The sequence below is a fragment of the Balaenoptera acutorostrata genome, chromosome 5 (genome assembly GCF_949987535.1).
Source record: "Balaenoptera acutorostrata chromosome 5, mBalAcu1.1, whole genome shotgun sequence".
Classification (NCBI taxonomy): Eukaryota; Metazoa; Chordata; class Mammalia; order Artiodactyla; family Balaenopteridae; genus Balaenoptera; species Balaenoptera acutorostrata.
This window is the reverse complement of record NC_080068.1, coordinates 112,112,261-112,353,127: the sequence shown is the minus strand read 5'-3', so window position 1 is coordinate 112,353,127 and position 240,867 is coordinate 112,112,261. Positions and strand designations below refer to the sequence as shown.

The 240,867-nt window shown below is 41.3% G+C and overlaps 3 protein-coding genes, 1 long non-coding RNA gene and 4 other non-coding genes across 21 annotated transcripts; 3 read left to right on the top strand and 5 right to left on the bottom strand.

Moving 5' to 3' along the window:
- Positions 1-8,293: 8,293 nt before the first annotated feature.
- HADH (hydroxyacyl-CoA dehydrogenase) lies at positions 8,294-67,217 on the bottom strand. The gene is made up of 8 exons (XM_028168713.2): positions 66,969-67,217; positions 35,285-35,413; positions 34,026-34,183; positions 24,402-24,528; positions 20,471-20,560; positions 15,709-15,781; positions 10,137-10,253; positions 8,294-9,142 (listed from the first exon to the last, which is right to left on the bottom strand). Exons 1-8 carry the CDS (start codon positions 67,098-67,100, stop codon positions 9,024-9,026), a joined length of 945 nt encoding a protein of 314 aa, XP_028024514.1. The 5' UTR covers positions 67,101-67,217; the 3' UTR covers positions 8,294-9,023.
- Positions 56,110-56,243, top strand: LOC114238997 (small nucleolar RNA SNORA43). Its single transcript, XR_003624211.1, has one exon. It is a non-coding gene; the product is annotated as a small nucleolar RNA SNORA43 (small nucleolar RNA).
- Positions 67,218-75,526: 8,309 nt separating the features above from the next.
- LOC103020180 (cytochrome P450 2U1) lies at positions 75,527-95,923 on the bottom strand. Its single transcript, XM_007191001.2, has 5 exons — positions 95,217-95,923; positions 83,311-83,946; positions 80,950-81,111; positions 79,600-79,767; positions 75,527-78,849 (listed from the first exon to the last, which is right to left on the bottom strand). The coding sequence occupies exons 1-5, from the start codon at positions 95,704-95,706 to the stop codon at positions 78,674-78,676; spliced, it is 1,632 nt and encodes a 543-aa protein (XP_007191063.2). The 5' UTR covers positions 95,707-95,923; the 3' UTR covers positions 75,527-78,673.
- On the bottom strand, positions 83,812-186,106 carry SGMS2 (sphingomyelin synthase 2). Of its 14 annotated transcripts, XR_009008333.1 has the most exons (8): positions 185,556-185,880; positions 151,843-151,962; positions 125,178-125,878; positions 120,874-120,991; positions 114,953-115,106; positions 109,847-110,013; positions 108,120-108,379; positions 83,812-83,946 (listed from the first exon to the last, which is right to left on the bottom strand). XR_009008333.1 is itself a non-coding variant. In XM_057546512.1 (7 exons), the coding sequence occupies exons 3-7, from the start codon at positions 125,630-125,632 to the stop codon at positions 108,176-108,178; spliced, it is 1,098 nt and encodes a 365-aa protein (XP_057402495.1). In that variant the 5' UTR covers positions 125,633-125,878; positions 151,843-151,962; positions 185,966-186,106; the 3' UTR covers positions 103,553-108,175. The 14 variants fall into 14 exon arrangements, 13 of the variants coding, with proteins under 13 accessions (XP_057402495.1, XP_057402494.1, XP_057402500.1 ...); XM_057546512.1 differs by lacking the exons at positions 83,812-83,946; positions 185,556-185,880 and adding an exon at positions 185,966-186,106 and having other exon boundaries at positions 103,553-108,379; XM_057546511.1 differs by lacking the exon at positions 83,812-83,946 and having other exon boundaries at positions 103,553-108,379; positions 185,546-185,880.
- Positions 186,107-186,176: 70 nt separating this feature from the next.
- On the top strand, positions 186,177-222,435 carry LOC130708227 (uncharacterized). The gene is made up of 3 exons (XR_009008334.1): positions 186,177-186,285; positions 221,225-221,282; positions 222,334-222,435. It is a non-coding gene; the product is annotated as an uncharacterized LOC130708227 (long non-coding RNA).
- On the top strand, positions 190,434-190,506 carry TRNAE-CUC (transfer RNA glutamic acid (anticodon CUC)). Its single transcript has one exon. It is a non-coding gene; the product is annotated as a tRNA-Glu (tRNA).
- Positions 212,246-212,319, bottom strand: TRNAG-UCC (transfer RNA glycine (anticodon UCC)). The gene has a single exon. It is a non-coding gene; the product is annotated as a tRNA-Gly (tRNA).
- A 15,339-nt stretch (positions 222,436-237,774) lies between the features above and the next one.
- TRNAW-CCA (transfer RNA tryptophan (anticodon CCA)) lies at positions 237,775-237,847 on the bottom strand. Its single transcript has one exon. It is a non-coding gene; the product is annotated as a tRNA-Trp (tRNA).
- Positions 237,848-240,867: the final 3,020 nt, after the last annotated feature.

Sequence of the window (240,867 nt, the reverse complement as noted above, 5' to 3'; positions counted from 1 at the left end):
ATGGCACGGTGCTCACTCCTGGCCCATTCTTCCCAAATCCTGCTTTCTGCAGGCAGCAGTTTTGGGGAAAGGAGAGTCCAGAGTCCCCTGAGAGGCACACACAGACCAAGGGACACTCTCCTGGGGCGACGGGGCAGAGGGACTCCCCTCCGGCCACTGCTTCTGTTTGCTCTTGCAGCAATTCCGCTTCGGCTTCCTTCCCCGCAGCGAGCTCGAGGCTGGAGCGCGTTGCGAGAAGAGGATGGCCAGCCTCTCTCAGAGGTCACAGCTGACGCGCCGGTCCTTACCAAGCAAGGGGCGCTTTCCTTGTGGCTTTAGTTTGTTTGGTTGCTGGCAACTACCTGTTCGGCTGGAAGGAGCCTTGGAACACCTTCGCAACTATGGCTGTCCTAAATACAAGAATTTTTTCCTCTATACTTTAGGAAACTATGTCTTTTCCTCTAGAAGGTTGAAACAATATGGAAACTTCTGGTCAGGGGCCCGCGAGCAAGAACAAGATGTCTGCGTGGCTTTCTTTTTAAAGGAGAAAAGTCACGAGGGAGCGACGCATGGTCCCGACAGAAAGGAGAAACTTAAATTCCACACGACGTACTAGTTGTACAGGTTGCTACATCTGCCACAGGATGTTATCTTTCATACACAGAAATTTTAAGAGCTGCCCTGTGAAGCCTGACCTCCAGGGACATGTACATGTATACGCGCACAAAATCTGAACCGCTTTTTAATAGACACTGAATAGTCTGAAGTTAAGCATCTTAATATTAATAGAAGAATGGGATTCTAAATGCTTAGGTATGTATTATGGAAAAAAATAAGATGATTGGTTTTGTTGGCTATTACTTAGTGGATACCATTTTGGTAGCTGCAAACTTCCAAAACTTCTCCAGCTCTCTAATGCAGAAAACCTGCATTGTCTTACTCTGCAGCTAAGAGTGGTTTTGAGGGAGAAAGGAGAACATATCGGGTATACCGAGACAGCCAGTTAAAATAAACGTCACTAGCATGAATCAACCTAAATTAGAACTTGCCGAGCTGAAGAAAAATGCTCTTGTTGTTTACCGTCGGCAGTGTTGCAGGCCAGTAAAGCGGAGTTAAACAGAATTGGCCAACGCACTCATTCAATACCTATTTACTGAGTGAGCACCTGCCCATGGGCTCTGCTGAAATAACTGTCCACTAGGAAAATGTTTCTGATGTTTGTAAGCTTGTTCACCACCTGCATTTGTTATAGTATACAGGCATCCTTCTCCCTGAATAGTAATTTAAACTTTAAAAATCAGTTGCTTATAACGGAAGGAGGTACACGGTGGGGAAAGCCCAGATTTGGAGTCGCACGGAGCCGGACAGTGTCGGCCGCGCCCGCTGTCAGGAGCTGCGCACTTCATCCCTCTGTGCACACCCCCTCGCGGGCTGAAGAAGATCTCACTGACCTCCGCGAAGGTACGGCGAGTGGAAAATGAGACACCCCACACATACAAAATAACTAGCAAATGAAGTTCCCTTTGAATTTAGAATGTTATTAAACAGTTTCTTTTTTCCCCAATGTAAAAAAATAATACTTTGTTTTTGTAATGCTTGTAGCCATAGAACATATGAGCATTTTTCTTCTGCCCGTGGAAGCAGTTGGTAACCAGGCCTAACCACTCTGTTTTGGACCAAAGAGCGAGGAAATGGTTACACTAAGGGGGCAGAGTCTGGATTGTATTGGGTCATTTACACTGATGTGTTTATTAAATATTTTTCTTTATCTCATCTCTAATATCTTGAGATGTTACCAGCTCAGTTAAATTTTGATCTCCATTAAATACACGGAGAAGTTGTTTGAAAATGTATTATTTGCCGGATGGAATGAGAACACTGCCTACAAACAGACTTAATCACACAACTGTTTCTCTTTGGAGTCACAGTGAGATTAGTAGATTAGTCATTCTCTTCTCTGTTCGTAACTTGTCTCAGAATTTGAACTCAGTAGAATCACTAAATTATGTTCTACACTGTAGTAATATTTTCTCCCACCAGGAAGAAGGTGCAAGACAACCAAAGTAAAACGGAGCCCCACAAATTGGCCTGTTGTTCTTACAGGTCCTATCAACGTTGCTCAGCTGGAGAAAGGCAACCCACGGTTTCAAAATCTAGCTCGCCCTCCATGCCCGGCTCTAGCCACCATGCAGTGTACAAAGCAAGGCCTGTGCGGTGCTTGCTGGGGGCTTAAGAAGCCCAGCGGTGCCTGCTGAACCACTTCATCTGTTCCCCGCATGCCAGCATCTGGCACAGGCTGTGCCTGCTCCGATTCCTGGGATCCAACTAGCTGGGACTCTTCTTTCCTCAGTGCCTGGTCTCAGAACTCCAACCCATCCAGGCACCCCTTACAACAACTGGCCCATTTTCAGAAGACCTAAATAGACGTTTCTCTAAAGAAGACATACAGATGGCCAAGAGGCACGTGAAAAGATGCCCAATATCACTAATTATTAGAGAAATGCAAATCAAAACTACAGTGAGGTATCACCTCACACCAGTCAGAATGGTCCTCATCAAAAACTCTATAACTAACATTGTAGAGACGTGGATGGACCTAGAGACTGTCACACAGTGAAGTCAGAAAGAGAAAAACAAATATCGTGTATTAATGCATATATGTGGAACCTAGAAAAATGGTACAGATGAACCGGCTTGCAAGGCAGAAATAGAGACACAGATGTAGAGAACAAACGTATGGACACCAAGGGGGGAAAGCGGCGGGGGTGGGTGGTGGTGGTGGGATGAACTGGGAGATTGGGATTGACATGTATACACTGATGTGTATAAAATAGATAACTAATAAGAACCTGCTGTATAAAACAATTAAATTAAAAAAAAACTCTACAAAGAACAAACGCTGGAGAGGGTGTGGAGAAAAGAGAACCCTCCTGCACTGTTGGTGGGAATGTAAATTGGTACAGCCACTAGGGAGAACAGTATGGAGGTTCCTTAAAAAACTAAAAATACAACTACCATATGACCCAGCCATCCCACTCCTGGGCATGTATCTGGACAAAAGTATAATTCAAAAAGATATACGCACCCCCGCTACGTTCATAGCTGCACTATTCACAATAGTCAAGACATGGAAGCAACCTAAATGTCCATCAACAGATGAATGGATAAAGAAGATGTGGTACATACATACAATGGAATATTACTCAGCCATAAAGAAGAATGAAATAACGCCATTCGCAGCAACATGGATGGACCTAGAGATTATCATACTAAGTGAAGTAACTCAGAAAGAGAAAGACAAATACCATATGATATCACACGTGAAATCTAAAACATGACACAAATGAACCTGCCTATGAAACAGAAACAGAATCACGGACATAGAGAACAGACTGGTGGTTGCCAAGGGGAAGGGGGTTGGGGGAGGGATGGAGTGGGAGGTTGGGGTGAGCAGATGTGAGCTATTATATACGGAATGCATAAACAACAAGGTCCTACTGTATAGCCCAGAGAACTATATTCAGTATCCTATGATAAACCATCATGGAAAAGAATGTGAAAAAGGAATGCATAAATATGTATAACTGAATCATTTGCTGTACAGCAGAAATTACCACAACACTGTAAATCAAATATACTTTAATTAAAAAAAATATTGATAGGAAGAAAAAAAAAAAACTGGCCCATTTTCATGCACTTTCAACCTGAATGCAACACTCAGTACTGTGGCCACCACAACTTTTATCCTGAAGTGTTAGGAGCACTGTGTCTATTCTCCCCTCCAGTCCTTTCCCCGGAGCAGCAGGGATGGGGAATTTCAAGTGGTGATGAGAGGCCCTGGAGCACAGAGTCGCACAGGGATGGGGCGGGGACCACAAACAGCAAGTAGCGAGACAGAGATGTGTTGTCCCCAGACCCCCTGGCACTGCAGACTAGCGTGACTTTAACAAAACGAAGCTAGCACGAGTCAGCCCCTAACACGTGCGAGCCTTAACCAGCAAGGGAGGACAACAGAGAAAATCAAGACTTGAGCGTTCCTGACCTCACACAGGCCCCTGACCTAAGAGCATCGAGCCAGCTACTGGCAGAATCCCCCAAGAAACCCAGTGCTGAAAGGGCAGCAGACTCTCTAAACATCCCTACGCGCACGCGGCTGTTCCCAGCCGAGGAGGTCTGTGTGTTCGCTTAAGCTCTGCCAGCCGTGCAGGCCTGGCGGGGGGGATGGCAGCCCGGTACCGCTTCCCTCCCTCATGCATCACCTCTTCATCTGATGCCAGTTAAGCAGGTGTCACCTGCGGGCCTGAGGGCGGACAGCCTCCCCTCTGGACTCAGAGGGCCGATCACGGCCCCGGGCCCAACCAGGGCGCTCCCGCTCTGCCCGCCTGGCCCCGCCACGAATCCATGTGGGGGAGGGGCTGCCTCTGTGCCCTCATGCTGCCCTGCAGCTGTAACACTGAGGTGGAAGAGCTCTGCAAATCCCCCTCGCCAGGAGTAGGTGGCAAAACCTCCACGGGCTCCAGAGTGAGGCTTTCAGGGCTCGGTCCTTCAGACGCCTCAACCAGAAAACTTCCCTCAAACGCGCCTTCCTCCCCAGGCCTGTTTGGGTGGTTTCTCAGTTTCCTGTTTTCTAAACCCAGGATTTCCAAACGTGATAGAGCCAAGTGACCGTTTACGGGGAGTTCTTAGTCTAAGTTTTCCCTTATGACATGTGCTCGGCCGCCTGAGGACAGGCTGCATGTTTCTGGCGGACTCGAGGCCTGCAGGCCGGCAGCGGCCACAGCCCTTGCGCCTGAAGGCCTGTCTCCTGGCTCTGCCTTGACAAACTCACTAGGACAGCACAAAGTTCGCCGCTGCTTCTGTTCCTACACCACCCCCTTCCCTGACTTCTGCATGTGTTCGGCGAGTCTTGGGGCCCTCTCTCCTACGCACTTGCTTTCTTTCTGGGGTCCTGAATCATCCACAGTCTACTGCTCACACATAAAACGTCACTCACCTGGGTGACGGCCGCCTGGCCCGCTCGCTGGTTCCTGCGTGCTTCTCCCTCCGGATCAGCCCTGACAGCGGCCCTCCCAAGGCTTGGGAGGCCCTCCTGGAGCAGCTGCGGGGTGGAGAATGGAGCGTCCGCACTTATCTTTTTACCCAGTTATCCCCGCAGCTTCACCTCTAAGACTCTCTTTTACTCAGCTCCCTCCCCCAGGTGTAAAAGGTTCTGTAAGCCTGTAGGTTCTGGGGAACCGTGGCTTCCCTCCAATGGGGCACAGGAGGGAGGCAGTCACAATCAGCCTATTGAGCCAGGCAATGAGCTCAACACCGGACATCCATCATCTCATTTGGTCCTCAGAAACCCTGTGGGGTAGGCCCCATCATTGTGCCCATTCTGCTAGATTTCTCCAGAAGACAAGTAACCGCCCACCGCCCCCCACCCCGCCCGAGGTTAGGCTACATAGGTAAAGAGAGTGCAGCTGAGCACTAGAACCCAAGTCTGTTTAATTCCAAAGCCCACGGTATTAATCATTTATACCGATTAATTCTGGAACAGCTACATTTGGTCATTTTAAATAAAACATTGAATAGAATTAGTATCAATGAGGGGATTTTTCTGTCTTTCAGGAGTTAAAATTTGTTCTGCCATAGAAATAAAAACTGTGATTATGAAATCGAGTGATTTTAAAAATAGAATTTACACAATCAAATTGGGTTGAAAATGCAGCAATGCTTCCATTGTTCAAAGCATTTTTTGATTACTATTTATGTACCATCAATGCCTGTTTACAGGAAAAATAGTTCCACAAAATTACAGCCACACCTTGTATTTCTGCTAAGAATCAATTAGTTACTTAGGTTGAAATGTTAAAGGGATTAAAATCAAGACAAAAGCTTGTTTCAAATGCGTGACAACTATAACTTGAAAACTATGAGATAAAGTGTAATTTGTGTATGTTGTATAAGCAGTGACTAACATATTAGTTTTACCTCCTCCAGCACTTAATGGCTGGGTCTCAAATGAGCTTTTAAAAGCTGACATGTTAAAGAGTCAGAAAACTTACCATAGAACAGAACCCAGTGGGGAATCATTTTGTACCGCTAGATTTTATACTGTACTTTCAAGATCTATTCCTGCCTTACCCCCATGCTGCATCAGTTAACAGTCCCCAAACTGGAAACAGATCTTACGACTGATGCCAAGAGAACTTAGCCAGGACTTCCCTGGTGGCACAGTGGTTAAGAATCCGCCTGCTAATGCAGGGGACACGGGTTCGAGCCCTGGTCCGGTTAGATCCCACACGCCGCGGAGCAACTAAGCCTGTGAGCCACAACTACTGAAGCCTGCGCGCCTAGAGCCCATGCTCTGCAACAAGAGAAGCCACCACAATGAGAAGCCCGCGCACCGCAACGGAGAGTAGCCCCCGCTCGCCACAACTAGAGAAAGCCCGCGTGCAGCAACGAAGACCCAACGCAGCCATAAATAAATTAATTTTTTTTTTTTTAAAAGAGAATTAGCCAACCATTGCCCCCTGAGAAACTACTAACAGTGAAGCTTATGGACATTAAAGGGCCACAATTTTTACTTTGCAGAGACATCTTCAGAAGCGCTAAAACTATCCTTCAGAGAACACCATCTGGCTAAACATAATTGAAGTCCAGGTGATGGCTATGCTCAGAGGCTCAGTCTTTTTCGACAAGCTATTTCATCCATCGTACAGCTTTCTTTTTAATCTCAAATTTTCATTTCTATTATAGGAGTAAAAATATCACTAAGAAGGGAATACAGGAGAGAAGGGAGGAGAGTAGCCTCTTGATCTAAAAATCTAGTAATTACGTTCAAGATGTGACCAAACATCCCTGGTCGCTGACTGGAGGAGAGGTCAGGGAAGAGAGGAGGAACAGCATCGGGGAAGCCAGGCCCATAGCCCCTCCTGGACTTGCCCTCCCTCCCGAACAAGGGCAGCCAAACACAGCGGAGGCCAACCCAAGCCCCTATGGTTCCTGCTGAGGCTCAGTTTGCAACACATACCGCGGCAAACAGCAGCAGCCGTCCTGATTTGAAAGCGGAGGACCTGACTGACCACGGAGACCCTTCTCCCCACGGAGCCCTCGGCGGGCAGCAGCTGGGCTCACCCGAGAATGCAGAGACGGGGCTGCGAAAGCCGCTCTCTGCTCCTGTGTGTAAGAAGATGTTCAAAATTCCTTCCCGGACTCAAACATGGCACGTGGAACAGGATTTTTGAAAATGATACAAGAATCTTCAGAGGCCAGGTGTTCTGACTTTCCGGCGGGCTGAGTGAGCTGAAAACCCTCAACCAGAGAAAGGTGGCTGTGACCTCCACCCTCACCCCGGCAGGCTGACAGTCACACCCCTGAGTCCTCTCTTTCCTGGAGTTCAGTGGTCAAGAAAGGGCCCTGCCATTTCCAAGACAAGGGCCCACATCCTGCAGGCACTCCAGTCAGAGAATAGAAAGAAAGAAAGGCCCCTCCTAAGCCCGGGGCTCCTGTCAAACAAAGGTCAGGAGCCAGCATGAGAGTGAGCAGGGGGCTGTCTGACCACAGGGTAACCTTAAGTAATGGAAATGGTGATGGTGTCACAGGTGCTTCCTTTTATCGTTAGGAAATGTTTTATAAGAATAACCTACAAGTTTCCTAAACCAGGTTCTATGTGTGGTAGAAATGTATGTACATATCAATTTTTCCATTATGCTATAGTTAGATTCAAGTAAAAAAAAAATGAATAAGCTCCCCTTTATCCACCATGAAATGGAGGGGGGGGGGAATCTCTCAACCATCGGCACTGTGACCCAGGATACCAAACAAGGATGCCCATTTTGGGGACAGTCCTGTTTGAAAGGATTTGAAATTTTCAAATTTGCTCTTTTGTATATTTTTTTATCACTGAAACCTAGTTCTAATCCTGGCTCCGCCACAAAATTTCTGGTGACCTTGGGCACATCACTTCAGCTCTCTGTTAGCGAGGCCACTGGACCTCAGCGTTTCTGATGTCTTTCCAGCTTCAAAATTCTATCTTGGAAGACACTTTCTCAAGCCAATGATTAAAAGAAGCTTATGTTACACTGTTTCTTTTTGCTGGCAAAGAAGAAACAGATGTTGCTTAAAAAGTGTTTTCTGTGCCCTTACTATTGCTCTCCGGGTAAGAAATCTGGAGTGACAGCTGCAGGCAGGTTGTACGGGAACACCTTCTCCTGCCACTCCTTCCCCTCCAATACCACGCAAAGAAGTGACTACAGGCCGAAGAAGATGGCACAGCTTCTGCCTAAATTACCAGCCTTTACTTTTATAACCATTTAAGCACATTATGATCTTAAATTATACATGTTTATTTCAATTCAAATTTTCACAGAATAAAAGACTGCATTTCATTAGAGTCAATCTGCAGCAATTATTTCTCATAAAAAAAAAAAAAAAGACAATAACCACTCAGATTTCAGAGGTGAATGAAACCTCTTCCTGCAAAAACAAAACACATGGAGGTATTCCCACCAATCCAGAAGCAGCATCTCGATGATGAGTTGAATCAACAAGACATGACACCTGACGTCATGCCCAAAGTAGCGTAAGGCTTGAGGCTGCAGGCGGCAAACGTTCTGGTAAAGGCGAGATGCAGGGGCTGCTCACGCAGCCCTCCACAGACACACCACGACGAGTCAACGGCTCGCGGCTCTCCCGCGTGGCAACAACCGACACAGGGTGCTCTCATTCGTTACAAGTGAATGAGTTCAGGTTCAGGACACTCTTTACAAAAACGACAAGGTTCAAAATAAATGTTTACTCCAAGGCACCTAAGGTGTAAAGCTTTTTAGAAAATACACAGAAATGAACAGACTAAAAAAGGGAATTAGTTCTCAATGGAAGAATCGGCTATTACTGTAACTACTGTAAATAATTAGTTCAGATAGATTACAATCAAAATACACATCGAACAGACTGTGCTGTGTGAGGGAACGTCTGACCAAAGAGCATTCCCCTGGGCACTTGGGGAGCTGTTGGTATGTGCTTACGGGGCTTCTTCCCAGAGCCAGAGAAGCTGCGCATCACTTGTATTTGTAATATCCTTCTCCAGTCTTCTTGCCAAGCTTATTCTCTGCTACCAGCTTATTCATGGATGGGCTGGACTGGAACAAGGGGTTCTTTGTATCCATTTCATGCCATCCTATTGAGAGGAGGGAAGAGAGCTTCGGATGAAGTGCTGGGTTTAGGTCTCAGCGTTCCAGGGCAAGTCTGGAGGCAGAGCGTGGGGAGAAGGGTCCCTACTCTGATGTGGGAGAGCCCCACGGGCCTGATGCCACTCGGGCCCAAACGGCAGAGGCAGAAGGAGGGCTGAGCATGAACCCTAAAGCGGGTGTGCTGCCACCAGGCCGCGCCGCTCGAGGCCCAGCTCTACCAACAGCCATCCTGTTCATCCGACCCCTTCCTGGGAATCGCTAATCCCAAAGGTCCAGGGTCACAAACAGAACCCATTCACCTGGTGGCTGGACCCCTCAGTGACACAGTGAAATGACTTTTCACTGACTTTTCAGCAAATCTGAATTTGCTGCCACTGGTATTTTGTACCCTCATAAAATTCAAAAGTTCGTGCTTAAACCAGAGCCCTCCTTGCTCCTCCCATAAGTATTCTTTGTGCAACTTGGTATTATGAGGTACATTCAACTTCAGTAGCCCAATTTTGGTTACTATTTTAAACCTGTCTTCAGAGCCACTACAGTAAAATGAATACACTTTTTTAAATGGTTGTGCATCTTGAATGCAGTGGTTACACATATCAGCATATGTGATAGAATGACTGTGTACCAGTGTCAATTTCCTGGCTTTGATACTGTACTGTGGTTACGATATAAGATGGAACCACAGGGGGAAACTATATAAAGGGGTACACAGGCCGTGTCTGGGCTGTATTTGAGACTTCTTGTGAATCTATAATTATTTCAAAATGAAAAGTTGAAAAAAAAAAAGTTGTGTTATGAGGAGAATAGGCAATCACATTTTTCCTTCTGTCATTTCACTTTAATCTTTAAGCTGGTGGGGCAGGACTTTGGAAGGTCTACTAAGACTCCTTATCTGTTTAAATAGGCATTATACTTATTCATAGTTGAGAGAGACTACCTCAACTCAAATGAAGACAGACAACAGAGAATTCCAATTCTTACCGTCCATGATGAACTTCGTAGTATCCAGCCCAACATAATCGAGAAGCTCGAATGGGCCCATGGGGTACCCAGCGCCCAGCTTCATAGCAGTATCGATGTCTTCCTTGGATGCGTCACCTAAGCAGAAGAGGGCAGTGCTGAGTCACCACCATCCTTCCCACAATCCTCCTGGTCACGTGCTGAGTCCCTGAATTACTAGCATTTTACATATTTGCACATTCAAAAAACATCTGGAGTCAGGAACTCTGGCTTAGGTAAGATTTTTCTTAGAGATAAATGCCAAACAGGTCACAAGATTATCAAAGCTACTCCACAAAGTTACTCTGTGAGGTGAATTCTAGAGCACTGCAACCTTGTTCATGGAGAGAGAAGGCCCCAGTGGCCTGGAAACATTAGTTACTTTCTAATGGATTGGGAATCACCTTCCCTGGAATAACTTACTAAAATATCCTTTAAAGCGAGGACATGTTTTTGATTGATAAATGGACTTTTTTTTGTTTTTCTATGTATTGTATGTATATTTTTCTTTTCCAGCTTCCCTGGTTTTATAAGCAAAGAGTATTCCTCTGGAATCACATGCACACAAACTCTTTAGTCAAGATAATGTTTAAAGGAAAGCCCAAACCTGATTTAGAACTGCCATGCAAGTTTGAAAGTGTGTTGAGGAGTCAAGGACCAAGGTGCTTTTTTTCTTGGAATTTTTATCCTTCACATAATGTCCTTGGGTCACAGAGGTCTTTACAGAGAACAAGCTGGTCCCTTTCTCCAAAATCAGGACTAGCCTGTAACAAGTGTCTATCTAGAATTTTGTTCCAAAGCATAAAGAAATGGTCAATTATACCAAAGCTAAATAAAATTAAAAAGTTATAAAATACTTGAGAGATTTCACAACCTAAATATTTCAGATTTTTAGGCATGAGGAACAAGAACTACTTAAACATGCATAAAGACTCTATTTTTAAAAGCATATGAAGTACTAAGGTAATGCCAAAGGATTTCAAGGCAGTTCAAGATGATTAAAATACCAACCAATTATTTCTTATGGGAGACATTATCAGTACTTCACTAATTAGTCAACCAGAGGATCCTGAGAACCATGATTTGAGCTTCAGGCCATAAGAGAGCAAAAATGATCACATACACATTAGCCTTATCAGGCAGCCTCATTCATTCATTCAACTTTTGTTTATATCTGTTATGTATCAGGCACCAGAGACTTGGAATGAGACAAAGAAAAACAAGACAAGCACTCCAGTGTTCACAATATAATGGGAGGATTCAGATGTGTAAACCACAAATTTCATCATAACAAGTGCTGAGGAGTCATGAAGACTCACACGGCTGCGTGGGCAAACACAGAGAGATTTACTCATACTGCCACGACTTCACCACAACTGCCAGCCAGGCCCGGGTCCTGGCGGTCCTGAAGAGAATCCCAGGGAGGGGCAGGGAAGGGCATTCCAGGGAGCAGGAACAGCACGTGCAAAGGCAGGAGTGAGAAGGAACACGGCAGCTGATGAGTGGATTATGCTGAGAGGATTTCATGAGACGTCGAGGTTTCTGTGGCGTCAGGGCCCGAATGCCGGAGCGACAGCCCAGGACGCTCCTCTGGCTCAGCTCCTGCTGCCCCTCCCTGGACTGATATCCTGTCCTCAACAGCGCAGACCTCTGCTCAGGCGTCACCTCATCAGAGCCTCCCCCTCCTCCCTGCATATAAACTAGCAACCGTCAGGACTCCAGGCTAGGGCTCTGGCCATTCCCTAGACTTTATCTTTCTCGGGGATTACTGGTCACAACCTAACATGTTATCTATCGGTTCATCCGATACAGGCTGTCTCCCTCATTAGAATACAGGCTCCCTGGGGATAGAAATCTCATAGCATAATGGTTCCAACTTACCTAAAGCCATTTAATCAAATCAATATTCAAGACAGACAATAAACCCTAGAGTCAAAACTGTAATTCCAGATTCAGAGACTCACTTGACTAAAATAATATGAAGACACAGCACATCATGTAAAAAAAATCTAAAAAGCTTTACAAAGTCAGTACAATTCTAAAAATTCTGTTCTGAGTAACACAGGGCAAAAGAGGCAAAAAGAAAAGAGAGAGAAATAAAATACACACCGGTGTGCCAAGTGGGAGTTAACAACATGTGGTATCGCGTTATAGACCAGTAATTCCTACTCTTCAGAATCAAGCACTTCACTCAGAACCTGACACCTTCTCCAAAGAAAATGCACATATACACAAAATTCTGCATCAACCTTAGGAGGCTCATGGGACCCACCCCCACCCCCAGCTAAAAGCCCCCAACTCTGAACAACAAAGAAGGGCGTCCTCAGTGAACTCCCAGCTCTTCTGCAGGCCTGAGAACCTGAGACCTGCCCCAACAGGCTTCTTTTGCCGGCTCATCAGCACCACCTACCGACCATTCTTGGCATTAACAACAAACCAGAGTCACATCAAAGAGATCAGAACCGCAGTGCAGCTACCATTCCTTTATTCATCAACAGCTACCTAAAGCCTGTCCTACACAAGCACTTTGCGGGGTATGAAGATGGGGACCCAAATACTGCCTCAGAAAACAAGAGTACAGTAGAAGAAGAGAGACACATGCCGTGCGGCAGGGACGAGAGCAGCACACGCCCCGAAGGAGAAGCAAAGTGTACAGAGAGTCACGACAACACAGATCACACCCAGCCTGGAGCGCTGGGGACAGCCCAGTGGGGCCTTGTGAGAAGGTGGGAGTAAGGTGTGGGGCGAGGACAGGAAGGCAGAGGGTGAGGAGAAAGAAGGCCCCCCGGCGAGGGCACCGTATCTGGTAGGCTACGGTGGAACCGCTGAACACGTCTTGGCCGGGGGAGGGACAGTGTGCGCAGGATGTCGCACAGTGCCTGGGGAACAGGCTCACGACGCTCCCAGGGTGTCACCCGAGAAGAGCCCCACCACGCTGCCAGAGCGGACCCTGACCTGTCACAGTGGCATCTGACGGGGGCAGCTGTCTGCTACAGGCACCAGCCTGCTCAACGGTCTGCAGAGAGAGCCCGGACCCCCAGGGACGAGGGTGGCCGAGCCCACCAATCAGGCCTCGGTTACAGTGGGAAGGATGAGAGCAACGGAAGGAGAGAGGACAGAAGTTGCAGGGCACTGGGGAGGAAGGCACGACCCAGAGGCAAGGAGGCTCACAGCGCCAGAGAGCAGCGGTGGGGGCGGTGAAGCGCCGCTAGACTCCACAGGCACTTGACGGAAGCGCTGCTGGGGGCCTGTGCGCTCTGAAAGCTGCTCAGCTGCCCAGGAGGCCCGAGTGGACAACGACGGAGCTGATTCTCTGTTCTAACGCCCCACACGTCCTTCTGATGAACCTCTAGCGCCCAAAGCAGCATTCTGCCAACCTGAGTGGCACACATACCTCGGGAATACCAAAAGTGTTGTAACGGACCCAAAATTCATGTTGAAATACTACCCCCCAGTGCGATGGTCTAAGGAGGTGGGGTCTTGTAGGAATTAGGATTAGCAGAGTCAAGGGTGGAGCTCCCATGAATGGGATCAGAGCTCTTCTCAGAGTCATAAGAGAGCCTGTTTCCTCCCCCTGCTCTCCGCCATGGGAGGCAGTCTACAACCAGAACAGCGCTCGCACCAGATACCCAATCGTGCTGGCACCCTGAATTTGGGCTTTAGCCTCCAGAACTGTGAGAATTCAATTTCTGTCATTTACATGCCACCCAATCTATATTGCTGTATTTTTTATAGCAGCCCAAGCTGACCAAGACAGTGTCATCCAGAGAAATTCTCCACAATGAGTTCGGGAAAGGCTGGGCTAAACTGCCTTCACGGCTTGACTCTGCTGCCCGGGGGCAGTACTGCATGCACTGTGCCCTCACCCTCCTGGACAACACAATACCTGAGGAGACCAGTTTGGAAAAGGCACGAGGTAACGGGAAATCCTTTGCTGCCTGGGGGAGCCTCACTAAAGGCAGGCTGACCGGCACAGGGAGACTGGGATGCCAGGGAGGAACCCAAAGTGACAAATGAAAGGACACGGCAGCGAGAGGGGACAATCCTAAATGCCTTCAGGTTTCAAAGAAGAACGGATGCAGCTCCGCCAGCCACTCAGAGCAGGCTCACAGAGGCGGGGTGGCAGGCGTGCACGTGAGCACCCCCTGTGCTGGCTGAGTGAGGGCAGAACCTTGAGGTGGCAGAAGGGACATGGTAAGAAGCCTGAGGTGTGAGGAGTCCAGACCACAGTGTGGCTTCCTGGGAAACAGCACCCAGACATGACCCCCAGCACCTCCAGGGTACTGAGGGCACCGCCAAGGGCAAAGTCAGAGTACTTCCCCTGCGGGGTCAGATTCCCCTCCGAATTTCACCTCCCAGGTGGCTAGTAATGGTGAAGGTTAAAGGGACTCCATCTGTTTAGAAAAGGACCACTGCTGGTAAGAGGAAAGTAGAAGATAAGAAAATGACTTTCAACTTACAACCAGATACATGGTTCAGTTGAAAATATATCAAAGTGACAGCATGTTTCAGTGAGAAAGACACCATTACGAGGTGGATCACCCGCATGCTATATTCTAAAACACTACATTACAAAAAAAACTCTGCCTTTCAAAGTAGGGCAAAATGCTTCATGCTGTCTTTGAGGTGTAATTAGGCATATTTGTTGATAGATAAACACAGAAGTGTTGGTTTGATCTTGGAGCAAAAGTGAGGCAAATGCCTCCATAAAACACAGAGAAAAGTTTTAATATTTAAAGCAGATTTTGAGGAAGCAAATATGCTTTCATCTCTCTGGAAGAGCTAGTATAAATGTTTTGTTTCAAAAATGACATTCTCAGGAGCAAGCATTTGTGAATGAAGGAATTGAAAACAATTACACTTGCTTTTCATCCAGTCCTATTAAGGCCTGTTTGCCTTTGAAGCAGACATGATAGTTACCTTTCCAGAAATGCGGTAGGTAAGGTAGGCAGGAGGATACATGACATTTTATAACCTTGGACCATGTCCCAAGTCTACTTCTGCAACAGGGAGAATCATTCTTTGTCAATCAACAAAGTATTGAGAAAAAACCATTTCAGACCATTCTTAAGGTTAAAAAAAAAAAATGCATCATAACATCACTCAGTAAGGATGGACAAGGATGTTAGAAACATTCCTTGTCACACAACAGCCCTGTTACTCAGTTCCCTTCTCCTGTCACAATTTTAGAACCTTAGGGAATTTTAAAGGTTTCCTAGCCCTGTGATTTTTACATCTACATCATCATCATCATGGTGATTATTATTATTTTAAGCAATAAACCCTTTAACCAGAGATCCAGGATATAAATCCGTGTTGGCCTAGGATTGCTCTGGCTGGGACTGTAGTGGGGGCGCTGTCCCAGGGCCACCTCAGAGGGAATCCAGGCGGGCCTGGGAACACAGTGACAGAGGCACGGGGGCCCAGGGTCAGGCTGACCCACAGAGCCAGAAAACAGAAGCTCCTCCCCTGCTCCCCATGGCCCATCCCTTCCCACAGACCCTGCGGGAGAACTCCCACACTCGCTGCACCCAGCCTGGGTCGGGACAGCTACCTCGTTCATGCAGCCTGACTGCTTCCATGAGGTATGGTACCAGGAGACGGTTCACGATAAACCCGGGAGTATCCTGTCAGAGGAGAGAGAAAGACAGTAGACGAATGAACTCTCCATGCACTTTATCTTTTGTAAAGTCACCAGATCACTCCTTCTCACCCTGGACTGTTAGCCACATTTATCAAGCTATACATTTTCAAAATGGTTTTAAGGTATCAAGACAGTCTCACTTCTAACTCACATGACAATTTATCCAACAATTATAGTACCCCAGAAGCCCCTACTGCACGGACCCTGAAATAAAGGCAGATAAGGCAGAGGGGTCACTAGAAAGAGCATGGCTTTGGGGGCAGGCAGAGCTGGGCTCGAATTCTAATATGCTCTGACCTTGCATCATTCTGAATCTCAGTTTCATCATCTGTGAAATGGGAATAGTAACTTCCACCTCACAGGTTGTGAAGATAAATCAGAACACATAAAATGCTGTGCATATAGCCCTCCCCTCAAATGGTAGTCTTTTTACTCCTCTTCTCTCCCACATCCCTTTCAGGAGTCTAGAAAAAGTAACACTCCATCTTGAACACTCCTCGTAGGAGCACGACCTCCCGGCTGCTCAGGATTTTCTCAGGCTCCAGCGCACAGCACAGGATGGTGGAGCTGGGGACAGGCGCCGGGGCAAACAAGCAGATCCTAACAGATCGATGGCCTTTCACAGCTCACTACCGAAGACTCTTTACCCTGATGACTCCTTGTACTACACATCCTTTCTTCATTTCCCCCCTCATTAAAATGCTTAACCATCTCTCCTGGAGGCCTAGTATGGGATCTGGATTCTACCTACTGATCTCTTTTGGAAGCCTGTGGGGCAGGCTGGGTTGGTTGACTTTTTGGTGGTATTTATGTGAAGTTGATTTCCACTAAGTAAATGCAGCCCACTCTTTTAACAAAAGGCTGTGATCCTCCTGCAGGAAGAAGTCTGCACCCTGGCCCCAGGCCTTGTGTCCCGTTTCAAGCACACACTGGGCACTCCATAAACATCTGAATTAAAGACGCCCAGCCTCCTGCCATTACTCTTTCAACTCACCTGACTGCACACCATAGCCACAGGATTTGTACCTCCTTTCACTCTGGACAAGCTGAAACCACCCCTACCCCATCTCCCAGGAATACAGAGATGCACAAAAGAGCTTTATCAGTTTAACCAAGACTATATTAATATAACAATGTTGATTTAATAACTAGGGCATGGAAGCAACTTAAATGTCCATCGACGGATGAATGGATAAAGAAGATGTGGTACATATATACAATGGAATATTACTCAGTTAGAAAAAAAGAAAGGAATAATGCCATTTGCAGCAACATGGAGGGACCTAGAGAATCTCATACCGAGTGAAATAAGTCAGACAGAGAAAGACAAATATCATGATATCGCTTATATGTGAAATCTAAAAAAGTGATACAAATGAACTTATTTATAAAACAGAAATAGAGTCACAAATGTAGAAAACAAACTTATGGTTACTGGGGGAAAGTTGGGGGGGTGATAAATTGGGAGACTGGGATTGACAAATACATACTACTATATATAAAATAGGTAATTAATAAGGACCTACTGTGTAGCACAGGGAATTCTTCTCAATACTCTGTAATGACCTATATGGGAAAAGAATCTAAAAAAGTGGATATAGGTATAACTGATACACTTTGCTGTACAGCAGAAGCTAATGCAACACTGTAAATCAACTATACTGTAATAAAAACTTTTTAAAAAAATAACTAGGGCAAAAATGCTTTTCAACTTCAAAAAGTTTATTGTAGAAATTCAGGATGGGGTAGGGTATCTGAATACATGAAGCACACCATATACAAGGTTAGAAATCAGAAAGAAGCCTGGGAAAAATATTTTCTCCATATATAATATATGGAGTTTTAAAATCATTTACATAAAGAGCTCATAGAACTCAATAAGGAAAACATGCTAAAACTCACAAAATATTTAAAGAGATATTCATTAGAACAAAATAGCATGTTGCCAGTAAGATTATTGGCAAGAGGTTTTTTCCCCATTATAATATTCAATGCTGTTGAGGATGCAGAGTGATACTCTCATAATATTGGTAGAATGTAAAGAGATACAGCCCTTTAAGCAATTTAATTTTATGTAATCATACACCTTACATTTTTCATACACATATATTTATTAAATATACTTTACCGTATTTATTATATACCAGGTATTGTTTGTTCTAAGTACGTTACAAATATTAATTCATTTATTCCTCATAATAACCCTGTGAGACAAGTAAGTACTATTATTACCTCTACGTGAGGTAGAGGATACTGAGGCACAGAGAGGTTAAGTGACTTGCCCAAGGTTACACAACTAATAAGTGCCAAAGCCAGGATGTGAAAACCCAGGCAGGCTGGCTCCAGAGTCCGTGGCCTTAACCTTTTCATACCACACTTTCCCTGTGAAGTCTTACTAGGAAGAAAGACACATTTCAGGCACGTTCATGCCATTCTTCTATGTCGGGTGTTGGTAAGCTACAATCCTGCAGGCCAAATCCAGTTGTAAATAAAGTTTTAGTGGAACACAGCCACACTTCTCTGCTGGTATGGTCCATGCAGCAGAATCGAGTAGTGGCAACAGAGACCATAAGCCCTAAAATATTACTACCTGGCCCTTGACAGAAAAGTTTGCTGACCCTTGTTCTATGTGATTGCCTTCTGTCATCTGGGTGTCTCAGCAAGAGCTTGAATAACTGACCCTGAAAGACTCCCCCAAAGCCCTAAGGTATCACCTAAGAAGAGAGTTCTGCAACGATGTAACAAGGGCAATTTTATGAGACCAGAGTTCCCAGGCCTGCATCTGCCATGGCCAGTCTGACGGAAGAACGAATCATCACTCTGCATGAATTAATGACTGTGCTGCTGAAGACCATCCCTGGCTTGTTCCCGCACCTCCATTCTCACACCTGGCTTTTGATCTGCTGCAGGCTGATGTCCTTTCTAACACTATGACTACTTTCTGCCACAAACAAAGCATCAACTGGCAAGAAAAAGTGCAACCATACCCTCTGGTTATTAATGTGACTTTTTTTTTAATCCAAAATATTTAAAACCATAAGACTAGACCAAAAAAAATGAGTGTTAAAAAATGAGATTCCCTAATATAACACTACAGACCTCCACCGGGGGGACTGGCATGTGGAAGACTATTGGGGCCCACATCGACAGATGACTGATTCAGATGATTCATGAACAATCTGAGTTTTCATGGGTTAATACAATACTGTGAGTTCAGACTTGAGACTATTTTAGAAAGCAAAACTATGGTATGAGAAGAACCACAATGGTATTTAAAAGATTATGGTCAACCAGCAATTCCACTCCTGTATATATATCCAAAAAAGCAAAAACACTAATTTGAAAACATACATGCACCCCAATATTCAGAGCAGCACTATTTACAATAACCATGACATGGAAACAACCCAAGTGCCCATAACAGACAACTGGCTTAAGCAGACATGATATATATACAATGGAATACGGCTCAGCCATAAAAAAGAATGAAATTTTGCCATTTGCAGCAACATGGATGGACTTGGAGGGCATTATGCTACGTGAAGTCAGACAGAGAAAGACAAATACTGTATGATATCACTTATATGTGGAATTTAAAAAATACAACAAACCAGTAAATAGAACAAAAAAGAAGCAGACTCATAGGAATAGAGAACAAACTAGTGGTTACCATGGGGTGGGGACAGGGAAATACAGGGGTGGGAGAATGGGAGATACAAACTACTGGGTATCAGGTAGGCTCAAGGATGTATTGTACAATATGGGGAATATAGCCAATATTTTGTAGTAACTGTAAATGGAAAGTAACCTTTTAAAATTGTATAAAAAATCTTTTTAAAAAATAAAAAAGATTATGGTCAAAAAAGTAGATAACATATTTATAAAAATTTGTAATGGAATTCTGTGACATAATTGTCCTTTCAGAAAAACGGCCAAGTCATGCAGAAGTGCAGTCCCTAAATTTGGGGGGAACTGAAGAGGAACTACAGCAAATGTAGAGACTGAAGGTAATCAAAACAAAGTAGGTGACAGCAGCTGGGGATAATTTTACATATACTACCAGGTATCTCAAGACAGGGGAAAAAGGCCGGAGGCAAGCTTTCCGCCCACCACACTTCTTACTGAAAAACAAAACAACACGAACAAAATCATAAGCAACATTCCACTGAGAAACAGCTTCGTTTTTTGCTACCTTGGTTGAGGTGGGCTCTACCTCTCTCACACCATTTCCCTAATCACCTGCAGTGTTCTTTCCAAAAGGGAAGCCCCAGTTTTCTGTTCGGGATTCATGTGCCACCAGGCTGTGCCTGACACACAGGGTTCTGGTTCCTCAGGGCCCAGAAGCAGCTGAAGCTGATGGGGTAACAAACACCACTGATGGAAACACACTCACTCATCAAGAGACAAAAGTCAAGACCCAGAGAGACATCCGAGTTTTCAACTGAGCTGAAGCCGTGCTTCCATTTGGATCGCAGGCTATCCACCTGACGGCCTTGAGCGCGGCTTAGGGGTCCGGTTTCCCTGCTGGATGCAACCTGCTCGTTACAGCCTGCGGACAGGCCTGCGGCAAAAGTGGCCCACGTCCCACATCATCCTCCTATGGAAGAATCCTACCGGGAATAAATCAGATTCTGAGAAAAATCACCCCCTTACCAAGCTATCCATACTCTACCTTGCAAGCAACAGGATGCTTTCCCAGGGTTTTGCTGAAGTCTACCAGAGATTCAAAGGTCTTCTGGCTGGTCATTGGTGTTTTAATGACCTGGAAACGCAAAGCAGAGAAGAATTATAACCAGAAAGTCAGCAAACAATCTCAACAGAACAGTTCAAGGAAACACTGATCAAATATTGCCACACAGGTGGCAAAAATAATTTTAGTTTCAGATTAGAAGGATTTCAGGCCAGAAACAAAACGTCCACTTTAAGATAGTGGACTACTGCAGAACACACAAAATCAAGGCTTAAAATATAAATGTGGGGACTTCCCTGGTGGCGCAGTGGTTAAGAATCCGCCTGCCAAGGCAGGGGACACGGGTTCGAGCCCTGGTCCGGGAAGATCCCACATGCCACGGAGCAACTAAGCCCGTGTGCCACACAACTGCTGACCCTGTGCTCTAGAGCCCATGAGCCACAACGACTGAGCCCACGTGCTGCAACTGCTGAAGCCCATAGGCCTAGAGCTCGTGCTCCGCAACAAGAGAAGCCACCGCAATGAGAAGCCCGTGCACCGCAACGAAGAGTAGCCCCTGCTCGCCGCCACTATAGAAAGCCCGCGCACAGCAATGAAGACCCAACGCAGCCAAAAATAATAAATAAATAAACAAAATAAATAAATTAAAAAAAAAACATATAAGTGTGTGTGTGTGTGTGTGTGCACGCAGGAGAGTTCTACAGGTTTTGTCACTGAGACAGACCTGGGTTCAAATACCAATCACACCACTTACTGGTTCTGTGACCCTGGGAATGTTTCTTGAAACTGAAATGACATTGAAATCACTCTACCTACCTCAAGGAGTTAAGGTGAGAATGGAAGTAGATTAGGAAGTAAAGCATTAAGGGCAGCTCCTACGAGGGCTGAAGTGCTCAGTAAATGCTGGCTTTTATTAGGGTTTTACTTGCTAGTGTTAAGTATTTCAGGGAGGTAACTGGAAGTCTACTAGAGTGTAACAACTGCCCTTACGGTACTCTGCATGAAGTCACACCTTCTCTTAGCGTACAGATGAGAAGGAGCCTCAGGAACAGAGGTGCACTCAGGTCGCCCAGGTCCTGTGGACTCTGCGATGAGTAATCCCCCCATTTCTCTGCCCGCTCCCACACAGATGCCCCAAAGCCCAACAGCTCCCTTTGCCTCAGGACAGGTTCATCCCAGAGGAAGGCTTCCATAACCAGCGAACACCAGCCAATGGCTGGGGCCTGCCAGCTGCCAGGCGCCTCAGGAAGGCTCCTGGCCGTCCTGCTGACCTTCTCTATGAGGTGCACTGCCAGAGTATGACTGCTACCCCGCTCACAGTGGGCTGCTGGGCTCTACAGAAGTCAGCACCAAGGGCCACACCTGGCAGTCCACTCTCAGGCGTTGTCAGCAATTAGATTTCAGCAAATGGAGAGAGACCCAGATGAATTTAAACTTAAAAAAATATAGAAATTAAATATATAATTTAAATGCCAGTTAAGGAACTTCAACCAGAGTCAAAGCAAACAGGCTTGGCTTCTACATCAGACCCTTTATATGAGCCTAGGCAAGTCAAATCAACCCTCCGTGCCTCACCTTTCTTATATGAAATTGGGATAGTGATACCTGACACATCCTCCCTCTTTTAAGAGGGCTATATGGTGTAATGAGCTAGTGTCTGTGCAGGATGAAAAGCTCTATATAAATGAAGAGAATCATTATCATTCATGTTTTAATGTGATCACAGCTTGGGGTGTGGGGCTACGTTATGGCACTAAGGGAAGTAAATGAGTGGAAAGAGAAAAAAGCACCATGAAGATGGGGCTGAGGAATGGGATGAGATGGGCCAGAAACTGCTCTGCAGCTATCACAAATCAAACAGCAATACGAGAATTATTCAAGAGGAGGTATAAAATCACCTCCATCAGAACCGTATAGATTGAGCTAGGACAAGGTCTGCTATTATGAAGTTTTAAAAAAATAATTTGTTGGCTTAAAGGAGTCAATACTATAGGTTTTTTTTTTTTAACAGGAGGGATACATATTTACTCATTCGTTCAACAAGTAGCAATGTGCTACATATATTCTGTTCCAACACAGGGTCTGAAAAAACATACATATACACATATAAATTGAGCCCAGCTCCAAGTAAAGAAGAGCCACTCAACTTATGGTTCATTGTGGTGCTTACCACCAGCAACACATACATGAATGCTCAAGTTAAAAATGAAAGTTGCATAAAGAAGAGCACTTTTGGAAAACACTTTCTAGAAAATGTTAACACTTGCCAAGCATTAACTGTTAACAATCAACGTGCCACATTTCTAAAGACACAGATGGACATTATGAGATAAATGCAGTTGAAAACAGTATTAAGAGTTTGAAGTAAATCTACAAAATGTGTCTTTATCTTTGAAACACATTATGTGCATGATATGGTAACCAAAAAAGTAACTAGTCCCTAAGTACTGAAATGCTGAAAATTCCACTCCACTTCCTTGCTCTTTTCTGCATAAGGAGAAATGCTGTTTCTTCTATTCCCTGTGCCCCTCCCTTTCAGTCCTTAACTTCTTCAAAAACAGCCTTAGGGACTGGCAGTAAATTGGAAGAAACTAAGAAGCAATGTTAGCGGAACAGATAATTCCTATCGCAAGATGGGTCAGAGTTGTCCTTGAAAGAGAACTGTAAGAAAACGTAGTCACCCTTAAACTAGATGCTAATGCTTATGTTGTGGGGGGAGGGGACATGGGAGGGGAAGGGGCCTGGAGGAGAAGGCAGCAGTGGAGAAAAAGACCCCGACGTGTGCCCAGGGAGCCCCGGCCGGTCTCCGGAGGCCTGCCTGGATCCACAGCCCCATGCTTCGCGCACAGCAGTAACTCCTCAGCCTCAGTACAAATGCTACTTTAATAGCAGCTGCTCCTCAGACCCTGTAATTACCCCCCCTATTAAAGGCAAGTTGCCACATTTCAGGTGCAAATTATCTACAGTGACTCTATCTCCCTGGTACCTAAGACTCCAAGCAAGCAAGCAGAAGCAGCCCAAACAGGATCGCTGGCAGCCCTCCCTGGCCACTTTCCTCCACCTCCCAGGTTTGAGGTCGGGAGGTTCAAGGCTACTGGAAGCTGCTTTTTTATTTTTTTTTCAACACCTTTATTGAGTATAATTGCTTTACAATGCTGTGCTAGTTTCTGCTGTATAACAAAGTGAATCAGCTACACATATACATATATCCCCATATCCCCTCCCTCTTGCGTCTCCCTCTCACCCTCCCTATCCCACCCCTCTAGGTGATCACAAAGCACTGAGCTGATCTCCCTGTGCTATGCGGCTGTTTCCCACTAGCTGCTTTAATAGCTCTGATCACAACACACGGGAGCTGTGCCTCTCCTGGTGACATTATCAAGGCCCTGTTACCTGGGGCTGAATTCACCCCGGGAACAGTGGTCAGGGTATATTACAGCGGCTCCTGTGGGAAACCAGGCTTCTAATAGAATTCCACATCCAGCCTAGACAAACTGACCTGGACAAGACAATATGAACATGGGTGGCTTGCCCCTCCGTGGTCTCATCAAGCTAGTGGTCTTTAGTGCGGCCTTCCCAGTCTGATGCCTCTCTCTGCACTGCCCATCAGCTATGGCACTGACAAGTAAGTGACATGCCACAAAGTTAACAGCCCTCCTGGACATCACAGGTCAGAACACAGGGCTGCAAAAAAACCAAGCACAGGGGCCTTCCTAGATATTAGGTGCTGTTTCTTCCTTTGGCTCTGAAAGGAGAGTCTGGCCAGAGAAATCCAAGCACAAGGACAACCCTCCACCCTGCCACTAAAATCTACCCAGTGCAATCCCCAGTGGCAGGGAGGGTGCAGCTCACAGAAGCAGGGCTGAGAGCTGGCAGAGCAAAAGCACGCACACACAAGCAGACACCCACTGACCTCCACAAGTTTCATCAGGGGCACTGGGTTGAAGAAATGGAGCCCGGCAAATCGGTCCTGTCTGGTGGTGGCATTGGCTATGCTTGTGATCTGCAGAGAGGAAGTGTTGCTGGCAAAGATTGTGTGTCTGTGGAGAGAAAGACAGTGGAGTATTGGAATGAGTCCCATCTTTGGAAGCAGTCAGGACTCCTCTCAGGTGCAACACACAAGGTGACTGCTTACCGCCCAGATCCTGTCCTTTCCTGGCCCTAGAGGAAGTCAGGGAAAAGACACAGCTTCACACAAGAGGCTGAAATCAAGTGACCCGTTTCATTTAAATTTTGAAATTTTAAATTCAAAAGTTACCTGTTCCAAAAGCCTACGCAGTCTTTACCGATCCTTCCTTAAATTTAGGGAGCAAAATTTCTCCTGGCTACTTGCATTATTTAATTCACACGGTATGTGAGAAACAAAAGGAGGCAACAACGTCGGTCACAAGATGAAACTCCAAGTGAACAAAGACTAAGGAAAAACAGGATGCATCACAGACACTCAAAAGAAGCAAAAAACTGTGAAGAAACACCTGAATCCTTAACAAGAAACATCTGACATAAACATGAACCACAATCTTTTCCCCTCAATTGAAAAGCTTTACTTTTCCATTGACTGGGAATTAAAATGAAAACAGAAGAAAACCAACATGATCCAAAAGAAGTTTTAAGGTTACACTAGTAGACTTGGGGAAGGCAGGATACATGTATACACATGATAAATGTAGTTCAAGGCATTCTTATTATTATAAAATCTCCTTAAAAAAGCAGTACCATCTTCTTTTGAGTATATAAAATATTAAATTATTAATTTAAAAAATCCATACTGACTTAAACCCAATTTAATTTTTTAAGACCTCAGTAAACTGGGGTGCCAAAGGCATGACAGGCAAATATTTAAGGAGACAGGCAAGACTTACCGGCTTTCCTACAGCACCACCTTGTGGATAAATGTACACAAAACGGCCTAAAGCTAACTACAACCACAAGGGCCTGGTCACAGCGCAGGGAGGGGAGTGGTTCCTTACGACCAGATTGGGGGGTTCCTGCTTGCTCAAAAGGCAATACTACAATCTGCCTGAAATCAGGGGCAAGTGGGAAGAAAGGAGAAGGGAAGGGAGAAGAAACTAGTAATTTGGGAAGAGGAGAGAAGAGTGAGGTGAAAGCAGCTGGTGTGCTAGGTGGTGGCTACCAGAGGCTGAAGGAAGACCCTTCGTGTGCTCAGCCCAGGAAAGCACTTCACTTTTTTTTTTTTTTTAAATTTTTGTTGGGGTATAGTTGATTTACAATGTTGTGTTAGTTTCAGGTGCACAGCAAAGTAAATCAGTCATACATATATGTATACCCACTCTTTTTTAGATTCTTTTCCCATATAGGCCATTACAGAGTATTGAGTAGAGTTCCCTGTGCTATACAGTAGGTCCTTATTAGTTATCTACTTTATATATAGCAGTGTGTATGTGTCAGTCCCAATCTTCCAATTTATCCCTCCCCGCCCCTTACTCCCCCACCCCATAACCATAAGTGTATTTTTTACATCTGTAACTCTATTTTTGTTTTGTAGATAAGTTCATTTGTAGCCTTTTTTTAGATTCCACATATAAGTGATATCTATTTGTCTTTCTCTGTCTGACTTCACTCAGTATGACAATCTCTAGGTCCATCCATGTTGCTGCAAATGGCATTATCTCATCCTTTTAATGGCTGAGTAATATTCCATGGTATATATGTACCACATCATCTTTATCCATTCCTGTTGATGGGCATTTAGGTTGCTTCCATGTGCTGGCTATTGTGAATAGTGCTGCAATGAACATTGGGGTGCATGTATCTTTTTGAATTAAGGTTTCCTCTGGATATATGCCCAGGAGTGGGATTGCTGGATCATATGGTAGCTCTATTTTTAGTTTTTTAAGGAACCTCCATACTGTTCTCCATAGTGGCTGTACCAGTGTACATTCCCACCAACAATGTAGGAGGGTTCCCTTTTCCCCACACCCTCTTGAGCATTTATTGTTTGTGGATTTTTTTGATGATGGTCATTCTGACCCGTGTGAGGTGATACCTCATTGTAGTTTTCATTTGCAATTCTCTAATAATCAGTGATGTTGAGCATCTTTTCATGTGCTTTTTAACCATCTGTATGTCTTCTTTGGAGAAATGTCTACTTAGATCTTCCACCCATTTTTTGACTGGGTTGGGTTTTTTTTTTTTTTTTTTTAAGTCTTTTTTTTTTTTTTTTTTTTAATATTTATTTATTTATTTATTTATGGCTGTGTTGGGTCTTTGTTTCTGTGCGAGGGCTCTCTCCAGTTGTGGCAAGTGGGGGGCCACTCTTCATCACGGTGCGCAGGCCTCTCACCATCACGGCCTCTCCCATTGCGGAGCACAGGCTCCAGACGCGCAGGCTCAGCAATTGTGGCTCACGGGCCCAGCTGCTCCGCGGCATGTGGGATCCTCCCAGGCCAGGGCTCGAACCCGTGTCCCCTGCATTGGCAGGCAGATTCTCAACCACTGCGCCACCAGGGAAGCCCTGGGTTTTTTTTGATATTGAGCTGCATGAACTGTTTGTATATTTTGGAGATTAATCCCTTGTCGGTTGCTTCATTTGCAAATATTTTTTCCCATTCTAAGTGTTGTCTTTTCGTTTTGTTTACGGTTTCCTTTGCTGTCCAAAAGCTGTTAAGTTTAATCAGGTCCCATCTGTTTATTTTCATTTTTATTTTCATTACTCTAGTAGGTGGATTGAAAAAGATCTTGCTGTGATTTATAGATCAATGGAACAGGATAGAAAGCAGAGATAAACTCATGTATCTGTGGTCACCTAATCTATGACAAAGGAGGCAAGAATATACAATGGAGAAAAGACAGTCTCTTTAATAAGTGGTGCTGGGAAAACTGGACAGCTACATGTAAAAGAATGAAATTAGAACACACCCCAGCAATCCCACTACTGGGCATATATATACCCAGAGAAAACCACAATACAAAAAGGCATGCACCCCAATGTTCACTGCAGCACTATTTACAATAGCCAAGTCATGGAAGCAACCTAAATGTCCATCGACAGACGAATGGATAAAGAAGATGTGGTACATACAGACAATGGAATATTACTCAGCCATAGAAAGGAATGAAACGGGGTCATCTGCAGAGACGTGGATGGACCTAGAGACTGTCATACGGAGTGAAGTAAGTCAGAAAGAGAAAAACAAATATCATATATTAACACATATATGTGGAATCTAGAAAAATGGTACAGATGAACCGGTGTGCAAGGCAGAAATAGAGACAGATGTAGAGAACAAACATATGGACACCAAGGGGGGAAAGCGGGAGTGGCGGGGGGGCAGTGGGATGAATTGGGAGATTGGGATTGACATGTATACACTAATATGTATAAAATAGATAACTAATAAGAACCTGCTGTATAAAAATAAATAAAATTCAAAAAAAAGAAAATCATAAAGAAAATCAATATAAAGCAAGATGCTATTTAAAAAAATAGATAACTAATAAGAACCTGCTGTATAAAAAAAAAACCACAAAAAAAATAAAGCAGATTCTCAATCTAGTCCATTAAAAAATAAAATAAAATAAAAGCACAGAAAAATGACTGCAAAAAAAAAAAACCAATGAAATTAGAACACACCCTAACACCACACACAAAAATAAACTCCAAATGGATTAAAGACCTAAATGTAAGACTGGACACTATAAAACTCTTAGAGGAAAGCATAGGCAGAACACTCTCTGACATAAACAGCATTTCACTTTTACGGCACAAGAACACTGACTTTTCTCAAACAACTTCTCAGTTGGCCAACTTAAAGCCCAGCTAGAGGGGCTTCTCCTTTAAAAAAAAAAAAAAAAGACTTTTTTTAAGGTTTAAAATTCTAGTTTTCAAAGTTTCTTGCTTTTTGGTCTGGGGAAAATAATATAAATTATCCCGTCACATACTATAAACCATCCCCCATCACAGAAGGCAAGGAGACCCTGTGCAGTAACAAGGAGTGGCTGACGTGCTCTGAAGCACAGCAGCAGGGTCTCCACAACCCAAGGCTGTGCTAGCAGGGGTTCCACACCCCCCTTAAGAAAGGGCTATCCCAAAGGCGAGGGTTACACACTCATCTTTGATGAGTGTGGCATCTTTTTACAGGACATTTGAAGGGCAACTCATCTGCAAAAAGGGGAAACAAAGGCACACTGACTGGAGAGCACGTTTCGTCAAACAATGAAGTTACAGTCGGCCCTCAGGATCCACAGGTTCTGCCAACCTGGATCAAAAATATTCCAAAAAAAAAATTCCAAAAAGCTCCAAAAAGCAAAACTTGGACTTGCTGTGTGATTTACATAGCATTTACAGTGATGTGGACCATTTTTTTAAAAGTCTTTACTGAATTTATTACAATATTGCTTCTGTTGTTCATGTTTTTTGAGGTTGTTTTTGGTCCACGAGGCATGTGGGATCTTGGCTCCCCAACCAGGGATCGAACCTGCACCCCCTGCACTGGAAGGCAAAGTCTTAACCACTGGACCACCAGGGAAGTCTACATGGCATTTACATTGTATCAGACATTATAAGTAATCTAGAGATGATTTAAAGTATATGGGGGATTGCGTAGGTTACATGCAAATACTACACCACTTTATGTAAGGGACTCGAGCATCCTCAGATTTTGGTATTCACAGGGGGTCCTGGAACCAACCCTGACAGATACAGAAGAAGACTGTACATCAGGGCCCAGTGCCGAGTGTCTCCAACCCAGGACACTCCCAGCACACATATTACCAGAAGGAGAAAGATGTCTCCTGCCGAAAGACCTCCACCGCCACCTCTCCTAATCGGCCAGGCTGGCTCGGCTACTAACAGTGTCTCACACTGCCTTCCTTCAACACAAACACGACGTATGTACATGTTATCTTCCATAAAAAAGCACACTCTCACATTTTCCTTGAAACACTTGACTCTCTAGGGCCATCTTTTGTTTTTCCCTTTCTGACATTCACGTACCAAAAAACCTTCCTCTTAAATGCACCAACAGAAAATCAACAGCACAAGCATGATGGTCACTGGAAACACCCCCAGGTATGAAGACTAGAGGGGATGGTGGACTGTGGTGGAGGAGAGCCCATGCTTTGTCAAAAGTGGGGAGCCAGGAGATAGCCTCAACCATCAGAGGGCAGACAACAGAAGCAAGAAAAACTACAATCCTGCAGCCTGTGGTCCAAAAACCACAGTTACAGAAAGACAGAGAAGATGAAAAGGCAGAGGGCTATGTACCAGATGAAGGAACAAGAAAAAACCCCAGAAAAACAACTAAATGAAGTGGAGATAGGCAACCTTCCAGAAAAAGAATTCAGAATAATGATAGTGAAGATGATCCAGGACCTCGGAAAAAGAATGGAGGCAAAGATTGAGAAGATGCAAGAAATGATTAACAAAGACCTAGAAGAATTAAAGAACAAACAATCAGAGATGACCAATACAATAACTGAAATGAAAACTACACTAGAAGGAAACAATAGCAGAATAACTGAGGCAGAAGAACGGATAAGTGACCTGGAAGACAGAATGGTGGAATTCACCGCTGCAGAACAGACTAAAGAAAAAAGAATGAAAAGAAATGAAGACAGCCTAAGAGACCTCTGGGACAACATTAAACGCAACAACATTCGCATTATAGGGGTCCCAGAAGGAGAAGAGAGAGAGAAAGGACCAGAGAAAATATTTGAAGAGATTATAGTCGAAAACTTCCCTAACATGGGAAAGGAAATAGCCACCCAAGTCCAGGAAGCGCAGAGAGTCCCATACAGAATAAACCCAAGGAGAAACACGCCGAGACACATAGTAATCAAAGTGGCAAAAATTAAAGACAAAGAAAAATTACTGAAAGCAGCAAGGGAAAAACGACAAATAACATACAAGGGAACTCCCATAAGGTTAACAGCTGATTTCTCAGCAGAAACTCTGCAAGCCAGAAGGGAGTGGCATGATATACTTAAAGTGATGAAAGGGAAGAACCTACAACCAAGATTACTCTACCCGGCAAGGATCTCATTCAGATTCGATGGAGAAATCAAAAGCTTTACAGACAAGCAAAAGCTAAGAGAATTCAGCACCACCAAACCAGCGCTACAACAAATGCTAAAGGAACTTCTCTAAGTGGGAAACACAAGAGAAGAAAAGGACCTACAAAAACAAACCCAAAACAATTAAGAAAATGGTCATAGGAACATACATATCGATAATTACCTTAAATGTGAATGGATTAAATGCCCCAACCAAAAGACATAGACTGGCTGAATGGATACAAAAACAAGACCCATATATATGCTGTCTACAAGAGACCCACTTCAGACCTAGGGACACATACCGACTGAAAGTGAGGGGATGGAAAAAGATATTCCATGCAAATGGAAATCAAAAGAAAGCTGGAGTAGCTATACTCATATCAGATAAAATAGACTTTAAAATAAAGAATGTTACAAGAGACAAGGAAGGACACTACATAATGATCCAGGGATCAATCCAAGAAGAAGATATAACAATTATAAATATATATGCACCCAACATAGGAGCACCTCAATACATAAGGCAACTGCTAACAGCTATAAAAGAGGAAATCGACAGTAACACAATAATAGTGGGGGACTTTAACACCTCACTTACACCAATGGACAGATCATCCAAAATGAAAATAAATAAGGAAACAGAAGCTTTAAATGACACAATAGACCAGATAGATTTAATTGATATATATAGGACATTCCATCCAAAAACGGCAGATTACACGTTCTTCTCAAGTGCACACGGAACATTCTCCAGGATAGATCACATCTTGGGTCACAAATCAAGCCTCAGTAAATTTAAGAAAATTGAAATCATATCAAGCATCTTTTCTGACCACAACGCTATGAGATTAGAAATGAATTACAGGGAAAAAAACGTAAAAAAGACAAACACATGGAGGCTAAACAATACGTTACTAAATAACCAAGAGATCACTGAAGAAATCAAACAGGAAATAAAAAAATACCTAGAGACAAATGACAATGAAAACACGACGACCCAAAACCTATGGGACGCAGCAAAAGCGGTTCTAAGAGGGAAGTTTATAGCTATACAAGCCTACCTAAAGAAACAAGAAAAATCTCAAGTAAACAATCTAACCTTACACCTAAAGGAACTAGAGAAAGAAGAACAAACAAAACCCAAAGTTAGCAGAAGGAAAGAAATCATAAAGATCAGAGCAGAAATAAATGAAATAGAAACAAAGAAAACAATAGCAAAGATCAATAAAACTAAAAGTTGGTTCTTTGAGAAGATAAACAAAATTGATAAGCCATTAGCCAGACTCATCAAGAAAAAGAGGGAGAGGACAAAAAAAAAAAAAAAAAAAGTGGGGAGCCAGGACTCAGCTGGGATGGGCCATGGGCCTTAGGGAAGCTTTTCATCTGCTCGTCTTATACTGCAGCTAGGGAATTTGTGCTCTCTTCCAGGATGCAACTGTTTTATCAGGGCTTCCAAGTGGAACTTTATCACTAGAATATATTTTCGTCTCCCATTATAGGATCTAACTGCAAAACTAAGCAGTAAAGTATCTCAATCAAGCTGTTTTATCAATAAAAAAACACAACAACAACAATTCAGCAAACATTCAATAAAGGCGGTGATCTAAAATGAAAACAAGAGTGTGGAGGAGGATGGCTGGGGCCAGAAGCAAAGTCACATCTATGGCGTGCCTACTACGGGTCCTGTCACGTATCACATCTGTTTTATGATATAAACTTAATGAAAGTTTATATACTATACTAGCCTCTTAGTGAAAGAGGCTAGTATAGTGCCTGACATACAGTAGCTCTCTGGAAATGTGAGCTGAGTTACACGAGTTTCCTAAACAACCCTGTGCAATACGTACCACTACCCCCATTTCACGGACAGGGCAACTAGTCTTAGAGTTAGAACTGGGAAGGTCTTGGAAATTATTTACCCCTAACTCCTGAACTCAAATTACAGATGATAAAACTGAGGGTCGGGCTTCCCTGGTGGCGCAGTGGTTGAGAGTCTGCCTGCCAATGCAGGGGACGTGGGTTCGAGCCCTGGTCTGGGAGGATCCCACATGCCGCGGAGCAACTACGCCCGTGAGCCGCAATTACTGAGCCTGCGCGTCTGGAGCCTGTGCTCCGCAAGAGAGGCCGCGATAGTGAGAGGCCCGCACACCGCGATGAAGAGTGGCCCCTGCTTGCCGCAACTAGAGAAAGCTCTCGCACAGAAATGAAGACCCAACACAGTCAAAAGTAAAAAAAAACAAAAAAAAACCCTGAGGGTCAGAGAGGGTTCATGACTGTCCAAGGTCAGAGAGGGAAGTGGGGGGGGCCTGGCACCAGGCCCCAGGCCACCTGACTTTCCCCTAACAGTCCTTCCCTTACTCGACGCTGACAAAAGAGGGCAGTCAGACCCGTCACTGTCACGAGGGAATGACCAACATTCCAATAAAGACCAACCTGCTTGACAATACTCCCTTTTCTGGGAGTGGGTGTTTTACTGACTCAGAGGGTTCCCCGCTGACTTGGGAGTCAACACCCCTACCAAGACAACCTTCTGTTACTGTCAGATGGTGCTGCAGCCCCTAAATGCCCGTGTAAAGCACATGAGCATGCTGGTCAGCAGAGTGACACACAGGTGACAGAAAGACAGGCCTCTTCTCTTTGTCAGGGCAGGGCCTCTCCGGCCACCAGACCATAGAGCTCTAAGGGCTGACAATCCAGCAGGCTGGTATGCAAGTGTTTCTCTTTAGCCAGTGCTCACTGGTGGCTGCCTAAGAATTACTGTTGTCATATAATCTTATTTGACTTTGAGTCCCAACCAAGAAAGGTGAAGCATGGCCAAGCAAACCACAAGAAGAGCATGAATGAATGCATCAGGTGTCAGTATCACCAAGAGCCACACGCAGAACTAGAGCTGCACATGTGCACAGCTTGCTGACACTGCACAGACAGTCCTGAGCCCGGCGGCCCTGTGCATGACTCGCACGAGGCTGGCTCCCCTCTCCCACCCTTTGCCAGGAAGCTGGGTAAGAACTCAGTGCTCCTTAATGGCTCCCAAGAGTGTTTTGATTTAACCCACAGAAAGCTCAAAGCAGGAGGGTCCTAGAAAACTGTGCAGACAGAGAAGCATTCCCTTCAATTACATCATGCTGTTGGTTCCACCCAAAAGAGGGGACACACCAAATTGCTCTGAGGTTGCTCAGCAGACATTTAAGGACATGTCCGAGTGCCTCCATCCTCTGGCCTGGGAGGGCCCATGACAAAGACGCTGCAAGAGATGAAGGCCTGTCCCTGGACGGACCCTTCATTTCACATGGGAAACTCCACCCTCATCTGGGGACAAGGATCAGATCAGGGCAGCCCGAGCCTCGGGAAGCAAACTGGGGGTGGGAGATGGAGAACAAGGGAAGCAGTGTCAGCTCTTCTGGAAGCAGCTGTAGGGCAATAAAAAGTCTTAGTGTCAGAAGACTCCTTCCCAGGAGAAAAGCCCAGGCGCCCAGGAGGAAGCCCCCAGACCCAACCAGATCTCCCAGAGATCACATACTCGGCAGCAAACTTGTCCAGCCTCTTGAAAAGCTCGCTCTTCACCGTCAGATTCTCTACGATGGCCTCCACCACCAGGTCTGTGCTGTGGACCACGGACGCTGCGTCCATGCTGGTCAGTATGCTGCTCAGGGTCTTCTCCATGAACTCATCGCCAGCCTAATGCAGTGGAGTGAGAAGGGAACAGTCACTGGGCTCACTGGAAAATGGTGTGTGATTTGCTGCTAAGGCGAGAGGAAAGAGGAGGGCGAGGATACCCCAGACACAACTTGAATGTGTCCTGAAATTCTGAGAAATACAACTCCCTATGTTTCTTCTTAGGGCAGACAGCATCTCAATATACTTCTGGACACCAGGGCAAGAATCAGCCTGTGAACAATCCCAACTGCTGGTCAGCACACTGTCGTGTGTCAGTCATAATCTTTCAAGCTCGTAGTCAGCTCTGCTCCAGCAACTAAACTGTTTGTTCACAGCACCTGGCTTGGCCTGTTCTATCTGCTCTGAGTGAAGAGCCAGCCAGCCATGTACTGTTCCATGACGGGCTTCTTGGAAGCCTGTAATTTGTCTTCCAGAAAAGGGCAAAGGCTGAGCTCAGCCCCATCCATGAGTCTGAGAGGTGGTGCTGACTATCTCCCTCTAGTAGGAGGCAGGGGAGAGCTGAGTAAGGGCAGGAGCGAGGAGTCAGAAAGCTGAACTCAGCAGTCGCTCGTCAAATAATGATCGCCCGTCATGTGCCGGCAACGGGTGGTTCAAAAGCACGCCAGACACAGTCTCTGCTCTAAAAGAGCTCACAGTCCTGTCTTTTCCTCATTTGTGCCTCCACATTTCCGCAAAGAGACCTCCGTTAGGGCAGAAACAGACAGTGCCCCTATCAGCTGCCATTTTACTTCAAAATGTAATTTGCCCATGAGGATTCAAAATGGTCACAATCAGCTAAAGGCATCCAAAGTCATCAAGAAGTAAGCAACTATCAGAGCTGTTCAACAGAAATATAATGCAAGACGATAGGTGATTTAAAATTTCTACTGGTTGCATTTTAACAAGCGAAAAGAAACAGGTAAAATTAATTTTATTTAACCCCAATATTTCCCATGGAATATTTAGTGATTATGTCATTATATTGGCCTACAGTTAGGCCTATTATACTGGCCTAAAGTTTCAATTCAAACAAATTGAAAAAGCAAGCAAAGGCCAGAACCCCCTCACAAATGTGAAGTGGTCAGAGGACTGGTCTTGAGGACACTGATGACAAGAAATTACCTTGGGGTTTTCCGCAAACTTCTTCTTGGCCACTTTCCGAAGGCTTTCCTCAATTCCCTTTCTAGATTTTGCCAGGATGTCCTCTGTTTGGTCCACCAACACTACTGTGTGGCCAGTTGCTGCAGCAACCTGGAGCAAAAAAAAAAAAAAAAAAAAGCAAGAAAACATAAAAGTTAAAAAAGAAAACAGTAGATGATAGAGAAGATGGCGGAAGAGTAAGACGCGGAGATCACATTCCTTCCCACAGATACAGTAGAAATACACCTACACGTGGAACTGCTCCTACAGAACACCCACTGAACGCTGGCAGAAAACGTCCGACCTCCAAAAAGGCAAGAAACTCCCCCCGTACTTGGGTAGGGCAAAAGAAAAAAGAAATAACAGAGACAAAAGAATAGGGACGGCACCTGCACCAGTGGGAGGGAGCCGTGAAGGAGGAAAGGTTTCCACGCACTAGGAGCCCCTTCGCGGGCGGAGACTGCGGGGGACGGAGGGGGGAAGCTTCAGAGCCACGGAGGAGAGCGCAGCCACAGAGGTGCGGAGGGCAAAGCGGAGAGGTTCCCGCACAGAGGCTCGGCGCCGAGCAGCACTCACCAGCCCGAGAGGCTTGTCTGCTTAGCCGCCGGGGCGGGCGGGGCTGGGAGCTGAGGCTCGGCTTCAGTCGGATCGCAGGGAGAGGACTGGGGCTGGCAGCGTGAACACAGCCTGAAGGGGTTAGCACACCACAGCTAGCCGGGAGGGAGTCCGGGGAAAAAGTCTGCAGCTGCCGAAGAGGCAAGAGACTTTTTCTTGCCTCTTTGTTTCGCGGCGGGCAAGGAGAGGGGATTCAGAGTGCCGCCTAAACGAACTCCAGAGAAGGGCGCGAGCCGCGGCTATCAGCGCGGATCCCACAGCAACAGGGGCGCAGAGGGAAAATCGGAGAGACTCCCGCACAGAGGCTCGGCGCCGAGCGGCGCTCACCAGCCCGAGAGGCTTGTCTGCTCCCCCGCCGGGGCGGGCAGGGCTGGGAGCTGAGGCTCGGGCTGCGGTCGGATTGCAGGGAGAGGACTGGGGCTGGCGGTGTGAACACAGCCTGAAGGGGTTGGCGCACCACAGCTAGCCGGGAGGGAGACCGGGAAAAGGTCTGCAGCTGCCGAAGAGGCAAGAGACTTTTTCTTGCCTCTTTGTTTCGCGGCGGGCAAGGAGAGGGGATTCAGAGCGCCGCCTAAACGAACTCCAGAGAAGGGCGCGAGCCATGGCGATCAGCGCGGACCCCAGAGACGGGCGTGAGACGCTGGGGCTGCTGCTGCCGCCTCCAAAAAGCCTGTGTGTGAGCACAGGTCACTCTCCACGCCTCCCCTCCCGGGAGCCTGTGCAGCCCGCCACTGCCAGGGTCCCGGGATCCGGGGACAACATCCCCGGGAGAACGCACTGCGCGCCTCGAGCTGGTGCAACGTCACGCCGGCCTCGGCCGCCGCAGGCTCGCCCCGCCTCCTCCGTACCCCTCCCTCCCCGCGGCCTGGGTGAGCCAGAGCCCCCGAAGCAGCTGCTTCTTTAACCCCGTCCTGTCTGGGCGGGGAACAGATGCCCTCAGGCGACCTACACGCAGAGGCGGGTCCAAATCCAAAGCTGAACCCCAGGAGCTGTGCGAACAGGGAAGAGAAGGGGAAATCTCTCCCAGCAGCCTCAGAAGCAGCGGATTAAAGCTCCACAAACAACTTGATGTACCTGCATCTGCTGAACACCTGAATAGACAACGAATCAGCCCAAATGCAGGAGGGGGACTCTGGGAGCAGGAGATATTAATTCTTCCCCTTTTCCTTTTTTTGTGAGTGTATATGTATATGCTTCTGGGTGAGATTTTGTCTGTATAGCTTTGCTTTACAATAGCTTTATTTTACTTCACTATATTATAGCCTCTTTCTTTCTTTCTTTCTATTTTTTCTCCCTTTTACTCTGAGCCGTGTGGACGAAAGGCTCTTGGTGCTCCAGCCAGGCATCAGGGCCGTGCCTCTGAGGTGGGAGAGCCAACTTCAGGTCACTGGTCCACAAGAGACCTCCCAGCTCCACGTAATACCAAACGGCAAAAATCTCCCAGAGATCTCCATCTCAACATCAAGACCCAGCTTCACTCAACGACCAGCAAGCTACAGTGCTGGACATCCTATGCCAAACAACTAGCTAGACAGGAACACAACCCCATCCATTGGCAGAGAGGCTGCCTAAAATCATAATAAGGCCACAGACACCCCAAAATACACCACCAGACGTGGACGTGCCCACCAGAAAGACAAGATCCAGCCTCATCCACCAGAACTCAGGCACTAGTTCCCTCCACCAGGAAGCCTACACAACCCACTGAACCAACCTTAGCCGCTGGGGACAGATACCAAAAACAACGGGAACTACGAACCTGCAGCCTGTGAAAAGGAGACCCCAAACACAGTAAGATAGGCAAAATGAGACGACAGAAAAACACACAGCAGATGAAGGAGCAGGCTCAAAACACACTGGACTTAACAAATGAAGAGGAAATAGGTAGTCTACCTGAAAAAGAATTCAGAATAATGATAGTAAGGATGATCCAAAATCTTGGAAATAGAATAGACAAAATGCAAGAAACATTTAACAAGGATGTAGAAGAACTAAAGAGGAACCAAGCAATGATGAAAAACACAATAAATGAAATTAAAAATACTCTAGATGGGAGCAATAGTAGAATAACTGAGGCAGAAGAAAGGATAAGTGACCTGGAAGATAAAATGGTGGAAATAACTACTACAGAGCAGGATAAAGAAAAAAGAATGAAAAGAACTGAGGACAGTCTCAGGGACCTCTGGGACAACATTAAACGTGCCAACATTCGAATTATAGGGGCCCCAGAAGAAGAAGAGAAAAAGAAAGGGACTGAGAAAATTTTTGAAGAGATTATAGTTGAAAACTTCCCTAATATGGGAAAGTAAATAGTTAATCAAGTCCTGGAAGCACAGAGAGTCCCATACAGGATAAACCCAAGGAGGAACACGCCAAGACACATATTAATCAAACTGTCAAAAATTAAATATAAGGAAAACATATTAAAGGCAGCAAGGGAAAAAAAACAAATAACACACAAGGGAATCCCCATAAGGTTAACATCTGATCTCTCAGCAGAAACTCTGCAAGCCAGAAGGGAGTGGCAGGATATACTTAAAGTCATGAAGGAGAAAAACCTACAACCAAGATTACTCTACCCAGCAAGGATCTCATTCAGATTCGATGGAGAAATTAAAACCTTTACAGACAAGCAAAAGCTGAGAGAGTTCAGCACCACCAAACCAGCTTTACAACAAATGCTAAAGGAAATTCTCTAGGCAAGAAACACAAGAGAAGGAAAACACCTACAATAACAAACCCAATACATTTAAGAAAATGGGAATAGGAACATACATATCGATAATTACCTTGAATGTAAATGGATTAAATGCTCCCACCAAAAGACACAGGCTGGCTGAATGGATACAAAAACAAGACCCATACATATGCTGTCTACAAGAGACCCACTTCAGACCTAGGGACACATACAGACTGATAGTGAGGGGATGGAAAAAGATATTCCATGCAAATGGAAATCAAAAGAAAGCTGGAGTAGCAATTCTCATATCAGACAAAATAGACTTTAAAATAAAGACTATTACAAGAGACAAAGAAGGACACTATATAATGATCAAGGGATCGATCCAAGAGGAAGGTATAACAATTGTAAATATTTATGCACCCAACATAGGAGCACCTCAATACATAAGGCAAATACTAACAGCCATGAAAGGGGAAATTGACAGCAACACAATCATAGTAGGGGACTTTAACACCCCACTTTCACCAATGGACAGATCATCCAAAATGAAAATAAATAAGGAAACACAAGCTTTAAATGATACATTAAACAATATGGACTTAATTGATATTTATAGGACATTCCACCCAAAAACAACAGAATACACATTTTTCTCAAGTGCTCATGGAACATTCTCCAGGATAGATCATATCTTGGGTCACAAATCAAGCCTTGGTAAATTTAAGAAAATTGAAATCGTATCAAGTATCTTTTCCGACCACAACGCTATGAGACTAGATATCAATTACAGGAAAAGATCTGTAAAAAATACAAACACATGGAGGCTACACAATACATTACTTAATAACGAAGTGATTACTGAAGAAATCAAAGGGGAAATCAAAAAATACCTAGAAACAAATGACAATGGAGACACGACGACCCAAAACCTATGGGACACAGCAAAAGCAGTGCTAAGAGGGAAGTTTATAGCAATACAAGCCTACCTCAAGAAACAGGAAACATCTCGAATAAACAACCTAACCTTGCACCTAAAGCAATTAGAGAAAGAAGAACAAAAAAACCCCAAAGCTAGCAGAAGGAAAGAAATTATAAAGATCAGGTCAGAAATAAATGAAAAAGAAATGAAGGAAACAATAGCAAAAATCAATGAAACTAAAAGCTGGTTCTTTGAGAAGATAAACAAAATTGATAAACCATTAGCCAGACTCATCAAGAGAAAAAGGGAGAAGACTCAGATCAATAGAATTAGAAATGAAAAAGGAGAAGTAACCACTGACACTGCAGAAATACAAAAGATCATGAGAGATTACTACAAGCAACTCTATGCCAATAAAATGGACAACCTGGAAGAAATGGACAGATTCCTAGAAATGCACAAACTGCCGAGACTGAACCAGGAAGAAATAGAAAATATGAACAGACCAATCACAAGCACTGAAATTGAAACTGTGATTAAAAACCTTCCAACAAACAAAAGCCCAGGACCAGATGGCTTCACAGGCGAATTCTATCAAACATTTAGAGAAGAGCTAACACCTATCCTTCTCAAACTCTTCCAAAATATTGCAGAGGGAGGAACACTCCCAAACTCATTCTACGAGGCCACCATCACCCTGATACCAAAACCAGACAAAGATGTCACAAAGAAAGAAAACTACAGGCCAATATCACTGATGAACATAGATGCAAAAATCCTCAACAAAATACTAGCAAACAGAATCCAACAGCACATTAAAAGGATCATACACCATGATCAAGTGGGGTTTATCCCAGGAATGCAAGGATTCTTCAATATACGCAAATCAATCAATGTGATACACCATATTAACAAATTGAAGGAGAAAAACCATATGATCATCTCAGTAGATGCAGAGAAAGCTTTTGACAAAATTCAACACCCATTTATGATAAAAGCCCTGCAGAAAGTAGGCATAGAGGGAACTTTCCTCAACATAATAAAGGCCATATATGACAAACCCACAGCCAACATTGTCCTCAATGGTGAAAAACTGAAACCATTTCCACTAAGATCAGGAACAAGACAAGGTTGCCCACTCTCACCACTATTATTCAACATAGTTCTGGAAGTCCTAGCCACAGCAATCAGAGAAGACAAAGAAATAAAAGGAATCCAAATCGGAAAAGAAGAAGTAAAGCTGTCACTATTTGCAGATGACATGATACTATACATAGAGAATCCTAAAGATGCTACCAGAAAACTCCTAGAGCTAATCAATGAATTTGGTAAACTAGCAGGATACAAAATTAATGCACAGAAATCTCTTGCATTTCTATACACTAATGACGGAAAATCTGAAAGTGAAATTAAGAAAACACTCCCATTTACCATTGCAACAAAAAGAATAAAATATCTAGGAATAAACCTACCTAAGGAGACAAAAGACCTGTATGCAGAAAATTATAAGACACTGATGAAAGAAATTAAAGATGATACAAATAGATGGAGAGATATACCATGTTCCTGGATTGGAAGAATCAACATTGTGAAAATGTCTCTACTACCCAAAGCAATCTACAGATTCAATGCAATCCCTATCAAACTACCACTGGCATTTTTCACAGAACTAGAACAAAAAATTTCACAATTTGTATGGAAACACAAAAGACCCCGAATAGCCAAAGCAATCTTGAGAACGAAAAATGGAGCTGGGGGAATCAGGCTCCCTGACTTCAGACTATATTACAAAGCTTCAGTAATCAAGACAGTTTGGTATTGGCACAAAAACAGAAATATAGATCAATGGAACAGGATAGAAAGCCCAGAGATAAACCCACACACATATGGTCAACTTATCTTTGATAAAGGAGGCAAGCATATACAGTGGAGAAAAGACAGCCTCTTCAATAAGTGGTGCTGGGAAAATTGGACAGGAACATGTAAAAGTATGAAGTTAGAACACTCCCTGACACCATGCACAAAAATAAACTCAAAATGGATTAAAGACCTAAGTGTAAGGGCAGACACTATCAAACTCTTAGAGGAAAACATAGGCAGAACACTCTATGACATACATCACAGCAAGATTCTTTTTGACCCAGCTCCCAGAGAAATGGAAATAAGAACACAAATAAACAAATGGGACCTAATGAAACTGAAAAGCTTTTGCACAGCAAAGGAAACCATAAACAAGACCAAAAGACAACCCTCAGAATGGGAGAAAATATTTGCAAATGAAGCAACTGACAAAGGATTAATCTCCAAGATTTACAAGCAGCTCATGCAGCTCAATAACAAAAAAACGAACAACCCAATCCAAAAATGGGCAGAAGATCTAAATAGACATTTCTCCAAAGAAGATATACAGATGGCCTACAGACACATGAAAGAATGCTCAACATCATTAATCATTAGAGAAATGCAAATCAAAACTACAATGAGATATCATCTCACACCGGTCAGAATGGCCATCATCAAAAAATCTAGAAACAATAAATGCTGGAGAGGGTGTGGAGGAAAGGGAACACTCTTGCACTGTTGGTGGGAATGTAAATTGATACAGCCACTATGGAGAACAGTATGGAGGTTCCTTAAAAAACTACAAATAGAACTACCATACGACCCAGCAATCCCACTACTGGGCATATACCCTGAGAAAACCATAGGTCAAAAAGAGTCATGTACCAAAATGTTCATTGCAGCTCTATTTACAATAGCCAGAACATGGAAGCAACCTAAATGTCCATCGACAGATGAATGGATAAAGAAGATGTGGCACATATATACAATGGAATATTACTCAGCCATAAAAAGAAATGAAATGGAGGTATTTGTAATGAGGTGGATGGAGTTAGAGTCTGTCATACAGAGTGAAGTAAGTCAGAAAGAGAAAAACAAATACAGTATGCTAACACATATATATGGAATCTAAGGGGAAAAAAAAAAAAAAAAGGCCATGAAGAACCTAGTGGCAAGACGGGAATAAAGACACAGACCTACTAGAGAATGGACTTGAGGATATGGGGAGGGGGTGGGGTGAGATGTGACAGGGTAAGAGAGTGTCATGGACATATATACACTACCAAATGTAAAATAGATAGCTAGTGGGAAGCAGCCGCATAGCACAGGGAGATCAGCTCGGTGCTTTGTGACCACCTAGAGGGGTGGGATGGGGAGGGTGGGAGGGAGGGAGATGCAAGAGGGAAGAGAAATGGGAACATATTGTATATGTATAACAGATTCACCTGGTTATAAAGCAGATGCTAACACACTATTGTAAGGCAATTATACTTCAATAAAGATGTTTGGAAAAAAAAAAAGAAAACAGTAGATGGGAATTCCCTGGTGGTCCAGTGGTTAGGACTCGGCGCTTTCACCACTGGGGTGCAGGTTCAATCCCTGGTTGGGGAACTAAGATCCTGCAAGCCGTGAGGGCGTGGCTCAAAACAAAAACAAAGAAACAGTAAAGTTTCATATTCTACATGAACTCTAACACCCTTCTACTCAAAATACCGAGTAAACATAATAAGCCAACAGTAATTAAACACACACTTCTTACTTCTTCCCAGGCACTGCTCTAAACCCTTAACACGATGACAATTCTCAAAACAACCTTACAAGGTTAAGAAATGTGCCCACGGTCACACAATAAGGTAGGCCGCAGAGCTGGGATCTGAATCAAGGTTCTGAAGGCCACACTGTAACCACTACCCTGGGCTGCGCTGTCCAACACAGAAGCCACTAGCCACACAGGACTATTTAAATTTACTGAAACTAAGTAAAATTAAAAACTCAGCTCCTCAGTTGCATTAGTCCTATCCCAAGTGTTCAACAGCCCATTCACAGAGCACCTGCTCCCTCCCCAACCACCTTTCTTCCTTAGAGCTGGCCCAGCTTGTGCAGATTGACCCGTGGCTCAGCTCCGCTGCAGTCCTTAAGTCAGCAATGGGTAAGACTTTAACAGTGGTGGCAAAAAGACTCATGTCCCCACGGACTAATTAGTGACAAGACTCCCATGAAAGTAGGTGTTGTCATCAACTGACTTAAAAGGAAAACTCCCCTCCCGTCCCCTTGCCCATCTTGGTTAAATCCTGAGGGTACGTTTAGTGAAGCTGCCCCAGGGTCGCATGGAGCCAGCCTAGTTTAGCCACAATCAATGACAAGTCAAGCCCTACCCACTTCATCACAGTTTGCCAATAGCTTTGGCAAAAACTGTGGAAAAGGTAGATAAATTTTTTATTTCATATTACAGGTAGGTGTTATACTCAGTTCAAGCCATAAGTAATAGGACACATATGGCCTAAAACAAACATCAATGATGCAAGATAACAGCACAACTGAGATGCCTCTCAGGGTCTGGGGAGACCCCACAGAACCACTGGCTTTAGAACGTCTGTGGACCAGTGGTACGTAAAAGAGGGGCAGGTTAGCAGAAACAAACCTGCCCAGAGATGACAGTAAAGAGTAGTTCTAAACCATCATCGTGATGTGATTCTGGAAACCAGGCAACTGAAAACTCAAAGTTGAAAACCAAAGAGGAAAGGAAACAGAAACAGAAGAGCAAAACGCAAAGGAAAAAAGGTTCATATCCCAAAGAAAGATTTCCAAGGAACACTTCTAAAAACGATAAGACAGGTTTTAGATGGAAGTTAATTACAACACTGTCTCCCTGAGAACACTGCACTCAGGGCTGCGAGTCTGAGCCTGTGGGGCCTGTAGGCCGCATAAGCACCGCCAACGCCCCAGAGCCTGGAACCAAGAAAAGGAAACACTGCCAGGACCGGAAGGTCTGACAACCACAGCAGGGCAATGGGGGTAACAGAATGAGTTATCTTGATATAAAAACAGAGGAAAGAAGCAAATTTGCCCTGTCGGCAAAAACACAGGCTGCAGGCAGCAGCAGGTCAAAGTAAAATAACACCCCGAAAGCTAAACACCCATCAGTCCAGACCAGGTTTCTCCCTAAGTAACAACAGACCAAGGCCCATCTTGCCAACACCTCAAATCACTGGACACAAATCTGAAGCTCCAATTCAATAAATTCAAAGTAAAAAAGCAAGAGCAAATTCAGAAACTGTGCAGAAAAGACCACACTGTGAGACTGTTATCTTTACAAAGGCTCTTGGCTGGTGTCTGGAAACGTACATTTGGAGAGGGTTCCTGCTCGCGGTAGCTAAACTGTGCAATATGGTTTACACTCACAACTGCTTTCCTTCTGAGAGTCTGAAATTTTGGTGCTTGCCAGGAAGAGGGTGCCTATGTGACCAGCCCCAATAAAAATCCTGGGCTCTGGGTCTCTAATGAGCATCCCTAGTAGACAACATTTCACGTGTGCTGTCACAACTTGCTGCTAGAGGAATTAAGTGTGTCCTGTGTGACTTCACTGGGAGAGGACTTGAGAAGCTGGCACCTGATTTCCTCTAGACTTTGCCCCACACGCCTTTTCCCTTTGCTGATTCTGTTCTATATCCTTTTGCTGTAATAAGTTATAGCCATGATGATGACTCTATGCTGGTCCTGTGAGTAAATCACCAAACCTGGAGAGGTGGGGGGAATTTGGTGAGGAACCCTGACACAGAAAACTAAGAAAATAAATCTGAAATTCCAGACGCAGCTGGTGATGAAACTGAACTGCTTTGAGGCAGGCAGCCCTGGGGAGCAACAGGTGAAGGGAGGTGTGATGACCACTGGTCGGGCACCTCGTCTGCAAGGCGGGGCAAGCAGAGGTGCTGGCTTGGGGACCTTCCCTTTTTGTCTTGGCTCCTCTGTCTGACAGTCCCTCTGGAATAACACAAGTGGTTTTCACCTTGTTCCTCTTAACCTCTGACCTAGGTCATCCTTTCAACAGGCCAGACAGAATTCCTCAGGTTCCCCCTTCTGCCCAGGTCCCAATCCACTCTCCCGCACTTCACCTTCAGCATCACTCGGGCTTTTTTGCTCCTCAAGGGGTTGGGGAGGAAAATTCAAGTACATTTGGAACAAGACAGTGCCAAAGCTGAAGGGAATAGAGACAAAGAAAGACAGCAAGGGACTTCCCTAGTGGTTCAGTGGTTAGAACTCCGTGCTTCCACTGCAGGGGACACTGGTTTGATCCCTGGTCGGGGAACTAACACCCCGGAAGCTTCAGCTGGCGGCCAAAAAAAAAAAAAAGACAGACAGCGAAGGCAGTGTCTTTCTGCTTCAAAACTTTATAATCCCATTGAGAAAACATGAAGGAAAAAAAAAACCACTCAACAATACAAAGCTCCATATGTGGGATGTCAAAGAAAATAAAAACCACATGGTGAAGAATTCTGTCAGGCAACAGATCTCAGAAAGCTGGGTAAGAAGAGCACACCTGGAATGAGCCACCTTCCCAAGGAACAAGGTATTAACCTTAAAGAGGTGGAGCAGAGTAAGTGAAGGAGGTGGTGTCACGCCATCTCTCTAGAAAGCCTCTTTCAGAGTTATTATAATCGTGTTTGTGACAGTCACAGGGCATTTTTGGTTATGTGGCAGATAAGCCGTAATGCTATCCTTATGATTACTTTTTTTTAAATTGCAAGCAGAACCAAACCTAGAGAGGAAGCAACCCTCAAAAATTCAAGTGAACCAAGAGAGACTTACAAAAACACTAGAATTCAACTGGGAAAAACCCTGGCCAAAAAGCATTTTCAGTCTAAATGCTGACTTTCCACTCCTATCCAAAGTCCTCTGATAAACACCGCCAGCTGCCCACCCACACTCCCCCCACCAATCCCCCGCCCCGGCCATAAGGAGACACTGGGCAATTCAGTCACTGCCTTGCTCATCCTGGCGTCTAAATGAGCACACTAGAGATGATACAGTATGTAGACACCAGCCAAAACCAGCTATTAAATCAAGGCTCTCTAGGCAATGTTCCAGAAGAGCAAAGTGCACGTGTCAAATGACCCATGTCAAAGTTACTGAGGGTGTAAAATTTGTTTACTTTCTCATCTCAACCAGAAGATACAGGATGTGCAAGGAGGGACCGAACCTCAGAGAGAAAGAAGACAGATCTTCCCGGTGTCCCTGATCACATCCTTACTCTGCAAAACTTCCCTCAGCCCCACGTGCCTCAATGGTCTCAAAGAGGCTGCTCTTGTAGAAACTTAGCTCAATTTTTTTCCCTACCTCAACTGACTGGAGAATTTTCTACAATTTTGGGCTCTCCAAAATGCCTAAACTGGTATTTCTGGTGTAGTAAGAAAGCAACAATTGTATACTCTAAATGGTTATCCCTTTAAACAATTTCTACTTCAGCTTTTCTTACCTTGGTTAACTCATAAAGCTTTAAGAAAATACAAAGGAAATCTTATGGTAGAGTCATTCCACAAACATAGTTAGAGAAGGACATTCTGGTTTAAACCCAAAGTGGATATGGTTAGTGGGGAGTTCCCTGGCTGTCCAGTGGTTAGGACTTGACACTTTCACTGCCGTAGCCTGGGTTCAATCCCTGGTCAGGGAACTAAGATCCCGCAAGCTGAGAGGCACAGCCAAAAAAAAAAAAAAAAAAAAAAAAAACCCAAAGTGGATTCTTGAAATATTTTCCATCTCATGCTGCAGCTCTTGGTTGCATAGCAGTAAACTACTGTTACAGCACAACTTCAACTGATTTCAAAGAAAGCAGTTATTTTCATCCTACCCACTTTCAGAGAGTAACCCAACCTAATGCTCAAGTTCCTTGCAATCATTTCTTGCAAACATACCCAAGAGACACAAGGTTGGCAGTATCTTGAGGGCAACTTCCTGTCCTATTCATCTTTGCAAACCCCAGTGCCTGGTCCATGGTGGGCACTCAATGTATATTTGTTGAATAAGTAAATGATCAAACTACATCTAGCCCACTGCCTGGTATGTATTAGATGCCTGATAACATTTCCACAGGATGAGTCCAATGTTCTTTGATTCTATTCATCTACTCCAAGTGGGGTTGATATTCCTCTCCTACTGCTGTGTGTCTAAACGGGCTACCACCGGGACAGAGTCAGGATGCAGGCAGCCTATCCCTTGCCCCCATGCAATCCATGTCCAACCTGAAAGCTGCATGCCTCTCATCCCAGACTGGCTCAATACGCTGATGCAACCTTAAGCATGGCCAGCAGTCAGATCTTCATTCATGGCTTCAGCTACATGTGGGTTTGAAGGCAAAAACCAGAAAAAACAGAACAAGAAGTGCTGTGTTTTTCTTGGAAGCCAAATAACTGTACTGGGGTATACAAACAATCTGGACAGCGGGGAAGCCGTCAAATAGTTTGGATGAAAAAAATGCAGATTATTAGGAAATGCTTTCCACCAAATGACCAGAGGTCACAGACGAGAGCTTTGGCCTTTCAGAGGTGAGCACTTTTGCTCCCCTGCGCCAACACCCGCACTCCCCTGGGGTGGAGGGCAAGCACCATTTAGAGTCCCGTGCTGGGCACGGCTCCACGTGCGTTCCCTTTACTACTACTGCCTCCTGGTGGCTCAACACCGTGTCGCGGCTGCTCCAGGCCCCGGGACAAGGTGAGGAACAAAACAAATCCCCTGCTCTCAGAGAGCTTTCACTGCTCATAAATTACCCCGTTTGGTCTGCACAGCAGCCTTTGGGGGAGGCACTGTAACAGTAAGCAAAGTCTGGATGTGATGGGGCTTTGACGCTAGGGCCGCCTGTATCCAGAGCTCACGTGCTGGCTGCTCCTGACCCCGAAAGGCATGGCTGGATCTGACGGGAACAGTCTGAGACTGGGCAAGGGCCACACTCCAGAGCCCGTCTGCCAATTGTGAGAGAGAAAAGTTCCTTAACCTCCAGAGGCTGTTTCCTCACCCATAAAAATGGGCAGCAGAGCTGTTGAGAGGATTAAAAGAGTTAATATACACTAGGCACTGTGCCTAGCATATCACAACAGCTTAACGATTTTACTCTAGGCAGCCCCCTTCCTTCTTCTGCAAGGGTCCAAGGCCTAATGCTGGATCCAGGTACAGACTCCAAAGGTAAATTACTTTATTTTGCTTTTAAAATTACATCTTCTGATCTCACGACTTGTTCCCTTTTTGGTTTTCATTTTCAGGTTTTCTCTTCTGTGTCCTTCCATTTTTACAAATAGGCTAGGATCTCTCTTCATTTAAAAAGAATGTTTAGGGACTTCCCTGGTGGCGCAGTGGTTAGGAATCCGCCTGCCAATGCAGGGGACACGGGTTCGACCCCTGGTCCGGGAAGATCCCACATGCCGCGGAGCAACTAAGCCCGTGCGCCACAACTACTGAGTCTGTACTCTAGAGCCCGCGAGCCACAACTACTGAGCCCATGTGCCACAACTACTGAAGCCCACGTGCCTAAAACCCGAGCTCCGCAACAAGAGAAACCACTGCAATGAGAAACCTGAGCACCGCAACGAAGAGTAGCCCCTGCTCAATGCAACTAGAGAAAGCCCGTGTGCAGCAATGAAGACCCAACACAACCAAATTAATTAATTAATTAATTAAAAAAAAAAAAAAGAATGTTTAAAAAGCAGGGGGGACACCCACAAGCTTCCTTAGCCACCTGAAGCTGGCCTTCGCTTCACCACAGATATCTTTCAATTACTGGGGGGGCACAGTGGTATGTGGAGCACGAGTTCTAGAACTGGACTTCCTAGGTTTAAACCCTGGCTTAGCCACTTACTGCATAACTTTGGACAAGTTATACAGCCTCTTTATCTATGATTTCCTGATCTGTATAAGGAAAACAACAGTGCCCATTTCATAAGATTGTTGTGAAAATTAAAGAAGTTAAAGCGTTTAAAGTGTATAGACCAATGCCAAGCACAGAGAGGGTGCACAATGCGTGTTAGATGTCACTCTCGTCACTACACTTTGCACTCTCACTTTCCCCCTGAGCCATGCAATTCCTAAACCCTAGCGATGAGGTTTCCTCCACCACTACTGTGGTATGAATGCACAGATAACTTATCAATGGCCTTCTAAGTGCTAAAGCCAATGCCTGTTCTTTGGCTCCATGTTCTACTTTTCCACAGCCCTACACTGCCAGTTAAACCACCCTTTTTGAAACTCTCCAATTTCTTATCTGTATTTCCTATCTGTTCCTTTTAGCCATATTAATTCTCTCCATCTTCTCAGCCTTTAAACAAAGGTATCCTTCAAGGTTCTGCTGCCAGTATTCTTTCTCTCTGTCTTTATAGCCTTTCTTTCTGGACTCTTAATCATTTGCATAATTGCAGCTATGTATGAAACCAGCATATTCTGTCCTAAGCTACAGTCAACACCTCGACCCTAAAAACCAATTCTCCTTGACCTTCATTAATACTACCACTATCCTGAGGGTCACAATTTGCTGGACAACACTTTTTTCTTAACCTCAACCCTTAATTACATCCAAAGAAATTATATCCACTATTCAAGGCCCCATTTCAAAAGCTATCCTCTCCATGAAGCCTTTTTCCAAATGAATGTCTTCCTTCCTCTGTTTTGAAACCTTAGACCTAGACTTTTACTGCTGTTATTATGCTGCTTCACACCAAAGTCAGCTGCGTCATGTGGATCTTTGTCTAACGATCTCTGTCTGCTCTTAGATCTGAATCCCTTGATAGCAGACACTGATCTGGTCCCTGTGTCCCCTAGCACTCATCACTTGCACACAGTGGTTGTCCAATAAATAACTGCTCAATACCAGGTGCCTAGAGCGCAGTGACCTGAGCCCGTGCTCTCCTCCGGCCACACACTTCTCCCTCACGCTGCTTCACAGCTCCACGACCCCGCCCTTAGGTTCCCTCCACCAGAAAGCACCTCTCCCTCACTGTTGCCTGGGGGACTCCAACTCACCCTTCATGATCCAAGAGAGGCCCTCTCTCCTTTAGTGAAAGCTCTCCCAACCTCTAGCAGAGGTGGTCACTCCTTTGTGCCTCTACTGATTTCCAGATACAGCAGGTCTTTCCTGCAGGACTCCAAATACAGAAAGAAAATAGAGTGCGGAGCTGGTGAGAGCCACCAGCTACCAATGGCCACTCAGTTATGTAACGGTAGCCAGAACCCCAGGATGTGAATACAACAGAGAAATCAAAAACAAATGGTCATAAACGATTTCATGTTGTAAAAATCTCACAAATTTCAGAATAAAGGTCATAAACCAATGAGTATGTAGGAGAAATTCCAGATGTGAAAGATAAATTAGACATGAAAAAGCTGACCAACACCAACTCTTGATGATGTACTCAAAATAATACCTAAAGACCTTTTCAAAAGGGCTGCCGTATCATCCACTTCTTCAGAATCTGAAGTAGCTGTTACCACAAATCCCAACATAGGGTAGTTCTGGCACACTCTTAACTGCAATCCAACCAAAATTTCCAGTAAATATAAATTTCATATACATACATGTGGTGCAATGTATACATATGCCTTTTTTTAACATGTACTTTTTTAATGTTCCTTTTCCCTCACTCTAAGAAGATATATCTTATATGTAATATCATATCTTAAGGTATTTAAACCACTAAAACTTTCATCTGTGTCAGGTGACATCCCAGACATGATAAGCAGGCGATCTGTGCCTTTATGACAATTAACTGTTCATACTTGTACTTCCTCCTCTGGACAGCAAGCAATTTAAGAGCAGCAACCACTGTCACCTTCACCCGCCCCAATGCCTGGCACAAAGGGACACAATATTCATGAAAAGAAGGCATGAATAATAGCTCCATTTTTTAAAAGCATCACTTTGTAAATTATCTTAGGAATAAGTTCTCAAGAAATCATGACTGGTTTTGCTACTAGAAACTATAACAAATTTTACAAACCAAGTTATTTTAGAATTATGAAAAATCACACTCTTAGTTTGAAAAGGATAGGAAGAAAAAAAAAGAGTTAATAACTGGAGCCTTTAGTCAATTACCAAGTGAAAAAAATGCCACAAAAATGCCTGTTATTTTGTGAGCAGTCCAATCGTTTTCTGGCACTGGTGGAGATGCCAGGCAAAAGGGGAACTGGAGGGCAACTGCCGTGTAATATGACCACCTCTGTAATTTCAAAACTGGATTTATGTTTAATTTCCTCCAGCATGTCAATGTGTCCTGTACCATTTATGAAAGGGGCTGTGGGCAAAGACACACACAGCCCCTTTGACGGACAGGATGTGTCCGTCCATCCTGTGAGGGACACGTGCGTGAGCCAGGTCAAGGATGACCACAGACACGTGACATAGGTTTCTCTTCAACGTATGTTTCTTCTCTATCATAGTAGAGAGAAAGTGAGGCACCTTAATTTCTCAACTACTGCAAGGTCAGAGATTGGCAAAAGTATTTACTGTTCAGCTTTATTAGCTACAGATGATCAAGATCTTCTATTTTTAGAGCAGGACGATCAGTGTGGTGGCTTTCACACTTTTTAGCCATGAAATCCTTCCTCATAACAATGTATACAGAAGAACAATACATAAAGCATGGGTCAGGGAAGAGGGGTTTTGGAACCACCAAGGAGATTCACTGAACTCCTAACCCTAAAGTCTATCAGAGCGTAGTGTAAAAACCTCTGATCTATTCACATGTTAGGATGGCTATTATTAAAAAAACAAAGACAAAAACAAAACCCATAAAATAAGTGTTAGCAAGGATATGGAGAAATTGGAACCCTTGCACACTGCTGACAGGTAAAACAGTACAGCCACTGTAGAATATGGTATGGCAGTTCCTCAAAAAATTAAAAATAATTACCATATTATCCAGCAATTCCACTTCTGGGTATATACCCAAAAGAACTGAAGCAAGACTGTAACACAGTTACAACCATAACACAGTTGTAGACCATGTTCATAGCAGCGTTATTCACAATAACCAAAAGATGGAAGCAGCCCAAGTGTCCACCAATGGAGGAACGGACAAACACAATGTAGTGTGGACATGCAATGGAATGTGATGCCATTAAAAACATTCCAATGCAATATTATTCCTTAAAAAGGAAAGAAATTCTGACACATGCTACAACACAAGTGAACCTTTAAGATTTTCAGGTGAAATAAGGCAGTCACAAAAGGACAAATACTGTATGATTCCTCCTGTAAGTAGTATCTAGAACAGTCAAATTCAGAGACCGAAAATAAAGCAATGGCTGCTGGGGGCTGGGGGAAGGGGAGATGGGGAGTTATTACTTAACAGGCATGCACTTAAATGCCACTGAACTGTACATTTTTAAATGGTCAAAATGCTGTCTTACTTTATGTATTTTTTACCACACACACACAAAACCTTTAATCCAACACAACACCTTCACTTTACTGAGAAAAGAAACATTAACTAAAGAAAAAAAAATTATTCGCCTAAGATCACATACAGGCACTGAAGTGTTCTATCCAAAACATAATTCTGTAAAAGGCATTTCTGTCTACATTACTAACTCCATTAAACTTTTCAGTGGCTCCCATGACCACAGAATAAAAGTTCTTACACATGGGGGCTTCCCTGGTGGCGCAGTGGTTGAGAATCTGCCTGCCAATGCAGGGAATATGGGTTCGAGTCCTGGTCTGGGAAGAGCCCACATGCTGCGGAGCGATTGGGCCCGTGAGCCACGGTTGCTGGGCCTGCGCGTCTGGAGCCTGTGCTTCGCGGCGGGAGGGGCCGCGATGGTGAGGGGCCCGCGCACTGCGATGAGGAGCAGCCCCCACTTGCCGCAACTGGAGAAAGCCCTCACACAGAAACGAAGGCCCAATACAGCCATAAATAAATAAATAAATAAATATTTAAAGAAGAAAAGGGAGGGGGGGGAAAAAAAAAAGTTCTTACACATGGCATGCAAGGCCCTCCAGGAAAGGGATCCACCTCCTCCCCAGACACGCTGTTCACCGTCTCCTGAGACTCTAATACCACCACAAGGCTCGTAGTTGCCCACATCTGCTACCGCCTCTCACCTCCAGGACTTTGTACTGCCCAGGCCTTCTCCCCAGCTTCCCCTCATTAACTAAGCCTGAGTATCACTTCCAGATACTAAGCATCCCCACCCCGGGATCCTCTTCGTCCCAGGCAAGGTGTCTCCGTGTTCCAGTAATACCCCTGCATACCCTTACCACTCCACCCACCATGTTGTGTGATGATCATCCGTTTAAGTGCTGTCTCCCCTACTCCTGGATTCTGACTAAACATTCTATTTTTGTCGGCTGAATAGACCCTGCCTGGCTGGGGTGGGCCCTCAGGAAATGCTGACTGAACAAATACATCTGGTGGGAAAAGCCAAGATGAGATTAGGTCTCCTGAAAGTCCAAGGCTCTCTTCATAGGGTTGCTTAGGGCCTCCCCTCATAATGTGAAAATAACTATACTGGAGTTCCAGTTCAAGACAGTACAGTAGGAAGATCCTGAACTCACATCCTCCCATAGACACACTGAGTCTACAGCTACATATGGAACAATTTCCTCTTTAAAAAAATCTAAAGAGGGGCTGAGTGACGACTACACATCAGGCACAAGACAAGAAAACCACAAGGTGGGTAGGAGAGGCTGGGATACAATCTCATCATAAACCCCATGCAGGGAGGGACCTTGGAACCTGCAGCTTCTCCCTGAACAGCAAGGGGCTTGCACCCACATCAGGCATCCCAACTTTTGGGTCATACACTTGGGATGACCCTCCAAAGCTTCTGGCTTTGAAAACCAACAAGGCTCATGTCCCAAGACCCACAAGACTCTAGCAATCTGACAAGCCACTCTTAAAGGGCTCACACGCTCAGGTTCACACACCCCAGGGCAACGCTCAGAGGCAGCTGATCACACCAGACTTAAAATAAAGGAAGCTGACCTGCTCACATTAAAGTGTCAGCCTAAAGGGCAGGCATCTAATCTCACACACACATGTAGAAGCCGGCTGTAACACTCTCCAGGTGTGGACACCGGTAGGCACCATCTCTGCGCCCTCCCTGTGCCAGTCTCCAGAGCACCAGCGTCTTCTGGTGGGAAGCTTTTGCCCGTGTCTGGTGCCCCGATTTTTGTGGTTGCTGCTAAGCAGTGCCTCTTGGCCGCCTGCCTCTGGAGGCTAGGTGAGTTTGCATTCCTGGCCCCACAGGACGGTAATAATTGGTGTCACCCAGAAAGGAGCTCATACCCGTCTGGCACCCGGATTTTTGTCCCCTGCTGCCAGGGGACACCTCTACATCGCCTGGCTCTGGCGGTCAGTGGGGTTCATGTTCGTGGTTCCCACAGGACTGTAACCTACAGAGAAAGAGTTCTTAAAGGGCCACCAGGAAAGAGCTTATACACTCATCTGGTGTCCTAATTTCTGTGGCTGCCACTCAGGGAACACTTCCAGATCACCTGGCTCTGGTGGCCAGAGGGGCTTATGCCTAAGGTTCCACAGGACTGTATGTATCTAATTACTTTTTTTTTTTTTTTAATTTTTTTTAAAATTTATTTATTTATTTATTTTTGGCTGTGTTGGGTCCTCGTTTCTGTGCGAGGGCTTTCTCTAGTTCCGGCAAGCGGGGGCCACTCTTCATCGCGGTGCACGGGCCTCTCACTATCGCGGCCTCTCTTGTTGCGGAGCACAGGCTCCAGACGCGCAGGCTCAGTAATTGTGGCTCACGGGCCCAGTTGCTCCGTGGCATGTGGGATCTTCCCAGACCAGGGCTCGAACCCGTGTCCCCTGCATTAGCAGGCAGACTCTCAACCACTGCGCCACCGGGGAAGCCCTCTAATTACTTTTCAAAGCTGATGCCTGAGGGCCTGGCTTCCAGGTGGCCTGAATCTAGATGCGGAGATTCTTCCCTTTGGGACATTAACAGGACTTGGCACATCCTCAACTACTCAGAGCTGTTAAAAACATAACAGGGTACTTGGATAAGCACAGAGGTTTGAGACAACCAGCAGCTGAGGCAGGGATGAACAACAGGGTTCACCTTCTACATGAGGTCACTCCTTCAGGGCTGGGACAGGTGACTGCTTCATCTACCGTTTAGAGTCAAGCAAACTGAAGAAACAGAGGAATAGGTTCCAAATGAAAGAACAAGATAAAACCTCAGGAAAAAAACATAACAAAGCAGAGATAAGTAATGTACCTGATAGAGTTCAAAGTAGTGGTCATAAAGATGTTCACCAAATTGAGTAGGAGAATAGATGAACACAGGGAGAACTTCGACAAAGACATGGAAAATAAAGTACCAAACAGAAGTCACAGAGCTAAAGAATATAATAACTGAACTGAAAAAAAAAAGCTATAGAGGTTAAACAGCAGACTAGATGAAGCAGAAGAAACAATCAGTCAACTAGAAGACAAAGCATAAAACTCAACCAATCAGAGCAGCAAAAAGAAAAAAGAATGAAAAAAAGTGAAGATAGCTTAAGAGACTTATTGTACAACATCAAGTATACTAACATTCACGTTACTGTGTCCTAGAAGGAGAAGAGAGGGAGAAAGGAGCAGAAAACTTATTCGAAGAAATAATGGTAGAAAAATTCCCTAATCTGGGGAAAGGAACAGACATCCAGATCCAGTAAGCCCAAAGAGTTTCAAATAAGAAGAACCCAAGAGACCCACACCAAGACACATTATAATTAAAATGTCGAAAGTGAAAGACAAGGAGAGCTGCCCTGCAGATGCGGGACTTGCAGGCACCACGGGTGCAGCTGCCCTGCTGCACCTGTGACGCTGGGGCAGAGAGGAAGCGGCTACTTCTACGCTCAGTGCTCAGAACAGTGGGCGCTTAGGATGGTTTGTAGCCGGACATCACCAAAAGCTGCGTGAGGAAGCACCTTGTTTCCACGTGCACTTGCAGTGGGAGCTGTGCGCAGGCCCTTGAACACTTTGATATTCTTTTTCTTTATAAAATAAGGCTCGTTGTGAGAATTAAATGAGATATGTGTACAACCACATGGCAAGCTTTGGGCACAATGGGATTGACCAGGAGAGGGTCTCCTTACTGGAAATGATTATTCTGTTGGTCTGTCTGGTGAGGACTTTTTAGGAATCCTTGGGCAAGTGCGACATGCATCCCTGGCTGAGGGCCGCTGAGCTGGTATCAAGGTCCTGTTCAGGGCAGGGTCCTAGGTGGGGACGAGGGGGGCCCAGAGCCACCTGGTCCACAAGCACTCGTGCTCTGAGGACCTTGAGACGTGTCACTCTGGAAGGAAGGCCAGAGGTTCGCTCCTGGCATTTGTCCTGTTGATGAAGCAGAAGTCGGGCCCCTGTGTGGAGCCCCTCGATGGGCCAAATGTAACCCTATAAAATGATCACCCAAACCAGGGGCATCCTGGTCTCCTTGCAGGTGGAGAGTGCATTTTGCTATTTCCCGAAATGTTTAAGTTGGAGGGCTGAACAAAAGCTGTAGGTCAGCGGCTCTCGACTAGGGGCAGTTTGTCCCCCTCCCAGGGCACGTGGCAACGCGCAGGGCAGGAAAGGGGTAGCGGTGCTGCTGGCATCTCGCTGGTGGGGGCCAGGGCTGTGGCTGCATGTCCTGTGGTGCCCAGGACGGCCCCACAGTAAAGCTACAGGGTCCCAAATGCTGACAGGGCCAAGGCTGACAAACCCCGCTACAGAAAATATAGTTTGGGAGGGATTCATGGATTGGATTCCGTTTCTCAGGTCCGTGGGCCCAGCTCGGTCCTGTGCGGCTGGTCAGTGGAACAGACCTGCAGGTGTGGCTCTTGTCACTCTAGGACTGGCTTCAGGACAGATCCTGCTGATGAGCCCAGGGCACCGCCCTCAGTTCTGCAGGAGAGTGCGCCGGAGTGGAGCCGGGGGGGTGTGCCCGACTCAGCACGGTGGCCACGCACATCCAGTCTGCCGGAGAGGGCAGTGGGCAGCCGGAGGAAGTCATGGCCTTGGGAATGTCCTCTGATGAAAAAGAACCTGCGGGCTTATCAAATAACTTTTGTGTGGAACGTTGGTGTGTTGAAAAGCAGTTCTGTGTGCTGTTCCCCCCTAGTGTGAATCAGCAGTTCTGAGGCAGCAGGCGTGATACAGAAGTGTGAGCAGAGACCGTCTGGAATCCCCAGACTCCAGGGAAACTAAAGGTGACAGCCAGCCAGTGAAGAGGACAGGAGTTAGGGGGCCGGTGGCAGTGGCGGCAGCCCAGCAGGTGCCCCTCGTCTCAGTGTCCTAATCCTGGCTCCAGCTGGGTGGTCAGGGGAGCTGCAAGGTCTTCTGGGCGAGCAGAGCCCACAGTCCTGAGCTGTTCTTCGCTGTGTTTGGGTCATCTCCCCCCAACCAAGGGGAGAAATCTAGATGAGGTTTAAGAATTAATGCTTTAAGAATGTGGATCTCATAGTTGAAACCTTGGAACACGTGTTTTCAGCACAAGGTGCTAAAGTGAACGAAGCATTTAACACCTTTTCAAGGAGGGTGTCTCCATGTGGGCAGAACTAGAGAATAAATGGGTGTTGAATAAAAAAAAAAAAAAAAAAGACAAGGAGAAAATATTAAAAGCATCAAGAGAAAAACAACTTGCTACACACAAGGGAACCCCCAGTAAGACCAACAGCAGAAACTCTGTAGGTCAGAAGGGAGTGACACAATACATTCAGAGTGCTGAAAGAAAAAAACTTCCAACCAATAATACTCTACCTGGCAAAGTTACTGCTCAGAGTGAAAGAGTTCATCACTACTAAACCAGCCTTACAAGAAATGTTAAAGGGGCTTTAAGCTGAAAACAAAGGGCGCTAATTAGTAACAAAAACACATATGAAAGAATAAATCTCACTGGAAAGGTAAATATATAGTAAAAGTAGATTAATCATTTATAAAGCTAGCATGAATGTTAAAAGACAAAAGTCGTAAAAATAACTGATTATAATAATTAGTCAAGGGATATACAAGATAAAAAGGTGTAAAATGAGACATCAAAAACATTAAATGGCGGGGAGGGTATTAATGTTGAGCTTTAGAATGGGATCAAACTTAAGTCGTTATTAAATTAAAATAGACTGTACAAGTTGCTGTATGTTAAGTCTCAAGGTAACCACAAAGAAAATTAAAAATCAATGCAGGGAACTGAAGATATTTGAAATATGAATATAAGAATTCATAATCAGAATCTATAAACATTTCCTACAAATCAATTAGGGAAAAAAAGGACAACATGAGAGCTAAACAGGAATGAAATTTAACAGCATATTACACAAGAATATATCTATATGGCCAATAAACACATAAAAAGGGGTTTACCTCACTAGTATTGTAAGCGGGGAAATTCTAATAAAAATACAATGAAATGTCACTACACCCACCAGAATGACTAAACTTTAAAGGAACAACAATATAATCCTATAGAGCAAAGAGAATCTTCATACCCTGAAGGCAGAACTGTAAACTGGTATAACCACTTTAGAAAAACGTTTGGCATTATCCACTGAAGTCGAATATATTCATATCTCATAATCTAGCAAGATTGTAATTGAAATTGAAATTGTAATTTCACCCAAGAGATATGTGCACACATGTATGTCAAAAGACAGGACCATGACTGTTCACAGCAACAGTGCTGTGAGGGTTAATTCCAGCAGGTCTAGAATTAGCCTGAGTTGTTTTGCTAAAGTTCCTGCATCACAATGACCCCTGGTCAAGGCATGAAACCTACTGATTTATAGTGTTGCTTTGTAACCTTAAGTCTAAAGTTTTGGGGTGGTTTGTACCAGCTTATCAGCATTGTTTGTTGATAAGAGTGATATTGATGATTCACACCTGATTTGATTTTTTAAATTACATTATTGAATTTTCTCTTACTTAGAAAAGAACTTCATGTGTCTTGGATGCAAGGAAATCAATCACACTCATTCTTCTCAAATTATTCAGTGATAAATTATCCCCAGCTTTCTGAGGAGATGGTAGTGGAAGAGTGGATCACAAAAATAAAGAGGTCTTTTTCCTTCCTCCCATAGACAGAAAAAAATGTTATTTTTTCAATAACTAAGGAGGACTCTTCCTGGCACTTTAATCTGAGTGCCAATAATCTGAATGAACCCACTGAGAACTCCTGTTTTATGTGACAGTGACCTACACTGTAAGACCTTGAGGACAAGCAGTCTGCAATGGAAAAAAATTTATTTGAAGGCTATGTCCTCAGCTCTATGACTTCTCTAGCCTTGGTGGAGAGTAGGCTTAGCCAGAGAGAAATATTTTTGGACAAGGGTGCTCAGAGCTGTAAAAATAGGTCCAGTGAACAGCACACTTGTCAAAGCCCCTGAGTACTCCAGCCACAGGGCCAAGGAAACGTGCCAGGCAGAAGCTTGCTGGGTTTCTCTATTTTTGCAAACATACCACCAGATTTGAAGCCCCTTCTCTGAAGTATAATTTGAGTGGAGAATTTGTGAGAATTACATCAACTGGTCCAGTGAGATGTTCCATGTGCCCCTATACTACAGGAGGGCTGCACTTCATCAACATTACATTCTCTCCGAGAAACGGCAAAGTTGTATGTACCGTCTGCCAAACGCAAATTCTGACTTCTCGATCCCCAGAGTTAAGTGTTTGGCCCAGAATAAGTACACGGAGTCGCTGCTCCCCAGAGGCTGCTGTGCCTTTGCATCCAGGCCTGCCCTTGGGTTCTCATGATTTGATCCAGGGAGGAAAAAAGTCATAAATCAGTTGCATCTCTCACAGCTGGCAAGTCTGGGTTTATGATTGTCTCTGATTGTGCAATGCTGTGAACTCTGCCATCAACACAAGCTGTCTTCACAAACTTCAACAATCAGAAAAAGGCATTCCGTTGAGGCTTTCGACCACCACCACAGATAGCTGGTTTGTACTTAAAACAGTTAAGTTCATTGGCTGGCCTCTTTTTTTAACTTAGATTTTTATATTTTAAATAGCATTTCTAAAAAGCCAAGGAAATATGCCTCCATTTTTAAGTGAGCCTGTTAAATACACAATTTTTTTTTAAAATTCAGTAAGCATCTGGGTTTGGTAATGTAGAGAAAATAAATTCTCTCCCTGGACCCTCCACTCCCATCTCCCACAAATTCTGGAAAGGAGATGGGATAACTGGACATGTCAGTGGCATCAACCAACTCTTAGTTATATTTAAGAATCTCTGAAAGATGTTGCCAGGATGCACACTTTCTGAGTAGAGGAGAGAGCTGCAATTCCAAACTGCTCTCTCAGAAGATTAATATGGCAATGGTTATTAGGATGAGTGTTTCTTTCCTATTAGATTCTGCTGAAATGAACCAATTAAGATGTTTCCTCAACAATTCAGGTATCAATGCCTGGTCTAGGAATTACAAAGCAAAGAACAGGGGAAACAGCTCTCCTCGGAGGAAAGCCTCAGAGCCTTCTGCAGTATGGTGGACGCTCTGACAGCAACCCTGTCTTTGGAGTGCATGAAGTGGCTAGAAGATCAACAATGGCAATCACAGAGGGAGGAAACTCTTTGGGAAAGCTGGAGAGAACAAATAAGTCTTGCCACGTGAATTTGAGTCTATTATGGGCAGAAAGATAGTAGCAGAGGATGGAGATGACCAGCAGGTGACTCTAACTTTGAATCTAGAGCTGAAGAGAGGTCAAGCTGATAACTGTTGATTCCAGATACCCACAAAAAATCCCCCTGCCCATGGAAGCCATGCTTCTCCACACAAGACAGCAGAGGCCAAAGGTGCAGGTAGAACTGTGGTCATTGCAGCCACAGGGATCTCCAGCAAGCAGAGCAGTAGTTGAGAGACCCGAGTTCCAGCCCCTGCTCTGCCTCTGACCCTTAACCCCAAGTGCCATCTCTGCAGGGATGAATATCATAATGGTCATATGAAATGACAGAGACATTAAAGTACTTGGAACAGAAAAAAATGTCACATCTGTAGAGTGTTTTTTAAGTGCCAGGCTCTGTTGCAAATGCTTTATGACTATGAACTTACTGTTAATACCCAAATACAAGTGAACAAAGCACTAAAATTATCTCTCTCAACAGACCACACAATTAGTCTTAAAATCTTTAGAATTGTTTGAACTCTCCAGAGCTCCCTATCATATCTTCAAAGACAGTTAAGAGAATCTAAAGTAAGAGAAGTCATCACCAGATTAGACCTGATGGATCTACATAAAAGCAGCTAACATTTACTGAACAGTTACCATTGAAAACACTAGTACAGTCTAAGCACTTAGCTCATAGAACTCTCAGAACACTGAGACAAGTATCATTATTCGTAGATAAGGGAAGAAGCAGAGAGGGGTTAAGAGACTTGCCCAAGATTCCCACAGCCAGGAGAGGAAGGGCTGGGATCCAAACTCCAGCAGGCACCTTACAGCCTGCTCACTTCCAAGCATTAGACCACCACTGAGCGGAAACTATCACACAGTCAGCATAACCTAGAGGGAGATATAGAACAGAAAGCAGTAGCATTATCTTCCTGTGGTCCTTGGAGAGCTAGGCAGTGAGGTATGTGCCTAAGGCAGATATGGGGAGAAGAGAGAAGGAGGAGGAAAGGAAATGAGAAACTCAAGAAAGGGGCAGATAACAGTGAGGTGGATCTAGGACACGGCAGAGAAAACCCAAAACCTGACTGAGGTACCACTTCTGCTCTACAATATCCAAACATATTCTACGGCATTCATTTTTCTGCCTGTCAGCCCTACCTCTTCTACAGTATCTCCAGCCACACCCCAAGTCCAAAGACTAACATGCTGACAGAAGCTGATTTTACTGTCCCAGTACATCATGGATATCAGAGAACAGCCCAGTAAAGAAATGAGCAACAACACAGTAAATGAGGGAAGAACTTCATGACAAACACACACCCCATACCCTTGAGGACAAAGTTAACACCTGGGAATACAACTATTCCCTCGGGCTTCCCTGGTGGCTCAGTGGTTGAGAATCTGCCTGCTAAGGCAGGGGACACGGGTTCGAGCCCTGGTCTGGGAAGATCCCACATGCCGCGGAGCACCTAGGCCCGTGAGCCACAACTACTGAGCCTGCGCGTCTGGAGCCTGTGCTCCGCAACAAGAGAGGCCACGACAGTGAGAGGCCCGCCCACTGCGATGAAGAGTGGCCCCCGCTTGCCGCAACTAGAGAAAGCCCTCGCACAGAAACGGAGACCCAACACAGCCAAAAATCAATCAATCAATCAATCAATCAAACAAACAAACAAACAAACAAAAAAACTATTCCCTGCATGGGACTTCCCTTGTGGCGCAGTGGTTAAGAATCCGCCTGCCAATGCAGGGGACACAGGTTCGAGCCTTGGTCCCTGAAGATCCCACATGCTGTGGAGCAACTAAGCCCGTGCACCATAACTACTGAGCCTGAGCTCTAGAGTCCGCGAGCCACAACTACTGAAGCCCAGACGCCTAGAGCCTGTGCTCGTCAACAAGAGAAGCCCCTGCTCACCGCAACTAGAGAAAGCCTGCGTGCCGCAACTAGAGAAAGCCTGCACGCAGCAATGAAGACCCAACACAGCCAAAAATAAAAGAAACAAAACAAAACAAAACAAAAAACAACTATTCCCTCCATAAAGAACTTTGAGTCAAAATGAGAGCTTACAGCCAGGTGACTGTGCCAGCCTCCTGTGCTCCTAAAACTTCTCCTAGGCCACTGCACTGTTTTCAAACAAACGTCAACAGAGGCATACTCACTGTAGCGACAGAAAAGAATAAAGCTGAACAACACAAAGCAACTCTGATCATTCTTCTACTCAGCATCAGAAAGTTCAGAGTTGGGGGCAGGAAAAAGGAGATGGGCAAACAAATGCAGAGGCTGGGGAGAAGACTTCCAATCCACTTGAGTCCTCATCAAGCATCGCAGAGTACTACAAATGTCAGGGAAACGTGTACTTGCAGTTTAGAATACCCCTCCCCTTGTTTTAATAGCCTAAGGAGCTCTCCCCAGAAAAAATGTGCACTTTTTGCTCTTTAAGAGGAACAAAAAAAAAGCTTTGGGTGTGAACTCAGCTCCAACCTCCTTCAAGATGCAAACTCTCACTTCCTCAAAGAAGTGTAGTGCACTAAAAGGAAGGTTGTACCAGAGAGGCAAGAAATCCAGCCCCTAAAATGCCATTCCCAGAAAGCCCACTGGTTTCTCACTAGTAAATTAACAAAAGCTATAAGCTCTCTGGGCTCCTCATATGAAAAAAAGGCTATGCAAGAAGCAAAGCTTTGACTCATTCTATAAATTGAAGACATGCACAGCTAATAACTTTCTTCTTTTTTTCCCTTTACAAAGCAAAAAGCAACCTGTCCCCCACTCAAGGGTCAATTACTGCTGGAAGCTTCTTTGCTAGCCTAAGTATCCAGCTGAAGATAAACTGGCAACCAGACCCAAGTCAGAATAATGGGCAAACACACAAAACAAGTTAACCTTACTTAAATATTAACCCACAGTTTTTGTTTTTTTTGTTTTTAATTTAAAACAAGCAAAAGTAATGACAGGCGAAGTAGATACTCTTAGAGAATACAAATATACAAATGGCCTGTGCTCTGATCAACTATGTACAATTAAACACAGACCTCACTCGTCTTAAATTGCTTAATTGCTTGAGAAATGTGTCAGGCTCCCACAAAATCTACTCAGTTGTTTTTTTTTTTATCCTACTCAGCATGAACTGGAACATATGGCAAAAATGATAAATTTTTAAAAAAAAATTAAAAATGTAAACAGAACTACACCTTGATTAAAATTAAAACTACTTCATGGGACTTCCCTGGTGGTGCAGTGGTTAAGAATCTGCCTTCCAACGCAGGGGACGCGGGTCTGATCCCTGGTCAGGGAACTAGATCCCACATGCATGCCACAACTAAGGAGCCCGTGAGCTGCAACTAAGGAACCTGCTGGCTGCAACTAAGGAGCACATGTACCACAACTAAGGAGCCCACGAGCCACAACTAAGGAGCCCGCCTGCCACAACTAAGACCTGGTGCCACCAAAAATTAATTTTTTTTAATTAAAAAAAAAAACCACCTCAGAAAGAGTTCTGGAGAGTGAAGCTACATGTGAATTAGTAGCATAAACTCAGATGTTAGTTTGTGCTTGTGTTTTTAAGGCTTTACTGAGGAGGATAAAAAGTGCCTTTCCTCTTTTCAGAGGTCCCTGAACAAACTGCAGTCAACAACTGGCATTTGCCTTCAAGACTAAGCAAGACGGAACAGAATCACAACCAGTGCTCTCCATCTTAACATTACAGGCCTACCACAGCAGCAAGGATCAGAGATGGGCGTGGCACGAGGGGACAATGACAAAAGGACAAGGGTAACACCATGATGGTCATAACCCTGAAGGCAGCTAACATTCTGTGAGCTCTTACTAGATGCCACTGTGCTAAGTGCTTGACGTGTGCTACTTCATCCAATCCTCTCCATACTCCTAGGAGGCTAGTCCTACCTCAGAGATTAGTAAAGCAAGGCACAGAAGTAACTTTTCCATGTTAGCACAGAGCCAGCATAGACCATCCCAATTCCCCACAGTGAACTGGATCCAATCTACAGTCAAACCACACCAGCTAATAGCTGTGGCACTAAATAAGCAAAACAGATTTACCCTGTGACAAAAGCTGTACGTCAAGGAGCATGAAGAATGAGGCAATACTGCCTCAAACAGCATGCTGCAGGACAGAGTGCAAAAATGGATCAGCTAAACGGCTGAAACCAACCAACTGGCTGAAAGTGGCACACAGAGATATAATGCAGGAAAGTGCGGTTCCCCTCCACAGGATTAAAGCTATCACCTACAGTGACTGAAGCTCTTTTAAACCTTGTTACGTAAGGACAGAACTACTGTTCCCTAGGATTGTCCACTATTTAAATCTTTGGTCCTTATCAAATTGTCATTCTTGAATGACAATTCCATTATATTTCCAATGTGTGGGATAAATAGCTTTCTTTTTTACCCCTTAGGTTTCAAAAGGCACGCCGCCCTGGTCCAACTCCTCAAGGATTTGATCCACAATCTGAATTCCCATCATTGCCAATCTCCTCCCTCCTTTCTCAGATGAAAGCTCCAACACCATGCCCATAATTTTAGGTGTTACGTATGTGACTTTTTGTGCAACATAACACTTTTTTGGCCAGTAGTGGATACAGTACTCCAAGAACTGAGCAACCTGAATTTGTACAAAAGCTGAAGTGATGCTTTCTACTTAGTTTCTGATCCTCTTCCACTGATGTCTTCAAGGGACCATCAACAATAGTTTCTGGACCCATTTCCTATATTGTTATTGGGGGCTTAAGGCCCTAATATCTTGTCGCTAAGATGTTGTTTAGATGTTTTTAAACAAATACATTATTTTATACCCTGCCCACAACAAATCTCATTCTCACAGCATAGGGAGATTTGGGTGGAGCAGGGAGATACAAATGCACTCAACCTAAACTTTAAGTATCACATAGTAGAATAAACTTTCATGTTAAAGGGACTTACTCCTCCCATCTCACGCATAATAAAGATTATGGGGACACCATAACCCAGCAGCCAGGGCATGTACACAATAAAAAGGGCAATATATGTCCAAAAACATGATCTGAGAAGAAATGGGAGTCAGAAGGATAAAACATCAATGAAATACAGATTTTAGAAGAAAATGCAATCAAATTAATATGTTGCAAAAAAAAAAAACTTGCAGTCTGGGAAGTTTTAAGATATATAATAAAGAAAAGATTTTTCTACAAAGCAAGCATAGAAGCATGGACTTGCCCGGAAACAGACACCACAAAAATTAAATTCCTTCATGATCATAGCCACTGAACTTGAGTTCTCCCCTAAGAAAACTTAGATAAATGCCTCCCCCGTCCAACAGTACAAGTAACAAAGGGCTGACATGCTGAGAATATAATCAGCTAGGCTATGAAAATCACGGTTCCCCAATACGAGCTGGAATGTAACCGCTAAAACTCAATCAGTAAAAACACAAGGATCACAGGACCTAGGTAATAGCTGCACAACTGACCCTGAATCACAGCTTAGTTGGAACCGGGCGGAGTCCTGAAGATGCACACTGAGATTAGCGACTCCTTCAGAGCCCTCAACCGCTCTGCCTCCCCCTCCTACTCTACCCAGCGCCAGAGGGCACTAGGTCAAAGACTTCTGGCGCAGCGCTAGCGTGGAGTCCCAGGGCCTCACAAGCGCCGATTAGGTAACGTTACCAAATGCTACAAAAGTGCTGACTACTATTATTCTTTGTAACTCCGCAAGCAAACACTGGGAGAGGAGAGAAGACCATTTAGAGAGCAGAAAACTGCTCTGACAACGACTGCAGAATTATAAAAAATACAATTAAAACTGATCGCAGTGCGCGTCTCTGGAAGCCAACCCCCGGAAACTGAGGCTCGGCCCAAGAACACTAGATCTTCGGGGGACTGCAGACTAACAGGCCCAGACATTTCAACTACACGGGGGAGGGTCGGGGTGGAAATTCCCCGGGGCTCGCGTGAACGCTGGCCTCCGGGCCGGACAACCCCCGCCGGGTCGCGGCCCGCCAGCGCTCTCCTGTCAGGGCGGGCAGCAAAGCGAGCGGGGAGCGCTGCCCGAGGACTGCCCACCTGGGCGATGCCGGCGCCCATCAGCCCGCCGCCGATGACCGTCACGTGCTTGACGAGGATTTTCTTCGCTGAGGCCGCGGCGGTGGACGAGGAGGACATGGAACGCACGAACTGTCTGGTTACGAAAGCCATGGTGCAGACGGCGAAGGCGGCGACAGCGACGAGACCTGGCAGAGAAGACACCCGCACGCGACACAGACAGAGCAGCGAGCAGACGTCTGGGGGCGGAAACCCAGAAGCCCCGCCGCCCGCGCGCCCTTGGCGACGCCGTGACGTCTTCGACGGCGGGGCGGAGCCTCGAGGCCCGCTTTCCCCATTGGCGGAGGCCTCAGGGACAGCGTTCGAACGTCCGAACGCGGCGTCCAAGCCCACGTGGACTGGGGCGGGCCGCAGCCCTCTGCAGAGCCGGTAGATCTAGGTCGTCGCCGCAGCCGGTCGTGTGCGGATGAGCGGTTAGCGCTCCGGTACCGGACCCAGTGCAAGCCTTTCCTCGCAAAAGCCACGGGCCCCTTGTAAGGGGAAGTCCGTGGTGTTGCCTTGTTAACTCCTCGCTTTTGATCCTTGTGCATAACTCGGCGCCGAATAAACACGTGTTATTTGGCTGTGGCGATGAGGGAGCCCAAAATGAGCACCTTGCGTTCGTGTCACCAAAAACCAAGTCTAGGGATTATTTTAACCCGGTGCATATTGTTCCTGCTAAAAACGGAAGGAAACAAACTGCTCACACCCAAAGCAAATGTCTATAGTGACCCGTGGGTTCTAATGCAAAAATCAGGCCCACTAAGGGAAACAGAGTTTTAACCTTTAATTGCCCATTTCGACTTTACGTGTTTATTAATGCAGGGAACGTGTGGACAATTTAAAGTCAAAGAGGAACCTTTGTGGAGTAACCGGTAATAATAGAAAGGCCAATCTTCTCCCTCGTGTAAATAATTTCTAGTTACTTACTTAGTACCTTGGTAATATAGAATTTTTATTTATTTATTTATTTTAAAATATGTAATAAGGACCCACAGACTCACCATCCAAAGCCCGCCTCCTATTGCAAGTAACTTACATAGTGAATCCCGTGTTCACCGTTACTTTGCTTAGATCTCATTTTTGTTTCTAATTCTGTAAAAGTGTGGGAGAAGTGCTGGTGTTGAGCACTCTTTAAGGCTTGGGACGTTTCTAAGGAGATCGTTACTGGCTGAAGACACTGTCACATCCAAATAATTAAAGTCCATTAAGTGCTAGAATGTAGCAAATGCAAAAACCAATAGGACTAGAATTGGAATAGGAAGATTACACGGAGAACCTAGTAACTTGAACAAATGAGTTAATTTATGAAGAAAAGAGGCTTCTAGGCACAGGAAGCAGCACATGCAAGGTAGGAACGTAAAAAAATACTGCCACAGGAAAAGGGTGAGGAATTAGGTATTGTTAGAGGTGAAGCTAGGATAGTAGATTAGGAAGATGCACAGATGATTCTTTCCGTGGATTTTAACTTTTCATTTTCATTTAAAAGTTGTGTTTAATGCAAGGCCAAACGTATTCTGATTATAGTGTCATCACAATATGTATTTTTTTAATGTGTGTAATGTAAAACATAACACCTGAGTATTTCGTATGTTTTCAGATCTCTGATTTGTTTTCCTCAGAAAAGAAAGAATAACCACTGCAGTATTTTTTAGCAGTTCTCAGATCTGCGGCCATCTGTATTATGTAAAGGTGTGATGTGAAGAAAGGAGCACAGGAGTGAGAGTCAGGAGTCCTGTCTCAGTCACTGGTGTGCAGTATGATGGTCTGCAGACAACCTCCCTGGGCTCCAGGGTCCTTGTCTTTCAAAAGAAAGGGCTGGGAAGGGTAAGCTGGGACGAAGTGAGAGAGTGGCATGGACATATATACACTACCAAATGTAAAACAGATAGCTAGTGGGAAGCAGCCGCATAACACAGGGAGATAGCTCCGTGTTTTGTGTCCACCTAGAGGGGTGGGGATAGGGAGGGTGGGAGGGAGACACAAGAGGGAGGAGATATGGGGATGTATGTATACATATAGCTGATTCACTGTTATACAGCAGAAACTAACACACCATTGTAAAGCACTTATACTCCAATAAAGATGTTAAAAAAAAAAAAAAGAAAGGGCTGGACAGGTACCTTTCCAGCTGTTTCGTACTGAGAGTCTAACCTTCATTTACACTCTTCTGAACCAGGAAGGCCACCCTGGCCTCTATTCCTGCCCAGTCCTGATCAGATGACAGTTACAATAAAATCATTCTTCTTTTGCCAGAACTGTAAGTCTTTTCCCAAGTATGGCCTTGAACTTTCAGGAACCCAGTAACAATTTCTGTGGTCCCCGACTTGCACCTTCACCCTGTTCTTGGGAAGGTGCTTTGTTTCTCTCTGCAGAAGGAGTGGTGCACTGGGAAGCATGACACTGGTCACTGACCAACTCAAAAACAGCAAAGGAAACCCTTTTTTACAGGTAAGGAAACTGAGACCCAGAGAAGTTCAGAAACTTAGCCAAGGTCACACAGCTAATGAATAGCATAGGCAGAATTCAAACTCAGGACAGTGTTTTCAGGGCTCATGTTCTTGGCCACTATGCTGTTTTGCTTCTCTTCATAGCAACCCTAAGGTTACCACTGCTATCTTCCTCTAAAGGTGAAGAAACTGAGGCTCTGAGCGATTGAGTCATTTATTAAATGTAACTCACCCAATAACTGACCAAGCTCAGATTTGAATCCATTCTGACCTCAAGGCTCCCATTCCTTTCATAATTTCATACTCTTTAGAAAGTGCTGCTGTTGCTAGAGGGAAAAAAAAAAATTGGGGAGTGGTCTCCAGTAAACATACATGTCTAGATTTGGAGCTTTAACTGTCCTACTAAGGTTATCATTAAGGTTAAGCAGATAAATGTATTTAGACATTCCTACCAATAAGCCCCAGAACTGTAAGTTTCACACAGTGAGTCCCAATATTTACACCTGAAGACTTTGTGGACTCATGCTTCTCAAACACAAACATCCATTTATAATTGTCTACTGATCACCTCTATTTGGAAATCCCTCAGCTACTTCAAATGTAACTTATCAAAATCTGAACCTATTATTTCTCACTTCCCACAATACCTTTCACCTCCTCTCGCATTGTCAGTTCACGATGACACACAACCAAGGGCGTTTTCCTTCCCCCTCACCACCATATCCCCATTCAGTTGGTCAGATGTCATTGATTCCACCTTAGGAGCATACAGGCTTCCTCCCTCATTTCCCCCTCTTATCTCTATCCCTATTTATCGGCATTTTATCCAAGCCCTTGTCTCCTGTGTAGAGACTGGGCCCATTCCTGAAGTGCCTTACTGTAACTAATGTCTCTTTGACCCAGTTCATACTTCACATTCTTCTCAGACTGATTTCTCAAGTTATAAACTGGGTCACTGCACTCTCCTTTTAAAAATTTTATTCACAGGATAAAGACCAAACTTCTAAGTCCTGGTGCCAACTTTAAACTCACCTATTTCCTTCTACTCCTTCTCAAGTACCTTAAATCCTAGCCACAAAGAACCAAGTTGATTTCTTAACTTATAAATTAGAAATTATCTTTTATAAAGATCCTAGGGCTTCCCTGGTGGCGCAGTGGTTAAGAATCTGCCTGCCAATGCAGGGGACACGGGTTCGAGCCCTGGTCTGGGAAGATCCCACATGCCGTGGAGTGACTAGGCCCGTGAGCCACAACTACTGAGCCTGCGCTCTAGAGCCTGTGCTCCGCAACAAGAGAGGCCGCGATAGTGAGAGGCCCGCGCACCACGAATGAAGAGTGGCCCCTGCTCGCCGCAACTGGAGAAAGCCCTCGCACAGAAACGAAGACCCAACACAGCAAAAAATATATATAAATAAATTAATTAATTAAAAAAAAAGATCCTAGTATTTATAAATTAGTTGAAGGCTAAAATATATTTTGACTAACTGTAATTCTCAGACATTTTCAGAGCCAGGTATTTATCTATTTATTATTTTTTTATTGAAGTATAGTTGATTTACAGTGTTGTGTTAATTACTGCTATACAGCGAAGTGATTCAGTTATACATATATATATATATACACATTTTTTTTTAATATTCTTTTCCATGATGGTTTATCATAGGATACTGAATATAGCTCCTGTGCTATACAGTAGGACCTTGTTGTTTATGCATTCCGTATATAATAGCTCACATCTGCTCACCCCAACCTCCCACTCCATCCCTCCCCCAACCCCCTTCCCCTTGGCAACCACCAGTCTGTTCTCTATGTACGTGAATCTGTTTTGTAGATAGGTTCATTTGTGCCATATTTCAGATTCCACATATAAGTGATATCATATGGGATTTGTCTTTCTCTTTTCTGACTTACTTCACTTAGTATGATCATCTCTAGTTGCATCCATGTTGCTGCATGACATTATTTCGTTCTTTTTATGGCTGAGTAGTATTCCACTGTATATATGTACCACATCTTCTTTATCCATTCATCTGTCGATGGACATTTAGGTTGTCTCCATGTCTTACAGAGCCAGGTATTTAAAGAAAGCTGATAGTGACTCCTTGTGTTAGTTTTCAAAGTAAAATCATTGATTTTGGAAATAGCAAGTTCTTCATTGCTCTATGTGAGCAAGAAACATCACTCTAGATGCTGGAAAAATCAGGGGTGACTAGAATGTAGTCTTTGCCCTTCAAGGGCTCATAATGTAGTAGGAGAAATAAATATGGAACAAAATGTTGTGCTTTCCAGAATGGAATGCAAGGGGCTGTGGGAGGTGGTTAGTGAGGGGGGCAGGGGGAAGCAAGGGTAAGACTAGCATTTAATGAATGCTTAATTTGCCATGCTCTGTGCTAAGCATGTAATATGTAACTTCTCATCCACTCCCATCAGTCTGATGTCACTATTTTTATTCTTTTTGCATATGGGAAAACTGGAAGCTTAGAGAGGAAAATAACTTGCCTGAGGTGTGATAGGCGGGAAGAAGAGAGGCAGGTCTTGAGCCCCAGTTTACCTGAGTGCAAAGTTGTTGCTCATAACCAGTGTCCTAACATACTTCATCATGATGGATATATTACAGCAGAGAAGTGAGGATGATTAGAAGGTTTTCGGGCAGAGAAAATGTTTTGAGGACATTCCAGACAGAGAGAAAAATATATATGTAGTCTGTGGAGGAACCGAGAATAGAGAGTGGTCTGGAAATACATTAACATAGGATAACAAGAGCACAGGGTACTTTTGGGTGAATGAAGATGAGACTGCAAAGGTAGGCAGGGGCCAGATGAGGGTGGACCTTTTTATGAGAATCATGATCTCAATCATATTTAATTTTTTTCAATTTATTTAGAATTGCACATATAGAAAAATTATAAAAATAGTACAAAGGAACCCATATTATCTCTTACCTATATTTACCTATTGCTAACATTTTATCACATTTGCTTTATCTTATCAATTGTCTAGATCTATTTATCTATAATAGATAGGACAGATATTATATACATTATGAATAATCTCAACCATCTGAGAGTAAGTTACACACATCACGGTCCTTTATAATATTTCGATGCATATTTCCTAGGAATAGGGTGATTCTCTGACATAACGATAGTAATCAACTTTAATAAATTTAACATTGATACAACATTTCTATCCAACTGATCGCCTGTATTCCAATTTAGTTAATTGACCTAATAATGTCCTTTATAGTTTTTTTTTTTTCCTTCTAGTACTAAATCCAGTCTAGAGTCGGGTATGGCATTCAGTTGCCATCTCTCTCTGTCTCTCTCTCTCCCTTTTTAAAATAACAGCTTTACTGAGGTTTTAGTTAATTTGTTTTTATTTTTATCTTTAGGCACCGGCTTTTTCATGAACATTAGTTTGTGTACAAGGAAACCATATAAAGGACTTAAATATCCTTAGAAGATATCTTTCAAAACTACAATAATTGACAATTCACTACATGCCTTTGCATACCAGATGGGAAGAGGGTTGCTAAACAAGCTCAGATTGAAAAAAAAAAATACAATGAGGACAAATGCTGCCAAGCAGAGTACGATGGGAGAAAAGAGTTTTCACTGGTGGAATTTCCCTCTTTAGTGTCATGTTTTAGAATTAGAAATGCCAAATTGGTAGATTCCTTGTGGAAAATTTTCTTTTAAATGAGGCACAACCTAAAGAAAGAAAACTCTGAGTTGTAAACCTGACTAAGAAGGAACTATAAGATATAGGTCATTTAGTAGCATTCTTATCAGTTGTTCCATTAGTAATTTAATTGTAAACATGTTTGAGAAAAATAGCTTAACCATGTTCTTCTGGTCTGTTTGATTTGACATTCTGAAATATTTTCTTAGGCTATTTTGTCAATATATTTGTACCCCTTGTCAATATTTCTTTGAAATGTAACTACAACTAGAGATTAGCCATCCTTGCAAGTCATATTCTACAGTATGAATACGTTCATGTGATATGTCTAATATTTGCTTCACCATAAATCAGTGCAGAATGGGGCTAGTGGGAAGTAGGATAACGTAGATGAAACAAGATTTGCCCATAACTTCTGTATGTGTTTCAAAATGTCCGTAACTTTTTTATGCTTAGAAAATATCAAATGTTTCAGAGACACATACAGATGTATTATTTTTACTTTTTAGACCTTTTGGGATTAACTTGGATTAATTTGGGAAATTCATCCTTTTGGGATTAACTTGGAAAAAGAAGTTAACTGGAGAAAAGATGTTACTTTAGTTTTCTAAGTAATTAACCAACTGTCCTAGCACTTTTTAAAATATATTATTCCTGTTCTTTCATAATGTGATGCCACTTTTATACACTAGAGGATATGCTATTTTGTTTCACTGATTCGTCTGAATATCCCAGTGTTACTACAAAACTGTTTAGTGATACATTACTTTAAAAGATAGTATCCACAATTTTCGACAAGAGTACCAAGACCATTCAATGGGAAAAAGACAGTCTTTTCAACAAATAGTGTTGGGAAAATTGTTATCCACATGCACAGAAGTACAGTTAGACCCTTACCTTACACCATATACAAAAATTAATTCAAAATGGATCAGAGACCTACACATAAAAGCTAAGACTATAAAACTCTTAGAAGAGAACAGGGAAAAAGCTTCATGACATTGGATTTGGCAATGATTTCTTGGATATGACAACAAAGACACAGGCAACAAAAGACAAAATAAAACAAATTGGACTTCATCAAAATTGAAAACTTGTGCAACAAAGGGCACCTCTGGCCAGAGGTGGAAGAAATGGTGGAAACTGAGGATTTAAATAAACAGGGTAACTGTAGATAGTGAGGAGGGCTCTGAAGGAAATAAGCTGGGTGATGAATCAGGGCATATTTTAGTCCATTTAGGCTGTTATAACAAAAATACCATAGACTGAGTATCTTACAAATAACAGAAGTTTACTTCTCACAGGTCTGGAGACTAGAAGTCCAAAATCAAGGCATCCGCAGATTCAGTGTCTGGTGAGAGCCTGCTTCCTGGTTCATGGATGGCTGTCTTTGCACTGCATTCTCATATGGCAGAAGGGGACAGGGAGCTCTCTGGGCTCTTATAAGGATCCTAATCCCATGCATGAGGGCTCCACTCTCATGACACAATCACTTCCCAAAGGTCCCACCTCCAAATACTATCACACTGGGATCAGGTTTCAATTAATGAATTCTTGGGGCACATACACTTTCAGTCTACAGCAGGGTGTTCTCAGGCAAGGCCACTTTAGATAGGGCTTTAGCGGAAGCCGTCCCTCAGGAGGTGACCTCTGCACTGCGACCTGCAGGAGGAAGACTGGTCGTGGAAAAAGCCGGCGCTGGATTCATCTATAGGAAAAATCCATAGGTTCGGGTATTTTAAAAAACCCTTCTTCCTGGGGCTTCCCTGGTGGCGCAGTGGTTGAGAATCTGCCTGCCAATGCAGGGGACACGGGTTCGAGCCCTGGTCTGGGAAGATCCCACATGCCGCGGAGCAACTGGGCCCGTGAGCCACAATTACTGAGCCTGCGCGTCTGGAGCCTGTGCTCTGCAACAAGAGAGGCCGCGATAGTGAGAGGCCCGCGCACCGCGATGAAGAGTGGCCCCCACTTGCCGCGACTAGAGAAAGCCCTCGCACAGAAACGAAGACCCAACACAGCCATAAATAAAATAAAATAATAATTAAAAAAAAAAAAAAAAAAAAAACCCTTCTTCCTGAGCTAAGGAGTGTAATAGAGACAAGCACTCGATATTTCGCCACAGTGGGCTTACGTAGATTCATCCCTCTCTCAGATAATGCTGGACTTTGACATGGGAAATAAGAAGCTTGGGCTGTGCTACAGTCCTGAGAGTAACTGTGCTCTGAGAGGATATTTTAAAAGAATTATCCTCCTGTCTAGAGATCATGCTTATATTATATGTGGCCATCTCCCTCTTTTTGGAAGTCTATTCCCTCTTCCTTTTCTTAGCTTGACATCTGGTAAAAGAGAATTTTGTTTAGCAATTTAAAGAAAACAAAACCCCCAAAACCAGACATGACACTATCTCAGTTAAAATTAAAAGTTTAATATAAGCATCAAAAATCATGCTAATGATGAGGACTAAAAAGTAGGTATTAGGCAAACTTATAAAACAAAGTACTATTATTTTTACACTTCAAATAAATCATAAAGTAAAAAATCGTAAAATATCAACATGTGCAAGGGAAGCATTAACAGTCCTTTCAGTGGTTTGCCATAAACAGATGTTTTAAAAGTGCTACAGTTTAAGGCATTATATTTTAAAGTATAATAAACATCTGATTTCAACATAATCTCACAGAAGAGTTTTTTTCTCAAGTTAGCTACAAACTGTTTGGTTAGGGGGTACTGAATATGCATGCATAAATCGAAGAGTAATAAACTTGCTAATGCAAAGTCACTAGTGCAATTCCGAAGCATATGAAATTCCAGATCAGAACAAACTGCCCTGCTCATGGTACAGGGTAATCCACACATGCATCATCCATCTGAAGTCTCTAGGGGCTTCCCTGGTGGCACAGTGGTTAAGAATCCGCCTGCCAGTGCAGGGGACACGGGTTCAAGCCCAGGTCCAGGAAGATCCCACATGCCATGGAGCAACTAAGCCTGTGCGCCACAACTACTGAGCCTGCGCTCTACAGCCCGTGAGCCCCAACTACTGAGCCCACGTGCCACAACCACTGAAGCCCGTGCTCTGCAACAAGAGAAGCCACCGCAATGAGAAGCCCGCGCACTGCCATGAGGAGTAGCCCCCGCTCGCCACAACTAGAGAAAGCCTGCGCGCAGCAACGAAGGCCCAACGCAGCCAAAAATAAAAATTAATTAATTAATAAAAAATAAATAAATAAAGTCTCTATAACAACCTCTCCATTCACTCACAGTGCCTATGCATTTCGTTTCTTAGCTTTTCTTTTTTAATTAACAAAAACCCTCAAGGCACCTAAAGATTGGCCTGTATTTCATTAACCCATTTTGAAAGTGCAGAGGGGCAGACGGGTATGAGACCAATGCAGAGGGGCAGTATAGAGAAGCGGTACAGGAAGAACTCTCTGGTTACGAGGACTGGCAGGTCTGAAATGCGCTGTGGTACTTTTGCACTACATGTAGGCCGTAACTTCTCTAAGCCTGAGCTTCATCAGCTACAGAATGGCATCCTCTTACTAAACGTTCTTCAAGAATTATGTACGCACACAAGTAAAGCATGAAGTACGGTGCTAGCATGAGGAAAGGCTCAAAAGTACGGCTGCTTGTGTTATTATCACGATCCTTTCTATATAAGGAGTATAACGGGAGAATAAAGGAAAGGGCTAGCCACTTTTGGAGCATGCTCTCTCTGGCCAGGTCAGCTCTTCATCGTCTAGGACTGCTCAGACATTTAGCATCCTGGCCCCATGGCAACAAAAAAGCCATTAGCACCCCCATCACGGTGATAACTGAAAACACACCCACATATTTCCAAATAGCCCCTGAAAGAAGTCATTACCTTTTTTCAGAACTGTTCTTTTAGAGGGAGTTTATTTATTAAGAAACAACTTACTTATCTTAAAAAGAATAAGAATGCCTTCCTGTCTTTGCAAGTCTTCAAGGATGGGATACATTAGGCCTGGTGGCAGGAAGAACAGTTAAGGAACGTTCAGTACAGTTTGAATCCTTTTCTCATAAATCCCAGTATTAAAATTCCAGAGCTCACTACTCAGGGCTCAAAGTCAAAAGCTAGAGCTACATCCTTGTGAATAAACACAGCAGAAAGGAATTCTGCCATGAAGCCACTTCTTCAGCTAGGCTCACTGTTCATGTAGTTGAAATAGAAGGCGGACATATACATTCAGACAATAACCTTTCCTCAACATACTAAACAAGGGTCCACTTCATCCCATGTCTACAAAAAGTAAAAACTAAAATCATAAACAAAAAGATAATAACAAAACAAGTCCTCCAAAACCGACATAAGATCTGTGTCAAGAAAAGCTCTAGGGCTTCCCTGGTGGCGGTGCGGTGGTTAAGAATCCGCCTGCCAACGCAGGGGACACGGGTTCGAGCCCTGGTCCGGGAAGATCCTACATGCCGCGGAGCAACTAAGCCCGTGCGCCACAACTACTGAGCCTGAACTCTAGAGCCCGCAAGCCACAACTACTGAGTCCACATGCCACAACTACTGAAGCCCGCGCGCCTAAAGCCCATGCTCCGCAACAAGAGAAGCCACCACAGCGAGAAGCCTGTGCACCGCAACAAAGAGTAGCCCCCGGTCACCGCAACTAGAGAAAGCCCACGTGCAGCAACGAGTACCCAATGCAGCCAAAAATAAATGAATAAATTTTTTTTTTAATTAAAAAAAAAAAAAAAAGAACCTGCCTGCCAATGCAGGGGACACGGGTTCGAGCCCTGGTCCAGGAAGATCCCACATGTTGCGGAGCAACTAAGCCTATGCGCCACAACTAGTGAGCCCGCGTGTGCCCTAGAGCCTGTGCCCCGCAACAAGAGAAGTCACCGCAATGAGAGCCCACGCATGGCAATGAAGAGTAGCCCCTGCTCACCGCAACTAGAGAAAGTCCATGCAGCGACGAAGACGCAACGCAGCCAAAAAGAAATTAAGTAAAAAAATAAGAAGAAGAAGAAAAGCTCTAATTCATTGTCCCCTAAACCCACATCCTTCTCTGATGAAGTATTCAAGTCTGAACACCACTTTCATGTTGTCATGGGTCTTAAACAGGTAGGTCTTCCTTCTCCTCCTGAATTTGTTCTCCAGAGCTTAACAGTGCTTTGGTGATGTCAGAAAGGATGGCGCATTTGACCATCATTCATGCCAAGATAGAAAGAGAAGTCAAATTTTGTTACCGTCATTTTCCACGTGGAATGACTGAGGCACTGAGGGATGAGAAGAAATGCTCATTGGTGGAGGCTGCTGGGAATAAAATCCGGATCCCCTGCTTCCGAATCCAGTACTTTCGTCCCCATCCCCCAAGTCACATGCATTACTAAAATGGCTGAAGTTTCCTTCTGAGGAACCCTCCAAGATGAAAGGTCCCACGTGCTCTACCCTCTTTCCAATCTCTCTCTAATCCAAGCCTAACCTAGACCTGCAGAGTTGCTGGATCCGCTGTCAATTACAGAAGGAAGAATCTGTTTAGAAGGACATGTATTTACATTCTCTGCACCATCTCTTCATGGAGGTGTTCTTTATCTCTTTGAAATGATTATATTAAACGGATGTGGGGCTAAAGTTAGACCGTATTTCCCAGTCAGGATCGGCTTCGAGTCCTTAGGCAAAGCAAATGTGAAACTCTGCATTAGGCTCACGAACATCAGGAATAATTCCATCTTTGCCAGCTGCTCTCCCATACATACCCGCTTCCCTAAAAATGAGACGAGGAAAAAAGGTAAGGATTATAATACCATCCCTTTTCCTACCTCAAAAGGGATAAATTTATGAAATTTCTAAATTGAGTGTTTTAAAGGCAGACATAGAGAGTTTTGAAATAAAATTGCCACATATACCCCATGGCTTCCCACAGCCTATGCTGATCAGAATTTTTGCATACCAAGTTCACATTTTCACTCCTACTCATAAAAATCTATCCACATCCTAGGTAGGAACTAGAGACGGAGCCAATGAGGCGGGCTACCTTGCCTCCTCCATACTTACTTATTTCTTTCCTTGCTCTTACCTGGAAGATTAAGGAGAAAAGACATCAAATAAGAATCTCTAGAGCATTCCTTTTCTATAGAAAGAAGCCTATATGCCCTAATCTAGGAACCTAAAAGAGGGAATGGTGAGATTAGAGAGCCCACCCTCTCACCCACCATTCAGGCAGGTCAAAAGCTGCTCTTAACTCCAGCAGTTCCCTGGGACTCAAACAATCACCTGGACAACTCAAAAAGGAAGATTTCTAGTCATATTTAAAGATTTAAAACCAATTGCTTTCACTTTGTTTTTAAAATCTGAAGTAAACAGAGTGGAGATGCATTATCTAAATTATTTCTCTCTTATATTAGCTTGCCAAAAAAGAAACATTTTTAAAAGAGTATCATGAAATAATAAAAGATTCTTTTGGTTCTATTTCTTTTTTAAATTATACCATTAAGAAAATAAAAGTTTAACTGACCTATCCCAAAAGGAATAAATGTTTCCTTTTTAATAAGTTGTCCTTGATCATCCAGAAATCGATTAGGGTAGAAATCATTTGGTTTCTCCCAAATGGCTGGGTCTCTGTGTATTGACCACAAGTTGGGTAATATTATCGTGCCTTTAGGAATGGTATACCCTTGGAGCACTAAAACAAAACAAAACAAAACCACAGTATCATTCAACACGCTTTTACTAATAACTCTTGGTATACATCACTCTCTCAAAAAAAAAAAACACAAGAAAACAAAAAAAAAAGCTAGTTACATATCTAGCTTCTTAATTTGCTGAGAGCAAACTCTGAGGTACTTGAGGGCAGAGGCAAAACCTTATCAACTGGCATCCTCTCCATACCCTCCCAGGACCCAGCCTGAGACAGGGCACAGGAGTTGCTCTGATGGATATTGAGTTAATCAATTAAATCAAATGATAAAAACATTACAATTAAGAGAAAACATTAAAACGGAAATCATAGGGCATTTCAGGTGAACTTTCCCAAAGAATTACAAATTCCTAATACTTGTATACAATTTTACAGTTCCCAGTCTTTTATATCACACAATACAATGAAGAAGGTAAACTGAGGTAAAGGGATGTACAGGGAAGTCAATGCTGGTTCATACCAGCTGACAAGTTCATATGCACTTTAAACAACGCCCCAAGGATACTGCACACACCTTGTATCTAATTTACACCGAAGAAACTGCTAAGTGATCCAATGTCATTTATACGTGATTGCCTCCTACAACTGTCTTATAACTAGATTTAAGCCCATTTCATCACGGGCTATCTCCAGAGGACGAAAACTCCTTGCTATGAGGGATGCTTACAGTGAGTCTGAGTGCCTGAATGTCAAGGACACTGTAGGTGAAAGGCTGAAACACGTGCCTTCAGAATCAGATGGGCTCTTCTAATTCTTTAATACTTGTGCTTCAGTTGCAGGACCGTAAAAAATGAAGTAGAAGAATTCCCAGTTAAACTCCTTAATTTCATAATTAGGCTAGCTCTTTGGACCTCCAAGAACAGGAGGACTAAGAGGGGTCTTTGTTAATTCTGGAGTCTTTTTCTGCCAGTACAGCCAACTTAAACGGCAGCATAATTTGACCAGTGTAAGTGTGCACGCTCTGAAGGCTAGAGAGCTATTTACCAAACAGGCGGGGCTGGAACGCCAGCCGGTACAGCAAATAAGGGACAGCTGAGGCGGAAGCATCCTCTGGACATCTGATTATCCATGACAACAAACCCTTGCCACGCCCTCACCTCAAGTCCTCTGGATGAAGGGGACGGCCTTCCCTCAGGGGCGTTCCGAGGAGGAAGGCCCTGGACTTGCCTGTTTTCTCTGAGGTCATGTGAGGGATGGAGAGTGGTACCACCACGCTCAGCCTCTGAACCTCCATGATGGTGGCTTCTGTGTAGGGCATCCGGGCCTTGTCAGTGAGGGAAGGGGCACGGTCACCACCAATGACCCTTTCAATTTCTTCATGAACCTTTTCTATACAGAAAAAAAAAAGGAAAGCATAATCCAAAAGATAAGCCAGGAGAGACTGCCCTCCCATACACTCTTCCCATCACCATATGCACACAGCTGATAAGTCGGCAGCACAGGCCTGACTTGGCCTCAGTGAAGTGAAGCGCTGGTCAGATATTCCAGCGGAGGCAGCTGGTCCCAGGGACCCTGTACCAGCCTGGGACTCTGAAGGAGGATGGCAGAACAGACAGAGCAGCAAGGGGGAAAGCACTCTGGATTCAGGAGCACTCCGAATTATTCTCTCATATCAACATCTGATTGACTCTTAAGCTTTTACCTGTGACAACGTGTGGTAGCCCAACATGACCCCCAGTGATCCCCACTTCTTGGTGTTCACAGCTTTGTACCATCCCCTCCCACTTTGTTCCAAATTGGTCTGTGTGACCAACAGAATAAAGGAGAAGCGATGGCATGACCATTCTGAGCTTAGGTTATAAAAGACACTATGGCTTTTGTCTTGGCCACTTACTCTCTAGGGTCATTCACTCTGGGGGAAGGCAGCTGCCAGTAAAGCAGCCCTATGGAAAGTTCCAAGTGGCAAGGCCTGCAGCCAGCCGCCATGTGGATGAGTCATCTTGCAAGTGGGTCCTTCAGTCCCAGCCAAGTCTATAGATGTTTGTAGCCCCAGGCCAACATCTTGATTACAACTTCATGAGAAATCCTAAGCCAGACCATCCAGGCTAAGCTGCTCCTAGACTCCTGATCCTCAGAAACTATGTGAAATAATAAATGGTTGTTGTTTTAAGATGCTACATTTTGGGATAATTTGTTACTCATCAATAGTTAATGAATATAGGTAGGCACAATCCCATGTACAGTAGGCAGGAAATGGTCCCTCCAAGATGTCCACGCCATAATCCCCTGGAACCTGTGAATATGCTACCTTATATGGGAAAAAGGGACTTTGCAGATGTGATTAAATTAAGGACCTTGTGATAGGGAGATTATGCTGGATTTTCTGGGTGTGTCCAGCCTAATTACATGGGTTTTAAAATTGGAGAACTGGGACTTCCCTGGTGGCACAGTGGTTAAGAATCCACCTGCCAATGCAGGGGACATGGGTTCGAGCCCTGGTCTGGGAAGATTCCATATGCTGCAGACCAACTAAGCCCGTGCACCACAACTACTGAGCCTGCGCTCTAGAGCCCGCAAGCCACAACTACTGAAGCCCACGTGCCTTAGAGCCTGTGTGCAGCAACTGCCGAGCCAGCGTGCTGCAACTACTGAAGCCCACGCGCCTAGAGCCCGGGCTCCGCAACAAGAGAAGCCACTGCAATGAGAAGCCCGCGCACCGCAATGAAGGGTAGCCCCCACTCACCGCACCTAGAGAAAGCCCGCGCACAGCAACGAAGACCCGATGCAGACAAAAAAAAAAAATTGGAAACTTTTCCCAGTTGAGTTTAGAGTCAGAGGGAGATATGACTATGAAAGAATGGTCAGAGAGATGCAACATTGCTGGCTTCAAAGATGGAGCAAGGGGGCCACGAGCCAAGGAAGCTGGAAATGGCAAGGAGATGGATTCTCCTCCAGAGCCTCCAGAAAAGAATGCAGCCCTGTCAACATCTTGATTTTGGTTCACTGAGACATGTATCAGGCTTCTAATGTATAGAACTGTAACATAACAAATTTCTGTTGTCACTAACTGTGTGGTTATTTGTTGTAGGAGCAACGGAAAACAAATACACTGTTCTCCCCTGTATCCTTCCACTATGAACTTCCACTGAAATTCACTACCTATTGGTACTGATGTGGCGGAACTAGCTCTGTGACCTTGTGAAAATCACAGAACTTCTCTGGGCCTCTGGTCTCATCTTCAAAAAAGATGAATGGGTTCAGATGATCACTATGATTCTCTTCAACTCTAAAACAGTCTTCTCTAAAGTTCTTTCTTCATCATAGATTTCACACAGAATCAGACCTGTAGAGATTTAAAGCAGATTCAAGCAAGCTGTGACCTTAGTGCCACTGTCTAGAAACTTGGAGCTTCGTTGTTAACACCTTACCAATTCCCTATGAGATGCAAGTATTTCCATTTTGCTTTCCAGCCTGAAGACATTGCTTACTGACAGGAGCAACAGGATCACAAAGGTTGCTGATTTAAATGGAAATGAAAAAAAATATATCCTGGTTTTGCCATGAATAAAGGAAACATCTGTTTATTACCTTGTATGTCGGGGTTCAGTGACATATACAGGAGGCACCAAAGCAAAGAGTTAGTTGTGGTATCAGTGCCAGCAATGAAGAGATCGCCAATGATATAAAATAAGTAATCTTCATCAAAACTACTATTGCTATTATTTTTCCTCTCCTCCTCCACATGGAGAAGATACATGTCTATGAAGTCCTGAGGGTTCTCTACGTCCAGAGACTCTCGATGGTCTTTGATGATTTTTTTAAGGAAAATAGTTAAATCCTTTTCAATCTGTCTTAATTCCTTAAATGGTCCAAAGGGAAGGTAATAAAGCCAGGAGCATATGTTGACCAAGAGGAGCTGGGTGTTCAGACAGATTTCTAACGCTCGTGACATAAAATTAAGCATTTTCTTAAACTCACTATTGGTGTAATCAAAGCGCTGGCCAAAGCACAAAGAGCAAATTATGTTAGAGACAGCGTTGTTGACAATGGGGAAAGGATTGAAGAGGACTTCTCCATTCTTCTGCATTTCCTCTTTCACGTATTTGAACTCCTCAATAATCTTGGGCTCCAAGCTAAGCTTTCCCAAGCCAAAATGACGAAGAGTTGAATGAGAGAACTTCCTCTGTTGTCTCCAGACTGGACCATAATGTGCGAATACAATCCCTGCAAAAGGACACCAAGAAAAGAAGGTAAGAAAGAGCAATGCTTGATAATTAATACTGAACAGGACCAACCATGAAGGGTATTTGTATTTCTCAAGTCACTTGTGCAAAGTTCATATACGAACAGATAAAGATCACCAGCCAAGAAGAATGACTAGCAAAATTTAGTTATCAAGATAGTGTATGTTTATAATAACAAAAGTCATATCCAATTTGATTAGGAAAATTTGCTATTAAGCGTATTATTATATATACTAACTCCTTGTGAAATGAAACGAGTTTCAATGTCTAGAGTTAGTGTAAATTACAAAATCTTATTTTCGTAAGAGTGAATACAGACTAAGAAAATATTTCAGGCTAGATAAATGTGAACAGAAGGATAAGCATGGTTAACAGATTGCACATGAGGGCAGGGACAATATCTGATTTTGCTCATCATTGAAATCCAAACTTCTGGCATAGTGCTGTATACAAAGGAGGAGATTGTTAAATATGAGCTGAATAAATCAACAGCCCATTGGCCATCAAAGTTTGGATCAAATAACTGGCAGGTAATCTAAAATGTCTGTAGTTGCAAACAGCCCTAATTTAAAAACATCTGAACTCAAGGGCATTCACAACTACATCTTATTTGATTCTCACTTATGTTATACATCTTCCACCATCAAACCCAAAAGAATTACTCCCAGATGTTGTATCAGATTGTTCTCAAATTTTCCTTGTTTCCTGTCACTTACTCCATTCTCTTTTCCATGGTGTGCTTTATTGTTTCAGCGAGCTCTTCTCCTTCCATTTTTCATCCACTTCATTCCTGCTACCTTCAAGGACATGCTTCATTCATTTAACAAATATTTCTGAATGCCTACTATGTGCTAGACACTGGGATGCTGTGACTACAGCTGAGAATGAAATAAAGACCTCTCTCAGTGGTTAAGTCTTCTCACAATCTTTTATACCTATATAAAATGACTCTCAATGGAAATATCCACATGGTCAAGTGTATTGGGTTACTTGTCACTTCCATTTTCCTGCCTGGAATATTCCACACATCTGCTCAAATCTGATGTTGCTTTCTAGGCCTTTTGTTCAGGTGTTTTGTGACTTCCATTTGACATCATTTAGAAAAATTTTTTGACCCTCCTGTGTTGAACTCATTTCCTGGATTCTATGTCTTTACCTTATTTCACTCCTGTATTTTGCTGAAGCCCATCCTCTAATAGTTTCCTGGGACAGGACACATCAGAGGCAAATTTCTAAACAGTTTTAGAAAATGTATTTATTGTACCTTTCCCCCTCCACCAGAATTTTGAAGACATTGCTAAGAGTGCATTGATGCGTCATAAAATATGTACACCTTCGATGTGACTAGACATTATCAGCTTCTTCTCCAAAGTGGACAGTACACCAGAAGTAAATGAACGATCTCTTGTCAGATAGCTGCCATCACTTCGTAGTCATCAACATTTTATTTTTGCCAATCAGAGGGCTGAAATGCACCTCATCTGATTTTTATTTGCATTTCCCTGATTGTTACAGTGAGTCGGAGCAGCTTCTCATGTGGTTATTGGCCAGGTTTCCTATTCTGTGATTTGTACTTAATAACTGTGCAATTTTCTTCTTCTTATATATTCTACATGCATAGCAGACATTGTCTCCCATCATGTGAATTGCTTTTTCATGTTTTAATGCTATTACTTGATAAACATGTTTTGAAGGTAGTTCCATTTCTCAATCTTTTTCTTAGTGATTTGTGCTGCATGTCTTATTTTAGAAATCTTTTCCTACCACAGGTTTATAAATATATTCTCTACTTTCTTGTAAAATTTAAAAATTTTGCTTTTTCACATTTAAGCCTCTATAACCTACCTGGAATTTATATTTATGTTAGGTGCTCCTACTTATTGTGAAGAAGGAATCCACTCTTCCCCTTATTTTGATAACCTATTGTTCAAGCACCATTTATCAAACAGCCTCTCCTTTTCCCTACTGATCTACAACATTTGCTGTACACAGGCAGCTCAGTTTATAGGTTTTCTAGTCTGCTATATTGTATATTGGTCTATTTATTTATGACTGTGCTTAAAGCACACTGTCTTAACTACTGTTACTCTATAATAAGATCTAAATAGACTTTATAATAAGTCTTAATATCTAATAGGGAAGTCCCCACCACCACCATCTTGTTCATTTTCAAAATTGTTTTTTGATTACTCTTGGCTCTTTACTCATATTTATCAAGCTTTAATCAGCTTGTCAAGTTCTATTTTTAAAAAAAACACCTTTGAGATTTTGATGGGAATTGCATTTAACTTACAGATTAATTTGAAAATTGCCTTCTTTATGATAATTGGACTTACCTGCAATCCAAGAATAAATCCAACTTTGGTTATGATACTTTCATGTTTTTTTAAAGATACTGTTGGATTTGGTTTCCTAATATGTTGTTTTTAAAAATTCATATTCATACATGAAAATGGACTATAAATTTCCTTTCTCATAATGTATTTGTCTGGATATACTCACCTCCTAAAATGAGCCATGGTGTATTCTTTCTCTCTGGAAGAATTTGTCTATAATTATAATGGCATGTTCTTTTTTCCTTACGTTTATTCTTCTGTTGTTTTTCAGATATATAAAATCAGCTATCTAACTAATTTTCAGATCTTTACCCTAATAAAGGATAGTTAAGGCTGTACAATTGCCTTTGGGTGCCACTTTAGCTGCAGTCCACCAGTATTGTGTGCATGTCTTTTCAATGCATTTTAAGTATAAAAATTTGGGGACTTCCCTCGTGGTCCAGTGGTAAAGAATCCGCCTTACAATGCAGGGGACGCTGGTTCGATTCCTGGTTAGGGAACTAAGATCCCACATGCCGCGCGCCATGACTACTGAGCTCGCGCACCTCAGAGAGCCTGCGTTTTGCAAACTACAGAGCCCACGCGCTCTGGAACCCTCGCACCACAACTACAGAGCCCATGTGCCCTGCAGCCTGTGCAACACAACTAGAGAGAGAAAACCTGCGTGCCACGACTAGAGGGAAGCCCACACGCCGCAACGAAGAGCCCGCATACTGCAACAGAGCCTACATGCCGCAACTAAGACCCGACCCGGCCAAAAATAAATAAAATAAGTAAACAATAAAATAACTTTTTAAAAAAAGTATAAACATTTTTTTCTATTATTATTCTCTTTTGCCACCTAGATTAATTTGGCTTATGATGATTTTTGACATTGATGAGGCTAGTTTTTAGTCTAGCATGTGATCAATTTTAATAAAATTTCCAAATAAAGTTGAGAAGAATTTTTATACAAGCAATTGTTGGGTATAGGGTCCTCTTTCCAACAGAGAAAGCTACATAACTGTCAGACTCAAATCTTCTTTATCCCTGCCAAAGTTTTATCTGCCTGATCTATCAACTATTCAAATACTTACGTTAAAATAATTTGCACTAATGGTGCATTTGTCAATTCTTTTTTTCAGTTCTGTAAGTTCTTGCTACTTGTAGATATATATCATGGCTATATATTTATATATAATATATAAAATACTTTAAAATTAAGATATATAAATATATAAAATTAAAATGTATTTAAAAATTGTATATACCTACGTTGTTAGGTACATATGTATGCTAGACAACATTGTTAGGTACATTCAAATTTAGAAATAAATGCCCTCTATTAGTTTTTCCAATATTTATTTACAGTCCCCTACATGTCAGATACTAAGGGCATACAGATTTAAAAGACACAGTCTTTGTTCTCAAGATGCTTCCAGTTTTGTGAGTAACTGGATAAACCAACAACTCTAATACACTGTTGTATGTTAGACTGTATTGAAGTTGCATATTGTACTGAATGTTGTATGGTGGATTGCACTAAAGTTGCACAGTTGGAATGCATGGTATTGAATGCTGCATTGTTGGAATGCACTGTATTAAATGTTGTATGTTGGAGGTGTATTGAAGTTGCAATGTAGACAAAGGAAAATGCACCATGTCAGCTGAGGGAAAGCAGTACTTCTCAGAGAGGACATCTGAGCGATACTTCGTTTGTAAATAAGGATGTGTATGAAGGCACGTTTTAGAAAAATAAAGAACTTGGGGGATGTTAAAGAGGGTACAGTATTTCAAGAGGGCTGAATTATCTTCAGGGAAAAATTCAGGTTTAGATAAGGCAAGGAAATGGAGGGAACCTTCTCAAAAGAGACTAATATCTGGGCATTAGGTATTTGACAACAATCTGACAGGTATGAAGTGCAAGATAAGAGGTGACCAAGGAGACAGTGCCGGAGAATGCCAGGGATGAGAGGCAGGGACAGAATTAACGGCCTCAGGGTTTCAAACATTACAAAATACCCATGTCATGAAGCCAGAATGGCTTAAAGCAGGGGTCCCCAACCCCCGGGCCATGGACCAGTATCGGTCCGTGGCCTGTTAGGAAGTGGGCCGAACAGCAGGAGGTGAGTGGTGGGTGAACAAGCAAAGCTTCATTTGTATTTACAGCCATTCCCCATCGCTCGCATTACCACCTGAGCTCTGCCTCCTGGTGAGTTGTATAATTATTTCATTACATATTACAATGTAATAATAATAGAAATAAAGTGCACAGTAAATGTAATGCGCTTGAATCATCCCGAAACCATACCACTCCCTCCATCTGTGGAAAAATTGTCTTCCACGAAACTGGTCCTTGGTGCCAAAAAGGTTGGGGAGCACTGGCTTAGAGTCTTAAGAGTGTTTGGAAGAGGTTCAGGCACACCCTGTAGTTGCTGACATCTCCATTCTTAGCCCTGAATGTATACAGTGGATGTACACAAAGACTTCATCTCAAGGAGGATAATAACACTGAAAAATAAACATGGCTCCAAAGCAAAAACCAGGACTATTGTTTGGGAATGACAAAAACATACCCTCAAGCTAGTCTGGCAAAAAGGCCAGTTAGGCTGTGGATGGAACCAAAAAGCAGGAAGAGCTGGGTGTTACCACCTCGGAGAAGACTAAATGCCACAGAACTCCTCTCTGCACCTATTTTTCACTTCTTTCTTCCTGACTGACTTCATTCTTTCCTACTGTGAACCAGCTTTTCCAAGAACTGGGAGCTATCTTGAGATGCCCATTCTCCCATTTTCACCACCGGAGAGAAAAGCCCTCTAAAGCCCTCTATTCTCTAGTTCTAACCTGAAAAATGCTGGGGAAGGACTCAGATGTTTCAGTCAGGTATCCCATGGTGATACCAATTTGGAATACTTTACATTTATTATTTGGCTTGAGGTTTCCAAACTATGCCACAAGTATCAATTCTTACCCCAAAACTATGTGTGGATCGATCTGTAGCTATGAACTCTTGAGTTCTGTGTCCAGCCCACAGACTCACTACCATCACAAAAAGGTGAGATATTCTGATCAAACCACCTTTGATCAGGGGTCTATCCCCTGACTAATCACTGTGGCCAGAGAGGGGAATTCATGTAAAGATATGGCATCTCCCGTTCCAACCACAGTTAATGGATACAAAAGGGTGGTGGAGCCAGAGTTCCTCAGAAGAAGGGGTTGCTCTTGTCAGAGGACTAGGTGCTAGACAGTTGAAACAAAAATCTACCTCAAACCAAACAAAGGATAGGCTAAATTGACTATGATACATTCTCACAAAGGAATATTGTACAGTTCTTAAGAACTTTGTAGAAAATTCAATAATATGGAAAAATATTCATAATACTTTGATAAAAATAATTTTAAAGAGTGTGAAGAATATATTTCCATTTCAAGGAAGCAAATATATTTTTTAAAATACCTGTACATATAGAAAAAAAATACTAGAAGACTGCCACAGATTGAATGTGTCCCTTCAGAATTCATATGTTAAATCCTAATGCCTGGCGTGATGGTATTTGAAAGTAATCTTTGGGATGTGATTAGGTCATGAGGATGGAGCCCTCATGAATGGGATTAGTGCCTTTATAAAAGAGGCCCCAGAGATCTCCCTTGCTCCCTTCACCATGTGAGGTTACAGACAGTTGTCTGTGAGTCAGGAAGCTGGCCCCCAACAGACACCAATCAGCTGACACCTTGATCTTGAATTCTCAGACTCCAGAAATAAATTCTGTTGTTTATAAGCCACCTAGCACATGGAACTCTGTTACAGCAGCTCAAATAGACTAAAACAAAGGTGATACATAAAAATGTTAATAGTGGCTATCTCAAAATAACACTGATCACAGATGATTTTCAATTATTTTTTAAAAGAATTAAAAGGAATTTTTACTCCTGTTCCATGTTTTATGTTTTACAATAAGCAACATATATTACTAAAATAAAAATAGTTAAAATACATTAAATTTGATGCAATTCTATGTTGATCACACATACGTTTTCTTTCTCTTGAAGCAGAGAAAGTGTTATCCACTGATTATATTTGCCTTTCCCTTCCATAGGGTCATATAAGTGTCCCTCTTAGTGGGAATTCAGGCCTTCTTGAAATGAGCACGTAACTATTTAAAATATGTACTTTACTGCATTTACTACAAGATTCAGTTATCTTGTTTTCCTCATTCATTTTCAAATAGCTCAAATGAACTTTCACTTTCTATCTTTATTTCCTAATTTCATTTGTATCTTGTACCCCTTCGAGGTAGTCAATCCTGACTGGTCTATCCTGTACTTCTAAAGTTCTTCAAAATTTCCTTTTGCCTCCCATTTTCATGTCTTTGCAATTTCCTTTGACTCTTGCTCCAAGTCTCTAGAAATCTCTCAAAATTAGAAGTAATCTAATTTCTATCAACAGGGAAACAGATAAATTACAAAAGCTAAAGGTAGAAAGATACTTTATAAATATATGACATATGTAAGGTTTTAAAAAACATACCAAATAAAGCTATGTACTGTTTATGAATCTGAAGCAAATGTGAACAGTGATGAATGAGTTTATATTACTCTCTGAACTTTATATTTGAAATATTTTAAAATAAAAATGTGATGTGCATAAACCTTTGAGAAGAAACAGACCACACTTAAAGTACTCTTTTGGTAGCCTTGGCTCTGACTTTGTAAGTTTTTTTATTGAAGTATAGTTAATTTACAATATTATATTAGTTTCAGGCATATAAGACAGTGTTTCAAAATTTTTAGATTATACTCCATTTAATGTTATTATAAAACATTGGCTATATTCCTTGTGATGTGCAATATACCCTTGTAGCTTATTTATTTTATACACAGTAGTTTGTACCTCTTAATCTGACTTTGTAACTTTATTAACTATTCCTGCTCAGGAACAAAATCAGATGGATGAATAAGTATGATGGGCATACCTGATGTAAAACATCTTTCTGGCCTATCTACCTTACTATAATTTTTATGCTTAAAAAGAACATCAACTTGTCTAAGCATGATAACTTGAAAAACTCAAATATAATAAATAACCTCCCTACATTCTAGAACTTGCTGGCAATGTGTTAGTGAACTATTTCCAGCACATCACTGTTCATGAAATATTCCTTCTCTTCCAGTCTCACCAACTTTAGCAGCAAAACTCTTTTTAAAATATCTTATAAAAATATAAACATTTAATAACGTTATTGGCCTCTAATTCCTAATACCACTCTTTCTTTTTCTTTCTCTAGGCATCCTGCTTCTGGACAACTTCACATTTTACAATCTTGTCACTGGAAACAGCACTAAAGGTGGCTCGGGCACTCCTCAAATCTTGCTGAGCTGAGCTGCTCAGCCTTTCACTCCTGTGCCCTATCTTCTTCAGGATGACCATGCCATCCAATTCTTGATCTATGACGGCTACCCAGAACTCATCTGCTTCTTCATCCTTCGATGGGCATCTTGAAATAAACTCACATTCTTCCCTTTTATTTTTCACTCTTGAAACAATTCCATTAAAAGATTCCTTGACTATCTACATTTTCCTATTCAGATGGCCTGTTCTTTATTCCAAGTTAAATCGACAAGCATTTTCCTTGTGACATATGGTTCTTGCTTTACTTTCTCCTGTCAATCACTTTCACCAGCAACATAAATTTCTTACAGCACATTCGCCCAACACATATCCACCAGAATACAAGAGCAGCATCACCTAAAAAGTCCTAACTGTCTCTTGGAGGAATTAATGCTTTAGTTGAGATGCTGAAGCACCAAATTACCCCAGGCTCCCAGGACTTTCCAAAATAAGGAGGGATCCAATAATAAGCTGTGATCCAACTAATACTTAGAAACTGCCTTATTATAGATTCTTAACCAAACTGTACATCCACCAAGAAGGACCTCGAAGAAGAAAATCTAATTCCTACCTTTAAAAATCAGGAGGAAAAGACAGATGAGCAACAAAAGTGACAATATAATGTGGTAAGTGCATCAATAGATGTATGTATGTATCAATAGATGTATGCATGCATTCATTCATTTCTTGATTACCTGCTCTGTGACGATTAGTAGGCATACAGTGGTTAACAAGATGAGCCAAATCTTTGCCCTCACAGAGTTCACATTCCAGTGGTAGGTGGGGTTGGTAATAGGCTAAATGCTTTCAAAGTTTTTAATGAATGAGGTTAGTGAAATATAAATGAGATAAAGTAAGTTGTGATATTAGGCAGTGTCTAAAATAGTAGTGAAAGGTAACAACTGGCCTGAGAGATGATAAGGAATAAACCAAGTAAAAAATTATCCCAGGGGACTTCCCTGGTGGCGCAGTGGATAGGACTCCGAGCTCCCAATGTAGGGGGCCTAGGTTCGATCCCTGGTCAGGGAACTAGATCCTACATGCGTGCCACAACTAAGGAGCCCACATGTCGCAACTAAGACCCAGTGCAACCAAATAAATAAATAAATATTAAAAAAATTTTTTTTAAGTTATCCCAGGCCTAAGGACGACAAAACCCAGTAGCCTGAGGCAGTCACCAACTTGCCAGGAATCAGCTTAGTGTGTCCAGAGCAGACACTGTACTTGAAATGTACAATAAAGGGAGAGTGGAAAGAGATAAAGTCAGAAAGGCAGGCAGAAACCAGATCCTTTGGGGCACAGTAGGTCTAGTATGGAGTCGGAAACAACTGGTTTCAGTGGGGGAAGCGAAATGATTTGTTCTGATTCACATTTTTTTTTTTTTAAAGAAATCCCTTTGGCTGCTATATGGATAAAAGATCAGAGCAGAAGCAAGCAGACTAGTTAAAAGGCTTCTGGAGTAAGAAACGAAAAATGATGGTAGCTTGGATGAGATGTAGATGGAGAGAAGTGAATGGATACAGAACATGGATATATCTGCAGTAGGCTGACAAGACTTATTAACTGGTAGGGAAAGGGATGAGGGTTTAAACGAAAACAGTGGTATCACAGAGAAAACAGTAGCTCACCTCTACCTGGGAGGATAGAGAAATATGTCACAGAACACATTCTCAGAGAGGTGACATTTAAGCAGGTATGAAAAAATACAACACAAGTGTTGGTGAGGATATGGAGAAACTGAAACATTGGTTGTTGCTGGTAGGAATGTAAAATGGTGCAGCTGCTATGGAAAATGGTATGGCAGTTACTCAAAAATATTAAACATATAATTATGAGATGATCAAGCAATTCCACTTCTGGATTTACACCCAAAAGAACTGAAAGCAAGGACTTAAACAGATATTTGTAGACATACCATGTTCACAGCAGCATTTTTCACAATAGTCTAAAGATCGAAGCATGCAAGTATCCATCAGGGGACGAATGGATGAACGAAATGTGGTACATACATTCAATGGAATAGTATTCGGTCTTAAAAAGGAAAGCAATTCTCACACATGCTACAATATGGATGAACCTTAAAACATGATACTAAGTGAAATACGTCAGTCACAAAAGGATAAATATTGTATGATTTCACTTGTATAAAGTACCTAGGATAGTCAAATTCACAGAGACGGAAAACAGAATGGTGGTTGCCAGGGGTTAGAGAGTTTTTAAATGTTCAATGGGTTTTTAGTGTTTGTTTCATGGTATAAAGTTTCAGTTCTGCAAGATGAAAAGAGTTCTGGAGATAGTGGTGATGGTTTCACAACAACGTGAATGACTTAATGCCACTAAACTGTACACTTAAAAATGGTTAAGATGGTAAATTTTATGTTATCTGTATTTCACCACAATTTTTTTAAAAAGAGAGAGGAAAAGAAAAGCAGGTGGGAGTTCTCCAGGCAGCCATGAGAATGGAAGAGAATTCCAGGTAGAAGAAGCAGCATGTGTGAAGACATGAAGAGGGTGAGGTATGAACTGTGACACGTATGATTTGTTTTTCAGTGGGACATTTAGAATATTAAGACCATCATTACAATTCATTTAACATCCTGATGCAAAATTCTGGCTTAATCAGATTCTGAAAAGCCTGGATCTCTTTATACCACATGCCAGGAAGAGGAAGTAGCAGTTCATTCACTTAATAAATAGCTATTGACTCCTATATGTGCCAGGCAGGACAAGGAATAACTCTGTCTTCCTAGATGTCAGTCTAGTGGTGAAGACTCACATTCAGGCCAAGGTTACAAAATTATGAAGCCTCAGTATTGATAAGTGCAGTGAAGGAAAAGTACTCGTGCAATGAAACTGGTTCTAACAAGGGAGACTAACTTACCTGGAACGGAAGTGAGAAAAAAAACTCCCTGAGGGAAAGACATTTAAATTAACACCTGACCGAAGGGTAGGATTGACACAGACGGAAACACCGTCTGGGACCCGTGCCGACCAATAACACAAAGGGGAACACTGATAAACAAAAAGGACAAATGTGATATTCTATTGCAGCGGATAACATGTTTACCAATGCTCAAGACTGCCCAACATAGACTTCCATAAGCAGGAATCACAGAAACTATAAACCTATTGTATATTAGGTTTGCCAATTGGCTCTTAATCGTGTTTTCTGGACTTTCTATCTTATGGGGAAATAATCTTCTTAAACTCTTGCACCCAAAACGCAGAAGGTGTAAATATCCCTCTCTCTTTCTAACACGGCCGAAGTTTCTCGTCGGGAACACAGCCTGAAGAGGCCTTGTTCTGGGAAGGAGCGAATACTCCTGGAAAGATGGAACCTATCACAGCTGCAGGGGATCTCAAAGGCACCGGGAGTGGGAGGCAGCGCCGCCCTCCCCCTCCGGCGCTGGGTGCAGGTGTGAGGCAGGCTGGGTGCGCGCGGCCGCAGGGGGCACAGAACTCCCAGCCCCGGCGCACCTGCAGCCCCATCCGCGCGCTCACATGGCCCGTGACCCCCAAGGCTCCCGCGGCCGCGGCCCAGCTCACCCTTCCCCTTGGTCAGGATGTAGCTGAGCGGCATCCGCGGGCGGTCGCTGAAGACCTCGGCCTGCTGCACCAGCGCCTCGCGCACGCTGTGGAAGTCGTTGAGGACCACCACCAGGTAGTGGCCGATGAAGAAGCTGTAGATGTTGCCGTACACACGGGCCAGGTCTGCCAGGAGCAACTGCACGCCCAGGCCCGAGGTATTCAATTCTCCGGTCCTTGCCCGCCGGTACGGCCAGCTCTTCCGTCGGAGGAAAGGCGGCAGCAGCACGAAGCCGAAGTTGCCCACCACGGGCCAGGGCGTGGGCCCGGGGGGGATGCCCCGCTTCGGGAGCCGCCACAGCCAGCTCCAGCCCAGCAGCGCGGCGAGAACGAGCAGCAGCAGCGCGCCGCCCGTGGGGTCCAGCCGCAGCAGCCCCGGCGGCGCGTGCAGGAGGCGCAGAGGCCAAGGGGAGTCCTCGACGGGGGCCTGGGGCAGCCCGGCGGAGGCCATGGCCTGTGCGCCCGTGTCCTCAGCCCCGGGCTCCTACCACTAACCCCAGGAAAGGACACGCAGACACCGGTACTCAGCCCCAACACCAACTGCCCTGGAAGCCCGGGGGCGGGGAGGAGCGAGAGCGGCGGAGGCCGCTCCGGATTGGCTGCGCCCACCGCTTCCTCCCCAGCCCCTCCAATCAGCGACGCCCGAGAAGAAACGGGGACGCACTCGCAACCAGGCTGTGGCGGTCCGCCGACTATGGGCAAGCTGTCTGGAAGTCGGCCGCCCAATCCGGGTCGCGCCCCTCCCCTGGGTCGGACTTGGCTGTGACCGCCCCTGAGAAAAAGGATGCTCGCACCACATCCTTACGCTCTGATTGGTTACCGGATTTCCTGTGTTATTTGTCAGTTGAGTGCTTAAACCGTGCCAGGTCAACAGGCCCCTCGTATGACTCAGCCTCAACACCAGCAGTTCTACCCTGAGCTGGGCGAGAGGGGTCCCCGCCCCATCTCCTGGTAGCAAAAAGACAGGGTTACTGCTTTATCCATATCGGGATTCGGAGGAAGAAATGACCCTTTCCTCCACCCACTGACAGCAGGATGATGGAAATGCAATGTGTAGAATTTGTAGATGTAGGTGGCCAACGCTCCGGAGAAAGGATGGGTGGGGAATAGTGGGTTGGGTGGGGTGATGGAGTAAAGCTCTTATAACTTGCCATACACGGGAATATCCCTTTTATGTGGAGAGTGAAAGTTCAGCGTCCGTTTCAGCGTGTGGCCTGGGTAAAGCCGAAGACCTAATCCAGAAATTTGCTTGGAGGATTTAAGTAGCTAATAATATAAAAAGAAAATCAATAGGGTGAGGAGTGGGTCACAATATCATTATAACTATGCTGAGGTTGAGATTTTAAGTGAGAATTGTGTAATGCTTTCAATACAAAGTCCTTTAATTTTCCGTAATTATGGCTCCTAGGCACTTCCCTTTTCTGTCTTCTACAGGCTAAATCCTCTGGTTTCTCTTATGTTAGGTTGACACATAGAATTGTCGATATTAGACCATTTTCTGTCTGCTAAAAGGCCAGTCTCATATAAATCAACTTAACTGATGATAATGAACAAATGTTTCCCGTTTTCTGATCCTTTTTATTCTTTATTTCACATCTACTGTTCTAATACTATTTTTGCCATGCTCTTCATAAATTATTTTAAGCTTCCCCAAAAAACACACCTCTTATCTTCTGTAAGTAACCACTGTTAGATTACTTTTCTCATTTTTTTTCAGTTTAGAGAATTTAAAAAATTTTACCACTTGTTTCCACAGATGATCTTCAATATGTCATCTGATTCTCTTCATAGCCTGTTCTCCAAAATAGTAGCCACTAACATCTTTCCTTACAGGCAACTTAAAGTCACAAATGATTTTAAAATACTTGACCATGTGACTAATTTAACGACCCTAAAAGACACCCTCTTATACAGGATATAATTACATTCACATTGTTTTCCTAAGTAATTCTATTATTTAGGCTAACAGCTCTGTAATGCAGATAGGAAGTATTATGGGCTGAGTTGTGTTCCCCCAAAATTCATATGTTGAAGTCCTAACCCCCAGTACCTCAGAATGAGACTGTTTGGAGATAGGGTCTTTAAAGAGGTAAAGTAAAATGAGGTCATATAAGTGGACTGTAATCCAATATCACTGGTGTCTTTTTAACAAAAAGAGATTAGGACATGGACAGACAGAGGGAAGCCAACATGAAAACACAGGGAGAAGATGACCATCTACAAGACAGGGAGAGAGTCCTCAGAAGAGATCAGCCCTACCAACACCTTGATCTTAAGAGTTCTAGCCTCCAGAACTGTGAGGAAATAAGTCTGTAGTACTTTGTTATGGCAGCCCTTGCAAACTAATAGAGGAAGCTACAATGTTCATAATACATACTATGGATAAACTATTTTAAACATGAAACCACATAGCTCATCCAGTGCTTCTTAGGGATGAATTTCCCCAAATGATATTCAGGGCTTTCTTGCCAGAAAAAGGAGTACTTTCTGCTCCATCCTTCCTATTTTAAATAGATGAATAATATAATAATGAGTAGCAGTAAAGGAAGAGAATACTAAAAGATCTTTGGGCTGGGAAGAGAGGGAAAGGAAGACAAGAAGGGCATTAAGGAAAACATTTTAAAATTGAATCCCCCAAAATAATTTTAAACCACTCGCTTTCTCACTGGAATCCTTCTTGCTGTACATGGATTTCAGCCACAATTGTTGGTAACAGTATATCCAAAATATCTGTACTATTATTTTGTTATCAAGAGTGGTGTTGGGCTTCCCTGGTGACGCAGTGGTTAAGAATCCGCCTGCCAATGCAGGGAACACGGGTTCCAGCCCTGGTCCAGGAAGATCCCACATGCCGCGAAGCAACTAAGCCTGTGCACTACAACTACTGAGCCTGTACTCTGGAGCCCATGCACCACAACTACTGAGCCTCCGCTCTAGAGCCTGCATGCCACAGCTACTGAAGCCCAAGCGACTAGAGGCCGTGCTCCACAACAAGAGAAGCCACCGTGATGAGAAGCCCACGTACCACAGCAAAGAGTAGCCCCCATTCGCCACAACTAGAGAAAGCCCGCGCAGCAACGAAGACCCAATGCAGCCAAAAATGAATAAATTAAATAAATTTTTTAAGAAAGAGTATATTGGCTAATTCTCATATTTTTGTGAATTTTTCTGTTTGGACAATTCATTTTAAATAGCTCCAGCAGCAGATTTCTCAACACTTCTCTTGGAAAGGCTGTCGTATAGCAAAACAGCCTTTGACAACTTTTTCTGCTTTTGAGCTTAACTCTCTTTAATCTTAAGACCTTTTGGCACTTGCCCAAACTCTGGTGTTACCCCAATATATAGGCAGGTCATTCAAAAGTCAGCTCACTAGATTAGTTTCTGGTGAAATCTACTAACTTTGTTGGTAGTTCAACATTGCACCAGACATATAACTCCACTGTGATGGGCCAGCTGTAGCTACTTATGACCGGGATAATCACCCTTAATTCAATGGTCAAGGGCAAGCCGCAGTTTACCTCTTTGAATGAATTGTCCTTTTGCATTAGAAAAAACTGTTTCCACACTAGCAATTCATCACTCATTTTTCTGGATGTTTCTGGAGAGATACAGCAAAACAATTCATGCATCTGATTAGTGTACAAAATGTGGGGAAGAGGCAGAGTGGAGGCTTTGGAAACATAAGCTTAAACACCTGACATTGTTCTCAACTGAAATCCAAAAGCTTGTACAGTGTGACAAACATATGTGTCTTGTATTAAGTAGAAAATTCTAAATCCTTGCAATTTAAAAATTCTAAAATTCCTTCCAATGAAATTTAAAAGTTTTAAAATCCCATGAATTTATTTTCTGATTAGACTTGAATATATATTAATGAGTCAGGTAGTATCAAGTCTTTTACTAAACATTATCTCCAATCCTCACCATGACATTGGGAGGTAGGTTTCTTCACTCTCATTTTACAGAAGGGACGGACATGATGATTCAGAAAGGTAAAGTAACTTGCTTAGGAATTAAACCTAGGGGCTGAGTCCAAAGTCTTTGGATTTTCCACTTCAGCCTTTATTTTTCAATCCATATTTTTGGCTAAAATCTCACAAAATACATATAATATGATGGCTACTGAAACATTTAAGTTATAAACATCTGATGATTTGTTAAGTGCTTCAATTATTTTAAAGCAAATTATTTAGAGGCATGACGGGCAATTTCCTTTTCATCAAAGCCTCATAAATTTTGTTAATATTCCGAACACAAAAGATGATATTTAAAAAAACTCATTCAACAAATATTTGCTGTATGTGATAAGAACTTTATTAGACACTGGAATGAATACTAAGACAATTCCTTCTCTTAAGGAAATTTGGTATGTTAACAGGACATATTTTTTGAAATCTTATATCAGTGAGTGTATCTCACATTTTGACAATTAGTTTGTATGTACCTTTTAGGGATGAACTCAGATTCAGAGAAGTAAGGTAAAGTTTTCAGGAGATGAGACTTCAGCTGAACTTTCAGGACAAGCAAGATCTGGATATATTGATTGATACGTGAATAACTTCAGAGCTAGAACTATGGTACCTAAAATATTTAACTGAATTTGGCTAACACTTAACCGAATGTGTATCTTATAACAACATCTTTAGTCTCCCCAACAATTCTGTGAGACATGGACTATTATTATTTCCATCCCACTAATAAAGAAACCGAGGCACAGAGGTTAGGCAACTTGTTTGACGTCTTCCACATCCAGCCAGCACTGGAAGAACCAAGATCCAGACCCAGAGAGCACGGGGCCACCATGTCACACTGCCTTCCTGGGTACACAGGTGACGGTCTGGTTGGGGGAAGCACCTCACGTGGTTGGATTGGGCACTGCAGCACAGAGGACCGGGATGAGAGCAGCCTCACCAGGACAGAGGGCGCTGCTCATTGAAGCAGTGCGAAAGTGCCTTGCAGAGACAGGCTCACAGATTACCAAAAGCCACGGGACCCAAAGAGCTTAAGATCTTGCACAAAAAAGTGCAGTTTGCTTTTAAAAGATGTATTTGTATAAAATCAAGAAACCCAGGTGTTGTGGACTACATGATGTTAGTGTCCCCGTGAAAATCCATTACGTTGAAACCCTAACCCCCAGGGGATTGTATGCAAAGTTGTCTTTGGGAGGTAATTGGGTTTAGAGGAGATCAGGAGGGTGATGAGATTAGTGTCCTTAGAAGAAGAGAAAGACACTAGAGCTCTCACTCCTCCACGGGTCCCACAGGGGAGGAAACCAGGAAGAGGGCCCTCACCAGAACCTGACCATGCTGGAACCCTGGCCTCAGACTTCCCGACCTCCAGAACTGTGAGAAATTAAACGTCTGTCGTTTAAGCCACCCAGTTTATGGTATTTTGTTAAAATGGCTTAAACCCACGCAGACATCAGGGAAATGTCTTTCCCCTGGTGTCAAATGTAAACATTCCCTTCAACCCATGGACTGGGAAACTGACCAGATGTAATACAAAATATGTTCAAAAGTATCACTTCCTCCCTGCGAAACCCTGTGTGCTTGGGGACCTGGGGTGTGTGCTCTGGGGGCTCAGTCTCCTCGCAGACCCAGAGCCCCTGCCATCGGCCAGAGGCAGGTGTGTGATGACAGAACAGGACTGACGGGGCAACTGGGTTTTGCCCCCTTCATCACACGTCAGTAATAGGGCATGAGGATACAAAGAGGAAAGAGCATATTTATAGATGAAAGGACTAGAGTTAACGTGGAGACAGGAAATCTGATGAATGTGGGTCAAAGAATCTTACAGGGCTCAAGCTCAAGCCCTCCGTAACTTTGCTCTCAACAGCACAAAACTTGGTTGTCAAAAGATTTCTGGAAGAGGCAATTCTTCCTCTCCTGCATTCCTCCCACGGCAGGTGATTCTTCCATCCCATTAGTTCGGTGGGAAAATTATGGGCTATGGGCAATTGTGTGCCAATCAGCCAGCGGGGCTCCTTGTACTATATTTAGCTCTCTGAGTCTGGAGTTCCCTCAAGTGTAAAAAGAGCATAATGAGATTCACCTGGCTTTAAACAAGAGGAAACCAAGGAGCAGTGCCTGATACATGGTAGCTTCTCAAAAGTAGTGGCTTCTTTTTTCTTTATCCAAATAAACACACGATTTAAGGAACTTAGGAAGAAAAAGAGATAACTTCTTGGATATAAGAACTGAAGTAAAACGTGCCCAGAAACTTGATCAGAAGCAAGGGCACACGTTGGACAGATTTTTAGCACAGAGAACTCACCAGCTCACACCAGGACCAAACAATCCTATAGCTTCACTTTGGTCCCTTGGGGAGCCCAGAATCAATCCAGACTACAGTGTGTCCCAAGACTCTGTTCCATTTCCTCAGAGCTTTGCTATCCTTTGAAAACAGGTCATTGTATCTCTCCCGCCTTTTGACATTCCCTTGGGAATAATCCCTGAGAGAGTCACATTTAGAGATAAAACCTTATGCACTTTGGTGCCCCCCCCCCACAACTTGTGTAAGGCTAAGGTACATGATTACCTACTATCCTATAAGTGATATTTGCAGCGAGTGAGCTTTATTCTAACAAATTTGAAAGCTCAAACACTTGGGGATTCTTTTGCTTTCAAGGCCATTTTGCACTAGAAGAATTGACTTTTCTCGCCTCTGAAATGTAGTAAATTCCAACTACAGGAAAAATCGGTAGCATTTGACAAAGAACCTGTTCCAAGGACCAGCTGCCCTCTCAACAAACTAACTGGCTGATAAGGGAATAAACTCCCCTAAAAAACAAGCAACAACAGTGACAACAACAAAACCTCTGAACAGTGATGGTGACCATAGTAATTATCACAGGAAGGTAGCAAAACAGAGAAAACAGGGGCTTCCCTGGTGGCGCAGTGGTTGAGAATCTGCCTGCCAATGCAGGGGACACGGGTTCGAGCCCTGGTCTGGGAAGATCCCACATGCCGCGGAGCAACTGGGCCCGTGAGCCACAACTACTGAGCCTGCACGTCTGGAGCCTGTGCTCCACAACAAGAGAGGCCGCAATAGTGAGAGGCCCGCGCACTGCGATGAAGAGTGGCCCCCGCTCGCCACAACTAGAGAAAGCCCTCGCACAGAAACGAAGACCCAACACAGCCAAAAATAAATAAATAAATAAATAAATAAATAAATAAATAAATAAATAAAAATAAAGGAATTCCTTTAAAAAGAAAAAAAAAAAAAACCAGAGAAAACAAAATTCAGGTTCCAGCCCTAATACTTCCGAGTTCTTTCATCTCACAAAATGGGGTCACCAACTCTTTCCTTGCCTACCTCGTGGGGTTTTGTGAAGATTCAAGAATGTATGTCAAGCATAAAAACAGTAAAATGCGATGCCTCATTACAACCTGCCACGTATGAATTGAATATGCATTGTATAGACACACAGTAGTACATAATCCACTATTGTTCTAACATGTCAGCGAGTAATCTAGTTTATGCTTCTGATATTCTTACATATTTTATTAGAAGAAATGAAATGTTAGGTGTCAAGGTATGTGAGGCATCACATTAGTTCCTTGTATAATGCATTCGAGATAATAAGGGCAGTCTTTGAGGCTCTGGCCAGAAAAATCAGCAAGCCATTGTTTCAAACAGGAGGAAGCTTTTCATCCAAGACCTGGGTGGAGGTGACAGAAAAACTATTGTGATTTATCCTCTATCATTTCCAGATAATCCAAAGAAACTTGGATTATCCAACAACTTGATCTTTGAACCATATTATCTTATCCTTGTCCCCTCATCCCACTGAGTTTCTTTTACTAAATTTGTCTTTGAGGGTCATGCTTTCATTTTTTCTCAGGGTGTCCAAAAACAACTTACAGAGATCTACTGCTGCAACGACTACTAAAGTCTGGTTGAGGACATACCCTGGTGCCCCTTTGTGAAGGAAGAGGATGACATTTCTTTCACAATTGAGTGACAGAGAGAATGCTTTCCTTGAAGAATTAATGATATTTGCCCCTCTGTGAACAATGAGAATGAGAATCCTGGAACTCGTAACTGACTTTATCCTTCTCCATGAATGCCCTTATATTGTTGTGAATTATTTCTCACCTTAAATCCAAGGGCGGGTAAAATAACACATTCCAGTTTATTTAGTGTGCTATTAATTGAAGGTTATCAGCTTATTTAAAAAACAGTGCTTGAAGAAAATAACCCTCTTGTCGTTTTAATAACTACTTAAAACTAAATATTTTTTACAAATCTTTAAAGAAAACAATTTTATTAATTAAAAAAAACAGTAATACTAATTTTGAAAAGACTGTTGATGTCATGGTGGTTTATTGCGTAAATACAAAGTATAGGCCCTTGCTCTTTTATTTTTTTAAGCAAAGCCAAAGAGATTAGAAACCAAGTAGACATATTCTCTTTAGAATAGAAACATAAATTAGTTTCAACTAACAATTAGGCACTTAAAATGTAAATGTAAAATGGCATTTTGAAGTACAAACTACAGTTACACTCTTAAATTCCTCCTGAAATGTTTTTATAAACACAAATGCACAAGCATGGAAAACATATTTCTAAACTAAGATAATTTCCCCTTTTTGAAAAAAGAACCTGAATTCAAATCCCATGTGATAGACCAATGATTAAGGTACTGGTGGGTAGGGGAAAAGAGCTTCTGAAATTTACATATTTAATTAAAACTTAAGCATTTAATAAAACTATTACAATAATATACAGTATATATGATAATGAAAAATATATGTCAGGAAAATAATGAGTTCTAGACTTAAAATTTTACTTTACAACAAGGCACTTAACACACTGAAACAGTACAGTAAATTTCCAAAAGATGCAATTGGCTACCTCTCAAACCTTGTAATAATATTTCTTTTGTGAATATACTCTAACATAACCATACATTTTGCAGCATTAATCATTGCATAGGAGGTAAATTAAATAATGAATTCCAACTTGGCAACTAGATTCACTTATATGTTTATAGTTTCTTCTTTTTCTTTTAAAGGACAGTTTTAAATAATTCCACAATAAAGAACTATTCTCATTCATGATTCATTCAGAACACAACATAGTTAGATTAATGAATCATAAAATAAATCACAACTTATAAGGTGTGTATCTGTATAAAAACTTATCTTTGGGTACCTTTTGACATGATTTTCAGTGTTTAGGTATTGAAGTCAAGAGCACTTCTTAATAGAAGAAATATTTTTAGCAAGTAAGTCAAAGGAGTTAAATTATTGCAACACAATGACATTAAAAAAAGGACTCTTTATACATACAAATAGAAAAGCCTTTAACTTTTTAAAGGGCATATTAACTATAATATGCTTGATTTAACCATGTAAACTCAGTTATTAAGAAATTCCTTCTCATACTTCCTTATACTACAGAAGTGAGTGTGTTAAGACCAGCTTAAACTTTTAATCAGTTTTACAGTGCAAAACAAAAAAAATTTATAAAAGAATTTTAAAAGAAATGTTCAAAATATTCAAGGAACAAGATGTGAACTCTCAACTGAAAAAGAAACTGCATGAGTTCTAGCACGTAAAAAAAAAAAACAAAAACACATAAGAAAGACAGCCAACCTGGTGTTTCAAAGTAAACAAAGTATAGGCAGTTATAAAGGGAGACATTAATGATTGTGATGGTGAGAGGTAAAAACGGTCTGCAAGTTTTCTTTGATCAAACGTATAAAAGATTAGAATTGCAAACCCCTGTCTGTGATCTAAGCACATTTTCCCTTCGGGAAAGGTTTAAAATGCCTTTAAAATAATTATCCTTTTGCATGATGCTTTCAGATTATTGACAAAAATAATTTTAAAAATGCCTGTCAAAACTCGAAAATACACTTTAAAAAGTGGCGTTTGTGTTCCAAGTCATATAAGGTATTTCCACAAGGGGGCACTGCTATACAGCAAAGAACCTTTGCAATGTCATCCATCAACCAAGACTAGAAACTCGGGCTCACTCACAAACACCTTCCTTCCACAGCAAACCTTGTTTCCCAAGATGCCAGTAAATTAAATAACAAATTCTAAATTACTTTGGGTGGAACCGAGTAGGTAAGAAGGCTTTATTTTCAGAGCTAGTGGAGGAGATCAAAAAAATAGAATCTGAAAGGAATTTATTTTCATCTGAAAGAATTTAGAAAAAAATGTGGCATCATTTACAGAAATTATATATTATAGAAATATTGCACCGAGGACTTAATCACAGAAAAAGCTTCAAACAGGAGCACTGGCTTACAAAAACAAGGATAACAAATAAGATCTTATAGATTGATTAGCAAGGAAAAGGAGTTCCAAAAATTTATTGTTTCAAAAGGCAAGCTCATAATTATGATTTTTTAATCAAGGTATAATTGACATATAACATTATATTAATTTTAGGTATACAACATAATGATTTACTTGTATATATTGTGAAATGATCACCACAGTAAGTCTAGTAATTGTTTATGTTTTATATCCCAAAGTGGCATGTTGGATTGAAACTGAAGTTTGCTTTCCTAAGTGTAAATGGGTTTTGTTATTTCTCTTATTTTCCCATCTTGAAACTTTGATATTCCCCACCCCCCTTATTTTCATAGCACATGCTTCCACAGCATTTATTAGAGAGCTATGACATATACATGTAAAGAACACAGAAGCAGTAGTGTCCACAAATGGGGTCATAGATGTTTTTAAAGTTCTTTAAAAGGTGATGGTATTATGTGAAAAAAAACAAAACAAAACATGATTATTTGACTAAAATGCAAGGTTTATACTGTTTTCAAGGATCTCCAACAATCAAGGATCTCCATGATTTTTAAAGCTTAAACACCTTTCCTTACTTAATTTGAAGAAGAGTGGGTTATCTAAGATGCAGCTGAATAAGGCTCTAAGGTATATTAGGTTGTTTTATTTGAATTCGAGGCTCAAGGAATATACCAATGTTAGGAGAGCAAAACCCAGGCTTCCGTATCAGATACTTTTCCTCACAATTAGACAGCAGAAATTTAAAATCAGTGTTTTCAAGTAGAACACATTGTCTTATCGCAGATGTGAATATTTAACAAATGAAAATAAGTGAAAATTATGTAGAATTATAGCTAAACACAGCAGGTAAGCTACACATATGTTTCTTACTGACTTACTTAATAATAAATACCAGAAAAACTTCTTGCATTTCAAAGCCTGCCAAGGATGTTTAGCGTTTCAATTCTTGTTGTAAATAACCAGATTAGTCCGTCTTTCTGCCTTTGGATTCAACCTTTAGTGTTTCTTTTTTACACAGAGAAAGAGCCATACTGAAAACATATACAGAATTTTAGCACCAAAGGATGATGACCCTTCTGAACAGATCTGTATTGTGCTCCTCTCCAACAATTTAAAGGTCAATTTTGTGTACCGAATCAAGGCCGACTTGTTTACAATGACAAATTTAGGGATGTTTTTCATTCTAAGTGGGGAGAAATTTTCACCTTCACTATAAATGTAACTGCCTCCTACCAGCCCCCCTGGCCTCTCCACTCTCTGACTGTGTTGATGACTTTGTGACCTTAAATTTTTTCCTACGGTTACTAGAAGTCTAAAGAAATTAAGCCAAGAATTATCCAAAAGATTCAACAGCATTAAATAATGCACTACATCTGGTCAGATATTTAAAAATCCATCTTTTTTTTTTTGCATCACCTGAAAGAACTTTAGAAACTATTATCCCCCTTTATTGAGTAGCTGTAACCGACTAACACACCAATTCCAACCATAGATTATAGTGCAGCACCGTGGTATAATTTTAGGGTCAAAGTAAAATTACTCAATTGTGGTATGTGTCCTTAGGACCAGTACATAAGAAACGGAGTCTCTTGCTAAAAGGCAAGGATGCATTAAACTTTTGGATTCCATCTTGGTTTTTCCAGAAAGCACAATGTCACTAGGAAGAAATGGTTTTCAGTGAAATGTGACCAACTGTATTTCTGAGTTCCAATTTGCAGCTCTAAAGCAGATCTCACACAGGGCGTGACCTGGGAGAGAAACACAGGCTTGTTCCCCACAGGGCATGAGCATCAGTTCATACAGCTATGTGTGTTCAGCCTGTGCTACACTGTTGACTGCTCTGGGGGTACAGGTGCAAAGTTACCAGGTGGACAGCAGAACGACTCCTCGTTAGCATAAGCAGCCCCATGTCTCCTGTATATCTGTCATAGAGGTCTTAAAATGAAATATTTACACACATGTAAAATCTGTGGGGTGTGTCAAATACTTTTATATTTACTTAGTTCATCTTTTTTTTTTAAGTTATAAAATTATCAGTTAAAAAAAAAAAAATAAAGTGAAAGTGATATAGTACTTTGGGTGGTAGCAGCAGCACATATTCCCAGACCTGACCCTGACCTTCCCCTTGACAGAGCAGAAACAAAGTTCACCCGAAGTTCACTCACAACCCATGGATCTCCCCCTCGCTGAGAAGCCTAATGCTAAAAATCATTCTCAACATTAGGTGATTCTATTTACACAGTAGCCGTATATATATCCAGATTTTTATTTAAAACATTAACAAATTCTTCTGACCTCAGAGGGAAAAAAATTCCTGAAAAAATTCTGAAGTAGAGAGCTTTAGAGGAGAAAGAATGAGGGAAGAAGTAGTATGTTCTTTGGCACCTCTTTAACAAGCTCATTAGTAAAATCCCAGTTTGAGGGCTTGTCACCAATGAATGAAGAGCTGCAGGAGAATGTAACTTTCTCAAGATGAATAAAAAACCAGTCAAAGGGTAATACTTCGTTCATCTTTCTAATCATTTGCACAAAATTTGGTCTGCTTCATTTAGCAATCAGTTCTCCTAAAATAAAAACAAAAACAAAACTATACCTTTGGTTACAGCGATAACTCTTTTGGTCTAAGAGCTGATGCCTTTGTTTTGCTCCTCAGGTAGATTTTTCATTATCTTCACCAATCTTCTGAACCCGTGAATACTTCTTGCAAGACGATTTAAAGCAGCCAGGAGGCCAGGACAGTGGCCAGGAGAAGCAGCAAGGAATTGAGCCTTGTACGTTTTTCTCAAAAAAATAAAAGATGGGGAACCACCATGCTCGAGACAAGAAATTAGTCTGTGAAGAGACCTTCAAGTTCTGTAAAAGGTAGAAAAAAAGTAAAATGAGACATATTTTTCACAACTTGCATCCTAATTTGTTACTTAATTAAACTGTCATTTGCTGTAACTGAACAGGGAAAGCAGCAGAATCCGGATCGCAAGGCAATGCTCGTCTTTGCTCCTTTCCCCTAACTCTGACAGGACTCTGGCCACACTTCCAACCCCTTCCACTCTTTCCCTCTCTGTGGCTCAGGCAAATCTGTTTTGTTTTGTTTTGTTTTGTTTTTACTTTTTGCCCGTGCCCTGTGGCATGTGCGATCTTAGTTCCCCAACCAGAGATCGAGCCTGTGCCCCCTGCATTGGAAGCGCGGAGTCTTAACCACTGGACCACCAGAGAAGTTCTCAGGCAAATCTTCTGCCTGCAATTCCAGTAAGAATGGAGACTCAAGAATGGGAGGGAGAGCTCTCCAGGAGGAAAATTTTTCAGGATATGTCAGTGGTCAGATCTGTGGGTCAAGGAAGATGGAAGAGTGAAAGGAGAGCTCATAAGGTTGAGCATATTTAAGGGGAAAGATGAAGATTTTGGTTCATTGGTGTCAGTAGACATCTAGATGGAAGTGGAAGAAGGAAGATGGAAATAGGAGACGACAAAATAGGAAACAGAGCCACAGAGACAAGTAAAGTAATCCATAGGAGGGGCATTTATTAGTGGACACCACTAACTGAGAACTGGATTTAGATCCTTGGGGAACTACGTATTTCAGTTGCTCACAAATTCTCCCAACATTATATGCATCAGACAATATGGCAGGACTATCCCAAGATAAGTAAGTCATGGCACGCAGACTAACTCTATTAACACCGAGGACATACACTAAGGCTAGGAAGACACAGAGAAGGGATCATTCCATCTTGGGACTGGAGGCAGAGAGCAGTAGTTAGGAAAGGCTTCTCACAAGAGATGGCATCTGAGCCAGCTCTTTCAGAATGAATGGGAGAAGAAAAAAAAAGTCATCTAGGAACAGGAGGCTGTAGAAACAAATAAGGAAGGATAAGAAGGGAAGCCAGAGAGCACAGTATCACCAAAAGATGTACAAAGTCCACTTCTTCATCAGTTACTCATTTTGCCTGACTTTTAAAATAGCTGCTGTCTTTTCCTCAAAAGGGCAGGGCATGTTTCACCTAGCTGCACAACAATGCTTCCACAGAGAAGGTTCCTAAACTTTTATTCAATTTTAATTCTCCTATAAATTAGCTGAAATTAGTAAAACACCGTGCTTTATAATTATACAGCATTTTTACCCTTAAACATCATTTATATTTGTGACATTCTTTATTTTAAGAGGCAGTCATTACTATAAGTTTAAGTGAACTGACCTAAACCACACGTTTAGGCGGCAACAGCAGTTATTCCCATTAAGCTACTGGAAACTCCGCTGTGTGAAAAGAGGTCCACTGCATTTAAAGAAAAGAAATTATCCAAGGATAATTTCACTGCTCTCACCTTTTCATTGGCCATGGAATGGTACCACCAAAAGAGCCGTGTTGTGATATAATAAGCAACGATCACATCGACAGTATAGTGTTCGTGTGCTACAAGAATGCAGATGATCCCAGCGGCGCTCAGCAGCCAGCAGATTAAATGATACCACCAGAAGTGACGAGGCGAATCTGGACAGCAGAAAAATGAATAGTTAATAGGATTCCCAGAGGTGGACTGAATGATGACAGTCTATCCTAATGACCTGAGAAAAGTCTAAGGCCAGGAAGTCACTGAAGGAGAAAATGGATAACCCAAAATAAGTCCCTGTGAACTGGCCAGGATTTGCTCCGGTTGCCGAGGGGAGACGGGGTGCTGTTGGTAGCAGGTCTAATAGTAATTCCCTGGGGCGGTTGGTAACACTAGATACTCTAGGTCTTACCCATAGTGTTTAATAATTAGGAAGAGAACAGAAATATGTCACACTAGGTTGGAATTGGCTCATACTGGCTCCTGTAGGGACCCCACTGGAAAGAGAAACAGCAGAGTGAAAAGAAAGGATAGTTGTCGGGAACTCCCTGATGGTCCAGTGGTTAGGACCCAGCACTTGCTCTGCCATGGCTGGGTTTACTCCCTGGTCAGGGAACTCAGATCCCATGAGCCACACTGTGTGACCAAAAAAAGAAAAAGAAAGGGTCGTTGTCTATGAAAAAGGGGCGGTGGGGTGGAGGAGGGAATGAGAAAGCAAGAGTGATTTTAGGTCTTATATATAAACTTACTTTGATTTCTGCAGGGGGAGAAAAATGGTATTTGTGGCTAGCAATATTTTGATTCTCAGCAACTTTATACTGTTATTGCCAATAGCAACTATAAGACACTCCCTATGTAAAGCTTGGGATTCTTGCCTATTCACTTATGGGTTTGAGCCTTACCTAGAGAGGGCACTAAGTTCATGACACTGATCAGCTATAAGAGAGAACTAAAGCGCTCGTCAGGTTAAACATGATCACACACCCCCCAGCCTTCCCACACAGGTGGTAATGACACAGGTGTAACTGGAACCAGTGCTCATCTCTAATAACTTTTCTTTTCTTTGAATAACTGTTTCCTTTTTTCTATTTTAAAGCTTTATTAGCTCACAAAGATAATAATCGAATAAACTAAAATTTATTTCATATTTAACTGTGTTTATATTTATAGTGCTCTTTACTTTCAAGTGTGGAAGAATGGTTGAATAGCAAAAAGATCCATTTCCAGAACTTTACATGACACATCAAATCAAACATGGTTCAAATAAAAATTAAATAGCTGTTGCTCTTTTAGTCCTACGTGGAACAGTAAGATGATAAACCTGTATTTGCATTTGAAAGTCTGATTTCCTACTTCTGAATGTGCAGCTCATTATTTCCAACTCTTGCTTGGTTCATCCTGCCACAAGGTTCTGGCAGATAACTCATGAAATCCGAGAATTTTATAGCTAGGAGAGGCCTTACTTCTGTAGCCTGGGGGGCCAGATCAACAGTCTCCATAACTGTTCTGTTAGGATCTGAATGTTAAAAATCTGGAGATTTCACTAAATATGCATTCTCCAGCACCATAGACCTCACCCCTCCCGGAAGCCTCACATCAGCCCTGCTTCCCTTCCTAACAGGTCATCTGGTATTTACCTTAAAAGTCCAAAATGTCTGAGCAAAGCAGAACTATTTTGTATTTGTTTATCCACAAGAAGCAAAGCTGAAGTAGGTAGGGAGTAAAGACGTGGCCCATTTTATTACTCGTGGAATTGAAAATGAGGTTTCAGGAATGGCTAGATGCCCTAGCACTGCTCTCCTAGCAAATAAAAATGTATTCTCTATGAGCTACCACACTGGGATCACTGCTCATTAACTGAGAACACTGGCTGGCCCAAAGAAAAGATTTAATATAAACTATTTTGAAATAGAAATGGCAAAATGGTAATCCTCTCTGTTCTCTCATTCTACCCACAGGGATAACCTTGAGCTGAGAGATGATGATACAATTATTAATGAACTCCACTGTCTGCGTGGGATCCTAGCCCTAGTTGTCAATGAATAATAGAGACAATAGACTTTGTGTAGTAGCAAGGTAAAAAAAAAAAAAAAAGTAGTTTTCTCGACTAGCAAGACATTTGGTTCTAAGAGTTACATTGATTTCTCCAGGCTAATTTTATAAGGAACCTAAGTCCCAAAGATAATATTTGCACACCTGTGTAAGACCCTCTCTTGCTAATCCACAAAATGATTCTGGTCCCACGTTTTCAACTACTCTCATGACTAAATTCAAATCTGCTTGTAACAACGGAGTAAACAGGGAGAGTCCAAAATGATCAAAAGGCAGGAAAGCAAAATATATACAAATGATGCATCTAATTCTAGAAGCAGAATGTTCAAAGAAACCACTGGAACCAATGCTTACTCAGAACAACAACACATGGTATAATTTAGAAGGTCTGTTTTTCCTAATTGCATAGGAAACGGGCGTAAACATGGAATGCCCAGTTTATGTACAGAACTGATTCTAAAGTTGGGTTTGTATCAAGCATTACAGATTTGTCCTTTTGTTTCTCACCAAAACTTGGAAAAAGTGAGAGTAGCATCGACATATATACACTACCAAATGTAAAATAGATAGCTAGTGGGAAGCAGCTGCATAGCACAGGGAGATCAGCTCTGTGCTTTGTGACCACCTAGCGGGATGGGATAGGGAGGGTGGGAGGGAGACGCAAGAGGGACGGGATATGGGGACATACGTATGCATATGGCTGATTCACTTTGTTGTACAACAGAGACTAACACAGTATTGTGAAGCAATTATACTCCAATAAAGATCTATTTAAAAAAAAATAAAAAGGAAAAAGCAGAATGTAATTCTTTCCTTGCTGTATGTAAACTTATACAATTTAAAAAACCTCAAGCTCAAATCATATGTGGGAAAGAAAATGTCTCTACATACTGCATCAGCCTTTATTAAAGCATAGAAATAAACAAAAAGTTGCCCTGCTATTTCTCTGAGGTGAAAGTACAACAATGAGCAATACATCCAGGCTATTTCTTAGCAATTCTATAAGATCAGACAGCTTGGGTTTCCAAAAATTCTAAACAGAGCCAAGAAATTGGTAGTGTAACCTCTGGAGTCAGCCTGCTTGAGTTTGAATACTGCATCCTCCAATTACTAACTGTGGACTGTGGCTTAATTCATTCACTTTCTTTATGCTTAAGTTTCCTCTGAAAAATGGGGGAAAATAGTGTTTCCCTCATGAGGTAGCTACAAGGATTAACCAAGTTAGTTTGCATCAAGGCCTTGGAATAGTGCCTGGCACAGAAAAAGTACTATGTCTATTTGCTGTTATTGGTAATATCACTTGGTCTTCAATTATTTTATAAAACTGACTCTTGGTTTCCTGGGATGTTTTCTCTTCATTACCTTATGTTTTCCACCCACAGTAGCTTCACTCTAACATGTAACTCCTCCCGGCCCTCATCCTCATCTTCTTCTATAAGCTTGTATGATCTGCAGATTAGAGAGAAGATCCTACAACCCAAATGAACCTCTCGACTGGAAAATGACTGATCTTACACAGATCAGTTTTTGCTGAACTTTCCACAGCAAAATTCAGAGCGAGAGCTATAAACAACATAAATCACTCTGCCCACCACCCAGAACCTGTAACTAGGTATTAGAAATTAGAAATTTCAGAAGATTGAAATTTAAGGGGGAGTTATTGGCACACAGACAGAGCTAGGTTCCTCCCCTCCACCACGTCTCCAACTGTGTAAGAACAGAACTATGGGGAAAGGTGCAGAAGACCCTCTGCCTTCAAGTCAGACAGTATGACAAAGGCCGAACACTTAACATGCTGCTCTCCTAACTCAAAGCTTGTGTGTAGCATTTAGAAAGAAAACAATTCAGAAGATATACAATTGTCACCAAAAAAAAAAAAAAAAAAGACTTCATCTACTACAGAGACTCTCCTCTCTTTGTCGTATTGCCCTCAAAGCAGAATTTAAACCTATAACCCCGGGCAGTCTATGGGGCAAGAATTCACTTCTGCACCACTGGAAGATAAACCTTGATGGGTCTAAACCTGTTTGGACTAATGACAGGCTAAGAGAAGAAGGGAGAGAAGGAGACTAACCAAGAAGGACAGAGGGGAAGGGCCTCCTTTCCCTGGTCTCTGCTCAAAGACCTCCATGATATGCTCTGCAAGTGAAGAGAATTGAGATAAGCCTCTAAAAGAACAATGGCATGGGGATAGGGTATCTTGGAACTAAAGATGAAGGTTAACACCGACCAGCTTGGTAAAAATGGAGGGAGAAGCATCACTACTTCAAAAGGATTTTGAGATAATGGGCCCAAATATACAAAGCCTCAGAAATCTGCTAGGCAGCTAAAACCAAACACAACCTCCTTCACAGTGAACAAGATGTTATTCCGGCCAAAAAAAAAAAGCCACTGGAATACACAAGAATTTTGTATAATGGGAATTAAGTACGTAAATATGGGGAGATATTTCACATTCTCATCTCCATGTTGCTTTCTAAGAAGAAAGTGGTCAGTATTGGCAAACTGTTTCATGAAGATGCATATTAAAGCACAGAAAGCTACTGGAAGTGACGAAATTAGAATAAAGTGGGATAAGGAAACGTTAAAAAAGGTTTAAAAAGGGGAAAATATTAACCAAAGTATTTGGGATGATGGAATGGATATTCCATACAATGGAAATTTCATTCAAAAGACCTTTCCATTTGGCTCTGGAGCACACTGATTCTTTTTTTGCAGTAACCTTAACAATGATTCTTCTTTGTTTCAACATTAAAATAGCTTTTCATACCTTAAGAAGTACTAACCAAGGAGGGAGACATTTTGGAGGCATGCTAAACGTTAGCAAGAAGCCAGGGCCAAGCTTTAAGCCTTCCTTCAGTGTTCAAATCACATACGACTGGTTGAAATGATTTAAAAACACACACACACACACACACACACACACACACACACACATCCCGCTTTCCATAGCTATCGATTCCAATAGAATAAGGACTCATCAGTTTCAGGGCTTAGGGATCCCGCCCACTACAACAATCAATAATGCAGGAATGAGTTATTACTTACATTCCTTGATGAACAAATAAGTAAGTGTCAGCACAACTGTGTGACCGCTGAAGAGGAAGTCTCCACACAAGATATGTGACCCAGTTATGGACAATCCGCCACCAGAAATCAACCGTAGAATCCGTTGTACTTTTGCCTGAGAGTCTCCGTTGAGCTGAATGACACAAGAAGATCAGGAAAAAAATTTATAAGCTGATAAAATCATGTTTTAGCCTAATTTATGTGATATTTAGAAAGGCCACCAGGTTGTGATTTTTTTCTTTTTAACTTCAGTCAAAAAGAATCCAAGGGGGAAGCTCCTCAAACTGGATTTTATTCATTGTATTGGCCAGTTTTAGTGATACGTTTTAAATTATTCAATATGTTACTAATAATACATTTTAGTGGTGGTGTGTCCTTGGGCAAAGCTTTTAAAAATACTAATAACCAAAGACTTCACCACAGTTATGGACCAAAAAGATCAAAGCTCCTTTCTTTCCTCTTTGCAGGGGGAGGTCGGGGTTTCAGATGGCTAATATGTGATTCGGCTGCACTCCACATTACTAATATTCTACAGTGTATTCATACCTTGTGTTAGGTGGGCAACCTAAAGTGTGCATATAGCTGTATTAACATCTGATCAAAACATTTACATTTAAAAAGCGCTGCAATACGTTAACTAATTTAAACAGGCTTGAAAATGATGGATTAGGGATGTACTGGCAGCTTTAAAATGAGTAGCTCGATCAGGAAAAACATCCTCCAAAGCAATAACCTGTGTGCTGTGGCAGGAGGTCAGGAGAGAGCTCCCTGGGCAAGGGTGGAGAAGCCCCGAGAAGCTGTCGTGATGACATGGGGAACAATGATGGGTTAGGGCAGGAGTCTGAGGCAACAGTCTAAAGTTCATATCCTGTTAAAACTTAAGCATACAGGTATCCCTTACATGTGGAATCTGAAAAATACAACAAACTAGTAAAATAACAAAAAAGGAAGCAGACTCACAGATATAGGGAACAAACTAGTGGTTACCAGTGGGGAGAGAAGGGAGAGGGGTAATATAGGGGTGAGGGAGTGGGAGGTACAAACTATTGGGTGTAAGATCGGCTCAAGGATGTATTGCACAACATGGGGAATAGAGCCAATGATTTGGTAATAACTGTAAATGGAGTGTAATCTTTAAAAATTGTATTTAAAAAAACCGCCCCCCAAAACCCAAACCTTAAGCATACAGGAAGGAGTAGTGCACTGAGATGGAACACACGGGAAAATGGGATACTGAAACGCTGTAGGGCCGGATGGAGGGTTTCCGATCAGTCTGATATCAAGTGAATAGGTTTAGAAAATCAAAGAATGACACTCAGAAATAAAAGGGAGTCAGAGTATACACAAGAAGAGAAATATAGAAAGACCATTAATGACTATTTTCACTTGGGACCGGGGGCACAGTTGTAAGATACAGTGCTTTTCATACTCAGCGATGATCCTTCTGGGCAACTGGCCCCTGAAGCATGGCCAGGCCAGTCATGATGGTGGCAAACTGTTTGGTGGTGTAGACAGGTAGTGTCTAGTCCAAGTAGACGTGTAGTGGTGAAGGAGGGTAAGATGTGTACAGATGGAGGAGAAGACAGTCTAGGAGGAGAGAAATTGAGTCTCCAAAGCAGGTGGGAAACCATCCTATACGGTAAAATGGGAATTAAGGCAGGACTCCTTGCCTAAAACTTTCCTGATTAAAAATATCTTATGGGGGCTTCCCTGGTGGCGCAGTGGTTGAGAATCTGCCTGCTAATGCAGGGGACACGGGTTCGAGCCCTGGTCTGGGAAGATCCCACATGCCACGGAGCAACTGGGCCCGTGAGCCACAATTGCTGAGCCTGCGCGTCTGGAGCCTGTGCCCCGCAACGGGAGGGGCCGCGATAGAGAAAGGCCCGCGCACCGCGATGAAGAGCGGTCCCCGCACCGCGATGAAGAGTGGCCCCCGCTTGCCGCAACTGGAGAAAGCCCTCGCACGAACCGAAGACCCAATACAGACAAAAATAATAAACAAATAAATAAATAAATAAATAAAAGAAAATCCTTTAAAAAAAAAAAATATCTTATGGATCTGGAAAGCTTTCTGGTATTCAGGTGACCCTTATAAAAAGGCAAACACACCGTGATCGGGTGATAGTTGAGAATAAGGCTCTGCAGCAGAAAATGACATGAAACAGGATTAGAGGGCAGCGTGAGAAACTGGAGGTTTCGAAGAAACTCAACTTTCTTCAAGAGTTTGCTTAGGCCGAGCCCAGCTGGCAAAACCAAGAGAACATGTGCATTTTATCAAGAATTGACAGTCCTTAAACCAAACATGCCAAGTAACAGGTGACCCTGCCTTGAAAAGACAGGGTCTAGAAGGCAGTAAAGGATCCATACCCGGAGAAGATAAGGACTGTTGACAGAGTTGCAGGACTCACTTCAGGTGCCCCTCAGGAAAGGCGTACTGCAAACCACATAAAATGACGTGAAAGCCCTTGATGTGGAGGATAGAATCTAGCATGTGCTTTATCAGATCAGCCACAGGCCTTCAGGAATTTCTGGTTGTGCGGTTGGTACAAACAACTGTCAACAATGAGATCAAATAGAAAGGTACATACACTCCGCCTGACCATTGTGTTCCCAGTTTAAAGAACACATCATTCATTTCAAAACTATAATAATATTTTTTTATCCACTGACCCACCCCAACTCAATATTCAAATTTTCTAAGGGCAGAAACACTTAAATTTCTTTACTAGAAAGAAATTTAGATGGATCAAAAGGCATAATTAAACCAGGAGCTAAAATACTGCCACACATTCTCTTCTCCCCCCTTTCTTTCAGCAGTGTTGGTGTATTGAGATTTCCGATAGCATTTGATTCCATACGCCTTCACAGAACAGAGGAAGGACTTTCTTCTTGCTTTTTCTGTACTTTCTCAGTTCTTAATTCCTCAGTCCTATCACTGCTATCTTAAGATGTCAGATCATGCTCAGCATAAATGCTAAACAGAACTTCAAGAAAGGAAATTTTAAAAGAGGGTGGAAAGAAAACTGGGAAGGGGGAGGGTAATAGTGAGAGTTGGGATTAACAGATTATTTTCTAGTTCTGTTCTACTTCATTGAGGCCCTCTATCACACACCACTAAAGACTCTAGTTCCTCTTAATTTCCTCATTTTTCAGACCCATTCTATGCCATTCCTGGATATGAAACTGAAGATGTAGAAAGCCAGGAGGAGAAGCATTGATCACAGTAGCCAAAACAGACAGAGCTCAGTGTTCTCAAGGGTTCCTCAAACTATGACCTCCACACAACATTTCCCACAAAAATAAATTAGGTACAAGAGAGCCCAACTTGGCTGCTGCCAAACCAGAAACCTTACCATCCACACCATCCCTTCAATTTAGAAAAGAAGTCCTTTGGACCTCTATGGCCAGGATGAGAGGGAAGCTTTCTCAGGGAAAGGAATGTAGCTGTGCCAGCCCAACATTCCTGTGGCAAAAGGGGTTTGAGAAGCTAAATCATTTCATGTGAGTACTAATAACTAGGTCAATATCTATTTAAACACAATTTTCAGAACTCAAATTTTGCAACTGCAAACTAAAACTTGGGTGTGTGGGATGAAGGAAATCGTTAAGCCAAGGACTTAAAGTAAACCATAGGATAGAGAAGGGGGAAGACAACTGGAAAACTGTGAGAGCCAAGGATTTGACTAAGGGCCTATCACTGTGATGGCTTCTGTGATCACATCCACTAAGTAACAGGTGATGTGAGGCATCAGTGACTAGTCAGATAACCTTCCATAGCAAGTGGCTTCAGTATGCACAGTTCTGTCATTGCTGTCAGTCACTAAGGGCATTCTATAGAGTCAGCAACAAAGGAGACAGGTAGATTATCTAATAGCTTTGTAACCACAAAGATCTCAGGAGCACTCAAAGCCAGCGGCTGAACCACATTTAGAATGCAATTCTGCCTCTTGTTCTGTAAGACCACATCACCTCTATTGAAACAAATTGATCTGTGTTTGTTTTACTGAACCACGATCCAGGCACCAATAGCCTGCTGATGCTTCAGGAAAAGGTCTTAGATCTTGACATCTGAACACAGGGGCTGTTCCCAGAGCTTCCACTGTGAACATCTGTAGCTTGGTTATCCAGCAGTACATTTGCTCTTGCGGCTTCTGAAAATTGCAACTTTTCCACAGAAGATAATCTTTACATGCTTTCTGTAATCATAGCAATTCATCCCTGCAAACCTCACCCGTTACTAGGATGGGCTTGCTTTCTTTCCTGTGGCCATTTCTTCATTTAACCCATTGCAATAACCCCTTAGAAGTGTTTATTATGCTTCTGAACTTCTCCCATAACTTAAATTAGTTTCACTAAAAATCAGTCAATGTTTAAATTCAATATGTACACTGTTTTAATTACAGACACTTTCTGCTTTGATGGCTTTGGAAAATTATAGCTTCTCCAAACCACACCTATATTTGGTGAAGGAGACTGTTGACTTCTTCGGAACAACTCTATTTTTCCTTCCACCTTGGACATCTGCTTAGTGTTCAGTTAAATATGATAGACTTCATTCCCTTGCCCAGAAAGCACATGATTTGCAAGTTTCCTTTTTAAACCAGGGCACACTGGGGTCTAAGATGATTAACAGCTCTCTTGAGAAATGACTCTACCTGGAGAAACTATAAATCCTGTTTACAACACTTTCAGTATCCATTCTCACACTCTCAGTGAAAGGCCACTCGATCCAGTTACTAAAAACTTTGAGGTCATCCTTGACTTCTTTCTCTTAAACCCATATCCAACTTATTAGCACATCCTGTTGGCTCTACCTTCAAAATATATCCCGAGTCGAATGACTTCTCCTCATTTCCACTGCCACCACCAAGGTTCAAGTTCCTACAGTGGGCACAGAGGCCCTGTGAGATCTGTGGCGGCATCATTTCAACTCTTCATAACTCTGTGCAACCACACGTGTCTCCCTGCTCTTCCCTGAACGCCCTGTGATTAAGCTATTTCCTTGTCCTGGAGTTCTCACCCCATTCACATGGCTCACTCCCTCATCTTGGCTGCCCAAAAGCTTTCTCATTGAAGAAGTTTTTCCCGACCACTCTATAAATTAGTACCTACCCTCATAGTTCCTTTCACCCTTACTCAGCTTTACTGTTCTCCAACTGATAGTCACCTGACTTACCACCATGTAACAAGTTATGACTTCATTTAACTGTCGCCATCCTTCAATAAGAATATACGTTCTCGGAGGAGGAGAACTTTGTTTTGGTCATTGCTGTTACACAGTGCCTGGTATATAACAGGAACTTAATACTTTCAAAATGAATTCATGAATGAGTAAATGAGAAGGCAAAAATGCAGAGTCAAAGACCCAATAGTGGGCTTCCCTAGTGGCGCAGTGGTTGAGAATCTGCCTGCCAATGCAGGGGACACGGGTTCGAGCCCTGGTCTGGGAAGATCCCACATACCGCAGAGCAACTAGGCCCGTGAGCCACAGCTGCTGAGCCTGCGCGTCTGGAGCCTGTGCTCCACAGCAAGAGAGGCCGCGATAGTGAGAGGCCCGCGCACCGCAATGAAGAGTGGCCCCCGCTCACCACAACTGGAGAAAGCCCTCGCACAGAAACGAAGACCCAACACACCCAAAAATAAATAAATAAATTTATATTAAAAAAAAAAAAAAAAGACCCAATAGTAACTTCCAGTTAGCAGAAGATGAATTTTTTATGCACAAACATATAAATTTTATGAACACATTCTAATGTTTCCCCCCAAAATCTAAAGCAAAACAAAATATGCTAGATTTCAATTAACATATATGAACGTGTCTAGGAGAATGTGTAACAGAGAGCAGGTGTTCAATCACTGTTTGCTTAATGTCCTCTAAATGGTAATCCAGAGGGGCTTACCTTTGGAGCACACTGGAAATGCATTCCAGGCACAGGGAGAGTAGTAACGTACATCGTGATACAGCGATACAGGTACAAAGTTCCAATGATAAAAAAGAATCTGCGCCCCACTATTGACCTAAAGGAAAAATAAGGATGGGGAAAATAGGTTTACTGGGGTTTTTTGCTCCTAAGGCAACATAAAATAATGTTTAACAGAATAAAGAATAATTGCAGTTTTCAGAACTGAAGATTCACATACTGCAATTAATCTAGGTGGGTTGGGCCCCAAAGGAATGAGTCTCTGCGGAGAGAGGGTGTTAAAATAGATTAAGGGTTTTACACAACTACCACTCCTAAAAAAGGCCCTCTTTGCCAGAGAATTCAATGAACCTCTCTACGTTGTCAGTCAACTCACTGCATTAATAAACCCTCTCTTGAGAACACAGCAGAGGTATAAGCGAGCCACAGTCACAGAGGAATTAACTAATGAGCTAAGGTGATACGACATCATTGGGCACATAGGGAAATGGGACAACTCTTTTAACCTAAGTTATATAAGCAAGGTTTATTTGGGGACTATCCAAAAATATTCTGACAACTTGGGCATGAACTATTTTGTCTATGACTATAGAGATTTTCAGAGAATTATATTTTGAAGATGTTCAAGGTGTCCTCGTGCATTTAAGGACATTTAAGAATGAAGCTGTAAACTGATTAGTTTACCCTGATTTTATGCAATCTTGATCAAAAGAGGTAAAAAAAAAGAATCCCACAAGTCTTTTTTCACTTTATATGTTTCGGTGAAGACAGTTGTCTTGACTAACATTAGTCCCTGCCCTTTGCCCCCTAAGTCGTCAGTCTAAAGCGGTGGTTCCCAGAGGCTGGCTTTGAGCACACTGCCCTCCAAAGGGAAGGGCTCTGCCCACCTGCACCACTGTCTCTTGGGTACCTGAATGGGCATCACGAATTCTGAAGATGATTCTGTTGTGTAGAGGTGGACCTATAAACTCTGGGCTCTATAAAGATGGCTGGGATCCACAAAGCCCCTAGAATTACTGGTTGTAACTTCCCTAGTACATAAAATATGTTACTCCAGGTCTCCCATTTTCAGAGCTCTCAAACTTCCAAAACCAGTGATCAAAAACCTCTGGAAAAACAGGCAATTTTAGGCATGTGGAATATTTTAAGTTTTCTCCAAGACTGTGGTCTGCCATGGATCAAGGTCTAATTCAGGTAACTGTTGGGACTTCTAAAGAATCATGTACAAATACAATTTTAGCTGCCTGTCTCCAAGAGCTATTTTAAGGAGATTCCAGGGTTTCTGGGGTCAAAATACAGAGAGAAACACCTTGACTAGTTGATGAAAGTATCTATTTCTTGCAAGGCATTTCTTTCAAAGGCCTGCTATTCTAGCCCTGCCTTTTCTAGTACTGAAAAGGAACAGGTAATGAACATTGCTGAGGGCTTCCATCTGGTTAAGTGAAAAACTATTCTCCCTTTGATTCAAACCCAGGTTCAAAAAGAGCGCTGAATTGTGCTCCATGCTGTTAGACAAGGTGAAGTAATAAGCAGGAATTATTATGGGTCAATTATATTCATTCCAGTATTCAGAGTTCAGCTGTACTCAGAACAGAAAATTAACTTAGAGGTGAAACATGCACTCCGCAGCCTTATTTAAAGAACTACTGCCAGTGATTTTTTTTCCCCCCATAGCTTTAAAGGTGTTTTAAGTGAGAGAGGGAGAGTGAGAGAGATAGAACAACTAGAATTTCTTATTCAGCTGGAATGTTCAAAACGGGTTATAAAAATTACTCTACCAGTTACTAAAATATAAGATCCAATTCTATATGAAAAGGAAAAAGGAAAATTAGTGTGATTTCCCCAAGTTTTTGCTGGTGGATTGTGACCCAAACAGTGGCTATCATTAAAACATGCGGCTGGCCTGTGCGAAAGTAAGTTTTGACATGGTAAAACCGAAGTTGGCACTGGAGAGAGAGGTAACAACCGTCCTCTACGTGAAGATGCAAATACACCGGGACTGTACTGCAGGCTGGAAGCCGGCTACTTACCCGGCCCTGGGAAATTTCTCTTTCACACACATATACAAATAAAACTTTGCTCTAAAACAAAGGAGAGAGCAAATATCTTTGGCCTGAGCAGTCTCTCTTATATTCAGTGTTAATTCCAGACACTAAAAAGGACAATGCTAAAGTTCAACAGTTACACTGTTTGCTTTTAGCATAAAGCACGTCATAACTCATTATATGAAATTTCTAAAAATCTTATATTTGTATTTGTATGGAAATATGTATGGAAATATGTTAATATAAATGTTTCAGACATTACATGAAATTTCTAAAAATCTTATATGTTCTGGTATAATGTTATAAGTAATAATCCTAGTTATTACTTTAAAATGTATATCTCAGAAATAACTAATTTTCTTGTCAACTGCATTATTATGAACTTTCATCAAACCTTTAACAGTGGTCATTTTTAAGTCTTTTGTCATTTACAGACAGTTCTGGGTGTACTCTGATGCTTTTGCAAATATGTTCCTATAAAAGGCTTTCATCTTCAAGAAATTCATGGAAAAGACTCTGACAAGTACAGGTTTCTGGTAACTGACTGTACTGCTGAACTGAATGAATAAGCATTTTCAGAACTCTAATGAAAAACTGATGAACTCATAAAAGTGCTAACAAAAGATCAAGATGAAAAAAAAAATTAATTACATGGGACTGAGTGAACTGATGAGGATGAGTATAATTTTTGTGACTTTCTGTCTGAATTAAAAAAAAAAATCCCACAAGGACTCAGAGGCAAAGAATATACAAATCAATTTTCACTGCAAAGTAAAGGAGCTGTTACAGTGGAGGATTACTGGACTGAATGTCAATATTATGACATAGTATGAGTGTGTTTCATGTTTGGTAATTGCAATCATTGTTGCTTTTGTTGTGGTCATCCATGTACAATGCTTGGTGTCAGTCTACTTATCTCTTGTAAAAATAAAATACAGTGTGTGTGTGTGAAAAAAAAAAAAAAAAAGCACGTCACAACTAACAACTTTAGCGTAAAGTTCCCCTACTAAGTAAAAGACAATTGACAGCTATGTCTTTTACTTACACATTATTAAGAGAAATATTTTAAAGAAAATGCTTAGGAATGACTTCAGTTTGTGGAATAAGTTTTCAAAACTGCACACCTGCATGTGGGGAACTCTTTAGCAAAGATAGACTGAACTCTTCAAATCTCAAAGCAACAACCCATTGAAAGAACAATATAGCGTAAATTCCTTCTTCAAAAAATGATCTTGTGGCATTACTACTGAAACCCTATTTGACTCTGAAGTGTATTGACTATGTTAGCATGTATTATACTTTCAAAAGCCTCCGTTTATGGGCAATGTTTTAATTAAACTTATATTTGTGATTTAATTATTAGAATCTTAGTAGAGAAAAAACATCTGAATGATGGCTGAGGAGAAAAGGGGAATTGAGGGGCCTTTTTTCTTAATGGATTAGCAATCAGAATTCGACAGGGAAGCAGAAATAACCACCTCAGAGCTGTGTCCTATTTTTAAGTATCTTCAAAGCAAAAGTACCTGGCTTACTACACTTCCTGATTCCTGCTATTCTAAAATGGGAAGACTGAAACCAATGAACTAAATGCTCCTTTGTGATGGCTTGAGGAAACCAGAAGGCACGTTTACTTTAGAAATCTAAAACCCAAACCGCATGGACCCAGTTCTAAATGCAGTTTATTAAACAAACTCTTGTGATTGGATTGCCAAAAGGCAAAAGGAAAAGACATGTAAAATTCGAGAACTCTTGAAGAGAGGCAAACCTCAAAGCCTGCGATTGACTATAGACCAATATAGTCATCACATTATGAGTAATAGAGAAAAAAGCTTCCCAGCCTACAACTTTCCCCACCTGTCAAGAGCCTGGAATAACACAAGCATGATGAAGTGAATGTTATTCCTTTCCAAGGCTCTTAATGTATCATGCAAATACCATAGTGCCAAGTTGCTTGAAATTAGAACTGCACCTTAAATTTACAAAGTCTGAATCATCCACCACAGTACTTCTGCACCTTCACACACAGTTGCCACTTTCCTACAGTTGCTCAATAAATGCTTATGGAATAATGACTGGATTTACTCAAGGTTGTAGATCTTTCTATTGATTCTTTTCATTAAGTGCCTGGATAAGACTGAATTTATCAGATAAAACCAAGAAAGATCATTTCAACTACACACCAGCTCACTAAAATATAAACTCATGGCAAATCCCCAAAACATGTTAGACCTTACTTACTTGTATCTCAGAAATAGCCACTGGGTGATCCATAATCCAACTAATATAATTCCATTTATTTCTGATACAGAAAATGCCCATTTCACCCGATCTATGTAATCAAAAAACTTGTCTGGGAGTGGAGGGCTGAGCTCCTTGGGAGGGACCCTCTCGTGCACAACCGTGATCATGACGGTTGTCAGGACGAGGTTGAAAAGAGCGTACACGAAGGCAATGCCTGTTTTCCACCACTCTAGGGGAAATTTGTTCCTCGATTCCGTGGGCATAGCAATTTGGATATAGTCCGGGTACTTTTTGGTGCCCTTTCGCAGCCCATTGGATAAACTCTTAGGTTTACCATTGCCATTTTTGTTCTCTTCTTCAACAGGTTCAGCAGGTCTTGCATAAGTGTTTGCAGGATCGTTGGTTTGGTTTTCCATATGTTCTTCAAGTTTTGCTGTCTCTATGATATCCATTGTCCTCCAGTCTTCAGATCAAAAAGGGAGATGGTAAAGTTCTTGTTCTTTGTGGAAACTCAACTTTTTTTAATCCTTCTACTGCCAAGATCAACATGGACTCTTAAAACTGATTCTGTTTCCTAGTGCAAAACATAGAGAGTCTCCATCGGACTAGTGTTCCTCCTGGGCAACCATCTGCTGTACATTCACCGCTTTCAGGAAAGGAAGCCAATTTTCTTTCTCCCAAAGATGTTACTATCCCACCTGTAAAAACAAAACAGAACTATGTTCAGAAACTGTGCTTGTCCAGTTGTCAAGCATCCAAAACAAAAACATTATCAAAATAAGGAAACAAATACCAAAGCCATTTGCTTTATAAATGTATCGTCCGAACATAGTTAAAGCTGCTGAGATGGAGTTTATTTATAAAACATTGAGGGACTTCCCTTGTGGCGCAGTGGTTAAGAATCCACCTGCCAATGCAGGGGACACGGGTTCGAGCCCTGGTCTGGGAAGATCCCACATGCCGCGGAGCAACTAAGTCCGTGTGCCACAACTACTCAGCCTTTGCTCTAGAGCCCCTGAGCCACAACTACTGAGCCCACGTGCCACAACTACTGAAGCCCGTGTGCCTAGAGCCCGTGCTCTGCAACGAGAGAAGCCACCACAATGAGAAGCCCGCACACCACAACGAAGAGTAGCCCCCGCTCACCGCAACTAGAGAAAGTCCATGCACAGCAACAAAGACCCAACGCAGACAAAAATAAATAAAATTTAAAAGTAAATAAATAAAAATAAAACACTGAATTGTTTCATCTTGGAATTCTTCTCTTTTGGAGCTGATGTCAGTATAAATAGGAACATTTTAATAAACAATTCCTTTTAAACTTCTATTAAAAAAAGTCAGGACCCAGCAATGCAAACACTTCATCAGACACTATCACTTGTTACAAACCGTGAAGTCATAATAAGCTAGAACCCACCCAGAGATCACATCATTCCTTCCCAAGACTGCGATTTTTCTATGAACCTTAAAGGATAAAAAACTGTGATGAGTTGCTTACATGCATAGAATAATTGTTATACTCTGCATTTGTCAAAATGGTCAACTTTCTACTTTCATATTAAAACCTGGAATCTTTTTAAGTGACTACTTTTCAGAACATATTCAAGAACTATGCATTCAAGATACTTTACATGGCACTACCTCTGTTTATCCTTTTATATTCAGAGATGCACGCCATACAGAAGGAAAGCTGACAGCCTTCAAAATAACACAGTGAAAAGATACACAAAGCCTTATTAGCTATGCCCATTTAGGGAGAAATTCTACTCGTTACTGGAAGGATAAAATAATTCACTACAACTAACATGGTAAATTAGTAACTGACAACATTTCGATATAGTCACCACAATTTCTACTGAACAACAGAAATGCAGACCCGGAGGACCAGCTCGGGGCACTTACCCACCACGACACCAGTGATGAAAGGTGTCCTCTGCTTAAAGCACCACAGGCTCTAAAGAGTGAAGATTTCTCTACAACACAGAGCACCAGCACCACCGCTTTTATATGTGCCAGCAACACGGCCCCAGCTGTTGTCAATTTAGGAAAGCAGTATTTTCGTCCCGCTCCAGAACCCAGCCGCCTGAAGAAGTTTTCAAACCTCGTAATTAGTCCCCACCCAGAGTACACTGCACAACTTAAGCACAATCCTTTGCATTTTAAAGACCTCCCTCTCAGGGTAACTTCAGGGGAGAAAAATAGGGAGGAGGAAAAACTCAAAGTGGTGACAGCTAAGCCTTTGTTTAACGAAAGAAAAAGGAAAAAAAAAAAGTTAAAATGGCACAGTCAGTATGGACCGGCAATATTTCTTGACAGTTGTGAATGGCAAATAGATGATCAACCACAAATGTTTACTGTGCACCTAAATGTCCCAGCACTGAGGAATATGTGGGTGCAATTAAAAGGAGTTTGAAGAAAAAAAAAACACTGACCTGAACGTTCACCCAAAGAGCTTGAAGTCTAGCTGAAGAGACGGAACTAAAATAGCAAAACTTTGGAGAAGACTGACTGGCATATTGTTAAGACGAAGAAGGATGAGGTGGATCGCTAGATCAAAATGCAGCCTTAGCTGTATCCCTAAAGAAGTGTACACAGAAAGTCACTGAACATTTCCGAGGAAGCGAAAGCAAGAGGAAAGTTAGCCTGGCAGGGAAAGAGAGGATCACTAAGAGATGGAGATTGGCTAAGAGGTAGTACCAAAAAGTTTGGACCTCTCACCTTTCTACTGTTCTGTCCCTGTGAAAAGCCCCCAGATACTAATGCATCAGAGCAGGGTGAGAAAGGACCAGGGCCCCTCTCTGTAAAAGAAGACTGACAGAGATTCTCCATAGTGCCCTAGCTCAGTGTTGTAGGACAAGTATAATGAAGAGGTGCCTGAGTAAGGCATTTGCAAAACCAAACCTTCAACACCATGGACAACTACTTCTAATGGAGGTACCAAAGCACTAACTCAGCCATTGCCTGTCTCTCGTTACCAACTTCAGGCTACGCCACTCATAGCATCTTGCCAAACTATTATCCAAATTCCGTCCAACTTGACTACTACACATCTGCTCCGAGCCTGGTGTCTATAGTGGAAAGAAGCTTGTTGATTTTGAAACCCAAGTCCACCAGCAGACATACAGATGGTCTTTAAAAAGGTAGCTACCTAGTTCTAGAACACAGAATGTAGAACAGAAGAAAACAGTTACCTTTTTTTTTTTTTTAAAGAGGAAGCGTTCAGCCATCCACCTCCTGGGACAACTGTGAGAAAGACTGAAATAATTAATCCTGAAGAGCTTTGTGCTCCTGGGAGCAATAGCACTCTGTGAGTACAAAGCCCATTTATCAACATTAGTGGCGGGATTGATATTTTCCTTGGGGTTTCATCAAGAGGATTAAGTATACAAAGCACATTCATCATGTGTCAGCCAATCTTGAGATGCAATGTTTATCATCAAGATGATGATTACAACATACTCATTCCTATGGTGAGACCTTCCTACCAGTAAGGATCTGGAAAGTGACAAAAGCCACAATAGTTCCTCTTGAGGGATGGCAATCCCATTAGGTCACTTGTTTAGGGTACTCTGTCAGAGCACAAAGCAGATGAAAAGATTTCCAAGTTCTCTTACATTGCAATATACTGGAAGTTAGTCTAGATAATATTTTAAAAGTTCAAGATCTCTATAGATTAATCTTTCTTTTGAAGGCAACTGTGAAACTCTGAAACTTTTAGTACAGTGATACTGTTTTACTAGGTTTTGTTTTAGTTTTTAAAAACTAAGTATGATTTACTCCAGAAATACAAGGAAGGTTTCAAATTAGGGAATGACTAATTTGTACTTTATTAAGTACAAAAAGGAAATGGAAACAGAAAAGATATGATCATCTTGAGTGAAGTTAAAAAAGGCAGTTGATAAAATTCAGTATCCACTTGATTTGGGGGAGAGAAAGTACTCAATAGTAGGAAAAGAAGTATGTATATAGCTGTGCTCTTTCAATGCCAATATCACTATTTTAGCTGTGTAATATGTGTTCTAATATCTAGTGGAAAAAATCCTCCACTTTTCACCCCTAAGGGAACTTCAGGATCTTTCTGTCAAATTACAAGAAAATATATAATTTTGCTTCTATGTTTTATTTCACCTCTCATAAAGGGTTTGATCTTACCATATTAGTATACAACATTAGTCATTTTCTCTTAATAATCCCAATAGTATTTTTCCTGTAATTTGACAAAAAATGATTCTAAGGCTCATCAGGGAGTGAAAATGGGGGCAGCAGTAGAAGGTTTGTACCAGTAGATATTAGACAACATTATACAACCAATATTGGGGTAATGGTACCCAGTTATTCTATTTTAGGAATTTATCCCAAGGAAATAAGGATGTACACAAAATATTTCTACAAATATGCTTTCAACACAGTTATTTATAAGAGCAAATTGGAAATAGCCTAATATCCAACAACAGGGGATTAAATAAATTATAGCCATCTTAATACTGTATTTTGATATAGTAACTACAGAATTGTGAGACAAGTATACTAATACTATAAGAAGGATGCAGTATCCAATTAAGTACAAACTTAGATCTGAATAGGAGGTGTAGGACCTCAGTAATTCATATCAGAGGTTATGGTTTACCAAAAAATGGGAAAGGGGCCAAGTGACAGAGGTTCAAGGCTCGAAGAAAAGGTGCAAGTGTGAGACTCGTGACTCACTCCCAGTTCTGATCTGAAGCTCACAGACAGCATTCCACAGAAGAGGTTAAATGCAGACATGAGCTCCAGTTGACGGGCTTAGAAATGCTTTGCTTGTTAAATTTGTATGTTGGCCTGTTGCGCATTTGCAGTGGTTAAGAAGATAAGATGTATTAAACATGTAAATGTAGTTTAAAAATTAAGGAAACTTATCTAAGTTTATATGTGGGTTTCAATGTTTAAAAAGATGTAATCTGTTAAAGATAGAGGTTAAACATTGACCAAAGACAATGTGGTGCTAACATTTACAAACTGCAATTCTGAATGAAAGAGATTTAGGCATTGTTTAAAGGCTTAAGAAAAACAAGGTCCTGAAACAGAGTTGAAGATCAATGGAAACAAAAGAGCTGATGAGTTTCGTAACAGACATTAAGCTTTCTCAGCCCTTAAAACAGAAAACCCAGTGGTCACCTTAAAGCCATTAAAAAGTCAAGTTGTATAATAAAATGGCCACAATATAATAGTCCTCAGCAAATGTTACTATGTGCCAGGTACTGTGCTTTGTGTAATATCTAATTATTCCTCATAACAACGTTAGGAAATATTTTAAAGAAAAGAAATTGAGATAAGTGAGATGCTCAAGGTCAGACAGGTAGAAAGTGGCAGAGCTCAGATTTGAACCAGGAATCCAATCTCAGGAGTCCCTGTTCTTAATACCACATCACTACCTCTAGTGCCATTACATATTATAGGTCAACAATATAGTCAGTGAAAAAGATTAGGACTTCCCTGGTGGCACAGTGGTTAAGAATCCACCTGCCAACGCAGGGGACACGGGTTCGAGCCCTGGTCTGGGAATATTCCACATGCCGCAGAACAACTAAGCCCATGTGCCACAACTACTGAGCCTGTGCTCTAGAGCCCGTGAGCCACAACTACTGAGCCCGCATGCCACAACTACTGAAGCCTGCACGCCTAGAGCCCGTGCTCCTCAACAAGAGAAGCCACCACAATGAGAAGCCCGCGCACCTCAACGAAGAGTAGCCCCCGCTCGCCGCGACTAGAGAAAGCCCGCGCGGAGCATCGAAGACCCAACACAGCCATAAATAAATAAATAAATTTATTAAAAAAAAAAATAGATTGAGACCATCAATGACAAGTTTTTTTAAAACAGAGAGATACATAAAATACATAGGAAAGTCTCCAGATAACATTACAGGCATTTTTAAATCTTCATAATTTTGCAAAAATTAATATAAACTTAGAAAAAAATTTAATATATAAATCACCTCTCTTGGGGGGGAGAGGGAAGGAGCCTGTTAAGTATTTCCCTGTTACCCATACTTGCCATTTAATTATAATTACTGTAACTAACACTATATTACATTTATAATATAGGTACATTGCTATGTTAACAGGATCCAGTTTAGCTATAAAAGTTTTATGCCTATAAAAGTTTTTGCAGAGACCAAGACATCTTAGCTTTTCCTTATTAACGTTCTTAGAGCTTAATTTACCTGTAAAAATCCTCCTGCCTAAAATGGATAGGCATTAACATGCTTACAGAAACAAGGGTGCCTTGTGAGTCATGGCATTCTAATTTCAGAAACACCCATAAAATTTGTTAAATATTTTTACTAACAAGTTCTTGAAAACTGAAAAGAAGATCCACTGTTTATTCAAAAATTATTGTGTATATTTGTGAAATACTTTCCCAACAAAAGTAACATGGAAAAGAGTCCTTGTCATACCATTACAGGTCCCACATCTGTACAAGTATGATAGATTTAAATTAGGGAAACGGACAGGTGGGTAAGGTGGCTTGTGACACTGTTCTGAGAATGGACTGGGGAAAAAAACCTTTTTTTTTTTTTTTTTAATTTAAAAGATAGAATTGAGGGCTTCCCTGGTGGCGCAGTGGTTGAGAATCTGCCTGCCAATGCAGGGGACACGGGTTCGAGCCCTGGTCTGGGAGGATCCCATATGCCGCGGAGCAACTGGGCCCGTGAGCCACAACTACTGAGCCTGCGCGTCTGGAGCCTGTGCTCCGCAACAACAGAGGCCGCGATAGTGAGAGGCCCGCGCACTGCGATGAAGAGTGGCCCCCGCTTAACGCAACTAGAGAAAGCCCTCGCACAGAAACGAAGACCCAACACAGCTAAAAATAATACAAAATAAATAAATAAATAAAAATTTTTTTTTAAATGGTAAAATTAAAAAAAAAAAAGATAGAATTGAAAAAGCAACTACCCATGACTGTAATTCTGAACTCTGGAAGAGATATGCTCGGGTAGAGAATAGACGTTTTGATTTTCGGTACAAATTTACTATCTCACGCTAAGGTAGACTGGACAACTATAGTTCTGTATCCAGTTGTTATAAGAGAAAGACTCAGCCTATCAATAGTGGTTGCTGGTGGGAATGGAGAGTGACTGCAAAGAGGTTGGAAGTTTCCTTGGGGGAATGATGGAAATGTTCTAAAATTAGATCGTGACAATGGTTGCACAATTCTGTAAATTTACTAAAACTCATTTAATTGTATCCTTAAAACACATGAATTTTATAGGATGAAAGTTATAACTCAATTAAGTTTTTTTTTTTTTTAAAGCTATAGCCCATCGAGATACATGGTTTCTAAAGAATTAGAAACCAGGGACTAACCCATGTTCTGTTATTATATTCCAGGCTCGCTTATCCCTTTCAAGTGCTGTACTTACCAGCTGAGCACTTCTTTAGCAGTGACTTGGAAATAACACACATTTTAAAGTTTTCTACAGACAGGATCAAGAACCAGCCAATAAAATGCAAACTGTTTTACAAAATTTGTGTAAACTGCTCCAAAAATAAACTTGTAACTAAATAATATGAAGTGACCAAAAACAGAAGGATTTTCTAACAGAATTCATCAAAATTTACTATGAGTTGGATCCCAAGGAAAAAGAGATGATCTGTTTTCTTTCTCACCAAAAAAAAAAAAAAAAAAAAAAAAATGATCACTTTAACTGGCAAGGTAGACCATTTAATACTTGCTGAAATGCATACTACTTATTTACACAGAGCAAATATTAGCTGTGCAAATTTGAAAACAAATTGTGGGACTGGGAGTATTTCACAGGAAGGGATAATCTGCAGTCCACAGGGCAGCCTGAGAGGGCGGTACAGCACTCGGCCTGGAGCAACTGTTTCTGACATCACTAAGTTTGATAGAATAAAGTACCTTCACTAAAATCTGACATGCAAAATGTTTCATAGGATGTTTTAAATTTTGGCTTCTATTTCCTGTTCATCTTTTTATTTGTGGCTGGAGAATTCCGAAGATCAGATCTGATTCCAGGAGAGGAATCTTAAAGAGAGGTGGAGACCCAGGGAAAGACAATTTAACAATCCCTGATACAATGTGGAACACGTGGTAAGGAGAATGAACGAACAAATGAATAAATAAAGGAATGAGCAGGTAGACGAACAGATTAGATTAGATAAGTAAACACACAGACAGACAGACAGGACCCTGAAGATAGAAGAGGGCTGTAAAACAAGGTGAAAGACTAGGGAATATTTTAAATAATCCTTTGTATTTCTTTGGGAAATACCCTAAATCAGAGGTTTTGAGAGTTAAGGGGTAGAGTGGGGGAACATCACACATTTTCCCCAAATACTGGATTATGCTTGCCCCAAACCCCTTTCCCCACCTCCATTCCTGATACATCTAGGAGCTTAGAGAACTTCTGGAGGATAGGGGTGGATGGGCTTTCCAGGTGGTTTCTTTCTCCTTTGCCTGGGTGTTTTCAGTGTTGAGAAAAAAGAACAAGGCAGGCATTTTTTACTTCCCACCCCCTTATGAATTTACAGCCAGTATGATAAACCCATGACCCCGGAGAATAAGTAAGGTAGGTTGAAGGTTTGTGTTTGTGGTAAAATGCTTATAACTACTTTAGCAGGTGAGCAAAGTAAGTCCCCAATAATTTAAACAAAGACATTTGTACTTTTAACAACCTGAACTGTGATTCTGTTAATTCCCGAGCAACCCTGCCAGAGAGATGTTTGGTCAGAGAATCATTCTGCGCTAACTGGCAGCATCGCCTCCATGTTTAATGGTCAACAAAAGCTGCTGGCACTGGTTTAGTAGAAACACCCTGGGGGCTTTATCAGAAAGGTTAAATCTAACAGCCTAACTGAACAACAGCGGTAATTATCTGTTTCTGCATTCCTAGCTTTCCTTATACACCCCAAAGGTTTATATACCTAGAAACTGATTCCTGTAGGTTTTAATACTTATTACTCTGTAATAGGAGTCTGCACAGATTACCTACTGAAATGACAGGTTTCTGAAAACCATTAAAAAACTACTCCATTTAATATTTTTAAATGACAGTGGAGCTTACATGTTCTCCTAACAACAGTGGCTGGTTTGAGAAAGAGAGAAATGCGGAAGCTAGGTCTAAGCTTAACACTACACTCACAAACCACACAACATTTTCTAAACTATATTAGAGATCTCATGCTAAATAAATAAATAGATCACAAAGTCAACAGTATATTTCTTTGTCAACAACAACAACAAATTTTCTAGATTTGTTGGAAGCATAGTATCTTAAATATTATAGGAAAACCAGGAGAAGAAAAAAAAAAAGGATAGTTCCTTAAAAATAATTTCATAATTCTTTCCTTTAATAAAGCTCTTTTACTACATGCCTTTCAGATTATTATAAAATACACCTGTTGATTTCTCCCTCTACCACGTAGTGACCAAACTTTGTGTATATTTTATACAATTTCAAAAGTTTGCATAAAATAATATTAACAGGCTATTTAAATGAGTATTCCAAAAAATGACATCTTGAAACTTTGCTTGCTGTTCACTAGTACATTAGAAGACAATATTAACACTTTGTTTTGAGATTTGAGTGCAATCACCTTTAAGCAAGAATCCATAGAAAGGAGTTAAATAATCCTGCTCTAGTGTGGAGGCAAAGGCGAGATTTCAGCAGAAACATTTAACCCAGAGCTTGCGGTTAGTACAGTTAGTACATTTCGTAGTTGTAAACAGAGGCAGATGCCTAAGAACAGGAAGCTTACTCAATCCCCAGTGCTGCTTCAGAAACTGCACCTAGGTACACTTTAACACAATTTCCTTGTAGAGGTCTAAAGTCTAGAATTAGGACAGTTCAATATGTATTCAAAATACAATGGGTTACTTGTTATTATATTTCTGCTTAGTGCTCTGTACCAACAAAACAAGTGCAAAAAATCGCTTAATATAGCCTAAGACATTAAGGGGAACACTTCCTGTTAGCAAGAATTAAATGCTGAAAAATTAAGGAAAAGGAAGCTTCTAGAATCTGCACCTTCAGCAGGTTAGTCCCATCTGCTTGCTGCAATCTAGGTGTGGTGTTCTACAGGCTTTGGTAGAGGGCAAAGGCAAGTGGGGAGCAGGAAGGCTAGACAACTCTTTGGGTTTTAAAGTCCTGTGCTGCAGCCCATCTGGCGTCCTCAAGGCAGAGCACGGTTTCATATAAGGAGAGGACAAAGTAAGAAAAGAAAGCAAGCATGGAAGACCCAGAAAGGTCTGTATAAAGCCCTCATTTCTCATTCTCTTATGCCAACCACAAAAAGGTTTTTTTTGCAATGACTGGCCGAATAAACCATTGCTTTCAAATGGTATGAGGCTATAAAAAGCCATACCTTCTCCAAAGCCATTAAGGTCACTATATTTGGCTTCCAGAACTTAAACTACTATGTTGTATTTAAATAAATTATTTCTTTCTCAAAAGCACTTATTTGACCAACGCTTCCAACCTAGGCTTTGGTTTCTGCATATAACTCCAACATAAGGAATGGCACATGTGGGGAAGAGACAGCAAAAGAGTAACTAAAAAGATGAAAATCCTGAGTCTAACAATGCCCTTTTAACAATTTTAAGGAATACAAGTGACTGTTATATTGGGACTTGAAATAGATCTATAAAATATTTATCTATCAAATTTTAACTTATCTTAATAAATTAAGGAAAAGAAGAAACTCAGTGTCCCTTTCTATAATTTTCACCAGAAAGTTTGCATATTTAAAAAATTTCATTTGAAGGAAATAAAGAAATTTGGTTTATACACCATAGTATTTAAATATTGTTTTGCGAAATATTAGTGAATATCTGGATATTCAGAATAACTGTCAACAGGCATGGTCTGCTAGGGAAAATGAGGCTGCTCAGAACTAAATCTCAATGTCTTTAGCAAGAGCAAGTGATCCAGGAACCTTCCGCTGTGTCAAAATGTTTTGAGGCATTTCTCTCTCAAAGCGGGGAGAACAGTGCACTCAAGAGTTTTATTTCCTTTTGTGACCAACTGCGCTGGTTCACAAAGTTGCAAAGTTTAATAAACAAATGTGTCTTTTGTTGCCTACTCTACGAAATGTCCCCTGTATGAAGCTTGAGCACTCCACCACAAAGCGTAGGTGGCTGTTGGTACAATAAAGACCACAGAGTGAGTTTTTGCACACCACGGGTTTCGTAGTGACCCTTAGCCAACTGCCCGTTTCTCTTAAGCAAAAATCTAGAACAGGATACACAGTTCTTATTTTGTATTTCTTTTAGGAATACCATAATATGAGGAATTTAGTTCTAATACACCCGAGCTGTCCCTCCAGGAGATAATTAGAAAAAGAGGGAATAGAGTATGGAAAGAAAAGGGATAACAGAACAAGAGTCGGAGTTTTTACAAGGAAGCCTTAAAAGAGAAAGACAATATGGAAAAGTATAGACATCAGAGCTGCACTTAAATGGCTCCTAGTAAGACATGTTCCATAAAAGGGCACTTACAGCTTGGGGAGTCCAGAGGAGCACTGGAGGTGAGCATTAATCCTTGTCATCAAAACCAGGAGAGCCCAGAGGATTTGGCTAGAATACCAAAAAACTGGTAGGGATTGGGGGCTGGCACTGTTACACAGCAACATAGTTTTGAAAGTCTGGGGACCACCTTTACTGAAACATTTCTACCCAAGCAATAGTACACACAACCACAATAAAATTAATTCAGCATATGAAAAAGTCAGATATTCTATTTAGCAGAAATGGTTAGGTATTATATATAAATAAATAAATATATAATTATAACATACAGATAGGTTCTATACAAATAACATGTAAAATCCTTTAAGTATGATGATTTATTTAATCAAGGCTTTCACGTGGGCCTTGGCTCTCATCTTTATTTGCATATTAAGTCAGCTTTTCATTCTCACAATCTTTGCAGTTAGGGCAGGTGATTTCATGAACCCAAGCCCTGAAGTCCACCCTCAAAAGCCACTGGGAGAACATGGAAAGAGACAAGAGGAACAGAGAATGATTTTTGCTGGTTTATCCATGCGGTGAGTGAAGAATGGTCAGGAAAGGAAACAGAAGTAAAGGATAATATTGCCAGAGTTCACTGCCTTACTTTCTACACCTCCTCTGACAAATCCTAAGAAAAGAATTTCTGTGACTAAATGTCTCCCAATTTCTAAAAACAAAAACTTCCTACAGAATGTCTCGTTGACAGATTAAATACGCAAGCTTCTACCCTACTGTAATCCATGGATAAGAACACTGGAAAGTTACCTTGAAACAAAGCCCATTAAAATGTAGTTTAAGCTGTAATCAGAAAGAAGCATAAAAAATACGAGTTACTGGTAGGATCATAAATCGGTACAATTTTTTTGAAAATCTCTCTTTTTAAACACATGATAAGTTTTAAAAAATGCTTATACTTCTTGACATATTATAATAACTATTACTGACAATTTATTTTGGAACAAATTTTAAATACAGAAAAAACATTATCCAAAAATACATTCAGTGAAACATTAAAACAGTCTAAATGTCTACAGTAGACATTTTGAAGGATCCATGAAATGCATTAAACTTACTGTTTAAAAAACAGCACCATATTCTTATTTTCTTAAAATGTAAATGTATGACATTTTAAAAAACAAGTTAATAATAAATACACCAAAACAAAGGTAAGGTGTTAATGCTGGTCGTGAGATTTACCAATTTTTTTTTTTTAATTTTATTTATTTATTTTTATTAATTAACTAATTAATTTATTTATTTTTTATATTTATGGCTGTGTTGGGTCTTCGTTTCTGTGCGAGGGCTTTCTCCATTTGCGGCAAGTGGGGGCCACTCTTCATCGCGGTGCGCGGGCCTCTCACTATCGCGGCCTCTCTTGTTGCGGAGCACAGGCTCCAGACGCGCAGGCTCAGTAATTGTGGCTCACGGGCCTAGTCGCTCCGCGGCATGTGGGATCCTCCCAGACCAGGGCTCGAACCCGTGTCCCCTGCATTGGCAGGCAGACTCTCAACCACTGCGCCACCAGGGAAGCCCTACCAATTATTTTTGTTTTATTTGGTACTTTCCTATTTTCTCCAAATTTTCTGTGATAAAAGTATTCACCCATATATCCAGATACAACTGTATTCTCAAATAATTTATTAAAATTATGTTTAAGATTTTAATGATGAGGAAATTACAGTATGATTTCAGCAATGTACACATGTATGTTACATATATATTTTTAAAAGTCTGAAGAAAATATACTGAATATTAATACTGCTTGATGAATTTATGGGTGATTTTAATTTTTTTCTTTATTCTGGATTGTATTTTCTAATTTTCCACATTAATCATTCTTATAATCAGGAAAATGCTAATGGCTATTTTAACTATAGAAGTATTGACAGAGTTAATTTTGGTTCATACAATTTCAAATATGTAAAAAATGCACGTACAGAAAAGTCAGTGCACAAGTACACTAAAATATTAAGAATGGTGTCCAAGTGGCAGGAGTATGAGATTTTTTTCCTTCCTACATTTGTGTAGAGGCCACATTTAAAAACATTTTCATTACCAATGTGTCATTTTATAGCTAAAAGTATTGGAAACCACATATAGTTGTTGCTGTTGTTTTCACAGAAATATGTATTTACTGAAATCTCTTTATTTCATGTCTTCACTCAGCCTCAATCAACTGCAATAAAAAGTATATGCTTAAGAATGTTGCGTTTTGGGGCTTCCCTGGTGGTGCAGTGGTTAAGAATCCGCCTGCCAATGCAGGGGACATGGGTTTGAGCCCTGGTCCGGGCTGGGAAGATCCCACATACCGCAGAGCAACTAGGTCTGTGAGCCACAACTACTGAGCCTGCGCTCTAGAGCCTGTGAGCCACAACTACGGAGCCCGCGTGCCACAACTACTGAAGCCAGAGCACCTAGAGCCTGTGCTCCACAACAAAAGAAGGCACCACAATGAGAAGCCCGTGCACCGCAACGAAGAGTAGACCCCACTAGTCGCCAACTAGAGAAAGCCCGCGTACAGCAACGAAGACCCAAAGCAGCCAAAATAAATAAATAAATTTATAAAAAAAAAATATATAGTGCTATGAAGAAAAATAAAACAGGAGGGTTATTCAAAGTTAGATCACCAGGCTTATGAGGCAACACTCAATTTAAAATTTTTAAATGAATACTCATTATCAGAAAAAAAAAATCAGTACACCATCAAGTCAAAAGAACATCAAGAACATCTATGTTCCAACCTGCTGAGACCCAATTACAATAAATAGCTTCTAGAAACCTGCACAAATATAACTTTTAAAAAAATATTTATTCATTTATTTGGCTGCTCCCAGTCTTAGTTGCGGCATGCGGGACCTTTTAGTTGCAGCATGCGAACTCTTAGTTGTGACATGTGGGATCTAGTTCCCTGACCAGGGATCGAACCCAGGCCCCCTGCATTGGGAGCGTGAATTCTAGCCACTGGACCACCAGGGAAGTCCCACAAATATAACTTTTTAAAACTAAAAAGGAATTCCACCGAAAATGCTCCCATACTCAGTTGTGGATTTTTGCTTTTGAGTCCTTTCCATTTCTAATAGATTGAAATAATGTATGCATGTTTACAGTATTCTAATTCTATTCTATTTTTTAGAAGTCATAATGGACTTTTAAAAAAATTGATCACCCCAGTGCATCTTCTAAGAAATGTTTAACCCACATGAGGATTTACGAAAAGGTTAAAGATGCAATATTATTATATAAACACAGGAAGAATAAAAACAAAGATATTATGTGGGGACAGAAGAGCTGAAGCTATCAAATATCTAATAAGGATTCAGAACTCAATTTGACTTTCGATGAAGAAATTTTATCTTAAATAGGTAGGATAGAAACTACAGACATAGAAAACTTTAAAAGCTGTTTAATGAAACAGAGTGACCAAACTCAAGATAAGCAATACTCAAAGGTTAAATATATAGCAAATGTTGCGACACTGCTGAAAGCCTGGAAGGTGAGGCAAATGAATGGCCAGCCAACCAGAAGAGAGGACTATTTCTGGCCTTCCGTTCTGTGTGGAATTGGGCTCTAAGTGCTCAGGAAGGCAGCAGAAGAGAAGGCTGGCTCCTATCCTCAAGAGGTTTTTGATTAAGTAACTCCCACCCTCCCCCTTCCACCCAGAAGTCACTTTAAAAGACCAATGAGCAATAAAAACAACTTTTACAAATTAGAGAAGAGCCTGAAATAACATTTGAAGTTTAGTAAAACCATGTACCTGATAGAAGTAAAAGTAAAAAGAAAATTCAAATAATGAACATAAAAGGGGAGGTTGGGGAGGGACACATATATATATATGTCTTAGAAACTTTAAAAGTCTAGGGTATATAGATGAAAACTGAAAACAAAAATTTTAAAAACTAGAAGTCTTTTTTTTTTTTTTAAATAGCTTTTTAAAATGCCAAGTTCCACTAATCAGTAATGAATAGAAAATCATTCTATTAGGTTTAGCACTGGTCTATCCTTGGGAGTAAACTATGGTCAGACTTTTCTACAGAGTGAAGCAGGTTTAGAAAAACACAGGATGATTAAAAGCACTGTCTCTAAACCTGAACCTCATGCCAAGAGGTAGTCAGGAAACGCTATAAACTCAATGCTCAATTAGTATCAGGAAGCTAAAAGATGTAATTCCATATTTAATCTTATTTCCATTAAATGTAATTTTCATTCATGGCTCTATATAAATAAAAGTATTTGACTATAAATACTCACTTGAAATTGTTTTTTTAAAAAAATGTTATCAAAAACCTATATTTAAAATAAATTGAAACAAAGTTAACAGCCTAGAAGTTTTTCATTTTCTGGTTTTTTGTTTTTGTTTTTTTCTTCTGTAGCTTAATCCGCAGCAATAAAGATATTAGAAGATTGCAAGCCCGTTTCCAAGGCTTGTACTGAACAAGACCAAAAATGACATTCTGGTTAATAGGTTTATATACTTTAGAGGTACTTCTTCAGAATGTCAAAAAGGATGATGGGTTGATGGGGGGTATCTTTAAAGGAAATGAAGGAATTCCATTGGGGGGGGGCGTTATTTGTAGGGTAAATAAAACCTTAGTTATCATCTGGGCTTCAAACTCCCTCCTTTGCTCTCCTGACAGTCACCCCAGGTCCTGTCCATCTATCTACCTAACTCTGTTCTCTCTAGCTTAGTTCAGCTCACAAACACCCTTCCTGACAGAGGGCGTGAATTAGTCCAAACATATCAATAACCACAACAAATTTTTAATGGATTAAATCCATCCACCAAAAAGATACATTAAAAAATTTTTTTAATAAAAAGAAAGCTGATGTAGTACTAGGAATATCGGGTACTACTAGTATTTTGGACTACTGAATACAAAGTGAAAGTATTAAGAAGAAGTGGCTAATAGAGAACAGGTCACTAAGAAGACCCGAAGTTATGAATCTTGCACAAGGAGAAACTGAAGCGCCACAGTCACTGTGGGAAAAGGACTGAGCAGGTGCTTAATGCAGCACTCCCTCCCTCTCTGGTTTTGTTCCCAGTCCATTTCCTGCTTTACTGGCTTCCTTAAAGCCCTTAAATGGCTCCCTATGGCCAAAAGTCCATTGCTTATTTTGACTTAAAAAACAACAACAAAAAACAAACAAAAACAAAACACCTTACAATAGAAAATTTCAAATGTTGTACTGAAAGTAGAGAGAATAGTACAGCAAACCTCATCAGCTACAATGATCATCATGAGAAATCTATTTCATCTATCCTCTACCCTGGGTTTTTTTGGAAACAATCCCAAACATCATTTCACTTGTAAATATTTCAGTATGCCTCTTTAAGGCTCTCTTTAAAAAAACAAAAACAAAAGCAAAAACAACAAAACACTAATGCCGTTATAGGTAAACAAACTTTATTTAATGACAAATATCTGATCAGATCACCTTTCCCCAATTATCTTTTTTCCCCAGACTGCTTCTCAGATGCTGGTGTGTCCTTCTGACGGGCGACACTGCTTACAAGGACCTTCATAATCTGGCCTCTGCCCTCCTTTTCAGGCTCAGTTTGTGAGTCTTTTTTTTTTTTTTTCCTTTCCCTAAATCCTGTGTTTCCAGACATAACCGCTTAACTTCTGTTCCCTTCACATGCAATATCTCCTCTTACCAGGCCTTTCCATATAATTTTTCAGCAGCCCCAAACCTCCTCTCGCCCCTACCCTCTTGCTTGCCCACCTGCCTCTCATGCTTCAGGTTCCAGCTTAGATGTCACTTCCTCCAAAAAACCTTTCTTGCTACAACTCCTGGACTCAGAAATGAATTGTCAAACACAGCACTCACTGCCCAGAGAGGTTACAAAACCTAGTGTCCCCGTTGAAAGACAAATGCCAATTTATAACTTCCAGCTTGTTAGATAGAAACCAACCTTCCTCTCTGGGGTGATTTGTGTCTGACATTTTCATGGTACGGTCACCATTCGTTACTTTGCCTTTTGACTATACATTCATGCACAATTATTATACAGACCTCTTATAAATGGTGTTCTAGAGGGGCAAATCAGACATCAGTGCAAAGATTTCAGTAGTAAGAAAATCCACAGAATTACTTAAACATTATATTTAATAATCATGAAGCTTTCAAATGTGAATTAGATATTTGGCAAATATCTGGGTGTGGTAGCGACAGGGACAAAAGAGCTAGTGGCAAAAGAAGACCCTAACTCTATAAAAAGCTCAGAATCCTATTGTTACTGGAGCAGATAATTGCTTCATTTTATTCTAAAAGTGGCACCAACTCTAAAAACAAAAATGCACTCATCAAGGACATTAGTGTACTTCAACAGATAACTGGCTAAATAAACAGATTTTCTCTGCATAGATTTTCACCAAAGTGCAATCAGAAACCTATATTTGAAGATCAAGTGTCAGAAAGTTTTCTTGGAAATGTTGGTTGACCACTTTGGTAGCTTTCCTTATCTACAAAAATAAGGCCATGCATAATAACTAGGTAGATGAGAAAATTTCTCTGGGGCTTTAACAAATCTAATTCACATTGTGAAGTCAATGGATTATTGTATTTTTGGTGATTCCACCAAAGACGGTTAAAGAAGGCAAACAAAAATCTCATTTCTCACAGAAAGAAAAGAAGTAGGGTAAGGTACCTTACTGATAAAGGGTGTACTAACCATCAGAGGGTCTAGGTATTTCCTCTTAGTGCTCAGAACACCACGAGATTGGTCCTATGGGTGAGAAATCGATTCTCTCAAAGGTTTAAAATTTTGTGGCATTTTAATTAGCTTGATGCAGGTAATTTATGGGTAACAGGTCCATATGAGTTTATTAAAACAATGAACAACAAAAGTTCACTCAATAACCATGGCCCCTAAAACATGCCCTTGCTACTACCAGAAAAAAAATAAATACAGGTCAACCGTGCATGGTAACATCTTAGAATCCTAAGATCTGGGTTCTAACCTTGACTCTACTACTTGATGAGAATTAAAGCATTCCCCTTGGTCCTCAGTTTCTTCTGCCTTACCTGTCTCACATTTTCAAATAGGGGACTGTGTTAAATGATTGGCCATTGGCATATTACAATTTAAAAATGGTTAGCTTATGTCTTTATTTCTCAGTGTCAGAAGTCATCCTGTCAGAACAGACCACATGAAAAGGGAAATAAATTCATGGAAGAATCACCCATTAGGTTCCATCCACTATTTGGGCATCTGTATGGAGTAAGAAGACTTTTGCGGGGGGCCTGATGCAGAACCCCTTTCCTACCATGATTGAAGCCAATTAAATAAGATTTTAACAAAGAGCTTCTGACCTCAGGTTAATTAAATAGAGAAGAAATAAGACATTAAAACTGAAGAAAATTAATTTCATAAGGTTGAAGTGAAAGGTCCTAGCCCATAGAATAAGAGGTGGTTAATTAGATGCAAGGTAAATAGAAAGTTATTGAGTCAGCTCAGGGAAAAACACCAAAGGATATAAAAGAATCAAGTATTATTCTTTACTATACCAACTGACCACTATGTGGATGCAGGTTCAAAATTAGGAAATAATACAAATTAGTATAAACTATATTTTAAAAGGCCTTTTATGAAATATTAAAAATTAAGAAGTAAAAATATTCCAAGTAACTGGAAATTGTATATCTTGATTTGAAGAGTTAAACTACCTATTCTACTAGCATTAATGTTTAAAGGCAGACAATTTACAGAGTCAAATAAGACTAGATTTCTCTGGTAATTAGGATTAGCAATCCTAGATTGATTTTTTTTTCTGGGTAGCAGACTATTCCAGTTTTAACATCACACATCTCTCTCACACACACACACACATGCACACACACACACACACACATACACACACACACGCAGAGGAACAAATAACTTTGGAAAAGCAGCTGATCATGTGTTAGAACTTCATTAATTAAAATAACAAATTCCTACTGCAAACATTTTTGCAACAAATAAAGTGAGTCAACTCCATCAAAGTTCATTTGAATCATTTGAGGCATTATTTATGGCTTCTTGTGTTTTTGAAAATAAGTTATGTTTGTTCAGTAAGCTCTTATGAATAATGGTTAATACTGTTTTCCATCAAATAACAAAGATTCCTGATGAAAGACTGAGAATCTAAATTAATGGGAGGTACAAACTATTAACTATAAAATAAGCTACAAGGATATACTGTACTACAGAGGGACTATAGCCAATGTTTTATAATAACTATAAATGTTGTATAACCTTTAAAAATTGTGAATCACTGTATTGCACACTTGTAACATATAATATTACTGTATACCAATTATCCTTCAATAATTAATTATTGAATAATTAATTAATTAATGGGAAAACTCTAGGTTCTTTATAAAACAAGTCAAACTTAAAAGCATTCCCTGGGAATTCCCTGGCGGTCCAGTGGTTAGGACTCCATGTTTCCAACGCAAGGGGCACGGATTCAATCCCTGGTTGGGGAACTAAGATCCCACATGCTGTGCGGCATGGCCAAAAAAAAAAAAAAAAGCATTTTCCCAAAATCAATATTCTACACTCAGAAAGTTATTCAAGGTATAAGACTCAATATAAAACAATGCTACCTTCAATGCTAAATTCAGTGAATGAAGCACTATACATTGTGGCTTTAGGGAAAGTGAGAAATTTTAGAGTTAAATGGATTTGTCTCTTACCTTTTATAGAGAGTTAAAAGTTAACCTTGGGCTTCCCTGGTGGCGCAGTGGTTGAGAATCTGCCTGCCAATGCAGGGGACACGGGTTCGAGCCCTGGTCTGGGAAGATCCCACATGCCGCGGAGCAACTAGGCCTGAGCCACAACTACTGAGCCTGTGCGTCTGGAGCCTGTGCTCCGCAACAAGAGAGGCCGCGATAGTGAGAGGCCCGTGCACCGCGATGAAGAGTGGCCCCCACTTGCCGCAACTAGAGAAAGCCCTCGCACAGAAACAAAGACCCAACACAGCCATAAATAATAAATAAATAAATTAAATTAAATTAAAAAAACAAAAAGACAAAACTGTAGTTCCCAGAGGCTCTCATTATTAAAAAAAAAAAAAAAAGTTAACCTTAAGTCATTTGGCTGCTAATTCAGTAATAAAGAAATCTGTATGGTTATTGAATAAAATGGTGTCAGGAACTAGCGCTGCACCACGGACTAGTATGTTGAGCTCTTGAGACAACCCTGAGAGGCACTCCTCTAACCCCCTTCTTTCACTTGACTTTACAGTGGATCCCTCCCTGGGATGCATCCCCACCTGACAGAACCAGACTACAAATTCAGGAAGAGAAACGGTTCCTAATCTCACAACTCTCTCAAGTCACCCCGGCACTGCTGGGCCACTAGCCCAGCCCAACGTGCAGCAACATATTCTCAATCCAATCTGCTAACGTTCTGCTTTCCCTTCAAAAAATAAATTCAAGGGAAGTGAGAACTCTTAAAAGATCAGACTGGGATTCAATGCCATGCCTTTCTCCCCTTACCTATGCTCCTCCCTCTTCTTTAGTCTAGCCTACAGTTTGTAGTTTGCAGCCTACACAGGGTATCTCCTCTGCTGGGTTAGAAGGTGCAAGGACAGTCCACGTCTGATTTGTGTCAATGTGGCCACCAGCCAAGGGCCTGGCATTCAGAGGCACTAGAATGGCTGTGAATGAACGTGTCAGTTCACACACTGAAAGACTCCAGCTCTATCTCACCCTTTTCCAAAATACCACCAGCACCTTTCTTTTTCTAAAGGAGTCAATAATGGATCTGCATAATTATAATTTCCATATGGGATACAAGACCCCAAAATTTCACCCAACTTAGAGTGCTTTACTTTGGGTGACTGCATTTTTAATTATAATATATCTTATATAAAGAGGGGGATAAAACATCAAGTATAAAAAATAGTAAAGCAAAAACCCATACATAGTTTCAGAATATTACTGATACCCTGGAAACCCCCAAGCAATCTCCATGATTATATCCTCCTCCCCCTGCATAATCCTGATGTACTTCATCAATATATAAATAATTTTCAAAGTATGTAATGCTGAAAACCCTTGGAGACGTTTCTTAAAAGATGCTATAATTTATATAATTGCAGTTCTCAAAATGATAAAAAGAATAGATAAATCCCTGAAAAGTTCTCACCTATTTTTGGGTTTTCCTTCATTCCTACACAATTCTGCCCCCACCCCTTACTTAGGGAGTTGCCTGGAGGATGGAGGACGTGATTATACTTCCCCAGAGCTTATGATACCAGGCACTGGAGCTTCCCCAATATCAACATGTTAATATGTACAACCACCTTACAGGGTAGGTACCATTATCACCTCCATGTGAGGCATGAGGAAGTGAAACCCAGAAATCCAGCAAGTGGTCAAAGGTGGGATTTGAAGCCAGGCAATCTTAGCCACTCTGCTAGGTTTTCTGAGATCTTGGTCTATTTTAACAATCTGGAATGTGTTTTTTTTTTTCTCCCCCTAAGAGCAATGGATTTCCTTCCCCATGAGTCCTTCTGGGGAGAGATTTCACCTTTTTCTCCTCCATGTTTCCTTCCCACAGTTACCATGCAGATAACAGTCTGTGTTTGCCCTGCGAGGTGACTTCCTTCCAGATATTAGCTGGCCCTACATTTTAACCCACAGCTACTAGCTCTGGGTCATCTGATGCCTTCGGTGCCTGTGTGAATGTTTATCTAGCTCCCCAGTGACTTACAAGAAGGGCATTTCCTGGAAATCTTGCAGATGGACATTTCACTGTGGTGAGATGTTTAGAGTGTCTGAATCACTCCTGTTGCCTAGTAACCTGTTTGTATTTGGCAGGAGGAAGGTGACTGCGGCACAGGTACAGTCAGACGCAGGACAGATATTTATTCGGTGCGAACTCCTCCCAGCACTAGACGATTGATTTCATGCTTAATCTTGCCACTGTTCTTTCCCATGTCACTGGGAGCAGAGGCTCCTGCAATTCTTTTCAAGTCAGGGAATTCAAAGGCCACTATGCTGTGCACAGAATCTACAGATCCCTTGTAGCTGAAATACAGGCTACATTATTTTTTCTATTGAGTTCTGAAGAAGAGCTTTAACACAAAAAGCAATTACAGGATTCTTACATATAAAAGTGAATTGGAATTATATGCTGTCATGGAAGTTACTTGCCATCCCTATAAGAATTAATTCTCTCACGAATTCATAGTTTATATATTCCTGAACAGCCCTGAGTCACTAATTCTGACCTCATAGTCAAAGAAGGAATTTTTTTCAGGCAACCAGAGGGTTGACTCATTTGGTGGGCCATATTTCAAGCCAGAAAAACTATTACACTTTTACATATACCTGTCTTTTTACCTGAAAGAATTGATACCACAATACAAGTAGCTTCAGAATTGAAGGGGTTCACCCTCAAACACCACTGTGAATATAAATAAATGTCGGGGTTTCCCTGGTGGTGCAGTGGTTAAAAATCCGCCTGCCAATGCAGGGGACACAGGTTCGAGCCCCGGTCCGGGAAGATCCCACATGCCACGGAGCAACTAAGCCCATGTGCCACAACTACTGAGCCTGCGCTCTAGAGCCTGCGAGCCACAACTACTGAGCCCCCGTGCCGCAACTACTGAAGCCCGCACGCCTAGAGCTCGTGCTCTGCAACAAGAGAAGCCACTGCAATGAGAAGTCTGTGCACCACAACGAAGAGTGGCCGCTGCTCACCACAACCAGAGAAAGCCCGTGCACAGCAACAAAGATCCAATGCAGCCAAAAGTAAATAAATAAATTTATATTAAAAAAAAAACTCTCCAATATCCAGCCGCCTTCTTGTTGCCTCCACTTGTTAGATGTAAATGCTAAATCACAGTTAGAACTCTGAAGCACATTTTACAATAGAACACAGACTAGGAGTCAAGATAGAATGTCAAAGGTCAATTAACTGCATGCTAAAAATATCTGTGTCGCTCACCACTAATACCAATATAGACAGAGAGAATATTAAAGTCTTTGCAAGCTGACTGGGTCAGGGTCCCTAAGACCATTCCCAGTTTGATGATTTACTAGGAGGACTCATATGACCCAGTATACAGTTGTACTCATGGCTATTTTTACAGCAGAGGGATACAAAGCAAATCAGCAAAGGAAAAAGGTACGTGGGCTAAAGTCCAGAGGAGACCAGGAGCAAGCTTCCAAGAGTCCTTTCCCAGTGGAATCACACAGGTGGTGCTTAGTTTCCCCAAGAAGTTGTGCCAACACTTGTGAAATATCATCTCCCAGAGAAGCTCATTAGTGACTCTGTGTCTGGGGTTTTCATTAGGGCTGGTCACATAGGAACCTTCTGCTAGGCATGTACCTAAATTCTACACTCCCAGAATGCAAGCAGGCATTCAACAGAAACCATACTGTTTGCATGAACAGTCCAGGCACAGTGCACCATTCTTACTAGGAAATGATGGGAACCCTCCTCCAATCTAAGTTACCAGGCACCACCAGTCAAGGGCCAACCTTGCAAGTGGGCGTTTCTAAGGAGCGCAGTCTCAGACCTGCTGTGTTAATTCATTTCTGTACACTGTTCTATTTCAATTAGCTACCATACAGGACCAAACTATAGGAGAAAGGTCTTACTCTTAGCAGGTCACCTAGGTACATCATGAGCCTAAGAAGCACTTTAACCCTGTATATTTTCAGTATTTAAAATGCAGCATTTTTAACGTGGACATTGTCTTAACTTACATAGTAGAAGAGCTAAGATGGCCTTTAGTGTCCTTTTTTTTGCATAATAAAAAGAGCTGAATTCTAGTCTTGTTTACTTTTCTGGGCACTTTCTTTTAAAAAATGCCATTGAAAATTCTGAATGAATAGTATTCCTACACTGAAACTGTGAGAAACCATTTAACTTATCAGATTGGTGAAAAATCCAGACCCAAATGACAGCTAGTCTCACAAGTTTCTAGCAGGGGGTGAGAATAAGATAAATCCCCTCTGGGAGGCAATTTGACAAGACAGCTATCAAAATTATACACATCCTTTATGACTGGCAATTCTACTTCGCAAATTTATACACATATAATTGTGTACGTGCAGAATAACCTACACACAAAGTTATTTATTGCGGCATTGTTTAAGAGCAAGGATTGGCTACAACCCAAATGTGCATCAATAGGTCACTATTTAAATTGTGGTACATCCATACAATGGACTACTCTGTGACTGTTGAGAGAAGAAAAAAAAGAATGAGGACACTCTCTTTGTACTGATTTGTTAAACCTTCCTACGTATATCAGGAGAAAAAAATACATTGCTCAAAAGTATAGTTTGCTATCGTTTACTTTATGAAGGGGGCAAATATGAAGTCATACTTGTGCACAGAGATACTCTGGAAGGCTGCATTAGGCACTGATAGCTGAGGCTGGGAGGGGGTGGTGGAGACAGAATTTGGGCAGAATCTGTGAACCTGAAAAAAATGAAGTAAAATGATCTCCTTGAAAAGTAACCCTTCTTTTCTAAGCCTAGGTCACATCACCCTGGCACCTGCTTTTTGCTTATTGTTTTAATAAGCTTCTCTATTTTGCAGTGATTAAACTAGAGCATTAAGATTGCTTTATCTTATTTCCCAAATCAGGTTCCAACTCTCTCCTTTTCATCTGTGCTTGTCTGCCATCTAGAAGGAGCTTTTCCCAGGACACCTGAGAGTCAGTCAAGTTATCTGCGCCTCCCTTCTCCCATTTGTTTGCTGAGGATATTTGGGGGCTTTTCTTATTTATTTATTTATTTATTTATGGCTGTGTTGGGTCTTTGTTGCTGCGCTCGGGCTTTTCTCTAGTTGCGGCGAGCGGAGGCTACTCCTCGTTGTGGTGCGCGGGCTTCTCATTGTGGTGGCTTCTCTTGTTGCGGAGCACGGGCTCTAGGTGCATGGGCTTCAGTAGTTGTGGCGCACGGGCTTAGGTGCTCTGCGGCACGTGGGATCTTCCCAGACCAGGGCTCAAACCCGTGTCCTCTGCATTGACAGGCGGATTCTCAACCACTGTGCCACCAGGGAAGCCCTATCTGGGGGCTTTTTAAAAGCTCCATGAAAGCAGGAATTTTGCTTTGTTCACTGCCTCATTCGCAACACTGAAATGAGAGCCTGGCCCACAGAAATTGTTCAGTAAGTATTTGTTGAATACATGAATTCTTTTCTTTACCCAGCTTCCATGGGACAGACACTATCAGACAAAGGGAGAGATATCACTGCGGTCAAATATTCAGAAATAGTTGTCATTCCTAGTATCGGCCCATATGGGCATTCTAATCCTAGCAACATTCTTAGAATTATTTTGAATTTTACAGAAGACAAACAAATACGCCTATGGAATGCTGGGCTCAACAGTGACTCTTAAATATTCATAAAAATTTATTTTTAATTAACTTGGAATTACATGGCCCTGGGTTCCATCTTTGGGCTGAAGGCTTTTTAGGCAAACACCACACTAACTAGTAATGATGAAGAAGAATGGCTATCATAAGAGTCAACTGAGCCCCGGTCCTAAGGTGCCCTAGCTATAGAGAAGAAAAAGAAAATCTTGTGCATTAAAAATGCGACTCCTATTTTTATTTTCAAGAGTAAAATTATCCTAGGAATTAAATTCAAATTAGTTTAGACAGTGAATTGAGTTGCACAATGTGAATCATGAACGTGAAAACTTCCTTCCTCCTCAGTGGGAAGAGAATGGGTATAACTACCACATCTCTTTGACCTTAGTTTAAAAACTGCAGAAACAGAATAACTTTGCTAGTAATCATTTCAGTAATGTTGTTGAACAGGTGCACAGCTGACCAATGTTTCTTTGAAGATTTTTAGTGCCACTAATTTTTCTTAATGCACAGTTGAGGCATTTACTGAGTGCCGTATTTTGACAGTCATGCCAAGAGGTTAGGAAGTTTTGGTGTCACCTCTATTTCTCTTGCTGTCATTTAAGACAACAATCCAACAAGTAAGGAAACATCCACTCACCTGAAACAGCTTGAAATCTAAAACTCTCCTGAGGATAAAATAGAAATTCTCAGAGTTAAGGCATTTTCGAAATGTCTTAACTAGAAAAGAGAAGATAGCCGAGAAGTTGCAGGACAACTGGTAGGCAACCAACCTTCAGCGGATGCAAATCACACTTATGATCTAGCACCAGGAAGCACCCAACCTACTGTTTGCAGACGGCAGCACAGCAAATCCCACTGTGGTCCCTGGTCCTCGCAGCAGTGAACACATTCAGTCTTGTAGCAGATCCTTTCTGCGAAGAGTGGGAGGGGCAGAGGATAATAGCTCTAAAAGGCAGAGAAAGTGAGAGGTTAAATAAGAATGATGCTTTGTTATGTTTTGCTGGTTTTCTGGGGGTGAGGGTGAAATGATGAGTTCTACGATACTGCCCTCCCTGGAAGAGTCAGGGGAGAACACTGGCTCTAACAGGTACCAGAATTTCAGGGGGAGAAAAGCAACTTGGCCATGCATTCCACCAACATTAATTTAATACTTGACACACCTGTTCAGAGGTGGAGCAAGGAAGGTAGGTGGATTCCCGTCACGATGCTCACAAGCAGATAAAAGAAGCCTGTGATCAATGCCACTGAGAGAAGTCAGTCAGAATCAGAGCGAGGCTGGCGTGGCTGATTTACAGCAAGTGGTTAGGGAGTGAGGGGATGCTATTTGAGTTAAGACTTAATAATAATGGGGGGTGGGACATGGAAGAAGAGCATTCCAGGTCAAAGAAGCAGCTGGTTCAAAGGCCCTGAGGCAGGAATGAGCCAGGCAGGTTTAGAGAATGGAAAGGCAATGGAGCATTGAAACTCAGGAATAGAGAAGTGCAGCGGAGACCAGAGGCCAGAGGCCAGGTCACCGAGGGCTTTGCAGAGCAGGTGAGGAACTGCCACTACACAGGCAAACTCAGTGTCACCGAAACCCAGGCTGCTGTGCGGTGCATAATCTGTCAGGTTCAAACAAAATGGTGGAGGATTCCCTTCGAAATACACACAACTGCTGTGATATTTTAATGGGTTTTTAAATAGACTTTATTTTTTAGAGGAGTTTTAGATTCACAGTGAAATTGAGCAGAAAGTGCAGAGATTTCCCATACTTCCCCACACATGCATAGCCTCCTCCATTATCAACGTCCCCCACGGAGTGGGTGGTACATATGTTACCATCAATGAATCTACATGGACTCATCATAATCACCCAGAGTCCACAGTTTACAGCAAGGTTCACCCTTGCTGGCATACATTCTATGGCTTTGGACACGTGTATAATGACATGTATCTACTATTAAAGTATCAGAGTAGTTTCGCTGCCCTAAAAATCCGCTATGCTCCACCTATTCATCTCTCCCTCTCCTCTTTCAATGGATTTTAAGTAGCTGAAATTTGACTGGTGGGTGGAAGTAAAATGTATACCATTTTCCAGAGGTTTACAATTCACAGAACCACCCTATGAATATCCTAAGAGTATAGACTGAGATACACACACAGACACACACAAAGACACACACACGATATTTGGTAGTTGATGTATATATACCTTTTAAATGCTTAACAAATTTCATTAAAATCTATGTTTAACAATTACAGGGCATATACATACATATCCGCAACCAGAAACCGATTTTCAACTGAGATCCCACTTTCACCAAAAATACTCAACTGTTGGAAGAGACTCAAGAACGAATGTGTCACTCCTAGTTATATACCCAAGAAAAATGAAAGCCCTAGTCCACACAAAAACTTGTGCACAAATGTTCATTCTGCATTATTCATAACAGCCAAAAAATGGAAACAATTCAAACGTCCATCAGCCGATGAATGGATGAACAAAATGTGGTGTATCCATATAATAAAATATTATTTGGCAATAAAAAGGAATGAAAGAGTGATATATGCTAGAACATGGATGGACCTTGACAACATAAAACTAAATAAAAGAAGCCAGTTACAAAAGATCACATATCGCATGATTCCATTTATTTTAAATGTGCAGAAGAGGCAAATCCATACCTCTGAGAGAAGTAGGTATGGAGAAAGTAGATGAGCATTGCCAGGGGCTGGAGGCAGAAGAGAATTGGTAGTGAACATCAATGTGTATGGGGTTTCTGGGGCTTCCCTGTGGCGCAGTGTTTAAGAATCCACCTGCCAATGCAGGGGACACGGGTTCAAGCCCTGGTCGGGGAAGATCCCACATGCCGTGGAGCAACTAAGCCCGTGCGCCACAACTACTGAGCCTGCGCTCTAGAGCCCACGGGCCACAACTACTGAGCCCACGAGCCACAACTACTGAAGCCCACACACCTAGAGCCCGTGCTCCGCAACAAGAGAAGCCACCACAATGAGAAGCCCGGGCACCGCAAAGAAGAGTAGCCCCCGCTCACCGCTACTAGAGAAAGCCCACGTGCAGCAACAAAGACCCAATGCAGCCAAAAATAAATAAATTAAAAAAAAATGTGTATGGGGTTTCTTTTGGGGATAATGTAAATGTTCTAAAATTAGATAGTGTGATGGTTCACAACTCTGTGAATACACTAAAAATCACTGAATTGTACTCTTTAAAAGAGTGAATTTTATGGTATGAATTACATCTCAATAAAGTTGTTATAAAAATTAAAGAACAAGGGAATTCCCTGGCTGTCCAGTGGTTAGGACTCGGTGTTTTCATTGCCAGGGCCCAGGTTCGATCGCTAGCTGGGGAACTAACATCCTACAAGCCGCTCGGCGTGGCCAAAAATTAAAATTAAAAAACGTAAGTATATCTGAAATGCCGGGTAGAGATGAATAAACTTCAACTGGTCAACAATGCTACGTTCCAATAAGGCCCATAATAGGAAGCAAGTTAGTTTACATTGTAGATACCATACAATACTCTCAGTGGGCCATGTTCACTCCTTTGAAAAGACCTCCCCACCCTCAGAGAATGTCTTTCTCATTTCACTTGGGACCTCGTTCCAGCCATTACCTCTCTCTTGACTTCACCCACCACTGCCACTAACCTGACCCTACTTCCAGCCACCACAGTGTTTCCCCTGGATTGCCTTAATCTTCTCCTGCTCCTGATTTTCCACAGGAAAATCTGATCTTTCTAAAAATTTACTCTCACTTGAGACCCTTCAGAGGTTCCCCATATTTAAGCCATTTCTGGAACACTGAGGTACTATTAGTAGAAATTAATGTATATTCATATTCAATCAGGTAGTACATGTGCCTCTTAATATTAAAGGTGCCTAAAAATATGGCCTCAAAGTATCTCCAAACCATTCCTGTCTCTGCCTGTAGGGACACTGGTTGCACCGTTAACACCCACCAATAATCTCATGGGCTAATCTTTGCATCCTCCAACTTGAGCTACTCTATCAAAAAGATCAATTCAATTGCCTATTTATAAGGTCAAGAGTTAAGTTAGCTTAGATAAATACCTGATAAGGTAAGAACTGGGCTAACAGAGAGATTTCTCAAGAAGACACACATCCCGAAGGTCCAATGCTTTTCATGTACCTACACACAGCGGTATGTAGAAACAAGCCCAGAGTGTCAAGTTGGGAGAAGCTGAAACTTAAAGTAGCTCATAAAACACGGCAACAGTTTATTTCTTAGGTAGCAGGGGTAAGTCAAATTAAAGAAGAGCAGATAGTGGTTCCTGGGCCATAACTTAAGTCTGTGGACATTTATAATTGTTTATAACATGGTATTAATGATACTGACAACATTGTCAGCTTATAGTTTTTTTCATCTAGTCAGACTTAAAATGTGTGCTCCTGTTGAAAAGGAGATGGGTAAAGGGGGTGGATGTTAGACTGCAAATTCATGCTGACTACTCCAAACACTCTGTACACATCCTGAAGTAGTTAAGAGAAGACCCATTTAAAAGTGTGTCACGGAAGTTCATTTATTTTAATTTGAAGTATATATACCATGCATCACTTCATAAAGGAATAAAGTAAATGATACAACTTACAAAGTAAAATATTCCTGTAAAAGGAGTAACATAGAATCAGAAAGCCAGGTAAATAGAGACCGGGGGTTCTTGATCACAAGAAGCAGTGGGAGGAGGACGGGTGTGTTTCCTGTGACTGAATATCATCTCACCCACTCCCAGTTAAAGGAATCGCCACACTCAGCACCTCTGGGACTCCAGACATGATACATAACATCCCTGTGCCTCAGTTTCCTCATCTATAAATAGGGATAACAACAGCACTAACTTCATAGGGTCCTTAAGAGGGGTGAAGGAGTTAATATTTATAAAGACCTTAGAAACAGCACCTGGCATATAGTATGCATTATCCATATTTGTTAACTAACTAAAATAGAAAGGAAAGAACAGGGGGAATTGGGTGTACTGGTTAAGTCTTAAAACATGACAAAAACTGGGATACATATTTGGCTCTCAGTTCCTTTGCAGCTAGAGCAAAAAAGAGAAAAGACAAAATTTTCCAAACTCAGAGTGTGAGTATCTCCATATCTGCATGTATTGGGAGGATGCGGAATGGGGAACCATGTTTTGTTCCCCAGGGGCAAAAAAGCTCTTCTTGACACTTAGGTCTAACATGCTCACTGCAGGTCTGTACACAAGAGGCAATGAGCGATAGCACAGACCAGGGAGACCATGTCACATGATAGTTTTTCATCATGACCCTCAATAAATTCTGAAGCATAGCTCTCTAGCGTTTCTTCAGTAGGAAGCCAAGGCAATGTAATACAAATAAGCAGCTCTGATGGTCTGGCTCATTTCAGGGACACAACTGCACCAGAAATCCATCCTTTACTTCCATATCCCTCAGCCATGCATCTGATAAGGGCTGAAGAGAAGACAGTTCCAGATTTGTGGAACAAATTCTCTACCATCAGGAGATGGCCAAGATACAGCTACATAAAAACACTAAGTAACCTGATGCATTGAAAGTGACTTTCCACAGAAGCCTCTGTTTTTAAGTCTAATGGACTTGAGAGTCACCATCTGGCCAAAGAACAGCCATAATTATCTCAGGGGATTGAACAGCTCAAAGAATATTCCTATTTGTCATAGTCATCTCAGGCTCTACCTAACAGTTAAACGTGGAGCATTTCCAAATTACAAAAGCCATTGTGCTTGAGGCACATTTTATTGTAAGTTGGAAAACAGATTAATTTTTATTTTAAAGACTAGTTATTAGAGAGCAAACCTTAGCTAGCAAAGGTCCTTTGTTCCTTCAGATATTCCCCTGCTGTACATGGAAGACATGACACAGCTGAACTCCCACGCTATTCCACAAACCCTGTGAATTAGCTAATGTTCCAGTGATTTGTCAGCTTTTTTCATTCCATCAGGCAAAGTGTGTTGTTCTTAGGACTGATTATTTAAGAATGTTTCTTCAGATTGAAATAGTGTTCCATCTTAAAGTTGTTAATCAACTGTAGCAATGTATTTCCATTTTAATTCTTGGGGGGGTATTACTAAAGCCACCCAAAGAAAGCAGAAATAGATTAATTCACTTGCAGTTTACAGGCACTAAACATAGCACTTGGCAAGGAAGAAGAGGAGAGGATGGCATGTATAATAAATCCCCATGCATCTTTGGACAAACATCACTACCTTGAAAAGAAGCCTTTTCTTGACTCTTCCAGATCGGATTAGGGTCCCCTTTACCTGCTTCCACATCGCCCTATACTTTTTCTCTACCATAACTGTTTGCTAATTGTAACTATCTAGTCAACTACTGGTAAAGATTTACTGGCTCTTTTCTGTCAAACTGTAAACCCCATGAGGGAAGGGACCACACCTGTCAGGTTTATCTGCTGTGTTCCTGGAACATAGTTGATATTATTTGTTCACTGAGTGACCCCCGCTTTATAAGATACCAGCTGTGTTCCTAAAGAGTCCCATGTAAGCCCCTTGAGAGTAAGACAATGAAGTCCTTGAAGTAATCTTATAAAGGGGGGAGGAAGGGAGGAAAGCATTACATATCATGAAACCCACAAGCTTGATGCCTTGAAGATTTTCAGAAGCAGAGTCCTTCGATGTACACATGGCAGGTATGAGTGAGAGAGGGAGGGAGAAATGGGGGGAGGGAGGACAGACTAATTTAGACGGTTGCTTTAAGAGTAAAACTGTATGATGAGAACTCAAATAGTGTTTTCTAATTATAGACTCAAATTTGAAATGTCTTGAAAGGTCACTCTGTACTTCCCTCTGCCTAATACAAGCAGCATTCAAACATCCCAGAAATAGGAGTCCTTTTTTTTTTTTTAAACCCAGAGAGAAAAAGTTGAACAGATTAAAAAGCCCAGTGTCTCTCAGCCTCTACAGTTTTTCTGTTAGGTCTTCCATGAAGAGACAATCGTCAATCTAGTTCTTTCCTTCAGGACACTAAGTTGTTGTTACATTCGAATTCCTCAACTCTTTAGAGTAAAGGTCACAAGAAATAGTACCACATAGTATCATAACAGTGAAACTTCAATAATTACTTAATTTTAAGAAATGCTTTCAGACCTACTGCAACCAAAGAAAACAATATTTTTATACTTTAACACTGAAAGTGAGAAGGTGTTTTAAACTTACTGGTGAGCAAAGAAACCCAAATCAAAATATTTATGTTAAAAAAAACACAAAAATATCAAGCTGCTCCCCAGGACTACTGTAAAATACATTTCTTATATTTTACAAACACCCTAAGAATGTGAACAAGATTTAACTCTGAGCCTCTGACATTATTAGTAACAGTGAAAAACTGGAAATAACTAAGTATCCAACAACAGGGGGTTGCTTAAATAAGTTGTGATGGATGAATGCAATAGAATACTGAAATACTTCTCTACCATGTTGAGAGGGGAGTGACAAGAGGTTCATGAGTGTAAAATAGTGATATACGTATGACCCTATTTATCTTGTTTTTTAAAAGTTGTACATGGGAATTCCCTGGCAGTCCAGTGGTTAGGATTCTGCGCTTCCATTGCAGGAGGCATGGGTTTGATCCCTGGTAGGGGAACTAAGATGCCACATGCCAGGCAGTAATGCAAAGAAAAAAAAAAAAGTGGCACACATAAATGTAAATGCTGGAAAGATGACGCAAAATTTTAACAGGTGATAGATTATAGATGACTTAAGTTTTCCCTTTGCGTATCAAGGCTCAAAATTTTCTAAAATAAACATGAGTTGTTACTATAATTTAAAAGTTAAAGAGAAAAGGTGAGTCTTAAACTCCTAAAATAAATTTCCAAATATCAGCTATTATATTAACAGTCTCTTAAAGAAGTTTAGTATTATGATAAGCATAGAGTCTGTTTAATATCACGTACTAAGGATAAAAATAATAAACCTCATTTTTCCTTTTGGTAACTATGTGTGGGGTAGGCAAATAAAAACATTCTGTCTCGGAAACTTAAAAAGTTTTCTTTTTAGCAAGATGCCATTTGTGGTAACATGCCACCAGGTAGCAAAGAGATCAGCCCCTCTAGTTAAATATAGCATAATTATATAGTTCATAAAATTAAAGTAAAATGTACCTATTTGCTGTGATTACTACTCTTGCTCAAATAAAATGCTGTCTTTGAAAATAAAAATGAAACTAGAAGTAAAAATGAAACCAGACATGGATAAATATGAATTAAGACAGAAACAAATTGCGAGGTGGGGGCGGTGGAGGGGGTATTATTAGAAGGAGGCTGCCAGACAGAGAGAATTCACCTCTGGTCAGGGAGAAAGGACGTTTGTGGGGAGGCAGAGTAACTCCTCAGGATATAGAAGCATTATAATCAAAACCTCAAGGATTCTGTAGTATTGGTACCTGAGTAGATTAACAGAATGAGCAGACTAGCTACACCTGAGTAATTCAGCCAGCACTAAACTTGCGCTAGCTCTCCAGCTCTTGCTTGGGAAGTCTCCTTTAGATTCCCAAGTTTCTTGGTTCTGTAATCCATTTCCTCTAGTTCTTATTTTTCTCTCTCTTAATCTTTTGTTGTCCTTGCTCTTAACGTTTCTAAGAGATTGAATACTCCATCCTCCTCACTAGTTATCAGCAGTTTGCTTCTCTTGTTTTAGAAAATGAATAATTTGTACTTACTTTAACTCTTATAAAGTTTACCTGGTCTACCTGTGTATCGTGACCCATCACAGACAGCCTCACCCAACAGGTTTCCAACATTCCTTCTAAGCAATATCAAAGCAAAATACATACTGGCATATTTACATAATCCTCTATTTCACAAAGCAACGTCTTTCAAGATCTTCTTTTTAAGTCTTGGAGGAAGGATAATGTTCAGAGAACAAAATGTTGAGTCAAGAAAGTAAACTCGACACAGCAACAGTCAGCTCTACCCACCACCAGAGCCTCCCATCAAGCCTCTTAGATAGCCTCAACCACCAGAGGGCAGACAACAGAAGCAAGAAAAACTACAATCCTGCAGCCTGTGGACCAAAAACCACAGTTACAGAAAGAGAGAGAAGATGAAAAGGCAGAGGGCTATGTACCAGATGAAGGAACAAGAAAAAAACCCAGAAAAACAACTAAATGAAGTGGAGATAGGCAACCTTCCAGAAAAAGAATTCAGAATAATGATAGTGAAGATGATCCAGGACCTCGGAATAAGAATGGAGGCAAAGATTGAGAAGATGCAAGAAATGATTAACAAAGACCTAGAAGAATTAAAGAACAAACAAACAGAGATGACCAATACAATAACTGAAATGAAAACTACACTAGAAGGAATCAATAGCAGAATAACTGAGGCAGAAGAACGGATAAGTGACCTGGAAGACAGAATGGTGGAATTCACTGCTGCGGAACAGACTAAAGAAAAAAGAATAAAAAGAAATGAAGACAGCCTAAGAGACCTCTGGGACAACATTAAACGCAACAACATTCGCATTATAGGGGTCCCAGAAGGAGAAGAGAGAGAGAAAGGACCAGAGAAAATATTTGAAGAGATTATAATCGAAAACTTCCCTAACATGGGAAAGGAAATAGCCACCCAAGTCCAGGAAGCGCAGAGAGTCCCATACAGAATAAACCCAAGGAGAAACACGCCGAGACACATAGTAATCAAAGTGGCAAAAATTAAAGACAAAGAAAAATTATTGAAAGCAGCAAGGGAAAAACGACAAATAACATACAAGGGAACCCCCATAAGGTTAACAGCTGATTTCTCAGCAGAAACTCTGCAAGCCAGAAGGGAGTGGCATGAAATACTTAAAGTGATGAAAGGGAAGAACCTACAACCAAGATTACTCTACCCAGCAAGGATCTCATTTAGATTTGATGGAGAAATCAAAACCTTTACAGACAAGCAAAAGCTAAGAGAATTCAGCACCACCAAACCAGCTCTACAACAAATGCTAAAGGAACTTCTCTAAGTGGGAAACACAAGAGAAGAAAAGGACCTACAAAAACAAACCCAAGACAATTAAGAAAATGGTCATAGGAACATACATATCGATAATTACCTTAAACGTGAATGGATTAAATGCCCCAACCAAAAGACACAGACTGGCTGAATGGATACAAAAACAAGACCCATATATATGCTGTCTACAAGAGACCCACTTCAGACCTAGGGACACATACCGACTGAAAGTGAGGGGATGGAAAAAGATATTCCATGCAAATGGAAATCAAAAGAAAGCTGGAGTAGCTATACTCATATCAGATAAAATAGACTTTAAAATAAAGAATGTTACAAGAGACAAGGAAGGACACTACATAATGATCCAGGGATCAATCCAAGAAGAAGATATAACAATTATAAATATATATGCACCCAACATAGGAGCACCTCAATACCTAAGGCAACTGCTAACAGCTATAAAAGAGGAAATCGACAGTAACACAATAATAGTGGGGGACTTTAACACCTCACTTACACCAATGGACAGATCATCCAAAATGAAAATAAATAAGGAAACAGAAGCTTTAAATGACACAATAGACCAGATAGATTTAATTGATATATATAGGACATTCCATCCAAAAACGGCAGATTACACGTTCTTCTCAAGTGCACACGGAACATTCTCCAGGATAGATCACATCTTGGGTCACAAATCAAGCCTCAGTAAATTTAAGAAAATTGAAATCATATCAAGCATCTTTTCTGACCACAACGCTATGAGATTAGAAATGAATTACAGGGAAAAAAACGTAAAAAAGACAAACACATGGAGGCTAAACAATACGTTACTAAATAACCAAGAGATCACTGAAGAAATCAAACAGGAAATAAAAAACTACCTAGAGACAAATGACAATGAAAACACGACGACCCAAAACCTATGGGATGCAGCAAAAGCGGTTCTAAGAGGGAAGTTTATAGCTATACAAGCCTACCTAAAGAAACAAGAAAAATCTCAAGTAAACAATCTAACTTTACACCTAAAGAAACTAGAGAAAGAAGAACAAACAAAACCCAAAGTTAGCAGAAGGAAAGAAATCATAAAGATCAGAGCAGAAATAAATGAAATAGAAACAAAGAAAACAATAGCAAAGATCAATAAAACTAAAAGTTGGTTCTTTGAGAAGATAAACAAAATTGATAAGCCATTAGCCAGACTCATCAAGAAAAAGAGGGAGAGGACTCAAATCAATAAAATCAGAAACGAAAAAGGAGAAGTTACAACAGACACCGCAGAAATACAAAACATCCTAAGAGACTACTACAAGCAACTTTATGCCAATAAAATGGACAACCTGGAAGAAATGGACAAATTCTTAGAAAGGTATAACCTTCCAAGACTGAATCAGGAAGAAACAGAAAATATCAACAGACCAATCACAAGTAATGAAATTGAAACTGTGATTAAAAATCTTCCAACAAACAAAAGTCCAGGACCAGATGGCTTCACAGGTGAATTCTATCAAACATTTAGAGAAGAGCTAACACCCATCCTTCTCAAACTCTTCCAAAAAATTGCAGAGGAAGGAACTCTCCCAAACTCATTCTATGAGGCCACCATCACCCTGATACCAAAACCAGACAAAGACACTACAAAAAAAGAAAATTACAGACCAATATCACTGATGAATATAGATGCAAAAATCCTCAACAAAATACTAGCAAACAGAATCCAACAACACATTAAAAGGATCATACACCACGATCAAGTGGGATTTATCCCAGGGATGCAAGGATTCTTCAATATACGCAAATCAATCAATGTGATACACCATATTAACAAATTGAAGAATAAAAACCATATGATCATCTCAATAGATGCAGAAAAAGCTTTTGACAAAATTCAACACCCATTTCTGATAAAAACTCTCCAGAAAGTGGGCATAGAGGGAACCTACCTCAACATAATAAAGGCCATATATGACAAACCCACAGCAAACATCATTCTCAATGGTGAAACACTGAAAGCATTTCCTCTAAGATCAGGAACGAGACAAGGATGTCCACTCTCACCACTATTATTCAACATAGTTCTGGAAGTCCTAGCCACGGCAATCAGAGAAGAAAAAGAAATAAAAGGAATACAAATTGGAAAAGAAGAAGTAAAACTGTCACTGTTTGCGGATGACATGATACTATACATAGAGAATCCTAAAACTGCCACCAGAAAACTGCTAGAGCTAATTAATGAATATGGTAAAGTTGCAGGTTACAAAATTAATGCACAGAAATCTCTTGCATTCCTATACACTAATGATGAAAAATCTGAAAGAGAAATTATGGAAACACTCCCATTTACCATTGCAACAAAAAGAATAAAATACCTAGGAATAAACCTACCTAGGGAGACAAAAGACCTGTATGCAGAAAACTATAAGACACTGATGAAAGAAATTAAAGATGATACCAACAGATGGAGAGATATACCATGTTCTTGGATTGGAAGAATCAACATTGTGAAAATGAGTATACTACCCAAAGCAATCTACAGATTCAATGCAATCCCTATCAAATTACCAATGGCATTTTTTACGGAGCTAGAACAAATCATCTTAAAATTTGTATGGAGACACAAAAGACCCCGAATAGCCAAAGCAGTCTTGAGGCAAAAAAATGGAGCTGGAGGAATCAGACTCCCTGACTTCAGACTATACTACAAAGCTACAGTAATCAAGACAATATGGTACTGGCACAAAAACAGAAACATAGATCAATGGAACAAGATAGAAAGCCCAGAGATTAACCCACGCACCTATGGTCAACTAATCTATGACAAAGGAGGCAAAGATATACAATGGAGAAAAGACAGTCTCTTCAATAAGTGGTGCTGGGAAAACTGGACAGCCACATGTAAAAGAATGAAATTAGAATACTCCCTAACACCATACACAAAAATAAACTCAAAATGGATTAAAGACCTAAATATAAGACTGGACACTATAAAACTCTTAGAGGAAAACATAGGAAGAACACTCTTTGACATAAATCACAGCAAGATCTTTTTCGATCCACCTCCTAGAGTAATGGAAATAAAAACAAAAATAAACAAGTGGGACCTAATGAAACTTCAAAGCTTTTGCACAGCAAAGGAAACCATAAACAAGACGAAAAGACAACCCTCAGAATGGGAGAAAATATTTGCAAATGAATCAACGGACAAAGGATTAATCTCCAAAATATATAAACAGCTCATTCAGCTCAATATCAAAGAAACAAACACCCCAATCCAAAAATGGGCAGAAGACCTAAATAGACATTTCTCCAAAGAAGACATACAGACGGCCACGAAGCACATGAAAAGATGCTCAACATCACTAATTATTAGAGAAATGCAAATCAAAACTACAATGAGGTATCACCTCACTCTTGTTAGAATGGGCATCATCAGAAAATCTACAAACAACAAATGCTGGAGAGGGTGTGGAGAAAAGGGAACCCTCTTGCACTGTTGGTGGGAATGTAAATTGATACAGCCACTAGGGAGAACAATATGGAGGTTCCTTAAAAAACTAAAAATAGAATTACCATATGACCCAGCAATCCCACTACTGGGCATATACCCAGAGAAAACCGTAATTCAAAAAGACGCGTGCACCCGAATGTTCATTGCAGCACTATTTACAATAGCCAGGTCATGGAAGCAACCTAAATGCCCATCAACAGACGAATGGATAAAGAAGTTGTGGTACATATATACGATGGAATATTATTCAGCCATAAAAAGGAACGAAATTGAGTCATTTGTTGAGAAGTGGATGGATCTAGAGACTGTCATACAGAGTGAAGTAAGTCAGAAAGAGAAAAACAAATATCGTATGTTAATGCATGTATGTGGAACGTAGAAAAATGGTACAGATGAGCCAGTTTGCAGGGCAGAAGTTGAGACACAGATGTAGAGAATGGACATATGGACACCAAGGGGGGAAAACTGCGATGAGGTGGGGATGGTGATGTGCTGAATTGGGCGATTGGGATTGACATGTATACACTGATGTGTATAAAACTGATGCCTAATAAGAACCTGCAGTATAAAAAAACAAACAAAACAACTAATACTAAACTTTCATTGGGTTATTTGTATGGAAATATGTTAATATAAATGTTTCAGACATTACATGAAATTTCTAAAAATCTTATATTTGTATTTGTATGGAAATATGTTAATATAAATGTTTCAGACAGTACATGAAATTTCTAAAAATCTTATATTTGTATTTGTATGGAAATATGTATGGAAATATGTTAATATAAATGTTTCAGACATTACATGAAATTTCTAAAAATCTTGTATTTGTATGGAAATATGTATGGAAATATGTTAATATAAATGTTTCAGACATTACATGAAATTTCTAAAAATCTTATATTTGTATTTGTATGGAAATATGTATGGAAATATGTTAATATAAATGTTTCAGACATTACAGGAAACGTCTAAAAATCTTATATGTTCTGGTATAATGTTATAAGTAATAATCCTAGTTATTACTTTAAAATGTATATCTCAGAAATAACTAATTTTCTTGTCAACTGCATTATTATGAACTTTCATCAAATCTTTAACCATGGTCATTTTTAAGTCTTTTGTCATTTACAGACAGTTCTGGGTGTACTCTGATGATTTTGCAAATATGTTCCTATAAAAGAGTTTCATCTTCAAGAAATTCATGGAAAAGACTCTGACAAGTACAGGTTTCTGGTAACTGACTGTACTGCTGAACTGAATGAATAAGCATTTTCAGAACTCTAATGAAAAACTGATGAACTCATAAAAGTGCTAACAAAAGATCAAGATGAAAAAAAAGAAATTAATTACATGGGACTGAGTGAACTGATGAGGATGAGTATAATTTTTGTGACTTTCTGTCTGAATTAAAAAAAAAAAAAAATCCCACAAGGACTCAGAGGAAAAGAATATACAAATCAATTTTCACTGCAAAGTAAAGGAGCTGTTACAGTGGAGGATTACTGGACTGAATGTCAATGTTATGACATAGTATAAGTGTGTTTCATGTTTGGTAATTGCAATCATTGTTGCTTTTGTTGTGGTCATCCATGTACAATGCTTGGTGTCAGTCTATCTATCTCTTGTAAAAATAAAATACAGTGTGTGTGTGTGGAAAAAATAAAAAATAAAAATAAAAAAAAAAAAAAAAAAAAAAAAAAAAAAAGAAGGAGAACAAAACAAAAAAAGATTAAGAGGGGTCGGGGGGAAGTAGGCTTAGATTACACCACTGGATAAAGAACCTTTAAAAAAAATTAACATCTATATGTGACTAGTGGTCAATGGAGAAACAGTAAAAGGAAGAAATCACTGCAAAATGTTATGTCTGTTTGACAGACTGAGCCAACCTCCAAAATTCACTGAGGCACAACTGGAAATTACAAGACAGTTCATTAAGACAGGTACACTTTACTCCAGTTTCCAAGACTGTTTGCCAGATAAGTAGAACTAGCTTGAGCTAAATTTCTCTCACATACACACTAACACAGAGAAACAGACACACAGAAAATGATCCAGAATATAGCTTCCTTCTCCTAATTTCAAATATATTCTCTGCCTTCCTCCCAACCTAATATATATAACATGAATTATCTTTGATAAACCCATGTCCTTTAGACATGTATAATCTCACCCTAAAAAAAAAAAATCTCAATGATAAAGAACAGTTATATCACCCCCTTAATTCCTTTCTCTGAAAAAGGGTATTAGTATTCTATATTTTTAGTTCACTTTTCTCCTCAATTCCTATTAAGTTTTCTTTGTAGACCAGTGTCGTGCTGTCTCTGAAACACGGAAGCAATTATTAATCAAATTTTTCCTTTTTGTCCCTATTAGCAACAGCACCCTTGTCACGATCATCGTCATGTTCCAGAAAAGTATTAGAAGAGCCTGCCAAATTAGTCTTTATAAGATTTCAACTTTGTGCACATGCAAATCTTCAGGCTCTACAATAAAACCTGAACTCCTCCTCCTGACAATCACTACCTTCCTGAATCTGCTCCTTACCAACAGTGTCCTGGAAATGGCACTAAATTGGCTTAGATAGACTGATTAATAACTTCCTAGTAATCTTAGTTTCTTCATCTAAATAAAAAATTAGACTAACTAGACCATTCAAGGATTTTTTTTCATGCTCTACTTCCAACATTTTTATTCCACCTTTCTCAACCTCATGGAAGATTTTTTTTTTTAAGTCATGTTAAGTGGCATCTATTATTACTAGATGATGGTTCCCTGCCTCAAGGAACTTAAAATCCAGTTGAGGATCCAAGGACGCTATGTTAAACCTAATAAAAGTTTATTTCTGACTGCCCCCAAAATGAGGCCCGCAGACAGTAACTGATTGAGTGTGCATTCTCAGTGGTGAAAATTAGTGCTCTAAGAGTGGAAAAATAGTTTGTGGTCCTCCAAAGGGCATTAAAATTACTCAGGGGGAAGGGAGTGGTTAGAAAAAACCTGTCGAAAAAGGCAATAATGAAAGCAAAAGGTGGAGAAACAATGAGAGAGGAACCCAGACAGAACTTTAATGCTCCTTCCTCAAAGGGGTCCTTTCCTAACCACTGTCTAAAGTAAGTCTCTCCTCTTATTCTCTCTCAGCACTGCTGATACACTTTCACAATTTTTAATTATATACTTGTTTCCTTGTTTTGCCTGGGTGTCTCCCACACTGGGTGATAGGCTTCATGAGGTGATGGACCATGTCTGTTTGTTTATAGGAGTTCACCCTGCCTGGCACAAAACAGGTGCTTGCTGGTTCTTGCCAAGCCTTACCCCTTGACCAACTTTTATTCTCCTGACATACTGAAGGACGTGTCAGGAACCTTTTCCAGATATTAACTGCAAGAGATGGTCTCCAATGCTCCTAATTCACACTTACTTTCTTTTAAAACCACTTCAAGGTCCCCTTGGCCCCAGAGCATAACCTGCCAGAAATTTTCCCAAGGATCTTTGATCAATTACAAAAACTTTAGTATGATTTTCAGAGTTTTTACAATAATAAACCTGATATTAAGAGAAAAGGATTAGGCAAGGAATGTGCATATTTTTTAAATGCAAGAATGAATATCAAAATAGCACTTTTCATTTTTCAAGGTGTCCAAAATTTTAAAAGACCTTTCATTTCTTACTCCACAGCTGTTGTTCTGCTTCCGGGTGTATCAATAATGGAACCACTAACAGAGAGACAAGGCAATGGAACAGTCTAGGACATATACCCATTCCACATGCAGAAGGAGAAATTCTAATGTGAACAAGAGGTGACACGTGTATTGGGCAGACGGAAACAAAACCTGACATACAGGCAGTCATTTCAAATCAGAACAGCTGGGACTTCTCTGGTGGCGCAGTGGTTAAGAATCCACCTGCCAATTCAGGGGACACGGGTTCGAGCCCTGGTCGGGGAAGATCCCACATGCCGCGGAGCAACTAAGCCCGTGCGGCACAACTACTGAGCCTGCGCTCTAGAGCCCGTGAGCCACAACTACTGAGCCCGCGTGCCACAACTACTGAAGCCCGCACGCCTAGAGCCCGTGCTCCAGAAGAGAAGCAAGCCACGGCAGTGAGAAGCCTGCGCACCGCAATGAAGAGTAGCCCCCGCTTGCTGCAACTACAGAAAGCCCGCGCGGAACATCAAAGACCCAGTACACAAAAAATTTAAAAATAAATAAATAAATTTATTAAAAAAAAAAAAAGAATCAGAACAGCTGCCGTTAGGATGATATCGCCCCCTGAAAATAGATCCTGCCCACCTAGGAGGAGTCAGGTCAGGCGTTATCACAGTCAAAATTATCTTCGTGAAAATATTACGTGAGGAAATCAGGAAGATGAGCAAGTCTTTTGATTTGCTTAGAACAGCAACAAATATATATCTTTCCACAGTATCAAGATATTTGGTAAATTCTCAATTATAAGTTTAGTTGGAAAAAGTAAAAGAAAAAAACATAGATATACTTGTGTGTGTGTGTATGTATGCATGTATGTATATAATCCACATATATATCCATATATATCTATATCTGTCTATCTAAGTTATATGGACTAAAACAAAAAATATATAAGATACTTCATTCCCTCAGTTTTCTATTGAATGTGGTCTTTAATTAGGGTGACCATATAATTTAACACCCTAACCAGGCCAGTTTCAAGTGAAAGAGAGACTTAGTAATAATTAAACCAGGGCAATATGTATACACTGGGACTGTCCTGGGCAAATCAGGACACATAATCACCTTAATTATAATAGAGTTCATGGAAAATTGTAAGATTTCATGAAATACAAATCAGATGAACAGTTTTAAAATGTGTCTCCTTTAGTAAAGTTTTTAAAGAAAAAAAAAGGTTTTTTTAAGAAATGAATTTGTAAAAGCTAAAGTCCACAAAAGATTTTGTCCATATGAAGCAACATCCTACTAAACAAAGGATATAAATTAAAGAATGAATAGTAAAGTATTAACATAAGGAGTTAATCTCTAATAGGATCAGAAGCTTAAATTAATATTTTCTTTAATTAAGAGAGCCAATCCTTTCTAAAAAAAACATCAACCAACCCCGTATAGATATTTCTGCACCATAGCCTCTAGTACCACTTAGTTATTGCTGTTACTAGGAGACATTTGCACAAAAACAAGAGTTATACCCTTCCTTGCTTTTATTCTTCCACCTAAAAGAACAGTCCTCCATTATTAGCAATACACTTAGTATCTCCACAGCAACTAGTATAATTGGGGTGTTGCAACAGGAGGATAAAGAAGTGAAAAACAAAGTGATAGAAGGAGCAGAGAAGAAAAAACCACTTCCTCACAGCCTTGCTGGGAAAATAACTACCAAAAAGAAACAAGGAAACTTGCTAAAGAGAACCCTTTGGGGGTGGCTTTACCCAGTCGCTACTAGGGCTTTAAGATACTTAAGTATCCAAGGAGGCAAATAAAAGTTTCCAAAACGGTGAATCCTATGGAGCAAGCGCAGATGACTTCACCCAAAGAACTCTGAGGTGGGGAAGAGATAAGGTTGCTGAAATAGACAAGAAGTGATTTCCACAGGTTTTCACATGTGGTTCCCAAGAAGGCACAGGGAACAAGGTACAGGGAAAACGTCTAAGAGGGCATTAGAGCTTTGCAAGCCTCCCAAACCAATCCCTGGCAACTGGTGAGGTGTGGGGGGGGGGGGGGGAGGGAGAGGAGGGCAATCCTGGGCAAAATACATCCTCAGCCCAGGCCCGACAGTGGCTACAGAAGGCAGAGGGCAGCAGTTTGAGAATCAGGAAACCTGGGCTCTTCATTGGCTTCTGCCTGACACAACACGGGGGTAAATAATGCAAGCAGAAAAGCAGTATTCAAGAATAGCCACGGTGGGGGGTGCGGGGGGGGGTGGGATGAATTGGGAGATTGGGATTGACATGTATACACTAATATGTATAAAATAGATAACTAATAAGAACCTGCTGTATAAAAAAATAAATAAATAAAATTTAAAAATAAAAGACACGGGGCTTCCCTGGTGGCGCAGTGGTTGAGAATCCGCCTGCCAATGCAGGAGACATGGGTTCGAGCCCTGGTCTGGGAAGATCCCACATGCTGCGGGGCAACTGGGCCCGTGAGCCAAAACTACTGAGCCTGCGCGTCTGGAGCCTGTGCTCCGCAACAAGAGGGGCCACGATAGTGAGAGGCCCGCGCACCGCGATGAAGAGTGGCCCCCGCTCGCCGCAACTAGAGAAAGCCCTTGCACAGAAACGAAGACCCAACACAGCCATAAATTAAAAAAAAAAAAAAAATAAATAAATAAATAAATAAATAAATAAAAGACACGATTAAAAAAGAAAAAGAATACCCATTAATTTAGAAAACATGTGTTCAGGGACTTCCCTGGTGGTACAGTGGTTAAGAATCCACCTGCTAAGGCAGGGGACACGGGTTCAAGCCCTAGCCCTGGAAGATCCCGCATGCTGCGGAGCAACTAAGCCCATGCGCCACAACTACTGAGCCTGCGCTCTAGAGCCCGTGAGCCACAACTACGGAGGCTGCGTGCCACAACTACTGAAGCCTGCTCTCCTAGAGCCCGTGCTCCGCAACAAGAGAAGCCACCGCAATCAGAAGCCCGCGCACCGCAACGAAGAGTAGCCCCTGCTCGCCACAGCTAGAGAAAGCCCGCGCGCAGCAACAAAGACCCAATGCAGCCAAAAATAAATAAAATAAATTTATTAAAAAATATATATATATTAAAAGAAAAAAGAAAACATGTGTTGAGTGCCTACATCATGCTAGGAAATAACAATAACAACAAAAAAGTATAAATTTTGCTCCGGAGGAGCTTAGGCTGGAAGAAACATAGTTTCAGCAGAAAAATCATATTACAGTATGGTAGTCCAGTGACAAGGGAAAAGCCTAAATATTCTGGAACAAAGAGGGGACACCTAGCCTATGGGGGTGAACTGGAGAAGGAAGAGAGTGAGGAAAGCTCCCTGCAGGAGATGCTGGGGGTCATTTGTGCTTTAAATCACTCCTCTAAAAGGTTCAACAAGATCACCATGTAAAGGAATCCTCCACATTGTAAAACCCAAAGAGCACTGTGTTCTCATCTTACTCAACTCCTCAAGAACTTACAACAGAACTGATTACTCCATCCTGCTTTAAACACTCGATTTAGCTGGCATCTGGAACACTGCTCTTTTCGTGCGCCTCCTACCTCACTGGTTACTCCCTGGTCTCCTACTTGGTCTATTTATTAACTCCGTTATTCCTCGGGGCCTGATCTCTGCTGCCTCTCTTCTCTGCCTACGAAATCTCCCCAGGTGATTCTAGATTTCCCATCTCTTTATATACCACTTCTATGCTGACACCCACTGGCCCTGATCTTGTCCCTGAATGCAGTTCTCAGAATCACTACTGGCCGTTTGACAACTATCTCCGTTAGGACGACTAACAGACAACTCATACTAACGAACGGCCAAATCAGAACTCTATTCCCTACAACCCCGTCACCCACCAGAAGGAGTCCTGCCTGATTTCTCCTACTCTGTCATGTCACCCATCCAGGCCTATCCATTAAGTCTTGTCGATTCTATCTCCAAACCTCTCAAATCCATCCACTGCTCTCCATCTCTAATACTGCCACCTGCTCCAGCCTGCAACACTTCTCACGTAGAATGCTGCCAATAGCTTCATAACTGGTCTCCTTGCTTCTACACTGGACCTCTTCTACTCTGCTCTGTAGACAGAGAGATCTGTTACAAATGTAAATTGGACCATGTGTCTCTCCTTCTTAGATCACTTCACAATGCCTTCTCATTGCATTTGGAATAAAATCCATAGGCCTTACAAAGTTTGCAAGTACCAGCTCCTCCTCACCGGGTCCTGCCTGCCTCGCCACCTTCTTTCTCACTATTCCTTCCTGCGCAGACACTGCGGCCAGACTGGTCTCCCTTCTTTCCCTTGTGTAACCAAGCACTTTCCCTGTTCCCTCTACTGGCTCCTTCTCACCCTTCACCCCTCAGTGCAAGTCCAACCTCTGACAAACTTTCCTGACTGTGCTAGGGCAGGCTTCCCCAGTCATCTCTACATGTTTCCTTTAAAGAACTGGTCCAAGTCTGAACTGATCTTGTTTATTAGTTTTACTCGCTTATCATCTGCTCAACCTCCCTTTTTAGCACTTTTTCCTCTCTCAACACATAAACTCATACAATCTCCATTAAGGGTAGAAACCTTGATTATCTATTGGTCACTGAATCCCTAGAATCAAGAATAAAGTCTAGCACATAGCAAGTGCTCAAAAAATGTGTTGAATGCATTTATCAATTTCAGAAGGAGCTAAGGAGTGCTTAGGACTAGTCTCAGCCACCTGTGTAGTACAGGTATTTGATAAAGTCAATATATTTATGAAATCCAGAGCAACCTACCTTGAGACCTTGGTGAGAACAGCAGCTTGTCCAGTGGCTGGGGGAATGTTTTGCTACAAAATCCTCCACCATGATTTCCTTCCTCTGCATTTAGGTGATTTTCCTGCACAGAATGGTACTCTCTCCTTTCTCTCTTTCTCCCTTTCTCCCGTCCTCCTTTTCTCCCTTCCTTCCTTCCTTCCTTCCTCCCTCCCTCCCCCCACTTCTACCCCTCTCTCCCCTACCCCTCTCCCTCTCATACTGCACCTGTGTTTTCTTACAGTCTAATCTTATCTATTCCTGGCAGACTGATATTTGATATCAAGTAATGATTCCTCTGATCTAGGTTTTACAGTGGCCTTGCTTCTTAAATTGTCACAATAAGCAACTGAACAAGAACACAAATTAGTAAGCAGCATCATGCATATAAACAGGGCAAGGATAGGGTGAAGGTGGTGACGGATGAACAGGTAGACAGTGAGGTGACACATGAGAGGAAGTAAGTGTGGTGAGGCTCTGGGACTGAGACCAGGGTAGATGCCACACACATCCCACTTATCACAGCTCACAAAGGCATATGAGCAGCCATCTTTCCTATAAGCATGAACCTAATAATCTAAATATTTCATTTATAGGCCCAGGCACACCTCCTGGCATTGAAATTCACAAATTTATATTACAGATAACCTTAGAGACACGTTTCACTGTATCATTCAGCCGGTTCACTCATTCTAGCAAAAGGCACCAGAACCAGTTTTCTCTGGTGACCCCATGATATAATTCAGTTTATAAAATACAATAAATTATAATTATAATATAATAATTTATAAAATACAATCTTTTATATTATTGTATATATATTATTATTTTATTCAGTTTATAAAATAAAATACAGGGATAGTTCTGAGGATAACCTCACATTCATGCAGGGTATTGTTCCTTAAGGATAAGGCTGGTCAGAGCTGCACTGCCTGTCAAAGCAGCCACTAGCCCCACGTGGCTACTGAGCACTTGAAATGTGGCCAATCCAAGCTGACATGTGCAGTTAAGTGCAGAATACACACCAGATTTTGAAGATTTAGAAAAAAAGTTAAAATGTCAAGAATTTTTACATTGATTATAATCATAATAGTAAATATGATAACACTTTGATACATTGGTTAAATAAAATATGTTCTTAAATAAAATATGTCCTTAACAAAATGACTCCAAATATCCTATCTCTGTGGTTTTAAGAGTCTCCAATTTTTTTCTACTTCTACACAAGATAGTCTCTTCCCTCTAGAAACTGCTATATGTATATATTACACCATCCAGCTAATGTTCCACCCATATTTCTTTAAAATTACCAAAAATCTTATATTATCCCTTATTTCATTTCTTAAGCAGGAAAATTCCCAAGACTTTAGTTCTTACACTGGCGCTATTTCTACATTGCACAAAGGGGTCCTTAACTGATGCAAGCTGTCTCCAAATGACAATTTAAGATTGTTACTGGAGGATTCCTTAAAAAAACAAAAACCGATAACTAGCCCTGTCCATTATGATAATTCTTGCTATTTTTAATTTCCATAATTGACACGCTGATTCCAAGATACCGTCTACTCTGGGGTCTATAACCCTCTAGGTACTTACTACAGATGACCCAATGAATGACACCACCTTTTATTTGTTTAATTCATTACAATTTGAAAACCCAGTGTATAGAAGTGCTCTTGCTCTCAAAGAATTCATAATAACATTGCTAGGCAAGCACAGCAAGAAAAAGATTTTTAAAATGTAAAGGGAATCTGACCTCACATCTGTCAGAATGACTATCATCAAAAAGACCACAAATGTTGGTGAGGATGTGGAGAAAAGGGAACCCTTGGACACTGTTGGTGGGAATGTAAACTGGTGCAGCCACTGTGGAAAACAGTATGGAGGTTCCTCAAAAACCTAAAAATAGAACTAACATATGATCCAGCAATCCCACTCCTGGGTATATACCTGAAAATGAAAACACTAATTCGAAAAGATACAGGCACCCCAATGTTCATAGCAGCATTATTTACAGTGGCCAAAATATGGAAGCAACCTAAGTGCCCATCAATAAACAAGTGGATAAAGAAGATGTGAGATATATATACCTACAATGGAATACTACTCAGCCATAAAAAAAGAATGAAATTTTGCCATTTGCAACAACATGGATGGACCTGGAGGATATATTATGCTTAGCGAAATAAGTTGTACAGAGAAAGACTAATACTGTATGTTATTACTTATATGTGAAATCTAAAAGATAAAACAAACTAGCAAATATAACAAAAAAGAAACAGACTCACAGATATAGAGAACAAACTAGTGGTTACCAGTGGGGAGAGAGGAAGGGGGAAGGGGCAAGATAGTCGTAGGGGATTAAGAGGTACAAACTATTATATATAAAATAAATAAGCTACAAGGATATGTTGTACAGCACAGGGAACACAGCCAATATCTTATAATAACTATAAATGGAGTATAATCTATAAAAATTTTGAATCACTACTATGTCATACACCTGAAACTAATATAATATTGTAAATCAACTATACCTCGATAAAAAATAAATAAAAAATAAAAATAAAATAAAGAGAATCTGGAGTCAAAACTCAAGGGATAATATGCCCACAACCATCAGCACCACCACATGTGGACCATCATCTTACCCCAAACAAATGCAAGGCTATAAGGACTGCCACATGGGGTACAAAGCCACATTTCTGTTAGGCAACTCTGATGAAAGGCCCGGCTGGCTCCACTTGCTCTGGAATCAACAAGACTTTTCTTTTTTTGCTAAAACCTTGATACTGTCATTTAAAATAGACAGTATACATCTGTATACAAATGTATAGAATTATCAAAAGTTAACTCCCTCTGCCCCAAAGTGGTTCAGTTTATATGCAAAATAAAACAGCCCCGCCCAAATGTAAACACTTGCTACACTTGACATGTGCATACAATAAAATACGAGATGAAGCAGCTCTTTCACAGGGCTGGCATAAAGTAACAAATCAAAGCACTGATTGTTCTAGTAATTCTCTGTATTAGTTTCCTGTTGTGGCTGTATAAGTGACTATAAAGTTAATGGATTAAAACGACACAAATTTCTTCTCTGACAGTTCTAGAAATCAGAAGTCCAAAAGGGGACTCAGTGGGTTAACACTGAAATGTCAGCAGGGCTGTGCTCCTTTCTGGAGGCCCGGGGGAGAATCCATTTCCCAGCCTTTCCCAGCTTCTTAGAGATCGCGTGCATTCCTTGGCTCGTGGCCCCCTTCCATCTTAAGCCGGCAATGGCCGTTTCAGTTTTTCTAATGGTGCCAACTCTCTGATTCTGACTCTTCTCTTTCACTTTTCTACTTATAAGGATCCTTGTGATTACATTGGGTCTACCCAGATAACCCAGGATAGTCTCCGTATCTTAAGTCAGCTGATTAGCAACCTTAATCCCTCCTTGCCAAGTAACATAACAGGTTCATAGTTTCTGGGGATTAGGATGTAAACATCTTTGGGGCACCATTACTCTGCCTACCACCATCTCCAAGAGTAACTAGAAAACATTCAAAGAAACCTCACATGTGCAAGCTATTCTCCTCCAATAAGGACTTTTAAATATTTTAATTTACAATTAGGTGAAAGCCCTAAAACTTAAAAGAATAAGTAACATTAAAGCAGCAGGAGGACTTCCCTGGTGGCGCAGTGGTTAAGAATCTGCCTGCCAAGGCAGGGGACACGGGTTCGATCCCTGGTCTGGGAAGATCCCACATGCCGTGAAGCAACTAAGCCCATGCGCCACAACTACTCAGCCTGTGCTGTAGCGCCTGTGCGCCACAACTACTGAGCCTGCGCTCTAGAGCCCGTGAGCCACAACTACTGAGCCCATGTGCCACAACTACTGAAGTCCGCGCACTTTACAGCCTGTGCTCTGCAGCAAGAGAAGCCACTGCAATGAGAAGCCCGCGCACTGCAACAAGGAGTAGCCTCCGCTCGCCACAACTAGAGAAAGCCCGTGCACAGCAATGAAGACCCAATGCAGCCATAAATAAATAAATAAATATTTTTTAAAATTGAGAACTTAAAAAATATGTTTTAAAAAAAAAAAAAGCAGCAGGAATAGGTTGCAGCTGAGTGTGCTGATCAGGGGACTGGGAGAAAGAATGCACTGCTTCTTTCCCGGACGCAACACCAGGCCTGATTGAGCACTCACAAGCTTTTTGAGAGAAATGTTTGGCAATACTGTATCATCAATACATTTCAATAGCAACACTGAAATATATGACCTAGCTGTAGTCCTCCACATGGTAAATCATAAGGAGGTGATGGCATGTACGGACAGGTGTGATGTTCCCTTTGCTAAAACTGCATGTGCAAAGATAAAATGAGGCCCGAAGTGTGAGATACATGCTAGATTCTACAAACGACAGTGCGGTGGTTAGACTTCACACCCAATCTGTCTGCTTTCAAAACCCAATTCTGCCTGCCTCATACTAGCTGTGTGACCTTAGGCAAGTGACTTAACTTCTCTGTGTCTCAAAAGCGGATTCTTAAAATGGGGATCATAATATCTGTCTCAGAGTGTTTAAGGAGGAAGAGATGAGTAAGAGTTCTAAGTGCTCAGAACAAACCCTGGCATATAGTGAATGCTTTAAGTATTTGGAAAATAAAATTGTAAATGTTCCTGCTTGCTGCTTATAACCTGCCAACCAAACTATACACCAAGGGAGTGTACCCTCTCAGCACTAGCTAACCCATCACAGAGGATATGATATCATATATATACACACATAAATATTAATTTAACAGAAACAATGCCTTTTGTTGCTACTAAAGTTTGGTAGCAACTACTGGGGCAGTAATAACTGGATGGTTAAATAACTTGCAGATCAAATGCAAATCTCAGAAAACAGTAGCGGCTGTGTTAGATAGACTGTCTCAGGGCCTCCTAAAGAAAGATGTAGAGCATACTGTCCGGGGAGGACAGTAGGGTCTGTGATTCTTAATGGCCCCGGCATTTTCTGGGACAGTGGCGCTCATGGTACAATACTCCGTGGATGGCTGAGCTCTGTGAGGGACAGCGGCGGTTATGCTCACCAGCGCTACCAGCATCTGCTGAGACGGCTGGCATATTGTGATGGCAGCTCTGAAAGCTTTTCAGCATTCACAGCTGATGTTATATACTTCTTACGAAAGTTCTTGAATTCAATGGCAGTGGACAACCAATTTTAATAATTTTATTTTAACCCTGAAGGAAGGGAGGAGAGAGGGATAGGACCCAGATCCTACCAATGCAGGCAAGATATAACAAATGGCTATTAGGTTACAAGAAAAATACACTACCTTCATGAGAAATAATGAGAAACAATTTGATTTGGGGGACAATAGGAATGAACCCTTTGTTTTAAAAGTTAGAAGTATAGTCTATATGCAAAAAGTAATAGCTGAGCCACCAAGCATTATCCTCAGTGTTTTACACATTTAAAGTAATATAATTCATAGTCACCTTAGGAAGTAAATACTATCTTATTCCCATTTCACAGCCAGGAAATGGAGGTTCATCAGAGGAAGTTGCTCAGGTCACCTAGTGGTGAGGGATGTTGCTGGGACTTAAGTCCAAGTGTGGCCTGAGTAAGCCTATGGGCCTTCATCTCTCTGGCATTACTTCATTGCCTGAAGCAGCACAGACCAGAGAAGCATTCCAGGAGATGGGTGGTAGACATACAATCTCATATCAAAATATATCCCCCCCCTCAAACCTGCTGTATCTCCAAAGCTAGCAGAGAGATTACAGAAAGCCTAGGGGGATACTGGGCAGTGCATGGGCAAGAGAATCAGCTGCCCCTGGCTTCAAAACCCTGCTCCTTTTCCCACCAGCTCTGCAGCCTTGAGTATATTAACCTTTCTAAATTGTTTCCCTACTTCCACAGTGGAGATAACACAATTTCTATTTTGCAGGGCTGCCTGAAGATACAGAATTTGATTTAGTCTTCTCTAGAACCTATCTGAGTATCTACCATTATCTAACCATCACTATTTTACTGCACTATCTCCAGATTCTGTGTTTGGTGAAGCTTGGAGGACCAACTCAAGTGTTTGGCGGCTCTCTGTTTTAAAGGCTTAGCTTCATTTTCAACTACTGCTGCCAGTCTTTTCCTGAAAGGTCTTCACTTCTCACTGGAAGTGGGCTGCTATCTAGAGGTATCCCTCCTTGGCATCCCAATTAGCTAAGTGATCCCTAATCCAAAACCACTTATTCTTTAACCCTTTTTCCTACTCCCTAAATGAAAACTCATTCCTTCACATTTTCTCTAGTTACATCAGACTACCTACTTAAAGTACTCCCAGGTAAGGCAAAGTATCCTTAACCCATCTGGGTGGGGTGCATGTTAAGAGGTGCTTCCCAGGATGATTCCCATCAACAGAGCAGGTCAGAGAGGCCCGGAACATGCATTTTCACCCCTGGCAGGCCAGACCCTCCAGGATCACATGTGACCCCAGTTTCAACAGCAGGAGCCAATTCCCAGCAAGCCTTGGGATTAGGTACTACCTTCCAAGGGACACAGAATCTGCCTTTGGTACACTTGCATCTTTCTACAGTTGTTTCCCCACCTCCAGGGCTACTCCTCCCTTGAGTCCCTCCCATTTGTGGAAAAGCTTTTCAGAAGTTTAACTCTTACCATGTATTTTGCATTGCTAATCATCTTAATTGAAAAGAGGTCATTAAATTCCCAAGGTAGGGGGACTTCCCTGGTCCAGCAGTTAAGACTCCGAGCTTCCATTGCAGGGGGCGGGTTCGATCCCTGGTCAGGGAACTAAGGTCCCGCATACTGCGTGGTGTGGCCAAAAATAAAATAAATTCCAGAGGTGGATACTCATCCCCTAGTTTTCCATAAATATGATGCCTCCAGGTCCACATTTTCAACTGGATAGCAATTTGCCCTTATACAGGTACTCATCGAGCACTTTCTTGGTGTAGGCAAGTCCTGCCCGGTAAACTCAAGAGTTAAGGATGCCCTAAGGTGAGTATTTCAGCTCAATTTCTCAATTTTGCCTGAGGCCAGCCCTAACACTTGGGTATTTGTCTTTCCACAGTCAAATGTATCACCCTAAATGAAGCTCAGCACAGACACTACCAGGTGGAGAAATGACACTTAACTGAAGGTCCCTTCCAGAGCCTTTCACTTCATCTGACTTTTAGTAGCTAGCTGTCTTTTCTGACAACTGTGGCTTCAAAATTATCTTTCATCGCCTTTTATTCCCTCCTCTTTAACAATTTTAGTATGTGGTTTTATTCTTTTTAAATAGTACAAGGGGTTTACTGGGAGAAAAGATGTAAATATACGACAAACACTCAATCCAGTTAATGCTGCTTTTTAAAAAAAGATCTAAGAACGTGAGCAAGTTTGTTTGAAAGTTTTAAGTGACACTATCAATCTGAAGACACAAAATTGTAAGGCTGAATTTTAAACTGTAAGCAAATCATCAAATTAGGGTTTGACAGTAGGGAAAACCAATCAGCAAATAACTGATTAACCTATATACTGCAATTTTATTAGCTGTTTTTTAAATTCTGCTTTGAATTAAAAGTCATTGTTAGGAATTAACAAATTGAACTTATCTGGGTTTCTGTATGAAGAGGCTGAATTGAACACTACTCATATTCCAACATCCTTTATCAAAACCATGAGGATAAAGTAACTAGCATTGGATATGGAAATATAAACCCAAAGCAAAATTAAAAGTTTGACTTGGGACTTCCCTGGTGGTCCGGTGGTTAAGAATCCGCCTTCCAATGCAGGGGACGTGGGTTCGATCCCTTGTCGGGGAACTAAGATCCCACATGCCTCGGGGCAACTAAACCCATGTGCCGCAACTACTGAGCTCGCGCACCGCAACTAGAGAGTAGCCTGCGTGCCGCGACTAAGATCCGACGCAGCCAAAAAAATAATAATAATAAAAATAAAAGTTTGACTCAGGGTAGCAAAGAGGGTATGATATTATAATAAAACTTGAGAAATGTTTAAATGAAGAAATGCTTTATACCTGTAATGAAAACTAGCTAATGGATATTTCTTGCACTTTCATTCATTAAATCAAACGGAAAATGTCTTAGCAATGATACACTTTTCAAGAAATCAAACAACAAATTTCTAAGATTTTTTTAAAAGGTGATCTATTTAAAAGTGATGAGCTTATTCTAAACCTGATGATACATCTGCTGTATATGTAATATCTGCAAAATGCAAACTGTCTATCCTACTGGGTACCAAGGAGGCAAATTGTAGAAGTAGAATTTCTTTTCTGAGATTCATGCACCCACTATGTTCATAGCAGCACTATTTACAATAGCCAAGACATGGAAACAACCTAAATGTCCATCAGCAGAGGAATGGATAAAGAAGATGTGGTATATATTTTCAATAGTCTTACTCAGCCATAAAAAAAGAATGAAATAATGCCATTTGCAGCAACATGGATGAACCTAGAGATTATCATACTAAGCAAAGTAAGTCAGAAAGAGAGACAAACACTTATATGTGGAATCTAAAATACAACACAAGTGAACATATCTATGAAACAGAAACAGACTCACAGACATAGAGAACAGACTTGTGGTTGCCAAGGGGGAGGGAAGGATTGGGAGTTTGGGATTAGCAGATGCGAACTATTATATACAGGATGGATAGACAACAAAGTCCTACTGTATAGCACAGGGAACCATATTCAATATCCTGTGATAAACCATAATGGAAAACAATATGAAAAAGAATATATATGTATAACTGAGTCAGTTTGCTGTACAGCAGAAATTAACACAACACTGTAAATCAACTATACTTCAATAAAATTTTTTTAAAAAATTTCTTTTCTGCCTGGCAAAGTCAGCACTGCTCCATTCTGCTATATTTCCCCATAAAAGAAGTTCAGCTTTATGTCTAATAACAATAATACAAACACAAATAGTTGTTAAGAAAGGCTCTGTGTTCCGTTTTCATCATAAATCCCTTGCGTAATGAGCTACTGACCTATTGTGTCCCTCCATAGAGAATGTTGATCCTATTGCTGAAATCTTATGAGAAACACTAAAGGAACACAGAAATTATAACAAATTTTAAAGAGAAAGGAGAACATTCTGAATATGGTGGAAAAAAAAGGCAGATAAATTAAAGATCATAATTCACTTTTTAAAATGACTAAAATAATCATGGATTGCACACAGATATAGTTAGAAGGATACTTACTGCAGAGTTGCTTAAAATAGTGAAAACTGGAAACAAACTAACTGTCCAACGGTAGGGGATTGGTTAAGTTGAGATGCAGCCATTCAATAGAAAACTATAAAAGATGCTGTTTAAGCATATTTTAGTGATATAGAGGCATCCATATTTGGGTGAAAAATAAAAAGTTAGAAAACAGTATGTAGAGAACAAACCCGGTTTTGTAGAGAATAATTTTATAGCTGTGTAACTTCAGGAAAGTTCCTTAATTTCCCTAAAGCAGTTTTTTTTCCTCCATAATCGTACCTACCTCATAGGGTTAGAGTGAGGATAACATGAGATTCTCTGTACAAAGTAACTGGCATATTGCCCAGCCCACAGTAAGTGCTATACATGTTAGCTCTCGATGTTGTATGTTCATAGCAGTGAGAAAGCATTTGAGGATATAACACTAAGTAATTTTCTGGGTGGCGGCTGATTTGTTTACCTTGTACTTTTAAACCTCTACAAGTAAGAAATTGAAATATTATACTATTCACACACGGTGATTATTCTCTTAAAAATCTACAACAGTGCTGTCTTTGCTCACAGTAAATAAATCTTGGTTGAACTGATTTTACCCTTCAGATTTCATTTAAACAAGTTTGTTCTGATATGTTTAAAATTATTTGACTTGGGACTTCCCAGGCAGTCCAGTGGTTAAGGCTTCGCCTTCCAATGCAGGGGATGCAGGTTCGATACCTGTCGGGGAGCTAAGATCCCACATGCCTCTCGGCCAAAAAAACCAAAACATAAAACAGAAGCAATATTGTAACAAAATTCAATAAAGACTTTTAAAAAATGGCCACATTAAAAAAAAAAAAAAAGGACTTCCCTGGTGGCACAGTGGTTAAGAATCCGCCTGCCAATGCAGGGCACACAGGTTCAAGCCCTTGTCTGGGAAGATCCCACATGCCGCGGAGTAACTAAGCCTGTGAGCCACAACTACCAAAGCCCGCACGCCTAGAGCCGGTGCTCCACAACAAGAGAAGCTACCGCAGTGGGAAGCCCACGTACCGCAACGAAGAGTAGTCCCCGCTCGCCACAACTAGAGAAAGCCCGCACGCAGCAATGAAGACCCAACACAGCCAAAAATTAAAATAAAATAAAATAAATTTATTTTAAAAATACTTGACTTAAGGACTAAATTTGTCTATATAATATTGTTACTGGGTAAAGCAAGGCATACTTGCATGGTTCAGCCTCAAAACTTATGAGAAACCAGTTCACTAGAAAGCCAGTAGATCTCAAATTATCAGTGGGAGGCAGCCTATCATAGCCTAATCACTTCTGGTTTCCTCCCAAGTCCCTTCCTCTCTCCTTCTTTTTGACTCTTTTTTCCTCTCCATAATCAAAGCCTAGGGGCTCTTTCTACCAGACTGTAAGCCAGTTACGGCGCCTCCTTCATGTTAGCGTTGCCAGTACCTAGCATAGTGGCTGGAATATAGTAGCTGCTCACTAAACATTCACCAACGGAATAAATATCTGATAGTAGTAGTTCACGATGGAGGCTTCAAATCCCTCATAAGGGAATTAGATAAAGGTGGACAGGCTACTCTTATCTGAAACTGTCTAGAATTCTCAGTAATTCTTCCTTAAGAAAACAAACAACATCTCACTTCAACCTCTCACTTTTTAAAAAGTTCTCATTTGTATTCCATTGTCTATTTTAATAGATGTAAGATTATTTCTATGTTTTTCCCTATATTTTGTTTGAAGTCCCACAAGAATTCCAGAGAGTTTAAGTAAATTGCTCAGAGAAACAGAGCCAGTAAGTTACCACCCGGATAGCCTTAGGTCTTCTGGATTCTGATGCCCAAGATCTCTGCATCACACTGTGGAAAAAAACATTCCCTGTAACCTTTGACCCTAAAAGTTGTTGCAGATATAAGGTAAGAACAAATGTTTTCAGTAACACCTGAGCAAATGCTCCCTATCCCTCCAACTATCTCCTAGGGATTTTTATAAGATTCTGTGAAAAGACAGTAGGCAGCAACCCAAAGGTGTCCAAGTGTTTCCCTCCATGTTCAGAAGTCAACCAGCTTTGCTGAAAAATGAAACTAGAGAAACCAAATTAAACATTAACTCGTTAAAAAACACTTCAACCAGAAGACTACTGTGAAGTAAGGCCAGCAGCAAACCAAGGAAAGGGCTATAATTTTGTACTGCATATTTTTTTAAAAGGCAAAAAAAACAAGTTAAGGGTAAAGTTCGAGAGTTATCCATACATCCTTTCTTCCTCCGAATTCCATGTGTCACTTTCAGCCACTGCTCTGACTCTGTTTAGCGAATGGCAGTTCCCCTGGTATGGGGTGGGAACCCGAACTCTCTCAGGTATCCACAGAGAAGCGTTTAACTTACTTCACACTCTGAGGAACTTGCCAAAGTATTTCACACTCTAAACCTCAACCCACCAGGTTTGTAAGTAGGAAATCCTGTGGAAATTAATTGGTGATTATCTAAGCCAGCTGGAACACACTATTTATATATAAACAGTTAAAATCTGTTGAGGTCTGCTTTGTGCCAGACATTATGATAGGTCTTCTGAGGTTTAATTCTCATTATTATCCTCTGAAATAGTTACAGTTCCATTTTACTAGTTCAGAGTGTTTAATGCGACTGAGAACCCACCATTAACAGATGTAAAGTTAAGTTCAAAATCCACACCCACCTAGAGACACTAAACAATTGAATCTCTTCAAAAATTTAACATACGTGTCGAAACGATCTTACGGCCGTATTAGAGCGAGCAAGATGAAATAGAAGAAGGGCAAAGACTGATATATAAAAATGACAGGACATAACGTTTGAGTTGTTTCAAGAAGTAGCCGCGGGCTATTAACTATCCATACCTCAGAGAAGTAGACGGGTCCACTCGCACCTATTTGCGCTGAAACACCAAGCCTCCCTTTCCTTAAGGACAGTAGCTTTGGAATGCCAAACGTGGAAACGTTTCAGTGTGGGCAGCCCAGGGCTGGGTTCTTACCGTTCACACATCATCAGTAAGTGCCTCTCAAAAAAGCTTAAAGACAGTCCCTCCTCCACCTCCTTTGAACTTCAGTCCTGACCTCCAGAGTGGCTCAGGACAATCTATGGCTCAATCTGTGTCCTTTCAACGTCAGGACCCAGTGACCCGCAATGGTTGCAAATGAATGAGATGAATGCTCAGAGCGTGGAGACGAAGCCACACGTCCATCCTCTCTATCAGGCAAAATCAGGGAAGGATGCCTTGGGGCGGGGCGCGTGGGAGCCGAATTAGAGCCACGTCCGCGTTCGCAGTCCACCCTGCCCTCCCCGCGCTGCGCCCGCCGCACGGCTTTCCAGCCCATCCTCCTCCCCGGCCCCTCCGGCGCTCCTTACCCGCTCTCACCTGGGGCTCCAGACCTTCCCGGCCGGACGCACCAGCTCCCGGGCCCGGGATCTGCTAGGGCACGGACCCCGCTGCCGCAGCCGCCCCCGGCCGAAGCCGCTGTAAAGTTTGCTCGGGGTCTCGCCCTCTCCTGCCTCGGCCCTGCCAGGGAAGCACCTCCCGGGTCGCTCCCGCGGCTGCCGCCTCCGAGGCCGCTGTCGGCGGCGCTGCAGCACCGGCCGGGCTCGGGCGGCCGAGGACGGCTCCCTGCGCGCGGAGGGCGGGGTCTCCCCGCTCAGCCCGCGGCGCGGCGCTCGGTGTTTACCGCGGCCCCGCGGCCCGCTCTCCCCGCCCGCCGCCCTGCGCGCTCCTGACATCATTCATTCTCTCACACCCTTGCCCGCCCACTCCATTTCCAAACAGTGACTCACCCGGCGGCGCCCGCTCCCGCTGCTGTGGCTCTCCAGGCGCAGAGCGGAGCTCGAAAAACCGGTGCGACTTCTTGAGACGTGAACCCCAGCCGCGGCTCTCTGCTCCTAGCCGTTAAAGGTGCAGGGAAGGAGGGGCTTGGCAGGCGGGGCAGATTGGCTCAGCGGGGAAAGGCTGGAGCGGACCTCCCTGAGCGGTGACAGAGAACAATCTGGGAAAGTTCTTTGGGTGCCACTCCCTGCAACTTTCAAGGGTGGGGCCGGGAAGAGATCCCCCCACCCCCGCACGTCGCCTTTCTCGGGAACGGCTTCCTGACGTCGGTGTGAGTGGGCTTGGGGCACCAGCGGTTATTCACTGGGTATTGCCTGGGCCTGGGTCAAAGGGTGGGTTTCCAGACCTCAAAGGATTGCCTGGCAGGGTTAGTCTCTAGGTGAGAGCTGGAAGGGTTCTCCAAGTTAATGAGGCTAATAATACTTTCCCTTAGGTGACTAACCACCATGTCATATGTCCTGTTAATTGATTTGCTTCTCATTAAGGATAGAAAACAGTAACCAAAATAAACAGTGAGAGAGTAGTTCTTTGCTCAGCGGAACACTGCGCTTTTCCGCAGCTATTCGAGAGCACAAGACGGCCGTGTGAGATTTCTTTGATGAGCTCAGCAGTTATGTTTTTAGAAGGGGTGTTGCCTTCTTTAAAATGGTCAAGGCTCTACGCTTTTTGGAGTTGCTATTCATACACCTGCTGGGCAGTTTTCAAAGTAAACGATGGCTGCCTCGGATTCTAACTAGGATGAATCAGAGGGAATTTGGTCAAATCCTTATTGAATTTAACTGGCAGATATGTTTTATGTTAACTTCTACTTTCGGACAGGGTAGTTATGCTTAGGATTTGCACTGGCTTATGGGTGATTACATATAGTCAACAAAAATAATCAAGAGACATGTCTGGGTGCCCAGTGCAGAAATCATGGAGGTAAACAATCATCTGTTTATGATAATTCAACAGGATGGTAACAGAAAAACAAACAAAAAAACACACACAAAAAAACTTGCAGGACAGTCCCAAAACAGACAACTGTATGATGTCACTACAGGAGTTTCCCTGAAATGAAAATGCTCCTGAGTTAACCAGAGGTTCAACATCATTGTTGTGGAAAATGTACATATCAAGGTACAGAAAGGTAACAACCCACAACACCAACAATTGAAATTTATTTTACTTGGGTTTATGTTTCCTTTTCAATAGGAGTTCGTTTTTTACAAAACCCAGGCATTTTACCCGGAAGGCACTAGCAAATGGATTGGTTTGCTAGGATGTAAAGTAAATAGAAATTCAAACCAACAGTTTTTATAGACCATCACAGATGTAATCAGAGGCTTGGGTGTCCTGTCCACTGGTAACACAGAAGGACTAGATTCAAATGTGTAGCCACAGGAAAGTTTGAGTGACTATCCCACCTACTCCCTACTTTATGACCCAGATGTTCAGGCATTATGGAGATATGTTTAAGTAAGATTTTCTACAGATCTCAGAAAATGATATTGTGGGCTTTGGGGTCTATGTACATGGGTGAAGTCAAAAAGCTCAAAAGAAGGCCTCCCATCCCATGTGTCTTGTTGCAGATGTAAATCCTGCAGCTCTATCATTCAAAGGTTACTGTCTGTATGAGAGGCTGTTTAATGGGTAGTTTTAAATTTGCAGCTACTATTATGTCTCAATTTAAATATTGTGAAATAAATAATTAGGTGATTTTATTATACCACTTAAATATACCCCAGTAAATGTAGAATAATATAATTGTGATTGAGTTCCATGAAGTTTTTCCATTCTACTCATTATCAACATATGAGAAAGCAAATTATTCATCTTAATTTCCATGTTTTGAAAAACATTGATTGACTTGTCCATCTCACAGAAAGAGGTGATTTTTTTTTCAACTGAACTTTTTGTTCATACAACATATCAAAGTTTACTAAGTCCCTGATTAATCACCTTCCGAAAATAATAATGCTGAATGTTCTAAAGGAGAGATAGGGCTGACAGTTGTGTTACTGTCAATTTTTTTTTCTAAACCAGTATGTACTGTAAAGCGAGTTTTACAGATATTTCTTTGGTATGATACAACATACTGGTTAAGTTAGGAGAACATACATATCTGTAGTACTTATCTGCTCTTATAATAACTCCTACTCTAGATGTACCTAAGTCATTGACTTAAGCAACAAATGTTTATTGAGGTCCCACTTTTTTTTTTTTTAATTTAATTATTTATTTATTTATTTATGGCTGTGTTGGGTCTTCGTTTCTGTGCGAGGGCTTTCTCTAGTTGCAGCAAGCGGGGGCCACTCTTCATCGCGGTGCGCGGGCCTCTCACTATCGTGGCTTCTCTTGTTGCGGAGCACAGGCTCCAGACGCGCAGGCTCAGCAATTGTGGCTCACGGGCCTAGTTGCTCCGTGGCATGTGGGATCTTCCCAGACCAGGGCTTGAACCCGTGTCCCCTGCATTTGCAGGCAGATTCTCAACCACTGCGCCACCAGGGAAGCCCTGAGTTCCCACTTTGTGACCACATTGTTTGTCTAAGAATCACCATGTACATCTTCTAAACATATGTCTCAGCAATGGGAAAGATTGCTTTTTAAAAAAAGTTACCTAAGGATGTTTAGAGCAGTACTATTTATAATTTTCCCAGGGTCCAGTGCCTGGCATGTAATTATTCAGTGAGTGAAATAAATGAATGAACAAGCCTTAAAGAACAAACTAATAGTGAAGTAATCCCATGTTATGAGATACTATATAGGCAATGGGGAAAAAAAAGAATAAAATAGTTCCATAGGCACTTAGAAAACTCTGTGTTAAGTGAAAAATATGAGCTGATGAGAAATACATTCACACACACACAATTTTTATGAATCAAACATAACTTCCGGGTACTTCCCTGGTGGCGCAGTGGTTAAGAATCCTCCTGCCAATGCAGGGGACACGGGTTCGATCCCTGAACCAGGAAGATCCCACATGCCGCAGAGCAACTAAGACCGTGCACCACAACTACTGAGCCTGTGCTCTAGAGCCCGCAAGCCACAACTACTGAGCCCACGTGCCACAACTATTGAAGCCTGCGCACCTAGAGCCTGAGCTTCGCAACAAGAGAAACCACCGCAATGAGAAGCCCACGCACCACAACAAATAGTAGCCCCCACTCGCCGCAACTAGAGAAAGCCCACGCACAGCAACGAAGACCCAATGCAGCCAAAAATAAAAAACAAAAAAACAAAAAAACAAAAAAAACCCCGTAACTTCCCAGGGCTTCCCTTGTGGTGCAGTGGTTAAGAATCTGCCTGCCAGTGGAGGGGACACAGGTTCAAGCCCTGGTCCAGGAAGATCCCACATGCCGTGGAGCAGCTAAGCCCATGCGCCACAACTACTGAGCCTGTGCTCTAGAGCCCGTGAGCCACAACAACTGAAGCCTGCACGCCTAAAGCCCATGCTCCGCAACAAGAAAAGCCACCGCAATGAGAAGCCCGCACACTGCAACGAAGAGCAGCTCCCTCTGGCCGCAACTAGAAGAAAGTCCACACACAGCAACTAAGACCCAACGCAGCCAAAAATAAAACATTTTTTAAAAAAGGAGGAAGACAGGTTTAAAAAAAAAAAAAACTTCCCCCCCAAAAATCCAGAATCAAACTATGTATTACCTCTTGTAATGAGATACAGTCAGCCCTCTGTATCTGCAGGTTCTGTAGCCTCCGATTCAACCATGATCAAAAATATTCAGAAAAAAATTCTAGGAAATTCCAAAAAGCAAAACTTTAATTTGCAGTGCCAGCAATTATTTAGATAGCATTTACATTGTATTAGATATTATAAGTAATCTAAAGATGATTTAAAGTATATAGGAGGGTGTGCATAGGTTATATGCAAAATCTTTGCCATTTAATATAAGGGATTTGAGCATCCATGGATTTTGGTATCCACCAGGGTCCTGGAACCAATACCCTGCAGATACTGAGGGCAACTGTATAGAAGGTACGAATGTGAGGGGGAAACTAGTATTTCTGGAGTATTTTTCAATGAGACATATTACTTTTGAAATCAAAAACAACGACACAAGCAATATTACAAGTGAGAAGGCGGTAATACGAGTCCATGACATAAGGAAGCTTACTGTCTAGTTGGAGAGACAATAACACCCAGAACAATAGAGATTAAGGCTAATCACCCTCTGAATTTGGGGTTTCAGATATTTATTCTGTGCCAGGCCCATCCAAAGAGCAAACACCTACCATTTATTGAGTACTTATTGTATGCCGGGGACTGTGCAAATTTCTTTACCTATATTATCTCATTTAACTATTTCAGCAACAATCTGAGATAGGTACTCATAATGCCCTTCTCTACATATAACGTAACCAAAGAAAAGAGAGATTGTCATTTTCTGGAGATCACATTCAAGTAAGTAGCATCATGGGAATTCCCTGGCAGTCCAGTGGTTAGGACTCTGCACTCTCACTGCTGAGGGCCCAGGTTCAATCCCTGGTCAGGGAACTAAAACCATGCGACAAAAAAAAAAAAAAAAAAAAGTAAGTTGCGTCATTGGGGCATAAAACCAGGGTCTTCTGGCCCTAAAGTTCATGCTTTTGGCCACTATTCCTTAAATTGCATCCACACTGATATAACTCTTTTGATGTAACAATACTCTTACTTTGGTTTTTAAAACATGTTTATTTTAAATTTATTTTAAAAATAAGGTAATAGTACCATATTATGCTACTATTGGAAAATGAAGAAAAAATGTAAACACTGTTGACATTTTGGTGTCCAGTCTCCTTCCCTTAGATTTCCATTGTTTAAGATAATTTCAGCAACAGCATACAAATTATTCTTATTCTGATTTTTTAAAAAATTTAGCACTATATCATATGCTCTTTCCTCAAGATTATTATTTTAGTGGCTGGAAGGTGTGCCAAAAAAATATATATATGCTTGTACATGTATGTGTGTGCATTGAACTTGGTCCCTCTGAAATCTCGTAGTCTAGTTCTTGATTGGGGAGCAATTTAGTTTAATATTTTTATATTTTTCTACTAATGAAAATCCTTGGGCTATCTTTTTTAGAGCTAGTACTACTACACTATCTATACAAATGTTCTATATTAAATGAAATCGTTTTGGGTATTCAGAAAAGTAAATGAAACGTACTATTTGCCACATTTTATTAACATTACTGTCCATGCTGTTTCTGGACTGGAGGAAAAGGGCGAGGGTGTAGGGACGGCAATAAGCAGTGTTGCCGCAGTCCGGGTGTGAAATGGCCGTGGTCTGCGTTCGGAGAGTAGCGATGGGAATGTAGAAGGTAGAGCAGATTTGAAGCATAATGGACAGAACTTGAAGATCAATTGGATATGGGGATGGAGCCAAAGATGACTCCTACTTTTTTTGTTTACTTGAGCACTTGGGTGGATGGATGGTAGTGCCCTTTACCAGGACAAGGAATGCCAAGATAAGAACAGGTTTATGAAGGAAGATGATGAATTTTATTTAAACATGATGACTTGGAGATCTGAGATGTATAACTGGAGATGTCAAGTGGGGAGCTGATGATAGTAGTCTGGAACTCAGAAAAGAGCCAAGAACTGCAGATATAAATTTGAGAAGAGTCAGCATGTAGATAAGAAAGCCATAGGAGACCTTGGCAAAGATGGCGGAGTAGGAAGACCCTGAGCTCACCTCCTCTCACGGGCATACCAAAATTACAGATATTTAGAGAGCAGCGTTTGATGAGAAAATCCAGAATCTACCAGAAAAGATCTTGTACAACTAAAGATATAAAGAAAGAAACAGCAATGAGATGGGTAGGAGGAGTGGAGTCACACACAGTACAGTCAAGACTCATACACCCAAGTGGGCAATCCACCAGTCCCGGGATCTCTGGGCCACGACCCCACACAGAAGCAGGCAGACACTGGCCCGAGGACCAATGCAGCCCTGCAGCTTGACTTGTCAGGACCCAGCCAACACACCAACCCTAGAAACCCCTAGGCCCCGGCCATGCCCACCAGCTCTGGGACACGTTGCACCTTTTAGCCAGCAGCCCCAGGATCCAGCCCCACCCAGCAGCTGACTGAAACCAGCTTTGGAACACCCAGGGCCCTGCAGCTAGAGACCCGGGGACCCAACTCCACACACCAGTGAGCCAGCACTAGTCCTGGGAGCCCCCTGGGCCCTGGGGCCACCCACCAGCAGGCCAACACCAGGTCTGAGATACTCGGACTCCTCAGTCAGACACCCAAGGCTCCAGCCCCACTCACCAGTGGGCCAGCACCAGCTTTGGGAAACCCCAGAACCTGCAGCCAGCTGTGTCAGGAACTGGTCCTACCCACCGCCAACACTATATTTGGGAAGTCCAGCTCCACAACCACCCACTACAGAACCTAGCTCTGCCCACCATGAGCTAGCCCCCAAGTTTCCATAGCTAGCCAACTCGTGACCTGGCCCCACCAAACAGCAGCTGGCAGCCTCCGCACAAGGCAGGGCCTGGCAACCAACTGGACAGGGGGGCCAGCCACGCCTACCAAACTGCCCACAGCAGTCAGCCCGCTACAAGAGAAGGACCTATGGAGCCCAACATAGGGAGCACCCCTAGAGCATATAGCTCTGGTAACCAGAGGGGAGTGCGCTGCTGGGATGCATAGGACACCTCCTCCAAACGGCCACTTCTCCAAGGTCTGGAAATGTAACCAACCTACCCAATGCATAGAAGTAAAAATAGCAACTTGGAAAATGAGGTGACAATGTTCCAAATGAAGCAACAAGATAAAGCCCCAAAAGAAGAACTAAGTGAAATGGAGATAGGCAATCTACCTGATAAAGAGTTCAAGGTAATGATTGTAAAGATGATCAAAGAACTCAGGAGAAAAATGGATGGAACAGAGTAAGAAATTAGGAGTTTTTAACAAAGAGTTAGAAAATATAAAGAAGAATGAGAGATAAAGAATACAATAACTAAAATGAAAAATGAACCAGAAGGAATCAAGAGTGGATTAAATGATACAGAGGAATGTATCAGCGAGCTGGAAGATAGAGCTGTGGAAATCACTGAGGTTGAACAGAAAAAAGAATAAAAGGAAATGAGGACAGTTTAAGAGACTTCTGGCACAACATCAAGCATACCAACATTTACATTATAGGAGTCCCAGAAAGAGGAGAGAGAGAGAAAGGGGCTGAGAACATATTTGAAGACATAATAGCTGAATTCTTAACCTGGGAAAGGAAGCAGACATCCAGGTCCAGGAAGCACAGAGAGTGCAAAACAGGATCAACCCAAGAGGAACATACCAAGACACATTGTATTTAAGATGACAAAAATTAAAGATAAAGAGAATATTAAAAGCAGCAAGGGAAAAGCAATAAATTACATACAAGGGAACTCCCATCAGGCTATCAGCTGACTTTTCAGCAGAAACTCTGCTGGCCAGAAGGGAATGGCATGACATATCTAAAGTGATAAAAGGGAAAAACATACAACCAAGAATAATCCACCAAGCAAGGCTTTCTTTCTGATTTGATGGAGAGATCAAAAGTTTTACAGATAAGTGGGTGGTGGGGGGTGATGAATTGGGAGATTGGGATTGACATATATAAACTAATATGTATTGAATGGATAACTAATAAGAACCTGCTGTATAAAAAAATAAATACAATTCTAAAATTCAAAAAAAAAGTTTTACAGATAAGCAAAAGATAAGAGTTCAGCACCATCAAACCAGCTTTACAAGAAATGTTAAAGGGATTTCTCTAAGTGAAAAAGAAAAGGCTACAACTAGAAACATGAAAATTACAAAAAAGAAAAACCTCATTGGTAAAGGCAAATATACAGAAAAGGTAGTAAATCAACCATGTGCAAAATTAGCAGGAAGGTTAAAAGACAAAAGTAGTAAAACCATTTATATCTGTGATAAGCAGTTAAGGGATACACAAAACAAAAAGATGTAAAATATGATGTCAAAAACAGTAATCATGGGGGGAGGAGAGTAAAAATGGAGGGTTGTTAAAATGCATTTGAAATTAAGACATCAGCAACTTAAAATAATCATGTATATATAAAGATTTCTATATATAAACCTCATGGTAACCATGAACCAAAAACCTAATATAGAGACATAAAAAATAAAGAGAAAGGAATTCAAACATAACACTAAAGAAAATCATAAAATCATGAAGAGAGCAAGAGAAAAAGAAAGAAACAGCGAAGAACTACAAAAACAACCAGAAAACAATTAACTAAATGATATTAAATACAACCTACCCGTAATTACTTTAAATGTAAATGACTAAATGTCCCAATCAAAAAACTTAGGGTGACTGACTTTCAGTGTAAGTGACAGTAAGTCACCCCAACTATGGAAACGCTGGACTGTGAAATCATGCCTGTTAGCTCAGACTGGAGTGTGTCCTATGAGCATCCCTCCTACTCCTTACAGAAGGCCGAGATGGTGCCCCAGACCTGCTCCTCAAAGTGCACCCACCAGCTGAATCTGAGTTTTGTCTCTCTAAATGTTAAAAAAAATAACATAAGGAGAAAAGGACATTCCCCACTAAATTTGAATACTTTGCATAAGCTTGATAGGGCAAGAGTGCAATCAACAACTATTTTAACATGAATCTTCTTTTCATCCACCTCTCATTTTTTCCTTAAATGAGGAAACACATTGGTCTAGCAAGGATAGTATTTGCACCTTGAGGATAGCAATTATAGAATAAATCCATCTAAAATATCATATTCTGCATTTTGTTGCTTTGTTTGTTTAGAGAGGGTAATACCAAACAGTCTTCAAAGAAAATGAGGTGAAGACCAAGTGCTTCAATAATCAAGAACATCTATGTTTTGAGATGGGTGTGTGGTTAAGCATGCTTTTAGGTTTTCTGTATTTAGGAGATTCTGAGTTCTTGACTGTTGGCCAACTTTCAAGCAAGTAAAAATCAGTGCGGTCTGTAAATTTTTCTAAGTTTACCCAGAAAAATGCTCTGTTCCTTCTGTGGCACATGCTTATGCTGCTGAAAGCTAAATCCTCAAAATAAAACCTAAGGAGGGGACTAATAATTCATTAAAGTAAATCAATGGTGTCACTACTAATTCCTATCCTGTAGAAGAATTTTTGGTAGTGGATAAATAACATACCCTGGGCAGATGAACTCAACCTGGCAGATAAAAGTTTGCTTTGGTCACAGTTGCCTATGAATATGGGTTTCAAAATAAACATAAAGTCTTAACTTAGAATTTCATTATGTTTTAGAATCATCACTGCCTTAATGTTCAAACATCTAATTAAGTTCTCCTAGTAAGGAGAAATGCACGTTTGCTTATGGCTTTTTGTGAATATATATGCAGTGATCTATGGCTTTAAAAAAATTCTGTGTTTCTGTGACAATGTTTGTTAATCAGCCAATGGAGTTATTTACAGAAAAATGGAGCATGTAGTAGTTTTTCATGTACAAGTAAGAACTGTTTCCCCCCAAAACCTTAGTTACCTGAATTGTTCTAAGATTATTTGTAAAATCTGAAACGCAGTGATTAAAGAGAAGTGAGAATTCTAAAAAATAAAAAAATAAAAAAATAACTTAGGGTGACTGAATGGATAAAAAAAGCAAGACCTATCTATATGCTGCCTACAAGAGACTCACTTCAGATCTAAAGACACACAGAGACTGAAAGGGAAGAGATGGAAAAAGATGCAATATGCAAATGGAAATCAAAAGAAAGTCAGGGTAGCAATATTTATATCAAGACAAAATAGACTTTTAAACAAAGACTGTAACAAGAGACAAAGAAAGACATCACATAATGATCAAGGGATCAATCCAAGAAGAATATATAACAATTGTAAATATATATGCACCCAAGTTAGGAGCACATAAATACATAAGGCAAATATTAACAGACATAAAGGGAGAAATCAATGACAAAACAATAATAGAAGGGGAATTTAACACCCCACTTACATCAATGGACAGATCATCCAGACAGAAAATCAATAAGGAAACACAACATGACACATTAAAAGAAATAGACATATATATACACACACATATATATATATAAAACATTCCATCCCAAAGCAGCAGAATACACATTCTTTTCAAGTGCACATGGAACATTCTCCAGGGCAGATCACATACTAGACCACAAAACAAAACAAGCCTTGGTAAATTTAAGAAAATTTAAATTATACCAAACATTTTTTCCAACCACAACGTGATGAGACTAGAAATCAACTAAAAAAAACAAAAAAAAGTAAATAACAAAAACACATGGAGGCTAAAAAATATGCTACTAAACAACCAATGAATCACTGAAGGAATCAAACAAGAAATAAAAAAATACCTAGAGACAAATGAAAATGAAAACACAATAATCCTAAATCCATGGAATGCAGCAAAAGCAGTTCTAATAGGGAAGTTTATAGTGATACAAGCCTACCTCAGGGAACAAGAAAAATCTCAAATAAACAACCTAACCCTACACCTAAATTAATTAGAAAAAGAACAAACACAAAACAAAGTTAGTGGAAGGAAAGAAATCATAGAGATCAGAGCAGAAATTAATGAAATAGAGACAAAGAAAAAAAAGAAAGAAAGAAAGAAAGAAAGAAAGAAAGAAAGAAAGAAAGAAAAGAAAAGAAAAGATCAGTAAAACTAAGAGCTGGTTCTTTGAAAAGATAAAATTGATAAACCTTTAGCTGGACTCATCAAGAAAAAAAGAGGGCCCAAATCAATAAAATCAGAAATGAAAAAGGAGAAATTACAATGGACACCACAGAAACACAAAGCATCATAAGAGATTACTATGAACAACTATATGCCAATAAAATGGACCACCTAGAAGAAATGGACAAATTCCTAGAAATGTACAATCTCTCAAGACTGAATCAGGAAGAAATAGACAATATGAACAGACCAATTACCAGTAATGAAATTGAATCAGTAATTTTAAAACTCCCAACAAAACAGTATGGAGGTTCCTTAATAAACTAAAAATAGAACTACACTATGACCCAGCAGGCCCACTACTGGGCATATACCCAGAGAAAACCATAATTCAAAAAGACACATGCACTCCAATGTTCATAGCAGCCCTACTTATAAAAGCCAGGACATGGAAGCAACCTAAATGTCCATCAACAGAGGAATGGATAAAGAAGATGTGGTACATATATACAATGGATTATTACTCAACCATAAAAAGGAATGAAATTGGGTCATTTGTAGAGATGTGGATGGACCTAGAGAGTGTCATACAGAGTGAAGTAAGTCAGAAAGAGAAAAACAAATATTGTATATTAACGCATATATGTGGAATCTAGAAAAATGGCATAGATGACCTTATTTGCCAAGCAGAAATAGAGACATAGAGAACAAATGTATGGATACCAAGGGGGAAAGGGGTGGGGTGGGAGGAATTGGGAGATTGGGATTGACACATATATGCTATTGATGCTATGTATTAAATAGACAACTGATGGGAACATACTGTATAGCACAGGGAACTCTACTTAATGCACTGTGGTGTCCCAAATGGGAGGGTAATCCAAAAGGGAAGGGATATATGTATATGTATGGCTGATTCATTTTGCAGTGCAGTAGAAGCTAACACAACATTGTAAAGCAACTATACTCCAATTAAACAACAACAACAACAACAACAAAAACTCCCAAACAAAAGTCCAAGGCTAGATGGCTTCACAGGTGAATTCTCCCAAGCATTTACAGAAGAGTTAACCCTATTTTTCTCAAACTATTCCAAACAATTGTAGAACAATTGTAGAGGAAGGAATGCTTCCAAACTCATTCTATGAGACCAGCATCACCCTGATAACCAAAATCAAACAAAGATATCAAAAAGAAAGAAAGAAAATTACAGGCCAATATCACTGATGAACATAGATGCAAAAATTCTCAACAAAATATTAGCAAACCAAATCCAACAATACATTAAAAGGATAATACATCATGATCAAGTGGGATTTATCTCAGGGATGCAAAAATGGTTCAGTATCTGCAAATAAATCACTGTGATACACCACATTAATAAATTTAAGAATAAAAATCATATGATCATCTCAGTAGATGCAGAAAAAACTTTTGAAAAAATTCTACATCGATTTATGATAAAAACTACATATACACACACACACATACTCTACACAAAGTGGTATATAGAGAACATAACTCAACATAATAAAGGCCATGTATGATAAGCTGAAGTTAACATGATACTTAACAGTGAAAAGCTGAAAGCTTTTCCTCTAAGAACAAGAACAAGACAAGGATGCCCACTTTCACTATTTTTATTCAACATAGTATTGGAAGTCCTAGCCACAGCAACCAGACAAAAAAAAGAAATAGAAGGAATCCAAATTGAAAATATACACACTACTATATATAAAATAGATAACCAACAAGGATCTACTGTATACACAGGGAACTATACTCATTATCTTGTAATAACTTATAATGAAAGATAATCTAAAAAAGAGTATATATATATATATATTTTTTATATACACACACACACATATATGAATCGCTTTGCTGTACACCTGAAACTAACACAACATTGTAAAATTGTAAATCAACTATGCTTCAATAAAAACTAAAAAAATAAAATAAAGGCATTATATTAAACCATTTGAATTAAGGACATTTTTTATGCAGCAATAGCTAAGTGATACAATAATCAAAGCAAACAGCAATAAAGGAAATTGTAAATTTTTTTTTGGCTCCATTGGGTCTTTGTTGCTGCGCATGGGCTTTCTCTAGTTGTGGCGAATGGGGGCTACTCTTCATTGCAGTACATGGACTTCTCATTGCAGTGGCTTCTCTTGTTGCAGAGCATGGGCTCTAGGCATGCGGGCTTCAGTAGTTGCAGCACACAAGCTCAGTAGTTGTGGCTCATGGGCTCAGTAGTTGTGGCACACGGGCTTAGTTGCTCCACTGCATGTGGGATCTTCCCAGACCAGGGGCTGAACCTGTGTCCCCTGCATTGGCAGGCAGATTCTCAACCACCGCACCACCAGGGAAGCCCAGGGTAACTAATTTTTTGTTTTAAAAAAGGAATCAAAATTAGGAAGGAAGAAGTAAAATGGTCACTGCAGATGACATGATACTATACACAGAAAATCGTCAAGATGCCACCAAAAAAAAACTAGAGCTCATCAATGAATTCAGTAAAATTGTAGGATACAAAATTAATATGCAGAAATCAGTTGCATTTCTAAAACTAAAAACTACAGGAAAGAGAAATTAAGGAAACAATCCCATTTACAATCTCATCAAAAAGAATAAAATACCTAGGAATAAATCTAACTGTACTTAGAAAACTTAAGATGGGACTTCCCTGGTGGTCCAGTGGTTAAGACTCCATGCTCCCAATGCAGGGGGCATGGGTTTGATCCCTAGCCAGGGAACTAAGATCCTGCATGCCATGCAGTGTGGCAAAAAAACAAAACAAAACAAAACAAAAAAACTGTAAGATACTAATGAAAGAAATTGAAGACAACACAAACAGATGGAAACATACACTGTGTTCATGGATTGGAAAAATTAATAATTGTTAAAATGACCATAGTAGCTACCCAAGGCAATCTACAGATTCATTGCAACCCCTTTCAAAATACCAATGGCATTTTTCAGAGATCTAGAAAAAATAATTTTAAAATGTGTATGGAAGCACAAAAGATCCCGAATAGCCAAAACAATCTTGAGAAAGAAGAACAGAGCTGGAGGTATCATGCTCCCTGACTTCAGACTATACTACAAAGCTACATCAATCAAAACAGTATGGTACTGAGGCTTCCCTGGTGGCGCAGTGGTTAAGAATCTGCCTGCCAGTGCAGGGGACACGGGTTCGAGCCCTGGTCCGGGAAGATCCCACATGTCACAGAGCAGCTAAGCCCGTGTGCCACAACTACTGAGCCTGCACTCCAGAGCCTGTGAGCCACAACTACTGAAGCCTGCGCTATTAGAGCCCATGCTCTGCAACAAGAGAAGCCACTGCAATGAGAAGCCCGCGCACCACAACAAAGAGTAGCTCCCACTTGCTGCAACTGAAAAAAGTCCGTGTGCAGCAGCGAAGATCTAATGCAGCCAAAAATTAAAAATAAATAAATAAATAAATTTATTAAAAACAAAAAAACAGTATGGTACTGGCACAACAGACACATAGATCAATGGAACAGAATAGAGACCCCAGAAATAAACCTACAACTTATGGTCAATTTATCTACGACAAAGGAGGCAAGAATATACAATGGAGGAAAGTCAGTCTCTTCAATAAGTGGCACTGGGAAAACTGGACAGCTACATGTAAAAGAATGAAATTAGAACATTTTCTCATACCATATACAAAAATAAACTCAAAATGGATTAAAGACCTAAATGTTAGACTGGAAAGCATAAAACTCCTAGAAAAAAACACAGGCAGAACACTTTGTCATAAATTGTAGCAATATTTTTTTGGATCTGTCACCTAAGGCACATGAAGCAAAAGAAAAAGTAAACAAATGGGACCTAATTAAACTTAAAAGCTTTTGCACAGCAAAGGAAACAATTGACAACAGACAACATACTGAAGGGTAGAAAATATATTGATCTGAACAATAAGGGGTTGATGTTGAAAATATCTAAGCAGCTCATAGTACTGAATATCAAAAATAGAAAAAACTGGGCAGAAGGTTTGAACATACATTTTTCCAAAGAAGACATATCAATGCCCAACAGGCACATGAAACAATTCTCAAAATCACTAATCATCAGAGAAATGCAAATTGAAACCACAACGAGCTATCACCTCACACCTGTCAGAAGGGTTGTCATCAAAAAGACCACAAATAAAAAATGTTGGTGAGGATGTGAAGGAAAGGGACCCCTTGGACACAGTTGGTGGGAATGTGAGTTGGTGCAGCCACTGTGGAAAACAATATGGAGGCTCCTCAAAAAACTAAAAATAGAACTACCATATGATCTAGCAATTCTACTCCTGGGCATATATCTGAAGAAAATGAAAACATTAATTTGAAAAGATACACGCACCCCAATGTTCATAACAGCATTATTTACAATTGCCAAGATATGGAAGCAACCTAAGTGTCCATCAACAGATGAATGGATAAAGAAGATGTGGTATACATATAAAATGGAATACTACTCAGCTATTAAAAGGAATGAACTTTTGCCATGTGCAACAACAGGGATGGACCTGGAGGGTATTGTGCTTAGTAAAATAAGTAAGATACAGAAAGACAAATACTGCGTGTCATCATTTATATGTGGAATCTAAAAATTAAAACAAAAGAATGAATACAACAAGACAGAAACAGTCTATATAGAGAGCAAACTGTGTTTACCAGTGGGGAGAGGGAAAGGATAGGGGCAAGACAGGAGTAGGGGATTAAGAGATACAAATTACTATGTACAAAATAAATAAGCAACAAGGATATATTGTACAGCACAGGGAATATAGCCAATATTTTATAATAACTATAAGTGGAGTATAAGCTATAAAAATAGTGAATCACTGTGCTGTACACCTGAAACTAATATAATATTGTAAATCAATTATACCTCAATTAAAAAAAAAAAAGCAAGCCATAGGAAAAAATGAGATGGCCTGGAAAGAGAATACAGAGTGTCTAAGAGAGAGCCCAATATTTTAGGTTTGGTAAAGAAGAACACTGCAGATGATGCTGTAAATTCATAACTAGAGCAATAGGAAGAAGACCAGAAGAGTGCAGTATCCAGGAAAACAAGGAAAAGACTTTTTGAGAAAGGTAGAATGGCCATCTATAATATATCGAATGCTCCTGAGAGCGCAGGTAAAATAAAGATGTAAAAGTCCATTGGATTTGGTAACATAGAAGTCTTTGTTAGCCTTAGCCAGAGGGAGTTTGGTTATGCTATGTTGAGTGGAATCCTGGTTGAGTGGGAGTGAAAAAGAGCTGGGTTCAGCAGCAGGCCGGTGAGTTGTCTTCCTGGAGGGCTGATCTATAAGGGGTGCTAAAGCATTATCAGAATAAATTTGTAAAATAAACTTGGGTTAGTGGGAAATGAGGGCTAATAGTGTAGGCTTTCTTTCTGAGGTGAGGAAAACTTTCTACAATTGACTGCTGATGGGAAGGAATCAGTAAAGGGGATGAGGAAGGAGACAATGGGGAGGATAATCAATAGTCAAAGTTCAGAGGTCAAGAGGAGACGCTATTCAGAACAGATGGAAGGAATGGCCTGGGAGATGAGAAAGAACAGCTAGTCCAATGCAACAGGAGGGAAAAAGGAAGAAAGAGAAGCATGGGAGTGACACAGTTATGTTTGTAGACTGCGTGTAGAAAGTTGAACTCACCCCTGTGGATGCTTCCATTTTTCTGTGAGTTAGGAGGTGTGTATTAGTTTTCTATTGTTGCTGTAACAAATGATCGCAAACTTACTAGCTTGAAATAACACAAATGTATTAGCTCACAGTTCTGCTGGTCTGTGGGTTTCTCTGCTCCAAGTTTCAGCAGGTTCTGGCAGGCTTCCAAACTCCTCAGGTCATTAGCAGAATCTAGTTCTTTCCGCTTGCAGAACAAAGGTTTCTCTTTCCCTGCTGGCTGTCAGCTGGGGGGTGGGGGGGGTCACCTTTGGCAGCAGAGGCATCTGTCCCAGAGCTAGCCACAGCATGTTGAATCCTTCTCAACAAATGGAATCTTTCTTACTTCTCTGCCACATCTCTTTGCCTCCGATGGAGAAAGTTCCCTGTTTTTAAGCACCCGTGTGATTAAATTGGGTCCACCTGGATAATTCAGGCTACTTTTTCTATTGTAGGGCCCATACTCTTAATTACATCTGCAAAGTCCCTTTTGCCATGTAATGTAACATATTCAGAGGTTCTAGGGATTAGGGCATGGACATCTTTGGGAGGCCCATTCTGCTGAGTGCAAAGTGACATCATCAACTGAGAATAGGAAGTGGAAGAGGTGGGAGGTTTTAGAGAGAATGAGAAAAGTTTGAAGTAACCACACTGGAGAGTAAGAACATGAACTGACTAGAGAAACTCTGTAAATGTGACAGATGGCACGGTTGGGGCCATGGTGATACCAAGAGTGGCTTTCTCTGGCAGCACTCAGCCACTTGGGCATGGCGCAGAGAATGGGAGTAGTGATGGAATAGACAGGCAAAGGGTCTCCGTTCTGTTCCATTGATCTATGTGTCTGTTGTGCCAGTGCCGTACTGTTTTTTTTGTTTTTAATAAATTTATTTATTTATTTATTTTTAATTTTTGGCTGCGTTGGATCTTCGCTGCTGCACACGGGCTTTCTTCAGTTGCAGCAAGCGGGAGCTACTCTTTGTTGCGGTGCGCGGGCTTCTCATTGCAGTGGCTTCTCTTGTTGTGGAGCATGGGCTCTTATAGCGCGGTCTTCAATAGTTGTGGCTCGCGGGCTCTAGAGCGCGGGTTCAGTAGTTGTGGCACATGGGCTTAGTTGCTCTGTGACATGTGGGATCTTCCCAGACGAGGGCTTGAACCCGTGTCCCCTGCATTGGCAGGCGGATTCTTAACCACTGAGCCACCAGTGAAGTCTCTCCTTCCATTTTAATATTGAGATCTGTCATATCGACGGCTCCAGGTGGTCTTTATGTGGTCAGCATCCAAGGGATCGAGAGAATAGTACCAAAGGTCCATCAGTCGGGGGAATCTGGCTGGTTGAAATATAGTGCTTGAACCAGAAGTAAGGGCTGGTCTAACCTCTGGGGTCTGTGTATATGCTTGACTGGCTAACTTTGAGTTTGCTTTGTTTTTACTCTTTGACCCTCACTTCCACCATAAAGGGGTAAGTGTTGGGACCACATGAGAAATGGCAGATATATTTCTGAGAGTCTCCTGGAGGGTAGTGGGAACAGGTGCCTTGGAAAATTCAGCAAGAGCAAAAAGGAGGCCTGCATGCTAATGATTTGGTTCCCAGAGAGGTTAGCCTAGAGCAGCATTGCCCAAACTAGCCAGTTTTCTAAATACCATCATTATGTGGGGCCCCCCCATGACTTGATGAATCTTCAGGGGAGGGATTCCTGACACCATGTTAAGTAAGTGCCTGAGGTGATTCTTTTTTTTTTTTTTTTTGCCACGCCATGTGGGCTTAGCTCCCTGACCCTCTGCAGTGAAAGGGCCGAGTCCTAACCACTGGACCCCCAGGGAACTCCCCTGAGGTGATTCTTATGCTGAGAAAAACTTGGAACATTTTAGCTTAAGGCAATGATTCTCTACCTTTTTCCCTATATAGTTGAGCAAATTTCCCTATATAGTTGTGTAATTTGCTCAATAATTATTATTATTATTTCTAATAATAAGATATATTAGCCATAATTTTCAATCAGGGACCATGCCCTCCTGGACGGGGCTATCAGAAGTACAAGACTGTCCGGGATTGGGTAAGAAGGAGGAAGGAAGGGAGGATAGTGTGGATTTAAGTCGCTTTAAACAGATTCCCCAGAGAAACGGAGGCTCCTTCTCACTAGGGAGGGCCATCCTCCACCACCCTACTTCCAACCTCCTTCTCTGTTTGACAGTCACGGGTCTGGACTCTAGGCAAGAGGAAGAGAATTCACTAATGAGCTTAATAGTTATATTCTGATGTTTAGAGCGTTCTATGACATAATTCTGGTCAGGCTGTCTCTAGAAAGCCAGTCACCTTGCTATTCTAGCAAAGTTGAATTTTAAGCCTACCAAACTAAAGACTGGACTTCACAGACTGGTGCCCAAAATGACCTCCTGTAGAACACATCTGGACAGCTTGCTAGCCTCCCAGGCCTCACTCTCTTTCTTCATTGGCTGGATCTCCAGCTGTATCCCTGGTTATATTCCAATTAGGATGTGCGTACACACACACATCTTCCTCCATACGGTTTATTAGGGAACTGTATATGATTTTCTTTTTACTGTGATTTTTAAAAATTATTCACACTTTAATATTAATATTGTTAATAGTGATAACAATAAGGCCATTATCTACGTAACTCTTTTACAGTTTACAAACTAAGTTTACATAAGGGCACTGTATATGATGATATCACCTTACTCCAATTTGACCTTAAAAGGGATGGGAGTTGAATTGCAAATTATAACAGACTTTTTTACCCCCCTAGTTTAAAATGTGAAGGAGGATGATATTGCTGAAGGACATGGTAACTTTATGCAGCTCTGACTTTTCAGCTGTTAGCTCAAACCAAAATGTCGAACGAGAAAGGTACAAATTCTGACTGTTTATTCAAGCCTTTTCTGTAATGAAGGGGGGGGTAATAATTGCACCGTGTTGTGCTTTCTATATGAAAGTATTCAGTCAATGACCTCAGACATGTAATAAATACTATATCAATCATCTTTACAACTTTCTAGTAGTTAAATATTGTCAGGGATAGAGAGACATAGAAGATGAGAAATAATAGATGAAAATCTTTGACTTCCCAGTTTCTTCAACCCTTCTAATCTTAGGTGTGTTTTCAGATAGTGGCCATTAGAGTATACATCATATATGCAATCTATAAATTTAACATGAAATAACATCTTGCTTTTATACTAATGTTGTTATTGAAAAGAATCCAGAGTACTCTCATGTCATTAACTCATTTATTGCATCTTTACAACATTCTCTTAAATTTTGGTGACTCCTTAGTCTGCATTCAGTATTTAATATCAAATGCTCTAAGATTCAGAAGAAAGTAATTGCCTATAATAGTTTTAAAAAACCACTTTCTGTTCTTTTGTGCTTTTAAAACCCATTGTTTTCCATTTAATTTCTTGACATTACATCACCCCTACCCACCCAACCTGGCATTCTTCATTCTCTGTTGCCCTTGCCCTTTTGTAGCTAGGTCTCATAAATTAATTGTGTCCTTCTTTTAACCCTCTCTTCCTCTGGTCTGGTTTCCTTCATTATACAGTTGACACTTGAACAATTCCAGGGTTAGGGGTGCCCACCCTCCACACAGTTGAAAACCTGAGTACAATTGATAGTTGGCCCTTCATTTTCTTGGTTCCTCTGTACTTGCAGATTAAACCAGCTGTAGATCATGTAGTACTGCAGTATTTACTATGGAAAATACTGAGTTTTATAAGGGAGAAAAAAGTATAGCCTATATTCCTGGTTTCAAAATGTTCTCAATACACTTGGGAAAATAAGGTAAACACATCAGAATTACACTGATGAAAATGTGATCATATTTTACCTGGAAGTAACTTAAAACTTAATGTACTTGTTTCACATTTGTTTTCAAAGTTTTTCAACCCAACTCATGGATGACATGCCATGCTGTTTAGAACCCACTTTAATTGTGTCTACTAGTGCCAACAGCTTCTGGCTTCCCCCGTCCCTCCATCACTAGGATAACACCCTTTGAAACATGTTAGGGAATTAAAGTAATAGATAACTAAATAAATGAAAAAGTTAAGAGGAAAACATAGAATAACAATAGTAATTATATTCACTGAAATGCTGAACCATAGGCATACAGCTATACATGTCCTCATACAGTTAGGGTCTTGTCAGGAAAAAGATGATATACCCAAAGGGTTGAACTACAAAGAGTTTAATGAAGGGACTAGTTATAAAGGGTGTAGTCAGAGAGGCCAGTACAAAGATAGAATAAGAAATGATGACGTGCCCAGGGACATTGGGAAGTCATTACTAACTCTAGGCCTGAAGGGGAAAGAAAGGGAAAGATGTTTCCAGCGGCAGATAAGAGCCAGCTCTGTGTAAAGGGGAAGCCTGAGGGGAGCTACGGCCTTAGGGGGAGGCGTGTAACCACTCAGAACTGTTACAAGAGGGGAAAGAGTGAGAACAATGATCCTGACTTCCCTCTCCTCCTGCCCTCAGATTTCCTGCTAGGGACTGATCCTAACCCAAAGCTGAAGGGTGAGAAAACCCAGACGATACCGTTGGTAAAGGTTTAGTGTCCAGGGGTACAGAACAGACCTGAGATGGGTGAGAATGGATCTGGAAGGGCAAATAGAGAATAACCAGCACAAATCCCTACAGAGTTTTAGGAGTCTCTGCAGGTAGATTTATGGTAAGGGATTTCTAAGGCAGTGAACTCCAGCATCCTCAGCCTGGCTAGCAATAGGCATAATAGGGCAAATTGAAGAGACCAGTGACCTTAGAATTTAACCTAACCAGTCAGTCTCCCAAACCCCCTCCCACCACACACCAACTATGTACTATATAGTTTAAATATAGCCAAGTTGTTAACATTCTACCCCTATTATTTTGGTGGGAAAATGCTCTTTTGTCAGGCCAAACTTTACCATTAGAGTAAGGGCCAACTGGGAGAAAATGAAGCCAGCATGAAGGTGAGGTAAGCAGTTACGCATGGATGCTGTGGACAATCCCAAGCTAAACCACACACACAACATAAACCATCCTAAGGTCTGTAACACAAAGACTCCCTAAATGGCCTCTCCTCAGAAATATGCAGATAGCCCATGGTCAGGATCTTAATGAATTCGAATTAATTTGTGAAAGCATTCTAGGGGTACAGTAATACACAAAATGTTCTTGCGTGTCACAGTTTACCAATTGCTTAGTCAGTTGAGACTCTGGGGCCCCTGGGACTTCCCTAGTGGTCCAGTGGTTAAGACGCCATGCTTCCACTGCAGGGGGCACGGGTTCCATCCCTGGTTGGGGAACTAAGATCCCTCAAACCGCGGGAGGCAGCCAAAAAAAAAAAGACTCTGGGGCCCTTTGCCTGGGGCAAATGACCTTCTCTGGCCACGTAATCTGACCATGGATTCCCAGGCATTGCCTGTTGATTCTCCTAGACAACTGGGTTTTGATTAAGGAGACAGTGAAAGGAAAGTAGCCTGCTCTTCTCATCTCCACCTACTTCCTGGCCTCCAGTTCCACGTTATCTTGACCAAATCGTGGTCATTTAAAATAGAATCTCCATGTTCAATAAACTGTGCTATAGAACAGATGAGGACAGAGAAGTGGACATTGCATTTGTCAGTTAGGTCACTGGTGTCCTTTGTCAGACCAGTTTCAGTGGAAGAGAGCCTTCCCCCTGGTATGCCAAGGTAGGCTGGTGAGGCATGAATGATTGCAAGGGGGCTGAAAACTTAGCCCCTTAAGTTCCTGACATGGCCAGGAGGAGCTAGAGTGACTTTGATGTTGTCCTCAGGATACCAAATAAATATAGTCATTTTCTCTGGCTGTCGTGACATGGAAAAGTTTGGAAAGCACAGCTGCAGAGTGGTAGCAGTGGAAGTCAAATTGCAATTCAGGAGGACTAAGTGGAGAAATGGAGGTGGAAGCTGTAAGTGTAGAGAAGTCTTTCCAGATATATATGTCAGTGAAAGGAGAGAGAGCAAATAGACTGATTCTAAGCAGGTTTTTAAAAAATTATTTATTTTGCTTATTTATTTTGGCCTGCACCGGGTCTTAGTTGCGGCATGTGAGATCTTTGTTGCGGCATGCATGTGGGATCTAGTTCCCTGACCAGGGATCAAACCTGGGCCTCCTGCATTGGGAGCACAGAGTCTTACCTGCTGGACCATCAGGAAAGTCCCTCTAAGTAGGTTTAATAGGCAGATGCTTGAGGACATTTGTAACAAGTAGAGAAGGGTCTGGCTGTAGAGAGAAATTACAGATACAAGGGGGAGAAAAGGAAGGCACTGTTAAGGTGGGAAGGAAGAATGCTGAAGGATTTCACCACTCTGGCTACTATTTTCTTTGTTAAAAAGAGGTTGAGTTATCTGCTGAGAGTGAGAGAGACAGGATCTTGATATGGGGTTTTAAGAGAGAAATAAAAGATTTGAAATGTTTGCTATCAAAAATGAGAAAGGAAGCTGCCAAAAGATAAGTAAAAATTTGCCAATGTTGAGAGCCAGACTGAGAATGGAGCTCATAAATTTGTAATGAAGCTAATCAGCAGAGTTATATGTTTCACACAGCTGGGACAGGACACCTGGGGGCTTGAGAAAAGACAGTGTTAGACGGTTTTATCTAGGACCATGACCTGGAAGAGCAAGAATAGTAGAAAAGATAAGCTAGCAAGAGAATTGAGGCAGCTGGTAATCAGAGGAGGGACAGAATTTGAACTTGTTAAAATAAGAGTTCTGCCTTGTTTGTCTTGTTCATTGCTGTATCTCCAGTACCTGGAGCAATGGCTCTTAACTGTGGATTATAATCACCTGGAGAGCTTTAGAAAGTCCTTATGCCTAAACTGCACCTTGAACCAATTAAATTGGAATCTCTGGGTGAGTTCCAGGAATGGTATTTTTTTAAAGGTCTCTGAATGATTCCAGTCTACAGCCAAGGCTGACAACAACTGGTCTAGAACAATGTCTGGCATAAAGTAGAAACCTAATAAATTCAGTTCAGTAAATGGAATTCAGGTTAGATTACAGAGGCTCTAAAACTAGGAAAGGGGGCTTCCCTGGTGGCGCAGTGGTTAAGAATCCGCCTGCCAATGCAGGGGACACGGGTTGGAGCCCTGGTCTGGGAAGATTCCACATGCCACGGAGCAACTAAGCCCGTGCGCCACAACTACTGAGCCTGCGCTCTAGAGCCCACGAGCCACAACTACTGAAGCCTGTGCGCCTAGAGCCCGTGCTCCACAACAAGAGAAGCCACCGCAATGAGAAGCCCGTGCACCGCAATGAAGAGTAGCCCCCGCTCACCGCAACTAGAGAAAGCCCGCACACAGCAACAAAGACCCAATGCAGCCAAAAATAAATAAATAAATAAATACATAAAAAATAAAAATAAAAAAATAAAACTAGGAAGGGCTGAGGTTCGGAAAAGGGATAAAGACTGAAGTCTCCATGAACTTGAAGTGTAGGTTTGAGGCCATTGTTTTCAGAGACGGATTTATAAGTTTATTATTTTGGAGTAGGCACAGTTCCAAGTGATATGGTTTCACCTATTTCTGGCTAAGGGATTTTGCATAAGTACCATGGGGTGAAGCTTGCTACATCATGGCAGTTAAAGATCTGAAGTTACGGTGTTGGATGTTTTGTGAAGTTAAAAGTTAAAGTTGAACGGGGCATGACCAGAGGGGAGCAGGGGAGGAAGACTTGAGGTTCATGGCTCTCAGACTGGATGTTGATGTCGGTTGAACTGGTTCTGACTTGCACTTCCTCCTATTATCTTCATGATCCTAAATTCATGTTTTTCAGCAAATTTTCCAGGCCCTCTGAGTCTGAGATCACCTTTGCTTCCCTGGGACTGGGTCCACCTTACACTAAGACACACACACTAGCCTTACTGTAAATTAGTTCATACCTTTTCCTGCTTTCAAGAGAGTATCAGGTGAAGGCATTGAAGTTTAGGAAAGCAAAGAGTGATGAAACGTGGAACATGCTGTCTCAATTCACCACCCTTACAATTTTGCTTGAGGCTATTCCAGTCAGCACTGCTATTGAGCAAAGATGACAACAGAAACAAAAACAAACCATAAAACTAACCTCCTACCCAAATCCCATAATGGTTTTGCAGAAGCACAGTGAGGCCAATGACCTCTAAAATGGCATTTCTTCTTCAACTGATTAGATATTTACTGCTCACTTATCGCAACCCACAACCTCTATATGGGATTACATTGAACTCTGACCATGGATAAGGTGAATTAGGTGATTAGGGTGGGTTGGGCTCCCTTAACAGAGCTAATTTACCCTCCCCACTGCCCAACACCCAAGTCATTTCCGAGGAATTATTTATAAGTAGTTGGATACAGTATGGTCAGGTGGTGAAGAAGTTTGTAAATCATTATTTTATTATATGAAGAAGTAGTTGCACTTCTCCTCCTGGTGAGGTAAATATTAACTTTCTAGCTGGAAAACTGCAGTCCTAATCATCTTGGCGGCACTGTGGTCATATGACATACCTGGGGGCAGCTCCAGATGGCAGCATGTAAAACAAATGAGAGGGGGCCTCAAGCAATATTTGATTAAGAATTGTTCTCTTTGTGGGAGAAAATCAACACTCAAACCAGCTAAGCTGGTGAGCTCTCCTCCAGTGCCTGCTGCTGGGGCAGGATGTTTGGGGAGGTTTCAGGAGGACAATAATACCCCTCACTGCAGTAGGTGAGAGGAGGTGAGAAGCAGTCACAGTCGGATCTACATAGGAAAGAATACTTCAGACTGAAGACATGAAGTGCTCACCAAAGCAGCAGGACTGAGGAAGGACACCAGGTCTCTCCATCCCATTGTCACTCCCCTGTCCCAGTTCACCACCTTCCAGCCTTCACTTAGAACCTAGAAACTGCAGCAGCTTCCCAACGGGCGTCCTGCCTCCTGACCTCCTCCATTCCATTCCCTAGTCTGCAGCCATCAGGCTCTTTCTAAAATGCCATTCTGGTTTTATCACCCCCTATTTGAGCCCATTACCTGGCTTCTCATTTCTCCCATTTCTCAGGATAAGGTCAACTTTGAGTATAGCTGAAAAGCTCTATTAATGACTTGATTTCTGCCTGCCACTCCCGTCTTCCATTCTTTCCTACATTAAACTTCTAGTTTGTTTAAAGCGGTGAAGCTCTCTGGCTTCCTCTTCTGGGAACTCTCTTCCTCTTTTTATTCTGGCAAACTCCTACTTATTTCTTAGGACTCACTTTCGATATCCTGGTGGGCGCTCCTATAGCATTCTAAACTTCTATTATAAGTTATTGCATCTCTTAGGCCATTTAATGATCTGCCTTTCTTGCTGTACAGCATTAGCTCACGTTGAGTGTTGAATATTCACCACACCCTATTAAGCATTTTCCTTGGCATATCTCATGTGATTCCCGTAAGAATTCTGTGAGGGAAACACTTGATTACAAATAATTAAACCAAGGCTCATGTTAGGTCATTTGCTTAAGTCCTACAGCTAGAAAGCTCCATAGGGCAAGATGGCGTTGCTCTTGCCTATCATTTGATCCCTGGCAACAAATGTATACCTAGCCCTTAGTTGTAGCTAGCACTTACATTGCACTTAGAATGTGCTGGGCATATCTCAATCTTATGTCAATAGGATGGGGAAACTGAGATAGAGGTTAAGTGACCTGCCCATGGTCACACAGAGAAGAAGTAGCCAGGCTGGGATTTAAACCTAAGCATCTGGCTTCAGAACTTCTGCACTCTTAACCGTTAGACTGTTCTTCCTTTGCATGAGCAGAAATGCTTCAAGTTGCAGAAATGTTAAGGAAAGAGATGAAACAGTCAATAAAGCAAAGCAAATCGAGACTACCTTTTTTTTTTTTTTTTGGCTGCACCGCGTGGCTCACGGGATTATAGTTCCCTAACCAGGGATCGAACCTGGGTTCCCCTGCAGTGGAAGCACAGAGTCCTAACCACTGGACCACCAGGGAATTCCCCAAGACCATCTTTAATTAGGCAATTTGTTAGTCCTTCAGACAGCCTCCCATGAAGTCTTCACATTACCCATGACAGAAAGATAGATGCATAGTTCTCACCAAATGAAAACATGTCTGGAAGAAAAAATCATTTTCTATATTGGAGTGTCTATATTGGAGTAGTAATCAGTGATTTAAAAAACATTCAACTAAAATTTCCTTTTTAACACTGCAATATATACTCAAATGACATTCTCTAGAGAAAATGGGGAGGGAAATCCAGTGGGATTATGGTGAAAAATTGAAATCAGTCTGCTGTCTTAGAAGAGGACTGCTGTGGTCTGAGAAAAAGAGAAGAATGAAAAAATCCTTGCAAGGATTTTGCAATCTTTGCAATCCTTCCTAACAAGTCAAAAAAAAGTTTAATTTTGCCTTGTCAAGTACAAATAGGACTTGGGTGGCAGAGAGAAAAAAGCAAAGGAATGCTTTTGTAGTTGTGTTTTTCTCCCTTTCCCAAATGGAAAATTTTATTGTTGTTTCTTCTGATTTCTGAATTGTTTTGATGGTTTCTACCACACTGACTTGTTTTAAAAAATCATCTCAGCAGGTTTTTCCTTTTAATAAAACAGAAAAAATTTGAATAATTAATGGAAAACATTTTACTTTTTGGAGAATGGAGGGAGAATGATGACTTGGGGGATATGAAGGCAAGAGGATCTCTGAGTGAGTGAGGGATCCCCCTCATCATCAGAAGATGCAGCTGGCAGTAATTGTCAGGAAGTTGAGGCTAGAACCTTATTTGACTTGGCTGCTGTCTTTTGTTAAGAGACAAGAGACAATGGTTGTTGATCAGGGATAATGGCTTGGTGATGGAGAGGAGTTCACAGATAAGGCATAGGATTTGTTAATGGATTTAAGGAGAAGAAGGCGATAGAAAAGGAAGAAACAAGCGTGACCCCTAGATGTGTGGCTTTAGCTTCTGGGTGGAGCCTGTTATTGACATAGGGAAGAAGAGATTTAGGGGAAAAAATTTTTTAATTCAATGTTGTACATGTTAAGTTTGAAATTTCTGCACGAGGGTCCTACCTGATCTCCCTTGTTCTACTCATACTCCGTTACAGTATCTTTTCACGGTGCAGCGGCAACAGGATCCTTTTAAATTGTACTCAAAGCCATCCAATGACGCCACATCCAGCTCCGAGTAAAAGCCAAAGTCATGACCTCTTCTTCCACACACGTCCTTGCTCATTCCCTTCCAGCTGCACTGTTCTCCTTGCTGTCCCATGAACATACCAGGTACACTCCCACCTCAGGATCTTTGTAGTGTCTCTTTTTTATTTCTGGAATGCTCTTCCTACAGATATCTTAGCTATCTTACTGACCTCACCTCTAAGTCTTTGCCCAGATTTCAGCATCTTGGTAAGGTCTACGCTGATCACCCTATTTAAAACCACGACTGCTCTTCCATCCCCAGCACTCTACTTTCTCTTTTTACATAGCACTTCTGTTTCATCACCTTCCATTATACCATGACCCCCTTTTTTTTTTTGGCCAAGCCGCATGGCTTGTGGAATCTTAATTCACCAACCAGGGATTGAACCCGGGCCCTTGGCAGTGAGAGCACGGAGTCCTAACCATGGGACTGCCAGGGAATTCCCTATACTATGATTCTTTTATAAGGTCAATTGTTAATCTTCATTTCCTCTCGTTGGAGCGTAAGCATCACGAAGGAGAGAAATATGATACTAATATATCCCAAGAACCTAGAATATTCCATGGTACATAGTAACTACCCAATAAATATTGGTTACTATGAGTATGGTTAAATATGAGTAAAAATAATTATTCGATGTCTAAGAAATGTCAAATAGATGGTTGGATAGATGAGTCTAGACCTCAGAGGAGAGGTGAGGTCTGGAAGTATTCATCTGTGATAAATTAGTTAAAAATATGAGAATGAATAAAGTTACCCAAGGTAAAGACATGACTAGGAAAGAGACGTTCCAATATTAAGACACAGGAAGTGCCAACATTTTGACATCAGGTAGAGATGGAGAAACCAATAAAAGAAGGCAGATATTTAGAACCAGTAATGTAGGAGAAAAACCAGGAGATGCCTGGGTGGGACAGGGTGGGGGGAGTACTGTGTGAAGGAAAAAGGAGTCAACAATGTCATCTCCTCCTGTGTAGCTGAGTGATATAAGCCTAGAAAATCCCCCACTATATTGGCAACAAAGGAGATCTTTGCCCACCTAGGTAGGAACGGTTTCTGGGAAGATGGAAGCTGAGGTGGGGTTTGCCAAAATGGCTTGAGGGGGACTTCACTGGTGGTGCAGTGGTTAAGAATCCGCCTGCCAATGCAGTGGACACGGGTTCGAGCCCTGGTCCAGGAAGATCTCACATGCCGAGGAGCAACTAAGCCCATGGGCCACAACTACTGAGCCTGCGCTCTAGAGCCCGTGAGCCACAACTACTGAGCCCGTGTGCCACAACTACTGAAGCCCGTGCGCCTAGAGCTCGTGCTCCGCAGCAAGAGAAGCCACCGCAATGAGAAGACCGTGCACCGCAATGAAGAGCAGCCTCTGCTCGCCGCAACTAGAGAAAGCCCGTGTGGAGCAACGAAGACCCAATGCAACCAAAAAATAAATATAATAAATAAAATTGATTCTTTAAAAAAAAATGGCTTGAGGATATACTGGAGGACTGTACTTTAATATAACTCCACCAAATAAGAACAAAGGATAACAAGGGATAATAACTCACAGGGTCAGAACTAATAGGAAAGGAGACAGCAACAGATCAGCAATGTCAATACATTTTTGGAAGATGTGAAGAAGTAGAAGCTGACTTAACTTAGCAGAGCAGGGGGATATATGCCTATGTGCCTGGGGACAGTGGCAGAATTGAGTTTTAATGATGAACAAGTCAGTTTGCTGTGTAGAACTCTTTAGATGTTCTGCACTTGGATCCAGCAGGTACTACAGAAGGTAAAGGTAATATGCCTGGATAGAAAGAGGGATGGTGGTTGAAAATTTTTATAGAATAGTTGAGCTCACTGATTCCCTTCCTTACATGACCTACCCAGAGGACTACAACTCCATGTACCTCCAGCCTGCCCAAAGACTTTCATGCTCTGGAGAAACTGGATCAGAGAGAGACACTCGACTTTGGGACACCAGGTCTAAGACAAGGATAGAACAAGGCGTGGAGTTATTATTATTTTTTTCCCATGGGTTTTGAACGCAAGTTTTATTTTTGAATTCCCATTGAAATAAGTATGTTAATCTTTGAAAAATATTTGGTTACATGCCACTAAAATTATCCCTAGAGCCCCCAGTGATAGTCATGCCCCATTCTGGAAAACACTACCATAGGGAATTACTGGAGGTACCCTGGGGAGGTAGGATGAGTCCACTGCTTGTTGAGCAAGGGTCATCTGTGTCCCAAGTAAGCTGCTTGCTGCTGTTCATAATTCTCTGAGCCCCAGACCTACCAGCATATTGGATCTCATCTTTCCTGGCTGGCAACACTTTGTTGGATCTCTAGTCTCTTCTAGACAGAAGAGTAAATGAGGCATGGAGTTATAAATGTGGGGATTAAGTGAAAAATTTCATACTGAATTATAATTCTTAGACTCCCTTCTCCTGCTGTACTCCCAGAATTCTGTCAACAGATTGGAGAGTAGATTGGAGAATCTAAATTACACACAAAAAAAGACTGACAGATACTGGTACTTTCAGAATCATACAATAAAAAGGTGCTGTCTTAGTCTGCTCAGACTACTGTAACAAAATATCATAGACTGGGTGGCTTAAACAACAGACACATTTCTCACAGTTCTGAAGGCTGGGAAGTCCAAGATCACTGGAAGGTACAGTGTCTGATGAGCGCCCTCTTTCGGACTTGCAGACAGCTGCTCTCTTCCTCTTCTTATAAGGCCACCAATCCTATTGGATTTATTACCTCATTTAATCTTTTTTTTTAAAACTAATTAACTTATTTATTTTTGTCTGGGTTGGGTCTTTGTTGCTGCGCACGGACTTTCTCTAGCTGCGGTGAGCGCGGGCTACTCTTTGTTGCAGTGTGCGGGCTTCTTATTGCAGTGGCTTCTCTTGTTGCGGAGCACGGGCTCTAGGCGCATGGGCTCAGTAGTTGTGGCTCGTGGGCTCTAGAGCGCAGGCTTAGTAGTTGTGGCACATGGGCTTAGTTGCTTTGCGGCATGTGGAATCTTTCTGGACCAGGGCTCGAACCCGTGTCCCCTGCATTGGCAGGCGGATTCTTAACCACTGTGCCACCAGGGAAGTCCCACCTCATTTAATCTTAATTACCTCCTAAAAACACTATCTCCAAATACAGTCACATTGGGGTTAGAGCTCCAACATATTAATTTAGTGGGGGACACAATTCAGTCCATATCAGTGAATAAGAAATAAACACTGATAGTGTGCCTTTTTATACATTTGGGATCTGGTTTGAATGGCAGTTATCCCACCTTGATTAATACAAGCGATTCCAACAGAGGAGAATAGTGAAAAGAGAGCCACGCACCAGACTTTTCTAGAGGGCAACTAACCTCTCCTGCCTAGAACCGAAGATAGAGGGCTTTTGGAGGAAGGGCACCAAACGAAAAATGGAACTGATTTGTTCAAACATTTGAGAAAAATTATTGGTAAAGGTTCAGCAAGTCTATTGAAACATTTAGAAAAAAAATAAATGATAAGCATGTAGGAAGCTAAGCAAGGCAATTTCAACTCGAGGAAAAACAAAATGTTGTATGAAAAGGAAATATTCATAACATGCATCTTGGATTAAACAGGGAATCGTTACTGGGCATAGTAATGTAAATGATGGCTGACTTAGCCAAAAATTATAAGGTTACATGAAGCAGATGAAGAAGGAAAGGGAAGTTGTGTGTGTGTGTGTGCGTGTGTGTGTGTGAGATATAACATACTTTAACTTCTGAAACAGGAGGTGTTTAGAAAATGTTTAAAATAGCTCAAGAAATAGCAGTATAATCCTATAAAAATGTGTCAATAATTACTAGTAGAAAGAGAATAAAAGTTGAAAGTGGTTTCCACTGGGAGTGGGGTGGAAAGCAGGACTGTAGACTGGGCAAGGGAGTGTGGTTTTCACTAGAGCCTTTTAGTACTAGCTGAATATTTAAAACTTATTTGCATATATTGGATAAAAATCAGATACACAAAACTTTTCAAAATATATTGTATGTATACTTCAATAAAGAAACTAAAAAATGTATATTGTATGGGACAAATGCTGTATGATCTCACTTACATGTGGAATCTAAAAAATACAACAAACTAGTGAATATAACAAAAAAGAGACAGACTCACAGATATAGAGAATAAACTAGAGGTTACCAGTGGGGAGCGGGGAGGGGAAGAGGGACAAGACAGGGGTAGGGGATTACAAGATACAAACTACTGTGTATAAAATAAACAAACTACAAGGATGTATTATACAGCAGAATATAGCCAATATTTTATAATAACTGTAAATGGAGTATAACCTTTAAAAATTGTGAAGCAATGTGTTGTATACCTGAAACATATAATGTTGTGAAGCAATTATACCTCAATTAAAAATTAAATACAAAAAATATATCGTACAGGAGGTTTAAAAGAAGAGATAGGAAGTGCAGACAGCTCTTTCAAGAAGCTTTGCTGGCGGAGGGGAGCAAAGGGATGGGGTAGCAGCTCAAACATTCAAGGGTGGATCTAATTTTTTTTTTTTTTGCTCGCGACACGCAGGATCTTAATTCCCCGACTAGGGATTGAACCCACGCCCCTTGCAGTGGAAGCTCAGGAGTCCTAACCACTGGACTGCCAGGGAATTCCCTGGATTTAAATATGTTTAAATTAAAGTGAGAATACTTAGTTACCAAATCAAATAGTGCAGGGTTTATAATGGAAAGCAAAGTTTCCTGCCCCACACACCCTTTCCAACACATTGCTTTCCATTTACTTGTAAACATTTAAACTATGGCTTCTCTCAGCCCAGTAGCATTAGTGCAGTTTAGTGCCCTGGGAGAGGAGGGCAGAGACAGGATTTCTGCCAATGGAGAGCAGTGCCTCACCAGTCCGTGAGCAAGCCGACTGGCACACTGCTCGGCCCAGGTCTTACCACCACCCAGCCCGTATGGAGAGAGGAAAGCCCAGAGGGGAAGCTGAGAAGCACGCAGTTAGGGCATTTCTGTGGCGCTACTCTGCAGAATCCTGTGATCTCTCAGAATCACAGAGTCCTCATTAGGACCTGTGCAAAGAGGAAAGAAAAATCCAGTTCTGTTTGCGGCATAGCTTAAAGCTGTGAGGTCTAAATTCGATTTGGGGGAAGTCAGGAGAGTGATTTCTTCTCTCTGCCCCCATTGGGAAGAAAAGGTGAAAAGAGGCTCACAAAAGTTTCTGTTGTATCTTTATCCAGACCCTGTATACCATAATTATAAAGAGGCATAGGAAAAAAAAAAAGGGGCATAAGATGGTTTTTGTGGTCACACCTCTACTGAGGGTGCTGTAGGTAGGGATAAATTGTATTGCACTCAAGTGCCTATAACCATAACAATATATTGTAAACATACAGTGTTTACTTTCTGAACATTAATGAAACAACCATACTAGTACAGAAGAACAACCAGAACTATGAGAGATTTTAAGATAAATATAAAAAGTCCCTAAGGAAAATGACCTGTAGATCATTATCTAATGATTTTTAAAGATTATATTTTACATTATTTGACATCCTATGCTTCTTCTTTTACAGCATGTTTAAGAGGATGACAGGTCTGCCGGGTTTAATGTAATGTAATTCATTATAAAAATTACTGAACTCGAATGCTAGAGGCAGGGCTAGTGTGCAGACACATGCCACTGCCCTGGAGAGGGGATTCATTCTGGAGGGAAGTTGTGGTAGCTACCTTGGGAAGAATCAGCCAACCACTTCCAGATGGATATTTCATAAGTATTCCCCATCAGGGACCTAGCTCCCTGACGTCTTCCATGATACTGTCCGTCTACTGAAATGCTGATAGAGGAGTAAAGGCTCCACACCCCTTAGCTGTGGCGTGTGGTTACACTAGCCTGGAGGACAACACTCAGATGCCTTCAGGGACCAGACAAGTGAGTAAAATGGGAGTGAGAGTGAGACCCGAGAGTACACGGATTAAATCAAACCCACACTTACACATACATATACACACACCAGCCGCACTGTGCTGGCCAAACAAGGGTCTGCTGCTCACGTCTTTCCCAGGGGCTACCAATCTGTGATCTCTGCTTAGCTGTGGGAATAATGCTCCCGGTACAAACTCAGACCTTAACTTCCCTCGAGAGTCACCAGGGTTTCTGACTCCATCCTGGAGCAGAACCAATTGAGGCCTCAAGTAGTTAATCCCAAGTGACTGTCTGAAGTCCCACCTAGCCTTTAAGGCCTGCCCAAAGCCCCACTCCTCCATGAAATCATCCCTTCCTCCCTCAGAGATGGTGCCTACCTTCTGCTAGCTCTGCTTTGTACCTCTGTTACAGGAGTTCCACTGTCTTCTATTACAACAGCTTGGATTTGTGTCAGCTTCAGCCCCCAGATCTCAAGGCCCAGCCTTACTATGTAAACCTATATAACTCTCTGTAAAATTTAAATGAAGGGATTTCTGAGTATTTTAATTGGCACATAGAAATTATTTTAAAATCCTAGAAATGTATTCAAACAAAAGAGTACCTCCCACCTAAAGTGTTCTCTCAGTGTTTCCCAAACTGGTGTTCCTCAGAACATTAGTCCCAAAAGGTGCTCCCTGAAAAGTGCTCTGTGGTCAAATGCTGCAGTGTATATCCTGATAGAGTCACAAGGCACACTGGCATTGTAAAGGCTCTGAGAAGATCAGGAGAAGTTAAAGAAAAGTTTACTTTTTTCACCCAGGATTCTCTTCATATATTTGGCCATGGGATCCTTTTAATGGGATCATTTAAGGACTTGCTCCTTGGAAGGTAGCCCTTGCAGAGGCAGCAAGGACAGACTCTGGCTCCAAGCTGCCTACAACCCAATCCTCAGCATTCATTGTCCTTGAGTAAGTTACTTGACCTAAGCAAGTTACTTGCCTAAGCTGTCTCATCTGTAAAATGGGCGTAATAGTAAGACATACTCTTATAGGGCTCTTATAGGGCTATTGTGAAGGTTAAATGAGTTAATACATATAAACTATGCATCTCAGCCTAAATTTGGAGTTTTGGTCAGAAAATCAGGCCTCTCTCCCTAATTCAGATTCAGAAAAAAATCAGAAGTAGGATGTCATCAAACTATTGGCTTTGCTACCAATAAAAGCTGTTTGGAGGAAGCTTGCTATTACTTTTGTTAATATGACTCACCACCTCACCCACTTCACCCCCATTTGATTCCAGCCTCTCAGTCACAGGCAGAGATGGATATGCAGGCTTTCTTGGTAGGGTCAGGTAATTACAGCAGAGTGAACAAAGTAAGTGTTTGTCTTGTGTATTAGTTTGTTAGGGCTGCTATAACAAAGTACCACAAACTAGGTGGCTTAGAACGACAGAAATTTACTGTCTCACGGTTCTGGAGGCTAGAAGTCTGAAATCAAGGTATCAGCAGGGCCATCCTCCCTCTGAAACCTGTAGGGGAAGGATCCTTCCTTGCTTCCTCCAGTTTCTCTAGCCCCAGATGTTCCTTAGCTTGTGGCAGCATAATTCTCATCTCTGCCTTCATCATCACATGGCATTCTCCCGGTCTGTTCTCACACAGCCTTCCCTCCATGTGTGTCTGTCTCTATGTCTAAATTTTCCCTTTTTTATAAAGACATCAGTCATATTGGATTAGGGACCACACAAATGACCTCATTTTTTTTTTCTTCTTTCTTTTTGGCTGTGCTGTGCGGCTTGCGGGATCTTTGTTCCCCGACCAGGGATCAAACCGGTGCCCCCTGCAGTGGAAGCATGGATTCTTAACCACCGTACTGCCAGGTTAGTCCCATGACCTCATTTTAACTTGATTACCTCTGTAAAAACCCTATTTCCAAATAAGGTCCCATTCTGAGGTACTGGGGGTCAGGACTTCAACATATCCTTTTTAGGAGGACACAATGCAACCCATAACATCCTGAGACCAGGCCATCCAAAATAGAGGAAAAGGGACTGAAGATAATTTCTGATCCTTCTTCCCCATGTCACCAGTCAGAGACATCATGTCTCCTTGCTTGGGGAGGAGTGAAAGGGGGTCAAGGAAGTCCAGAAGTGCTCCCAAGTCCTTTCTCTCCTCCTACGGCTGGAATTGAGAAATCTTCCCCCACTCTACAGAAAATGAGGAAGTAGGGAAACATCCCCATTCCCACCCCATTGCCAAAATGCAGTCCAAGGATGACTTTGGGTTTAAATAGGTCTTCAGAACTGCTTGTGCTCCTGCCTTAAAATTTGTCAGTTGGAGTCCCTCTGTCTCTCCTGGGGCTCAAGGGTATACCTGCGTGTACTGAAAAAAACTGGTTACCTAGATGCTGGGGAACTCGAGGACTCCCTGGTGTTGCACTTGGGGCCACTTTCAGTTGGCTGTGCCCTTGGGAACAAGGTTCTTTCAAGCCTGACCTCTTCTGGGGGATGGGGGAGAAAATATCCTCATTAGTCTTAGAAACAACTATTAGCAGCTAATACACAACAGCAATATATATTTAGATTTTTAATAATGATTTGGATGTGGGGAATGAATATTCAATGATGAGGGGAAAAGATGGAGATACACACCAAGCAAAGACAGTGTTTCAAATAGCAATGGGTAGAACAAGTCAGGCATCTTCGTTGGGGGAGAGGAGTTGCAATTGTTGAGAGTTTACCCTGTGCCTCACACGTACTAGCTTGTTTAATCCTCACACCCTGTGAGTCTTGCTGGTGCGGTGGGGCAGGGCCATCTGTCTCCAGGGCTTGTCCTCTTAAACATTGAGCTACACAGCCTCCTTTGTCTGAAACACAGGAGGCTGCTCTTACCTCTGTGTCCCGAAAACAGTTTATGTAATTTCTTCCACAGCACTGAACGCATCTGGAGCTCTTCCCTTTCTTGATTGTGAGCCCCTCCAGGACAGGAACTGGTCCACACTCACCTTCATCACCTCATTTGCTGTCTGTCACCTTGTAGGTAAGTTTTTAGTTAAATCGATGAATAACTTTTTACTAAAAAGCCCTTGAAGATTTTTCTGATTCACACAGTTATTATAGTCTTCAAAGTAGTATGATTCATGAATTGTGATTGCTTCACACGCAGAAACAAAGACACCCAGGCTAATGACCTGTATTAGAGCAGTGACAATATGCTGACCAGTCTCTTTCGTTACTTAGAACTTTCCCCACAGTTTAAACTGAGAAAGCCCGATTTCTTCCTGGATGTCTTCGTGGAAGTGTCCAGGGCATGGTGCTCAATGCCAGGTGCCTTGGTGTCTTCAGGGGACCTGCTGAGTGGTCACTGACTCAGGATCTTCCTAAATAGGTGGGACAAGGGTGACTCTGGGCCATTGTCAGAAGAGAACCGCAGATCAATCTGTTGCCCCGTTCAAATCTGGAGTTTATTTACATAGTGAATTTTGGAACACAAGGAATTGGCTGACCTTTGTGTTACATTCTGCTTCCCACGAGGTGCCCGATTTCTGGAACCCCTGGGGCATAGGCTTGGTCTAATAAATTCACAGAGGGACATGCACCTATTAGAAGAATCTTAAATCAAAATCTAATGGGAACTGACCATGTGACCTGCTTTGGGAAATGGAAGGAGAGAAAGCCCCCAGCTATTAGCTGCTTATTTAAACTAAACACCCTGGTCCTTGTGCTACTCTAGATGATTTTCTCATATAGAACAAATGGAAGAGCAAGGGGAAATAATATGTTCATGAGAAAACGGCAGGTACTGGAGGCTGAGTGGAAGCCAAACGGTAGGAATGGTGGCAAAGACTATATCTCTTCTGTTTTCTAAACTCAGAGAGAAAAATGAATATTACTTCTTGGTCTGGTGGTCTCTGGGCAGCTTGGATCTTTAAATATTTGTTCAGTAGTTTCTATTTCTTCATTCATTCATTTATTAGTTTATCCATTTATTAATTTACTCAATAAGCATTTATTGTGTACCTACTTTGTGCTTGGCACTAGGTAGGACACTGAGGATATAGAGATGTGTGAGACCTATTGCCTATCCTCCAGGGTTTAGGGAAGAATTTCAATATGGAAATGGAGTAGACTGAAGACACTTTGAAGGCAAGGATGGAGACTTATTCATCATAGTAACACCAATCCCTGGCATGGTGACTGGCATGTAGGAAGCATTTAATAAATGTTTATTGAACGACTTAATGAAGGTATTGGTCATACATTAATAAAACAATGATAACATTGTAAGTTAAACTATAAATAAATGTAATATAGTTGAAGACTTCAAAAAATACCAAAAAGTGACTTGCATGGTAGTAACTTAAATGAGATTTGCTAGTTGGAAAAATATCCCGACATAATCTATACAGTAAACATTCTTTAATATATTGAAACCTCAACTGTGCTACAGTGCTGCTGAGTTCTACCTATGTTTTTTTTTTCAATTTTATTTATTTATTTATTTATGGCAGTGTTGGGTCTTCGTTTCTGCGTGAGGGCTTTCTGTAGTTGTGGCAAGTGGGGGGCTACTCTTCATCGCGGTGCGCGGGCCTCTCACTATCGCGGCCTCTCTTGTCGCGGAGCACAGGCTCCAGACACGCAGGCTCAGTAGTTGTGGCTCACGGGCCTAGTCGCTCCGCGGCATGTGGGATCTTCCCAGACCAGGGCTCGAACCCGTGTGCCCTGCATTGGCAGGCAGATTCTCAACCACTGCGCCACCAGGGAAGCCCCTCTACCTATGTTTTAAATGATTCATCCTGAGTTAGAAGTCCCACGGTAGAGTGTTCTTCCTTAATACTAGCTAATGTTTCGTTCAGCTGTGGCTCAACCTGAGTGAAATAACTGATGTAAGAAGGGCATCAATTGTTCTAGTCACCTCCGTGAAAAGAATAGCATGGCACGGAACGACATTTGCTGTGAGGATATTTTAAACAGCGGGTGTGTTTGTATTCTTATTGATTTCTGATAGCACTTTTAAAATAGAAGCCATAAATTATGGATAGCCAAGACCTATTAGGAACTGCAAGGGAACTACACTTAAAATAAATGGCCCGAGAACTGTAACGTCAGCTGACTTAGAGCAAGAATTTCTAACAGTAAGTTATTTCTAACTGCTGCTAGCCATGCTCGTGGTCTTGGAGGGTGCTGAGGGGTGTCTCCGGTGTGGCTACAGCCATGGGTCAGATGCCGGCTATGGATTATGGATGGGGCACACACGACCCAGTGCCTGCCTGGGACTAGGGGTTATTACTGCGAGCGGCTCCAGGACCATGCTCATCTCCACAGATGACTGCCCACAGGAGGCCACCGAGTTCCTCTCATGAGACCTCCCTTGATAAGCGAGCGGCATTCTCCTCATGTCATGATGTGGGCAGAAATTTCAGAGGAGCATGAGATAGGACTGCCTGTGGTCCATGTCAGGGCCAGTGGCACTGCTAGTTTGAACATGCTTTGGCCATCGCTTGACCCATGGCTGCATAAGGAGATCTTGAAGCGACAGCTATCCTGCAACAAAGCAGTAGCACGCACATTAAGCTTTCTTAGTTAGAGAACTCTGTAGATAAGGGATTGGACTTGGCACTTATATGACGTGGTCTCCTTGAAGTTCAGGCTTAACAACATTTGATTTGAGGCATTTCGAAAGATAACATCCCTTAACTCCACCTAACAACAATTGAAGACATAAAAACAGTTATCAGGATTGTGTTAATGCCTTCTAACTGTGCAAGCAGAGGAAGATGTCCAGAAGAAGGTGGAGAAAGTGTACAATCTGTACAGAGAACAAAGCGAAGGGTACAAATAGTGTCTGCCTACTTGTGTCCACCTGCACTTAGCCTTCTCTTGCTAGAACTAGGCAGAGAACGAGCTAGTTGTTTTTCTGAAGAATGGCTGAGTGACCAAGGTTGCACAGCAGTCTCTGGGCATGAACGGTTCAGTGACAATTAAAAGACACATTCTGGCCCTTTTAAAAAACTCATCATAGGGCAGGGATCTAGAATCTGGAAAACAGTTGGCCAAATGTCTGAGACCTTTCCTCCTGGCATGTTAATTTAGAAGTAAAGTTATTTCTTTCAATGAATATTTATTTATTGTTTGCTCATGCTAGTTACCAGGACTACAGTGGTAATTGAGACTTACCAGATTACCTTGATGGAATTTGCTATTAGTCTAGCAAGGGGAAAACTTTCAAAGCAAGCCACAAAAGTAAATATATATTTTCAAACAGTGATATGTGTTACAAAAGAAGTATAGGATACTTTGTGAGGCATTGTTACAGGAGAATCTAATTTAGATTTGGGGTGTGGGGAAGGCCCTATTTTGAGTAAATGACATTCAGCTAAGAGCTGAAGCCTGCACTTGGAGTTAGCAGAGTGTGTGTGTGCATGTGTACATGTGCCTGTGTGTGTGAAGAGTGCAAGATGAGTGCTGAGGACATGGGAAGTGTCCTGGGCTGAAGGAACAGTGAAGATCCCGTGGGGGAAGCTTGGCTCTTTTGGGAAACTGAAAGCAAGCTGGCGTGGTTGTCATGTGGTGTGTGTGAAGCAGAGATGGGCATGAGTTGAAGCTGGAGGCAGGCAGGGGCCATGCCATTCAGGGCTTTGTGGGCCGTGTGTAACATTTATGATTTATCCTAAGGATGGAGCGTGTTTGTTGGTGACCTGCTGTGGGAAGATGGGTTGGGGTGTACACCAGCTGTTAACCTGAATGGTGGTGCTTCTGTTCTTGTAAGTGACCCGGGATTGGAGTGTGACCTTGGGTGCAATGCCAGTGAAACAGGGTCACATTTCATAACACATTTTGTAGGTTATCAATGATGGTGATAGTGCTTTATCAAGGTAGTGAAAAAGGAATGCAATCATGCAGGAAAATACTTCACGTTTGTTTGATCGCCCCCAAACCTCGAATACCATGAGCACGTGTGCAGACATTCAGGAAGGCAGAGTCAGTGAACACCACGGTCCCTGCTGAAAGCAGAGTCTGCAAACAATTGTTCACCCCACATCCTGCCCTACTAGAACTTCTCCCTGTAAGCTGCTCCCTCCTGCCCCTCAGTTCTGGAAACAGGAGGGAAGTTTAAACAACTCACTCACTGGACCCTTCTCTTAAGCTTGAAAAAAATTTTTTTCTTGTATGTTTCTTAGGAAAGGGTAACCAAAAAATACCAAGCTGCAAAATCTTTGACATTCCAAAGAATTGCCTATGGTGCTGCCCATATTTGCAAAGCCTGGGCTGGGATTTTTTTTTTTTAATCAATCTGTTTTTATTGAAGTATAGTTGATTTATAACATTTTGTTAATTTCTGCTGTACAGCAAAGTGATTCAGTTATAAATATATATATATATATATATATACATTCTTTTTTAAATATTCTTTTCCATTATGGTTTATTATAGGATATATGTATATATATATATATTTTTGGCTGCTTTGGGTCTTCATTGCTGTGCGTGGGCTTTCTCTAGTTGCAGTGAGCGAGGGGCTACTCTGTTGCGGTGCGCGGGCTTCTCATTGCGGTGGCTTCTCTTGTTGTGGAGCACGAGCTCTAGGCACGTGGGCCTCAGTAGTTGCAGCACGTGGGCTTAGCAGTTGCAGCACGTGGGCGCTAGAGCACTTGGGCTTCAGCAGTTGCAGTGTGTGGGCTCTAGGGCGTGTGGGCTTCAGTAGTTGTGGTGCGTGGGCTCAGTAGTTGTGGCTCGCAGGCTCCAGAGCACAGGCTCAGTAGTTGTGGCTCACGGGTCTAGTTGCTCTGTGGCATGTGGGATCTTCCCAGACCAGAGATCGAACCCGTGTCCCCTGAATTGGCAGGCGGATTCTTAACCACTGCGCCACTAGGGAAGTCCTATCATAGGATATCAAATACAGTTGTCTGTGCTATACAGTAGGACCTTGCTGTTTATCCATTGGGATTTTGTTTTTGATTAAGATTCTAACAATAATCCCAAGGAGCAGGTACCTTATAAGATGTTTATTGTAAGTATGTAATTCAACATATTTTGCATTTCACTTGGGAAGTGATTTCTTTTTCTTTTTAAATTTGGTGAATGGGAAGAATTTAAACAGTTACGTGTTAAAACCTACCACCCCAATGAACCAGGGAAAAACTTATGGATTAGTAGAGGAAAGGGCTATCATTTCAAGTTATGTTTCTATGAGTTCAGCCATCAAATATTAAAAAAAAAGTTGCTGCTTAAAAGCATTATTCATAGACTACCAGATGGATTATATATAATCTATTGTCTACAGATGTATTAGGTTAGAAGAGTAATAAATTCTCGGCTTTAAGTAAATACAGATCACAATCATGACTGCTACAGAATGAATCTGAATGAGTTGGAGAAGCAATGGACTAATTGTTTCAAAAGACAGAATGAGAACAAAAATATGGTAGGAATGCACAGTATATGTGAATTCTGCTCAATAGATGAACGACAGCCTCCATTCCTAAAGCAGTAAATCTGAATTAATACTTATCCCATTATGTGCCTTAGTTCATAGAAAAATAACTTTGCTTTCCTCTGTTTCATTTGCCTAATCTTAAGAAAAATGGAAGATAATAATAATCTTGACAGCTAGAAGTATGACCATGAAAAAAATGATTCTAAAGCCATTGGCAGATCCAGTGGATCCACAGAACTGAACAGTATGCAGTTTGAACAAATATTTCTCAAGTCCTACTGCCATGGGACTGTGAAGTTGGCCTTCTAGAGAGCACAGCCTGGCCATTCTTATCCCCTAGCTAGTCTTGGACCATGAGACGGGATATAGCCAGCTGAACTAAACAGTCTAACCATAAAATGTGATATAAACAAGATGAGAAGAGACTCAGTGTTCCATAAATACTTCATCATTACTGTTACTGATTCTCCATTGCCCACTGATTCCCATTTTAAAAATCCAGATGATTCCATGCTAGAGTACAAGGAAAATTAGCACTTCTCAGCTGTGAAAATGGCATGAAGGTGAGAGGGTAAAATTCTGATTGTCATTCAGAGCCCAGATGATTCCAAATGCTTTGTACCATATTTTAATTGTTTCAAAATTAATTTTTCTTTGCAGTTACTTAGTTTTCAAGAAACTTAAGGACCCATTTAGGTAACATGCTAATATTTAAAGAATGATCCCTAAAAGTGTTGTTCCTAAGATTTATTAATTAATATTTGAGAAGGCTAATAATGAAGGAAAGGGTTTGACTGTGCTAATCACTGTTTTATTTAGAATTGTATACAGAGTTCTTCTGATTTTATAGCTTGTGTTGATGCTTTTTTTTGGTGTAATAATTAAAGTACATTAGAGTATTATTAAAATAGAAAATGTTGGGAATTCCCTGGTGGTCCAGTGGTTAGGATTCAGTGCTTTCACTGCAAGAACCTGGGTTCCATCCCTGGTCGGGGAGCTAAGATTCTGCAAGCCATGCAGCATGGCAAAAAAGAAAGAAATAAAGAAAAGAAAGAAAGAAAGAAAGGAAGGAAGGAAGAAAGAAAATGTTATGTAATTTCTCTATTCTAATACCTCACACTTTATATAAAGATTCTTTATAATCTCCCAACAACAAGTTGTGAAGTCTTTAAAAATTAAAAAAAAATGCTGAGAACACGAAGTACATAACTTCTTCAATAAACTGGAAGTTTCTGATATAGCTATAATCAAGAAAAGAACTGTCAGTGTTGCAGATGACATGATACTATACATAGAAAATCCTAAAGATGCCACCAGAAAGCTACTAGAGCTCATCAATGAATTCAGTAAAGTTGCAGGATACAAAATTAATACACAGAAATCTGTTGCATTTCTATACACTAACAACGAACTATCAGAAAGAGAAATTAAGGAAACAGTCCCATTTACCAACACATCTAAAAGAATAAAATACCTAGGAATAAACCTACCTAAAGAGGCAAAAGACCTGTACTCCAAAAACTATAAGATGCTAATGAAAGAAATTGAAGACCACATAAATAGATGGACAGATATACCATGTTCTTGAATTGGAAGAATCAGTATTGTCAAAATGACTGTATACCCAACACAGTCTATAGATTCAATGCAATTTCTTTCAAAATACCAATGGTATTTTTCACAAAACTATAGCAAATAATTTTAAAATCTGTATGGAAACACAAAAGACCCCAAATAGACAAAACAATCTTAAGAGGAACAGAGCTGGAGGAGTCAGACTCCCTGTATTCAGACTATACTACAAAGTGACAGTAATCAAAACAGTATGGGGACTTCCCTGGTGGTCCAGTGGAATCCACCTTACAATGCAGGGGACACAGGTTCGATCCCTGGTTAAGGAACTAAGATCCCACATGCTGCAGGGCAACTAAGCCTGCACGTCACAACTACTACTACTGAGCTCATGCGCCTCAACTAAAGAGCCTGCGTGCTGCAAATTACAGAGCCCACACACCCTGGAACCCATGCGCCACAGCTAGAGAAGAGAAAACCCTCACCCCACAACTAGAGAGAAACCTGCACACCACAATGAAGAGCCTGTGCACCACAGTGAAAGATCCCGCATGCCTCAAGAAAGATCCCATGTGCCGCAACTAAGACCCAAGGCAGCCAAAAAAATAAAAAAATTAAAAAAACAAATACAAAATAAATAAATCTTTAAAAAAAAACAGTAGGGTACTGGCACAAAAACAGACATATAGATCAATGAAACAGAATTGAGAGCCCAGAAATAAACCCATGCACTTACGGCTAATTAACCTACAACAAAGTGTGTGAGAATATACAATACAATGGAGAAAAGACCGTCTCTTCAATAAAGTGGCACTGAGAAAAGTGACAGCTACATGTAAAAGAATGAAATTAGAATATTCTCTAATACTGTATACACAGATAAACTCAAAATGGATTAAATACCTAAATGTAAGACCAGAAAACATAAAACTCCTCAAAGAAAACATAGGCAGGACACTCTTTGATATAAGTCATTTGACATAAATCTGTCTCCCCAGACAAAGGAAACAAAAGCAAAAATAAACAAATGGGACCTAATTAAACTTAAAAACTTTTGTACAGCAAAATGAAAAGACAACCTACTGAATGGGAGATAATATTTGCAAATGATATGACCAATGAGGGTTTAATATACAAAATATATAAACAGCTCATATAACTCAATAACAAAAAAAGAAACAATCCAATTAAAAAGTGGGCAGAAGACTTGAATACACATTTTTCCAAGGAAGAAACACAGATGGCTAATTACATTGCTAATCATTAGGGAAATGTAAATCAAAACCACAATAAGATGTCACCTCACACCGCTCAGAATAGCTATCATCAAAAAGACCACAACTGGGCTTCCCTGGTGGCGCAGTGGTTAAGAATCTGCCTGCCAATGCAGGGGACATGGGTTTGAGCCCTGGTCCGGGAAGATCCCACATGCCACGGAGCAACTAAGCCCGCACGCCACAACTGCTGAGCCTGCGCTCTAGAGCCCGCAAGCCACAACTACTGAGCCCACATGCCACAACTACTGAGCCTGTGAGCCACAACTACCGAGCCCCCGTGCCACAACTACTGAAGCCTGCTCTCCTAGAGCCTGTGCTCTGAAACAAGAGAAGCCACTGCAACGAGAAGCCTGCGCACCACAACAAAGAGTAGCCCCTGTTGGCCACAACTAGAGAAAGCCCACGTGTAGCAACGAAGACCCAATGCAGCCAAAAAATAAATAAATAAAATAAATAAATGTATTAAAAAAATAAAAAATACAACAAACTAGTGAACAGAACAAAAAAGAAGCAGACTCACGGGAATAGAGAACAAACAAGTGGTTACCAGTGGGGAGAGGGAAGAGGAGGCAAAGTAAGAATAGGGGAGTAAGAGATTAAAAACTATTAGGTATAAAATAAGCTACAAGGTGGTGGGAGTTGCAAAATGATACAATCTCTTTGGAAAACCATTTGTTAGTTTCTACTAGAGTCATGCTTCATGATACAGCAGTTCCACTTTTTATCCCCCAAAGAGATAAATGCATATACCCTCTCATTTGTACATTATATTCATAGCAGCTTTATTCATAATATCCAGAAGATGAAACAATGCAAGTGTTCAGCACACAAACAGATAAATAAACTGTGATAATTTACATAATGGAATACTATCCATCACTTAAAAACAAGATGGCTCCAACACAAGATGGAGAAATCTCACAGATACTCTATTGCTTGAAAGAAGCCAGACACAAAAGAGTTCTAGTACGTGATTCTATTTATATACAGTTTAAGAACAAGCAAAACTAAAAGATGTTTTTAGAAGTCAGAATAGTGATCAACCCTTCAGGGAAAAGAGTGAAAAGTGCATGAGAGAATCTTATAGAGGCAGGAAATATTCTATAGTTTTATCTTAATGGTGGTTATTCAGATGTATACATATGTAAGAATTCAGACTATAATGCTTAAGATTAGTGCACTTTATGCACTTTGCTATATGTATGTTATTTACTCACTAAGTAAAATAAAATTGGTCAGATCTGCAATCAATCAAGCAATCAAGCAATCTGTCAATAAAATAAGCTACAAGGGTATATTGTACAACACAGGGAATGTAGCCAATATTTTATAATAACTATAAATGAAGTATAACCTTTAAAATTGTGAATCACTGTATTGTATACCTATAACTTATATAATATTGTACTTCAATAAAATAAATAAAATAAAATAAAAACATAAATGCTGAGAGCACAAGGTGAATAACTTCAATAAACTGAGAGTTTTCTGATATAGCTATAATCAAGAAAAGAAACTCCTGAAATAGTAACTAAAAATTAACTCTGCATATCCTATATGTTTCACATACGTCAATAAATTATAAGTCAGATGAAATCCAAAATTCTGTTAGTTATTTTAAAAGGAGGAGAGAACATCTAGATCCTGAGCTATTTTAGAGTTACAGCAATTGAGATACTAGTTTTATGTGTACAATTGAGAGGCCTCATCTTCCTGCCTTGCTCCCACCAGCTGCCTTTATCTGAACACTCTTCATGGCATGGTGGGAAAAATGGAGAAAAGGATGGTCATTTGAAACTGTTTCTTCGGATTCCTTGGCAGAGGAACAAACTCACTGCCTAAAATACCAGAAATTTTCAATGAGGCAATAATAAATCTTTTTGATATGAGCCACGGTTATTTTCAGGTACTAAATACATTTTATTTGCTGAAAGAATAGGCCTTATTAACAAATGCTTTTTGGTGTTATGTTTATATCCTGATGCATAAAAACATAAACTCTATCTGCTAACTATGGGAATTAACTTCAATTAATTTGCAAGATTTGAAAGGATTTAAGATTTAAAAAAAAATTTTAGGTAAAGCACAACAATGTAATTTTTAGCCTACTGATTAATTCCAACACCTGAGATTATGTTTCCTACAAAGATCTATGCTTGGACTTTGGATTGTAGATTTTCCACACCCAGCGCTTCTACATCATCCAATTCTCTGAAGGTCATTTCATAGGTTGCTAGAATCTCTTAGAAGGAGGAAAGTTAGTCCATTGTTTTATTTCAGGAGTTCTAGTAACTGAGGTGATAAGAACAGAAAACTCAATAACAAGTTTCTTTCATTATACTATTTCAGGTGTTTTCACCCACACTTCTTTTTACCCTTAGTTCTCAATAATATTTCTGCACAACTTTTTTTTTTTTTTTTAATAAGGGCAAGGACGTTCAGTTCTGCAGACTTTTTTTTTTTTTAAACTTTTGGGTTTATTTATTTTATTTATTTATTTATTTATGGCTGTGTTGGGTCTTCGTTTCTGTGCGAGGGCTTTCTCTAGTTGCGGCGAGCGGGGGCCACTCTTCATCGCGGTGCGTGGGCCTCTCACTATCGTGGCCTCTCTTGTTGCGGAGCACAGGCTCCAGACGCGCAGGCTCAGTAACTGTGGCTCACCGGCCTAGTTGCTCCGCGCCATATGGGATCTTCCCAGACCAGGGCTTGAACCCGTGTTCCCTGTGTTGGCAGGCAGATTCTCCACCACTGCGCCACCAGGGAAGCCCCCTCACAACTTTTGTAAGTTGCACTAAGCAATAAAATAAGAAAAGTCTCAAGATATGGTCCACGTGTTCCAGGCAGTTTACATATAAAGCAGTTAGTAAGACCACCTGAGACTTGGCTCAGCCTTTCCAATGGGATTTGCCTCAGCTATGCTTTAATGAACAAACTTGTGATCAATGGCTTATAAAGTACTCTTGATTTGCACACCATTGAACAGCTTGGTCTACCTTCAGTCTATAATTTACTTCTGGAACTCCAAAGCGGTTTGACTGTATTGTCATTCTGGATAAAATGAGCTGTGTAAATAGCAGGTAAGGTGGAGACTGCCAGCTGCCTACTAGATTCTGTTCCACCTTTTTAAATTATAGAGTTGCAGGTGAGCCATGGCTTACAGCCTAGGAGTGCTATTTTCAACCCCCTTGACAGCTAGTTATGGCCATGAATCTAAGGTCTCCCTAATAGAATATAAATGGAAGTGATGTGTGCCATTTCCTGGTTCAGACTGTGAAACACTATATGTAAACTCCTCTGTGCTCTTTCCCATCTCCAGGAGTCAAACATGAACCATCCTGGGACCAGGTCTCAATCATGTAGGTAAGTAAAACACCCTAGACTATGGAGGAGAAGCAAGAGTCATTCATTCTCTTGCAGCTAATATTTACTGAAAGTCTACTCTAGGCAGGCAGCATTCTAAATTCTGGGGATACATCAGTGAACAAAAGAGATCAAAGTCCCTGCTCCCTTTGAGCTCAAATGGACAATAAAAAAATAAGTAAATATGCATTGTTTGTTAGAAATAAATGTTAAGGAGAAAAATAAAGCAGGGAAGGGAGATTTGAAATCTTGACTGGATATTAGGCAATTATAGGAAATTAAATGTGACCAAATAGTGGTGTAGACAAGGCAATGGGAGGAGAAGCTGTTGCATTCTGAATGTATGTTGAGGGTAGATCCAAGGAGATTTGCTGAGGGGCTGGAAATGGAGTGTGGGAGAGATAAAAGAAAAAGGAGATAAGGTTAACGCCAAGACTTTTGGCTTGAGGAACTTGAAAAATAGTGTTGCTGTTAATTTAGATTGGGAAGACCATAGGAGGGTTTGGAGGGAAATATCCATAACTCAGTTTTGGATATCAAGGTTGTGATGTCTATTAGACTCCAACGGAGGTGATCAGTGACCAGCAAAATATGGGTTTGCAGTTCAGAAGAGAGATCCAGTCTACAAGTATTCATTTGGAAGTCACCAATATTGTTGTTATTTAATACCATGAGACTGGATGAGATTACTTAGAGAGTGAGTGCTACAGAAAACTTGAATGGTCCAAGGACTGAAGCCTATACCTTTAGAGGTATGGCTGATGATGGACAACTAGTCTCACCCCCAAAAACTGAGAAAGAGCAGCAAGAAAGATAGGAAGTATACCAGGTAAGTGTGATGTCCTGATAGGCAAGTAAAAAAAGTTAGAGGGATGAAGAGAACTTGGATCTCCAAATGACCGTGTGGAGCAGAGCAGCCCACTTGTTCACCCTGTGGGACTCTTAAATGAGAGAAAAATAGACTTAATTACTTTTAGTCCACTGAAGTGTTGAGTCTCTTTGCTACAAAATTTGAAACTTTTCCTCTAATACTAGATATATAGCAAATAGTATCACCAGATAAATCTTTAACAACAAAATTAATATTTATAAAAATTTTTCTAACATTAACTTTGAAATGTGTCTGTGTGTGTTTGAAAGGGTTGAACATTTTAATGATTTTAAAAAATCATTTGGAGTTAACTTTACCACCAATTTTCTGGTCTTAGACTTAGAGAAGGACTTGTTTCTGGGCAAATAGAATCTATCTATCTATCTATCATCTTTTTAGTTTATTTCTTAAGAACTATCCAGAGGGGAAATTGAGATGGTGAGAAATGACTGATTTAAAGAGCTCTTTTTGTGAACTTTGACCTTAGTTATCCTATGGTTCTGTTGTATTAATTCTCTTGACTTTCAAAGGTCAACAGGTCTACCTCCTCAACCAAGTTCTACTAATAGTTCTGCCTGGAGGACTGAATGGAGACAAATAAACTCATTTTGACACCCATGAATTTGTTATGTAGTAGCTTTCAAGTTTTGTTTCTGTGCCTAGATATTTTACAGTGGGCACATATACACGACCTAATGACTAAATATTATATGAGGAAACTAAGATTTTTACACAAAGTCTATTTGCTGTTATCCCTTTCCTCCTACATCCTATTACTGTCTCTTAACCTGAAGACTATGAGGATCTTTGCCACCGTTTTATAGCAGTGCTGATTTTTTACCCCCATAATCTTCCCTTTTGCCAAATAATTTCTGGCATGGTCCCAGTATTTTTCAGGATCTAAATGCTATAAAGCAGCTCCTTTAAAGGATGACAGAGAACCCAGCAACAAGAACAAAACAGAGCAACGTTGCAAATGCAAAGCTGATTTTATAGAACGTATACTAGGCAAACCTTGAAAAGTAACCATACCTTTCGATCTGGCCAAAATGGAAAGATCCTACCTCAGAGAAATAAAGAGAATAAAATGTTCTGAGCAGTAGGTTGCCAAATTTCTTTACCTTCTATCCAAGAACTGCAGATTTCTAGAGTTTAAATGACATCATATATCATAAGCTGACACCTGGGTTTAGTGTCAGCTTAAACACACACCAGCTGTGGACCTCAGGCTTCGAGGAAACACCAAAATTAAGGGTGTGAGCAAAACTGAAGGCTAAGGGGGAAGCCCATTCAGCGTGCTAGAAAATGATATCTTTTCAGGTTGCCGAGATTGAAGGGGTCAGAGCATTTCTCAAGCTCAGTTTCTGGAATCAGAAACATGAAAGTCAGGAGAAGAGACCAAGGGTCGCCAATTGAGTACTAGCAAGGAGGGTACACTACAGAGAGATTGTCTAGAATAGGTGTTTGCCAGTAACCATCATGGGCCAGATGTGAGATGATCCTTGAGTGGGTGCACTCTGCATATGAGACAATAAAACTTATCCCAGAATTGTTTGATTCTTCCTTCATGTGTAAACTTATTCTTTCACTCATTCAACAAGCGCTTTGACACGAAAGACACAGAACGTGGCAGTGGACATAAAATGTTAAGCAGAGTAGACATGATTCCATCTTATCCTCATGGAATTTATAATTTAGTAGAGACCATAGATTTTAATCAAATTTATTTAATTTACAAATACATAGTGGTTACTATTTGCCAGTTACATTGTTTTAAGCACTTTATAAATATTAACTTATTTAATACTCATAACAGCCTGTGAAGTAGGTATCAATATATTAACTTAATTTTATAGATGTATAGTGAAAACTTGCCCAAGGTCACACAGCTAGTGCATGTTAGAGCAGGATTTGAATCTAGGCTGTCTGGAAGTGAGGTCCATGCTCTGAAACATACATTTACAAACTCTCATCAGTGTTCTGTAGGAAAACTGCAATAGGGTGCAATAACAGCTTCTAACTAGGGGATCTTGATCTAATTTGGGGGGAAGACATGAAATTAGACCAGAAGTTCAAAAAAAGATGTGGTCATTGGTGTCAACTGCTCCAGGTACTTCAAGCAATATGCAATTAAAAACAGGGCACTGATTCTTGCAAGAGGGAGGTCAGTGACAAACATGGTAAGGGCAGTTTCAGAAGATACATTGCTGGCAGCTCAGAGTTAATTGTTAGAGCTGCCCAAGAAGGAATGGGTTGCTCGGGGAGGTGGGGAGTTCCTCCTTTTGGAGATTTTCTGCAGAATAGGCTAGAAATCATCTACTACAGGCTTGGCACATAGTATGTGCCTAACAAATGTATACTTACTAACTGGTAGGGAGTATTGATTTGATGATTCAACCAGATAACCTATAAGATCTCTTCCAACCTGATTTCACTATTCTGAATTTGTGATAGCATAGTGGATTTGGCTATGCTGAAGCTTCCCTTTGCCCAATCAAAACCCTGGGAATCCAAGTTGCATATAGTTAATGTCCTAATCTAAAGGAAGGATACTCTATATCTTTTGTTAAAATTTTTGGCATGACTCTTATGGTAGTTACATATATGTTACTGTATGAAACCAATAAAATTGTATTTATTTAAAGTAAATATATAGCCTTGACATTGATTTTGACCTGATTTTCCCCATCTTTTCTTTTTTAAAAGAAAAATTTATTTATTTATTTGGCTGTGTTAGGTCTTAGCTATGGCACACGGGATCTCCGTTTTGACATGTTGGGTCTTTTAGTTGCGACATGCAGGATCTTTTAGTTGTGGCATGCAGGCTCTTAGTTGCAGCATGCATGCGGGACTTATTTCCCTGACCAGGGATCGAACCTGGGCCCCCTGCATTGGGAGCATGGAGTCTTAACCACTGGACCACCAGGGAAGTCCCATCCCCATCTTTTCCTAATGAGTTGCATTAGCAAAAAAGGGTAAATAGATTCTAGAAAACACATACAATGGTTGGCTGCAAATCCCATTCAAAGATTTACAATATTTGTTGCTCAATTCTGTTCCAAAATACATATTTTGCTCACATTTTGAAATGTTTGACTTCAGGCTATCACACATGTTATAATCCTTGTCCCTGAACCTCTGCTTGGGGAAAGTGGCTATGAAGGAATTTCACTCTTATTCTCCTGTTTCCAGAATTTCTGTATTTCATGGAAATTCTGGAAGGATCCCAGTGGTGACTCTGGTGTTTTAAAAACTGATTTGGATACCCAGCTGCCATTGTCACTGCAAGAAAATCTGGAAGGCAAACAGGGAATGTGAATTCCTTGACACTTTGGGGAGAGATAAGCATACATTAAGAGTTCCAGTAGAAAAAATATTTAAAGGTGGATTAGTTTAAACAAAATAAATAATGACACAGCTTAGCTGGTCCTCTATTTAGTGGTTCCTGCTGTGTCAGTATAAGAAAAGCTAATTTTATGATTTCTCAGTGATACCATCTGAGGTAGCAGTGGAAAGGTTCCAGAATGCAAATTTACAGAGTGTGCTTCAAACTAAGACAGATACTTCAGGATAAATCAGATATCTGCTGGAATGAAACTCCAGGAGGGTGGGTACCACTTCTGTGTCCCCAGCACCTACCATAGTCCCTCATTGATGGGTATGTAAGTGCTTTCTAATTTTTCTCAACTACAAACAATGCTCTACTAGTATTCTTGCACATGTTTTTTGTGCACTTATTTGAGTAGGTCTGAAGAATAAATTTCTAGAAATTAAACTGCTGCTGATTAAAGAGTAAGTATATTTTACATTCCTATAGTTATTTCCAAAATTCCCTTCAAAGAAGTGGCAGGAAACTACACTTTCTGAAATTTGTGTTTCAGAAATATTGACTCAAGAATACAGTCACTAGGAAAAAGAGCAATGCTGGAGGTATCATGCTCCCTGACCTCAGACTATACTGCAAAGCTACAGTCATCAAAATAGCACAGTACTGGCACAAAAACAGACACATAGATCAATGGAACAGAATAGAAAACCCAGAAATAAACCCACGCACGTATGGTCAATTAATCTACGACAAAGGAGGCAGAATATAAAATGGAGAAAAGACAGTTTCTTCAATAAATGGCACTGGGAAAACTGGACAACTACATGTGAAAGAATGAAATTAGAACATTTGCTCACACCATATAGAAAAATAAACTCAAAATGGATTAAAGACCTAAACATAAGACCAGAAACCATAAAACTCCTAGAAGAAAACATAGGCAGAACACCCTTTGACATAAATTGTAGCAATAATTTTTTCGGCTCTCTCTCCTCAGGCAAATGAAACAAAAGCAAAAATAAACAAATGGGACATAGTTAGACTTAGAAGTTTTTGCACAGCAAAGGAAACCATCAACAAAGCAAAAAGACAGCCTACTGAATGGGAGATAATATTTGCAAATCATATGACCAACAAGGGGTTAATATCCAAAATATAAAAACAGCTCATACAACTCAATATCACAAAAAGAAACAACCCGATTAAAAACTGGTCAGAAGAACTGAATAGACATTTTTCCAGGGAAGACATAGAGGTGCCCAACAGGCACATGAAAAGACGCTCAACACTGTATTCAGGAAATGTAAATAAAAACCACAATGAGATATCACCTCACACTTGTCAGAATGACTGTCATCAAAAAGACCACAAATAACAAATGTTGGTGAGGATGTGGAGGAAAGGGACCCCTTGGACACAGTCTGTGGGAATGTGAATTGGTGCAGCCACTGTGGAAAACAGTATAGAAGTTCCTCAAAAAACTAAAACTAGAGCTACCATATGACCCGCAATTCCACTCCTGGGTATATATGCGAAAAAACCAAAAACACTAATTCGAAAGGATAAATGCATCCCAATGTTCATAGCAACATTATTTAAAATAGCCAAGCTATGGAAGCAACTAAGTGTCTATCCACAGATGAATGGATAAAGAAACTGTAGTATATATATACAATGGAATAATACTCAGCTATAAAAAAGAATAAAATTTTGCCCTTTGCAACAACATGGATGGATCTGGAGGGTAATATGCTTAGTGAGATAAGTCAGACAGAGAAAGACAAATACTGTATGTTTTCACTTAGATGTAAAACCTAAAAACCAAAACAAAGATGAATATAACAAAGTAGAAAGACTCATTGATATAGGGAACAAACTAGTGGTTACCAGTGGGGAGAGGGATGGGAGGAGGGACAAGATAGGAGTAAGGGATTACGAGGTACAATCTACTATGTATAAAATAAATAAGATGGAAGGACATATTAGATAGCATAGAGAATATAGCCAGTATTTTATAATAACTTTAAGTAGAGTGTAATCTATAAGAACAGTGAATCACTATGTTGTAAACCCGAAACTAATATAACATCGTAAATTAACTATAGTTTAAAAAAAAGCATACAGTCACTAGGGAGACAGTTATAAGGTGTGTGTGTGTGTGTGTGTGTGTGTGTGTGTATTAGGGATTAAAGCATACTTCATTAGACTCCTTTTGAAACTTTTTCCTTAGAAATTTTTTTTAAAAATTAATTTTTATTGGAGTATAGTTGCTTTACAATGTTGTGTTAGTTTCTATTGTACAGCAAAGTGAATCAGCTATATGTATTCATATATCCTATCTTTTTTGGATTTCCTTCCCACTTAGGTCACCACAGAGCAGTGAGTAGAGTTCCCTGAACTATACTGTAGGTTCTCATTAGTTATCTATTTTATATATAGTATCGATAGTGTATATATGCCAATCCCAATCCCCCAATTCATCACCCCCCCTTCCCCCTTGGTATCCATACATTTGTTCTCTACATCTGTGTCTCTATTTCTGCTTTGCAAATAAGATCATCTATACCATTTTTCTAGATTCCACATATATGTGTTAATATACAATATTTGTTTTTCTCTTT

Bases quoted from the DNA above. Each gene is read 5' to 3' on its own strand.
- HADH (XM_028168713.2), bottom strand. From the start codon at position 67,100: ATGGCTTTCGTAACCAGACAGTTCGTGCGTTCCATGTCCTCCTCGTCC. The intron at 24,529-34,025 runs GTATGTGATCTC...TTCTCTCCACAG, and splicing joins CTGGACAAGTTTGCTGCCGA to ACACACAATCTTTGCCAGCA. The intron at 15,782-20,470 runs GTAGAGTATGGA...CTCCTCTGACAG, and splicing joins AGCATCCTGTTGCTTGCAAG to GATACTCCCGGGTTTATCGT.
- SGMS2 (XM_057546512.1), bottom strand. From the start codon at position 125,632: ATGGATATCATAGAGACAGCAAAACTTGAAGAACATATGGAAAACCAA. The intron at 115,107-120,873 runs GTAAGCCCCTCT...TGTGTCATTCAG, and splicing joins ATTTCCAGTGTGCTCCAAAG to CTCAACGGAGACTCTCAGGC. The intron at 110,014-114,952 runs GTAAGTAATAAC...TCTGCTGTCCAG, and splicing joins TTATTTGTTCATCAAGGAAT to ATTCGCCTCGTCACTTCTGG.
- LOC103020180 (XM_007191001.2), bottom strand. From the start codon at position 95,706: ATGGCCTCCGCCGGGCTGCCCCAGGCCCCCGTCGAGGACTCCCCTTGG. The intron at 83,947-95,216 runs GTGAGCTGGGCC...GTCCTTTTGCAG, and splicing joins CATCCTGACCAAGGGGAAGG to GGATTGTATTCGCACATTAT. The intron at 79,768-80,949 runs GCAAGTCCAGGG...GTTTTGTTTTAG, and splicing joins CATGACCTCAGAGAAAACAG to TGCTCCAAGGGTATACCATT.